At 36.1% G+C, this 255,000-nt stretch overlaps 9 protein-coding genes and 2 long non-coding RNA genes across 20 annotated transcripts in view; 6 read left to right on the top strand and 5 right to left on the bottom strand.

Moving 5' to 3' along the window:
- yme1l1a (YME1-like 1a) overlaps window positions 1-9,401 on the bottom strand; it is a 13,983-nt gene extending 4,582 nt beyond the window's left edge. Inside the window, exons 1-12 of one of the 3 annotated variants that reach the window (XR_010893736.1) lie at window positions 8,888-9,401; window positions 6,910-7,064; window positions 5,229-5,360; window positions 3,754-3,937; window positions 2,618-2,719; window positions 2,102-2,211; window positions 1,874-2,018; window positions 1,671-1,778; window positions 1,288-1,461; window positions 1,041-1,193; window positions 152-284; window positions 8-70 (exon numbers count right to left, since the gene is read on the bottom strand). Coding sequence is in view for 2 of the 3 variants with exons in the window: in XM_067377271.1 (XP_067233372.1) it covers window positions 8-70; window positions 152-284; window positions 1,041-1,193; window positions 1,288-1,461; window positions 1,671-1,778; window positions 1,874-2,018; window positions 2,102-2,211; window positions 2,618-2,719; window positions 3,754-3,937; window positions 5,229-5,360; window positions 6,910-6,942 (1,337 nt within the window). In the remaining variant the exon portion in view is untranslated. The remainder of the gene's footprint in view (window positions 1-7; window positions 71-151; window positions 285-1,040; window positions 1,194-1,287; window positions 1,462-1,670; window positions 1,779-1,873; window positions 2,019-2,101; window positions 2,212-2,617; window positions 2,720-3,753; window positions 3,938-5,228; window positions 5,361-6,909; window positions 7,065-8,887) is intronic. The other 2 variants (XM_067377272.1, XM_067377271.1) reach the window with 2 other exon arrangements.
- On the top strand, window positions 8,175-10,757 carry eif1b (eukaryotic translation initiation factor 1B). Its single transcript, XM_067377273.1, has 4 exons — window positions 8,175-8,385; window positions 9,949-10,112; window positions 10,206-10,307; window positions 10,422-10,757. The coding sequence occupies exons 1-4, from the start codon at window positions 8,355-8,357 to the stop codon at window positions 10,464-10,466; spliced, it is 342 nt and encodes a 113-aa protein (XP_067233374.1). The 5' UTR covers window positions 8,175-8,354; the 3' UTR covers window positions 10,467-10,757.
- Window positions 10,758-38,737: 27,980 nt separating this feature from the next.
- LOC137014313 (uncharacterized) lies at window positions 38,738-40,638 on the top strand. The gene is made up of 3 exons (XR_010893838.1): window positions 38,738-38,774; window positions 39,031-39,106; window positions 40,567-40,638. It is a non-coding gene; the product is annotated as an uncharacterized lncRNA (long non-coding RNA).
- Window positions 40,639-48,277: 7,639 nt separating this feature from the next.
- On the bottom strand, window positions 48,278-49,805 carry neurod6a (neuronal differentiation 6a). Of its 2 annotated transcripts, none has more exons than XM_067378266.1 (2): window positions 49,630-49,805; window positions 48,278-49,271 (listed from the first exon to the last, which is right to left on the bottom strand). In XM_067378266.1, exon 2 carries the CDS (start codon window positions 49,259-49,261, stop codon window positions 48,278-48,280), a length of 984 nt encoding a protein of 327 aa, XP_067234367.1. In that variant the 5' UTR covers window positions 49,262-49,271; window positions 49,630-49,805. The 2 variants fall into 2 exon arrangements, with proteins under 2 accessions (XP_067234367.1, XP_067234368.1); XM_067378267.1 differs by lacking the exon at window positions 49,630-49,805 and having other exon boundaries at window positions 48,278-49,144; window positions 49,190-49,261.
- Window positions 49,806-62,055: 12,250 nt separating this feature from the next.
- itprid1 (ITPR interacting domain containing 1) lies at window positions 62,056-83,061 on the top strand. 3 transcript variants are annotated; one of them, XM_067377761.1, is made up of 17 exons: window positions 62,056-62,266; window positions 64,430-64,626; window positions 64,890-64,938; window positions 65,137-65,174; window positions 66,805-66,861; window positions 70,002-70,050; window positions 70,818-70,892; window positions 70,986-71,188; window positions 73,694-74,160; window positions 74,242-74,302; window positions 77,432-77,556; window positions 78,333-79,235; window positions 81,266-81,393; window positions 81,494-81,605; window positions 82,211-82,492; window positions 82,577-82,625; window positions 82,842-83,061. In XM_067377761.1, the coding sequence occupies exons 2-16, from the start codon at window positions 64,509-64,511 to the stop codon at window positions 82,622-82,624; spliced, it is 2,715 nt and encodes a 904-aa protein (XP_067233862.1). In that variant the 5' UTR covers window positions 62,056-62,266; window positions 64,430-64,508; the 3' UTR covers window position 82,625; window positions 82,842-83,061. The 3 variants fall into 3 exon arrangements, with proteins under 3 accessions (XP_067233862.1, XP_067233861.1, XP_067233863.1); XM_067377760.1 differs by having other exon boundaries at window positions 82,797-83,061; XM_067377762.1 differs by lacking the exon at window positions 62,056-62,266 and adding an exon at window positions 62,283-62,739 and having other exon boundaries at window positions 82,797-83,061.
- Window positions 83,062-86,342: 3,281 nt separating this feature from the next.
- On the top strand, window positions 86,343-86,986 carry ppp1r17 (protein phosphatase 1 regulatory subunit 17). Its single transcript, XM_067377210.1, has 3 exons — window positions 86,343-86,480; window positions 86,687-86,809; window positions 86,916-86,986. Exons 1-3 carry the CDS (start codon window positions 86,369-86,371, stop codon window positions 86,984-86,986), a joined length of 306 nt encoding a protein of 101 aa, XP_067233311.1. The 5' UTR covers window positions 86,343-86,368.
- A 1,664-nt stretch (window positions 86,987-88,650) lies between these two features.
- Window positions 88,651-182,008, bottom strand: pde1ca (phosphodiesterase 1C, calmodulin-dependent a). Of its 3 annotated transcripts, XM_067377336.1 has the most exons (18): window positions 181,692-182,008; window positions 169,408-169,458; window positions 167,513-167,678; window positions 116,914-117,027; window positions 115,812-115,994; window positions 115,462-115,528; window positions 111,363-111,479; window positions 110,828-110,968; window positions 109,481-109,581; window positions 109,275-109,403; window positions 107,068-107,169; window positions 106,785-106,905; window positions 104,754-104,835; window positions 104,546-104,666; window positions 103,442-103,614; window positions 101,411-101,758; window positions 97,896-97,952; window positions 93,441-95,019 (listed from the first exon to the last, which is right to left on the bottom strand). In XM_067377336.1, exons 1-18 carry the CDS (start codon window positions 181,774-181,776, stop codon window positions 94,931-94,933), a joined length of 2,247 nt encoding a protein of 748 aa, XP_067233437.1. In that variant the 5' UTR covers window positions 181,777-182,008; the 3' UTR covers window positions 93,441-94,930. The 3 variants fall into 3 exon arrangements, with proteins under 3 accessions (XP_067233435.1, XP_067233436.1, XP_067233437.1); XM_067377334.1 differs by lacking the exons at window positions 93,441-95,019; window positions 97,896-97,952 and adding an exon at window positions 88,651-89,003; XM_067377335.1 differs by lacking the exons at window positions 93,441-95,019; window positions 97,896-97,952; window positions 167,513-167,678; window positions 169,408-169,458; window positions 181,692-182,008 and adding exons at window positions 88,651-89,003; window positions 144,372-144,398; window positions 149,069-149,399.
- On the bottom strand, window positions 175,898-180,700 carry LOC137013530 (uncharacterized). Its single transcript, XR_010893739.1, has 3 exons — window positions 180,581-180,700; window positions 177,663-177,739; window positions 175,898-176,202 (listed from the first exon to the last, which is right to left on the bottom strand). It is a non-coding gene; the product is annotated as an uncharacterized lncRNA (long non-coding RNA).
- A 22,057-nt stretch (window positions 182,009-204,065) lies between the features above and the next one.
- vim (vimentin) lies at window positions 204,066-213,530 on the bottom strand. Its single transcript, XM_067377275.1, has 9 exons — window positions 212,886-213,530; window positions 211,558-211,618; window positions 209,867-209,962; window positions 208,555-208,716; window positions 207,765-207,890; window positions 206,371-206,591; window positions 205,112-205,155; window positions 204,586-204,668; window positions 204,066-204,501 (listed from the first exon to the last, which is right to left on the bottom strand). The coding sequence occupies exons 1-9, from the start codon at window positions 213,410-213,412 to the stop codon at window positions 204,460-204,462; spliced, it is 1,362 nt and encodes a 453-aa protein (XP_067233376.1). The 5' UTR covers window positions 213,413-213,530; the 3' UTR covers window positions 204,066-204,459.
- trdmt1 (tRNA aspartic acid methyltransferase 1) lies at window positions 212,921-220,909 on the top strand. 3 transcript variants are annotated; one of them, XM_067377278.1, is made up of 10 exons: window positions 212,921-212,954; window positions 215,093-215,202; window positions 215,948-216,024; window positions 217,787-217,858; window positions 218,177-218,242; window positions 218,491-218,560; window positions 218,648-218,731; window positions 218,797-219,104; window positions 220,023-220,210; window positions 220,690-220,898. In XM_067377278.1, exons 3-10 carry the CDS (start codon window positions 215,951-215,953, stop codon window positions 220,788-220,790), a joined length of 963 nt encoding a protein of 320 aa, XP_067233379.1. In that variant the 5' UTR covers window positions 212,921-212,954; window positions 215,093-215,202; window positions 215,948-215,950; the 3' UTR covers window positions 220,791-220,898. The 3 variants fall into 3 exon arrangements, with proteins under 3 accessions (XP_067233379.1, XP_067233378.1, XP_067233377.1); XM_067377276.1 differs by lacking the exon at window positions 212,921-212,954 and adding an exon at window positions 214,703-214,838 and having other exon boundaries at window positions 220,690-220,909; XM_067377277.1 differs by lacking the exon at window positions 215,948-216,024 and having other exon boundaries at window positions 220,690-220,847.
- A 409-nt stretch (window positions 220,910-221,318) lies between these two features.
- Window positions 221,319-255,000, top strand: part of cubn (cubilin (intrinsic factor-cobalamin receptor)) — a 40,703-nt gene continuing 7,021 nt past the window's right edge. Inside the window, exons 1-58 of the mRNA XM_067377274.1 lie at window positions 221,319-221,451; window positions 221,690-221,819; window positions 223,091-223,219; window positions 223,333-223,434; window positions 223,516-223,619; window positions 223,707-223,833; window positions 225,161-225,329; window positions 225,504-225,635; window positions 226,825-226,920; window positions 227,542-227,666; window positions 227,766-227,952; window positions 228,036-228,154; window positions 228,262-228,496; window positions 229,500-229,681; window positions 229,779-229,941; window positions 230,557-230,747; window positions 230,835-230,991; window positions 231,894-232,072; window positions 232,163-232,328; window positions 233,178-233,403; window positions 233,494-233,624; window positions 233,868-234,054; window positions 234,129-234,289; window positions 235,186-235,367; window positions 235,460-235,616; window positions 236,570-236,757; window positions 238,964-239,123; window positions 241,451-241,632; window positions 243,327-243,501; window positions 243,610-243,791; window positions 243,937-244,093; window positions 244,175-244,291; window positions 244,388-244,501; window positions 244,670-244,798; window positions 244,890-245,022; window positions 245,110-245,315; window positions 245,485-245,666; window positions 245,774-245,966; window positions 246,066-246,263; window positions 246,355-246,501; window positions 246,600-246,790; window positions 246,914-247,082; window positions 247,189-247,363; window positions 247,448-247,626; window positions 247,706-247,915; window positions 247,997-248,137; window positions 248,397-248,578; window positions 248,739-248,910; window positions 248,997-249,194; window positions 249,335-249,484; window positions 249,562-249,683; window positions 249,781-250,006; window positions 250,079-250,266; window positions 250,842-250,998; window positions 251,095-251,244; window positions 251,358-251,546; window positions 252,175-252,304; window positions 254,633-254,850. Of these exons, the coding sequence (XP_067233375.1) occupies window positions 221,333-221,451; window positions 221,690-221,819; window positions 223,091-223,219; window positions 223,333-223,434; window positions 223,516-223,619; window positions 223,707-223,833; window positions 225,161-225,329; window positions 225,504-225,635; window positions 226,825-226,920; window positions 227,542-227,666; window positions 227,766-227,952; window positions 228,036-228,154; window positions 228,262-228,496; window positions 229,500-229,681; window positions 229,779-229,941; window positions 230,557-230,747; window positions 230,835-230,991; window positions 231,894-232,072; window positions 232,163-232,328; window positions 233,178-233,403; window positions 233,494-233,624; window positions 233,868-234,054; window positions 234,129-234,289; window positions 235,186-235,367; window positions 235,460-235,616; window positions 236,570-236,757; window positions 238,964-239,123; window positions 241,451-241,632; window positions 243,327-243,501; window positions 243,610-243,791; window positions 243,937-244,093; window positions 244,175-244,291; window positions 244,388-244,501; window positions 244,670-244,798; window positions 244,890-245,022; window positions 245,110-245,315; window positions 245,485-245,666; window positions 245,774-245,966; window positions 246,066-246,263; window positions 246,355-246,501; window positions 246,600-246,790; window positions 246,914-247,082; window positions 247,189-247,363; window positions 247,448-247,626; window positions 247,706-247,915; window positions 247,997-248,137; window positions 248,397-248,578; window positions 248,739-248,910; window positions 248,997-249,194; window positions 249,335-249,484; window positions 249,562-249,683; window positions 249,781-250,006; window positions 250,079-250,266; window positions 250,842-250,998; window positions 251,095-251,244; window positions 251,358-251,546; window positions 252,175-252,304; window positions 254,633-254,850 (9,466 nt within the window). The 5' untranslated portion in view covers window positions 221,319-221,332. The remainder of the gene's footprint in view (window positions 221,452-221,689; window positions 221,820-223,090; window positions 223,220-223,332; window positions 223,435-223,515; window positions 223,620-223,706; window positions 223,834-225,160; window positions 225,330-225,503; window positions 225,636-226,824; window positions 226,921-227,541; window positions 227,667-227,765; window positions 227,953-228,035; window positions 228,155-228,261; window positions 228,497-229,499; window positions 229,682-229,778; window positions 229,942-230,556; window positions 230,748-230,834; window positions 230,992-231,893; window positions 232,073-232,162; window positions 232,329-233,177; window positions 233,404-233,493; window positions 233,625-233,867; window positions 234,055-234,128; window positions 234,290-235,185; window positions 235,368-235,459; window positions 235,617-236,569; window positions 236,758-238,963; window positions 239,124-241,450; window positions 241,633-243,326; window positions 243,502-243,609; window positions 243,792-243,936; window positions 244,094-244,174; window positions 244,292-244,387; window positions 244,502-244,669; window positions 244,799-244,889; window positions 245,023-245,109; window positions 245,316-245,484; window positions 245,667-245,773; window positions 245,967-246,065; window positions 246,264-246,354; window positions 246,502-246,599; window positions 246,791-246,913; window positions 247,083-247,188; window positions 247,364-247,447; window positions 247,627-247,705; window positions 247,916-247,996; window positions 248,138-248,396; window positions 248,579-248,738; window positions 248,911-248,996; window positions 249,195-249,334; window positions 249,485-249,561; window positions 249,684-249,780; window positions 250,007-250,078; window positions 250,267-250,841; window positions 250,999-251,094; window positions 251,245-251,357; window positions 251,547-252,174; window positions 252,305-254,632; window positions 254,851-255,000) is intronic.

Below are 255,000 nucleotides of genomic sequence, written 5' to 3'. Positions count from 1 at the left end.
AACCTACTTGTCCAAAGCTTCAGCAAAGTTTGTAGCTCCAATCACAATGACACCTTCATTAGGTTTAAACCTGAAATCATCAAAATACTAAAATAAGACCCATGTAACTCCTTTCAAAAAGAGGACATGTAATAAAAAGCTATGGACTCACCCGTCCATCTCAGCGAGCAGTTGGTTGATGGTCTGTCGCGAGTACGGGTGCATGGGAGACTCGATTCTCTTGCCTCCTACACTGTCCAGCTCGTCAATAAATATTACACATGGTGCACTAGCTTTGGCCTCCTCTGTGAGAAAAACCAGCAAAAACATTTGTTAAAAGGGTCAAGAATTTAGAAATCAAATTTTCCTTGACCTTTTGACATGTAAGAGGTCACTGTACTATAAAAATATCCTGCAAGTTTCAGAACCCGTTAGTACAAGCACAGAAAACGACTCGTTTCTGATTTTGTCACATTATTACGTCATAGACCAACAAAAGATCACCTGCTCAACAGATCTGCAGAAGATCAATGTCTACATCATTGCCTCTTTAGCCCCGTCATCATTTTGCACGTCATGTAGTAGTAAATATGAGAGAGACTCTGACTCTGAGCATTACAAGACATTTTGAAGTGTCAAGCTGTGGAAAAACACAGTCTTTGCATTGCCATCCTTGTGATCCTAACATTAAGAAAGCATGGATGGATTTTTTTTTTAACAAAGTTCCAGAAATATTTTTCAACATAGGAAGTTTTCAAAACAATTCCACATGTGTAATGGTGGAAATTATTTTAATATGCAAAACTGTTACCCAACCATGGCAGTGGGCGTTTACTTCCAAGCCTTGAATGAGGCACGCCCATCAAAACGGAGTGTTCGAAAGAGAGGGTCACAAACAGGATAGAAAATAGCTTATTATACTTCTAAATTAGGATGTTTTTGATCATCTTGATAACATTATAAGTGGACCTCAGAGAACATAACAAAAAATGCAGTTCATGACCACTTTAAAGTAGTTTAAGAAGCTTTCTAAGACCACATTTTTTCCTCGAAAGACTCACTGAAAAGGTTTCTGATGCGACTCGCTCCGACTCCCACAAACATTTCATCAAACTCTGACCCGGAGGCGTAGTAAAAGGGCACGTCTGCTTCACCTGCTACAGCTCTGGCCAACAAGGTTTTTCCTGTTCCTGGAGGCCCCACAAGCAGGATACCTGAAATAGACATCCAAATTAGATATTTCTACAAAATAAAAAAAAAAAAAAAAAAACCCTATAACCATAAATCAAAAGAAGTGTTAAATTTCACCTTTGGGAAGTTTACCGCCAAGCACAGTGAATTTCTGAGGGTTTCGCAAAAATTCGACAACATCCTGAAGTTCGTTCTTGGCCTCCTCTACACCTTTCACATGTTCAAAGGTGACATTTTTCATTTGAATAGGGTCCACGGCTGAATCCAGACCGGAGGTGGTGCGAAAACGAACTACAAGTAAACAGATAAACAGGTAAAATGAAAACTTGAATGTGAACATACTGCATTCTAATGATCTTATCAGAAATTATTTCACAGCACAGCCACAAAACCTTTTAAGCACTACATACATACTTTATTATAAAAGCTGCAGAAGAAATTCAGCTACAGTAAATATATTTTAGGCATACAAATGGGAATTAATAAAATGGGAAACAAACCAGTGTCGGAAAACGAGCCTTTACCCGAGAAGAGAGGGCTTCTGGACACACCATACAGGCCCACCAGCAGGAGGGCAAAAATAATCAGACGTGTCCTCTTTACGGAGTCTGATAAAAACAGAAGTAAGAATTAAGTTTCTACCGCAAACACATACTTTGTTATTTAACAGTCTCTAGGATAAGATATGTGTTTAAGATATCACCTTGAGTCCTCTGTGTCAATGCCTGAGCCTTCATGAAGCCCTCTGTGAAGCCAGTCTTAAAAGCATCCTGGTGAGATTCTGACAAGTTATTCTGTTTCAATAGCTGTTCAAAACTCCCTGTGTCTTGCTTCTCCTTCATGAGGCCCTGAAGAGGACAGAGAATAATCACATAGATAAAACCTGTTGTATTTATGAATTAATATTTTGTCAGTGTCATGCTTTACTAACCTTCATAAAGACTGGTGTATAATTCTCTGCTTCTACTGGACCTTCAAAACCTGACTGCAGACGTCTGGTCTTGGACCTCATTGTCTTGAAACCTCTGTTTTGTACCCATACTAAGCATGAAAACAAACAAAACATACATCAAAATAATCCCAAAACTCAATCCATTCAATAGCTATAATGTAACAGCATGTAACCCAGTAAAGGCCCTGTTCACACCAAGAACAATAAATATAACTATATATTAGCATCTACACTAACAGATGATAATGTTTATTATAAGCTTACACTGCAGTTATGTCATGTGCCACTTTAAATGCTCAAGCTCTTCTTGGTTGTCAATGTTTTTATAATTTATCAGCTGATTTAAAATAGTTCTGAAAGTGATTCCAATGATATTGTTCCAGCTGTGGTGTGGACTTCATGAACAATTCATACAACTTTATAGTTATAGTTATCGTCCTTAGTGTGAACGGACCATAATTCATAATATTTTGGTAATTTGTATATAAATATTACATTGCAGATGGTGCAGATCTATGCAGGCTGTCTGGAGGGGGCTGGAGCTTTGCCTGCGAAACACTGGAGAGCCAAAGAGTCCCATGTGTCTGTGAGAGAACCCTGTAGCAAGATATACAATTTAAATTACACAACAATGTCAAGAATAAACACTTTGCTGACAACAAAATGAGCCTTTAGTTTCCAAATGACAAACCTTTTCTCACAGTGTCTGTAACGGTTTGATAAAGGATTCAGTCTCTCTAAACCCCTCCTTTCTGAGAACCTACTCTGCTCTGATTGGTCAGATGGCCCAGTCTATTGTGATTGGTCGACTGCTTACAGTATGTATCAGAAACGAAACGCCTATTAGCATATCTGAACTTCAGCTCTGGATCTTCCTCAGCGGTTGATACACAGTGACACGATCCATAATGATGGCGTCAATCAAGCCCCAGTCCACATCCTTTGGATGTGCAGCAAAGTGGATTTTCTTTCGCAGCGCAGAAAACAGCATCTTCTCAACATGTTGACGACACAAACCAAACTCTTTCAGGCCTCAGCTACAACTACAATGTTTGAGGGGAAGTCAAAGTAGACATTGTTCTCAGGCAGCCAATGAAAACCAAATGCTGGCATTATGCAAATTTGTAACAAACCTACGTAGGTTCATGCAGGAATTAAGAATTACTAACGACTCGTTTCAGGCAGTTCAGAATCTATTCTTTCTTTTAAGAGACAGTAACTCCATTTCTCATACAGTTTGATATTTGACCTTTTACACTCACAAACAGCTATATTACACAGTACATGAAAGGTGATATCCGAAAAAGTGGGCACTTTAAGAGTGGAAAGTTGTTGGAAATCATAAAACTTGTTGGTGCACAAAATTTGAACATCCTAATAAATACATTATCTACTTGTTACCTAGATTGCACAAAGTATTCAAGTACAGTAGGTTGAAAATGATACAAAAATTGCAGTGTCATTTCCTGTGAAGCAGGAACAACTTTTTTAATTGCTCAACAGCACAATGTTGATAAAGAAAGACATGACAGCATAAACATTCTGTAGGGGAATAAACCTAATCATTGAGCTATCAACAATTCAGAGCGACAAAACATGATATCATCACTATATGTTGTGGCTAACCTTACCATATTTGTTTTGGAAGAAGGAGGGGGCAGAAATGTGAGATGTTCTCCATGCTGTTGAGTTCTGAGCAGCACTGGAGATGGATTTCTCCTCTGGATCTATAGACGGCAGCAGGCGTTCCAGAACATCACGTACATGACTGAACCTCAGCTCTGACAGGCCCAGCTCCTTCAAGTTTACTTTAGGCTGTGAAAATAAGCCAGTTAGAACCAGAAAGCCAGTGGAAAGCAGTGTTATTTAAGAATCACTGAGATAATATTATAGGGGACCTATTATGCCCCTTTCACAAGATGTAATATAAGTCTCTGGTGTCCCCAGAATGTGTCTGTGAAGTTTCAGCTCAAAATACTCCACAGATCATTATAGCTTTTCAAATTTGCCCCTATTTGGGTGTGAGCAAAAACATGCCATTTTTGTGTGTCCCATTAAATGCAAATGAGCTGCTGCTCCCGGACCCCTTTCCAAAAGAGGGTGGAGCTTTAACAGCTCGTGCTTCAGTTGCTCAACAACAACAAAGCTGGAGAATCTCACACAGCCAAAATGAGGATTGTCAGTAACGGTGTTCAGCCTTACATTGTTCAAACCGGAGTCAGACACTGATGGAGAGACTCAGCAAGAAGTTACAACTTTTAGAATGAAACTGGACGTTTCTGAACAGTTAGTGGATAAATTTATGTAGTTGCTGTGGAGTTGATTCAACTCATCTACTAGCATGTGCCGTCATGTTAAACTTTTATGCAAATCCAGCATTAAATTGACCCTCGTTTGTGAAGCAGTCTGGCGTTAAATGACGGCATGGTAACAACACTCTACTACAACAACACTTCCTCTGCTCTAAAGCAGCTCAACATGGCCACACCCCCTTTGTTGTGTGTTCTCGGGAGCAAGGTTTATGTAAATTTTAGGGTTAGTGATGTCACCAACCCAAGAAGAAGCTTGTTGTAGCTTGTTGTAGTACCACCAGTACCTACCAGCTGTTTGTTGTAGTTCTTAAACAGAGAATTTAACTTTGAGTGTTGTAACTTTGCAGATGTTGTTTATGCTCAAACAGCAACATTACACACTAACTAAAGTTAAAAAAGTAAAATCATACTCAACCGCCCCATTAAAATTTTTGAATGTTTTTATTTTTATATTTTTTTCATTTTCATCATAATTTTAGTTACATTTTTTGTGTTTTTTTGTCATTTTTTTTGTAATATGTCAATATAGTTTTTTGAGTCATTTTTATTTCAGTTTTAGTTTTAGTTATTTTACTGCAAGTTAAACTTGACGAAAATGAGAAATGTTGCCTTGGCAACTAGCTAAAATAAACTAAGTTTATTTTATATTATATTTTATTGCAGTAAATGTTTATTTTATTTGAAGCAACAAAATTAGGTTTTAGTGAACTATAATAGCCCTGGTGTAAACATGAACTCTAACACGCACTCGCTATAAAGCCCTGTGCGTGCTGTTTCCGTGACTGCCATCATACCTCATTGAGAAGTGGGTCATGTTCAGGTGACGGGTCTCTCTGTAGACTCTGCACCGATGTGGTCACGGCCGAGTTGGCTGAACTCTTCAGGTACTGGACCACATTGATTAAATGGGTCAAAGGCACTGTTCCCTGAAAAAAGTGCATTTTGGTCACATTGCATAACTTGGTGTGCATGGAAAATACTGGTTAGCAAATAAAAGAATAAAATTGTATTAAGTTTGCCAGTCCTTAAAGGATTAGTTCACTTTCAAATTAAAATTTCCTGATAATTTACTCACCCCCCTGTCATCTAAGATGTCTATGTCTTTCTTTCTTCAGTTGAAAAGAAATTAAGGTTTTTGATGAAAACATTACAGGATTTTTCTCCATATAGTGGACTTCAATGGACTCCAAATGTTTTAAGGTCAAAATTACAGTTTCAGTGCAGCTTCAAAATTTCTACACAATCCCAGATGAGGAATAATGGTCTTATCTAGAGAAACCATCACTCATTTTCTAATTTTTTTTTTTTAAATTATATACATTTTAACAATAAATGCTCATCTTGAACTAGCTCTCTTCTTCTCTATTAGAATTCCAGCAGTGTAGACACTGCTAAGTGTATTACTGCCCTCCACAGGTCAAAATTTGAACTAATTGTTATATATTTGCAATAGCATATTGTATATGACAATTTAGTTCAAACTTTGACCTGTGGATGGCAGTAATGCACTTAGCAGTGTCTACACTGCTGGAATTCAAATATAGAAGAAGAGAGCTAGTTAAAGATGAGCATTTATGATTAAAACGTATAAAATCTTAATTTTTTTTTTAGAAAATGAGTGATGGTTTCTCTAGATAAGGCCCTTATCCCTCGTCTGGGATCGTGTAGAACGCTTTGAAGCTGCAATGAAACTGTAATTTTCAACCGTTTGGGCTCCATTGAAGTCCACTATATGGAGAATAATCCTGGAATGTTTTCATCAAAAACCTTAATTTCTTTTCAACTGAAGAAAGAAAGACATGAACATCTTAGATAACATGGGGGTGAGTAAATTATCAGAAAATTTTAATTTGAAAGTGAACTAATCCTTTAAATTATCAGCATAGTCACAGACAGTGACTGATAAGCTCTCTATGTATGACTGCTACTAAAATATGTTGATCTGAAGGTCAGTTATGTCACTTGTTGAAAGGCACATACTTCATTTTTCCCTTCAAGCACATACACACTCAGTCTCACTATTAAACACACAATCTCTCACAGCTTTTGTTGTATAACCAGAGTGAAGGTAATATTACACAACAATGTCATCAGAAAACACTATACTTTCTACTGAAAGAATATCAGTATAATTGATTTTCTCAATCTACAGTGAAGAAAAACTATAGGAAATCGCAACAGATGGTTTTTAATGAAATCAATACTGTCAATCAGATGATGTAATCTGTTTGATGATCTAAACAACATCTAAATATCGACAGAATGCCAAGAAATATGATGTTTATTCAAATAAACTTTCAATATTATTGTTTTAAATATCTATTTTAATCAGACTTGTATTTAAAAGATCGAAGTTTGTTATGGAAAGCCCCATTCACAGACGGTCTGCTTTCTCGTTTATAATTACTACTCACTAATTTATTTACAAAACTGGCTTTGACAATTACTGTTTAAAACAATGAAATACCTTCATACCTGCGACTGAAAGGTTGTAGGCAGAGAAAACATATTTTGCTTAGATTTCCGTTGAGAGGTTTTCTTGTGCCCCTGTCAGATCCTCTGCTGTGTTCTGTTCTTCGGTTATGAAAACCGGTGTTGTTAATCTCACCGATGACTCCGCGCTTCCTTTACTAAACAAAGAGATAGTGTTGTTAAATTCAGCGGATTCATCGTTCTTACGTGCGCTTCTCTTCTTCTCTGGTAGTCTAATCCAGCATCAGTTCTCTTTAGTGCCGCCGCCTGCTGGACAATAACGCTAATGTTTATTTCATTACTTTAATGAACTAATATAGCTCATTTTTAAATTAACAATTGCATACAAGCATAACATAATCAAATAACAAGCCAAGGAAATACAATCAAATACAAGCTGTGTTCCATTTTCTGTTCAGATCAAAATAAACATTTAAAACAAACCGAAGCAAAGGATACTATTATGGGAAATTATTCATTATTAGATGTTTGAATTTGAAATCGTGCTTTTTATCTATTATCATTGTTTTATACAGTCTAACTATGGTATTATCACAATAATCTTTCTTTAGCGCCATCTAGTGTTCGTGTAGCATGAGACCATGCAGCGCAGATCCCCGGATGTAGTGGCTTACGTATTTGCCTGTAAAAGCATAGCATTATGGTATTTGTTATTTATCTAATAATGCACCACTTTGGAAGAGATAAATATTTTGATGATAATATACAGTTACGCTATAACCAACATGGCGTGTTGGAAATCCAAAAACGTTAATTTATGAGTTAAGCTATTTTTGGCTTTACTTCCGGGTTGTTTGAAGAGCCCCACGATGGGCTAGAAAAAGTCTTTATTAATCTATATTAAATTAAAACCATCTTGTCAAATATTATTATGCTGTAAAAGGCCTGTTTTACTAATTTTATCGACTGGTTAGTAAAGCAGTCATAAATAATTATAGTAAACATTATACGCAATTTTTCAATATTTTAAATTAATTTTTTTTTTTTCAATTTTTAAATTCTACTGTCTTTTTATGTTTTCAGTGCTTTATTTAATATATATTAGTAATAAAATAATTTATAATAACTTAAAATCGGATTAAATGCACACTGGATGTTCAAAATAGTGTTTGATTTTAAATCACTTCAGTTCGTGAAATGTTTATTGAGACAATCTTGAGCTGCATACATCTATTTAGAGAAAGATCCTAAATTAAATACAGCTGGCAATGTACTTAGAGCCTTTTGTCAACGCGATCTGTGGCGCATTAAAGCACTTCCGCTGTGTCACACGAGAGACTCGTTGGTAGTTGCATCAGGCAGATTAAAAAGCAGCCGCTCTGTTTTCGACGACGTTTTATACATTAACTACAAATCTAAGCAAGCATATCCAAGCGGCACTGATCGCCGACATCTTTCATCTGTTAAAGTTACCTCAGTAATATCGCATGTCCAATATACAGAACCTCCAGTCCTTCGGTAAGTGGCACGAGTTTACAAAGGAAGAACATCTTGGGCATTGTGTGTTGTTTAGAGCCTGTGGTCCGATCCATCGATGCAAACATGTTTTTTAAATAGTCGATTCAAAAAGTAAACGTTTGTCTTTATCTAAAATAATAATAAAAAGGCTAATTTCCATGCTTTGGGAAGTCGTGGGGAAAATAATGGCGCATTTTTTAGACAATACACTGTAAGATTTTTCTTTTTTGAAAGTCCTTATGCAGTATTACACCCTTAAATTAAGGTTCATTATTGGCATCTGTGTTTCCACGAAGAACCGCTTTTCCGTTGCACAAAATGGTGGAAGAAGCTGCTTTACGATTTTTAATGTGTAAAAATAATCCTAATTGAGAACTGTCTTCTTTAGAAGTTCTCTGGGGAACACAAAATGGTGGTTCTACTGTGAAAACCCTCTTTTGGAAACTTTAATCTTAAAGGGGTAGTTCACCCAAAAATGAAAATAATGTCATTTATTACTTACCCTCATGCAGTTTCACTCCCGTAAGACCTTCATTCATCTTCGGAACACAAATTAAGATATTTTTGTTGAAATACGATGGCTCCGTGAGGCCTGCATTGAGAGCAATGGCATTTCCTCTCTCAAGATCCATTAATGTACTAAAAACATATTTAAATCAATTCATGGGAGTACAGTGGTTCAATATTAATATTATAAAACTATGAGAATTTCGGAGCGCAAAAAAAACAAAATGACTTATTTAGTGATGGCCGATTTCAAAACTGGAAGATTCGGAGCATAAATTAATCAGTGTATGGATTCATGATTCAGATTGCGTGTCTGAAGATTAACGAAGGTCTTATGGGTGTGAAACGGCATGAGGGTGAGTAATTAATGACTGCATTTTCACTTTTGGGTGAACTAACCCTTTAAGTGTAATCCAAAGTGACTGAAAAAATGATTGAAAATTCACTGTTTCAGACATGTGGAAAGGGATAGCGACCTAAAAATAAAAATTTGTCATTTACTCACCCTCAAGTTGTTTTAAACCTGTTTGAGGTTTTCTGCTACTGAAAACTAAAGAGATTTTGAAGAATGTTAGTAACCAAACAGTTTATGGCCCGTTGTGTGTGTGTGTGTGTATATATATATATATATATATATATATATATATATATTTATTATTATTATTATTATTATTATTATTATTATAATATAATATAATATAATATATAATTTCCATACAATGGAAGTCAATGGGGACCAACAACTGTTTGGTTACCCATATCCTTTAAAAATCATGTGTTCAGAACAACTTGAGGGTGAGTAAGTGATAACAGAATTATTTTGGGGTGAACTATCCCTTTAAAAGCTGTTTGATCAGGTTTTTAGTTGCTTAAAAGTCTCCACCATGCTAGTAAAATGCAAATTTTGGGTATCTTGTTGTTTTTTAAATGCATTCAAACCGCAATCAATTGTTGCTCCTTATGATTTCCAACTTGATTCATTCCCATTGTGCAACTTGAGCTGTGAGATTTTGTTTCTTGTAGCAAAGACTGAAATGCTTCATTGTTTCTCTGTAGATCCCTTTGCTGATGCAACTAAGGGTGACGACGCACTCCCGGCTGGGACGGAGGATAAAATCCACATAAGGATTCAGCAACGGAACGGCCGCAAAACGCTGACCACAGTTCAAGGCATTGCGGACGATTATGATAAAAAGAAGCTTGTAAAAGCCTTTAAGAAGGTATTTTCTAACTCTAGTTATTTAGAAGCATTTCTTTCAAAGTGTTTGTCGTTGAGTAATCTTGTGCTTTTTTTTTTTTTTATTATTTAATAGAAATTTGCTTGCAATGGTACGGTGATCGAGCACCCGGAGTATGGAGAGGTGATTCAGTTGCAGGGTGACCAAAGGAAAAATATCTGTCAATTTCTTATGGAGGTGAAGTATACTTGTATATGGAATAACAACCACTTTCTAGATACAGCTTCCAAGCAGTAGTATGTTTTGGACTTCAAATCAGCAGTTACTCATTTCCATTTTGCTATTTTTCAGATCAACATCGTAAAGGAGGAGCAGTTGAAGGTTCATGGGTTTTAAAATGACGGCCCCTCCAGGGCTTTCTAAAGGACTGCACCAGCATGTAGCAATCCTAGTATATTCATGGCAGGGTTTGTGACCATATGCTAACAACACTGACAGCAGGGTGAAACTGTTTTTTGCAGTCATTTCAAGCTCGAATTTTCATAATGACCTCAACCGGACCACTAATTCCAGGCTGGTCTGAATTAGATACTGAATCTTTGTTGCTGATGCTTGTAAACGTTTTATGATAGATGCACTCAATTGCACGATATCTTTTTATCAAGGACAATAAAGTTATGTGACTTTGCAAATTTGTGACTCTTTTCTTCCCTTGTAACATTTATTTGAATGCTACACATTAAACCATGTAGCAAAGTATTAAAACTAAAAGCATACATATTGCTAGTTAAAATCTAGATGGCATAAAAATAAAACTGCATTGATTCTGCATAATTTGCATGAAATTGAAAAGCCTTTAATCAGAAATGGTATCTGAGTATTATGATTGGGTTTCTGTATTGTAATGGTAATCTGGAGCAATACATTTCATAGGCAATTTAATCAAGTATTAAGCCAATGCTTTTTAGCATGATGTTTAATACGAACATGATGGAAAAAGCTAACTTTCATTTATTCTAAGTTTATTTTAACAATGCTTTTGGTTGGTAAATCATTTGTTCACTCATCTAATTTGGCTCATTGTCAGGGCTGGAAATCCTTTCAGCTGTGGCTTAAGTCTGCAGTGTCCTGGCTGTCCCGCCAGGCTCAAACATGAGCGTAATCCTCTTTAAAGGGCATGGAATGGAGTTTGTGACTAAGGGACGCCAATCTCGCTGCTAAGGCTGCATGGGCATTTCAAACACTTTATCAGAGCAAAGACAGTTTGAAGTTGAAAGTTTGAACTCTTTTCAATGATTTTGCCATTTCATGTTCTGTTTGTAGTCTGGGAGAGCACAAAACCATTTTATTAACCCATACTAAAAGTGTCCGGTTGAAAATTGATTCATCCCACTGACTAAAGTAAACTGGTCGCAAGTTCTGTTAATAGTTCAATGGGACTTAATACCATAGTTGGGAAACGCACCCCAGGGCGTTATAAGTGAGTCATTGAATCATTAACCATAGCATTTTGCATCCATAGTTAAATGCAGGGATGTGACTTCTTAACCTATAAAAACAGCAAAAATAAGCCTAAATTATGAAGACCTGCAAATGGCCATATATTGTGAATAAGAATTTGTTCTCTTGTTTGAGCAAATTGTGGCCATAATTTAAGAATTTGTACCCTCGTTTTAGTAAATCGTGGCTCATTTGTACCCTCGTTTTTATTTACAGTTTTTTCCAATTGCTAACACACTAAAATGACATGCACAGCACAATTATTTAAACTGACACACAGAGAGCAAAACTTCTTCTCAAGTCTCCAAAAGTCTAAACACCTTTTCTGTTTTACACACATTTTGCATTTCAAAATAGCACTTTTTAAATTCACTAAATACAGTTCTCTGCATAAGACACAACAATCAGACATAAAGTCACATGTTTGCCATTTCAAAACACTGCCATTCAAAATGACACTACATGAGCTAATTGGCCAATTACATGTGCCACCTGGCCAAACACCTCAGTGGTTAATTGTTAACACTTCAATCAGGATGTAAGCACTATGAAAAGACCACAGGTGAAAACCTTTTTTTTTTTACAACAACAATGGAAGACATTGCAGAGAGAGGAAGAGGAAGAGGAAGAGGAAGAGGGAGGTTGAGAATAAGAGGGGGAGGAAGAGTGAGAGGTAGGGGTAGAGCAGGTAGAGGAGTTCATGGCCAAAGAAGACAAACACTTTCAAATGAAATCAGAGCAACCTTAGTAGATCATGTCATCAACCATGGGTTGACAATGCGTGAGGCTGGACAGAGAGTGCAGCCAAACTTGAGCCGTTTTACTGTCGCCTCTGTCATCCGGACCTTTAGACTGGAGAACAGGTATGTAACCAAAATTTCATGTAGTACACATGTAGTATACCCCATGTCATAGTGTATCAGTTGGGTGACACCTGTTTACTTAGTGTATGACATCAGCCATTCATGAACTGTACAAGTTTCCTGTACAATGTACTCTACTGTGGGGGAAAATATTTAGGCTGCATTGTCCAAGCCCTATATATATTTTTTATTTTATTTTTTCTAAAGGACTGAGAGACGACACCATGGTGGAGGAAGGGGCCAAATGTTCACCGGGGTACAGGAAGCTGCCATTGTAAACTTGGTTTTGGAAAATAATGAAATCAGATTAGGAGAAATTCAAAGCCACATCATCCAAGACAACACCTTATTCAACAACATTCAACGAGTTAGTCTGTCCACATTGGCTCGCATTCTCAAGCGAAACCAAATCAGAATGAAACAACTTTATAAGGTGCCGTTTGAGAGAAACACTCAAAGAAACAAAGAGTTCAGACGAGCATATGTGGATGTAAGTACTATATTGACTGCAGTACACTACACACAACATTGTTTCCCAGTGTACTGGATAACACCATATTGAGTGATTTTTGTTCTTTGTTTTCAGGGAGTACTGGAAATGGATGCTCATGCAATCCCACATGAGTTCATCTTTATAGATGAGGCTGGGTTCAACCTAGCAAAGACCAGAAGAAGAGGGAGAAACCTCATTGGCCACAGAGCCATTATAGATGTTCCTGGCCAACGTGGTGGGAACATCACAATGTGCGCTGCCATCTCCAATATGCATGGTGTCCTCCACCGTCATGCCAAACTTGGACCATACAACACAGCCCATATTCTCACATTTCTGGACAGACTTCACAACATTCTCATACCACCAGAGCGTATGAATGATGCAGACCATCAAAGAAACCGGTACGTTGTAGTATGGGACAACGTGAGCTTTCATCGTGCAGCCCCAGTCCAAAACCGGTTTGCTGACCACCCAACATTTCTCGTGCAATACCTCCCACCATACTCACCATTTCTGAACCCCATAGAAGAATTCTTTTCGGCATGGCGGTGGAAGGTATACGACCGGCAGCCCTTTGTGCGCATGCCTCTTGTGCAGGCCATGGAAGAGGCATGTGATGAGACTGATGTGGGTGCAATTCAGGGATGGATAAGGCACTCAAGGCGCTTCTTCCCTCGATGTCTGGCAAGGGAAGATATTGCCTGTGATGTTGACGAGGCGTTGTGGCCAGACCCGGCTGTGCGGCAAGATGCTGCCTAATTATTTTTCTTGCCTCTTTTTTTTACTGTAATATATTTTTTTTCAGAAATTTTCTTTTTCAGTTTACTTTTTTTGTAAGAATATTTTTGTTCAGTCCCATGTAAATATATCTGCTGTGCTTATGTTGCACTGACTTGTTTACTGTAGTGAAGGAAAAAAAATAAAAATGTTGCAACAGCATGTGTGTGTATCTGCAAATATTTCTGTGCATGTGAACAATCTGATACATATTTTAGTATTATGGCAAAGCATACTAAAGATGGGGGTGCTTTTCATTATGCCCAACAGTGTGTAGGTGGTTAGGCAAAAATCTGGTAATATGAATGAAGTGTGTGCCATTTCATGCAAAAGTTTGATTTTGATAATGCTCTGTGTAGTTTCGGTTGCAGTGCTTCATTTTGCAGGATATATGAGGTATTTTGCAGTTTGGGTGTGTGGTTTTGTGAATTGTGTTAAGTGTTTTGATAAAACCAGACTAGTTTGAAAAATTGTGTGTTAGCAATTGGAAAAAACTGTAACTACAGCAAGGGAATGAATTATTACAATGTGTAAATGATTTAAAATGAGGGAATTAATTCTTAATTTGTGACATATTTTTCCCAGCATATCATGTGCATGGGCTCCATACTAAATACATGTAAAGAAATTTTTATATATATATATATATATATATATAATATGTGTGTGTACTGTGTATAATTATGTATATTTAAATACAAACTTATATATTTAAGAAATATTTGCATGTATATACTGTATTATATACATATATATATATATATGTATATATATATATACTGTATATACAAACTTATTTTGGATGTGATTGATTGACAGCACTGATTATGTATATATATATATATATATATATATATATATATATATATATATATATATATATATATATATATATATATATATATATATATAAATTAAAATCCACCAAAAAATTTCAATAATATCATTGCATAATTTTAATTTTGCATGATCATCAGTCACTTTTACATATTCATAATAACTCTAAAATCCCATATCTTCTTGTGAATCGAGTTTGTTCACAAAGATGTTTGATTCTTCTCACTCAATTTCTTCCAAACCTCAATTTCTACACAAATGCTGAACACAAAAGATATTTTGAAGAATATTGGTTAACCAAACAGTTGGTGGGCCCTATTGACTTCTATAGTATTGTAAAAAATAAATAAATAAATAAATACTATGGAAGTCAAAGGGATCCATCAACTTTGGTTAACGACATTCTTCAAAATATCTTCTTTTGTGTCCATCAACAAATTGACGGTGAGTAAATGATGACAGAATTTTGATTTTTGGGTGAACTATCCCTTTAAATTATATCAACAGATACAACATTTGATTTTAATAATGTATTAGTAAATGTCGAAATTAACATGAACTAAGATTAATAAATGCTTTAGAAGTATTTTTCATTGTTAGTTTGTGTTCACTAAAGGTATGAAAGCTTATTGTAAAGTGTTACCATAGTTTTTTCCTCGAGACACAGTTTGCCCATTAAGATGTGAAGAAGTGAATTGCAGAGTTTTGGTCTCAGCAGCAGTTTAGTGGCTGGTGTCTGAATAAGATGGAAACAGACGGAGCACGTGCGGATGCCTGGGGCCGTCCACCGTCCTCTCCGCTCCACTCCATTACCTCCACCAGACAAACACACAGAGTTAATGATGGATGTCTCCGATTCATCAGCACACTCTTCCTGCTCTTAATGCTTTATTGTTTTCTTTTCCCCCACTCGTTTTAACAATCAGTCCATTCATATCTGAACAATTGATCTCTTATCAATTTTTTAGGAGGCTTAAAAGCCATTTTACAGCTCGCTGAGTTTTATGCGCTTATTATGTGTTTAAATATGAAAAAGAAAGGAATGGCTATGCATGCATATGCATTAATTCCACACAAGAGCTTGATATTGGACAAAACGGTTAAACGCCTGTCTGGCAGTCAGCAGATTCCATTATTTTTGTTTGTGTTTAGCCAGAGGCCAGCCAGCTGTTATTGTTTTTGTGTGGTATTGCATTCCCGAGCATTCACCCCTCTCACATCTCTATAAGCAGTGATTCAGCTTCAGATGCTGTTTCGCTGCAGTGTGATATTGGCCATAAATAATCCTAGTGACACTGACCCCTGCCTCCAGCTTTATTAGAGTGCCACTCATTTCTGACCAACAGGCTGAGAAGTAGATTCACGATTCAAGAGCTTCTTTGTCCACCTTTCACAGAATGAAACATGGAAAATTCATCATGCTGTTTGCCAATGCAGAAAATTATTACCCTGAAAAAAAGTCCTAGTGATTTGTTGGTCTTGGCTAGTTTAAGCCAATCTCATTCACTCTTAAAAATAAAGGTTCTTTAATGGCAACTATAAAGTTCCATTAAGAATCTTTAAAAATAACACGGAACCTTTCCATTCAACAAAAGGTTCACTGTAAAAAATGACCGTGATTTTAACAGTAAAAGACTGTAAAAATGCTGCGGTGAAAAACTGTCAATTGGTTTACAGAAAGTTTCCGTACTATATACGGTGAATAACTGTAATAGATTTAACGGTACATTTAATGTCATTTTACGGTAAAATACTGTTAAATTCAGTTTTTGGAAGTGAAAAATAACAATTCATTGTAAAATTTACAGTGAAAAAACGTAAACTGACATTCCCACAATTCCCTGCGTGACACTTCACATTTCATATATTTTCGTTGAAATAACTCTGTTTCTTCTTAGTTTTTCTAATTTTTTTCTAATCAGTTATGAACATTATGGTTTTATGTTACATCTAATGTTGTTAAATTAATGTTTATTGCATTTTTAAAATTTCATGCATGTTACCATGATGGTGTTTAGTGTGTGTGTGAATGACACTGTGTGCACCTTCTATATGTTAGTGTTGTCCTCCTCAGCTTGTGGAAAAGCTGCTTGTGATGAACTTTGATTCATCATGTGACTCTTATCACCACTGTGTTTGGTGACTGTCAGTGTATTATAAAGGTACAAAACAGATATTAGTACTTCATTAGATTGGTAAATTAACATTATATCAGTTAATGAAATACATTATTTTACTGTAAATTTAACAGATTTTTTTTTTTACGTTGCTACTGTATTTTTTACGGTAAAGTTCTGGCAACCACAGCTGCCGTTTTTTTACCGTAAATTTTACTGGGATTTTTTTTACAGTGTACTGTAGACTATTTTTTTTTTCTCAGCAGGTTAAATGGACCAAAAAGCGCTGGTTATGGCAAGCCATTTTGACTTTTATTCATTCTTGATATCAACAATTCAATTCTTGATATCAGGAATTACATTTCCACTAGCAACAATGTTAATTTTTGATATCAACAATTACATTTTCACTGGTTAAAATGCTAATTTTTGATATTAAGAATTACATTTCCACTAAAAACTAAAATTCTTGATATCTGTAATTGTATTTTCACTAGTGAAATGTCACCATAGGCTGCCATTCAAATTCAATTGTTGATATCAAGAATTGATTTCTTACTAGTTGAAATTCCAATTTCTCATATCAGAAATACAATTCTTACTATTAAAAATCATAATTTTTAATATCATTACTTACTTAATCAAAAATTGCCATTGTTACTAGTGAAAATGAATTTCTGATATCAAGAACTGAATTGCTGATATCAAGAATTCATATTCCGAGAATGAATAAAAGTCAAACGGCTTGCCATATCTGCATTAACTTTTAAATATAGGAAATTAATTTTTGAATTCTTACCATTCATTGATGCAGGTGAAGGTAAAATCTGTAATGAATATCAACAGGTAATTACATCCAGCAGAAATAGGATTAGTTGTATTATGACTTTCTTCTTTCTGATGAACACAATCAGAGTTATATCAATAAATATCCTGACACGTCCAAGCTTTGTAATGGCAGTGAATGAGACCAACATGTATTAAGCTCAAGAAAGTGCCTCTACTCAGGTAAAAAAAAAAATACTATAGTAATTTATAGTAAATACTATAGTGTTTTTGAACCATACTATTGTAAGGTACTTGAATTAATTTGTTGTGGTAATTCTATAGTTGCTGTGATAATATAATAGTAATATAAACAAATGACTTTACCCAATAGTTTTCTACATACACTACAGTTCACTGTAGTAAAAACTAAAGTATACTACAGTATTTAATACAGTTTATCAGTTAACTATAGTTAATAGTACAGTATGCTGTAGCATTCATTAACAAAGTGATGTAAATACTATAATGTACACAGTATACTACAATTTACTATAGTATGGTTTACTATAGTATTTTTTCACCTGGGCATCCATCGTAAACATACACGGCTCCAGGAGGTTAACAAAGGCCTTCTGAAGCAAAGCGATGCGTTTGAGTAACAAAAATAGCCATATTTAACAAATTATGAAATAAAATATCTAGCTTCCGCTAGACCGCCTTCTGTATTCAACTTACGAAAAAAGCGTAACAGGTTATTTGAATACGGAAGGCGTAGGACTCCTTTTGAGTCTCTTAGTTACTGAGAACTAGCCTATTATGCTAATTGCTAAGAATAAATAAACTCACTTTAGCCAATTCCCTTTACTGCTATCGTGGTCTCTTTTATTTCAATTCATCATTCTGTATTCCTTTGAGAAAGACAGAAATGCTCAGAGGAGAGAAGTTCCATTGTTTTTCCTCTGCTCTCCATGTGTCTCTTTGTGAGAATGCTGTCTGTACAAATTAATCTACATGTCAGTACGTTTGAAACCACCAGATGGCGATATATAATTGATATCGGTGTACACCTACCTTGCCAATTTATCACTTTTGATAGATTAAATATCAAATATTAAAACTGTTTTCTGCACACATCTTTAAGCAGACGCATCCTATACACAGATAAAATATTCCGTTGAAAGCAAAGCACTGTAGGCCTCTATAAAAGTGTAATGAATGCTGACATAACATATGGTGTCAGTCCCTTAGAGCCCAAACACCCCCTCTTTTCACTCTACACACTCAACCTCAAAACAGCAGCTCCTCAAAATGATGGCATACATCCAGTTCTTCTGTTCTAGTCTTAGCTCAACCTTCATCAACAGAGCAGGTTGCCAGACACATCCACGCTTTCCTTTTGGAGACACCTGAGTTCTGAGATTGTACCTGGTTCAGTGACCATGACGGGGTGCAGATCTGCATTCGTAATGTTTGGGGAAGGAGGTGTGGAGCCTTTTCTGCTAATAGCACTAAAATATCCCAATTAAAAGAGGGAACAGGGGACTATGTGTTTTCATTGGCTCGTGCTCACGGTGTCGGCAGCTGCCAGGGAAACGGACGGTCTGGCGTCGCTACAATATGTTTCTCTGAGTGATCCGTTTTTAGAGATGAAAAGGGAGACATTGAAAATGGCTGCGTACCATATGCACGAAAAAAAAGTTAACACTTGCACTTTTTTTTATCATGTTCAGATATGTACGGGGTTAATTGGTGAGACGCAGCAGATTTAATCGTAATTACATATTGTGGAATTTTATGTTGGGGGTTTGTGGGTCATGGTGAACACCTTGGTTGTTTCGTAAGCTTCACGAGTCAGCCAGGGAGTATTAAACTGCTTTGACCGGAAATAGATAGAACTGGCGATGAAAGAAACGCTCTGGGCCTCATAAACAATAGTTCTAGTGAGTTGCCTACCTAGACAGAATTTTTATGCATGTTCTCGACATGAAGGCTGTTTGAAACAGTAGGAAGAGTACTATTTATGCCATCTAAGAGATTCCATTCAAATTTAAACGTGCAATATGTAAGAAGTTTGCTGTAAAATATCCAAAAACCACTAGGCCAGTGTTATATATTTTGTTCACTTGAGTACGTACAATATCCCAAATGTTTCCAACTATTTGTAATTCGTGAGAAAATTGCAATTTTAACCGAGGCTCCGGGACGTGTGGAGTCGCCTGTCAATTGCGTCATACCCGCGTTACCCTCAGTTTGTAGAAACCATGGAAACGCAAAGACGCTTTAATATATTAATGTTTTAATAGACAAGGGAACAACTGTTTTGATATATTTATAGACAGAAAACTAATTATTATTAAATAGCTCAACGCGTATAGTCTTATTGTTTAAATCTAATTAGATTTTTTGCGAGTACCATGCTTTACCATGCCTCAAACACTATTTTGTGAAGTAGCTAACATAGCATAATCAGATGCAGCTTTATTTTTAGTAACAGTAATACAGCATTTTCTCCATTATACAATACGTTTTAAAATGAATTCCATGGCATTTATCAACACAAGCCGTCCAGCATTTAATATGATATTCTAATACTAATGTAGCTTGCAGTGAGTCTCACAGCAGCTGCCGAGCGAACACACAAAGTAACGTTATAACATCATTTTCAACACACTCAAATGTATCTAATGTGATAAACAGAGCTGCGTTACCTCATACTTATGACCGGAAAAGCGTAAGCAGCACCGGCGACTGTGTCATAATAAAAGCTCCGCTGCTCGCGAGGCGTGTGTTGCGCAATCGCTCCAGCGGCCTCCTTCAGCTCCACAACACTCGGTCCTGCTCTGCTTCATACTACAGCAACGTTATTAATCGCATCCATGAACATGATTTCTTCTCGAGTCCTATCCCGATTATTTTCCACTGGCTTGTGAGTTAAGGACCACATGTCCCAAGATTCCGTGCTCAAACTTGGCGTCATCAAGCTACGATTTGTTTTGAATAGGCCTCTAGCGGACAGACAATTTTACATATTGCACCTTTAAGGCAGATTTGCATGTGTCCTTCATGGTTGAGGCTGTCGCACGTAGCAAAGAGCTCAGAAAGATATAAAATTTAGAAAAATATTTGTATATTTTCTTCATTACTGCAAATCAAAAATGACAATTTCACTCAATAATTGGGGTATATATTTATGTTCTTATAGAGGGCTGCAGTTATGATGTATTTTTGTAGGTTTGATTATCAATATAAGCTCTGTGGCCAACAAAAGTTACACATTTCGTTCATCATGATAATCTTTACAGAACTTTTATGTATTTTGAAGCCTAAATACAGCAGTCAGATATTAACCCTTAAATGCATGACTGTTTCACTAATCATTCTTACATATTCGGGTCTTTATCGACCCGGATCTATATCTAACACGGAATGATCTCTACCTGTCGTGATAATATAAACTCCTCTGATATTAGAGTAACAATTACAGAAGAATAAAATAAAGCATATTTTGTTACTTTTTGGAGCTTGAAAGGGCTCTGTTTGAGCAGATGTTTTATGCCATCATCACTGTCCTCGTCAGAGCTCATTTCCCAGTAAATTCAGCAAATAATGGGCTAGTTTTATGGTTGAGGTCACGAATATGAGCCCAATTGCGATCTCAAACATATTCTCAGAACTATATAATTTTCAACATCTTCAAAATCAATATTTCGATCGCTAACAGCTTCACCAGATCAATCCAGTAACAGTTACAGTCATATTTGATTGCGTTCAGTACTTGCTCTGCAGTAAATCGCTGAGCCATTTGATGTTTCTCTTATTATTTGTCTGAATGAGTCGTCACTTCAGCATTGTGTATCATTGCCACCTTGTGGAATAAAGGTGAATTGCACTTATTCTGTCATCTAAGATTCAATTATTGTTGTGCAGGAAAAATATACGTACACTCATACATACCTCAGGTCGTTTGCGACCCTATACAATTTTTTACAAAAAATGAATACAAAAATAGGCATTCTTTTATAATTTTATGATTTTTTTTTTCTTGTTATAATGAATTCATTGAGGAATACCAAGAAGGTTGATGTCTAACTTTAAAAAATGAATGAGGAGGAGGAGGGTAGTGAATGACGTCCCGGGTCACTAAAGACCCGAGGTATGCATTTAAGGGTTAAAAGGTAAATGTAAATGAAGAATCACTATGCTTCTGTTTCAATCTTTATTAAAACATTTTCCTTGAAAGTTTGAGTTAGAATTGTTTGCATGAGCGCAACTATAAACACAATGAGGTAAAAGCAACTAGTGAGCTGTTTGGTTTGATTATGTTTAATTCTGTAGTCTCATTGGCAACTTGTTACTTGTTTTTCAAGACAAGAAAAGTTTAAAAAAAATCACAAGGGCAAATTTAATGCTTCAAAAAGTGCATTAAAGATTGTAAAACTAATGCATATGAATTGAGCGGTTTAGTCCAAATTTTCTGAAGAGACATGATCACTTTATACGTTGAACAGATTTAATAGGCTTTTATTCACATATAAACATTAATCAACACACATCAGATATGGTAAACGGAAGCTCAAGCATGCTTGAAATGCAAGAACCAATGATTCGTTCTTGTGTGTTACGCAGCACGTTTGAGCTTCCGGAAAAGGTTTGTTTTCGCACATCAAACAGGTTCGGTTGAGCTTCTGTTTATGTTGTTGATCAATGTTTATATGTGAGTAAAAGCATAAATTCAATCTGTTCATCATATAAAGTGATTGAGTCTCTTCAGAAAATTTGGACTAAACCACTCAATTCATATGGATTAGTTTTTTGATTTCTTTATGAACTTTTGAAGTGTCAAAGTGGTAGTTGCGTAGCTGTCAATGGAGGGACAGAAATCACTCAGATTTCAATAAAAATAGCTTCATTTCTTCTTACGGGTTTGTAACGACAAGAGGGTGAGTAATTAATGACAGAATTTTCATTTTTCACTTTAACACGTCTATAATATTGCTGCAGAAATAATCAAGCTTATTGTCTGTTTTAGTAATTTGTTAATGCTTTTACACATTTAGATTTCCTTGTAATGTCCAATAGTTGAAGGGTGAGTAGAATAATGTCATCTCATTGTACCCAGTTTTTAAAAATGCATATTATTGTGTTCATAGAGCGAAAATTGGCTGATTCAATTTGTTTACCGTAACGGAAGTTACTCCCATAATTTGCGCAAAGCGTCATGGGCATAGGAAAAAGGAAACAATGAAATCATTATTTACTCACCCTCATGTCTTTCCAAACTTTTATGCCATTCTGTTTTCTGCTGAACACAAAAGGAAATGCAGTTCTTCATGCAGATATTTTCCACACAAAGCATAGTCTAGTGACTATCTAACACAAAAAGGCACTTAAAAGCCTCCTATCCCAAGTCTTCTGGAGCCATACAATAGTTTTGTGTGAGAAACACATTTAGGATCTGATTGTAAGCAGCAAGAACTAATAGCCTAGCTTTTTGTTAAAAAAAAAAATGAAGGATTAAAAAACAAGTGTATGTTAAACCAAATTTAAAGACCTTACATCCCAAGATCTGTGTATCAATGTCAAGTTTTTATGTTATGCAACGAGTATCTGTGAACTCATAAGCTTTCCCAATCTGTGCATCCTCGACATACTCTATACATGAGGAATGTGCATGTGTCTCATCTTGTTTTTGGCCAGTTGCTGCAGTACGTGTCGGGCCGGTCTGTTGCAGTATGGGAGCGTGTTTTGAGACAGGAGAAGATGACGACCCCCTACAGAGAAGCCTAGCTGCTCGCTGCATTTCTGAGAGATTTCAAGTGATTTACAGCCTCCTGTCGCACACAGAAAGACAACTTGACAGATACACACACACACACACAGTCAGATAGGCACATATAACATGCAGACAGACAGACAGACAGGATTGAATACAATCCACCTGCTTTGATAGAGGACATACATGCTTTTCGTTTTGGAAAAGAACTTCAATGTCAGTGTGACTATAGGCATGATTTTGTTGTTGCGTTATGTTTCATATGTCTGTAAGAAAGTGTTTTTAATTTTTGTCCTTATATAAAGATAACATTGCACTTTTAATCTAGACATTTTTTTTTTCATTGAATAGTTAGCTTAAAATGCGACACCAATATCACTTAAACCCAAATGACCTATATCCATCTCATTAAAAAAAGATTAGACCTAAAGATATTTGTTAATTGCTTGTGAAAAACTATACATTTAACTTAAAGTGTAGATTATCATTTTAACATGACGTAAATTTTCATCAAGGGTTTCTTAAGTATATTTTCCATTCATTATTGTCATATGCATTTAAAACAAAATCTTTAATAAAGATTATAATAAATAATCAAATAAGAAAATGATACATTTCCTAGATTTGTATTAACCCAATCACTTGTGAGATGAATCACAACATTCAAAGTAAAAAGAAGTACTGAAACTTGTATCTTACTTGATGAATGCAAAAAGTTTGAGATTACACTTGTATAAATAAGTGTACACAAAACATTTTACACTGAAAGTGGGTTCATCTTTAATGAGCAGAGGGGGCGGGGCATCAAAATGGGCGTGGTTAAGGTGGAGTCATTTTTTGACAGGACTTTTATCTGCCAAAAAAGTGTTTAAAAAAAAAACCTTTAGACTTTCCATTGTTCAGAAAAGGCATTTGGCTTGATGAAAGCACTAGTTTAGATCGCTTTAAGTTTAATCCTTCACATTTAAAGACGTGAAAATTAAAATTTTGTATTACATAATGCATCGAGTTGCATTTTAGGGTTAAAGGAAATGTCTGTAAATTTTACAGATGAAAAGTTTTAGCATAAAAAAAAATACCTTTCCCATTTTTCTACAGATTTTTTTCCCTTGCAGTGATTTTAATTAGATCTGAATGAAACTCACTTGTGTTTTCATGCAAATTCACTGATGAAGACATTTCCTCCATAGAGGCAGAACACAGGCTACTGTAAATATCCTAATTGACTAAACAAACATTTGTCTTGATCAAACAGCCTTAATGTAAATACATAATCCCACTTCCTCCAGATTCTAACGAGCCGCACTCATTTCAAATAGCAAGTGTATTAGAACTTAAAATATCATTAAGCAAATGTAATGAACGCATTTTGTTTTGTTCAGCCTATTTTCAATGCATTATTTCACCATGAGTGTTTCAAAAACTTAATTAAAAATCATAACCTTAAGAGTGTTTTGTCTAATTCAAGTTTAATTTCTCAAAAAAATGTCAAATGTCTCAATATATTTATTCTACACACAAATGAATAAACATATGTGTCTAAAATACACCATGATGGTTTGTCCTGACATTAACATTTCCCTAAAAGACAAGATGTAAGATACAAAATCCTTCATTTTTCTCATTTTCTTTTCCATTGTCTTATTTTAGTCTTCCATTCTCATTCCAACACTGTCAAACTTTTAAAAAGTGGACCAAAGTGCTTTTAAATAGCATGGAGCATGACTAATGAGAGAAACATGTTAAAATCATTGCAAAAAAGTCCTTGGAAGACAAATGAATTTTCAGCAGAATAATTAACTTAATTAACAAATTTGCATGCATATTCATCAAGCTATTGAAGTCTCTCCAGCCCGGCTTGATGAACGCTGCCGTAATAACCATCTCATTTACATTCTTCCATCTACTGCTATTTAGAGATGAAAATGAAGAATAAAAGAAATGGCAGATTTCTGAATGCGTACGCACGCAGGATCGTCTGGTATATGGTTTTGCAGAACCGCAGCCCACGTTTGCTCGATCGCGTTGAGATATCGCTGTAATGAGCTCCAGAGGAAGGCTGTGTGTCTGTGTGTGTTTGTGTGTCTCCTGCCCTCGGCCCCTTCCTCTCTCTCCTGGGCATTGTGTTGGCAGGCGTCCCTGACTCGCAGTTCTCTGGGGCTGGCAGACTGTGCTACCCGCTGTCTCTGCAGGGCAATCTTAACAGGCAGCAAGGTGTAACAGCACAGACTGCCGCACAAGGCCCGAGGATACCATCACAACCCAGCCCACCTCAAACACAAGCTCATTCAAGCAGGCATCAGTACTTTAATTGTAGCTGCATTTTTCTTCATTATCCAAGCATCAATTTTTTTTTCATTCGGCACTTTTATTTACAGTATTGTATGAATTTACATTTATGCATTTCGCAGACACTTTTCCCCAATGCAATTTACATCGCATCCTACACTTTATCATTTCATGCATTCTCTGGGAATTGAACCCATGACCTTTCGCATTAGCGCTGTGCTCTACTGTTTGAGCTACATGAAAGAAAATTAGGGGTTGCATGATTACTGATTTCTCCTAGTCAGTACTTGTCAAAACAATACCACTTGCATACTCATTAACGTTTAAAAAAAAAAAGACTAAAAACTAAAAACTGTTGACTGTGTCAACAAGTGTTTATTAAAGGGTTAGTTCACCCAAAAATGGAAATAATGTAATTTATTACTCACTCTCATGCCGTTCCACACCCGTAAGACCTTCGTTAATCTTCGGAACACAAATTAAGATATTTTTGATGAAATCAGTTGGCTCAGTGAGGCCTGCATAGCCAGCAATGACATTTCCTCTCTCAAGATCCATTAATGTACTAAAAACATATTTAAATCGGTTCATGTGAGTACAGTGGTTCAATATTAATATTATAAAGCGACGAGAATATTTTTGGTGCGGCAAAAAAAAAAAAAAAAACACTTATGTTGTGATAGCTGATTTCAAAACACTGCTTCATGAAGCTTCGGAGCGTTATGAATCTTTTGTGTCAAATCATGATTCGGATCGTGTGTCAAACCGCCAAACTTCTGAAATCACGTGACTTTGGTGTTCCGAACCGCTGATTCGACACAGATTCATAACGCTCTGAAGCTTCATGAAGCAGTGTTTTGAAATATTCACCAAAAATATTCTCGTCGCTTTATAATATTAATATTGAACCACTGTACTCACATGAATGATTTAAATATGTTTTTAGTGCATTAATGGATCTTGAGAGAGGAAATGTCATTGCTGGCTATGCAGGCCTCACAGAGCCATCGGATTTCATCAAAAATATCTTAATTTGTGTTTCGAAGATGAATGAAGGTCTTACGGGTGTGGAACGGCATGAGGGTGAGTAATTAATGACTTTATTTTCATTTTTGGGTGAACTAACACTTTAATTGACAGCCCAATATTTGCAATAGTTACATCTCTTACATGTACAGTAAAAACACGGTTTCATTTTGTATTCAACACAGGCAAAATAACACGTTGTAAATTGACACGAGGCATTGTAACATCTGATGTCGAACAATATGTTGAATATATATTTAAAAAAATAATTTTGACAGTTATACTAGGGGTATTATACAACATTAGCCTCCTCATATAACATTTCATAGGTCTTCGACCATAAAAAAAGTAGCTGTCTAAATTCGGTGTCATTGCGCACCTGCCACGTACTCTTTTTGGTTGTGGTAATGACCACAGGTTGTAAAAAAAGATCCACCTCCTTCCACTATAGAAAAAATAAGCCAAAAATATCCTGGAAATAACAGTTGACATCTTGCCAATTACATCATTTGGAGTTTGAGTCTGTGCAGTATTGATCAAGGTCCCGCCCACACTCCCACTCCCACAGACGTTATGTTCCATTTTTATAAATAAATCAAATAATTAACTAAAACTAAACATATTGGGGAAAAAAATAACACTTGAACATATATCACTGTGAAAAGAACTACCTACCTAAAAGTGTTATTGTATTTGTTTAGTTTGGCTCATGTCCTATTCGAATACATGGAGAGAATGGAACTATACTGCAGCCAACCTTCAGGGGTTGATCAAAATGTTTTGGCTTCACTTTTCACGACTTGTGCAGCACACTTGAGCTGTCTTCGAAATCGCCCCCCCCTACACCCTCATTCACTATTCCCAACATTATTCCACTAATATAGTCCCCTTGAAAGAGTGAATGAAAAGTGAGTGAATTCGGACACTGAGTGCACCGGAAGGGCTGCCGCTTTTGCATAGTTAGTGGAAATGACATACAGTGAGTCTCAAATTCCATTGTTTCCTCCTTCTTATATAAATCTCATTTGTTTAAAAGACCTCAGAAGAACAGGCGAATCTCAACATAACACAGACTGTTATGTAACAGTCGGGATCATTAATATGTACGCCCCCAATATTTGCATATGCCAGCTCATGTTCAAGGCATTACACAAGGGCAGCCAGTATTAACGTCTGGATCTGGACATGTTGCATGACGAACACTTTGTAAAGATCCATTTTGAGGGTTATATTAGCTGTGTGAACTTTGTTTATGCTGTTTAAGGCAGTCGCGAGCTCAGGGGCGGAGAGCACGAGAATTTTCAAGGGGCTGTGCGCTGAATCGGCACATATTTAATGATGCCCCAAAATAGACAGTTAAAAAAAAAACGCGTTCTACGGCACCTTTAATCATTTGAAAAAGAATTTATACCTGTATGATATTATGCTGTATAGCCACATTGGACCAGTGGTGTGGAAAATGGATGGATGATTCCACTGTGGGCGCCATCTTCTGGCGAGACATGGGAATTAATTAGACGTGCAACTCTCAAAGTGCATTATGGGTATTCTCTACAATCTAAATAATGCTGGGTTGTTTCAACCCATGTTTTGGTCAAATATGGACAACATTGGGTATAAAAATGTAAATAAAAAATTTAAACCAACAGTTGAGTTTGTCCATATTTGATCCAACCATGGGGTGAAACAACACAGCATTTTTTAGAGTGTAGCCCTTGTGCGTACATCTGTTGTACACTCGTTATTGCGGTGCATTGTGGGATTGAATGAGTGCACTCAATAATGTCCACTATGGTTTCGGACAACACTACAAATGGTTGTCCCCTCAAATAGTGCCCTATTCAAGGGTATGGGGTGATTTTGGACAGAGCCTTGGTCATGCCTCGCTGGTTTGCGTTAAGAAAAACGTACATGAAATTATGGTTTTTGCACTCAATGGCTTCCAACAGTGCCAACTAGTGGTTTAAGTAGTCAACTTCCCAATTAGTCTATGCAGGCCCTAATGCAAACAGGAAAAAAAGGCAAATAGGAAAAAATGGAGTGAAAGTTGGGAACAGAATTTCAACAACAGAAATTTGCAACAGAAATTCAAAGATTCAAACATAGTGTCAGAACACATACACAAACCACGGCTCCATTTGGAACTCTTAATTAATTAATAAAAGGTGCAGAGAACGGAAAAAATTACATTCAAGCTCTACATTTTTTTTACAATTCATTCCCTGGGAGTCAAACCCATGACCTTGGCATTGTTAGCACCATGCTCTTCTATTTGAGCTGCAGGACAGCTTTTTGTCTGTGGAAACACACACAAAAAAGAGTTTTTAAACTTAAAATATGTCTAAACATCATATTTAGTATTATTTGTTACTTTTATTATTTTTTTTGTCATTTTTAGAGAAAAAAATAACAGCATATGGATATAATACAACATGAGGGTGATTAAATAATGACAGAATTTTTCATTTTTTTGGAAACCAATACTTTAAGTGTGCATGTGTTGAGCATACAACAGTCTTGACTTATGAATTTATGGGTGATGACAGTTTTTATATAAAATTGCTGTAAAATGCTTCAAACAAATGTTAAGATTGGAGAAAAATGAAGATGGGGAAGTTGTATTGGTTTATTTCATTATCTTTTTGTCATTTTAAATTTAAGAGATTGTGTTTCTTTGCATATGGAACAATTAGGAAGTGACAGCAATTCACAGACATGTTTGAGAGGTTCATTAGAATCGTTCTGAAATAGAGAAATCACCCAAAGGCCTAACCTGATCACCAATCTTATGATGGTTTCAACTCAACATAACATATGCTCGACATATTCTAGAGGGCTATGTTTCATCTCCCTAAAGATTCATTCATCAGGTTTATAGAGTATAGCGGATCAAAAACAGGGAGATGCGTCTGTATTGTGTTAATGCACATCACTTTTATCGGTCTGTGACATTTTTATTAAGTTTCATGAAATGTGAGGAGATAGTCAAAGGGGGTTTGTAATTGTGAATAGTTTGCACATCAGAGATTTTAAAAACCTCTTGCAGGTTTGTACAAAAACTCTCCAAAAAGATCATTTTGAATGAACAGTCGCAAAAGATACACAAGGGCTTTTTGCTGATGAAAGATGAAAGGCTAAATCTTCTGATAGATGTTTCTGCTGTATCTGTTTGAACAGTTTTTATGATAGATCTGTCTCGAGGGTGTCTCTCAAGGTTGATTTTATATCTGTGATTTTGCATGTTTTGGGGGATATTCAGACATAAGTTGTGCTTAAGGTGTTTTACCCTCATTATCATGTCTGTGACTTGTCAAAAAGGTTGACACCTTAAGGCAATGACAAAACGAACATTTCTGGCAGAATTGTCTTTCAGAACTTGACACCATGCTGATTCCTCCCTCCAGTGGAGCTGCACAGCTCAGGAAGTGTTTGATGGTGATATAGATGGAGAAAGTTCTGAAGAAAGTCCCAAATTCACAGAGGGATTTGATTACCTCTATCCATTATCCACACAGTGAGTGATGGAGTCGCTAACCATCTGTCATCTGATTCATTTGCATCATCAACACCTGCCTGCCTGTTTATGGCTCACCATGTTTTTTTTTTATAATCCTCTCACACTTTTTTGCCACTTTGATGGAATCTGAAAATGTTTTGTTAAAACAGAAATGAAAGCACCCTTGCTTAAAGCTATGCTTCATGTCATTATGCTGAGGCGAAGTCGTTTTCATTTCACTGGCTCGAAATGGCACAATAAGGCGAAGAGAAATGTGCACTTGATTCATGATGCTTTGGCAGTGGAACTCATGGAAATGTGTTTGAAAAAAATACTTCTATTGTGATGACACTACATCATACATTTCTATTTTCAGTAAAAACTCTTTGTTTGAGTTGATCAAAGTGTCCTTTTGTATCGGTCATGCTGACTGAAGTACAGCTGTGAGCAACCAATATGAGAAACGCGAGTTAACAGAACTGACAAATCAAAAAATATGTCTAAAAGATATTTTAATATCTGTATCTGACATTCAAGAATGATGACAACACCTATTTTATATGTCTTTGATATTTATAATCGTAACTTGCCCAGCTCTGCATATGATCTGTAGTTTGCATCTTATAAAATATTTAATAGAAGCATGTTCGATTCATTATTGGGATATTTCAAATGCCCATTTTGCTATACACACACACACACACACACACAGAGAGAGAGAGAGAGCATTTATTAATATATACAGGGCAGTGTTTCAGATCAAACTGGTACACTGTAAAAAAGAATTGTTGGTTTAACTTAAAAAAGTAAGTTACCTGGTTGCCTTAAAAGTTCATTTTTGAGTTAGAATGAAGGCGACTGGTTTAATCAACAGAAACTCAAAATATTATGTTATCTGAACCCCAATAATTATTGAAGTTGATTTGACAAAAGTTTTTGATTCACTAAAAAGAACTGGCTCATGTGTCGGGAATGATGCTACACTGCTCACACTGTATATTTTTGATTCATTAAAAGATGAACCAGCGCATATGAGCTATTTCTTTTTTTATTCGCCCTACTATACTTGTGCTAAATGTTTTTGATTCACTGAAATGAACCGGCTAGAGTCTTTTTATGGGAATAGTGCTACATTGTGGCCTGCGTTTGATTCACACACACACACACACACACACACACACACACACAGTTTGCGAGGACAAATTAATAGAAAGACATTTCTTTCTGTGTTTATTTTTGTTGCATCATATTCAAATATGAACATATTTATTTTGAAGAGATTTCAACAATGGGGACAATACAAATACATTTTTATGCAGCCAAAGAAAATAGGAATAAAAACTGATCTAAGAATCAATATCGGTATTGTACAAATGAAAATAGTGATTACTTGGAACTCAATATATTTTCCCAGCTCTTGTGAATTTATTCACGGCCTCTCATTTCTTCTTACTTAAATAATTAACTAATTACATTTGTTAGAACTCTGGTGAAACTTATTCTAGAACATGTATTACAGCAGTTCAAATCACAAAGCCCACCTTTCCATGCTGCCAATTAATGGAATCTTGGGAAACATAGTTCCACTGGAAAGACTGGACTTTTTTGGCATATGATATGATCATCACAGACCACTACGTTATGATTTAAATGTATCAACTTAAAAGCCATTCTAGAACCTTCATGAAATATTTACAAAATTCAATTGCAAGACTGAAATCCTGTGAGTATTTTTGGGGTTTAATTTGGTCAGTATCTAGAATTGGGGCTGCACCGTTGCCTTTGTGGGAAGAGAAAAGGAGAGATTTTCGCCTGAAATCTTCTTCACCATTAACTGCAGTGATAATTTATGGCACTGAATCTGGTGCCAAGAGACCATTTGGTCCTTGTGTCTGTGTCTGTGCCATTTTACAAAGACACACAGTCACACATACAGAACACACACACATGCATTCTTTCTACTCAATCACGTATATGTTGTTTTTTACATTTAATAAAGGACATTTTCATCATGTTTTTTATTTTTTGAATTTGAAACAAGAATTGAAATAGGATTGAAATAGTCTCATGGTGTTGTAAGTGGGAAAAACTGCCGTTCAGTGTAAAAATAATCATTCATCACATTTAATGTGATACAACTGTTGGTTTATGAACTAATAGTTTTAATAGTGTCTGTTTTCAGCCTTAAAGGGTTAGTTCCCCTAAAAATTAAATTTCTGTCATTAATTACTCCCCATGTCATTCCAAGACCTTCGTTCATTTTCGGAACACAAATTAAGATATTTTTGATAAAATCTAAGAGGTTTCTGATCCCCAAAAACAATGTAATTTACCACATTCAAAGTCCAGAAAGGTATAAGACATCATTAAAATAGTTCATGTGACTTCAGTGGTTCAACCTTAATTCTATGATGTGACGAGAACACTTTTTGTGTTTAAAAAGAAGGACTTTATTCAACAATTTCTTCTTTTCCGTCATCCTCCTATGTCGTTTACGGTAGACACAGTGCAGCGCTTCCAGGTTCTACATCAGAACGCCAGCTCAGTATAACAAAAAGTATTTTCCAATCACTTCACTACTGTAGTCACATGGACTAATTTAACATTGTCTTTACTACCTTTCTGGGGCTTGAATGTGGTATTTGCTTTCTATAGGGCATCAGAAACCTCTCAGATTTCATCAAAAATATCTTAATTTGTGTTTTGAAGATAAACAAAGGTCTTACGGTTGTGGAACAACATGAGGGTGAGCAATTAATGAGAATTTTCATTTTTGGGTGAACTAACCCTTTAAAAAGATCAACAGCTTATCTGTTGTTGACAATGTTCTAACATTGTCTTATAATTCTCTGAATAAAGTAAGTCACGTAACAACATTTTGGACAGATTCATAAGAGTTACACAAGTCTATGAAATAAACATAAGCTGAAATGGAGCTGTTCAACCTCTAGGAACTTTAGGTCAGAGCTGTGTCTCAAAAACTACTAAAGCATACTAATCCATATAAAATGAGGTTCTTAATTGATTTCCGTGCTAAAATGTGCGCTGAACGTCCAGGCGCTGAAGACATTTATCAGAAATAGTCATTAACTTTCCTTTAGTCTAGATTTAACACGGAATACAAATGACTTTACTGTCCAACATTCGGTTTTAATGGCTGCTAAATGTGCCTGTGATTAGCCAACATCTACTTCAGACAAACTTCATGTAATTTGTCCAAATGGGAATAGTTCATACATTTTTAATATTAGGTTTTGAAATTCACATTAACGACCTACTAGATTGATGAGCTCCAGGGCCTCTTGATGTCACGCTCTCTGCCAACTAGCTGAAAATCAGTTTTAGATGGAATTGACGGTCAGGTTGAATCATACCTGAAAAAGTCCCGGCGCAAAGCGAGTGAGAAAACAACCAATCCAGACCTGCGTGTCTCTGTTAGTTTAAGTTAAGCTCGTGGGTCAAATGTAAGGGCCGTATAATAACAGAGAGATCAAGTACCCCGGAAACCTCATACTGAAAACACACTCGCGTTCCGTGCCAGGATGCGCACACTCCGTGCCAAGTCTAGAAATAGGGGCGTTCATCTCAGCCAGGACGGGTGCCAAACTGACACCAATCTAATATGCAAATGAGTTGCTGGCTGATGATGTGGTTGCTTCTGTGGGGAGGATCACCTGCACCTCCTCTCACAGGACATGGTTTTCAAAGGGGTTTATCTCCTTAAACCCTCTAATTAAAATGAGAAATCCCTAAGCCACCAGCACTCATGCAAAAAAAAGAAAAGAAAGAAAGATTATTAGGAAAATTCTATGTCCCACACCATCTGCGACCCGGGACTTGTGGAGATTTTTTTGGGAACGAGACGGAGAGAGCGAGCAGGAGTGGGACTAACGAATGACAACACCCTTTCTCCACCCGTTAGAGGGGCTTCACACAGATAAATCAACATCGCACCAGCTCTACATTGTTCATTCCTAATTACCGTTATTATTAACAAGCAATTCATTCCAGAAACTGTCTCTGAGGCTCTCAGGTGTGAGTTACCGAAAGCTACTGAGTGAACCTTCATTAACAACTATAATCAAACAACGTCCCACTGAAGCACGCCGGCAGAGATCTCGACATCTGTATTGCATGTTTAGCATGATCTCAGAAGCGTGGGCTGTGTCCGAATTCCTGCACTTTATTTTAAAAGTGTGTATTAAATTATGCGGGTATTATAATCACATTTCCAGACATACCAAGAACATTACCTGGACAAAGTTATCCGTTATACATTCCTATTCATCATAACAGCATGCAGTCCTGGAAGTACACATACAATCACGACAAAGCTGATGGAATAGAATATGAAAAAATAAAATGTAGGCCTATGAGCCCTTTCTTAACGAAAACAGGTCGCACTGTGTTTTTGATTCACTGAAAAGAACCGGCTCGTGTTTCGGGAATTGTGCTACGCTGGTCACACTGAATATTTTTGATTCACTAAAATGAAACATCATTAATATCATTAAATATTTGCAACATCTATATTTAAAATGTTTAAATTGACTTATATTTGTAAATTTTTTTTTTTTTTTTTCAGAATTAAAAGATATTAAAGGCAATTTGTTTTATAACACTATAGTATAACAGTTATACTGGTTGAAACTCTACTCACATCTTGATAGCAATCAATAATAGAAGTGGTCTAAATATTAAAACATCTTCTGTAGAAGTCTCCAGATCAAAATATGTTCATCCAATCATTGCATTCGGTCCGAATGCAGCAGCAGCAGTCAGGTGGTACAAGAGTTCTGTAAGTTGTTTACATTCATTATTATTGTGGTTATGTGCTTTGAGACATGAGGTAATTTAACGCATCTCTCGTGATGCTTTGCAGACTCTGTTGTGTGCTATGTGTTTTGAAGGAGGCGTGGTTTTAGAGAGCGCTCTGAAGGGAGGGTGGGAACTCCTGCTTTCAAAGCTATAGCCTCTCCGAAAGTGCCTACCCTACCTTTAAATGGCTGTCAACGGAGGAAGATGCTTCTTGCTGCTAGATGGTGTGGTAATAAAATTGACCATGAAGGGACGAAGAGGCAAGGCTAACCAGTGACATAGGCTAAATCCAAATATGCATACTTTACTTCAATATAGTAGGCGAAAACTGTAGGCACTATGTAAAAAGGTTAATATAGCCTATCTGAATTCACAGTATTCATAAAACAGCAGACAAAAGTAAGTAATTATTCAAAGCATTTCAGTAGCCTACTTGTTTATTGACATGATGTTCTGCGTGAAAACAATTTATTCACGTTTTGTGTGAAGCGGCTACTAGGCCTATATTTAACTTTTATGTACGAAATGAACAAAATTTTAATAATGAGCGAGTATATCATAAAGCCATCTTCCAAACCGTGTTCTTGCATTACCCTAAAACACTATAAGCATAATTATTTTAAAACTGTCGGGACGGATTTCCCGGGAAACAGCATTGCGTCATTTGTCCACGCATATCCGTAAACAGAGGAAAGAAGGTCTGTGCAAGCTGAAGCCGTACGGTGCATAAACCTGGAATCATAAAGAGTTTGCAAGCAAAAACGGAAAGCGACAGTAGCCTTAATCACGAATAAACATAGTTTTCATAGTATCACATTTGATGTGGATTTACTAATAATACTGCTTTATTCTTATATTTTTGCCAATAAATAGCCAAGCCAAGTTACCCAGATAGCAAACAGACGTCGATTCAACGTTTATTTTTGGTTGTAAAGATCAGTATCAGTCGCCGATCAAATTTCAATGTTGATTCAACGTTCACTATTTGATCGGAACATCAGAACGTTATTACGTCGAAAATATAACATCGATTCAATGTCGAAATGAAGTTGTTTCATCAACTGTTAGCTACGCCGACGCATATGATCGAAATCACAACGTCTAATATATGTTGAAACTTGGTTAGAGGAATCGGACATTGCGTGCACTATAAATCCCTTTTCGGACGGAATAGGACGTGCATGTCTTTTGTCTTATTTACTGATATAATTTTAATTCATTATAAAAACCCTATTTAAGTTAATTAAACAAGTTTATAGAAGTGGCTATTTATAATAAATCCACATAACTGAGCAGCGAAATCTAGCAGGCTCTTCTGACACTGATAAAATGAGCAGTCCTCAAAGTTTCCGTGATTTTTTTTTTTTTTTTTTTTTTTGTCCGATGCCATCCATTTTAATATTAAATGAAAGCATAGCCTACCGAAGATTGCTCAAACGGTATCGCAGGCAGGTCATAAAACACACGAGAAGGAGCGTTAATGAAAACCATAAATGCAACATACTGTATGAGAAACATTGTTATTATTATGAAGACTTCAGATGCAAAAGCCTCTAAGTGCCGTCTGAAATTTTCTTCTAAAATGAGCATTTTTATCAAGCTCGTAGGTTCAGTATTTTCACTTGAATGGCAATTAATAGGTCCTTTTCATTGCCATTAAAGTGAAATAACTGAACATAAACATATAATCTTCATAAAAATGCTCATTTTATAAGAATTTCAGATGGCACTTAAGAGGCTTTTTGCATCTGAATTCTTCATATATGTGTGTGTGTGTGTATTTATATATATATATATATATATATATATATATATATATATATATATATATATATATATGTATATATATATATATAGGCTATATATAGGCCTACTGTTTATATTTAAAAATGCATAGAACATAAAGCTTAAAAATTGATCTTCATGTTACATGTATAAATAGGCCTGTGTACATATGTAAAAATATATTTAAAAAAATATAACCTATTCATGAAACATGTTATGTATAGTTTTTAACAAGAGACAATATTGTGAAACAACGAATGTGAAATGACTATGAGTGTACACAAAGCAACACACACACACACACGCACACTGATGCCTGGATGCTACTGTATATGCACACAATCACATATTTATCAAAACCAGCAGGTACACACATAATTAACCCACTCGACCAACAAAAGAATCAAAATGTTTTTTGAGACTCCATCCTATCTTACATTTTTTTTCATTCTGATTGTCATTGCTCATTGTTTCAGTATGTGTTATAATCAAAATCTGTATATATATATATATATATATATATATATATATATATATATATATATATATATATATATATATATATATATATAACAAAAGTAAAGTGTTGGTATAAAAATACTCCAAGCACGTTTTCAAAAAATATAAAGAAGTTCTTTTAAAGTTTCACTTTCTCATTTTGCACGAATGGGTCGATAGAACTACAAAATGCATTTTAAATTCATGATTTAATAATTATTTAATTATTTTAAATGATGTATTGTTTTAATTATAGATGTATTTATTTACATAATGTTATAATTCTACATGTTTATGTTTGTAAATGCTGCGTGACTGTGGCGTGTTTTAATGCGCGTGCGCGTTGAACGTTCGAATCGCTTTAAAACGCTGGAGCGGATCTGAGTTGCTATGGAAACGGGGAAACGTCAAGCAGCAAGCCTCCTTCTCGCTTTTGTTTTCACTGATTTTAGGTAAGTTTAGTCCATAAAATCACACACATAGTATATAAAACTGTTCCTGACACTTTTCTTAAGTGTAATTGACACACTTCTGTTGAATATTTACTTAAAAGAAATGTTTTAGTGTCTTTGAAAAAGTCCGTTAGCATCTCAACCGTTTTCAGAAGCGGTTGGCTAACGGTAACTATAGATTGACCTTTTGTTTAATGAAAGTTCGGGCTTTTAATCGCGTCTTTATGTGTATATGAGATGTTTTGATAGTTTTGTAAAGGTTTTGCTGGCAAGTTATCAATGAATGATAGTAAACATATTTATTTATTTAAACTAAAAGTATGCGCTTGCTGTACCGTTAATCGGTGACGTCACTTACATGAGCGCGAAAATGAACTGAAACTATTTCAAACATGTTTTGATCTCTAATGTAATTTCAGGGAGACCTAAAACCCCCTCTACAACAAAGGGGAAGCTGACAGAGGAGGAGGAAACACAGGTGAACTGAGAAAGCTCATTAAATAATTTAATATGCATTTATTTCACAATGTATCTAACCTATATCACCATGCATCTGCAGTTTTCTTTCTTTTTATATTTTTAATTTATTAAGAAGTCTTTGACATCCAAATATAAGTGACACTGTATGTACAATAGTGAATTCTAATACTAAAAATATAAATTCTGTTAACTTAAGAAATTATGTTTTAATATTATGTATATTATTCTTCCCACCTCTGCTCTAGCTTGGTTCCTTGTAATAAACCTGTAGTAAATATTGTTGGCTCTGAGACAAATTGCATGTTGTGTTCGTAGATCCTTCCATGAGGATGGACTCCTGCACCCCAGCAGAGCTGAGCGACCTACTGTCAAAGGCCATGAACCAGATGACTATAGTAAGCAAAACCTCAATCATTCAGTACACTACTGTTGAAAAGTTGTGGGTCTGTAAGATTTTTACATGTTTTTGAAAGAAGTCTCACATTTTAAAATCATTAACCCTGGGTTGTTTCAGTGAGATTGTCCTTGAAAGGCCTGTAGGCTAGATAATCAGCTAAATGAGGTAACATAGGTGACAAGTATAATGTTATAATACTTGTAGTTATAATCATTTATTTAACTATTATGATAACAGGATATCATGGTCGTTAATTTATTTTATCGTATTTCTCTAGGTCTGTTTTGAGTTATGTTTTCAAGTGAAGAGACGCCATACTGTTCCACTCAAAGGTATTTATTTATTTGTAAACGTGCATGTATTTTTTACTGATATATTCTTAAATACTTTTTACTTATAAATGCTGATTGTGGTTCAGGGGTTCGACAACTTTAGGCATGTAAGTTATTTTTCTCAGAAATCTGGGCAGCTTACTCATTGCTCATACTCTATGCGTCTAATATGTTTGAATTTATATCGTCAATGCAATATCAGGGGGTAAAGATATCATTAGAGTTCTTACAGTTATGGCTGTACTCTTGTTACCAGATGAGATGTAATCTCTAGCGTTTGGAGCTGTGATTCTTCAGGACAAGATGCCATTCACACTTGATACATGAAGATGGTGAGTTTCACAATAGCTGCACAGTCACACATCAAGAGACTGACTCAAGCTTTCATCCTTATGAACTTACCCATATATAGGGATGGGTACGAAACCTGGTATTAAACAGGCCCCAGGGCTAAATTATGAAAGACCAGAGTATCGATAAGCTTGAACATTATTGGTTCTGCCGTCGGTACTGGAGAAATTACACGCAGTATTCATTATTGCTATATAGATGTTAGGGCTGGGGGAAAAAATTGATTCACCTATCGCAATTTGTTTACGATAAAAAATAAAAATAAAAAAATCTAAAAATCTAAAATCTGTTACAGTTGCCGATGGATATTGCCGGGCCTATCGTGGGCAGCCTATAACACATCTCAATTGAGACAGACTGCTTCAAAGCTCATGTGTGCTGTGATGTACAGGATATCTGTGATCACATAAACAGTAACATCTCAGCATGTTTAATAATAGAACCCGTTATAATCTGTGATATTGTCTACACTGGATGAGGAGTGACGCAACAACAAATTCCTGACAGTAAGCGGGTTCCCCGTTCAATTTTTGACGTAGACCAAGTGCTTTGCAACAGTCGGTCAGCTTTTAGCTGTTGAGGTGCGACACAAGAAAAGTGTTAGTTGTTGTTTAGAGTTGCGTAATCCTCCTCTGCTGAGATCTTGAGAGATTTAATGTCTTTTATCTTCAGTTGATTTCATCTATAAAGCAATGTTAATTATGTTCTTAATTTGTATATAATAAAAAGAACCGATAAGAAAACCGTTGAAGTACCCGATCAATAAGTAACAGTAGCAATACCGTTAGAACTGTAAGATACTTATCCCTACCCATATGACATAACTGACATAACTTCTATGAGTCACATGAAATAAATTCTTAAGGCTGTCCTAACCTAATGTAGCTCTACCCAACCACTGCATGGAGGCTGAAAGATGGCTTCCTGAAGATGAAAGGACAATATGGACTTGAGGAGGGGAAACTACAAAAATAACTCTTTTTCATATTCACTTTTATATGATATGTGAGGACTAGGAGGGGTGTTTTATTCCAACTCTAGTCTTCATACAACATGTGTTTGTCAGGATGGTTGTTATTTTGTAAGATTAGGGAGAGACTGTACCTCTCATTTGTGTGTCATGTGTACTATAATTTTAGAACAGGAGCTTGTACTCCTTTGATTTGATTGAAAAGTTTCAAATGGAGCTGTTTTTTACTTTCTGTTCTCATTATGTTCATGTAAACAGGTCATGGTGAAATTTTTCTAGCATTTATATATACTACTACTATTACTATTAATATTGTTCATATTATTAAACAAAATTAACAAGATCTTTTAAAAACATAATATAATGACTTTATTATAAAAGGATCCACTATGAAAATACAGTTTTACAGTGTTATCGGTGTCTTTCACCTTTATTTATTTATTTATTTATTTATTTCCTTTTACTTTACAGCACATCACTGACAGGCTTTCCTGTGTAACACTGATTCAAGTTTTCCACCATTGTATTTATCCAAATGAGGTTTGTAAATACATGGATGTTTCGTATTTTGCATTAATTATTTATCTTATATGAAAATTACAATGTAAAAGAAGACGTGACAAGGTCATTGGTCTTATCACAAAATGCAAGGTTAAAGGAATATTCAGAGGAGCGAGTTGAAATCATTTCTTTTGGGCATTATCATGCCACAAATATTGTATATTGAGCTAAACAAACTAAACCTGGAATGATAATTTGTGTTACCAGATGAGATACTTTGTAATGGGTATGTATGATGTATGATTTTGATCTGTACTATTTCTATTGCAGGATCTCAGGGATCCCCAGTTGAAGGCATCAGGACATCAGATGTTGGCCTGGACAGATGTACCAACAGTTCACCACAATGACCTCTGCTTTTAAATGGATGGCTGATTACTACCATGCTCTGTGAGGGTATTACTATAGCAAAACTGAGCACCTGTGATAGTGGGATTTCTAATTTTAAAGAATAGTCAAACATCAGTAAATTATTATTATTTTTTTTATTAAAAATTTTGAAAGGATTTTTAAAAGTTGCAAACGTTTTTTCTCCAGTTACAAAAACAGCTGTTACACCTTTTCAAATTCTTCATTAGAGGTGCACAAATCCTATTTCACAAATTAAGAAATTCATATGCTCACGTTTAAGCCGTGTTCTTCGGACACTGTAACAGTCCTGATATGTCACACTTTGCAGCATCTTTTTTATTAACATGAATTCAAATTTTAACAAACAGTAATATATTCAAAATGTAAAGATATACAATCTGACGATCTGATCTTGTCATTATTAATCAATCAGTAATCAACACTGCACCACCCTGAAATTACATGCACTGTAGAAGTATGGTTTTGGCAAGAAATGAACAGTAGCTAAATATTTATTATAAATGCTACTATTTGACATTCAATATTTTAGTCTATATTAAAGGGATACAAGTCTCTTTTATGGATGATGTTTTTTTTATTACAAACTTTTTTTGTTTTTTGTAGCTAGCACTTAATATTTCTTTAATGTTACCACATGAGAATAGCCAAACAGTGTAGGTGATTCACAAAATCATACACAAAGAAATATGCATGATTGGCCAAATTTTCTACAAAAAAATTGAGCCTATGAGTTTCTTAATTTGTGATTTGTAGAGTAGGTTTAGTGCACCTGCAATGAAAAACATTTAAAGGCAGCGGCTATTTGCACTAAGTGACAATAGCACATTATTTTCTTACACTAGGTGAAAATAGTGATAGATTCTGTTTACACCATGTAAAGTATCAGTTCTTTGCAATAAGAGTAAATAGATGCTATCTATAGGCCTACTTAATATTGGCAGATACTATTTGCACCTCAGTATTTTTGTACATTAACAGGATGCAATAATATAGAGTGTAAATTATTGTATTTATTAAAATTATTAAATGGATGCTGCCTTATTGGTAGAATAAAACCCACCCTACACCTTCTCCTAACTACCCAATAAACACTTTTAATATTATTAAACACTCATTTGCAGCTTATTTCCTCTTTTAGAACATTATTTTCATTTTTATTTAAAATAAATGCGAGCTTTGCAAAATGCAGATTTGAACCTGCATCAAAAGCCAGAACTCGCTACTGCTGTGTCACTGAAGACGTTGCCTTCTGTGCTGCTTTTTTAAAACTTGAGTGGCCCAAAAGCTAGTGTAAATAGCGTTTGCCAACAAGGGACGCTATTTGCACTTTATGTAAATAGACACTCTGAAATTTAAAAGGTGTAACTGTTGAGTTGTGTTTTTGAGAGAGAAAGGAACTAAGTTTTCAACTCCTAAAACATTTTGATGACTTCACTGAAATATTGTCTACACCTTCCACTGTCAGTTGCTCAGTTTCACCACAATAATGCCAGATACAATACAGCATGTGCATAATTGAGTCGCTGTTCTAACAGCTGGGGGCTATAGACTTATAATAAATGAGCAATATTATAATAAATATGCACGTTACTTTCTGTATTCACAGTTTTATTTTTACGCTGCTAGAGAACCACCTGCACTGCAAATTTTCAGGACATTCGCATTTATCCAATTACAGGAGTGAGTCCGTTAAATCATTGGGGCACTTCACTGGTTTACATTTAGATAAAAATGAAATATTTGAATTTTGATATGTCAATAATAATTATAAAATAAATTAAAATATTCATAAACTTTGAAATTAAAAAAGTAATTAAAAAATATATTTCATTGTCCATGGTATTGAAATTGTGGGTTACATCTTTGTCACCCTTTTCACCCCTGATGAGTTTACATCCCTGTTGTTACAAGAGCAAGGAACTTACATTTTAATTGCAAAGGAAAACCAATTAATCTGCTATATTCTTCTGTCCTCCATTTACAAGGGTAAGATTTCTTTATAAATCATCTACTGGCCCATATGTCTTTATTTTTGTTGAACACAAAAGGAGAGAGTCGTAAAGTCTCAGTCACAGTTAGAAAAGAAGCAGTGATGGTGTATTCTGACTCAGGCTGTCAGTCTCTTGATGTTTTGCCTTACATCTCCTTTTGTGCTCCAATAAAAATAACACATTTGGTACAAAAGAACATGACCAGTTTTATACTTGAGTAAATATTGCTTTTAATTTGTAACTTATTATTTATAATAGCCTATAATTAACTTTTATACCTCTGTGTGTGTATTTGAGTGTAAATGCCTTTTCTATGTTAGTCTTGTATAGAAGGTTTGTATGCTCTAACGATGTAGGCTATTTGTAAATATTAAAGCAATGTTAACTGATTGTGATGTGTGATTATTTTGTAAACAGGCTTATCTTTTAGTATTAAGTGTTTGGGAATTTTAAAATAAGTAGAAAATGTGTTAATTGTATAGAGTTATTTCACCCAAATTAAATCAACATCAGCGTTGTGTAAGCAAACCAGTTAGATCGATTTCATGTTGAATACGTGTTGATCTACAACGTCGTTTCACTCAACTGAAATCAACATCGTTTCGACGTTAGGTAAGCAAACCAATTAGATCGATTTTATGTTGAATATGTGTCGATTCTATAACGTCGTTTCAACCATCCGAAAATCAACATCGTTTCAACGTTCGGTAAGCAAACCAATTGCGTCGATTTTCCGTTAGATTTGAATGGAGTGTCTGACGTTGATTCAACATTACCCCGATGAGCAAACTGATGCCGGATCAACGTCGGAGATCAACGTCGTTTCGATGTCACGAGAAACGTCGTTTCTACGTTGATTCTATGTCAGTTTGCTATCTGGGTATAATACACCTAATATTATCTGAAACAAGTTGTTACTAATGTCAGCGTTGCTAAACTTTTGTAAAGTAAAAACAGTTGTTTTCAACAAGTCAAAACAACGGAGGCATAGCCTAAGCTGCTTCATAGGCTACATATTTTTCGGATATCCAACTTTCATTTTTATGTCGCTAGTGACATTCGCACTGAAAGGCGATCATCTGTAACCATGGGCAGATTAATCCGCGCTGGAGGAGCCGAAGCACAACTCGCGTAATTACCAAAACAATGTTCTAAACAATGTTTTATGCTTTAAACGCCAATAAATGGCCAGTATTACACAGTGACATTTGCATCAATTACAGTGTAAAATTTTCAAAGTCACCCCCCCCCCCTTTTTCCTTATAGCACTTACATTTTTAAAAAGATCCATTAAAAATCTTATGGCGCTCTTGTGGGATAGCAAAATGTTTGGTTGCACACTTGAGAATTGCAGCATCAGGTAGTAGGCCTTACCAAAAACACCAAGAATTTTGACGTCAATTAATTTTGCATATATATATATAGCCTGGCAGGACACATTAATCGTATTGACCGCTCAACCTAACTTACCATGCTTTACCACTCTGGACAGATTGTATTTTGTGATCATATTTGCTTTGACTCATCCTCCAATGATAGGATTTGGAACAGAAGGGTTGACATCAGAACACAGAATGAAGCATCACATGTGGACAAGGGCTATGAGTGATCGTGAATGTGGTTATAGTATTTTACCTCCAACCACACACACACACACACACACACACACACACACACACACAAACTCGTATGTACACTCACATACATCCACCCACATACATCTGTACCATATGCTATGCCACACAATCAACACAAGGAATTTCTTTTAAGGCAATTCATATTCAACTACAGAGCATTAAAAACAAAGTTTTGTATAAGGGTGCACCACTAGTGTGCATAGGCCTACTGAAAATATATGTGCTGATATATAGCCTATACACACACACACACAGATTTGTTTTGCTATCAAAGTGAGGACATTCCATAGGCATAATGGTTTTTATACTGTACAAACTGTACATTATACCCCTTACACTACCCCTAAACATACCCATCGCAGAAAACATTCTGCTTTTTTACATTTTTAATAAAACATTGTTGTTGTTTTTTTAAACAATTTTAAATATGAGGACTCATGAAATGTCCTCATATTTCATGTTTATGTCGTAATACCAGTGTAATAACCATGTCATTATACAAATTTGTGTCCTCATAAATCACAAAAACAAACGTGTGTGTGTGTGTGTGTGTGTAGCCTATATTTACACATACATACACAGATGGCCCTAGTTCAAAATTGTCTTACTTTTTTCATTATCATAAGTAGCCTATTTTAATATTGGGTCTAATTCAGGCTGAGGAAAGTTGTTGACGGAAGCAAATTATCACATTTTTCATTTGTTATAACTTTATATTATTAATTACAGTAGGCATCTGTTGGCCAAAAACATTGTTAGAAATGTGTATGCTATACCTTTTTAATGTTTTATTGTTTCATAATTTTAATATTGAAATTCCACTTTTTTCCACAATTTCACAATTTTCCCTTTAAACTGTATTTTATATTTTAAACTTTATTCTTATAAAATCGGTTTCAGTGAACAACAGATTGTCATTGTGACAACTTGCCCCATATAGTTGCGTCCCACTGGGGAAAGAACTATCCAAAAGAATGAGTTGATTTATTTGTTTAGGAATAAAATATTTAAATAGTAAAATGACTGGTACCGTACAATTAGGGCATATGCGAGACTCTTGTCAGGTGATCACACATTATTTTATTAACTAAAAATAAATAACGATCTAAAACTAAGAAAGCCTTCTGGTGAGAACTTTCCACCGGCCTCAGATAGACGCACATAGAGAAGTGTTGCTGCTCGTTTTTCAGCTGTTCGATCCTGACAGCTTTGTCTCTGGGGCAGCATATGTTCTGCCTCTCTCTGAGTTGTGTGAAATATCGCCACTGTGGGGTTTTTCTGACACCTCAACATCCCCACAGCAAATCAACATCTCATCGCACACAATCGGTGAATGTGCAGGTTGAATTTTTGCACCTGTCAAAAACATTAGGTGTTTTAGGACAACGTGATGGTTAATTAAATAACGCAGATTACTGTCTATTTTTGGTTGAAAGTGTGAAAAGGAATCAATTAGGCCTAGAAAGAAGTCTTGTGAGATCTATCGAGGCTATGTTGTATCAAAACTCTAACTAGAAAGATTGTTGACTCTTATGCACAGTTCACGCGGGAATCGAACTCATGACCACTCAAATGTTTAAGCTACATGACCGTGTGGTGAAATTATTAATCTATCTATTGTAGCAGTATGAGTTTTGTGGCTTTTAAACCCATTTCATTGTACCTTAGGTGTTATGAATACTGTCATTCTGGTTTCTCCGGGATGACAATGCACATACGCGGGGGAATAGTTGATTTCGGGATCCTGATCCGCAGTCTGTCGCTGTTTGGCCCGCGTCCAGCTCGCTGCTGAACTCGGAGACATGAGAGACTCAAACCCAGACAACCTTTTACTCCCCTAAATCCAGTCCTGAATAACATCTCAAGAACATCTCGTTTTACTATTAACCTTGACCAATGCGTCGCAAATGCATGCAACTATAACGCACGACAAGGATTGGGTGGTTTTGGCAGTTAATCATAAATTAAATTCCTTTGTCCTCTGGCTTTTTGTACCACAGACATTTCATGGCCTCCTATTGATTGTAGCAGACAGGCCTCTGTATTTTTATACTTCAAACTGTACTTAATTAACATCTAATACCTATATATTTGTAGATTTTTAAAGCGTTTGTTGTTCATAGGATTGCATAAACGAAAAGGCGTTTTTCCTGCGACACACAGCGAGGTTTAGATGTCTATTCGATTTTTTATTTTTTTTAAGTTTTTATTATTTGAATTTGATTTTAGAGACCGTCATGTCCAACAGCGTTTTCAACAGAGAAATGTATATTCAATTAAACTTTATTTTACTGTACAAAACAGCTTGACAGTGTACAAAGACCAGTTTCAGTTCATTCAGTCATTTTTGCACACACACACAAAAAATCCCTTTTGGTGAGAAAAATCGGAATGCACGAATCCACCACTGTAGACGTCCATGACATTGCATAAATGATGCGTGACAAATATATTAAGGCAGGTTTTCCCGTGACATGAGTTCACTAGACAGCACACAGACCTTTCCATTAGAGATTTTACATGCTTCAAATGCATTTGCTTACAGTGATTGTTCCGCAATGCCACCAATATATCGACTTTACATTTGAGAAAAGACAGAATTGTCAAACAATCTGTTGCATAATTACACCATCGTGTTTTGATCTTCCTTTATCATCCTTATGCGTAGACAACTGCGATTTATTTGAAATATTTAGAAATTAAGAGGGTGCTCAAAATTCGATTGTCCACATTTATAGTTAAATTACACAAATTGAAATCAATGAAACATATATTACAAATTAATAATATACTATTATTTCGTTTTTCAGGATTACATCCATAGCCTAGGCCTATTTTTAAATATATCTTCTATAGGATAATAAATTGATTTAATAGTTGCCTCTTCCTGCTTATTTTAATATTATTATTATTAGGCTATTATTAATAAGAGGCAATGGTTGATTTCATTTATTTACCGACATTTAAACAACGTCCTGTGTAAAACATCACGCAACTTTCGTAATTAATAATGAAGGTTTGATTGAAAGGAAATAAATAAAATTCATGTTGTTCGTTTTTTTTTTTCCATAAAACGAATAAACATGTCTGTATTACAAAATGATGAGTTAGTAAGTCTTATTGACACTATAATATTTTGAACTTTGTGTGAACACTGTTTAGACAAATTTATGTGGATAAATAAAGGGCCAGATCGAGAATTATAGACTATGTATTGCATAGCACCCGTAGCAATTATTGCTCTCATATTTTACTGAATTTTCATCGCAAATATTTGAATGGACTTATAAATAAATTATGCCTTTTTGGGGCAATAGACCTTACTGACAGATTTTTAGCTTTATAAATGAATACAAACGTGAAACTTAAATATCATTAGCATAAAACACAATATTATTGGTGGATTGTTTTCCCATCAGACCACACATTTTGTTTAAACAGTTTAAAATCAACAAAAACAATTAATTTAGGAACACTATAAGCACATTTTTCATTTAATCAAAAGTGATAAATAATAAAACACCCCAAAAACCAAATCAGAGATAAACTTTATAAATAATACATGTGCGATTGAAAGTCTTGCATTTTCAGTCCTTTTCACTTACATTTGACTTTCTCTCATTAATTATGAAAAGTGTTTAATTCGTCTTGCACGGGGTAAAACTGGCCGCGGAGATGAATGTCATATGGGAAATGAAGATCCGACGAGCCTCTCGCGCTCTGGCTGATGGAGGAGCGCGGCGGGACCGCGCAATAGCGCGTGCCGTAGTGGCAGCTCTTGCCGTATTCGATCGGCTCTTCGTGCTTGAGGGAAAATATCCCGTTAAAGTTAATAGGAGGGCTTATGGGACCGTCGAACTGAGGGCTTCCGCATTCCGGCGAGACGCTTTCGTAGAAAGTCTCGTAGGAGCTGCAGTAGTTGAACGGCCTGAAGGGTTTGACGGCATCTGCGGAGGGTCCAGAGGGCGTCACCACGCCCGGACTGTGGTAGGTCGTGTACACGGAGTCGTACGGTGACCTACCAGAGAAAGACGCCTCGCTGTTGATCTGATCCGTGATGAAGTTCCTGGCGTTCAGCTGCAGACAACCGGCCACTAAGTTGGTGGTTGGCTGCGAGAGACCTTTGCACAGGGTCTGAACGAAGGTCAGGAGGTCAGGCCTCTTCCCGGTGCTCAGAATCTCGGAAAGCGCCCAGATGTAGTTCTTGGCCAGCCGCAGGGTTTCGATTTTCGATAGTTTCTGGGTTTTGGAGTAGCAGGGCACCACCTTGCGTAGGCTGTCCAGGGCGTTGTTCAGACCGTGCATTCGGTTCCTCTCCCTGGCGTTGGCCTCCATGCGCCTCATCTTGACCCGGTCCACCCGAGCTTTGGTCATTTTCTTTTTCCGAGGCCCTCTCCTCCGAGGCAGACCGTTCTCGTCTTGTCCGTCCTCCCTTTCGTCCTCATCTTTCTCCGAATCCTCGTCCTCCATCGCGTGGGAGAGCGTCTCCTCCTTTTTAAACGGCTCTTGTTTATTGACCTTCATTTCACCCACGCAGTCCCGTGGAAAGTTTGCCCCGAATTGAGTGTCCATTATGACGGGATCCTCAAACGGAAGAGTCAGCATTGTGCTCTTACTGGGGATGATGAGAAGATAATAGATCTTCTGAATCAATCAGCAGCCATTTAAAAAACACCTACAACAGCCTAAACATTACCAGGTGCTCAATAAATACAACAGAGCACTGATGTATAAATAATGATCATCACGTTTGACAGAATTGACCATATGAGTGTTATTGATCCTCTAATCACATCAATGTACATTGATATAACACAAACACAGCTGCAACCAACAATGCAACATCAATAAACTTGTATTCAAGTGTCAGATTTGTGTATTTACAGAATACAAGGCGTTAAAATCTGGTTAAAATGGCAGACGTATTCATACAGCACGGATGTCGATTCTTACCCTCGAACTGTCTTGCTTACCTGGATTATGATGGTGTCAGATGTCAGTTTTCATATTTCCTATTTTGAACTTTTTCCGCGTGGTGTTTTAGCAGGTGAACAGCTCGTGCGTTTTTCTCACCTCCCCACTGTTCTCCTTGTCTCGCGCTAAGAGAAATGACACTGATGCCAACTGCCAGAGCTGGTACCCATGCCATCTGCCGCTGACGTCACGTGGCATGGGTTGGTCACGTGACTGGGTCCCGGGGGACCTGTATTCCTCCCCTGATCATCTGGCGTGTGCCTCGAGCTGCGTACCACTGCAAAACCACAAAGCAGCCTCAAACAAGGACCGACTACCAGCATCCACCATTAGAATCTGATGGCGTGGATGAATAGGAATGCTGTGATACGGTCAGGGAATGACATTTCTTAGTTTTTGCTGTTATAGATTAGCTGTTACAGATAGCAAACACACCAATAAGTGGTCTAAATCTAAATAGAGACAAAAATAGTTTCTGATTTATAACAGGTTAACATGGAAAAGAGCTGAAAATGGTCAGTGCTGGTGAATGACAGCAAGAACTGGATGATTGATGGCTCTTGTTTGCTTGGTCAGTCTCTTCAAGGGCGTTTGCTAAATTACTGATCCTACTGTCTGTCATCATACAGGCCATTTTCTACAGTAACATTCACCTGATTATAATGAAAAGATGATGCTTTGACCAAATAAATCAAATACTTAAATTCACTGTATAAATATAGGCAGCCAACGTGCATTCTGAGATTTTAAACAGTGTTTTTCTTTCTTACTTCTTCTACATATGAACATAAATCTTTTTTTTTTTTTTGTTTACACACTCTCTCTCTCTCACAAACACAATCTCACACCATCACTCCCCACCTCCTCCACACAAACAGAGACATCCACATTCACACCACTCAGTAGTATGAGAATGAATCTAACGAAAACAGGTCCAGGTCGCATTTCACTCCAAGAAGTTATAATGCACTATTTTAGGAACATTATTTTAGTATTATTTTTTGGATTGTGACATTGTGCAGTTTCCCTCTCAAATTATGCAGTGCATCTAAATTTTTTTTTTTTTTTTTTTTGGTCATTCTCATTGTAATATCATACATGTAATGTTTTTTTTATTATTATTTAAATTAGCATACATTAAGTGCTATACAATACAACTATAATACACATACTTTACATGATAACATATTTTTTATTTTTAAATATAATTAATTGTGTATATATATGTGTGTGTGTGCATTTAAATGATCAAAATACAGTAAAACAGTAATATTGTTAAATATTATTACAATATAAACTGTTTTCTATATATAATTTCTAATATAATTTAATCCTGTGATCAAAGCTGAATGTTCAGCATCATTACTCCAGTCTTCAGTGTCACATGATCTTTCAGAAATCATTAATATGCTGATTTGATGCTCGAGAAACATTTATTATTATCAATGTTGACTGCTTATCAATGCTTATCATTATCAATTATCAACAGTTGTGCTGTTTAAAATTGTTGTCGAAACTATACTTTTTTTTCAAAATATTTTGAATCATTATAAATATATACACATGTAAATATTAAAGTTAAATATTCTATATATATATTAATATTAAACCTTTCTACAATTATTTTGAGTAATTATACTACTGTTTTTGAGTAATTATACTAATGATAACTGGGGGGAAAATATGCTTAATTGTCATGAAAACAATGTATAATAATGTATCTCAAAATATAATTTCTAATTTTTATGTTTTGATTTGTCATATGTGACCTAAACATGTTTTTGACAGGTTTATTGCCAGATTCAGCCATGCACATTCACACACAGATTTCGGTTCTGGCCATCTCTGGCATCTGGCTGCTTCTTGTAGCAGTAATTGTCCAGAGCTTTGGCTCCTCCCACATTAAGTCCTGACACTCATGCATTCCATTATCAGTGAAAGCTCCTGCTGCTATTGAACCTGTGCCTGGCCCTACCCGCGCTCTCCCTCACTCATTCACGTGCGCACACACATTTATAATTCAAATCAGAAGCTCTTTAAATGCCTCCCCAAGTGCATTTATCCCTCTCAGATGGACGACACAAAAAGCCTAACACAACACCTTTCTGCTCCTGTGTAAGATTAATTGTCTCTTCAAACACTTTAACCTGAATCTGACAGATTTCACTGGTGCTATTAATAGCAAGACACCTATCAGTCACAATCCCTGATGCAGAGTGTTAGTCATGAGTGATCTTGGTAAAATAGATGCTTCTGATGAATTTTTCAATGGGATGGCCGGGTTGATCTGCACTTATCAGCACAACAAAAACATAATGAACACAGCATACAGATGCAGTTTGCTGACAGCGATGGCTAAGTCACGCATGATTGGCGTATACCCTTGGATGTTTGTGTTTAGAAACACACACGCACACACACACACGCGGTCCCTTCTGTCCCCCTCCAAAAATGCCTCAGCTGGTGACGAGCTTTCCGGTTCAGCACACACACCAACATCTGATGAGTCAAACTTCCCCATTTCAGACTAATCACTTGAATGCACTAATTGCAAATGCAAATATGCAAATTCATATTAATTAATTACTCTGTTAATTAGTTCTCTGGTCTTTTTGGGCAATAAATCATTGTGCTGCAGAAAGGAAAGGGGACAGGCCCATCCCGCATAAAAAATTTAGCATGCACAACTCTGAGAAGGACTGGCAGAAAAGACCTGTAACATTATAAAAGAGCAAAGACAAAAACATAAAAACAAACAAACAAAAAAACAACAACACAAAAGCAATGGCTGGGCCAGACACACGCTCCCCTGACAGACTCATGCTCCCCTGACAGACCTGCTTTATACCCTGCAGACTCACAGTGGAGGACTGGCCCCTTCTCATGTGGAACATTCGGCTGACAAGCGCTGTCTGCCAGTGATTTCATTAACACATTATCAGCTTTTAAGGACAGTGCGATGCCAGGAACAGGCAGCAAATGAAGGCATGGATGTTCACACGTCAAGTGGCATGAACACACACACACACACACAGTATTAAGATCAGTAGCTCTGCTAAAGATGGTCTTTTGAGAGTTCTAGACGTCTGTTGATGGGCCTGCTCAAAGCTAATCTCGAGTACATGGATTTGATAAGGAAAGACAAAATATTACCATCAATATAAATTCATTTCTAATCAATGATATTTTTTACATTTTAAAAAAGTAATTAAATATGCTAAAATATTTTAAATATAATCAAACAGAGTTGAAACACAAACATACCCGTGTGTACGACAGCCACAGTGTTAATGGTTTGACAGTATGGCATATGCATTATTCATAATTCAGTTTTTAAAAATGAATAACATCAATTTCTCAGAGGAATAGGACGACTGCATACAGAAGGAACTGAATATTTTTGTGAATTGTGCATAAATATTTCTATATAAATTTCTATGTATAAAAAAATAGATAGGCTACATGTTATAAAAATTGAGATTTATTGTAACTGCATATACTTGAACAATTATCTTAAACATATGTATGTATGTATATATTATATCAATAGGCCTATTGTTATTCATATTTAATTACTTGTATTTATTCAAAGCTGATATTTATTTTTTTTTATTATTATTATTATTATTATTCCAAACCATGTTTTTGGCTTACCTTGACTCATGTATCATATTTTAAAGCAGTCGGGACGGATTTTGCGGGAAGTGCATCACTAGTCTGTGCGTGTTTCCGTCATGTCCGTAAATAAGACGCTCTGGCTACTATAGATCTTATTCAGAGCAGCGCCATGACAGGTATGAAAGAGAGGCTGTGAGGGGAAGACTTACCATGTTTTCAACAGCACTACCTGTAAAAAAACAAACAAAAAAACAAACCCTGTATAAAACTCCTAGATTACTTATACAATTTTTATGTCTTGAAAAGACATTTTATGCAGTGTTTCGTCAACAGAACCATTAAATAAAAGTACACCCCTCGAAAGAGATGTATGTTTATCCTCACAGCCTCGCTTTCATTTACGTTAAATCAAAGATGGCGCTGCTGTGAATATCCACCTTATTCCTGATGAGCCTACTGCGTTTTGAAATATGGGCGGCACTTTCGGTTTGGGAAACTTCCATTCAGAAAGACTGAAACGAATCATTTCAAGAAGGTTGCCGTAAATAAAGCTTATCCGTCAGTTAGACAGTGTTTTCACGTTTTATTTTCCGACATCATGAGAATAACGTAACGCTTGGTATTTTAATGTGACATAATATCAATGACAAGAGCTCTTTTCAGTTGCTGCATTATTTTCCTCACGATTATTTTCGTTTTTTTCCTTTGCATTCCGCTGTAATTGTATGAGAAATGACAATATATAGCCTACTGCATATTTGTGGTCTGTTCTCCCGATTTAATTTATGATATACCCCATTAATAATTCACTGGAATGCACGAAGAATCTCTCGTTTTTCTCCTCAAACCCTGGCGTCTTTTTCCGGGTTTGTTTTCACAGGTAAATACAATTATTATCTGTCAAAATGCTGAAGTTAATGAATATTTTTGATTAAGTCAATGTATGTTACATAATACAGATATAAGTTATATTACTATTAACCAGTCCATTATTGCGGTGGAAAAATCATGCTTTTGGGGTTAATGGTCTGCTGAAAGTACCTTGTTGATGCTTTTACACTTTTAAATGTACTTTTAATGTTCGGTGGTTGAAAGGTGAGCAGAATATTGTCATCTCATCTCGAGATTTCAAAACACACCTTCAGGAAGCTTCGGAGCATAATGAATCAGTGTGTTGAATCCGAAGTTCGGAGCGCCAAAGTCACGTGATTTCAGCAGTTTGGCGGTTTGACACGTGATCCGAATCATGATTCGATACGCTGATTCATAACGCTCCGAAGCTTCATGAAGCAGTGTTTTGAAATCGGCCATCACAAGTCGTTATTTTGTTTTTTTTTGGCGCACCAAAAATATTCTTGTCGCTTTATAATATTAATATTGAACCACTGTACTCACATGAACTGATTTAAATATGCTTTTAGTACATCAGATCATTGCTGGCTATAGAGGCCTCACTGAGCCATCGGATTTCAACAAAAATATCTTAATTTGTGTTCCGAAGATCAACGAAGGTCTTACGGGTGTACAACTGCACGAGAGTAAGTAATTAACTAACCCTTTAATTGAAGTTACACCCATATTTCATGCAAAGCGTCATGGGGCATAAGGTGGATAGCTCGTGTCAGGTAATGTAGAAGGTGTGGGGATATCGTATTTTCCCTGGCTGATCACCTGTAGCCATGTGTACACGCCTCAAATGATCACATTCATCCGCGCAGAACAACAGAGCTGAAGCACAACCAATGTGATTAACAATATTCCTCCATAAGTAACTTGCAGTTTTATACTTCAAACGCTAGACGGCGTTTGAAAATTACACAGCTTTAAAAAGGTCTTGTACAGAGTTAGGCCTACTTTATCGGCAAATAAATAGTTCTATCCAGCTATCCATTCTCCAAATCACTTATCCGCTGTAGGTTCGTGGGTCTAATATAATATAATATAATATAATATCATATAATATCATATAATATGTGTAATTTATATTTATATTGATATCAAGATCTTTTACAGAAGAACTTAATTGGGGCATCAATAGTTCTAAAGTTCTCATTTCCCTTTTCTCATTAGAATTACTGTTACATGCAACTGCATACAAGCCAAAACAAAATATGCCTTTGATGTAAAATATGAACTTGTGCCATGCTTGAAAACAAAGGCTTGATTTCCCCCTGTGATTTGCATGAAGAAATGATCTGCTCAGTGCCGCTGATCCACACTGTTAAGTGATTTTAATTTCACTCTTGTACCTAGCCAATGCTATAGTCCAGGGACTAGTGGGAGCGGATGGGGGAAGTGTGTGTGTGTGTGTCTGTGGTGAGGATGCATCGTGCCAGAAATGTTGATGTGACTGTGATTTATGTCGGAATCGTGCCAAGTATGTCCATCAGGGTGAACCCTCTCTGAGCAACCTCACCCTGTCCGCATCTCTGACTCCGTCTCAACACGATTGCTTAAATCTGATCTGGTAGGAAGGTAGATGTGGTATATAAAGTGATTTGGCATGGGTGAAATCTTTGGCAGAGGTTAAATGGGTAGTACCCTCTCTTTTGGCCCCGTGGAGGCACACATTGGACCGCCGTTGTCCTTTACAGTCTCCTGCAGTCCCTTGCTGTTGTTGCCCAGTCCAGATTAGGTTCTTCTGGCACATCTCATGCTGGGCTTCTTCCTAAACCCTCTGGCATCTGCTTGCGAAGCAACTCTGAATGTTGCGATGTTAGGGCCATATTTGGCTCCTCATGAGACCAGAATGTGTTTTTGTCCACATTTAAATGAAAGAAAAGATCCATTTTGTGATCTTGTTGATGTAGAAAATAAAAATAGCATCTGGAATGCAGTGTTGGGGAAAGTTACTTTCAGTAATGCAGTACAGTATTGTGTTACTTAGTTACTTTTTATGAAAAGTAGTGTGTTACATTACTTTTGGGTTACTTTTTCTCACCTGGGCTGGGCTTGCTTGTTTGTTTTTTAATAATAACAAAAAAAAAGTTCTATTTTTGGTTAATGTAAAGGCCCTTTCACACCAAAAGTGAAATTAATAAGCCTTGGGCTGAAGGAAATGCATATTTACGCTTCTGTACAGTAGAGGGCGCAGCTCAAACAAACATTTCAGCTGTGCTGCCATTCTGGATTATAGAAGAATAGGATACAGGAGAAGGAAGTTCAACACTCTTATTTCTAAATCTAATCTAAAGTAATTTTTGCTTCTTAGTATTGTTGAATTAGATCATTGAAGGTCAGCAGAAAAGACTGATTGTTCAATAAAGTGAGATTAAATACATAAAGTATATTCGTGTCATTTAATTATTACCGGTTTGCATCAAATTCTGAGATTGCATTTCACAGTTTTTATTCATTTTGAGGAATACTGAATGTTTTTGTGCAAGTGAGATGACTAAATGCATGTTCACATTTAGTCTAGAACTGCAATAATCATCATGTTCACACAGTGGCAGCGCACACAACACCTCTGCACTTTATTTTTCTCAATATGAGGACAGGAGAGCTGTCAGTCAATGAATGTGAAAAAGTAACTTAGATATTTTGATGTAAATTGAAAAAATAATCTGTTACTTTACTAGTTACTTGAAAAAGTAATCTGATTACAAGTTACTTGTAATGCGTTACCCCCAACACTGAGTACATGTATTTATAAATGTCAATTTTTACTAAGAAATAAGCACTGACTAGCTAAATATTTGCTTGGTTATAAGTATCTTCATACAGAAATGCTGCACACAGCCTTGTTACCTGAGCGTTGCTGGAATGTTATGGAAATGTTATGCATTAGTGTGGCCCCAGCTGCTTTTTTGCATGTCATTTCATCATTTGCCATCAGTGGCCTCTTCAGGCTTGTCTGATCATCTGCCCTGATGCAATGAGAAGCACTATAACAAATATTGTTTTGGAAATCTGCCTGTTTTGTCTTTCAGTGACTTATCCTTCACTCTTACCCAGAGAGAAAACATCTCAGAAGTTCCTGAATTCATACATGCTTTCATGTGCATTATTTTTTGAGTCTTTAGGAGCTAATAAGAGACTAACATTGTATTTGAGATGTTAATGATCCATGGCAGCAAAAGAAAGATGACAGAAATGGCTAAAAACGCTGGTTTCTTTTAGAACAGAGATCTGAAATGCTATTCTTTTTTTACTCCGCAAATCAGAAACAGACTGCATGCTCATTAAAACACGCATCAGTATCTGCAAAAGACACACACACACACACACTTAGAAGTGTGATTTCACACGAGCACACACGATTTTATACAAATTTGTTCCATTTAGCGCAACCCGTATATTGTTCCTCTAGTGCCAAAACCCATCTGGCTGTAGTCATTTTTATTTTGATGTACCCAATTTAACCCCAGTTGGTTCCAGCGCAAGGATCCTCATGCTGGAGCCGTTTTGGACAGCCTGCTGGACGGTTCACCCCTCAGGAATGGACGTAAATGTCCTTGGTTTCAGCAGGCAGCTGTCCCCACTTAGGCCTTAATTTAATCTCCACTCTCCGACCCTCTGAGGCTCCTGTGAATGTTCTGGAAAGCAGAATCTGGCAACACGGACTCTCATTCAAACACACTCGCTCTCCACCAGGGCTGATGTTTATTATGAAGATATCTGGTACTACATTTACAAGCGGTATTTTTGGGGGCCTCTCTCCAGTGTTATGATATGTATATCTTTCATTTGAAATATCTATGTTTTCCATAAACACAGATAAAATGACACTTGACCAAGATTACGTAACGGCGCCATTGTCGTTGTTCTGCGTTTGTTGTTGCCTCCTCTGAAATGTTGGCCTTCTCTTGTTTTTAGCCAATCTGAAGGCCCCATCTGGTCAGCCTGGTGGGGTTTGGATTAGTCATGGTCTGGACCCTGTGACCAACCGACAGCCTCGCGAGGGTCTGCGCAACCCACCCACAGACAGCCTGTAACAAACTCCGTCCAAAACGAGCACAAGCACACAAAGTCACATTCAAAGCCACCATCGCCACCAATCGCCATTCTGCCGAGATCTAAAACAGTGACGGATGGAGTTCACACATAAAATCAGTAAGTTATTGGTTAAGAATATGACATTTTCATCCAACAATATTCAATATTCCCTCTCTGAAGATTCAATATACACTACAAAAAATGTTTACATTACAACTCGTAATCGTTTAGCTATTTATAGAAATAAAAACCATTTAATTCAGTTGGATAACAATCCCATCCAGCTCATCCAACACGTAGTGGAGGATTCGTTCCACACCAGAGCCTAAGCATTTGACAAATGTCTTATCTTGTAGAATGCATGCTCAGTACCGCCGCTCCCTATTCACACAGTATACGCAATTGCGAAATCGAAAGTAAAACGCGAGTGCGCATTCAAACACGATTTCAATACCTTGCATTTTGAAAGCGGCTCCCTGATGCATGCAAATATCTCCCAATATGAAAGCTATCCGCTGGGCTTTGTAGTTGTAACCATCTCTCAGCTCTGTATAATGCTTGAAGGAAAATGTGGTCTCTATTTGCACTTTGAATATTGAGAGAGTACTTTGAATATGGTTGCACTTGTTGTTTGCACTTAAGACTAAGAGAAAACTGTGTTAATCATTTTTATTTATACTGTTTTTATTTTCATGATCAATTTATGGAAAGGAGTTCAGTTAGGAGGTCAAAAGTTCTGATATGAAACCATACAGGAGAGAATCCATTCAGTTGAGTTTGTGAAAAAACCTTTTACATTGCTTGAGTATTGTTTATAAATAATATTCTTTGTTCTAAAGCTTTCTTCTACCAGTAACACTCTTTCTTGTAGGCAGATCTTGGTGTGGAAGCCAGAGTAATTGTAACAGATGTTGAATGATTAAATTAGCAGTTGCAGGCTGCTCAAATATTCATGTTGCGTTGATGAAGAAAACCCATCGAATACTACATGATTATTCTATGCTTTTGTTTCCTTCATAAGGCACAAATCTCTAGAAGATATTCTAGCTGAAGTCTTCTGTTTCCTGCAAGGGCTCTAGTGTGGGAGAAAGAGATGCATTATAAGTGCTAATACTGCCATTTAAATCATTTTAAAGAATTTAACTGAGCTCTGAGGTTCATGAAAGTTTAAGAAACAGACTCTAAGTGATGTCATGGGAAGCATCGCACTATGAAGCGAAAGAAGGGAACTGCTCTTTTGCCCTGGAGCGAGACGCTTCACACCCGTCTGCTCCAGATGTGCTCAGTGCCTGCCCCTGTCAGGATGTGTCAAATCCCACTCAGAATGTGCAAAGTCTGCATGGAAAGTCACTCAAGGACTGAGTAGAATAAGACTGAAATTCCTAAACAGAAAATAAGAAAAATAAGAAAATAAAACTTAAAGTATCAGGTGATACAGTGACCCCAAAAACGATTAATCGCGAATAAGCGCATTGGAGTTTTTAATATTTTTATATTGTTTTAATTTCACAGTACTCTCCAAATTAATGTAGAAATAACTTAAAGATGGAATCTTTCAGTTTCACTGACACCAATACTGGCACTGATGTCTCTATGATATATATATATATATATATATATATATATATATATATATATATATATATATATATATATTTTTTTTTTAAAACATTAATTATAGACATTCAACATTACAGTATAACTAAAAAGCTATCAATTTCAACATTTCGTCCCCTTGGAATTATAAGGTTCTATCTGACATTTTTGTCAAAATTGAGTTATTCACATATTCTTATTCTTTGAAAAATTCTTTCCATTATGTAATGTTTTGGGTCATGTTGAGTACATTTGGGGACTTTTTATTAAGAAAACAATAAGGTTATATCTACAAAGTCCAATGGAATGCAAAAACTTTGAAGCTCAATATCTCAAAACTGCTCAAAATGCAGATAGAACCTTATAATTCCAAGGGGACGATTTATTACACTTTAAAAAATAACTTTTAATTTAAGTGAACTTAAAACAATCTTCACATAAACCCATTATAATAAATGTCATATTTACCTGTGACTTTAATACCTTTTGTTGTTATTAAACACTTTACATTCTTCACTGCAATAAATATACATTAATTCTTATTAAAGCTACAATTTTGTTTAAAGCCCTTTGAAGCTGCTCTAAAACTAATTTTGACCTTCAACGGTTTGGAGTCCATTGAAGTCCACTATAAGGAGAAAAATCCTGGAATGTTTTTATCAAAAACCTTAATTTCTTTTTGACTGAACAAAGGACATGGGGTGAGTAAATTATCAATTTTTATTTGAAAGTGGACTAATCCTTTAATGACAGACTAAAACAGATGTGTTAAAAACAACACAACTTATGTTATATCTTAACACACCTGTGTGTCTAAGGACAACACATTTTGTGTTACTTTTAACTCAGTGTTATTCCTGCTCATTTTCTACACACTAATGTGTTATATTTACACAATTTGTGTCAATTATGTACACAAAATGACACAAAATGTGTCAGAAAAAATAACACAAAAAAATTTGTTATTAATTAACATCTTTTTTGAGAGTGTGGTTTATTAGGCTGCTGTGACTTTAAGCCCTGCCGCTGCCGAACATGAGGCGGATCTGACGCGAATCTCATTTTCCTCACAACTATTTAAGGTCTTTTAAGATGTTATTTAACTCATTAAAACTTCTCTTATGTGGCTACTCGACAAAATGGACATTTTTGCATAATTCTCTGTGTTATTGTTTGTTCAAGCGTGAAGGAGAACTCGATACTGGCGCGCGTGACACAGACAGCGCGTTCTCGTTTGTCTTGTGGCGCCTGGATGGTTTAAAAGCATTTGCGTGAATAAGAGCGTGATCATATATAATGTAGCCTAACGCTAGCCAAATTATGACGAAGGTGTCTGTTATTGAAGAGGACTGAGCAAAATCTTGTGCAATGATTGTTTGAAGATAAGCCGGTTTTATTTATTTATTTTATTTTTTACAAAATATGTTCTTATAACAGTAATAGGGTGAAATAGTAAATAATAGGCCTACTTGTTTGTGTGAAACTTTTAGACTTTACCATTTATACCATCTAAAAGTGATTGGGTTACATTCAAATAAACAGTGTTCTGCCACACATGCATAATGCAGCCCAATCTGTGCCAGTCACCTACCTAGTTGTTTGTGAATAGTTTACTGGTCCATAGTGTGCACAGAATATTAATTCACACAGAGAAATGATCTAGTTTCCACCTTTTATCCTGGGGAAAAACTGCCGCACATTTTTATAGCTTAATTATGCGCGGTGGCATTCATTATTGAGGTAGGAGGCATCAGTTTCCTGGATATATTTCAGACATTTAGTGACATCTAGTGATTCACAAACAGAACTGCCGTCAAGACAAGTTGGTATAACATACTACCATGTAAAAAGGAAGTCTTAATCGCAACGCTTAGCAAAAAAAAAAACAAAAAAAAACAACAACATAGAAATACAAAATATATAATAATAATATATTAAACAATAAAAATATCATAGGCTGATACAGTGACATAATGTGAATTAAGTGTCTAAATATTTTTATATGCACACAATATATAAATTGGCACTTTAAATGCTTACCTAACCTTAAAATACATACATATTTAGGAGTAATCACTCTTGTTTGTGTATTGTTTTGTTTGCAAACTCCTCCTCACAATCGTGATTTACGGGTAAGACTAAGAGCTTTTAATATTAGAACTGTGAAATTGCACAAACAGGTTAGGCAAGAAATATCATGTTTCTGCATGCAGGCATTGCTCAATTCCTCTTTTAGTCTTACACTTGTGAATATTCATTTGGATTATAACAGAGCGCGACGACCGCGCGTTCACACATTGGCTTTGTGCTTCAGCTTGTTTTCCTTGCACTTTATTTGCATACGCGTGTTGCTTTTTCCTCTTTATGTGCACCAAATTAGAATTGTGTGTCTGTTTTTAGCTCAGGTTGATAAAGCGATAAGACACATTAAAGCAGGCGTGCTGTGGCAGGTGCTCAGTTTGGATCTTCTCGACGAAAGCGCAGGTGAGTCTGTGGTCATTCTGCGATCTGTATATAGTCTTGAAAAGTCTTTGCTGATCAGATGATTTCTCAAAGTTGATATCAGCTCCAATCACCCTTGTTTTGTGGTTCATTTGTCCTGTAGATAATTTATTATTTGTTTCACGAGATCGTGCTTGTGTTTATTAATTTGTCTTACATTTTTGTTTCGAACAACATGGATTGCGGTGGTTTCATTATATAGAACGTTATATAAAAGGGTTAGATGTTGACATCTTTGACGATTGGGAGACATTGTGTGTGTGTATGAAGTCACTAGGAATTAACGGTTTGCTTGTAGAGATTTTTCTCTGTACTTCTGATATTTATGATCATAAAATTGGATCCAATCCTGTTCCTCGAGATCAACCTTCTAGCAAATTTCAGCTCCAACTCTAATCAAACACACCTGAACCAGCTAAATACGACCTTCAGGAACACCTGATGATTACAGACAGGTGTGTTTGTTGCGCCTCGGGAACAGTATTGGGCACCTGCATATTAGATTATTTTTGTCAATATTAATATATTATATTCATAACTTTATTCTTTGTCTTTACCTTTTGATATTTTTTTTTTTACCCTCATTACACAAAGTTTGGGTAAAACAAGTGTTTATATAATGTCTTTTTCTGGTACATGATCACTATTTTGTATTAACAAAAGATTTTTATAAGGTTAGTGCCTCTTTTTTTGTTTTAGTGTACATTATACCGGCACATACATTTAGGCCAAACAACTGGAGCTTTAAACTATAAATATATTTTTGCATAACATATTGAAAAACTGTTGATTTAATCACCCCAAACAAAACTGAATCATAAACAAATCTTCTGTCTTCACATATATGTGATAGTTTCAGGGAAATTCTCATTGCAACTTTATTAGACCAAATTACATCAAATTTGATGTGTTGTCATTGTGTGCAATGGCATCATGGGTTAGGAACATTTTGCAGTGCACAGAGACTATTTTTTAACTATTCAAAACTGAGGTAATGCATATTTGAGTCATGATATATTGAGTCATGAACAACGTGTTTAAACAAGTTTCAGTTGTTAAATAACATTTCAAAGTGTTTAAATTCATTTTTTGACTTATGTCAGGCGGTACAACTAAATAGTTGTACCACCTGACATGGAAAGTGTACCAACCTATATATATGTGAAATTAGCAGTTTTTACCAATATTTGAGTGAGATCTACAAATCTGGATGATGCATAATCATGTTTACTGTTATTACCTTGTCAATTCATAATAAAAGAGCCATGTTTGCAGTTGTGCCAACCTGACATTTGAGAATATACAAATTGCTGGACAAGAGGTTTTTAATTATCTCAACAGTTTTAAAACTACTGATATTTATAAAACTTAAAAAAGGTTTCAAACCTAAAACATTGCTGTAGTATTTAGTTTTTAATTTTTTATTAAGACACCATTTTAAATAGTTTTCTTAGTCTGTTCATTTGTTCAGACAGTTGCACCACCTGACATTTTGGGGTTTTAACATAAAAAAAAACATAAAATAATATGTATTTAAATGTATAAATATTTAAATATACTAACAGTGAATTCAAACTAAATACATCGAAAAATCTCCAGAGTTAAATCAACTCTGCTCAGAGTACATATGGTCCCTCTCTAAATAGTGTTAAAATAACACTAAAGAAGAGTTAAAGTTAGTGAGATAATTAAAGAATTAAGTGATAATTGTGCATTAGTGATGAACACCTGCTGTTAACAAGCAGAATCACTAAAGAAAAGAGAAACACAACAACTACAACTGTCTTCAGTCACAGCCTTATTAATTGCTTAATTATCTCATTAACTTTAACTCTGCTTCAGTGTAACTTTAACACTATTTAGAGAGGGACCATATGTACTCTGAGCAGAGCTGATTTAACTCTGGAGATTTTACTGTGTAGGTCTTATAGAATAAATTGATGCATGTCATAAAATTATCAAATTATTTTAAAAGGAAATAATGCACTTGGACACAGAAAAAATATGTACGCCATGTCATTGACCCATTTAGGAAAGTAAGTTTTTGTTTGTGTTGTGTTTTAGCCTTTTAGACCAGTTGAACCATAAACGTATAACGGTAATTTAAGTAATAATCTTGGAATTAAATTTATTTGTATCTTTTAGTGTTTTCCCAGAGAAGATGACCTCTTAATGAGGTGTTTGCTCACTATACCGTGGTTGTTTTTTGAACGGTGTGGACCTCATGACCACAACAATGTCTACCAGTAAATCTGCAGACAGAAGAGCTATTCTGCGGACCTCCAGGATTAGATGGAAGACGGATAAATGTGAGATTGTTCCGATTATCAGTTCTGACACAAGTAAGTATGTAAACTTTGATGTTCTAGGCAACTATCTTGGTAATTATTGTTTGTCAGTGTTGGTCAAATCCTATTTCAATGGATCATCCAGATCTCAGAAATCCTGCACACTTCACAGAAAATGCAAAGCAGTGCAGTGAACGCCCATGTAACCCTGGAGCTCTGTAATTCAATGGCTCATCCAGACCTGTTTTTGAAGCAAACTGAACAGTAAGGAAGCAAGGTGAATGTTTTAACTACTGGCTCCTTTTTGTTTTGAACAGGGAAGTGTGATGAAGACAGCGTTGAGCGCTGGCTCACAACCATCTCAGAGTAAGAGCCGAATCTCACAAGTGTTTATTTCTCTTTCATTGTGGATTTATTTTGGGATAAATCCCTTCTCAATGGGTTTCAGCTGTACCATTGTGCTGTCTGTTGTTAAAATTTGAATTTCTTCCCACATTATATATTTTTTAAAGTGTTTCCTCCTAGTGATATGGTCACTAATACAGCTTGACTTCCTTGTTTAAGGGACGATACGAAACCAGAGGTTGTCCTGGAGACAGCAGGTAAGATTATGTGTCACATTTGCAAAAAAATAAATGTTTTTATTTTCTGAGAATGGCATCATAATAAAGTGACTTAGAAACTAAGGGATAAAATGCAACATTGGAGAGTATTTTGGTGTATATTTTCTGCTTTATAGTTGCCAGTGCTGGGTAGATTGCTTACAAATTGTGGTTGGTTACTGATTCCAAATTACATGACAAATTTTTGTTAGTAACATACAGTGTTGGGGAAAGTTAGTTTTAAAAGTAATGCATTACAATATTGCGTTACTCCCTAAAAAAGTAACTAATTGCGTTACTTAGGTACTTTTTATGGATTTTTTTCATCTGGGCTGTTTGTTTGTTTTTATAACAACAACAAAGTTCTATTTTTGGCAAATGTAAAGGCTCTTTCACATCAAAAGTGAAATGAATAAGCCTCAGGCTGAAGGAAATGCATATTCTCACCTGCACAGTAGAGGGCGCAGTTCATACAAACAAGCCTTTCAGCTGTGCTGCCATTCTGGAATACAGAGGAATAGGACGCAGGATTAGTAGTAAATGAGTAAATATGTAAATGTATGCTCACACTTAGTCTAAAACTAGTGTAGAATAACCATCATGTTTGCACAGGGCACACAACAACTCTGCACTCCCGATTTCTCTCAACATGGGGACAGGAGAGTTGTCAGTCAATAAATGGGAAAACAAAGTAACTTGCGTTACTTATTTGAAAAAGTAACTCAGATATTTTGTTGTAAATTTAAAACTAATGCATTACTTTACTAGTTACTTGAAAAAAGTAATCTGATTACATAACTCCTGTTACTTGTAATGCATTACCTCCAACACTAGTAACGTAATCCATTACATTTCACATTTAAGGTAATGTAATCTGACTACTTTTTTATTACTTTTAGATTACTTTTGACCAAACTCGTTTATCACATTGATTTGAATAGGATAATCTTGTATGAATTTATCATTAACATAATGAAATGATTTACAGTGTATCAATTGACCCTTCGCAAAGACCCGCCGCCCCTTAGTTACTGTTGCTTTGTCCGACAAGCCATGGCGCTGTCACGCCACACACAGTGAAAAATACATCGCGGATCAAAGAGGACACTGACAACACGTCGATACTTATGATATTAAACAAAGTCCCAGCTTTAAAAAAAGTGTAATTTTTTAAGAAATTTGAACAATAAAAACGTTTTGTGGCTCTTTAATGTGTCCTGACAGATCGCTGTAGTGCCTCATCTCAAGCGGCTCGTGAACCAATCATCTCTTCTTACTAGTTCATTTATAGCATCAAATAAACATGTATGAACATCAGAAGGAATGTTGTTTCAAACACGGAAAGAAGTCAATACACACCATTTTTCAAGTTCAAGTCCACCAAGGTTAATCCTCTAACTCCTGACTGCTTTGTCGGACAAAATGGCGGATTCGCCGTTGTGATTGGTTAGATCACTTGTCAATCAAACTCCTAGCGAAGGGTCAATTAGTCATTTATCTGTGATGGATTATACCATTATAATAGGGTTAGCAGGTCAGCTGACCTACTGACCCAACTGACCTGAGGGCGTGACACTTTTGTAAGATCTGTACGTACTTTATTGTAAAACACCTATTGTTTTGCTTTCAGTGAAGCCTATAAGGAGGAATGAGAGCGGTGAAGATGATCTGGCACTGGGAGTGGAAGGTAAGCATGGTGAGCAAGGTTTGTATTGCTCAGATCTGTTAAATTAAATACTCAGCTGAAACAAGACATGTGTGATATGAAGGAGTGACAGTTTGGCGTCAAAGTTTGAGTTATTCTTAATATATAAAAATATTGAGCATACAGTGGCAAATGGGTTTGTGCGTCTGTGTCTTGGAATACATTGAACTATTCAGAAAGCCTGCGGTAACCCTAGATTTTAAACATGGCAAACCGCTTCATACTTTCAAACACAAACATTGGCAGAGAGTGAGACATTCCAGTGCCTGCTGTCTGCTGCTGCTTCAGGGAAAACTTTACCTGCTGCTGCATGGTTTCCAGTTACACGGAAAAGATAAGGAGTATATAAAGCAGAGAAAGACGTGATCTTTACCTTAACATGATTTAAGCAAGTATGACATGTATAGGTCCGGGGAAGAAAACCACCCAGCCAGACCAACTAATCCAATTGATTTTTAGATTTTAGAGTTAGCTTTTAGGGGCTAAAAATATTCTTATCAACCCACAAGTTCCCTTGATTTTCAAAGTTGGTTATAGATACACTGCAAAAAAGATTCTTAAGGCAGTTTTTCTTCGTTGGCTGACTAAGTTTTCTCAGTGTGTTCCGCACCGTCGGCTGAAGTTGGTCCTCATCTGCTTTTTTCGGCCGATTCGAAATGTTGAATCGCCTTCGGAGCTCGTCCAGTGTTGCCAACTAATTTTCAGGGGAAGTTGCTAAAGGCAGATCGTTTTGTTGCTAAAAGTTGCTAAATGACATTGTGACGTAATTGCGCCATGATGTCATTACGTAATCGCAACGCAAAACTACATAGATATTTGAAATGCTAATTTAGATTTGTTTGTAAAATAAATACACACACACACACACAGCATTTTTAAAATGAATACAAACCTTTTTTCATGACCAGATTTATTTATATTTTTAAATACAACACTGATATTGAACAGTTAAACACTTTTGAACAATTATTATTTTATGTAGGGTATTTTCCTTTTAACCAGTGAAACTACACATGAACTGAACAATTAAAGCCCTGTAGTAGTTAATATGCTACCTAAATGATCGTGCCTTTTTGTGTAGCCCCACCCCCACTCGTTGTCTTTTGTCCTCCGGTTTTTACAGCTATTTCCACAGCGATCTTAAAGGTGCTAAAGAGGATCTTTTCGTCGACTGAGAAACCAAAGACTGTTAGTGAGTTTTTGAAATGAGCGCATGCATAAGAATACCCCCCCTCCTTTCGAGGGAACGCCTCCCAAAACTCGTGCACGAGTATTGGAACACGAGTGTTTACCACCGGCATTCGCTGTGTCGTGTTAGTGGATTCATTATGTCGGACTCACCGCAGGTAACTCATAATCTGCAGTTGTTTCTCCTGTCTCCGGACAAAAACATCGCATGCGGCGCCTGTGGAGTGTGGAAAGTTACTGGAGCGCGCAGCTGCGCTCGTCTCTCACAAGGAACGTCATGGCAGTGATTGACAAGCCAGAGGGCCAATCATTACGTAAACGATTGGCTGATGTTTTTAAGGCCCTACCTTGTGCATAGATGATGTATATTAATATTATTCCTTTCAGTGCACCTAATAAATAGTCTTTTATCAGTTAGTAAAGACAGTTTCAGGTAATATTGCAAAAATGTATAAAACAAAACATCCTCTTTTGCACCTTTAAGGAATTATGAATCAACCACTCAGTCTATTTAGCTAGCTTGTTTGTGTGCTGTTTTGATTAGTCACTTTCCAAAAGTTGCTAAAAGTTGCCAAATAAATGTTAAAATTGCTAAATTTGTTGCTAGGTGCTTTTTGGAAAAAAAGTTGCTACTGTAGTCTGAAACGTTGCTAAATCTAGCAACAAAATTGCTAAGTTGGGAACACTGAGCTCGTCGGTCCGTCAGGCCATCTGATCATTCTGATTGGCTGTTCAGCTACTGCCACCTGCTGGTACGGAAAGGCATTTCATCTCACGCAGGCGCAGAACGGACATGCTACTTGGCCGTCGGCTGTTTAGCGTCGGTTTGGTGTGTCAGGGCAACTTTGGACACAGACGCTGCCGACGTGAGTACTTTCTTGACTAGACTAGAGCAATTATTAAATATCTTTCTTGTTCCCCCTTTTTTGTTACATATACATGGCTAACACGTGCCCAATATTTCTATAGGGTAATTAAATAATACCGGCATTTAAAAAAAAAAATCATTAGGCTATTTTTGGTGCCCCCTCAGCACTTGGTGCCCTACGCACAGTGCGTGATGCGCGTGGTGGGAGCGGCGGCGCTGCCTGCTTTCAAATGGAGCGGCATTTAATAGACAGAGCCAAGCCACTCAATATTGCGTTCATTATCGCAGATGAATCGCCTTCGATAATGAAAGCGATATTGCAGCTTATCAGTGAACTATGTTCATTAAATGCCGCTCCATTTTAAAGCAGGTGATGGCGATATAGCGGCAATCAGGGAACCGGCATTACTGACGAAATGCGCGTGACAATCGCATGCGATATATAGCCCAGCTCTATTTTCTTGCCAGACATTTATCATATCTGTTAACATTTCTGAACGTTCATATTCACGTCGCCCACCTATAATTGTTTTCTTTCTGCTCAGGGTTCTGTCTTTCTTCAGGGTTCTGTCTCTCTTCTTAGAGTGCTGTTTTCTGTCCTGGGTTCTGTCTTCCTTTTCAGGGTCACTTTATTGTGAGTGTCTTGACTATTGTCTTATCTTATCATTTTTTTAAGAAAAAGTTGCTATGAATTTCTCATTCATGTTCTATCAGTTGTGCTGTCAGACACTCCCCTTCTTTTGAATGAGGTGCTTTGGTTTCGTAACACACTTGCAATGGAAGGTACAGGACGGAATGGATTGTTGTTCTCTGGAGATTAAACAAAGATTCTTTAGGAAATTAACTTGGACACATTGGATCATGGTCCACTTTTAAGAAGACATCAGCATGTCTCTGACAACATGCCAAAGTCTTCTGTACAGCTGTTTATGAGAAGACAAGAACATCAAAACAACATTGAAGAATATTGACCTAATATAGTTGCCTTACAGCAGTCTGGAAGTGTTTAATTGAATACGCAGACCTTTCCATCTTTAAATTGACTCTTTTTTTCTGTTTGCTGCAGCATCTTTATATGGCAAACGCTCTCTCAGGACTGTACAAGACATTTTGAGGTAAGAACACATTTAATATTCACTGTGTTTTATGCAGTGCTTTCATTTTTAACTTGAATAACTTTGACTTTTTGACAAACTTGGATCTGGCTGAAATAAGTTTATAATTTTCACGTTATGGATGATATTAAAATCTAAATACAATTGTTTTTGCAAAATTATACAGTATGAAAGATTTATATTTATATTAGTTACTAAAGATTATATTTAACAGTGTTATTAAATTATTTGTTTCAAACATTACCTTTGAATGTTAGAATGTTCATACTGATATATTGTGTATTCCTAGTTTAATGTTTTATCATATCAATTTCAGAACATTTTATTAAAATTTATATAAGTTTTGTAACAGCACTGTCATCTATCCACTGTTCATTTGCTGTATATAGGAATATACTCTGCCTGATAGCCTAAAGTGGTACATTTGTTATATAAATATGTGCTATATGTGTTTGTATATAGTATATATCAGACAGAGTACTTTGTAAGTGTGTAAATGTGCGTGATGTAGCTTGTTCAGGCACCTGCCAGAAACCTACCTAGTCATATTTCCCATGCAAATGCTGATTTGTTGACATGCCACCACATGGGTTGCTGGGCTGATTTGCATGAGGTGGAATGTCACTAATGGTGCAATGAGGCAGGAGAAGAACGATTCCAACAGGAAATGGGTGAAACATAGGAAAGCGTGAATAAGGGTTTGGATGTTTAGGAAGGGCTGGTCAGCAGTGTTTGGTTTGATGTTTGCTGCTGTGTTCCACACACAGGTCATCTCTAGATACTCCTGCTCTGTCCAGGTGGAACAGTTTTGCATCGTCTGTTTCGATACCATCTGACGTCAGGTCAGAACTCCTCAACCTCCTTCCTTCACCTGTCAATCATTCACTTTAAGACTTTGCTGATATTCAAGCTAATGTTGTTGGGGTTTTTTGCAGTGTAATGGACGTGTTAAACATACTACAGGATGACCCTGAAGAACTGTTGCTAGATTTGGGTTTTGGCACTGAGGAGCCCGACATCACAGGGAGAATCCCGACCCGATTCCTCAATTACCAGTCCAGCGCTCGTGGCATCAGCTATCAGCTCTTTCTGGAAGCTCAGCAGAACCGAATGGATGTCGAAAATCTGGATGTCAGGAGTGAGCAAGTTTCCTCAAGTTCACACAAAAATGAAATGAGTCATTTACTGAACCACATGTTGTTTCAAACCCACTTCTGTGGAACTCAAACAGTGAATTTCTAAAGAAAATCCTAGGCATTTATTGAGATTGGGGCTGCTGAACTACAAAATGAGAAAAAAAGCTTCATAAAATTAGTCTATATGACTCGTTTTCATTATATTTAAAGTCTTCTGAAGTCATACATTAGTTTTATTTGAGAAACAAGCATTAAAAGACTTGGAATATAGTGCACAAGCTGGACCACTTTTTAAAATTATACTTTAATGATCTTTTTTGGAGGTTGAAATCTCATGCTCTTAAAATGCAAAAATGTCTCTCTTTGAGTTCCAAAGTCATATGTTTTGGAGTGAAATACCCTTTTAAATATCTGTTCTTCATATCCACACTCTCAAAACTAAAGGTTGAAGAAAAACATTTAACCTTTAAAGGTGCCATTGAGAGTTTAGTACATGGAAATGACATACAGTGAGTCTCAAACTCCATTGTTTCCTCCTTCTTATATAAATCTCATTTGTTTAAAAGACTTCCGAAAGAACAGGCAAATCTCAACATAACACCGACTGTTACGTAACAGTCGGGATCATTAATATGTACGCCCCCAATATTTGCATATGCCAGCCCATGTTCAAACATTAGACAAGGATCTGGATCTGTGCACAGCTGAATCATCAGACTACGTAAGCAAGCAAGAACAATAGTGAAAAATGTTAGATGGAGCAATAATAACTGACATGATCCATGATAACATGATATTTTTAGTGATATTTGTAAATTGTCTTTCTAAATGTTTCATTAGCATGTTGCTAATGTACTATTAAATGTGGTTAAAGTTACCATCGTTTCTTACTGTATTTACGGAGACAAGAGCCGTCGCTATTTGCATTATTAAACACTTTCAGTCTGTATAATTAATAACACAGCTTCATTCTTTATAAATCTCTCCAACAGTGTAGCATTAGCCGTTAGCCACGGAGCATATAGCTTCAAACTCATTCAGAATCAAATGTAAACATCCAAATAAATACCATACTTATGCAATTAGACATGCTGCATGACGAACACTTTGTAAAGATCCATTTTGAGGGTTATATTAGCTGTGTGAACTTTGTTCATGCAGTGATAGACTCGAGAGCTTGGGAGGGGGCGGAGAGCGGGCGATTTAAAGGGGCCGCAGCCTGAATCGGCGCATTTCTAATTATGCCTCAAAATAGGCAGTAAAAAAATTGATTATGAAAAAAATCTATGGGGTATTTTGAGCTGCAACTTCACAGACACATTCAGGGGACACCTTTGACTTATATTACATCTTGTAAAAAAACATTCAATGGCACCTTTAACATTCATGGAAACTTTTCAATGCACAAATGGTTCTTTATAGGACAAAAACCTTCTTGACTCCTCTCTGCATTATGTCACTTTTACATGTGCCCCAGCTACATTTTTTTTATTTTGATACTTCTTAATTACTTCTGTGTAAAGCAGTTTATACCCAAAAATACAGGACCTTTATTATACAATCCTTAGATAAAATGGCAGATGACAACAGTTTCCAAGGTAGGATTGGTTAATAAAATGTTTAAGGTGGGGCTAAGCAAAAGTGTATTTGCATGCATGTTTTAGATATCTATAAAGTAATTTTGACTAGTAAGAATGTTAATTCCAGATATATGCATTGAAATTCCTCCCAGTCACAAAGCTAAATTCAGATATCTCCAGAGAAAGATCTTCCTAGTCATAATTAATTAAATTGCAGATATCTTTAAATGAGATTTGACTAGGAAAATTTCCAATTCAAGATATCTAGTAATAAATTACTTTTTAAGATATCTACAATGTAATTTGGATCCCTTTATCTTAAGTTAGAGATATCTCGAATTGTAATTTTTACTAGTGGTAATTCAGACTAGTAAAATGGTAATTTGAGCTATCTCTAATTAGAATTATGCGTAGTACAAAATAAATTACAGATATCTTTAAGTACAATCTCTACTAGTCAAGACTCATTTGTGGATATTTGTGAATATTTTTCAATGGAAGAAAATGACTAGTCATAATCACATTGTAGATTTCTTAATTCCAGTTACAACGAGTCAAAATTACACAATAGATATCTGGAATTGGTATTTTGACGTCAAAAGTTTACAGCAAAAATGTTTTTTAGATTATGAAATATTTCACTAAGAAAATAAATGGTTCCTTTAAGAACTGTTCACTGAAAGGTTCTTTGGGGATCCAAAATGGTTCTTTGGCATCACTACAAAAACCCCTTTTGAAACCTTTATTTTTAAGAGTGCATAGGTATTTAGGAGGTTGAATGTGTTTTAAATATAATGTGTGAAGCAGCAAAAATAAAAGTGACACTCATTTCCTGTGTAGCTGCAATATGTTGAAAGTCTGATAAGAAGAGTTTTATGCAAGTCAAGAATCTTGAAACACTCGATCTCACTTCCTCCTGGTGTTCAGATCGGTTCAGGCAGCTCGAGGTTCTTCAGCAGGTCACCACAACATTCTCCTCTCTGGTTGGTGCCACTTCTCAGGATGCGGACACATCTACAGCTTCCCAAATGTCTGCAGAGGCACGGGAGAGGAGAAAACATATGGCCATGATTCTGCGTAAAGCCTCGAAAAAGAGCCTCAGTCAAGCCGAAACGTCACAGAACCAGCACACGCTCCCTTCCATGACCTCCTCAGCCCCATCCGGCCCAGAATCCACTGGCACACCAAAAGCAGATAAAAGGATCCCTTCAAAACGCACAAGGATGTCGGACAACAGCAATCTTTTCCCTCTAGAAGAGGAGCAGAGTGTTAATTCAGAGGCTGAGCCGGTTCTAAACCGCTCCACGGCAAGAGGAACATCAGACCTTCTGAATCTCAACTTTGTCCCGCCTTCAACTGAGGGTCGACCTGTTGAATCTTTCGAGCTGGAAGAGGTGAAGTATTAAGTCTGCAGTAATATCCTCTGTATGTACTTCCACATTGTTCCCTTTCAAATGTTGATGATTGTTTTTCAGATCCAGAGTTTTGATGAAGGAAGTGTTCCTGGGAGCTGCAATGGCCCAATGGATCCTGGAGGTGCATGTCTTTTTTTTTTTTTTTTTTTAACCACATAGCAATGCCCTGCTAACCACCCTGGAATTGTAGTGACGAGCTTTGAACACCTGCATTACTTCAGAAAAAGATCAAATTTATAATTATTTATTTTTAAAGGAATAGTTCACCTCCAAAGTAAATTTATCCCATTATTTACACACCCTCAATCCATCCTGTGTATATGATGACCTTCTTCTTAGACAAACACAATCGAGATTATATTAAAGGATTAGTCCATTTTCAAATAAAATTTTCCTGATAATTTACTCACCCCCATGTCATCCAAGATGTTCATGTCTTTCTTTCTTCAGTTGAAAAGAAATGAAGGTTTTTGATGAAAACATTCCAGGATTTTTCTCCATATAGTGGACTTCAGTGGTCTCCATATGGTTGAAGGTCAAAATTACAGTTTCAGTGCAGCTTCAAAGGGCTTTAAACGATACCAGACGAGGAATAAGGGTCTTATCTAGAAGTCATTTTCGAAAAAAATGTAAATGTATATGCTTTATATAAACAAATGATCGCCAAAACCGGTTCCGCCAAAACCGCACTTTTGTATTCTTCAAAAAGCTTACGCCGTATGTCCTACGCCTTCCCTATTCTACTTACGGAACGAACGCAGCGCCAGTTCAATTTTTTCCATAAGTAGAATAGGGAAGGCGTAGGACATACGCTGTAAGCTTTTTGAAGAATACAAAAGTGCGGTTTTGGCGGAACCACTTGGAAGGTGGTCATTTGTTTATATAAAGCATATACATTTACATTTTTTTTAAAAAATGACTGATCGTTTCGCTAGATAAGACCCTTATTCCTCGTCTGGTATCTAATAAGCTGCACTGAAACCGTAATTTTGACCTTCAACCGTTTGGAGGCGATTGAAGTCCACTATAAGAAGAATAATCCTGGAATGTTTTCATCAAAAACCTTAATTTCTTTTCGACTGAAGAAACATCTTGGATGACATGGAGGTGAGTAAATTCTAAGGAAAATTTTATTTGAAAGTGAACTAATCCTTTAATTTGATTGTGTAGCTATATATTAGGGCTGACCAATATCGCATGCGATTGTCACGAGCGGCACGCAATATCGCGTTCATTATCGAAGGCGATTCATCTGCGATATGAACGGGATATTCAGTGGCTTGTCGGTGAACTACGGCTCTGTCTATTAAATTCCGCTCCATTTGAAAACAGGTGATGGCGATTTAGTGGTAATCAGGGAACCAGCTTTACTGCCGAAATCATAGGATGAAATGCGTGTGACAATCACATGCGATATATCGGGTATATCCTTGCTCTTACAAGCTTTATAATGGTAGTGAATAGTGCTCCTGATTTTTGAAGTCCAAAAAATATCCATATTTAAAACTTTATGAACTAAAATAACTAGTTGATTTGCGCCAAAAGAGTAACATCTGATGCGATGCAACAAACGCAAGCTCCATATCGAAATCCTCGGAAATGTCTCTTTTAAAATTCTTTTTTTAGACTTCTAATTTGTGAACGGTGTTTTGTTTTGCTCTATCCTCTGCACTTCCTCGTTCGTCAATGCATCATGCCTCAGGTCAGAGATTGCTCTCTTGGCATAAGTCGATTTGCGTTGGCCATCTGCCAGAAGCTAGTTCTTTAACCCTTTAACTGTCACCCCCACTTTTTTTTTTTTTTTTAGACAAGAAAATACACTATCCAAACTTAAATGATTGTAATTCAAGAATACTTTGGAGTATAGACATAAGGCTGGTCTTGTTTTAAAGATGAAGTTTGGCAGATTATTGTAGATGTGAAATAACGTATGTGAGTGAAAGAGAAAAAAAGTTATAGAAGTTTGTTTATGAAAATATAAAATGTAAAAATATAATAATTTATATAAAATATATATTTTACAAAACAAGTTTTACTCTAAAGCTGCAAGGAAATCAAAAATCTGAACAAGTTGTGTTCCAAATTTCAGGTTGATATCTCAAAAAATGAGCTTTCAGTAAGATTTTGTTTGGGCGCAGTACCACACTTTTTCACTAGATGACAACCAAGCTCCATTACTGACCATATAAAGGCGCCTCCATTTCCATATGGTTTGAGTGATCTGAACCATATATTTCCATTATTTTCATACAATTTATGAAGTAGACATCATATATAGAAGTAGTATGGGAAGTTTGGCAGAATTTGATATGAATTCAGCCTCTAATAAACATAAAAATAACATGTATGTAGGTTATAGATCGCCGCCACAATCATAAATGTATTTATTTTTTTTTTCTATCAAACATTTTCAGACCTTTTTTTTCTCAAAAAAAAGAATGGATGTTATCTTTTGAACTCTTGGCATGAAAACAAACATGTTTCAAACAATTTTTCATGATTTTTCATGTTCATCGCTATTTCAAAATAAAGGTCTGAACATGCCTTATGAGTATGAAAATATGCTTGTTGCAAATTGATAAATTACTGCTCCTCTGTAATTTATTTTGAAAATAAGTCACCAAATATATAAACTACAGATTCTAAGCTTTCAAATGATATATAGTTTGTCAAGATTAGGAATAGTTTAGGTTTAGTATAGAATATTACTGTTTTAAATATGTAATGGCAAACGTCCCACCTGTGGGACGGTGACAGCTAAGGGGGTTAAAGATTTAAATATGGACATTTTTCTTACAAAATCCCATCACTTTGCTTAAGAAGGCCTTTATTAACCCCCTGGAGCTGTGTGAATATCTTTTATGATAGGTGGATGCACTTTTTTGGACTTCAAAATCATTATAAAGATTGAGGGTGAGTAATTCATGGGATAATTTTGATATTTGGGTGAACTATACCTTTAGAATGTGTTTTAATAAAACATAAACTTTCATTAGAGATGTCCTTTTACTTCTTGAAAAGCAAACGTTTTTGAAGCCACTGTGGATTCGAATAATTTACATGGAACAATTTCCATTTCTGATATTATGCAAATGACTCATGTGATTGTTCAGTCATTTTTATGTGTGCAGTAGGCTACATGCTGTACAGTTGAAGTAATGTTCGCCTTACCACAGTGCTATGGAAAAATGAACTTGTTTGTTTAGTCTGATCAAGAGGCTTCATGCTAATGGCTCTTGGTTCCCTGTAGGTGAACGAATTGGATCTAACGTGATGAGAACAAACAGTTGTCAGTCTGACAGCAGTGGCTTCCTAGAGGAGCCCTTCATACCTGCGCTGTCCCAGCAGAACAACCCTGGACCCGAGCTCATGAAGGTAAGACATGCTTCAGCTCAGGGTTCAAGTACCTGTATTAATGATGCCATGGAGTCGTTTTTATCTGCCATTATGTTATGTTATATCCCTCCACCAAGGACAGCAAGACAAATATTTTATTTACTACTCCATTCAAAGATTGCATAAAAATGTGAACTTGGTAAATTACTGTACTTACTGTACTTTTGGTCAAATAAATGCAGCCATGGTGAGCATATAAGAGACTTCTTTCAACGTTTAAATGCTAGTGTAATTCCATTTCATATTTCTTTACCCAATAAAAGTAGATTAATGTGTGGAAGTAATTTTGTAAATCTGTAAATGCGAAGAAAGATTTTTGTAAATATATATATATTTGTCATTGTCTCAACTAAAATCCCAAAAATAATAAATTTGCACAAACTTTAGCTCTCATTAACAAATACTAATATGATTATATTCTTTGAGGTACCTTGGTAAATAACATGGTAAATGAATACGGTAATCACTCCTTAGTACTTCTGACATCCATACATCAAAAAGGTCACAATGTATCATGAGCGGCCCACCAATATTGGCTGAAACAGTGCTGAGTTTGAAGCAGACTATCTGACAACAGAGCGTTTAGGAAACCTGTTTGGAAACAGTATCTTTAGCTGTTGAAGTGACTATTTTTGCAGTTACATTTGGTGTTGCTACTGAAACAGGAACCACGCATTGGCCCTTTAAGGATATTTACCACTTGGTGTGTTTATGAATATTTGTTTGATTTCCTGTGCTCTTTCTGCTTTTTGCAGATGCTGAATGCAATATCTCAAGATAGCACAGAAGGTCAACAGAAGCGATCAGAACAGCGTGAAATGGAGGATCCACCCACATATGAACAGAAGTGTGAAATGCAGTCAAACCAAAAATACTCTGGAAAAATTGTTTTGGAAACTGCAGACTCTGGAAATATATTTGACTCAGACTCAGGAGAATTGAGGAGAATAATGACTGAAAAAGAATACTCTTTGTCATCAGATATTAGTAAAGTTAGCAATAATGGTGTTTACACTCTAGCGTACTTTGTTCAAATGGATCCTGTTGGTTATCAGACTGAAATTCATGACAGACCGCAAGGATCAGAAAGTCCAGGCCGACTTGTTTATAAGGAAGGCATGTCCCTGTTTGAGGAACTGAAATCTGCTGAGACAAACTCAGGTTTGTGGCCTACTGATCTGAGGACAGATGTTATGGAAAAGGAGGCGGACAGCTTTACGAATCATCTCGAATTAGGCGAACGAGATCCGGCATTGGATCTGTCGCATGGATCTCCGGGAAAAACCGTGACCTCTGCTGCCGTTGGACGCTGTTCCCCCACTGCTCTTGAACGTAGGAGAGAATCTTTCTCCAAGAGGTCTGACGTTGTCACGGATAATGACTCGGGAACGGCACAGACACCCAACACACACACGCCGTTCACATCTGTGGAAACATCTCCTCCTCACTTGTGGAACTCTGTGGAATGTTCTGGCGATCTCGGAAGTTTCCGTACGCGCTCGATATCTCTGGACACGGGACTGTCGTACGAGGAGGAGGATCACAAACTGCAGGGCGCATTGTGGGCAGGGGCGCAGCAATGTTTCCACTGTGGGTCTCAAATCAACTATGACAACTGTTGGGCAAAACCTCAACCTGAGCTGTCCTCCAGTCTGCCTGTAAGTAGAAGTTGCTCTACAAATAATTATTATCCTGCACTATGATGAACAGCTTTGTAAAATTACCATCATACTGTATATTTTACATTTTAAAATTTTTAGGAATGCACAATATATAGGTAACATGTTAACTATATTTAAAATGATTATATCATTATTTGTCAGCATTGAATGTTTAATTTTACAAGCTAATTTCCCCTATTTTTATCATCTAACATGGGCTTAAATTAATCTTTTTTAAAACGCTTAGAACTGTTAAATGGAATCTTTAGCAAAAGAGAATATTCTGTTTTCATACTGTACATTAAAAAGTGATGCCTAAATTAAATTGTAGCTTTTATAACTGTTTAATTTATTTAGATAAAAGTTATAAATAGTAAGCATTTTAATACCAGTCACTTATTGGTTATTGGCCTTAACGTACTGTAAAACATTACTCTGGCAGGGTTGCCAGGTTTTCACAACAAAACTCGCCCAATTGCTACTCAAAACTACCCCAAAACTAGCACAATCGTATTTCAGGGGGGTTCCCCAGTAAAAATCGTATTGTTAAAGGGTTAGTTCACTCAAAAATGAACATAATATCATTTATTACTCACCCTCATGTCGTTTCACACCCATAAGACCTTTGTCTTTGGAACACAAATTAAGATATTTTTGTTGAAATCTGATTGCTGTGAATGGAGGTCTCACTGAGCCATGACATTTCCTCTCTCAAAATCCATAAAGGTACTAAAAACATATTTAAATCAGTTCATGTGAGTTCAGTGGTTCAATATTAATATTATAAAGCGACGAGAATATTTTTGGTGCCGAAAAAACTAAATAACGACTTATTTAGTGATGGCCGATTTCAAAACACTGCTTCGGGAAGCTTCGGAGCATAATGAATCGGCGTGTCGAATCATGATTCAGATCGCGTGTCAAACCGCCAAACTACTGAAATCACGTGACTTTGGCGCTCCAAAACCTCCTGAAGCAGTGTTTTGAAATCGGTCATCACTATATAAGTCGTTTTTTTTTTTTGCCGCACCAAAAATATTCTTGTCACTTTATAATATTAATATTGAACCACTGTACTCACATGAACTGATTTAATTATATTTTTAGTACATTAATGGATCTTGAGAGAGGAAATGTCATTGCTGACTATACAGGCCTCACTGAGCCATCGGATTTCAACAAAAATATATTAATTTGCGTTCCGAAGATTAACGAAGGTCTTACGGGTGTGGAACGACATGAGGGTGAGTAATTAATGACAGAATTTTCATTTTTGGGTGAACTAACCCTTTAAGCATTTAAACCATTTTCACATAAAATGTTGTTCGTAATACATACGCAGTTTACATATGAATTTCTGTGTAATCGTTATTGTAACGTGTCGAGTTACACAGAAATTTGTTCTGCTGTTTCATAAGGCCAGTTGTTTTTAAATTTGGTTCCATCAAACTCATCCTGATAAATGTTGGAGGAGCTCCTCATTTGAAGTATGACGTTCCATGGGTTCTTAGCCACTTAATCTTTCCTCTGATTTTAAGAACAAACTAAGATTAAACATTTCTATTTTGAGAAATACTCTTCTACCCCTTAAACGTCTGAGATTAAAAGCTTTGTGCACTGCTTGTTTAATGAGGTTCATTTGAATTTGTATAGTTCATTTACATGTGTAATGGAAAACAGTAGCGAACACTGACCACTTCAGAATCTTCACAGCCTTTAAGTACACACACGAAAACCCCCTTTTACTCACATCCACGCTTGCTGCATCCTCATTTCTTTGAGTTATGGTTTTGGTTTTAGTTAACCATAATAACCCTGGTTTAAGCTGGTTGGACTACCAGCTGATGGGACTAATGTCAACATGGTAGACCATCTTGATCACATTGATCGCTTTGGTTAAGATGTGCTGAACATGTTCAAACCCGCTTCTAGCAATAAACCAGCTGTTATGCTACTTTTAAAGACCATGTTTTTCCAGGTTATGGAATGTATCTCTCCCAACAATATCCTTCTCTTTCACTTTCTAGTACTCCCTGGATGAGCTTGAGGACATGGTGAAATGTTTGAGGAAGTTCCGAACAGTTCTGACGGAAATTGAAGCAAGACTAGAAGAGGAACAAGCATCCGTGCTCGGATCTCTGTCAGACTCCCACAGGTGAACTTTACCATCATAATGGATCTCACTGATTTTTATAGGGCTGCTCTCCTGAATTTTGCTGTGTTGTACAGTGTTTAAAAGCGATTTTGTGTCTCAGGGAGGAAGTGGAAGATGTTTTGAAGCTACGAGCAGCTGTCAAACAGGAAGCTGGGACGCTTGAACAGCAGTTGTCCGATCTGGTGCATCACTATGATGATAGCATCAAAATGGTATTAAATCTACTCATATACACTTAATATTAAAAGGTTAGTTCACCCAAAAATTAAAATTCTGTCAATTACTCACCCTCATGTCGTTCCAAACTCGTAAGACTCGTAAAACATATTTTCGCAACACAATTAAGATATTTTTGATGAAATCCGAGAGCTTTCTGATCCATAGTCTGCAATGCAATTACCACTTTTAAGGCCCAGAAAGGCAGTAAAGACATCGTTAAAATAGTCCATGCGACTCCAGTGGTTCAACCTTGGAGTTATGAAGCGACGAGAATACTTTTTGTGCGCTGCAGTCTATGGGGGATCAGAAAACTCTCGGATATCATCAAAAATATCTTAATTTGTGTTCCGAAGATGAATAAAGGGTTTTGGAACAAAATAAGGGTGAGTAATTAATGACAGAAGTTTCATTTTTGGCTGAACTAACCCTTTAAATATGGTTTATGGCTTAAAATTGACAAACATATTTCAAATATAGGGCAAAAACTCTCTCAAGTGTGAATTTGAACCTGCTTTATCAACCAACATCCTTCAGCAGTGAAATATATTAAATGGACAACAGAACAGCATTTGTTTTATCCCTGTACTTTTGTTTATAGAAGCTGAATCGGCTCATGGACGAACAGTCTCAGCTGTGCACCCAACTACGAATTACACCCTCTAATACACCCCATTCAGGACCCACCTCAACCAGGAGCGTGGCCATTCAATGCTGCCTGCTGCCTGTGACGTCTGGTCCACAGAGGTGTCACCATCATCCCGGAACTTGTCATGGGAATCAGGGAGCAGCATGTCAAGATCCACAGCGGTTCTCTTGTCAAACCCAGTGGGAGGCCAATTGCAAACCAGACAGGCTGGACTTTGTAGCTTTTATTAAAAGTGTAAGAATATCCTCATCAGAATAATTGGATCTGATAATGGTTAAATGACCCAAGTGTTGTTAATCGTGCACTTTTATCTTCCAGCTGAAAAATTCATTACAGCATTCAATCAACAGTAACTCGCTGGAATAAGGTTTGTATTATTTTTGTCTTCAGTCTGAACACAAAATTATATTTAATGACCCCATAACACAATTTCCATTGTTGTAGGCATTTTTAATGTCTATATCTGAAAAAACGTTTTACTAAAAAGCAAAATATTTGATGGGATATGAACCTAATTAGATTTTTTTTTTAAATGCAGACAACTTTCAAAATGGATCATTCTGGCTTTCCCTTTTTGTTGTAGTAATGCAGTGATGAAGACCTGAAGATCCTTGTCCGTTTTTTGCAAGACACTTGTAAAGTGAAGTGCTGACTCTTGAGTTCAGAACTAATAAAGAATTATGTATATATATAAACCATTGTCGTGTGTCCAGATGAGTTTATATGTGCACACTGCACACACATCTCTCTATGTAGCACGAGCCTCCTCCTTCCCTCTCCTTCCTTATCTCTTGTCTGTAATAAACCACTTCACTGCATTGTGGTGCTGCACTGACCGTATAAGGAAACTGCTGCTCTCCTGAAGAAGAGCTTCCTTTCTCCTCCAGTGGATGACACAGTGCTGGTTCTCCTGTCTGATTGGACAATGATCTGATGGTTCCTGAAACACTCTCCAAGAGTTATGGCCTAATCAGTGTCATTTGCTGCTGACCATGTCAGTACTTTTAAATAATAATAATAAATATAAAGTTATAAATATTTCATTTAAAAATGTTGTTGAACTTTAAAGAAATTGTGTTTTCCCAATGGGTATCATGTATCATGGAATCATCATAGACATTGGCAAACCATATAAGCGTGGTCTTTAAATACAGTAAGGCTTTCTCAGTAGCCAGTTTATGTAGTGTATATATAGTATTGGGACTTATAAACTCGCTACTAACCAAGATTATTGTTGCTAACCAAGCTTATTTCAACTGTTCCTGTAGGTTTGGCATTCATAGAATTCACAATTGAGTAAATACTGTGGCGTAATAAATCACACATTAGTCATAGCAGTCATCTGATGGTTTAAAAAACGAACAGAAAACAGTAAACTACATTGACAAACAGATATGAACAATCAGCATTAGAATTATTTAGAATTAAACCACATAATAGGATAATTCAGCAAGATAATTTATTAATGCTGTGATGCATGCTGCGAGTTTTTTATTGTTCCCAGCATGCATTGTGGCATGACACTTTTGATTGCCACCTTTGTTGAGATTCATGTGCTGATTCTTGATGTTTTTTTTTTGTTGTTGTTGTTTATGAGATCTCAGTGACTGTTTGTTTTTGGTGTCAATCGGTTTTGTTCTTTTACAAGATTTCAATTATGGTCAGTTTTGTTCGGTTACAAGATCTCAGTTTTGTTCCGTTACGGGATTTCAATGATGGTTAGTTTTGTTCAGTTACAAGATCTCAGTGGCAGTCGGTTTTCAGAATGATGGTTGGTTTTGTTCGGTTATGAGATCTCAATGACAGTTTGTTTTCGGTGTCAGACAGTTTTGTTCTTTTCCGAGATTTTAATGACGTCGGTTTTGTTCCGTTACGAGATTTCAATGATGGTCGGTTTTGTTCCGTTACGAGATTTCAATGATGGTCGGTTTTGTTCTTTTATGAGATTTTAACGACAGTTTGTTTTGTTTCAATGATGGTTTGTTTTGTTCTGTTATGATATTTCAGTGACAGTCGGTTTTGTTTGGTTATGAGATCTCAATGACGGTTTGTTTTCGGTTTTGTTCTTTTACGAGATTTCAACAATGGTCTGTTAATTCTCTTTAAGAACTTCTGTAAATGAATGACAGAAATAAAGTCAATCTTGTTAATAATATGTGAAGCTGTAATGCTGTTTGTGGAGTTGAGAGATTTAATGTCTTCTTTTATCTTCAGTTGATTTCATCTAAGGCTGTGGCTGTAGTCAGTTGTAGCTCTTGTGTTTCTGTTTGTCTCTTTTTTCTGTTCTCTTCTTTCCTTCAGTGATTCTGCTTGTTAACAGGCTTGTTAATGCTAAGATGATTTTAGAAATTATATATAAAGATTTTGTGGCTCAGATAAGGTCCATTTATTTTAAGGCCGGTTTATTTCTTTACTCTTGGCTGACGTGGCATTGCTATGGCCTGCTTGTGGCTCAGATTTGGCAAACAGGAGCGGTCCGGCCCAGGTGCTATTATTCCACATCATACTATGCATGCCAGATGTGAGCCAGATCTGGGCCGACACAAAGTTGCTATCCTTATCTAGTTAGATCAGGTTTTAACGTTTACATGTATGTCCTTGACAGATGCTCCCTTGCTTTGGTTGGCATATGAATGGTTTAACAAGTGTTGTGTTTAACTGGGTAGACAAGGACGAAGGTGCATGAAAAATCAAAACCACTTCACACACTCTCCATACACACTCCACATGGGAGGAGGAAACACCATTCACATCAGAGGAGAATAAAAAAGACATCAAAGCCTGTCAGCAAACAATATGTCCACATTGTTTTCCATTATTATTCATTTTCTCTTGTTCACGCTCTCCATTGTGCTCGTAATGAGTTGTGGTGAGTGTGGATGCGTCGCAAATTGCACAAATGGTTTATTGTTATCTTAAATATTATTATTTATGATGTGGTATGATTTAATTAAATGCAGATGGACACAAATCAAAAGCAAATCACTGCGTTGACAACATTCAGTTTGAACATAATCTAGCTCAACAAACCATCGTGTTTAAATCACTGCAGAAAGTGTTGAAGTTGTTTCATTTACCTCAATGACGTGCGTTCGTGGAAGCTGGCATGACTGACACATGACAAGGACCCCTGTCACCATGACAACAGGCTCTAATGGAGACAGAATTGGAGGAGGTCCCTCCTCCTAAAGTACATAACCCCTGTCTTTGATCTGGCCTGCACTCGCTCCGTCTCTCTGCTGCACTGAGGTAAGGCCCCTCTCTCTTTCTTTTAATTCACTTCTTTAGTTTTTTTCTGAATCTAAACATACATATTAAATATTTTAGCAATGCATTATATTTAAATAAAATGTAGACTGTTCAAAGTATATTGTATGTGTGTTTGTGTGTGTATATATATATATATATATATATATATATATATACACACACACACACACACACACAATAATTTAGAATATAGGCCAACTTTATTGTCATTTATAAAATGTACAGTCCATACATACATATATGGGCTATTTATGATGCAGTATGTTTTAATTTTAGATGCACACATCGAATTAATATACTTTATATATTTTCTGTATATACTTTATATATATAATTGTGATGTTTTAAGCATTATTAATGAGTATCTTACTTTGCATGTGAATAAATGCAATAATATTCATCAGCGCTCAAAAGGCCTTAAAATAAAAGCAGAAAATAGAAAGTAGATTTGTTTTTCATTGCTGTTGGTGTTATTTTTTAATTGCTGATTGAGCCTCAAATGCAAATGTTGCAATTTTTTGTTGTTGTCGTCAAATATAGATGGAGAACATACTTTTTTTTTTTTTTTTGAAAAATGAATGTTAACATGGAATTAAACATAATTAGTGATGAATCTGTTTGTTAATTTAATGTGATGCATTTAAGTATCATGCTTTGCAATGACATAATTAACCATAATAATACTAAATTCAGAACCCAAAGACCAAAACATAATCATTTTGTGAAGTGAGAAGCTGCTTTTGTTTAATCAGTTTGCTACCATTCTCAGATCTAATAAATATGCTTTCCAGTAAATATGACAGAGCCTTTGTCATGTATGTGTGTGTGTGTGTGTTGAACATGAGCTGTTATCTGATATCTGAACAGACTGCTGTAGGGAGCATGTCCACTGACTGTGTGAGGTCACTCTCAGACAAAGCCGAACACACACTCACCATGCATGAACATCTCTGTGAGTACCAAGGGTTTTTTTCCCAATGCATTTGTGCATGTATATCTGTTTTTTTAAGGAAAAGAAATATATAAAGACAATGGAAGGGTCAGAATTTAGGTGAACAGCATCCACCGGGACTATTAAGGCGGTAACAGATGGCGACAGACTGACTGATACATACAAACCAGTGCGTGTGAACCTGTTTCTGAAATATTCTCCTGCAGATGGGAACGCTGAAATGGACAATCAGAAGCACAGCTCTGAAGAACATCAGCAGGATAAACTGGGACAGAAGAAACCCCGCAGGAAAGACACTCCTGTACTCAACAGCCCTCCACTCATACCAGGCAAGACTTTGATTTCTCATCCTTTCACTCATCCATCACCCTCACACCCTCTCCATCCATCTCTCGCTGTCTCTTTGTCTCAGTTCCTTGCGTTTTTCTTTCGCAGGCGTGAGATTGATGAAGACAGAGGCACGATTGATTCATCAGGAGGATGAGGAGAAGGAGATGAAGAAGTAGATGTGTTGCAAAACATTGTTTTCATTGTTGTGTTATTTTTGATCGTTGACTGAGCCTTCATTAAATGTAGGTTTTGCAGATATGTTTTGTGTTGTCATGTCGTCATTTGAGTTCTACGCTGAAGAAACACAACTGGGAGTGAAGCATACAACATCCATTTAATTACAACATGAACATTGCCGCATAAATAGTGTGAATTTGGTCATTATTCATATATCATATTGTCTAAATTTACCAGCAGATCTCTTATAATAATTTTAAAAAGCAATGCACAGTATAGTATATACATAGTACATGTACAGGTGTGTCAGTGTAAGATTATATTTGTACAGCAGGTTACATTAACTAGGTAAATCTCAAGAACATGTTCAGTTCATATTTCACCCCAAAATCAAAAAAGCTGGGAAACAAAATATTTTTTTGCAATTAAGCAGATTTTGCTCCCTAATTCACATTATGGTAATGCACAAAAAGAAAAGAAAAGAGTAATAGGCCTATATTATTTTTTAATGTATTCAAACATCATGTTAGTATTTGTTGTATTGCCTTTAATTAATGTTGATAAATGAATAAATAATAATAATAATTGTATGAATACTTTTTAATATATATTTAGCTCTGTTTTTGATAAGTACTCCACCAGTGTTATATATATATATATATATATATATATATATATATATATATATATATATATATATATATATAAACCCTTAAATATATACTTTATATTGCAATTAAGCTGATTTTGCTCCACAATTCTCATACTGGTAATACAAAAGAATGTAAAAGTTAAATAATAATATACTATTTTCAAATATTAATAGATCATATAACATTAATTAATAATTAAAATTGCAATAATATTATATATATATATATATATATATATATATATATATATATATATAATTTTTTTTTACCTCATGATTCTCATTTGCTCTGACATGCACTGTGAGCTGTAAGATCTTATATAGACAGGTGTGTGGCTTTCCTAATCAAGTCCAATCATCATAATCAAACACAGCTTGACTCAAATGAAGGTGTAGAACCATCTCAAGGATGATCAGAAGAAATGGACAGCACCTGAGTTAAATATATGAGTGTCACAGCAAAGGGTCTGAATACTTAGGACCATGTGATATTTCACTTTTTCTTTTTTAATAAATCTGCAAAAATGTCAACAATTCTGTGTTTTTCTGTCAATATGGGGTGCTGTGTGTACATTAATGAGGGAAAAAAAATAACTTAAATGATTTTAGCAAATGGCTGCAATATAACAGAGTGAAGAGGGGGTCTGACTGTATATATATACTGTATATATATATACACATAATATTTAATATAGTTATATAAAAAATAATATATGATTTATTTTTATATATAAATAAATTATTACATATTAACAATTTTATTACATATGATATTAATGTCAAAGTATTGCAGATTTTACATCCCAATTACATTATAGTTTGAAGAATATATATATATATATATATAATATAAAAATTAATGTAATGTAAAATTAATTAATGTAATATGATCTATTAATATTAGAATATAGTATATACATATACAATTATACATAATCATTTGATTACAAAAAACTTATAGGTAAATCATCCAGATACACTAAGATAATAAGAATCTTTAGGGAACGGCTTAATTTTTTATAGAAATAATGTCACAATGTAAACAACCTTATTGTATTGTCTTTATGAAAAATATAATTTCTTTTTTCCCTTGATTTTGGGTTGAACTGAAATAGCATCACTCATCTACAACATCACTGCAGAACAGACGTATTGCTGTGTGTGAAGCAGACTCGAGTGTGTGCAGTGCTGTAGATGGGGTCACCTCCCCCGTCTCAGAGAGATGCTCTGGAGATGTCTGGCCTTGCTGCGGGGGTCTGTGGGTTTGGTGTCCTCTTTCTGCGGGCGGGAGGGCAAGTAGGAGTTGGCACAGTAACTGGGTTTTTTACTGTATCTGACCAGGTGGTATTTGCGGCGAGTCGGAGCTGCAAAAAACAGACCAGAATCTTAACGAGGAAGCTAAACTATTAATTTCTGTACATTTTTAAAACAAAGTTCAAATATACCAAAATAAAGACTCAAACTCATCATCTGAGCCCTTTGAGTAAAGATTTATTGTCACAAAAGTGCAATTAAGGAGCATCGAAACAAGCATGATCACATGACCACACCTGCCTTTATGATTTGATATTTTTCTTTTTGAAATAAAAAGTAATGAATGCATAAACAGACATTAATGTAGAAAAAGCGAACATACAAAGAATAAAATTAAGATTAAAACATTCCCATGACAAATTAATCTCTGGGAAGTAATAAAAAGGTAAATGAAACAATTTGTTTGGATATAAAAAATGTATATGTGTTTGACTACAGTGATGCAGTACACTAGATGGCCAACAGATGGCTGCACAGCACCATATGATTTATGTAATGCCGATCAGAATATTCTTTTATTTTACCAATGAAAAATGGTCTTTAAGTGATTAAGAAGGTACACTGTACGTGAGGATTTCAAACCAAAACATAAATAAAAAATAGCTTAGTTTTGACATAAACAGGTTTCCTGACAAACACATGTACTCAAATGAGGTGAACACATGACATTACTACAAAGCAGAAGTAAACACTCATTAAGGCAAAATCTTACTGTGCCATATTTACTCAAACCTCAATATTCTATAAATGTACAGCATTTCACTTCCATAATCTCACATTCTGAGCCTAAGCATGAGGTTAAAAAGAGCTTTGCTGATATTTCAAGATTCCAGAGGCGATACATTTCTAAAAACAGTTATAATCAAAGAGAACTATAATGTATAACTTAGTATAAGTATCATAATCCATAGAAGAACCATTTTTGGTTCCACAAAGAACCTTTCATTGAGCAGTTCTTATAAAATCCATTTGCTAACACTTTATTTTGATAGTCCACTTTAAACATTCTACTAACTATGAGTAACTTTGCAACTAAATGTCAACAAGCAGTCATTTGAGTATTAGTAGACTGTCTGCTTAAAGGGTTAGTTCACCCAAAAATGAAAATTCTGTCATTTATTACTCACCCACATGCCGTTCCACACCCGTTAAGACCTTCGTTAATCTTCAGAACACAAATTAAGATATTTCACTGGTTCAATAATAATATTATAAAGCAACGAGAATATTTTTGGAGCGCCAAAAACAAAATAAAGTCTTATATAGTGATGGCCGATTTTAAAAAAACTGCTTCATGAAGCATCGGAGCATAAATGAATCAATGTGTCGAATCATGATTCAGATCGCGTCAAACTGCCAACGGCTGAAATCACGTGACTCTGGCGCTCCGAACAGCAGATTCGACAAACTGGTTCATCTGTCCTCCGATGCTTCCTGAAGCAGTGTTTTGAAATCGGCCATCACTAAATAAGTTATTTAGTTTTTTTGGCGCTCCAAAAATATTCTCGTCACTTTATAATATTAATATTGAACTACTGTACTCACATGAACCGAATTAAATATGTTTTTAGTACCTTTATGGATCTTGAGAGAGGCCTCACGGAGCTATCGGATTTCAATTCAGATATCTTAATTTGAGTTCTGAAAATTAACGAAGGTCTTACGGGTGTGGAACGGCATGTGGGTGAGTAATAAATGACAGAATTTTCATTTTTGGGTGAACTAACCCTTTAATATCCGCAAACACTTTGACATTTTTATGCTCTATTTTATGCTCCCCCAAGACATTTTACTTACTATAATTACCTTTGCATGTATGTCAACTTACTCTATAACCCAAACCCTAACCTAACAGTCCACCAATATTCTAATAAGAGTTAGTTACAAAGTTACTTATAGTTAGTAGAATATCTAAAGTGGAGTATTGAAATTGTGTAACTATGAAGATTTTAAAAGTTCTCCAGTGAACCATCAATGACAATAAAAAACTTTTATTTTTAAGAGTGTGTGGAAATTTAGCAGGAGAGGAGGAGCATTAAACACAAAATAAAAAACTGTCTAAAAAAATGATATTTTATAATGGCACAGCATCAACCAATCTAAATGAGCTTTGCAAAGTTCAGCAGCACAGCTGAGAAGAGCAACACACAGACATTCACATCTGACTTGAGCTTTTCCAGTAAAATAAATGAGATCTCTTCGAGATGTCGTTCAGATCTGAAGAAAACGTTGACACAAGCACAGAAACAAGAAAGCTCAAGATGTGCGTCATGACTCTAAACAGGAAGATGAACACGAATGACAACAGAGAATAACTCACAAGGATCAGGAATTAATAACAGATTTAAGGCAACAATGCTTCTTTCTTTTTGTATCTTTCTTTCTAACCATATAAGTATGCATTAATGACAGCTTGCAATGACCTCCAGTTAAATGACGTACAGACATTATAATCATCTTTGGTTGAGGCAACAGAGACATTTACACAGGATTTCGCTGCCTATTTATAACAGCCTATTTTAGGAGGCCTTTCTTTCTTTTTTTTTTTTTCTTTTTTTTTTGTTGTTTTCTACATTTTACCATTTATGTATGAAACTAATATACAGAAAGATTCACATGAACAGGTGCATTATACCGTGTGTGAACACACTCTGAGAAGATAAATGGCACAGACATAAATACCTCGCTAGGACAGTGAACTAAAGACTAATATCAGCATGCAGCATCTAACACATCAAGATGCTCATGCTTTATTCTATATTTCTTTATTTACCAGACTGAAAAACAAAAATGAGATCCTTTTTTATCTCTGTCAATTCTCTCAGAGATTTAAGTAAGCATGAATAGTACACCTTCAACAATTAATGTATATTGTTCATTGTTCATACCAAATGTCCCTATAAACACTTCATAAATAATATAATCTTTTATATACATCAAATACAAAAATAGAAGAAAATTCAAAATACAACCTAATGTCAAAATAATTACATTTACTACATTTTTAAGGTCAAAGAGCTGACGATGGTTGGAGAGGTTTGAGAGAAAAATTGGCCTAACAGATTTGGCTCATAATAAAAAGAAAATCAGTTTAATGTATTTAAAAGGGCAGCCATTTTAAATACTTTTTGAAATATGTAAAAATTACCCAGACAGCAATAGAATCTTACGGAAGAGGATTAGGGTCAAGCAATAATAAAAAAATAAAACCATCTCGAGATTAAAGTTGTTACATTTCGAGAAAAAAGTCGAGATAAAATGTTGAGAATAAAGTCATTAAATTATGAGAAAAAAGTCATTAAATTACATAATTTAACAACTTTTTTTCTCGTAATTTAATGACTTTATTCTCATAATTTAATGACTTTATTCTCAACATTTTATCTGGACTTTTTTCTCCAAATTTAACGAAATTTTTCTCATAATTTAACGACTTTTTTCTCGTAATTTAACAAATTTGTTCTCATAATTTAACGACTTTTTTCTCGTAATTTAATGACTTTATTCTCAACATTTTATCTTGACTTTTTTCTCGTAATTTAATGACTTTATTCTTAACATTTTATATCGACTTTTTTCTCGAAATTTAACGTGTTTTCTCGAAATTTAACGACATTTTTCTCATAATTTAACAAATTTGTTCTCGCAACTTAATGAATTTGTTCTCATAATTTAACGACTTTATTCTCAACATTTTATCTCAACTTTTTTTCTCCAAATTTAACGAAATTTTTCTCATAATTTAACAAATTTGTTCTCACAATTTAATGACTTTTTTCTCGTAATTTAATGACTTTATTCTCAACATTTTATATCGACTTTTTTCTCGAAATTTAACGAAATTTAACGACATTTTCTCATAATTTAACAAATTTGTTAAATTACGAGAAAAAAGTTGTTAAATTGCGAGAACAAATTTGTTCAATTATGAGAAAAAATACGAGAAAAAAGTCGTTAAATTGCGAGAACAAATTTGTTCTCATAATTTAACGACTTTTTTCTCGTAATTTAATGACTTTATTCTCAACATTTTATCTTGACTTTTTTCTCGAAATTTAACAACATTTCTCTCATAATTTAACAAATTTGTTCTCGCAATTTAACAAATTTGTTCTCGTAATTTAACGACTTTTTTCTCGTAATTGAATGACTTTATTTAACATTTTATCTCGACTTTTTTCTTGAAATTTAACGAGTGTTTTCTCGAAATTTAACAACATTTTTCTCATAATTTAACAAATTTGTTCTCGCAATTTAACGAATTTGTTCTCATAATTTAACGAATGTCTTCTCATAATCTAACGACTTTATTCTCAACATTTTATCTCAACTTTTTTTCTCGAAATTTAATGAGTTTTTTCTCGTAATTTAACAAGTTTATTCTCAACATTTTATTTAGACTTTTTTCTCGAAATTTAACAAGTTTTTTTCTCGAAATTTAACAACTTTAATCTCGAGATGGTTTTATTTTTTTAATATTGCTTGGCCCTAATCCTCTTCCGTAGAATCTGGCCCAGATCCAGCCCACATCTGGTACATGTGGATTACATGCGGACCAGATGTGGGCCAGATCTGGGCCGACGCTATGTTGCTGTCAGGGTATAATGTAAATATTAACAATTTGAGTAAAAAGTTGAAAAAAAAGTACATTATTAATTACTAATTAAATATTTCTTTCTCATTTTACATCATAACATTTGTATTTCTAAATCCTTAAAGGTATAGTTCACCCAAAAATGAAAATTATCCTATGATTTATTTGCCCTCAATCCATCAGATGAACACAATCTGAGAAATATTTAAAACTATCCTGGCTCTACCAAGCTTTATAATGATAGTGAATAGGGTCCAAATGCATCCATCCATCATAAATATAATCCATATGGCTCCAGGGGTTAATAAAGGCCTTCTGAAATGAAGCAATGGGTTTTTGTAATAACTAGCTTCCGACAGATAGCCGTACACATCGGTTACTAATTTGGTGCAAGTTGACTTGCGCACTATGTGTACGGTTGTTGGGCGGAAGCTAGTTATTTTACTTTAAAAAGTTTTAAATATGTATATTTTTCTTACAAAAAAACATTGTTTCATTTCAGAAGGCCTTTATTAACCCCCTGGAGCCATGTGGATTATATTTATGGATGCATATTTTGTGCTTCAAAATCACTACCATTATAAAGCTTGGATTATGGAAGAGACAGGATATTTTTAAATATATCTCTGATTGTGTTTGTCTGAAAGAAGACAGTCATATACACCTAGGATGGCTTGAGGGTGAGTAAATCATGGGATCAGAATGATTTGAAAAATCTTTTATGCTCAAAGTGACATTGGCAAAGGATTCTGGGCCGTTAATCAAACCCTCAATCACAAGAAGCTCCTGAATGTACAGGGGACACACATGATGGAAACTGTACAGTATCAACATTAGAACAGGACAATGGCAACATCAAATCTACAAGTAACACAAACAATGATAAAAATAAGAGGTAAATGAACAGCAGTTCTGCAGACATTCTTTGAAGCGATGGCTCGTTGAAGGTGATCTGGTGGCATGAGCGCTCTGAAGTTCTTTGAAGTTCTCCGTTCACTGTCTGTACAGGTTTGGCGCTTGAGCGGTCGGCAGATGTCGTGCCGTCCCCGGGGAAGAACATCAGCTGGGATGATTTCCACAGCCATGACACGGGACACATTTCTTCTACATTTAGAGTTTCTAAAAGCCACCGCACACTTGACGGTTTGCGTTAACGATATGCGCTGCGCCAAAGTCTCAGTTCTCTGATGGTTTTGTGCATCTCTGAACCATAACTTGGCATACATCCTTAGATGTGAATTAAAAAGAGTATGAAAAAAATACGAAGATCCATCAGAGACAGAAAGATGTGATTTCAAGAGAGAAAAGATGAATAATAAAAAAGAACCACCAGGTGACAGCATAGTACAGGATTTGGAGTCCTGCAGAAAGGACATGGAGCTGCTAGTTTGCATCGGGTACAGATGCAGCGGCTGCAATGTCTGCCAGTGAAGAGGGGGAGATCCCACAGTTACTGTGCTCGTCTTCTGAGTCTGCAGAGGAGAGCAGATATTTGGCACATTTAGAGCTCTTGTTCCACAGCTCTGACTGATGTCTGACAGGGGAATGAGGTGCTATGACAACTGACATGCCACGAGTTCAGATGGAGGGGATTGAATTGAATTTGACGAACTAATGCTGATGGATCTTTTTTCTTTTTTTTTTTTTGTCTGCAGTTCTCACTGCCTTTATCATTGCAGAATGATGGTTTCAAAATGATTCTAAGGGATACTTCAATGATGTTATTCCAAACCCACACGATTTTCTTTCTTTAGTGGAACACAAAAGGAGTTAATTTGCAGAATGTCTTGGCTGTTCTTTCATACAAAAAACGTGAACTGGGATGGGGGCTGACAAGGCACAAAAAAGCACCAAAGAAGTATATAGCTCCATAAATGACTACTGGTCATGTGGGACATGCGGCAAACAGTGATGTTTGACATTAAATCTGGAACGATGGATCGTGATGTGGCATGTTTGAAAGCACTCTAGAACAAGTACTTTGTGTCATATATATATATATATATATATATATATATATACACACACTACCGTTCAAAAGTTTTTTCAGTAAGATTTTTTAATTTTTTAAAAGAAGTATCTTCTGCATTTATTTGATTAAAAATACAAACAAAAACAGTAATATTGTGAAATATTATTCCAATTTAAAACAGCTGTTTTCTATGTCAATACAGTAAAGTGTAATTTATTCCTGCGATGCAAAGCTGAATTTTCAGCAATCATTACTCCAGTCTTCAAGTGTCACATGATCCTTCAGAAATCATTCTAATATGCTGATTTGCTGCTCACGAAACATTTATAATTATTATTATTGTTGAAAACAATTATTTACATTTTTATTTCATGATGCTATGATGAATAGAAAGTTCAAAAGAACAGCATTTGTCTGAAATCTAAATCTTTTGTAACATTAAACACTACAGTTCAAAAGTTTGGGGTCAGTAAGAATTTTGATTTTATTTTTGGGGGATAGAAATAAAATTAATCAATACTTTTAAACTGATCAAAAGTTACAGTAAAGACAATTATAATGTTAGAAAATATTCTATTTTAAATAAATGCTGTTCTTTTGAACTTTCTATTCATCGAAGAAATTTGAAAAAAAATTGTACACAACTGTTTTCAACATTGATAATAATAATGAATGTTTCTTGAGCATCAAATCAGCATATTAGAATGATTTCTGAAGGATCATGTGACACTGAAGACTGGAGTAATGATGCTGAAAATTCAATTCAGCTTTGTATCAAAGGAATAAATTACACTTTACTGTATTGACAGAAAACAGCTGTTTTAAATTGGAATAATATTTCACAATATTACTGTTTTTGTTTGTATTTTTAATCAAATAAATGCAGGCTTGGTGACAGATACTTCTTTTAAAACATTAAAAAATCTTACTGACCCCAAACTTTTGAACAATAGTGTATATATATATATATATATGTGTCCTTGAAAAATACAGTTTTGTATAGTTTATATCTCACAATTGTGACTTTATATCATGCAATTCTGAGAAAAAAGTCAGAATTGCGAGATGTAAACTCGCAATTGCAAGAAAAAAAGTAAGAATTGAGAGATAAAAAGACAAACTTTTCTTTTGAACTTTATATTCAGAAGAGAATCCTGGAAAAAAGGTATAACGTTTTCCACAAAAATTTGAAGCAGCACAACTGTTTTCAACATTGATAATAATAAGAAATGTTTCTTCAAATCAGCATATTAGAATGATTTCTCAAAGAATCATGTGACACTGAAAACTGGAGTAATGATGCTTAAAATTCATCTTTGCATCACAAGAATAAATTACATTTCAAAACAGAAAAGAGTTATTTAAATAGTAATGTTTCACAATATTTCTGTTTTTTTTTACTGCATTTTTGATAAACTCAATGCAGCCTTGATGAGCATAAGACACTTTCAAAAACATCTTATCGACCCCAAGCTTTTGAACGGCGCTGTAAATTAACTTGAGAAACAACACTAAATAAGATTTAAATTTCAGTCATATATTATAAGTCACACGGACTACTTTAATGGCGATTTTTCTTTTTTGGATCTCGTTTTTGTCCTTTTTGGAACAAAAGCCACGGTTCCCTTTCGCATTCACTGTATAGGAAAAACACGCAGGACATTGTACCCGAAAGAAAGTCATGCAGGTTTGGAACAACACAAGGCAGAGTAAAAGGTTTCCTTTTTGAACTCTTGCTAGAATGAGAAATTCAGAGGTGAAAGAAAATGCATGAAGGTGTCAAATCAACATAACGTGGGTTTTGCTGCCAGATGCCTTGATGAGAGGAAATGAACCTAAAGTAACTCTCCTGCTGATAGCGGCTGAATCCCAATTGACGTACTGTCTGTTCTACCTCCCAAATTATAATTTGCTGTACGTACTATCTGTTCTACCTCCCAAATCTTAAGTATGCCTAGATAGCAAACTACTTCGATTTGATTTTTAGGAGGAATGTATTCCTGGATGTTTATTTGGACCAGTGTGACTCCCAAGATGATAGTTTCTCATGTTATGTGAGTGCAATTTTATGATGTTGTAGTCAGTGTAGTACATTGTGTCTTTATCAGGTGCAACACAATAAAGCAAGCAATAAAAACTCAATAAAAGCTCTTCCATGTTAATTTGAGTTTTTGTCCTAACCAGTTGTGATCTGGGTAGCTCCACCCTCAGTGAAATCCCATTGGTCAAAACATCAGATACATTCTGATTTGCTGTAATTTTTGTTTCCATTGTGGACACATTTATACGTCTGGTTAGAACACAGTGTTAATTGTACAAATTAGGATTCAGCCACTATGTGATGCCAATAGCAGTTAAAGGAGATGATGGTGTTACCGTCTGATCTCTTGCTTTCACTGTCGTCACTGTCAGGTGAGTTCAGTTCCTCGTTTCCTGACATTCAGATAAGACATGGGTCACTAACCGAGTCCGCTTAGGGCAAACAAACAGACAAACAAACAAACAAACAAAAGAAAAGACGAGCGCTTTTCTAACCTAAGCACTCATTTCGCCTGCTATACTAACCATTTAACAGCATTATTGCTCTGCGTTCTTTCCTGCAAGGTTTTGTTTGAATTTGTCAAGCGTATCCTTAGTTGTTAAAATGCAGTATATAATTTTCTAGCTTCAGTAAAACATATCTGACAAGAACATAAATGCATATGCACTACAGAATTCAGCATACTTTTGTACACAGTGCTTGCAAACCACAATACAAGCTACATTACAGAGTAAGTAGTATATAACACCAGTTTGAGGCCTTGATATACTTCAAGCGAAATTGAAGAATGAACTGGTGTGACGCCATTTTGAACAAAATCAGGCCAAAATTAAGTTTGTTTGGAGTTCATTTCGGGAGTTCGAAAAAGCTTGCCAAAGCAAACTTTCTGGAAAATTTCATTCTAGATAGTAAACACCTTCAAACTACCATTGGTCTGTGGCGATTACATAATAGGTAGGTGTGGCTCTGAGGTTCCGCCTTCTTTGACTTGGAATCATTTCTTCAGTTCAGTCCGTTGAGGTCAGATGTGTGTAAAAACACAACCACACTAGAGAGCTGCTTTATTGTAGAAAATTAAGTGACACAGTCACTTTTTTCATGTTTAATATGGTAAAACTGCTGCTTTAAAGCAATTTATTATATAAAGTGCTATATGAATAAATGTGATGACTTGACTGGAGTGTCGAATTGCAGAGCTGGTGCAAACATATCCACAGATGCTTTCTTAAAGGGTTAGTTCACCCAAAAATGAAAATTCTGTCATTAATTACTCGCCCTCATGCCGTTCCACATCCGACCTTCGTTCGTCTTCGGAACACAAATGAAGATATTTTTGATGAAATCTGATGGCTCATTGAGGCCTGCATTGCAATGACATTTCCTCTCTCAAGATCCATAAAGGTACTAAAACATATTTAAATCAGTTCATGTGAGTACAGTGGTTCAATAATATTTCACAATATTCCTGTTTTTACTGTATTTTTAATTAAATAAATGTAGCCTTGGTGAGCAGACGAAACTTCTTTTAAAAACATTAAAAATCTTAGTGGTTCCAAACTTTTGGACTGTACTGTATATATTTGAGAAATATTTACAAGTATATGTATTAATTTATTTTTTTTATATAATTTATATTAAATATATATAATTTTTTTGTACATAACTAACATATTTCTCTTAAATACATACATTAATTTGTGTGTATTTATATATATAAACATATTATTTACACACATTGGGTCTCATTCATGAAACACGAGCAGAGCGAATTTTTGTGTAATCGAGTGTAAAGTGGTTCTGGCGTAAATTTTCGGATTCATTAAAATGTTCGTATTTTCCAAATGTTAATTGGTACGAAAGAAATCTACACCTGCTCCCAGCCACACGTAAATAGTGCGTTTAACATCCGAACGTTTTGCTCATTAATAATGCTGCATCTTAATTCACCTTAATCGGGTACATATTTACACAGCATTTTGAAAAAAATATTATATATAGTCATTGTAATGTATAATGTAGATATGCTCGATGATGATGGTGGTCCTCCTCCAGTTTGAATACGAGTTTGAAAACATTTGTTTTTTGCAGTCAAGCTTCATGTCGAACCATTTTCTTTTCACTTCTGGGACTGTTCGAAATTGGGACTGTTCATCTGTTAACAGATGAAACTCCATTAACAGCATCTGTAATATGATGCCAAGCTTCCTTTTTTGGGGGCCTGATACGCCACTATATATGTACGGCACGCTTAAAATGTGGTGTTTTGAATGAACTTCTGATAATAAAACTTCAATTTCTGCATCTGAGAAATTTATCTTTTTCATTCGCTTTTGAGAAGACATGTTGAAATCCTTCGTTTGGTGTCATAATATGATGCCCATATATAGTTGTCAGTCAGATTTTATGGGCGGGATTTATGGTTATTGAGAATGAGCGTGCACGCGCGTCCCATTTACGACCGATTGGAATTCATTAACACACACATTTCACTATCACTTCTGACATTTACGAAGTATTTGTGAATCAGAAGAAGAGTTTTCGGGAAGGTCTCTTTATGTGCAAATCACTCACATATTTACGAATGTTGCATGAATGAGACCCATTACTCACACATATATTATGCAAACTCAAACTTTTATTTTGTATGCAATTAATCGCGATTAATCGTTTGACAGCCCTAATTTTTATATATATATTAACATTCAAAATGCTTTAATAATTTAATAGTCCAATAGACAATATCTAGTGATGGCCGATTTCAAAACACTGCTTCATGAAGCTTCAGAGCTTTACAAATCGAATCAGTAGTTCTGAGCACCAAAGTCACATGATTTCAGCAGTTTGGCATGCGATCAGTGACAGTGTTTTGAAATCGGCCATCACTGGATATTGTTAAAAAGTCGTTATTTTGTTTTTTGGCACAGAAAAAATATTCTTGTCACTTTATAATATTAAGGTAGAACCACTGTAGTCACATGAACTGATTTAAATATGTTTTTAGTATCTTTTTGGATCTTGAGAGAGCTGTCAATGCAGGCCTCACTGAGCTATCGGATTTCATCAAAAATATCTTAATCTGTGTTCTGAAGATGAATGAAGGTCTTACGGGTGTGGAACAACATGAGGGTGAGTAATTAATGACATTATTTTCCTTTTTGGGTGAACTAACCCTTTAACTGCTGTTTTCTCACCTCTGTTATTTTTGTTGTGTTTATTTTGTTATTGAGAGGAGTATGCGCAGAATATATTGACATGTTCATCTAAACGCCAAACTCAGCAGTGTGGGTGGTGTTGAGATGTTCGCTAACAGTATACCGCTGGTCATGTATTTCGAATTTCTTTTCACTCCTAAGCAAAGAACGAAAAAGAACGTCGCCTAGAGTATATCGGGGCCTTAAACAGTAAACTACACATTACATGGCAATCTAAACACCATACTGCATACTACTGTATAAATTGTATTGTATACACTATAGAGCAAACTACACATTGACCACTCTGTACAAAACACATTATGAGAATAAGGATTAGAGTGCACTACAAGTATACTAGAAACTATTAAGAACAAAGCCACCTTCTTTCCAACATGTAAAAGTGTGAATGCGACAATGCTTGGTTACAACACAAACAATGACAATGGTAAGCTAGGAAAAAAATCAAAAGGTCAAAGATCACCAAGTTCTCTAAAGTATCAGTCAGTACATGTGTTTAGGTTTAGAAATATTTTAGGACAAAGTTAGACACAAAAAGCACCACATTTTGTTAAAAATACATAATTTTGCAAATAACAGCATATAATTGTAAAGATTTGTTTAAAATTGACAGAATTGTTGAAAACTTTGACACTCACCGTTGTCAGCTCGCAGACTGTTGTCCGTGTCACTGCTGGTCTCGGGCTCTTTGGCATCAGATGCTGGTGTTTGAGCCCCATTCACCCCCCCTGGGTCTTTATTGCCCTCTTCCTCTCTGGGTTCCTTGTTATCAACTGTAGCTTTACTCGAGTCTTCTCGATCTGTCTTTGCATCCTTCTCTTGTCTTGTGTCTTCCTTCAGTTTGTCTTGAGATTTCACACTTGAGTCCGTGTTGATTTTGTCTTCTGTTTTAGTATTATCATCTTTGCTGTCACTGCTGTGTGTGTCTGTGTCAGTTTTCTTCTCTTTCTCCTCGATCTCTTCCTGTTTGGCCTTCTCTTCTAGATCTAACACACAGAAATTCAGTTTATCGTTATTGAATATGGGCAACAGGATATGATTTTGTACTATCAGGCTTCTGTTTTGGATACACTACTGTTCAATAGTTTTGGGTCAGTCACATTTTTTTATGTTTTTGAAAGAAGTATCACCAAGGCTGCATTTATTTGATCAGAAATACTGTAATATTGTGACATATTATTAATAATTAAAATATCACGTCATATGTCACTCCATATAGTCATGATTTAAAGGTGCCCTAGAATTAAATATTGAATTTATATTGGCATAGTTGAATAACAAGAGTTCAGTACATGGAAAAGACATACAGTAAGTTTCAAACTCCATTGTTTCCTCCTTCTTATATAAATCTCATTTGTTTAAAAGACCTCTGAAGAACAGGCGAATCTCAACATAACACCGACTGTTACATAACAGTCGGGGTGTATGCCTCAATATTTGCATATGCCAGCCCATGTTCAAGGCATTAGACAAGGGCAGCCAGTATTATGTCTGGATCTGTGCACAGCTGAATCATCAGACTAGGTAAGCAAGCAAGAACAATAGCGAAAAATGGCAGATGGAGCAATAATAACTGACATGATCCATGATATCATGATATTTTTAGTGATATTTGTGAATTGTCTTTCTAAATGTTTCATTAGCATGTTGCTAATGTACTGTTAAATGTGGTTAAAGTTACCATTGTTTATTACTGTATCACTTGCAGTCTGTATAATGCATAAACACAACTTCATTCTTTATAAATCTCTCCAACAGTGTGTAATGTTAGCTTTAGCCACGGAGCACTATCAAACTCATTCAGAATCAAATGTAAACATCCAAATAAATACTATACTTACATGATCCGATGTATGCAAGCAGCATGCATGACGGACATCTTGTAAAGACCCATTTTGAGGGTTATATTAGCAGTGTGAACTGTGTTTATGCTGTTCAAGGCAAGCGTGAGCTCCGGGGCGGGGGAGCACGAGAATTAAAGGGGCCGCAACCTATATATCGGTGCATAGTTAATGATGCCCCAAAATAGGCAGTTAAAAAATGAATAAAAAAAAAAATATGGGGTATTTTGAGCTGAAACTTCACAGACACATTCAGGGGACACCTTAGACTTATATTACATCTTTTAAAAAGAAGTTCTAGGGCACCTTTAATATTAAAACATACTTTATGTACTAAATCTGTGCTAAATGGGGATCTAGAGTCATGCTAGGAAAATGTATGCTTGTTTATTTGTCAAGCATGAGCTCTTGAATCTTTTATTTATACTGAATTCATTTATATTTCTAAATAATATTTCTGAGACTTGATTTTTACAGTTTCTAAAGGAAAGATTAGTAGTACTTGCCCTTGCATACTAAGGTATTGTGAAAGATTGTTGCTAGTTTGTTGCTACGACTTAGTCATAAAATCCCTAAGTTTCAATGATTTTATGGTCTCTAGATATGGTTTGGATCCATCATCCAACTAGCTGTACAATTTGATGTATCATTTAAGTATGTTCGGCATAAGTTACAAGTCAGATTTTAATATTTAGTGTTAGGGGTTTGTTTAAATTCCTTAGTATGAGCACCAGTTGCAAGCACTACTAATAATTTACAGTGCAACATCTTGATTTATCTTGTTATGAAAGTGTTTGTCAGAGAGTGCATATATGTTTGCTTTTCTACCTTTGGCGGCTTGTGCTTTCCATTTTTCTCGGTTTTTGTGCACTTCCTCGTTCCAGGTGACTTTGAAGGTCTTAAAATCGACAGCGTTTATGGAGCAGTTATGGGAAGTGCCGCCCTCCGAACCAGTGCTTCTCACACTAGACCGTTTACCATCCGATGGGATGTTATTCAGACTGCACAAACACACACATACACAAACAGAGAAATTGTTTATTTAGCTTCCAGTAAATGTTTGTCTTTGGATTATATGGAAGTGTAATGTTGTCAAGCTGATGAAGGATACCAAGAGTTTCCATGACTAGATACAGGTGTGTTATGGTAGATTCTCATATAATTACCTCATCAAAGTTAATTGTGGAAATGAAGAAGTAAAATATGAGGTTATTAAAGGAATGATACAAGTTCAAAGCAAAAGGTTTGCACATTTTGACCAATTAATTTCCATGACTTTTCCAGTCGTTTCCATTCACTGACAAGAACCGACTGAAATGATTTGTTCACAAAGTTTCAATTTACACAAGAGAAATATCTTGTTGATTAAATAATTTTGATCAGAGCAGATCTAGAAAAATATCTTTTCATTATAGAAATTGCCATGACTTTTTCAGACCTGGAAAACACAATTTAGAAATTTTCTTGAAAACAGTATCCGTGGCATTTCGTTGATTACCAAAGAAAATAATTTCCAGCTGACTTTTCTAGATGGAGGAACATCTTGTAAATTATGATTTTTTTCTCCATGTAAACAGTCCATTATTTTTGTTATGTAAAATGACCTGGTTTACTGGCTCATGGTCATGAAAGTACTTTGATTGGATATAATTTTGCATAAACAAGGCTAATATGTCACTCTATCAAACCAGTCTCATGTTACCATGTATATTGCTTAATTCTTGTGGCTATACTTTCAGAAAAGGCATAATTTTTTTTTTTATCCCTGTGCAATACCTCACCCTATAGACTTCTATTGTAAGTGAATTACTGTACACATGATTTTGCTTGTTTCTACATACTGAAGGATAATTTTCATATATACACTAACATTCAAAATGCCTTAATAATTTAATAGTCCAGTGCTGTTATCTCCTATTCAATTGTCCTGACCTGGACCTTCTGAATCCAGCCAGGCCAGCGGGTGAGGCCTCTTCGATCAGCGGAGTCACGATTTTCTCAATCATGTCTGTCAGTACAGTGAAGGTTGGCTCCACGATGAAATCAATGAAACCTGTCAGGGAAGTGAAACACAGCATTATAATACATGGATGTGGGTATTCCATATCTTATTAATTCACACACAAACCTGATCACTCACCGATCTGAGACTGGGCCACCATGGTAGACTTGCGGTCACATAAAGGAGAGAAAGAAAGTCCAAGCTCTGCCTCCTTATCACCCTGTAACACAAGTTAGAAGAGCACAACGGCCAATTAGCACTGGCATGTTTTTAGTTAGTAAAGGGGTCATTTCATAGATTTTAAGCACTTTATTTTATAGTCCTGTCCCACACTATATACTTATTAAGGTTATTACAATAACTGAGTTCTGAAACTGGACCCACTTTATATTAAGTGGCCTTAACTACTATGTACTTACATTTAAATTAATCATTTGATACAATGCACTTATTGTGTACATACATGTTTTATATTGTACTTATATTTTAAAAACACCTGCATGTAATTACATCTGTAATTGATTTCTGTAATTACATTTATAATTACACTGTTGACCCATCCCTTAACCCTTACCCCTACCCTTAAACCTACCCATACCACCAAACCTGTCCCTAATCTTACCCGTACCCCACCTCAATAGCTGCAAATGTGTTTTGCAATTCAATATGAACCCAATAAGTACATTGTACTTATTTTTTGATGCAAGTACAGTAGTTAAAGCCACTTAATATAAAGTGGGACCCTGAAATTTGCATATTGTTTAAATTGTATACTGACTTTTATTTCAAAAGATCAAGAAATTAGATTTCTCATGATATAATCCCTTTACCCAACCAATCCAGACAAAATAAAGATTTCAGCTTAGGTTTCAGTTCATTTCAATTCAGCTCAGCTGCATTCACATTATTCATCTCAATCAGTCCATAACACTTCATTTGCAAATATCATAGATAATCCTGAGAAACAATAGCTGTAATTATCTTTGCTATGATTGCTTTTTGGCCAAATAATAAAGCTACGACCCCTAAACAAAATAGACTCTTAACAAATTACGTTGAACAGGATGTTTTGCTGTTCACACTTTTCACAGTCATCACCAATTTCCTTGAGCAACGCCGAGCGATATTTCATCCTAAATCGGAAATTACAATTATAATTTCTGGAGGTGATAATCATGCAATGAACTGATCAGCTATTAGCCTAAACATGTCAATAAATCAAAGATTCAATTTCACTCTTGTAAGAACACCAAGATGGGACCGGTGTGATATCAAATCAAACAATGGCAAGTTAATTGGTTTGGCACTATAGGAGAGATAATCATCTCTTAAAAACACACTGTGTTATATCAGAACTAGATCCATTTTCATTTAGCAAGGAAACTCAGCTCTACTGCATTATATATTCAACCAAACAAGAAAAAAAAACATATTTGAATGACTTTCTACATCTTCATAGAGATGCAAAATCTGATGGAATCGAGTGAAGCAGCTGAGATTCAAATGTTGAGGTTAGAATGCGGGAAATGGATGTTTAGAGGAGATTAATGGGATTTTTACAGTGGACGTTACAGGCTTGGAATGCTAAATAGGATTAAGACTCAATTTGAGATTAGATCAGAGTGCTGATGACCACAGAATGGGAATATGGACGATGAAATGACAGATCAAGAGAGAGAGAGAGAGAGAAACGCTTACTGTATGATTGAAGAACTATAAAAATGTCTACGGGACAGCACACCCACAGGACATTCACGATGCATATTGAGCACAAAAATAGCAAGAGCTTTCTCAAAACCTCAATCTCCAGTCTGATTGTGAACACAATTTCCGGGAGTCGGGGTGCACAGAGTTTTTATAGGCCCACCGGGAAACAAAGCTATGTTTACAAGGCATTGGTCCGTTGCGATGATGAGCACTTCCTAGGAAGAACTAGGATGGATTTGCAAGGCTTTCAGCAAATGAAATTCAAATTCAGGCACTTATTTTGTAGCTAGTAAACAGGATATCCTTGAGGGCAACTGTAAATTGATTTGTTTTACATATATTTTACTGTTGTTTATGTATAAACTATTCAGCATTTATTTTTATCAAATCAAAAAGAAAATAAGAAAACATATTTTGCATTTGGAAATTGTTTTTTTGTTTTGCATTTCTCGGGACACTGACCTGTCTGAAGAACTCCTCCAGCAGTGAGGTGGTCCAGCGGTGGTGCATGTTCCAGTTTTTGGCAGGGTGGCTGATGTCAGCAGTGTGCAGTAACAGGGATAAGGCCTTGGGTTTATCAATCCTGCAGAGGACAGAGATGTTCAGCCCCTCAGAGCTGTTATAAACACTCTGTCCAACCTCTCATTATTTGGATATGAATATCTGTAGATGCAGAAATGTTTTTGCATGAACAGTGTGTGATTAGCTTCCTCCTCGTTACCCTGATGTGTGTGACCGAACTTACGCTTCTGGCTGCTGGAGGAAGTTCTTCATAGCTTTAATCTGCTGGAAGTGACAGGACATGTCGGTGGCCAGGACCATCTCGACCACCAGGGCCCGCAATTCTCTGAGAGAAAGAGAAGTTTTCAATATTGACCTTACAGCATGTTACATTCAGTAAAGAACTCTCTTCTAATCAAGAACCAGTTTTGATGTACATGGTTCTTGAGTAGATTTAATCTTTTGATTATATATAAATAAATATATTTTGATTTCATATGCATTTGTAAATTTTTTCTAAAACGAAAGATATTTGACCTAAATCTGCCACAGGACAGATCATATATTTGATTTCAGTCATAACATAATTTTCATGTGCAGTTACTGCATTTTATGCAATATACAGTGGCATGAAAAAGTATGTGAACCACTTGCAGAATCTGTGAAAATGTGAATAATTTTAATAAAATAAGAGGGATAATAAAAAATGCATGTTATTTTTTATTTAGTACTGTCCTGAGTAAGATATTTTACATAAAAGATGTTTTCATTTAGTTCACAAGACAAAACAATAGCTGAATTTATTAAAATAACCCCATTCATAAGTATGTGAAGCATTGATTCTCAATACTGTGTGTGGTTACCTGATGATCCACGACTGTTTTTTTGTTTTGTGATGGTTGTTAAAGAGTCTCTTGTTTGTCCTGATCAGTTAAACTGAGCTCTGTTCTTCAGAAAAATCCTCCAGCTCCTGCAGATTCATCAGTTTTCAAGCATTTTTGCATATTTGAACCCTTTCCAGCAGTGACTGTAGGATTTTGAGATCTGTGTTTTCACACTGAGGACAACTGAGGGACTCAAACACAACTATTAAAAAAGGTTCAAACATTCACTGATGCTCCAGAAGGAAACACAATGCATTAAGAGCCGAGGGGTGAACATTTTTGAACAGGATGAAGATGTCACAATTTTTCAAAGTTTTTCATTTAGTACTGCCCTTCGAAAGCAACAGAAGATACTTGCATGTTTCCCGGAAGAAAAATTAAGTACAATTTACCTTGATATTTAAATTCAAAAGTTTTCACCCCTCTGCTCTTAATGCGTCTTGTTTCCTTCTGGAGCATCAGTGAATGTTTGAACCTTTTTTAATAGTTGTGTTTGAGTCCCTCAGTTGTCCTCAGTGTGAAAACACAGATCTCAAAATCCCACAGTCACTGCTGGAAAGGGTTCAAATATGCAAAAATGCTTGAAAACTGATGAATCTGCAGGAGCTGGAGGATTTTTCTGAAGAACAGAGCTCAGTTTAACTGCTCAGGACAAACAAGAGACTCATGAACAACCATCACAAAACATAAAAACAGTCGTGGATCATCAGGTAACCACACACAGTATTGAGAATCAATGGTTCACATACTTATGAATGGGGTTATTTTAATAAATTCAGCTATTGTTTTGTCTTGTGAACTAAATGAAAACATCTTTTATGTAAAATATCTTACTCAGGACAGTACTAAATAAAAAATAACATGCATTTTATATTATCCCTCTTATTTTATTAAAATAATTCTCATTTTCCCAGATTCTGCAAATGGTTCAAATACTTTTTCATGCCACTGTAGGTTCTTCACGTAAACATATTAGTTAGTTATTAGTTATTATAGGTTCTATAAAGCAGGGTTTTCAAAATGGTGTCTCCTAGTGGATCCAATGAAAAAGAAGGAAACAGCGTTTTAAAAAAAATGCCCAAAATGGGTTTATTCTGCTTTTGACATCCTGGTCAGAAATCATGACACTATTATCCTATACTCCACAAACTTCACGGAAACTAAAGAACACAAACAGGATGCCTCTTTCTGCCATTTTACAAAAGCACAATGTTTTGTTTTTATTGTGAGTGTACACAAATAAAAATAGACCATTTAGACCAGTTTCGAATGATGTCTTACTCTTATATGTATGACCATAAATGACAGACTACTTTAAGTTGTTTCCACTGTTATAATGAGACAAAATCATTTTGCATTGTGCCGATTTGTGTCGTGACCTATGAAAGAGTGCATTCTGTTTACTGCTAACTTACTAAAGGAGGCTTCCAGAACTAGAAAGTTCATTGCGGAACTTAAAATGTTCTTCTATGGCATCATGCTGTATAAACATTTTAGTTTCTAACTGGAACTTTTATTTTTAAGATTACTGATTCAGCTAATTTGAGGTTTGCCACATGTTTCTAACCTCCAGTCATCTTTCGACAAATTGTAGAGGATGTTCATTTCATCGTCTTCCTGCAGGAGGCGATATGCAGCGCTCACGTGGTGGTTTTCCTGCACGGCACGGTCGTTGTATAGAATTGCTGTGTCAGATCTGTAAAATACACAAGTTGTTACTGATGTATTGGGTCTGCTGAACTTAATGATACTGGTGTTTACTTGCAATAGTACCTGGTCTGTATATGGAAGTTGTTGGTAGTGCCAGTGTGTTCGTAATCGTGCACAGCCGCGGCAAACAGCATAGCAAAGATCTCTAACTCAGTTAACCAATTCTGGAAGAAGGGAGATAACAAGAAAAATGCTGCAGAAACAAGAAAAATCCTTTAGATTGACAGTGAAGTGCTTTGAAACAGTCAATTCAATTCTGATTCACAAGCTGATACCGATTCTTTTGGATATTAGTTTCAGTTCATTTTACTGACATACAGTATGAAAGATATTCTCTCTCTCCTAATGCTGTACCCTACAGGACAGTATTAGATACTGGTTCAAACCAGTAACTCATCTTTTTGAACTATTCATTAAAAGAATAGAGTCAGAAGAGTCAGAATCAAACTCCACTGTTCATCCTGTACATTTTTGATTCACTAAAAAGAAGTGGCTCATAAGAAGAATATCATAAGAAGAATCAGAATGGACTGGTCGCCCTGTATATTTCTGATTCACTAAAAAACGGCTCAAAAGAGTCATTCACTCAGGAATCAGACTTCACTGGTCACCCAATACATTTTTGATTCACTAAAATGGACTGGCTCAAAAGAGTCATAGGTTCAGGAATCAGACTGCACTGGTCGTTCTGTATATTTTTGATTCACTAAACAGAACCACTGTTTTTGTGCCTAGCGACCACATAGCAATGTGCTAAAAACCACTCCAAACACCTTTTGTGTTCAACTTCAGAAAACGTAAAAAACCCCACTTCGTTATCACAGTTTAAAGGCACTTTTTGTATTCTTCTACAAATAATAATATCGTTCTGCTGAACTGAAGATAAGAATAAAGGAAATTAAATTATATTAGTTCCTTAATCTTCGGCACATTTATTCTTCTGTGCATAACATTATCCTATATTAGCACTAAATCACCAGAATACCAAAAAGAAATCATCAGCGGTATGAATGCTAGGGGGCAAATAATTTGTCAGAATGCCAGCGTGATGTCCACACATCACAGAGAGGTTAATGAGCCCGCGGTGGGAGTGACAGGAGCGTGTTTTGAAACGTTGAGGGAGATTAACTTCCTATTGATTGGTCTATGAGCGGCATCATGAAGCGAGAACGGACCGTTATGAGGGCCCCGACCTCAATAAATACCTCAAGTGCAGTGTCAGGCTTAATAACACAAACTTCAACAGCTCAGTTCAGTAGAAATAATAATAATAATAATAAACAACAAAGGGGACTCGATGCACATGATTATTTTACCCAAGCACACATAAACATAAATAAATCCCTGAAGGCAGGACTGTTGCTTAAATTCATAGGGCTTAGGTTTCTGGCGGTGCAACTCTGAACTTACAACCATGCCGGTCTTGAGCAGAAGGTAATGCACTGTCTGGGTGACGTCGGCGGCGTGGATTAGGTTATGGTATGGGTTTCTGTGTTTGCTGTAGCCCACCTCCAAGGCCTCCACAAAAGACACCAGAGCAGAAACAGGAATCTGAGGAGATGCACAAAAGGGGCTTAAAATCGACATGAAACAGAAGTAGCAATAGTCTATTCCTCCTTATTGTGCCATATTTCCAAATGAAATGGCTTCTCAAACAAGAAAAAATGTAGGGCGGGACAGGACTTTGTTTATAGGGTATTGATTGGATCATTGGACTGTTGTGGCTGGCTAGTGGTCGATCTTCTGTGAGTGACAGGTTGTCCCGCCCTCGCACTAGTAAACACGTCACATTATTACCTTATTATCTTTCACTTTACCTTATTTTTATTTACTCAGATCAACAATACCATCATATTACAAAGGAAACCACTCTGAGGTAAAGTTTTACGGTTTTAAATCCTGTACTTTTGGTCTTCTAATGAGAACAAAAGAGAGAGCATCTTACCTTAAAGCGATTGATTAAGTCATATCTGGTCAGAAGTTCATAAAAAATAAATTTCAGTGCATGATCTCCACTGGAATCATTCAGTGTGAAGACGTCAAACGACCATGTGTCCACATGCTAGACCAACAACAAAACAGACAGATCTGTTAGTGTATTAACATCTTTACCATTATTATCATATCAATATAATTATCAACTTTTTGAAAATAAAATACACTATTGTTCACAAACTCTGAGGTCTGTAAGATTTACTGTTTTTAAAAGAAGTGTCTTATGCTCATAGTGCTGCATTTAGCTGATTAAAAAAACAGTAAAAGGTATATTTCAATTTAAAATAACTTTTATTATTTGAGTATTTTGTTTGTGTGTGTGTGGCTTTTTTGCCTTTATTATGAGAGAGAGAGAGAGAGAGAAAGGTCTGCTAGCCGGGACTCGAACTCGGGTCACCCGAAGTGTAATGGCGCTATATGTCAGTGCTGCCCACGAGGCTATCGGCACCGACTATTTGAGTATATTTTGAAAAGCAATTTATTCCTGTGATGCAAAACTGAATTTATCATCATTACTTCAGTCACATGGTACTTCAAAAATTATTATTTTAATACACTGACTCCAAACTTTTGAATGGTAGTGTACTGTATATAAACTATTAGTAACTTCCCATAAGGAAAGAAAAATCACAGATAAGTTCTCTTTCCATCTTCTGAGCTATGAAAGAGCAACTTCTGAAACTTCATTTTATGATGCCTATAAACGTGATAAGATGGTCACAGTCCCTGAGCCTTACAAATTGCTGCTGTAGTAATACCAACCTCATTTCTTTTTTTATAATGCATAAATTACTTTCACATCCCTTATAAACAGGGTCTATGATGAATGATGTGTGATTCTATCATCGTACAATTCAATCCTGAGTCATAAAATGAACATCAGTAATAATACAGGAGGATTTGGTCCACATTATGGCCGCCTGTGGTTTATTCATTTTTTTTCTCTCTCTCTCTCGCTCTCTCTCTCCCATCCACTCAGAGTTTGACCCTCTGTTATTTCATCTCATCACTTTCAAAGAAAGTTCTATGTAGGTTTGATTAGTTGGTTGCAATGAACATTTGCAAAATGCTACATTAAATATTCACATCCTCAGATTGGAATATTTGTCCTGTACTCTGTCTCAGTCAAGGCTGAGAGCTTTCAATAGCTTCAGGCAATATGCAGAGATATATATGCAGATTCACTGACTGCTGTGAGATCAAGAGAGAGAGAGGCCAAAATCCTGCTGCCAAGCTACCAGGACATCCAGTACAAACCTGCAGCCTCATTTATAAAACACTCGTACAATCTGAATTGATCTATGTATTTGTTCTACAGTATGTTAAAAGTGAGGCAGAAACTGACATGAAAATGTTCTTATAAAACCTTTTTCTGATGACTTTAAGTGATGAAAGTATTAAAACATATACGCTGGCATCCAAAAGCCTGGGGTTGGTAAGATTTTTTTTGAAGAAATTAATACTTTTATTCAGCAAGGATGCATTAAATTGATCAAAACTTTTATAGTGTTACAAAAGATTTTTATTTCAAATAAATGCTGTTTCTTGAGCACTGAATCAGCACATCGGCACACGCACATGATTCTACACATGCTTATAAATGAGGCCTGGGCAAAGCAAGAAGTCTTGCATGGATTAAAAACTCTTTATATAAAATGAAGCCTAATTAGTTTCAGCTTATTATCTTCATTTTCTATTAAGATTAGGTGGACTGAACCAGCAAATTTCTGCTATTGTTTGACAAGAACATCTGTATTAGTATTCTGTTACTTATCCTTGTCACTTAGCAGACACTTTATATGTTTGTTAGCAGATAAAGCAATCAGATTCGCTTAAGGGCAGAAGATTTATAGGGGACAGCAGGAGATCTCTATTCCATTTTTAAAGTTTGAACCTCTGCCCTTTGTGATACCAGCCTCGAGGCTTAACCACTAGGACACCACATTATTCTGTTCATTTGACTTTCATCCACACACCTCGGAAAAAGGTTCTGTGCCGTGTTGCCTGTGGAATTTAAATGGGTTTGGATGTTTACAATTGCTGGATTTTCAAAAAACTAGATGTTTAACCCTAGCTTACATGCATCACATAAAAACATGGGTAAAAATATTATTTCATTTAAGTTATGCTTTTCAAATATTACATTCCATGCAGTAGCTGTTTGTGAATGTAAAAGTCTGCAAAGTTTCAAAGATCAAAGAAGTTATTATGAACTTCAGATATAGTAATGGCCGTTTAGTTTCCAACACACGCTGTAATCTGTAGACCAATCACAACAGATGGGCAATCTGACCAATCAGAGAAGAGAAAGCTCTCAGAAAGGAGAGGTCAAGAGAGACTGAATCCTTTATTGAGCCATTTCAGACATGTGTTTTTTGACATTGGATGCATGTAAACCTACTGTAGATATTCTCCAAAACAAAATTAGGAACGTTTAAAATAGCATAATAGGGGCACTTTAATACTGTATGCACATACTACAAATTGCAGGGGTAGTATGAGTAGTATGACAGTATGCTATTTCGAACATAGCCTTAGAAGACAGAACATCGTAATTGCTTTTAGTGCAGACAGCAAGAATCTTAGAATCACAATAGGCAACAGAACAAAAGAATATTTTTAAAAGATTGTAGACTTACTACTGAAATGACTGTGCTGCCACAAATTGTTAAAATCAATAATGAATGAGAAACTGATAGGAGAACAGATGCAGCTGATAGCAGCTCTGAAAGGGTATTCTTGATAGAATAACAGAAGATTGCTGAATGTATATAGAGTTTCATGTGGAGAAAAGTATTAAAGCAGAATATTTTAAATTTGCACTTGCATTTTACCGAATACTCTAGCATTCAAAAGTTTGGGGCTGGTAAGAATTTTACATTTTTTCAAAAAAAGTCTCTCTTATGCTCACCAAGGCTACAATTATTTGATCAAAAATTCAGTAAAACAGTAATATTGTAAAATATTTTTACAATTTAAAATAACTGCTTTATATTTTAATATATTTTAGAATGTAATTTATTCCTGTGATGCAAAGCTGAATTTTCATCATCATCATCATCATCATCATTCCAATCTTCAGTCTCACATGATACTTCAGAAATCATTCTAATATGTTGATTTGGTACTCAAGAAACATTATCAATGTTGAAAACAGCAATTTAAATGCAACACATGTGATTGTGTGTGTCAAAAGGAAATTAAATCTGTGTTAACATGACAGAGAGAAGCAGGTTTATTAGGCTGCCGTCACTTTAAGAACTTATGCACGGATGCAATATACTGTTACACAATGTGTATTCTCTCAACTATTTACGTTCCAAAACTGGCTGTGTTCACCTAAATACTCAGAAAGACAGGAATTTTGACATAATTTTGTATGTATTTTACCGTTTAAGCGCAATAAATCACAAAAAAAACAGCTCAATTTGGTACCTGTTGGAGAGGCAGCTTTATGAGAGCGCCACTTCAGTAAATCAGTGGTTACACCAAAAGTGCGAAATCTGCAGGAATGACTAAAAATTATGCACAACACAAGCCCTATTCAACCGGAGCGAATGAGATGATTGAATGAGAGGAGGCGGTGTGTGTCAATCCACCGTCGGAGAGAAGAGAAAATGAGAATGCTCAGCTGGTATCAGTGTATCGATACTTCAGAAAAGAAGTATTGGAACCGTTTCAGATATTTCAGTATCGATACATATCGAACTATGCATATTTTTGACAACACTATTGTCCACATATACTGCATCCTATAAGACAACAAAAAACTGGCTAAACTCTGTCCTGTCCAAACTGTGTGCACGCCAGGTAACCCAGCTGGCCGAGGGAGATCAATTGTTCACTTCGGTTGATTAAACAGGGCTGTTTGCCTGGAGACTGTTTGATTTTGCCATCTCCCCCTTGTTGTTTCCCAAATAAGCTATTGTGCATTCAAAATGTGTCGTATTCACACGTTTCGCATTCATGCTGTGACCAGGTTGTGCGTGTGTTTGTACATATGTACATTTGAGGGCACAACCCACAATCTGATTGGGCCACTCCATTACCTTCAAGGCCGTGATCACGCTGGGCGGATAGCTCAGCCCCACCATGTTGGAGGTCCGTCGGTACATCCTGTCAGAAAGAGATAACACACTTCTGTCAATGTGTGAGAGCTTCTGGGAAGTGAAAAAAGGGGGAAATCCCTCCAGATGCCCTTTAATATTAATATTTTAGGAGCATGCAGTGCTGGAAATATGACACAAGATAGGAAATGCACAGCAGGGTCACAGGTCAGTCCAGATCAATCTATCCAGTCAGTCAGTCCCTGTTTAAAATGTATCCGCTCTGAATCATTTCTTTGAAAGTATATAAATTTGCTTACTTTATACTAATAACCTTAGAACCACACACACACCTTTCTACAAATATCCCAGCTTGCACTGCGTGCACAATGCTGCGAAATCGTGGCTTCTCCTCCGACCGTCTTAACATCAGCCCCATCTGACGTGTGAAAGTAGATGCCAACCAATCACGCACTTCTGAGGGAACCGAGTCGGACTGGATGTCACTGAGCTCATCTTCTGTATCCACCAACCGCCTGCAGAAACACACACACACACACACACACATATATAAGACACGACTGCTGTCTGAAGACACTAAATGGGTAAGTCATGTCACTTCTGATCACGTCAGCCAAAACGCCTCTGAGCAAAAGTGATGGAAAGAAAGAGATAAAAATATAAAATTCAACTTCAAAGACAAAGAAACACAAACTAACATATCTGATCACCACTTACATGGAAGCCCATTTTGGACAAATAAAAAAAAAGTTTTGGGAAATCATAACTATTATATAAAATGCACTAAGTTAAAATTAGAACATTAACTCATAATTCTGTTAATTCTGTCACAAACATGCTAAGAAGAGCTAAGGTGGATGGCAAGACTTAATGCTAATAATTACTTAAATTTTGGTTTGTTCCTCTCACAAAGTTATGATACGGGAGAAACACAACATAGCACATAGACTTCAATATTTATGATACTTCGTGGCGTCTTGCAACCTTTTTGAAGTCTGAAAGCTCTATTCATTGCAACTGCATAGAAAGCAACAAACAACAAAAAAGCATGTACATTTTGCAAAATTTTCCTTTTGTGCTCCATGGAAAAAAGTAAGTTTATGAACAAAGAATTTTGCATTTAATATGATCCATGGCACATTTCCTTATCAGATGGTGGCCAAATTTCCCATTTCTGTCTAAACATTTGAATCAAAACACATCAAATAATGGAACACTCATTGCAGTGAGAAGACAGCGTTATAGGACAACAATCCCTCTTCCATTTGCATCTTTATTTTAAATCAACATAGGGGTTTAAGAGCAGCTTTAGGGATTATACTATCTAATGCACTCTAGGAACAACATGACCCTGACATCTGACCACAAATGTGTTGATTTAACATTAAAGAGAGAGAGAAAAATTCATAATGAGTGTGTGAGAGTTGTGTTTACCTCGTCTCTTCAATATAGACAGACTCCAAAACGGATGCAGCATATTCTAGGTTTTTCTTCAGGTCCACAACAGAAGCCTCACCTCTCTCCAACTGTTTCACCAAACATCTCAGCCTGAAATGGGAAAAAAAGACAAAATTTGATTAGAAAAAAAGTTATATTTGAATTTAATGGGCATTTTGTCTTTAAAATAAAATAAAATAAAAGAATGGATTCAAACCAAATCTTAATATAGACTGGATTCAAATTTTCAGCGAGCTCATTGGATTTAATGGTGTCATCAGCATTGTACACTACACACTACTTTACAACTCTATATAACATAAAAGAAACAATTTGCATTTTTGATGAAAAAAAAAAAAAACATTCCTTAAAGCAAAAATAGTTTGAGGCAAGTTAAAGTTTTTGCTTTAAAAGTTTGTTTAAGCCCAAACTGTGAACATACTGGGTGAATTTTGGCTACTAAATGCAATTTAGACAAAAAAGACAACAGATTCATCTATCATCTTTATTGCTAAAGATGATAAAAGCACTCTTTGTTGCTGACTGTCTCCAGATTCTCTTCACTACTGAGAAATAAACTGACTTTTATTGACTGAAAGTGTTCAGCTGTTATCTAAACAAACTGAATGTGTATTATAATCAAGATAGCTTCCTGTTCTGGATGCAGTCCTGAGTTCCAACAGTGCTAAAATCATCCACATAATAATAAAAGATATGCTGAAACACCTGCTTTGTCTTCATTTAATGTCCCCTTGCTGAATTAAAGTTATATAGGCAAACACATTTTAAACTTTTTAAGCAGCATTTTTTCTACGGATTCCCACTGGTCAAAAAAAAAGAGCAGCATTTGGCCCTGGCAACATGGCTATAATTCAGTGAACAGAATGCGTCACTGTTTTGTTTTTGAGCCACATAAAGCATCTCTGAAGTGAACTACAATCTTCACTCATGTGGACAAAGGGCCACATCATTAGGCCAACAGTGATGTCCCAGGTGTGAGCAGCAGAGAGATATTTTTCGGTGTGGGTCTGGGTGTTTGCATGAATGGAGAACACAGGAAACATGTTTGACCCAATTCCCATCCCAAATGACTGGACCACGCGAGCCAGAGCAGCAGGCAATGATGAAGCAGAGTGAAATCATGCAGTCAATCCACTGTGCACTTAAATTCAGTTTTGTACAATCTCTATGTGCTTTTCTAATGTAGCAGGACTCTGTTGATTAACTTTGACAGGATATTGTTCATAATTTCGGACAATGAAAATACCATAGAATTCAGTGTAAATAGTATGGTATATCAATATGCTAATTATTCAGTACCATAGTTTATATGTCAAAGTACTATGACAGTATGGTAGTGTATGGTAATACAATGAAATTCATAAACTATGGTATTTACAAAATACTTTAAAAATGCTATGGCTCTACTGTAACTGTCCCCTGTAAACATGGTAATACCATTGTACAAGTCCAAAAATCATGTTAAAAACAAAAACAAAAAAGCCAACATTGTAGTACAATGGTAACATGGTAATTACATGGTAACTAACATGATAATACCATGATGCATGTCCCAAAATCATGTTAAAAACAAAAACAAAAAAGGCTAGCATTGTAAAATAATATAAAATGGTAATTACATGGTAACTACCATTGTAATACCATGGTACGTCCGAAAATAATGTTAAAAACAAAAATATTGTAGTACAATGGTAACATGCTAATTACATGGTAACTAACACGGTAATAACATGGTAATACCATGATGTCAAAAATCGTTAAAAAGAAAAAAGCTAACTTAGTAATTACACTGTAACTAACATGGTAATAACATGATACATGTCAAAAATCAGTAAAAAAAAACGCCAACAATGTAGTACAATGTAACATGGTAATTACATGGTAATAACAAGGTAATACCATGGTACGTCCGAAAATAATGTTAAAAAAAAAATATTGTAGTATAATGGTAGCATGGTAATCACATGGTAACTAACACAGTAATAACATGGTAATACCATGATGTCAAAAATCTTTAAAAAGAAAAAAGCCAACTTAGTAATTACACCGTAACTAACATGGTAATAACATGATACATGTCAAAAATCAGTTAAAAAAAAAAAATCGCCAACAATGTAGCACAATGTAACATGGTAATTACATGGTAATATCATGGTAATGCCACGATACATCCAAAAATCAAGTTAAAAACAAAAAAGTCAAAACTGAACCTTGATACAAACACAAATAACAATACCATGAAATCATTGTAAGAAAATATAACAAAAAAATATAGCAGTGTTTATTCCATACCAGTAGTAATGAATACGGAATCAACCAGTTGATATCTGAAAAACTAAAAGCACTTAATTTGTTTCACTGCTTTTTAAATTTAATATTGATAATTACTTTGAAGTAGTGTTCATTTGAAGAGAACACTAAGAATTTGCTAACAAATTAGCATTGAAAACTGAGTAGCAGCACATTTAGTTAAGTTTTGTCCATAATGGCAACTTGTGACTTTCCTCTCAATGGTCTCCTGTCTTTTATCTTCAAGTGGTCGGCAGCTGTGTTATTTGAATGAAGTGCTCTCGTTCAACTGAAAAGCGTGACGTCGGAACCAGGGTCGAGGACGCGCTGTTTGAACAATGTTATCAAAACAGACGAGGCAGAGCAGAAACACATTCCCCTGGTTCCCCAAGGAATCCCCTCCTTCAGACAAACACACAATCGATGCAGCAATTCAATGCCATCCCATTAGAGGATTAGTACTTCCTAGAATCTGTCCAGAGCAGAAATGATAAGAGCAAAAATTCTTTAAGCGTGCATGTCTGCTCGGCCATGACTGCACAATGTATGACCTTTCTAATACAGAGAAAGAGCCAGATTAGATGCTTATGATTAGACCATTAGACCACGCCTTCCGTCTCAAACTGTTAAGGGGATCAGATTTAGAAAGCACGTTTCAAAATGAAGGACTTCTTCAGAATTATGGGCTAAAGGAATTGAGGAAATTAAATGTGTTTTAGTCCTGATTGCTGAGCTCTAATAATGTCTGTAAAGGGGATACGTTGAGGTTGAAACGCATCAACATGTTGCAATTTCCTTGAGCTGAATTCTACAGGAAAATTCACTTTTAATGTCCATCTAACAGACGGGTGTCAACAGGGAACTGCTTTTATTGATTGTGTGTTTTTGTTCTTAAAATGGCATTTGTTGTTGATAAGGATGGATTATGATGTCAGCACCCCCCCCAGCACAACATTTTCTATAGCATAATTTGAGTTTACTATAAAAGTATGGCGGCTAACATCATGCAAAATTTGCAATTGTACTAATACACAACTAAACCTGCATGCAGCAAATTTGGATTGTGCGATACATTTAAATGTAATAAATGCAAATTCCCATACTTTAATAAGTCTATGCTTGTTGTTTATTTCTATATGAAGTATTTTCTAAGAACTGGGAACTGGCGCTCTTTCTCATGGGATTTGAGGCCATTTCATTCAGATTCCAATTTTACAATCTATTTTGAAGTAATGAACAGTGTGGCCCAAAACATATTCTGTGCAAATATATGAATAAAGATTTCTAGAATAAAGATTTCTGGAAGTTCAAACTAGAAATGGGGAAGAAAGGAGATTTATGTGACTTTGAACTTGGTGTTGATGCCAGACGGACTGGTTTGAGTATTTCAGAAATTGCTGATCTACTGGGATTTTCACGCACAACAATCCATAACAGAGAATGGTCAGAAAAAGAGAAAATATCCAGTTCTGTGGGCAAAAGTGCCTTGTTGATTTCAGAGGTGAGAGGAGAATGACCAGACTGGATCAAGCTGATAGAAAGGCAACAGTAACTCAAATAACTACTCATTGCAACCGAGGTGCAGAAGAACATCCCTGAACACTTCGAACCTTGAAGCAATGGGCTACAGCAGCAGAGGACCACACTGGGTGCCACTCCTGTCAGCTAAGAACAGCTAACTGAGGCTATATTCACATGGACTCACCAAAATTAGACCATACAAGTTTGGAAAAAATTGCCTGGTCTGATGAGTCTTGATTTCTGCTGCAATATTCAGATGGTAGGCATGGTATGGATGGTATTCAGATGGCCAAATTTTGGCACACTTTGGGCCTCTTATCAATTGAGCACTGTTTAAAGCAGAACTAAGCAAGATTCGCGAAACTCCCCCTACAGGTTCCTTCAGTGAATGACAATGTCATAAATACTCCAAGTGCAGCTCTGGACTACAACGACTACAACACTCGCCAGCGCAGTAGTTTTGCAAATACAGTACAAGAAAGAGTAGGTGGGTAATTTGCAAATACAGTACACTCGATGGAGGTGGGTAATTTTCGAAATTGTCTTATAAAGACATAATATATACATTGTTTTTGAATTACCGTAAAGCATTTTGTCACTCTCGCGTGAACGTGAACATGAGGCGAGATTGTTTCGGGTCGGTGCAGCTCAAGTTGCAAGTGCTGTATTCTGGCGTAGACGTGCCAGAGGGGGTTAGTGCTCGCCTCAAACACACCACTACAAGTCAATTAACCATCGTAAGGACTTAGAAAACTATTTATGAAGGTAAAAAAAGTTACATAGTTCTGCTTTAAATGCCACAGACTATCTGAGTATTGTTGCTGAGTATTACTAAAGAAATTAAGGTTTTTGAGAAAAACATTCCAGGATTTTTCTCTTTTTCTTATAGTGGACTTTAACAGCTCCCAATGGTTTAAAGGTCCTGATTGCAGATTCAGTGCAGCTTCAAAGTGCTCTACATGATCCCAGATGAGGAATAAGGGTCTTATCTGGTGAAACGATCTGTCATTTTCTAAAAAAACAAAAAACATATATATCCCTGATTGCCGCTAAATCACCATCACCTGCTTTCAAATGAAGCGGCATTTAATAGACAGAGCCGTAGTTCACTGATAAGCCACGCAATATCGCGTTCAACATCGATATGAATCGCCGTCGATATTGAACGCGATATTGCGTGGCATACTGACGAAATGCTCGTGACAAAAGCATTCGATATATCGCCCAGCCCTAATTCAAACCATTGGTAACCATTGAAGTCCCCTACATGGAAAAAATCCTGTAATGTTTTCTTGAAAAACCTTAATTTCTTTTTGATTGAAGAAAGACATAAACATCTTGGATGACATGGGGGTGAGTAAACTATCAGGAAATTTAATTCTGAAGTGAACTAATCCTTTAAGGCAGTTCTGAAGGCAAAAGGGGGTCCAACCCAGTACTAGCAAGGTGTACCTAATAAAGAGTCCAGTGTTTAAGTCTATTGTTATGTACAATAGGACTGTGCGCATTCAATGCGTTGGCCAAGCAGTCGTGACTGCATTTGCATATTTGCATTTGCACAGAGTATGTGTGTTTGGCCGACGGCGAACTCTGTATGCAAATATCATTCTATTCAATGCTCATTCGCGGTCATATTTTGTCTCACAGACTTACAAATTCTGTTGTACGAACAGACCACCAGTGATATCACACATAGGCTTCCTGTTCATTAGCGGCTTCTAATGAGCGTGTGTGCCGATTACTCATCATGAATGTTTGACTTCTGCAGAGCAGATAAACTCCAGCCTAAGGGGTTAAAAGTCTACAATCTCTTGAAGAAAGACATCTATTCCCAACTCTATAGCTCTATTACAAAAACTTATGAGCTTCCCATCTAAACAGCAATTTCCAGCATTCCAAAAAGGTATGCAACTTAAATTATTTTGCCTCCTAAGTTAACTTTTTTAGCCAAATTTATGCATTATGAGATGATATAAATATACATATATAGAAAATATATTTTTATCAAAATAGTATATTTGTTTAATAGTTTATTTAATTTTATCAATTTATTTTTTTTCAACCATCAGAACTTTGATGGTTCATATTTACAGACTTTGATGGGAATAACCTGTCTTGTAAGTGCTGAAGTCTGTACCAAGGCTCCAGATCTCGAGGGCGTCACAACCAGATCGTTAAATGGAGTATCTGATACAGCACGAACAGGGAAATGCTATTAAAATGCAGACCTCTGGAGAGAGACGTGACGATGTGTGGGCTTCCTTGCCTGCCTTTTTTCACCTCTGAGACACGGCAAGGTCACTTTTAATCCTTCCTTTAATCTCGTCTCCCACCTTTTCCTTTCTCTTTTAATGTATTACACACACACACACAAATGCATTAACTCACTCCACTTTCCCAAAAACCAACACATCCTCTCTTCCTTTCCACCCTCCCCCATGCTGAGAGATCTCCATCTTTCTCTCTACACCAAAGGTCAGTGGACGGTCTGTTTTAAGGTCAGTCATTGAAGATATGAGCCACTATCACACTTGAGTACACTGACTTCTAGAAAATACACAGAAGCTGCTGAATGTCTGAGCTGAGGACACAAGATTTAGTCAAGACGTCCATGTCTTGCTTGAGTTTATGTAACTGGCAGACGTTTCACAGGCTAAGCACAATCTCTGGTTGGTTAGTCTGACAGTCTAGCTGTCAGATTGAGGGTCTGTTCCAAAATCTACAGCCTTCTTAACTGAAACAGACACTCATATCTAAGCAATTAGGAATGTTGTATGTAGGAAGGAACTTTGTTCAGTATTGCTGTTTGTAACATAACATCAAACTTTTTTTAAATTAATTGTGAATCAAAGTAAGGATACATTTATTATATATTATATATTGTTGTTGCACCATTTCTCAAAAATCTCCACTACAGTCCTGTGCATTTTCTGGGAGTGGGACTGTGCAAAGTTGTTGTCAGTCTTGCACAGAACAGCATGGCTGCATGATGCAGCAGGAAATGTTATGTTGTACAGTATTGGGGATATATGGTAATACATGTTGTTGTGGGTTTTTTTCTCACGGGAAGCTGAATGAATGTGTTTGTGCTGAGTGGACTGTTTACTGTGACCTTGACGGAGCTGGTGAGCTCAAACTCTATGATGCTGAACACCACGTGACTCTCTCGAGTTCCGGCACCGCTGAGGTTGCCGTGGTGATTTGCGATGCGTCAGTCAACTGGCACATGTAGCCTGAAACATATGTGGCTTCCACAGGGGGGCCCAAATGCCTTCCTGCTGCATAGTGGGGGACTGGACCACAAGGATATGCTGGTAATCAGGTCCTAAACAATCAGTGCCTAAATCTAGATCCGGATGTGGTTTCAGAAAGGAAGATGGGTCAGCACCCCGATTTCCCATTAGTTCTTCAATTCCGACTCACAACCGGAGGCCCACAGGGACTAATATTCAACCCGGCCAAAGGCACCAGAAACCGCTTGGATTGAGAACAATGACATAATATTCTCCAGTGACTCCACCTTAACCTCCAAAGATCAAACTCAACAAAATAAACAACTCATAAGCCTTAAAATCTTTTAAACCTGTTTGGTCTCAAATCTCAACAGCTAACACAAAGTATTTATTTTGGGCTATTTTGAGGGGAAGAAAGGCACCACATCTCACTGTATATTAAAAAACAAAATATATTTAGGTCATATTTTAACCAAACATCTAAAGAAAAACCTACAAAATTTTGAAATCATAAAGAAAAAATGCCCCTAATTTTGGTACAATATTTTTTTTATCAGATTTAAAAATTATAATTTCTGTAAAAAAAAAAAATACAGTTACATTAATTAAAGGATTAGTTCACTTTAAAATGAAAACTACCCCAAGCTTTACTCACCCTTGAGCCATCCCATAGTGTATATGACTTTCTTCTTTCTGATGACCACAATCAGAGTTATATTTATAAATATCCTGACGCATTCAAGCTTTATAATGGCAGTGAACGGGGCCAACAAGTATGAAGCTCAAGAAAGTGCATCCATCAATCATAAACTTACTCCACACAGCTCTGGGGGGGTTAATAAAGGCATTCTGAAGTGAAACAATGCAATTGTGTAAGAAAAATATCCATATATATCAAGTTACAATGTTAAATATCTAGCTTCCGCCAGACTGCCTTCCGTATTCAACTTATGGAAAAAGTGGAACTGATGTCGCGTCATTTAAGTTTTTTCGTAAGTTGAATGCGGAAAGCGTATGACGTAGCGCAGTGGTTCCCAAATTTTTTAGCTTGGAGTACCCCCTGAAGGGATTACCATCCTTCTGCATACCCCCTCTCTTCCACTTCAAGTGCAGTCACACCTTTTCCATTAAGGGACAATATTTGCCCCATAAATTGATTTTCTAGTGCATTTTTAACCTTTATGAATAATTTTATAAAATAAATAATGTTTTAAATAAAAAATGTTCAATAGAGAAATATGCCATGATGGCAAAACTAAGTAAAACTTTTAAATATTCAACTAAAACCACCAGTAGGTGGCAGCAAGTCACTGTTTTTATGAGTCATCGAGTCATTTATTCAGTAACGAAGCAAATGGCTGTGAATGAGTCATTTAATTGTTTGGGAAACACAGACGTGTGTTCTAGTTCTGTTGTGGTTTTCGTTAGAACTATTATTTCATTGCAAAATACAGTAAATAGGCTACTACTGTGTTTAAAATGTACGTTTTATTTTTTGACCTGTTGTATAATAATGCCACGTTTGTAGTCATGTCGATATTTGAGAACAATTGCGTTCTTGCTTGTTATCAATATTAAATACAAGAACTCACACAAGGTATGTTTTTGTATTGGAGAAAGTTAAGTCTTAAATCTAAATTCATCCATTATCTGTGTCTATATTTGAAGACTTCAGATGCAAAAGCCTCTAAGTGCTGTCTGAAATTTTGCATTTTTATCAAGCTCCTATGTTTATGTTCAGTTATTTCACTTTAATGGCAATAAAAATGACCTATTAATTGCCATTAAAGTGAAATAACTGAACCTAAACATACAAGCTTGATAAAAAATGCTAATTTTATAAGAAAATTTCAGACGGCACTTAGAGGTTTTTGCATCTGAAGTCTTCATTTGTTCTTCATGCGAGTAAGTGCTAAATCCCCACTTTTACAAATGTGTATATCGTCGAGAACAGCAGTAATTTAGTACGATTTAAGGCAGCAGACTGCACGCAATCTATCATATGCATGCTGCTTGTGTGGATACAGTCGTTTTTGACTGCAAATGATGAGGTAGCCTAAGCGTTTTGAACTGCGAGAGGCATTACACTTTCTTTGTAAGTTGAATACAAAAGGTGGTCTGATGGAAGCTATATATTTTATTTTATAACTTGTTAAACATGGATATTTTTCTAACAGAAACACATCGCTTCACTTCAGAAGGGCTTGTGGAGTATGTTTATGATGGATGGATGCACTTTCTTGAACTTCATACTCGTTTTGTCCCGTTCACTCCCATTATAAAGCTTGAATGCGTCAAGATATTTATCAATATAACTCCGATTGTGTTCGTCAGAGAGAAGAAAGTCATATACACCTAGAATGGCTTGAGGGTGAGTAAAGCTTGGGGTAATTTTCATTTTAAAGTGAACTAATCCTTTAATGAAAATCATCCTGTCCAAAGACAATGAATTAAAATGATTGTTGAAATTAAAAATCAGCAAATTCAGTACAACCATGATTTATACTTTGACTTAAACTTACTTTACAAGTGAAAAAATATAATTTTCTGCAGATCAGTGATGAATTAAATTAATTAAGTTCTCTGAGAAAATCTAAATAATGTTACAATGCAATCTTAATGGTCCCAAAAAAGGCTTAGATTCAGTAACATGCACTATTCTAATCTCAGTAGTTTCACAGATAAATCTTTGCTCACCAGACCAGAGATGGATCTGAACCTGTCAGCAACAGGTTCAGTATGTTAAGCCTTTCCAAAACCAAAGCATAGTGGCGGATGAAGCAAAAAAACCCCAAAAAACATGGGCTGATCTTCTCAAGCCTGTCAGGTTTAAACCTGTCTATGAAGAACAACACTGTAAAAGCTTTATAAACCCTTTAATCAGGTTGGAGAGAGCAGAACTAAGTGTGCCATAATCCCCTTTAACAGCTCTCTAATTGGATTTTGGCAGAATTACTCATGCACATACAGGATTGAAATGATGTCTGTGGCTCCAATAGATACCGCTAACTGAACTTTGACATGTGAAAACAGTAACCAAAAAAACTGAAGGAACTCACATCTGCCTGAATGTAATCTTACATGTCATTTATCTATTTTACATTCACATTTTATCATTTAGCATTTATCATTTTATCCAAAGCATTGACAGAGAGTTTCCATCATTTTGAAAATTTATTTTGTCTATTGTATATACATTAATGTGTGCAAACCAGGATATTTAACAAGGCAAAAAAATATTTAACTCATTAACACTGATGTTTCCTAATGTGCACGGTCACAGTAACATTTATGGTCAAAGGTTTGGAAGTCTTCGCACTGTATTAATCAAAAGCAGGAGGGTTAGACCAACCTTCACATCACTAAAACACAGTCAGCGAGATAATAAACTAATCAATGGAGCCAGAAACGAGATTAGACAAAGAAGAACAGCAAAGAGAGAACAATTATGTACTGAAGAACAAGAAATGAAACAACAGACTCCTTAAACATGTCTACAATTCAAATCATGCCATTAATCCAAAACATTATTTATTTAAAATTTGTCAAATTCTGTTTTGGATGTACAATATGTTTACATGCATCCAAGGTAAAAAAAAAAAAAACATCAGTTTTGTCATTATGTACAGTGTCTGAAATACTTAGACAAAGGATTAGATCTCTTTAAACCCCTTCTTTCCAAGTGCCTACTCTGCTCTGATTGGTCAGACGGCCCAGTCTGTTGTGATTGGTCAATTCGAACCCAAATCCTGATCCTATGGAAGTGCATGCGAAGCGGAACAGTGCCTGCTTGACATGTCGACAACACGAACCAAACTTTTCCAGGCCTCAAATACAACTACAGTGTTTGAAGGCGGGTCGATTCAAGCAGGAATAAGACTGGAATTATTGACGACTCGTTTCAGGCGGTTCAGAATCAGTTCTTTCTTTTGGGAGACAATTACTCCATTTTCCTTTGATATTTCACAGACTTTTTACATTCACAAACAGCTATACTACACATGAAAGGTAATATTCAAAAAAATTATTTGACAGACACTTAAAAATTGACTTCTTCTGTGTCCTTTTGATAATCTCTCATCATCCTGTCCATGTCACACAGAGGATGTTCAATGAGATTACTAAGCTCTGGACATGATGTCATCACCTAAGGTTTAGTGTAGAACAGGCCTGAAAATTACACTGATACTAAAGTGCAAAACACATATAAGCTAGTTGCACTCTCACACCCTATGAACATGTGTCAGGATGTATGATTGCTGCAGTTTTACATGGATTTTTCCACCAGGCAAAAATTATAAATCAGTTAACTTGGAAAACTGAAAGTAACCATTGATTTCAATCATGTCTGTAGAACTTTAAAGGGATACTTTTGTAATTATAATTCTGTCAACATTTACTCAACCTCATGTTTTTACAAAAATGATATTGATTGCTTGCATAGTCACAAAATTGGAACAAAGATATTTTTAAAAAGCCACAGTGTTTTTGTGCATTCAATGAACATCAATTTAGGTCCAATGTTGTTTGGATCCCGTCGTTTTTCAACAGAAGAAAAAAAAGTCACGCCAAACAGCATGTAGGTGAGTGAATGACAACCGAATTTTAATTTTTGTGTGATCTATCCCTTTAATTCTTAGGGTCAGGGGTTTATTTGAATCGCTAATCCAAAGTATGCGCATTAATAATAGTGATGCTTGCCTTAGCAAACACCACTAATTACTGTAAACATTATTAATGGTAATATTTGTGGTCAGGTCTGTAATGGATTGGTTTGTAACTCTAAACTGCACATGAACACCTAGCAGTCACAGTCAGGCACAAACCTCCGGAGATAAATGTCTGGCTTACGGTGCATTAACTCAAAGTGTCGCAATACAGCACATCACAGGGCTGCCCTAATCCTCTCCAGTCACACAGAGAAACCACACACACACTCACAATGGTTGGTGCAATCATTCAGGAATTCTGTTTGTCAGATTCACCCCATCTGTCAAGACATCATTTTCACAGTTTTAATAACACTTAGTGTCCTGTGTCTATTCTTTTGAAGCACTAAAACAGATTAATGCATTAAATAGGTGATCTGAATGCATAAAGTAGTAATAAAGAGACTTGAATGCTTTTGGTGTGCAATCTGTTTATCGGTTGGAAATGGAAGTGGGATGTCAGCTTTACAAAGTAAATATAATTTAAAGATACCCTAAATGCTAAACTTGCAAATGTGTGCAAATAAGGGTACACTCTAAAATATAAAGTTTTCAAACTGGGGGTTTTGCAGTGATGCAATAGAAAAACAAATTTTGGTTCCCCTAAGAACCTTTCAGTGAACAAGTCCACTTTTTTTGAAAATAGGCTCATATTCCAACTCCCCCTAGAGTTAAACAGTTGAGTTTTCAAATCTATTCAGACGATCTGGGGGTCTGGCGGTACCACTTTTAGCATAGCTTAGAATAGTTCATTGAATCTGATTAGACCAATTGCATCTCGCTCAAAAATGACCAAAGAGTTTTGATATTTTTTCTATTTTAAACTTGACTTATCTGTAGTTGCATCGTGTACTAAGACCGACAGAAATTGAAAAGTTGCGATTTTCTGGGCCGATATGGCTAGCAACTATACTCTCATTCAGGCGTAATAATCAAGGAACTTTGCTGCCGTTCCATGGCTGCAGCAGTGCAATGATATTACGCAGCGCCCGTGAGCCCCTGCTTGCACAGGGAGCGTGCCTTGCAACCATGGAGAGACGCTGCGTAATATCATTGCGCCTGTTTGCTGTACGGCAGCAAAGTTCCTTGATTATTACGCTGGAATGATAGTATAGTTCCTAGCCATATCAGCCTAGAAAATCGCAACTTTTCAATTTCCATCGGTCTTAGTACACGATGCAACTACAGAAGAGTCAAGTTTTAAATAGAAAAAATATCAAAACTCTTTGGTCATTTTTGAGCGAGATGCTAACGGTCTAATCAGATTCAATGAACTATGCTAAGCTATGCTAAAAGTGGTACCGCCAGAACCGGAGATCGGCTGAATGGATTTGAAAATGGTAAAACTCAACTATTTAACTCTAGGAGAGTTGGAAAATGAGCCTATTTTCAAAAAAAGTGGAGTGTTCCTTTAAAAGAACATTTTTTTTTCTTAGAGGGAATAACATTTTATTAATCTAAAGAATCTTTTTCCACACTAAAGAACCTTTTGTGCAACAGAATGATTCCATGGATGTTAGAGGTTTCTTGTGGGACCACTGATACCAATAAAGAGTGTAAGAAATGATCAACAGAGGAGCATAATTTGTGAGAAAATGAGATTATAAGAGACCAGTGAAATACCTCTAATTGTTAACTTGCTGACATGGGTTTTGCCTCAATTAATCCAGAAAACATCCACATAGAGAGGGAGATTATGGTAGACACATGTGTGACTCTCCGAGAGGATCAGAAAGGGTAAGTCCAGTGCCATTCAGCACCATTACACGCCACTACATCTTAAAACTGAGACACATCAGTATCAAATAAAGCATTACAAATTTTGGAAATTATTTATTCAATTACAATTCAAATATTTCAGTGAAGTTCTGTTTCCTCTGCACTTTAAAAATAATTTGACTTGGGCTTTATTAAATTTAAGCAAGTGAGGAAACTTTGAACAGCTGTGATGAAAAACAGAGGGATGGAAAGAGATTTCTGAGCTGGCACCCACAAAAAGGGGCGACTTGGGCTGATTTGAAGTGACCATCTGTGGCATAATGAAAATCATGTTTGCAACTTCAAGTCTCTTCACGAAACAGCATTTATCCACGCTGCCACGGGCGTACACAATGCGCTGGCAGCTTTGAAATAAAGTGCAGCTTGTTTACCGAGCGAATACTAAGCACCAATCCGGGACACAATATCTCACAAATGTTACTGCGGTATGAAGGTCAGTCAAAGCTTCAGGTTACAGGTCATATGCTGAGTTTAATTGCCTCCTAAACTAAACAGAGAGAGCGCAGATGGCAAAAGATAGATAGATGGGGAAAGGGAGAGAAATTCATTAAATATTCAACTCCTATTTTGTTCAGTAACACTTCACCGGACACGTTAGATTGATAATTGGTCAAGATTCAACTGACACTCAACTGTCACTCAGCCCTAACAATCCCATTTATCCTGAACCCCCCCCCTCACATTTCACTCTCTGGTGACGCAATGAAGGTCACTGATACACAAAAGTACGCAATCGCTCACGTTTGTAAGCGCACGTACACATTCTCTGAATGCCGTAGGGAATTTTGATGCACAATAGTGCATAATCAGATTATTTAAATGATTTGATTAATTGCACATTCCATGCGCTTTAACTATTCTGGTTCACTAAGACAGCTTTGAAATACGACCTGGGCTTGACAGTACTGTGTGTTATATATAGCTGTGTGCTACGTGAAACAGGATAAATAGTGTTCCATACGACTATGGATCTATAACCTTGCTGTATGACCTGGTTGCCCACATCCAACCCCCACAAACCAAGCAAAAACCAGCCTTACTGATGGATATAAATGATAATGTAAATGATTCTGTCTACTTAACCAAGTATTCAATGTAATTCATTAAAATCAGTCTTCTTTGCTTTCATTCAGGATTAATGACTGTAGGTAATCTGAGGTTGAAGATTTGCAGCTCTAGCAGAGATAAAATACAGCTTTAATGATTTTTCCACATCTGAGAGTAAACCAGGGCATCAGACGATTACAGCAGAGAAATCACAAGCAAATGATGTTTCTTTGGAGTAAATGAGAAAGAATATACATGAGCATTCAAAAGTTTGGGGTCAATACATTTTCTTTTTTAACTAATTATTACTTTTATCCTGCAAGAATCGTTAAAATTGGTAAAAGTGACAGTAAAGACACTTTTAATATTACAAAAGACTTCTATTTCAAATAAATTCTGTTCTTTTGAATGTTCTATTTGAGAAAGGATCCTGAATAAATGTATCACAGTTTCCACAAAAATGTGTCCGTGCTGGCAAAAAGAGTCGCAATGAGCACATTTTTTTGTCATTCTCTATTAAAAAAAAACTTCAAAATGATGTATGATTTGGTAGAATACTGGAGAAAAATAGAGTTAAAGATTTCTGAAGGTTCCAAAACAATCATCTAGCAACTATACCTTAAAATCCCTGGTAATAACACCTAATTTGGCACAAACCAAGTCAAAACCCATATATATATAGGAAAAAAAATATATTAATTTTTTTTCCATGATTCCACAATTGTTTGATTAACATTAAAGGTGCCGTAGAACGTCTTTTTAAAAGATGTAATATAAGTCTAAGGTGTCCCCTGAATGTGTCTGTGAAGTTTCAGCTCAACATTTTTTTTAATTAATTTTTTTAACTGCCTAATTTGGGGCATAATTAAATATGCGCCGATTCATGCTGCGGGCCCTTTAAATGCTCGTAAACCCCGCCCCCGGAGCTTGCGCTTGCCTTAAACAACATAAACAAAGTTCACACAGCTAATATAACCCTCAAAATGGATCTTTACAAAGTGTTCGTCATGCAACATGTCTAATCGCGTAAGTAAGGTATTTATTTGGATGTTTACATTTGATTCTGAAGGAGTCTGATGGTGCTCTGTGGCTAAAGCTAACATTACACACTGTTGGAGAGATTTATAAAGAATGAAGTTGTGTTTATGCATTATACAGACTGCAAGTGTTTAAAAAATTAAAATAATGACAGTCTTGTCTCCTTGAATACAGTAAGAAACGATGGTAACTTTAACCACATTTAACAGTACATTAGCAACATGCTAACGAAACATTTAGAAAGACAATTTACAAATATAACTAAAAATATCATGATATCATGTATCATGTCAGTTATTATTGCTCCATCTGCCATTTTTCGCTATTGTCCTTGCTTGCTTACCTAGTCTGATGATTCAGCTGTGCACAGATCCAGACATTAATACTGGCTGCCCTTGTGTAATGCCTTAAACATGAGCTGGCATATGCAAATATTGGGTTCATACATATTAATGATCCCGACTGTTACATAACAGCCTGTTCTTCTGAGGTCTTTTAAACAAATGAGATTTACATAAGAAGGAGAAAACAATGGAGTTTGAGACTCACTGTATGTCATTTCCATGTACTGAACTCTTGTTATTCAACTATGCCGAGATAAATTCAATTTTTAATTCTAGGGCACCTTTAATGAAACAAACACCCTATATATATAGACCTACTGTACCACACGGATCTAATATAATGTTACACATCAGATGTTTTTCCCCAACAGTTAAACAAACATTCACTTAAGACATAACAGATAATGTTTGCGTAAATACTCGCCAAGACAGATTTTATGAAATACTGTGATTCTGTGTATATCGGGATTGCGGTCTGTCTGAGGCGTCTTGTGAGTAAGATCGCTTTGTTTACATCAGCATGAGATTGAAAATCACATTTTATTGGTTCAGACTCATGCCATCGAGAATTTTATATGAATATTCAACAAAGTTTGAATGCTGCGCTTTAAAACGATACCAAACTTGCACTAAGGGAAGCACCACTAGTTGAGAGGTGAGCAGAGAAAAACAGCATTTTTCATGGTCAAAGGAAAGATACTCCTCTCAGAAAACATAGAAACAAAGACACTTTTAGATGTTTAATTGCTATTTGGAGCATTGGGATCACTAGACAATGGCTTAATAAACTAATTATTTTGAAAACCTCAATTTCGATTTTCAAAATTGACATTATGCACTTGTTTTGCCTGTAGCTCGTAATTAGCCCATTAGCATTCCGACTCACTTTGCCAGCATGGGTCACAAATATTAAGAAGCACAACTGTTTTCAACATTGATGATAATAAGAAATGTTTCTTGAGCAGCAAATTAGCATCTTAGAATGATTTCCGAAGGATCATTTGATACTGAAGGCTGCTGAGAAAAAAAAAAAGACTATCGTTGGCTGAATTATCCAACACTAATTTTATTTCGATCATTACTCGTTCAAACAGATATTGGAACTTAGCTGCTATCAAAATTGCTGCCAAGTGTACTGACTTGCCTTAAAGGGACTTTGGCTACATGTCTATAGTCAGACAGATCATGGGGCTGCGCAGAGCTCACGAACAAGACCTGGCACTGCTGGACTGTGATGAGCTACTGGCAGAAGTTCCAGAGAATCTGTCCAGTCTGGGAGGAAGAGCCCTGTTCCTCTGTAACTGTGGAGACAGATGCAGCAGTGGCTTATGGGTGGCGTAGCCAATGATGCTAACAGTGGGTGAAAAGTTTAATGGCCATAACAACACACCATTTACTGCCCGTCATCACTAATTAAGACCAGAGAGGCTGGTGTGGAAATGGCCAGGATGAGGAAACTCTAAATACAGCTGCTGTTGTCTGTTAAGCAGCTGGGCAGACAGAAACAGTTGACTCTGTTGTGTCTGTTCTGTCCAGGTCACTAATTGTCTCCGTGGCTGGTGCTCTGGTGCGATGGCAACCAGAGGTTGAGAGCAAAGTGTTGACAGTGTTTGCCAAGCCCATCTGGAGTCTTTCAGAAAGGTCCAGACCTCCAGGACAGAATCAATGCCCAGACTGATCCGATTCATTCATATGACAGGATATATTCCAGAAGTGCACAACTGACCCTTTGTTAAGCTCCGCCCCCTTTGGTTAATGTACTCAGATAAGCTTTAAAGAGCATCCGTATGGCAATAGTTGCTAAGGTACAGTGGCATGAATAAGTATGTGAACCCCTTGCAGAATCTGTGAAAATGAGAATTATTTTAATAAAATAAGAGGGATAATAAAATGGGTGAAAACATTTGAATTCAAATATCAAGGTAAATTTTACTTTTTCTGCCGGGAAACATGCAAGTATCTTCTGTTGGTTCCGAAGGGCAGTACTAAATGAAAAACAATGATATTTAAACAAAATAAGAAAAATTGTGACATCTTCATCCTGTTCAAAAGTTTTCACCCCTCTGCTCTTAATGCATCGTGTTTCCTTCTGGAGCATCAGTGAATGTTTGAACCTTTTTTAATAGTTGTGTTTGAGTCCCTCAGTTGTCCTCAGTATGAAAACACAGATCTCAAAATCCTACAGTCACTGCTGGAAAGGTTTCAAATATGCAAAAATGCTTGAAAACCGATGAATCTGCAGGACCTGGAGAATTTTTCTGAAGAACAGAGTTCAGTTTAACTGCTCAGGACAAACAAGAGACTCATGAACAACCATCACAAAACAAAAAAACAGTCGTGGATCATCGGGTAACCACACACAGTATTGAGAATCAATGCTTCACATACTTATGAATGGGGTTATTTTAATAAATTCAGCTATTGTTTTGTCTTGAGAACTAAATGCAAACATCTTTTATGTAAAATATCTTACTCAGGACAGTACTAAACAAAAAATAACATGCATTTTATTATTATATTAAAGGTTTCTACAAAGTTTGCAACAATTAAACATAGATACTTACATTAGAAAAAAGACCAAAAGCTGGTCTGATAATATGACGAATGGAAAAAGTTGCCAAGGCAGGATTGGTCAGTAACATTTTAAATCAGACCTTAGCCAAGTCTAAAATAACATTAGTGTAAAGGTTCCTAAAGTTTCTACAATGTTTGCAACAATTAAACACATAGGACTTCAATAGACCTACATTAGAAAAAGGGTATAAGAAAGTTGTCTAATAAAAGATGGATGACAACAGTTGGGAAGGTCAGGGTCAGGGATTGGGATTGGCTAGGATTGGTCAGTAACATTTTAAGGCGGGTTTAGCAGAGGCAGAATTGATCCTCACTTAACTCCTCCCTATAGAAACCAAAAAATTTCTGAGGTTAAGGTAAAGAGATTTGAATTGCTGCAATTTTCATTTTGATAGGTCATTATGCCACTGATTGGACATTTTCCACGCTGTAAACTCAGTTTCACAGTATGTCACTTTGCTAGCTATTCTCATGTAGCCAGACATCTCACTTTATTTCACACTGAGGCAATCAGGGCTCTGTTGTAGAAATATGAAAATTAAAGTCTCAGCACTGAACGCAGATTCACTGATAGCACCTTAATAACAGAATAGATGGCTGTCTATTTCTCCGTCATCTCATTTCTCGCATCAGCCCGATGGCAGTACCCAGATTTGATTCAAAACAGTCATATTGTCAGATTTCCAAGAGCCAAAGCAAAGTCAAACCTGGCACTGATCATCTGAAACATTTCCAAGGCTGGCAGAATACACTGAATGGTTTAAATAATGCTGAAATGAGTTTCAGTAAAACCATAAACCCTTCCATCCCTTCTGTTTCCCAAGATGATGTTAAGACAAAGCGGCAACCATGAACAAGTTCATCCTAACAGACTTAGCCAATATAATACAGCAGGTTCCCAGGGCAAAGTGGAGAGCCTGGTAAAGTGATGATAAACTAGAAAACAGGTACAGAAGCATTCTGTTAACCTTCACTAGCTACTACAACCTATTAAGTCAGCAAGATGATATTTCATTTTGAAGATTAAGTGGCACGGAAAACAAAAACATGGGATAACAATTGTCGGCTGGCGGAAAGGGGGAGATGTATTCACTAATACCACACAACATGACATTTCACCAAAGCTTTAGCAGGTTCAAAGCATCTGCATCCTGGATAAACATCCCTCTGTATCACCTGATTATTGACATCACTTCCCCCAGGGAGGGGGATGAGTGACAGGGAGTGATTAATCATTATTTTAATTAGATTTTTACACTTTCTCTACAAGATGTGACTTGTTGTCACACTGCAAAAAAAAAAAAAAAAAAAAAAATCTATTTTCAGTTCAAATATCTAAAATAAATAAGATAAAATATTGAAGCAATGCTGTTTTAAAAAAATCCAGCGGAGTAAAACAAAATGCATTAATCTTGCACATTTATATTGTTCTATTTTTAGATACATTTACTGGAGAATAAAGAGTCTATGGAATTTTTCTACCGTTTTTTTAAACCAAAGTCTAATAACTGTAAAAATGGATATCATACCAATCCTCAATAAGCCACATGATTTGAGATCATTTCAGGCATAATGTTAATGTTTTTATATTGGCACTTTCCTTCAGGAAGCAACACTAATTAATTTACAATGTTTGCCCTTCTAAGGCATATAAAGGATTACAAATAAGATAGCAAAGAATATACTTCATACATGTGTATTCATAGTCCACAGCTGCACAGCCTAACAAATCCACTGTGTCTCATCTACTGGCAGAGAATATCAGCTTTAGAGCAAATCTCTCCCTACATCAGAGTTAAACATCTCAGATCTCCTCATAACTGAGTGGCATTTCAAACTAAAGGTCTCTGCCAGAGACAGATAATAAAGATGCCATTCTCCCCTGTGACACACAGACATATACTTTCGAGGCCTTCAAAAAAATTCAAGAAAAAAGGTTCTAAATTAGCTCAATTCTGAATAGAGTTTAAGGAGTTCCTGACCTCTTAATTCCCCAAGAGGAAACATTTAATTATTTCTTAATTCTGTTTAGTTACTCTAAAAATTACACACTTCTCCTTTAAATGAACTACATATGAAACAAATGTAATTCTGGAAAGAATACAGATTAAAGCTGATAGTAAATAACTGTTTCGAAAATCGGCCTCATTCTGCTCCCACGACCCAGGCCCTCGTGGAGCCCCGTTGTGCACAACAGGTCATCTGCGGCCAAAGTCATCACAGCTGTGCTGATTTTATGCAGCTGAAGAGCTGTGTGAGCCTGGGCCAAAGCCAGATCTGTCTGCTCCAGGAGAAAAGAGTGTTTATCCCCTCAACGGTATTTTTGCAGATGCAGTTGCAGTCATTTAATCAGTATGCCCTACAGACATCTGCATGGGAATGAAGAGTAAGGTCAGAGGTCAGCGGTCAGCGGTACATCCCTCATGCAAAACCAATGACCAGGAGCAGTGTATTTAAAAGAGTGTGGGGAGGCAGGGCTTAGCTTGCCTGAGGTGCAGACTGCTGATTTTCTTTGTGCCATTACTTCGAACACATCTATAAATCCTTTTGATAAACATAGCTCGAGTCCCAAGGTCACGACTTTCTATCACAGTTCTACGGCCTCCAACCATACAAGCTATTTTTCTGCAAGTCATCCAAACCAGCTGAAGCAGAAACTTAAACTCAAGGGAAACAAGAAGACCGACATAACTAAATTATGGTAGGTTCGATGCCATGATTCTAGCATTTCGCATCTCGAACTTTACAATACAAAAAACATTTTCTTAACAGAGTGTCTATTTAAGCTGGGTGCAATTAGCTCATCTTGTTGACTAAGGTTATTTTAACTAGCTCTGCTCAACACTGTTTAGTTGAGCCAGACAAAATTATGAAAGAAACCAAGCTAGTAGCCGGAACAGTGGCTTGAGGTGTAAGGACAGTGGATTTGGCTTTTGACATGACCAACCTGAGTTTTTTCCCCCATTTTTCTCCCTTTTCCTATCACATGGCAAGTCAAGTCAAGTCAAGTCACCTTTATTTATATAGTGCTTTTTACAATGCAGATTGTGTCAAAGCAGCTTTACATTTATAACTGGTACATAATTTGGCTGCACAGCAGCTCTTAAATAATAGTGTCAATGCAGGCAGATCAGATGCACTGTTGAATAAATGTCAAGAATACTATTGAATATCAAATGTCAAGTGTCCCCAACTAAGCAAGCCAAAGGCGACAGTAGCAAGCAACCCAAACTCCATCAGGTGACATCAGGTGGCAAACAAGTGGCAAATAGGTGTTAAAATGGAGAAAAAAAAACCTTGGGAGAAACCAGGCTTAGTCGGTTTCTCCCGACTAAGCCTGGAAAATAAATACCTTTCCATGTCAGCATTATATCACCATACTTCCCCAGTTGATTAATCACAGTACATTAAAGGGGACCTATTATGCCCCTTTTCACAAGATGTAATATAAGTCTCTGGTGTTTCGAGAATGTGTCTGAAGTTTCAGATCAAAATACCCAAAATACCTAATTTATTATAGCTTGTCAAATTTGCCCCTATTTGGGTGTGAGCAAAAACACAGCGTTTTTATGTGTGTCCCTTTAAATGCAAATGAGCTGCTGCTTTCCAGAAGAGGGTTGCACAAAAGATTAACAGAGAATGTTAATCTTTTGTGCAAATCCAGCGTTGAATTGACCCTCATTTGTGAAGCAGTCTGGCGTAAAATGACGGCATGGTAACAACACTCTACATCAACTCTTCCTCTTCTCTAAAGCAGCCCAACATGGCCTCACCCCCTTTGTTGTGTGTTCTCGGGGGCGGGGTTTATGTAAATTTTAGGGTTAGTGATGTCACCAACCCGGGAAGAAGCTCGTTGTAGTCCCTACCAGCCATTTGTTGTAGTCCTTAAAAAGTGATTTCTGTAAAGGAAAATCTCTCTTTGCATTGAACTGAAATATGTACTAATTAGCAAAAGAAATATGTACTAATTAACATACAAATTAAATATGTACTAATTAGCATACATTTCCAGAACAGAAATCTCAACACTGGATAAAGCCAGGTTCAACCAGGTTCAAAAAAAAAAAAAAAAGTTTTATAAATCAGTGGTAATGATATATGAAAAAAACCATAAACCCATTATGCATAGGAATCATCACAGATGAATATTAGTCTACACCTGTATCCCATTTTTTGTGTGGGAACAGCAGGGAATAAGGGGTCGTCGTGGGTCCGGGACGGATTGCTCCCTGCTCTGGGAGATAAACCCAGACTCATTTCTGCTCTCCATCTCACTGCCGGCAAATTGAAAGACAGATCAGAGTGAAGCGAACCCACAATCAGCACTTCACTCTTCAAAAGAACGGCACATTTAATCCCCGCAAACCCCTTTGGGCACGGGACTCTTCAGGAGTATGGAATAATATAATCAGGAAAGCCCACTCATGGTCTATGCAGAAAGCACATAAAGATAGATGGCAAATGACAATGGCATCCATTTTGTCTCCCTGTTTTGCATTCAATTGACAAAACACACCAGTGACGGCAGCTCCCGCGGGAGGGCATTGGTGTTGTAAGGTGAAATCGCTTGTTAAATATGTCAGTTTTTGACTGGAGTAATTATCTTGTTAATTATCAGGTGTGGGGGCTGCGATTCAATGACTGTGAAGCGATCAATTAACAAGCTGAAATCAGTCAGTGGAGGCATGACGAGACAAGACCTCTGGAGCCGCATGCATTCAGCTATTGCAAGAAACTCACGACTGCCAAAAAGCAGCGCTGGATCGCTGACTGACTCAATCTTTTGAGATGTTATTGTGTAAAAAGTCTAAACGCTCCAATACGAAAGAGAATTTTCATCTGTCAGTGGTTTCTAAATATTTATCAATGCTTCATTCCAACTTGGCATGGCTAATCGGCTTCACATGTAGTCTATCAGAACGACACGGAACTAAGACAAGAGAGATGAATGCGGACAGACTGCTGGGTCCAATACACATCAAAGCTAGTTTCCATGCCTCAAAAAAGCCAAAAAAGAAAGAGAACCTCACGATAACGTGTAAACAAACCCCATCTGCGCAGTGCTCGGGTGGGTTTGAATGCCCTAGTGTTTATTACGCCATGTGTGAGAAACAGATTGAAGTGCCGTCGGGCTGCAGGAGCCTGTAATGGCTGTGCTGCCTCTGACAGGGAAGCCAGTCCTAATTAGATCATCAGAAAAGGCCGTTATACACTCCCTGGACTCAGTGTGGCTCAGTGGCTCGGATATCGGTTTTGGTCAAGATGCAAACAGTGGAGAAAACCAGCCCAGAGAAACCAGAAATGACCACCGATTTTGTAAAATACTCACTATATTGCAGACTTTGGCCAAATACAAATTTCTATGAAATAAAATTAATCTACGAAGATTAAAAATCTCTTTAATAATAGTGTCCTGGCCAAAACAGGCAACTAATTAAAGAACACAAAATATATTTTAAAAATCACAATTCACATAAAATACAAAGAATAAAAACATGCTAAATACAGTAAATAACAATTAAATAAATACATTTACATATATATATGCGTTTCTTATGATTTTATATTGCACTAAGGCTGCATTTATTTGATCAAAATACCATAAAAACAGTTATATTGTGAAATGATGTTAAATATTATTTTATTATTTATAATAAATATTATGCTAATTATTAATAAACATGTATTATTATAAATATTATTATTAGAATTTAAAATAACTGCTTTCTATTTAATATATTCTAAAATTTAATTTATTCCTGTGCTCCAAAGATGAATTTTACCATCATTACTCAGTCTCCAGTGTCACATGATACATCCTTAAAGGGTTAGTTCACCCAAAAATGAAAATTCTTTCATTAATGACTCACCCTCATGTCGTTCCAAACCTGTAAGACCTCCGTTCATCTTTGGAACACAGTTTAAGATATTTTAGATTTAGTCCGAGAGCTTTCTGTCCCTCCATTGAAAGTGTATGTACGGTATACTGTCCATGTCCAGAAAGGTAATAAAAACATCATCAAAGTAGTTATTTATATGTTATTTTTGGACCAAAATGTATTTTCGATGCTTCAAAAACTTCTAACTAACCCACTGATGTCACATGGACTACTTTGATGATGTTTTTATTACCTTTCTGGACATGGACAGTCTACCGTACATACATTTTCAATGGAGGGACAGAAAGCTCTCGGACTAAATCTAAAATATCTTAAACTGTGTTCTGAAGATGAACGGAGGTCTTACGGGTTTGGAACGACATGAGGGTGAGTCATTAATGACAGAATTTTCATTAGATTTTTATCTTCAAGCATGGTGCAATGACCAAACACTTAACATCTCTTCAACTACATCTGAGAAGTTCAACACCATAATGGAGAGCTAAACCTCACCAGCCACCTTTAAAATCTGAAGAACATCCTACTACTTATAAAAATGATGCATGTTCAGACAAGATCTTTTTGGGAGACATGACTAATGCTAAGAGGTTTGTAAGGGAATGTCCCATATTTTTCAGGCATATAATACATTTAAACAGTGGGAAATGTATTAGCCAAATGACTGAGTAATGTCATCAGATTGTCTGATTGTCAGATTGTTGTTTATTTAAAATTTTTTGAAGTGGCTCAAATTTGCACACCAATCTATCTCACACAGTTTTTTCTAGCCTGACTCATTTAGTTCTGAGCCTAAACCACAATGTGTTGTAGACCGTTGCGTTGCAGACCTAAACCACAATGCGTTGCAGACCGTTACGCTATAAAAACTACAAACCCTGTAACCAAAATGAATTTGACCTAGAATTTAGCTTCTCTTGAAGCTATAAAATATGTTAGACTTACGTACATATGTCAACATGACACACTTTGGTCAGGTTTTTTAACCATCAAAACAATTTCCAACTAGCATTCAATGTCAAAAATATTGCTAAACCCTGAACTAGGGGCTGGTTTGACGTATACCTTACATAGAAATTTAAACTTAGTATTTATGTATTGTGTTAAACATAGTTTATCTACGCTTATGTTGGAGTTTAGAGGTGTGAATAACTGTCCATTTTTGTTGTATGAAAAAGAATAGCTTAGACTTACACATTTTGTGTTCTTCAGAAGATAAATTAAAAACATATGAGAATGAATAAACCATGGCAAAAACATACATTTCTGGGAAATCTATTGCAGTGTGGGTGAGAGATGCATTTGAATCCCCGGTGACTTAACAGAGATCATCAGGAGACATAAATCCTGTGAAGGAATGGAGTGATGGTGATAATTACATCAAATTAAACAGCTGACACGAACAGCCCCACCAGTGCCATATTTCGCCTGAGAAAACGTCACTCTTCCCATGCCTGCATATACATACATATATATATATATATACATATATAATATATATATATTACACACACACACAAACACACGAGAAACAAATTAGGACAATGCTGATTTAAGCTGATTCTTATCAAACATTCTCACAAAATTTTCTAGGCACAAAACAGTTCTGCATAGCCAATATAATGTCTTAATGTGGCCAACAGTTATGTCCATCTAAAAAAGTATGCTATGATTATTTCACAGACATGATAAAAATACAATTCTGCGCATGATTATCTAGTTGCTAGTAAGTGTCTGTGGTTGTGCTGTTTAAGTCTGAAACTGGGCACAAAACAAGTTCATAAACTGGGTTTGAAAATCATTACCAAGAGAAATACAAATGTCACATGCTCAAAAGTCCCGTTGATATATATGATCTGATGTCTGAACAGCTCATGACCTTTCACCTTTAAGGACTCATAAAGCATAACTCCCTCAAGCCCTATTCAAACACACACACATGTATTTCCTTCCAGCCCTATACACACACACACACACACACACTCACACACACACACACACACACACACACACACACACACACACACACACACAATTATTGACATCTCCAGCATTGCCCTGACAAACACAGACATTCTCATGCACACACACACACACACACACACACACACACACACACACACAAGACACAGTTAGAAGGGCAGGACAGGCATCTGCTGCTGGCTGTTTATGTCTGTACGTGTGTGTGTGTGTGTGTGTGTGTGTGTGTGTGTGTGTGTGTGTGTGTGTGTGTGTGTGTGTGTGTGTGTGTGTGTGTGTGTGTGTGTGAGAGAGAGAGAGAGAGAACACTGTCTAGATCACAGTCATTACTGAGTGGTTAGAGCTCCTTTTGTTTAGTCTCTGTTTGATGTCAAAGGACGCGTGTAGCTCTTTTTGCGTTGTGTTTGAGATATAAACACACCTACGCTGATATTTACACACAGAAATAACACAAGCCTTACAAAAAGTAACATGGTATAGTAAAGGTATTACTGGTACTCAGATATATTGTGGCACTGGATGATTAAAATGTATGTACTGTGGTATTTATAAGGAACTATTAATGAAATGTTGAACAAAAAACATGATACTGCTATGGAGTACTATGAAAATATATGGCACCATAGTATTATGCCACAGTTAATTTTTGTAAGTGTTCTCATATGCTAATGCACAACTGCAGTCCATTCACTTGTGGTAATGAAAGAAAACTGCTGTTTATTTCTTACTGACAACCAGTAATTAAACACAATGTCAAACCCCTGTTCTGCTTTTGGTCTCTGTTTTTAGCACAAACCACATCAGAAAACTGTGACCAGACTTGCGTACAGCAGATGTGGATCTGCTGACCTGAAACAGAATCATACACACCTGGTTTCTGATTACAGATGATTTCTAGCAGAAAAAACATCAGTTTATATAAATAGTTTGCAAACAGTTTTATTGGCTTATTTTCCCAGCTCATGATTCACCTTGAGAGGATGAGATCTGTCATATTCACGTCAATCAGAGTGAATATCTTACCTCTGTGACGTCTTCTTATATTTTCGCCTGAAACAAAAAATATGGACATTTCAGTTCAGGTAAACGCAAACTCTCTCCACCCAATGCTTTCCTGTCTGCTCTCTACTGTTCTCTCTGAATAAAGGCACAAAAAGCCCATAAATATAACTTTAAAACCACACTTCATAAATATTGTCAGGTCAAGTTTTCATGTGGAATTTAATATGTTGTCATTTTATACAACTGATTAACTCCAATATTTTTTGGCCAAAACAATAGTATATTTTTCTTGTGTTACTTTGCTGCTATTTCATGAACTGTTTTAAGTTTCATAATTGTGTCACTGTATAATTTTGGCTGAAGATCCGTTAAATAACATTTTGAATGTGTTGTAGATGGCTTTTTTACATTGCACAGCATGTCATGTTTCAAAGACGTTGGACTATAGCTTCTCAAATTAGTGTCAATAAACTATGGAAGCTTGTTTCTGCCACTAAATAAAAAATAAAGGAAATTGCGTCTTTTTATCTCACAATTTTATCTCACAATTTTTCTCTTTTTTTGATATCTAAAAACTAATTCAGGGGACCTTTAGTCATTACTTAAATATATATATTGTTGTGAAATAAAAAAATCAAGTTCTGAAATGCTGTTACACTTTTTACTTGTAATTGTTATTTTATTGAGCTTGGATGACAAACAAATTATGCCTATTGATTGTCATAGTTTAACATTTTCAGTTAATCAAAAATATATTTAATTTTAAGTTCTGTTAATGTAAAATACAATCTGATGACGTGTAAACGTGTTTCATTGTTTTGAGTTGTATGAACACTTTTAATTTAGACGAACTTAAGTTAAGTGAAACTGGGCTGGGATTTATATTTCCCATCATGCTTTGCCCATGGCACTTGAAAGGGAGAGTAAATGCTAAAATTAAGTGTTATATAATGTTTTTTGCCCAAGATTAATGGTAAGGGAGATTTAGCAGTAATTAGGGTTTTGTTATGCTAATTTAGAAGAGTTTCTGTTAATTTGGTTTTTTTTTTTTTTTTTTGGAGATTTACCATCATGGTGACAAGTGGTGCTTGATAAGTTCATGTTACTTAGAAATGTGTTTTATTGTGTCCAAAAAGCATCTTCACCTTACTTAAAACATTATGTTGGATCAACTTAAATAGTTGCATTCACGTTGACAATTATTAAGTTCATGTTACTTAGAAATGTGTTTTTATTGTGCCAAAAAAACGTCTTCACCTTACTTAAAACATTATGTTGGATCAACTCAAAATATTGCTTTGAATTAATGTAATTTTCCCAATTGGCTTAAGTTAAAAATTCTAGTGGAAAACGTTAACATGTTTTTTTTGGCAATTGGGAGTTATAGTCAGAATTGTGAGCTATAAAGTAAGAATTGCGTGATATTAACACAAAATTTCCTTATAATGTCAGAACTGCAAGATTTAAACACAATTGCAAGTTATAAAGTCAGAATTGTGTGATATAAATTCACAATTGTGAGAAAAAAATCAAGCTTTTTTCCCCTCACAATTGGACATAATAACAGTTTATGTCAAAATTATGAGAAAAAAGGTCAGAATTGCTTTATAAATCGCAACTGTGAGTTTATATCACGCAGTTCTGACTTTATAACTCGTAATTCTGACTTAATATCACGCAATTCTGACTATAACTCACAGTTGTGAGTTTAACTTGCAGTTCTATTGATTCTATTGTTGGTCATTATTATTTATTGCTAGTTTTATGATAAACACAGAAGTTATATGTGCAATGATAGTGGCCGGTTTGCCTGTCTACATGTTTTGTCCCCATGTTTAGATTTAGGCAAGATATATGTGACTGACTTTTTTATTTATTGTGTATTTATTTATGTATTGTGTTATTGTGTGATTTGGAAATGCAGCATTCACTAAGCCCAAGACAAATTTTTACAATAAAGTATATTGTATTATATTGTAATTCTGACTTTATAACTTGCAATTCTGATAAAAAAAGTCAGAACTGTGAGATAAAAAGTCGCAATTACATTTTTTTTTTTGTTTCATGGTGGAAACAAGCTTCCATAATAAACTGCTGGTTCCCATTATGACACAATTTACTCCATATAATATAATATCATGTCCAACTTCATAAAAAACAATCAGTGAACTAACTTTTTCCTGGGTAATAATGTTGGAAATATTCAACAGCTTTTTTTGTAATCTTTAAAGCATGTGTCTATATAAAAATTTAATTTTAAAAATAATCCCACCCTGGCATATTCATTGGAGTGATAAATATGACCACTAGTCACAGTCATATATATATATATATTCTACAGCAGCCATGAGTTAAAAAAAAATTAACATTAATGCATTCAAATCCTTGTTTCAGTAAGGCACCCATGACATTTGTGTAAAAAAGGAAAACAATGACCCTTTTATGACGGACATCTGAACATTTGGTCATCTTAATCCAGTTACTTCATGAATGCTCGCTCTGTCTTTCACGTAGAGAGGAAATGCCACTTCTTTTAAAGCAGCTTTTGGTAAAATATCTCAACTGCAGCTGCTCTTAAGCCATATGATGACAGACATTCTGATTGGTCAACCTAGATACTGATGACATCACCTTCAGTTCAATTGCTGCTATTCATGTGATCGGCGAAGGGAGGATGTGAATGTGCAGTGACCATTAACCTTTACCCTCAGCTTCCTGTCATTCATCTAATATATTTTTCATTCATCATCATCATCAAAGCCTTTATCTTAGATGTTACCGTGAAGAGCGCCTGCCTTTATTACAGCCTTAAACTTTTATAGGTGTGTGTTTTTCCTCGGTGTCCAATTGTGTCGACATGGGTCTCATTTCCCTTGGAGCCACCAAGGGCACAATTAAATTCTTAATAAGCTCAATAAAGTGGGCTTAAAAGGGAAATAAAGCTGGAAACAGAACTACGGTCCAATTCCACCCCGCACAACGCCCTGCTCTTGACCACTGCCGTTATGAGAATGTTGATGGCCCTTGTTTCAGGACAAATAACAGCTGTCTGGTTTCCCCATCTAGGTTCAAGGACCCCGGGCTGACAGCGACTCCGCCGTCACAGTGAATGCAGTTGTCATAAATCTAAAACGAATCCTGGAAGATATTTTGCTGTTTATAACCAGGATTAGCATTCAGCGGCTTAATGTGGAATGACACAGTGAGGGATTAGATCAATCCCTTCAACGGCAAACAATTAAATCCTCTTGTGATAACATACACGGTCATTACCGTCCAAATAAATTCCCAATAAGCGATTTTTTTCACTGGCAAGAAATGAGACAAAGATAGGGAATAAGTTGCACATGCAAATATTTCATGCTGTGCTTTCCCGGCACTTAGTCGTGAGACTCGTGCGTGCACGCAGGCATTTTTTTCTGCAACATTAGCACCTGAACTTCACCTCCGGATCACATGACAGCAATTTATTTTAATGAAAAAAAAAAACATGCAACTTTCTGATTTTTCTGTATAGTCTATTTTGGTGTATTTATTTACATGATCTAGATTCAGTGGCAAATTCAAACACTCTATTTCATTTCTGTAATTCCTCCACAAATATGTGAACTTTGCAAATATTTAGTTTTAATATGCTAGATCCATTTGAAGTCTAGTTTTCAAACAAATGCACTTGAAATTTTGATCAACTTGAAACACTTTTAAGAGAAGTTCAGACTGCTGGGAACCGAGCCACACATGAAGAGGATGTTTGTATTGAAAGTGACCCGTTAACCCTGACCTTTTCACAAATATGCCGGCATCACATTAGAACGCCATCTACTGCAAATCATCCGTTAAAAACATGAAAAATACCATCAAAAGTTAATAAAATAAGTTTAACTCACAATCATTTTTTAATAAATCATTTTATTATTCATAATTTGTTCTGCATAATTATTTTATTTACTTAATGTATATAGTATGTATGTATATATATATATACAGCTATGGAAAAAATTAAGAGACCACTCCAAGTTCAGAAATCAATGTTAAGTGGTCTCTTAATTTTTTCCATAGCTGTATATATATATATATATATATATATATATATATATATATATATATATATATATATATATATATATATATATATATATATATATATATATATATATATTATAGTTTTTATTAAATTATTTATTAGCAATAAGTAAAATGATCATATTTAATATTCAAATTATCTTCATTTACTCTTTGTAATCTATAATTCTTATTTTCATTGACTTAACCTCACAATGAAAAAAAATATTTTTCTTAAAATATAAAATGTACTTGCATACTTCATATTACTATAAACCATTATTATTGTATACATTTTTATTTAATTATTTTACTCTTCATATTCTTTTACTCTTTGCAATGTATTATATTCTTATTTAATTTATTTATTGTGTGAAATTATTATTTTATTGACATTATTTATATAAATAATATTTTTAATCACAATTTCTCACAAAAAAAGATTAATTCTCCATTATCTATTATTAATTACAATCATCAGATTTCATATTTAATCAATTTGTTGTTGCACCTCACAATAAAAATATTTTATGCACTTTTATACTCCTATAAAATATAACTATTGTGCTATTTTTATTAATGTGTTTTAGTAAAATTCTGTTTCATAAACATGTTGCTCACTCATGCAGAGAAATAAAGTATGAAACTCTACTCACAGTCCTCGCAGTCTGAGCCAAATCTTCTCAATCTGATCTGGCTGTAGGTACTTCAGAGAGTTGTTCTCAAAATCCTCAATCTCTTTGGTGGGCGACTCCATGTCAAAAAAGTCGACCAGGCAAAACGACATGAACGAGTTTGTATCTGGACTGCACGGACGCAGAGGCAGTTTGTAGAGCAATCGGCAGCAGCAGCAGACGCCGAGTCTGTCACAGAGACAGCTGTAGCACGTCCCTCATCCTGTTTCTCTCTCTCACTCACTCTCACTCTCTCTCTCTCTCTCTGTGGTTGTGGGCTTGTGTCACCAGTTCTGGTCAGGTGTACAGAGAGGAGCGCGTATGGCAGCACTGCAGGGGGCCACTCTCTCCCCCTCATGAATATAAGGCAGTGGAGAGGAAGAGGAGGAGGGGAGGGGATTAAACAACTGCTGTTGATCTCTGTATCAGAGTCTCAGCTCTCAATGCAGCCACGCACACAAATGGAGAATATTACCAATGCAGTGGAAGCATGGACTGCTGCACTGTCTGGGATGAGTGGAGAGACAAAGGATAGGAGGGAGAGAAAAAGAAAAAAAGAAAGAAAAAAAACAGATAAGAAGTTGAAAGAGGCAGACTTGGAGGAGAGGATGTCTCTGGAGGATAAATGATGTGTTTGAGAGAGAGACAGAGAGGCTTTGACTTATATGGTATGTAAACAGGAGGATAAATGTAGTATTAATAATGCCTTAATTAAAATATTTTATTCTGAATAAACGCTTAATACTTAAATATTTATACCATGATCTGTCTGAACACTCGATTTTGATATTTGAGGGAGGGAGATATTTTCTTTTACAGAAATTGCTTTTTAAGGACTACAACCAATGGCTGGTAGGGACTACAACAAGCTTCTTCCTGGGTTGCTGACATCACTAACCCCAAAATTTACATAAACCCCGCCCCTGAGAACACACAACAAAGGGGGTGAGGCCATGTTGGGCTGCTTTAGAGAAGAGGAAGAGTTGTTGTAGTAGAGTGTTGTTACCATGCCGCCATTTTACGCCGGACTGCTTCACAAATGAGGGTCAATTCAACGCTGGATTTGCACAAAAGATTAACATGATGGCACATGCTAGTGGATGAGCTGAATCAACTCCACAGAAACTACATAAATTTATCTACTATCCATTCAGAAACGTCTAAAAGTTGTAACTTCTTGCTGAGTCTCTCCATCAGTGTCCGACTCCAGTTTGAACAATGTAAGGCTGAACACTGTTACTGACAATCCTCATCGTGGCTGCTTGAGATTGTCCAGCTTTGTTGTTGTTGAACAACCGAAGCACGAGCTGTTAAAGCTCCGCCCTCTTCTGGAAAGTGGGCCGGGAGCAGCAGCTCATTTGCATTTAAAGGGACACACACAAAAACGGCATGTTTTTGCTCACACCCAAATAGAGGCAAATTTGACAAGCTATAATAAATGATCTGTGGGGTATTTTGAGCTGAAACTTCATAGACACATTCTGGGGACACCAGAGACTTATATTACATCTTGTGAAAAGGGGCAAAATAGGTCCCCTTTTAGCTCTCAGATACCAACAACCCTTCCTCTTCAACCATATGGATAATAAAGACCACTTTTCATCATCCAATCAATTTCCGATAGATAAAATCAAGACTCACCCTATTTTCTTGCTGAATATCCTGTTTCACTTCACAATGTGTCACATTAGTGAAATAAAATAGTCTGCAAAATGCAATTCATGTAGATACAATCAAGAAGTCGAGAAAGTAATAAAAGTCTTATTTGGGTCAATTAAAATCAATTAGAAATAGCTAAAAATATATTTTCTTTACAGTGTATTCATGGCGATATGCAATTGTAACCCATTTCATTTCAATAATGTAATGTGTTTTGGAGAAAACTCAGCCCTTCACATAGTTTTGTGTTTGAAACTCCCCCAAAAACAGTGAAACCACAGCCCATTCTGTATAAAAATATCTGTCCGCCATAAGGTAACAATGAGAAATATAAAAACCCCACTGTATTAAACATAAACAGAAGCAGCGCTGGTTCATAAATGTCACTGTGTATAAAACAGCAGATGGTTAGCATTGAGATTGTATCTCTGACTAAAGACCAGCTACGGCTTGACGTGAAAATACAAATGATATCATCATAACAACAAATAAAAACACAATGGACTGGCACTGCAGAGGGAGGACGCCACAACCCACGCAGTTAAATCAAGACAGCATCAATATCCGACTGAGCTTTAGACTAAAGCACCATTAGAGCGAATCGTTTTGATGGTTGTTAACCACACTCCATTAGCATCCAACACTCAACAGCACATCTGCTCTGTTTGGATTCTTCTTTGATGCTGATGTGGAAAATTAATAATTATGGTGATAAAAACAGAAGGAAATTATTCTTCTGTCATTTGAGCTATGGGCAGTTTGAAGTGTACTATATTGACTAGAATGACTCGAATCAATGAGGATAAGACTGAACAAGACTTGAAACTCTGAAGTGAAGGCCGTCAGGTGAGAAATAGCATGTGTTGAAAGATGGGTGAGAGGGGAAAGGTATAGGGTGGAAGAGATGTTGAGAAGTGTGACCAAGACGATGACCATTGAATTCAACATGGGATTCTGTGGTAATACTGTATTTGGTGATCACAGGGAATCAGCTGAAATAAGTCCAGAGCTGTGAATAATTCCATTAACACATTGAGACTTGAGCCAAATACTCATAAACAACACATTACACTGGAAAAAATCCTACAACACATTCAGAACTAGGGCTGGACAATATGACCTAAAATCAAAATCTTGAATAATCGAACATTGTACCTCGATTACGATTAATGAATGATTCCTCATAGTTCACTGATAAGGATTGTATTCTAAATATTCTTGACTATTAAAGGTGGGATATTTTTTCCTAATGAAAGAGTGCTCTGATATAACAGCTCACTTTCAGCAGTTATTTTATCTATGGTTTCTAACATTTCTTACAGATTTCTGCTTGTTGTAAATCAGGGGCCGTATTTACAAAACATCTTAAAGGTACCCTAGAATTAAAAATTTAATTTATCTTGGCATAGTTGAATAACAAGAGTTCAGTACATGGAAAAGACATACAGTAAGTTTCAAACTCCATTGTTTCCTCCTTCTTATATAAATCTCATTTGTTTAAAAGACCTCCGAAGAACAGGCGAATCTCAACATAACATTGACTGTTACATAACAGTCGGGATCATTAATATGTACGCCTCCAATATTTGCATATGCCAGCTCATGTTCAAGGGCAGCCAGTATTAACATCTGGATCTGTGCACAGCTGAATCATCAAACTAGGTAAGCAAACAAGAACAATAGCGAAAAATGGCAGATGGAGCAATAAAAACTGACATGATCCATGATTACATGATATTTTTATTGATATTTGTAAATTGTCTTTCTAAATGTTTCGTTAGCATGTTGCTAATGTACTGTTAAATGTGGTTAAAGTTAACATCGTTTATTACTGTATTCACGGAGACAAGACTGTCATTATTTTCATAACTCTTAAAAATATTGGGTGTGTCATTCCTAATTTAAGGAGTCCTAAATTTTTGCTCTAAGAGTATTTCACAAAGCATTTTAGCACTAAAACTAGCTCCTAAGTCTGTGAAAAGTTAGGAGTAGTCAAGAGGACTCCTAAATCACTAAGACCAAATCACAAACAGTCCTATGGGTGCTGAACTTTTTCTTTATAAATGCAATACATTTTGATTTATAGATTTGAATCTACAATGAGACGCCAAAAAAAAATCTTTAACAAATAAATAAATATTGTCTGATTACCTGTGGCAGTGGTTTTCATGAGTTCACACTTACAAATGATTGAATAGAGTAATGAAATATATATATATAATAAGCGTGTTTGGTGTGCTGTGCAAGGGGATCAAGCTTGGAATTTAGCCCAAAACCAGAGTTCTCCCCGTATCCCCAGCCGAGAGTGAGGGACAGGGTGGCGGAGGGAACTGTCGAAGTAACTACAGGCGAGTCGGCTCTCGTCTGTGTATATATTCCTCCTCTCGTGCTGATTAGAAAGACCGTTCGAATGCGTTTCTCCCAAACTTTGTTTATAAAACATAATTTGGTGCTTGAATTCGGCATTCTCTTGAGATGCAGACACCCAAGAGGCTGACAATTAACTGTATATACTAGTTTAATTAGTGACACTTAGCCTATTTTAAAACCTTTATGGCAACAATGGCAACATTTTATTTTGACTTTTTTATTAAAAAATATTTATTTAAATAGTGCAACATTTGTATTTTAAAACCATTATTTTTATATGGAAAAATGACACATCATTCTACAATATTTCTATGATTAAATCGCTGACTCCTCACCATCAGCCAATCACTGTGTGTATTCTCCATAGGAACAAGGTCAACCCCACCCTTACTCTTAGCTTAAGTCTATTTCTTAGTAAAAGTTTGTCTCAGCAGCTTTGTGAAAAGGTTTTAAGAGAAAACTCTTAGCGAAGAACTATTTAAGAGAGCTCTTAGTGGTAAGATAAAATGTTTTGTGAATACGGCCCCAGATACAGATAACTTAGCACAGTACATTTATTTGAATGCATTAATGAATGAGAGATCGCCTGTGAATTAGTCATACTGTCTCTCTATTGATTTTAAAGCTGTGGGTTGTAAGTAGTTACTTCAACACACGCAGTAGTATGTTTTTAAGGGGAAAGTATTAACAGGATTAAAAAAAACGTCGGTTAAACGTTCTGAATTTTGGTTTCAATTACTTTTCGATTAATCGTCCAGCCCTATTTGGCACACATATTGTTTTTTTATGTTTTGGCAATACAGTAAAGCTTTACTGTCATGCAGATACATGATTTTTTTTTTATTTTTTTTATTAGAAATGGTGTTCCCAACCCATTTTACTTACGTAAATGTGTTCAGAGGTGGTAGAAATGATGACATTTTGATGTCACAAATAGCCCACGGGTGCTTTTGATTACCACCACAAATAATTCTGACTCATGCTTCAAAATATACATTACTGCACTTAAAAATGAAACAAGCATGTAAGCATGCATTTTAAACCTGAGGGTTTGAAAACATAAGACTATAAATAAATAAAGTCACCCAAATTCTTGTCAGCTAGGATTACTTTTCTAAGTGGATGAATGTCTTAGTTATGCGTTATCAATGTAACTGTTTAAGCTCAGTCCAGTAAAAACTGTTTATGCAGAGTTATGTAACATCTATTCTATGACACCAATCTTATGTTAACATTATATATTTACATTTTATAGTTATATTTTCAAAACGATGTGAGGGTATAAAAAATATTTAATATGTATGCACACTATTGTCTTCAATTTAAGTGCATTACTGTTTTTTGATTTTCGTTCTTTTTGTAGTTCACAGAATGCCCAAATAGAATATTAATTAAGGAAACACCTTTTGTCTATGTGCATTGTGCACATTAAATAAATACATATGTGTGCCATATTTAATCTCTGATAGAAGCACAACTGGTTTACATTTAAAGAAACTAATTTCCCTACAACTCATAATTACGGTAATTATCTAAACAGATGCTATGTGTAAAGACTTGACTTGCTATTTGTAAAGCATGTCAAGAGGGAACTTAAGTACAGGTTTAATGTGACACATCTGTATGATCCTCTTAGTTTGCATTCTTGACGATGCTGACAAAAGAGATGCAATACAGTATTAATAACAGGCGTTTCTACAATGATTACAATCAGTCTCCAGTTATAGACAGAACTTACAACACAAAATTCTTCCACTCTAACAAACATCAGTGCACTTTCACACACACACAAAAACTCTGTACAAATCAAAATACTTTTTACACTTTCTAAGCCCATGAAAATAAGGAAAAGAACAGATAATGGCAGATGTAAGCATTAAAAATGAAATCACACTGTGAAACTCGTGCTCAATGAGACTTTCAGAGCAATGAACCAAGCTGTAACGTTGAATTATATTAAAGCTGTTCATCATAAAAGCTGAAACTTGCGATGTTCTTTCCTGTGTGGATATCTGGCTCAGCAAAAACTCTCTCAGCAATTTTTAAGAGAACATTTCATTAAAAAAATAATATTCTGCCATTATTTATTTCCTTTCATGTCATTTCAAACCTGTATGCTGTTATTTTATTCTGGACAACACAAAAAGTCATTTTTTGAAGAATCAAGAATCGTCTGCCATACATAAAATAACTAAAATGTTGATTCCATGACATACTAGTATCGACTGATAGCAATAAATAATAATAATTTTAAAAAACAAGAACTCTAATATCATCCAAAATCTAATATGGTACTGATATGCTGTCCAGCAATAATTATCAGATATTAATGACTTAAATGTTTACCTGTTCCTCAAAAAAAGTTTGTATAACTTTAGAAACTACTAAGTGTAAGTCAAAGTCACAGTTTGAGATGTTTGACAGCTCCTCATCACTGACAGTAGTTGAGCTTAATAAATTCACAATCAATGACTTACAGTTTAAGAACAACATTAAGGTTTGTAAAAATGAACAGAATGATAATTTTTGAGTGAACTATTCCTTTAAGGTTTAAGAGAGAATCTACACTTCCCTATGTGCCGTTCAGGGTGTTTGGATGTTGTGAGCTGGAGTGTGCGCTTTTTTAAATCAGTGTTGGTCAAAACACGCACAAAGCATGACTGCACAGAATTATTCAAATCTGACCTTCCCAAAACAAATATGCTGGTAGAAAGCAAACAGCAACAGCACCAGACATGAATATTTAACAGACAACGAAAATGAAAACCTCTGAGGGGTGATAAACAGAATGCAGTGTGTTCTTCAAGCTGGAGTGGGCGGAACTACAGGGAATAAATCATGGGAGAGATTAGCCCGTCCTGTAACCAAACAATCAATGGCATTTATTGCTCAACATGTTAAGAATTCTGTAATTGAAATTTTATCGATTTCATCATTCCATTCACTCAATTCATTTAACAAGAATATAATGGTATAAATAAGAATGAAGGGAGAGGGAGGGAGAGAGCAAAGGAAATGAAGTATATCTGCATTATTAATTAACATTGCTGGCATATCTAATCATGGAGTCATTGGTCTGCCTGTGTAGATTGATGACCTACCGGAATATTCCCTGTTCATTAAAAAATAATTCAGATTGTTCTGTGACTAAAACCAAGTAGCAAGTTTCACAAGGGAATATCTATATACATTCTGCCATCCGGGCAGGGCGAGCTATGGTATTTCTCAAATATCAGGAAGCACAACACAAACAGTGCCTGTAAACAATGTACCTTGGAATATTTATGACATATATTTGATATTAATTGCAAAAATAAACATGGATATAAAAATATACACTTTATAAAATGTATTTATAATGTGTGTGTGTGTGTGTGTGTGTGTGTGTGTGTGTGTGTGTGTGTGTGTATATCTAAAATTACAAAATAAATATAAGTACACATTATAAAGACATTATATAAAGTGTATATTTTTATGCAATTCATAGCAAATGTCATTAATTTGTGAATGAAATGTTCTTGTAAAAATTGAGTTTACATATATTATATATATTAATCAATTTCTGTAATTAATCACAATTAATTTCATATTTAATATAATGCATTAATACTGTCATAATTTCACATAATTTTTACTGCTGATGCCTCTCTGATGTATTAAATAGATTTTTTCCCCTCAATTTTAGCCTTTAATTATAGACATTCAACAGTATAACAGTATAATTGAAAGCCATTATTTTTTACATTTATTAGGCTTTTAAAGATATAACAACTTTTAATTTAAGTGAACTTAAAGGGTTAGTTCACCCAAAAATGAAAATTCTGTCATTTATTACTCACCCTCATGCCGTTCCACACCAGTAAGACCTTCATTAATCTTCGGAACACAAATTAAGATATTTTAGTTCAAATCCGATGGCTCCTCCATAGCCAGCAATGACATTTCCTCTCTCAAGATCCATAAAGGTACTAAAAACATATTTAAATCGGTTCATGTGAGTACAGTGGTTCAATATTAATACTAGAAAGCGACGAGAATATTTTTGGAGCACCCAAAAAACAAAATAACGACTTATTTAGTGATGGCCAATTTCAAAACACTGCTTCGTGAAGCATCGGAGCATAAATTAATCAGTGTATTGAATCATGATTCAGATCATGTTTCAAACTGCGAAACAGCTGAAATCACGTGACTTTGGCGCTCCGAACAGCAGATTTGATACACTGATACATTTGTGCTCCGATGCTTCCTGAAGCAGTGTTTTGAAATTGGCCATCACTAAATAAGTCGTTATTTTGTTTTTTTGGCGCTCCAAAAATATTCTCGTCGCTTTCTAATATGAATATTGAACCACTGTACTCACATGAACTGATTTAAATATGTTTTTAGTACATTGCTAATGCAATTGCTAACATCCCTATGCAGGCCTCGCGGAGCCATCGGATTTCAACTAAAATATCTTAATTTGTGTTCTGAAGATTAACGAAGGTCTTACAGGTGTAGAACGACATGAGGGTAAGTAATAAATGACACCTTTCATTTTTGGGTGAACTAACCCTTTAAAACAATCTTCACATAAGTATAAATTGTATATGCATAAACTAATCAGCGAAGATCAAGGAGTGATTTCTCTTTTTCAGCAGGTTTATTAGGCTGCTGTCACTTTAAAACCTGATCCATCCGATTTTTCCCAACTCTTTATGGTCACTTAAGCCTTTTATACTTATTTAAAACATTTAAAGCATTTTGACATAATTTAGTTTTTTTGAAAATTAGCCCAATCTTTATTCACCCTCAAGCCATCCTAGGTGTACATGACTTTCATGTTTCTGATGAAGACAATCAGAGAAATATGAATAGATATCCTGACACATCCGAGCTTTATAATGGCAGTGATAGGGTTCAATGAGTATGAGCTGAATAAAGTGCTTCCATCCACATCCATCCATCATAAACGTACTCCACACAGCTCAAGAGTGTTAATAAAGGCCTTCTGAAGCGATGCGTTTGTGTAAAAAAATATCCATATTTAAACAAGTTATGAAGCCGATGTCGAGCTTCGGCCAGACCGCCTTTCATATTCAGCTGCCGCGCTGTCTGAAGTGGCTTTCTGTTCGCAGACAGGCGCTTCACTGACAGCGTGCAAGTACCAAATTGAGTTCTCTTTTGCATCTTATCACGCTTGATAGCGTGTTAATATAGTATATAGAATTACTGTAATATAATACAGTAACACTAGCCAAAAGATGCCAGGAAAAAAAAACAGATGCTGCATTAATTGCGTTAAATACTTAAATACTGTACTTTTAACACGTTAAACTGAAAAACAAAAACAAAAAAAACAAAAAACCTAATTGACAGCCTTTGAGTTGAAAGACAGAAAATGACCCATAAAAGCCAAATCAGGCAATGAAAACCTGCAGTCATTATGTTCTTCTGTGTTATTACATATACACCAATAACAAGTTGTCTAGTGATATCCACTACCTTAAACTCAAGGGCACCACAAAGCCAAAGGACACAAATACAAAGGCTGACCGGACAAGCTAATTAACATCCAGCCAGTGCATGAATTATTGAGTTTTTAATCCCGTCAGCTCACAGCAGGGTCTGCACCGGGCAGGTCAGGTGACTTGTTGTGGGGGGTTGCGGCGGGGGAGACACTCATATAGAGTAACAAGCCCCCTAAACATGACAGCCTCTGGTCTTTGAGATTTGTAGGTCAGAGAAAACAAATACTCTCCAGGGCCTCCTTTGTAGAAGAATGACAGGATAAACAAAGCTTTAGAAAGAAAGGATGCAGATATCTTTTACAGGTGATTAATAACCGTAAATGCACTGCCTATCAATAAGCTGAAACTTAATTGGTATGCAATCTGCAAATAGCTGCATTTGAACGGATACAAATATTTACACTATTTTAATGTGATGTAAAACTGACATATGAAATAAAAGTCTTAAACTTTTTGTTTATTGATCATTTAGACAAAATATAAACGTTTGCATTTGTGTTTTTTGTTGAGTATATTTGACACATCAGGCTTTTATGTCTCATACAGTATGATATGAGAATATGGAGGAGGAAAAAAACGCCTCGATTTTATTCAAAGGCCAAAACTAAGCAAATATGTTGACATTTACCCAAAAACATATGTAATTCTGATGGCTTGTTATGGAAATCAATGAGATCAGAAAAAGAACAGAACAACAGGCAACTTGCATAGAATGCATTTAATGCATATGTATCAGATGTCATATATCGCCCAATAATGTCTTAGTAAGATGATATTTAAATGCTTCAAGGGTCTGTAGATTTTATTGTGGGGGGCAAAACATAAAATGCAATGCAATGCAAAGATGACTGAAAGATGTACAAATAAACATTCCTCAAAAGCCTGATGTATCATATTTGATACTCACATTTATACATGTTTTTTTCTAAAAAAATAAATAAAAATAAAATAAAATAATGGATAATCAAAGAAAGTATGGATAATCAAGTACACCTAGGCTGCTTCAGCCCAGTAATGGAATGAAATATTACTAACACTATAAAAGTTATTCTTACATTTACTTTATCAAAATCTGTAAAGATTTCACAACAAAAAGGCACATGTAATTTCAAAATTATACTAAAAGGCCTTTTACTTGCTAAAAAGTATTACCAATCAGATGACAGAAGGCATTTAGTAGATTGTGTACAACAGTTTTTTTTTTTTTCAGCAAAGCTGATCATGTTACAAAAATACAAGAGTTGCATAAATTTAATAAAAATAAATTTAATGGAAAAGGGAGTATCATGTTAATAATTTAGAGGCCTTAAAAATTTGTGCATGAAATATGATACATTTGGCTTTATAAGATTAAAGTGATAATTCACCCAAAAATGAAAATAAAAAATGAAAAAATTGCATCCATCCATCATAAAAGTAATCCCTACGGCTCCAGGGGGTTAATAAAGGCCTTCTGAATTGAAGCAATGGGGTTTTGTATGAAAAATATCCACATTTAAAACTTTGTTAACCATAATAACTAGCTTCCTGGAGATGCTTGTACACATTGATTTGTGGCGGAAGAGTAACCTCTGACCTGACGCATGATGCGATGAAGAACGCAGAGGCACAAAGAATAGAGCAAATCGAAACACCAGTCATGAATTAAGTCTAAAACGAGAATTTTTAAAGAGAAATGTCGCAGGATTTCAATATAAGAGAAGAGGAGCTTGAGTTTGTTGCCCAGCCATATTTGTTTGAACCGCAAGAGGTGTATAATGAATGGACGATCCTCCCCTTCACAACTATTATAAAACTTGGAAGAAAAAGGATATTTTTAAGTATATCTCCAATTGTGTTCGTCTGAAAGAAGATAGTCATATACACCTAGGTTGGCTTGAGAGTGAGTAAATCATGGGATAATTTTCGATTTTGAGTGAACTATCCCTTTAACTTTACATTTAATACTACATTTAAATGACTTATATTTGAGCTTTAACTCCAATCACAGCTGGACTAAAGTGTTGCCCGACTTGCACCTGTCCTGCTCAAGTCTGAATGCTGTTCGTCAGCAGGCTTGTTTCCCTGCGTTCCTGTAAGATCCCCCTCAATCTCGCTTTCATTCACTCAGTTCATTCTACTCAACGGGGCTGCACTCAACTGGAAAATTAGGTTTCTCCACTAAAATGAGCTCTGCCTGCTACAGACCTATCAGAGAGCCGGCTGAAATCTTGGCTAAAAGAGAAACGATAATCGAAAGAAAACTCAAGGCACGCGGGCCGTTTGGATGAGATGAGAATGGGACGTCCACCCGTGTATGCTCCCACGAGCCCCGGCTAAAGATCGGAGGCGTGCAAAGGTCAAATCATCCATAAGTCAGGAGAACCTTCGGGGACAGCTGATGTAAGGAGAAACAGCACAATCCTGAAACAACCCTGCTGCGTCTTGCACCTCAGACGTAATGAGTTCATTCAGAGGAGATGAACCTCTGCCTGCTGTGTTACACATGAATTTGCTCCAGAGGAAAGAGGGAGAAAGAGAGAGGGAAGGAAAGAATGGGGCGAGAAATGAATCCTCTCCTAATCATTAGAAAGGAAAAATGCAAAGGTGAATGACTGCAGCCTGTTCTCCAAGCAGGAGAAAATAGACAGATAGTTAAGAAAGAAGTGCAATTAACCATTATTTTGATTAAAAATTCTAAGAATTAACATTCAGCGTAACTCCTCTTGCATTGTTCATGTTACAGAAACATAAATTATACCTCAAATCATATTAAACAGAGCTGTGTTATTACTTTTCTAAGCAAATCAGACCTACGATTTTGGTCTGGGGGATAATAAAATGAACTGGAAAAATTGCCTCACAGACTTGCAATGAAGGAAGAACTTTAGCCAGTAAGCAACCACCTAGCAACCACAGAGACCACCCTAGCAACCAGCTAAAAAAACTCAAAACACAGCAACCATTCACAACACCCTAGATATATGACAGCGAATTTCACAAGGATTTTCTTCAGAACTGTCAAAAACTAAAAACGAGCATCTGAATATTAAAAACATTAAAAAAGAGCTCAAGAGATCTGAGTTTTCATATGACATATAAATGTCATAGCTCCAAAAAGAACTAGAATCAAGAACCAATTTATAGCCATGGAGAAATTTCCAGGGTGTTCAGCATTCCTCGACAGGTCGTGTAAAGGTGAACGTGTCTGTCATAGACTAAAAGTCACCTCTTAGTAAATTAGAATAATAAATGTGGCTGACACTCCAATCTGTGAGGGTCACACTGAATCAGTTCAACTCTTTAGTCATGCAATTTTCAGATAAGACTAATGGAAGAGCAGCCCTGTCAATCTTAATGTCTTATCCTGGGGGGAAAATAAAGACCACAGTTTGATATAAGATCAGACTGGTCCTGTCCAATCACACACTCAAAAGGTGCTCAACTAATGCACATGCTCTCCTTGCCCTTTTAATTAAGTCCACACACCTTCTCAACACTTACACCCAAGAACAGCGCCATAAAGGGCTGTGATATACTCACGGCAAAGTCTTTTACAGTGGGTACGGAAAGTATTCAGACCCCCTTAAATTTTTCGCTCTTTGTTGTATTGCAGCCATTTGCTAAAATCATTTAAGTTCTTTTTTTTCCCCTCATTAATGTACACACAGCACCACATATTGACAGAAAAACACAGAATTGTTGACATTTTTGCAGATTTATTAAAAAAGAAAAACTGAAATATCACATGGTCCTAAGTATTCAGACCCTTTGCTGTGACACTCATATATTTAACTCAGGTGCTGTCCATTTCTTCTGATCATCCTTGAGATGGTTCTACACCTTCATTTGAGTCCAGCTGTGTTTGATTATACTGATTGGACTTGATTAGGAAAGCCACACACCTGTCTATATAAGACCTTACAGCTCACAGTGCATGTCAGAGCAAATGAGAATCATGAGGTCAAAGGAACTGCCTGAAGAGCTCAGAGACAGAATTGTGGCAAGGCACAGATCTGACCAAGGTTACAAAAAAATTTCTGCTGCACTCAATGTTTCTAAGAGCACAGTGGCCTCCATAATCCTTAAATGGAAGATGTTTGGGATGACCAGAACCCTTCCTAGAGCTTTCAGTATATTCATACTTTCCGTACCCACTGTATGTTCTTTGTTTATGGGTAAAAAGAAGTTTGAAATACTGTTTCAGCAGTACGCTGTTAGCAAACATCCCGACGCTATCCACGCTGCTAAGAGCAGCAGTGCTTAAACTCAAAATAGCTTTGAAGAAACTCAACACAGCAGAACATGGAAACCCTACCGCCAACTAGAGTTTCGGCGATGTAATTGCAGAGCATTGCAGACAGAACGCAGAAGAATAAATGCTCACGACCGCGTCGACTAACGTGTGTAGCCTACGATGTAGGCTGTGCGCGTATGCATAACCTGATATTGCCGAGTTCAACATGATCCTGGAACAACATTCAAATCAACATCAGATTTGAGAGACAAGTTTACAGATTATGTCAAGTTTAGGCTTAAAATCATGAATTGGTGCTTCTACATCAGTTTTATTCATCTATCATTTACCCTTTGATTTTTGGGAAAACTTAGTAGGGTTAGTTTTAGTGGTAGGAACAGGAATAGGGTTAAGATTAAATTTTCAGACTAGAATGTTGTTCCAGGATCAACAAAATATGTTGACCCAGGAACGCATCTAACTCAGCAATATCAGTACGTGCATGGCGTACACTCGATGCAGAAGTATAAATTAGCCTTTAGTCATGTCACGTTTTATATTTTTTATACAATATATTGCTTCAAAGCATGCAGCTTTACATTATAAAATGGTGCCCGAGTTGCTTTCAATTGGAATACAATTTACTTTAAAGCATCTCTCTAGTGTGTTCATGTTTTTTCTCACATCTGACCTCAAAGGACTGAACAGAAGAAATGAACCAGAGAAGATTTCCACATAAAAGAAGGCGGAGCCACAGAGCACACCTACCAATTATGTAATTGCTATAGACCAATGGGAGTTTGTGTTTTATGAAGCAGGGCATGGCTGATATCAACAATTGCTATCAGGATGTGAAGAGAGTTTCAACCGGAATAAAAATAAGCGTTAATAAAAAAAAGCCTACCCTACCTTTAATTACTTTTTTAGAGTAATCAAACACCGTCTATAAATGCTGAATGTTTGTTCATGAGTGTTCAAAGAAAGAAAAGTGTGATGAAGGTAAATAATATTGCAAATATCAGTGATGTCATTATTTTGATGAGTAATTGATTTGAAATTCTAAGTTTCTAATGACAGCTTGTGAGGGTGGAGCTTATATTAATTATTATTATTATTACATCATCAATGGATTTCCCACAGCAAGGCTGCAGGATATTATTATTACACAACCCCACCTCTCCCGATTTGAAATGCAATATAAAAAAAACACCAGCCTAGTTCGTTTCTCAGATCTCTCAGCACCACACAGACCATCTACAGAAACCACCCACATGCACAGTCATGTTAAGAGACAAATGCATATCCAAAACTAGTTGACACATAAGCTGTCATTATTTACTCAACCTCAATTTTTTCACATCTGACACATCTGCATTTTTTGTGTGATTCACATATTCTGGCCTTTTATACCATTAACCTACATCTGCTGTTTTGAAGTTTGATGAAACTCTCATGGTGCTTTACAAACACAACAGAATTTTTTCTGTGAATTAAAAACTGTGAATATTCAGGCCACTTTTTAAAAATAAAATACCATTAACCGGAGTTTTTTAATGTAGGCCTTGACGAAACTTTCATGGTGCTTTAGTTTCAAAAGCAGATGCTGTTGAAATTAAGTTGATTACAGTAAGCTGGTTCACATTTGAATACGTTACATGACCATGTTACATGCATTATAATAATAATAAAAAATTAATATAACAACATAGAATTTACTGTTGTAACATGATGAAATTAATCTTTTCTCAAACAATATAGCATATTCCCACCCCGTTCGGCATGTTTTCCTCTGTGGGCCGTATAAAATTCTTAATGAAACCCCAGTGTTTTTCCCTTAAAGCAATTTAGAAACTTGACATACATCACGGTTATAGGTGTGAGCATGTGGCATTAGTTTCCCGTTTTAAAACGTATATAAGGGTTAGAGTGCAGAATAAGAACATTATCTCTAGAAAGCATCCTTGTGAACAAGAACATGAAGCTGCTAATTCTTCTCGTCACACTGCTTGTTCAAACTAACCCAAGCCTTAAAAGGATCTTCAATGAAATTCTGTATGATCTTATAGAACTGAAAGAAGAACTTAATGCACATGATCTTAAGGTGAGTCAGTTATTTTTTCGTAATGACAAGGGAGAGACTTAAGATTTTACTATATTTATCATACTTGCTTAAGTTCAGCTAAAAATAGTTAATCGCCAAGCGCGAAGAGAGAAGTATTTGTCTTTATTGCTTATGTTCTATATAAGCACATTTGTATAGTAGACATATCAACTAACTTACTTTATGTCAATTTCTAGGCATGTAATCATGCAGTACAATTCCAAATACCTCACAATATCAAGAAAGTCGTAAGTATTTTGTCATTCCCTCTGAATTGCAGAACATTGAAACAAATGCTTTACATGTAATAATAATATGCATGAATTTGTTTTTATGGGGATTTTTTTCCACCCACAGTGTGAGTGTGAGGCAGCATTTGCTCAACACCTGAAAGCTGCTCTAATGTCAGTTCAAAAGGTATTACGCATGAATGAAACTGAAGCTCCCATTCAATTCATAACATTTTAGACAACCTCAACAATTCAATTCTGCATAAGGTCTTGCATCATCCACTGGGTTATTAATGTTTAACCCTGCAAAATGCATGAAAGATTTGGTTCAGTTAAAAGGCCCATGTTTTTTTGTTAAACATTCTCATGTCATTTTAAAATCTCTGTTCAATTGCAAAATTAATTCTAACGCAGTATAGAAAGAGCTGCTTTATCACGTAAAATAATGCAATGCATTTATTATTTTCCTTTGCTTTTTTACCCAGAAATCAAGTGACAGCTGTACCTTCAAACGAGACGATACGACAAGACATACAGAACTCTTGATTACGAAGAACACCGGATTCATCCAAAACTGGAATTCACACTTTTTTTCCAGAAAGTTTGCCATTGTTAGCCGTTTTGAATTCTCCAAACGAACTTCATTTTGGCTTGATTGTGTTTTAAATTATGTCACATTAGTTTATTCTTCAATTTCATTTGAAGTATATTGGGGCCTTTAAAGTAGTCATTACAATTCATGCACTATATTCCAGGTTATCAACTCAAAAACTATTGCATCCAGATAATGGATAATGAACCTCAGTCTAATTTGTTTACTTAACTAGTTTATTTCAAAGAACTGCATCAAAAGTTTTGCCTCTCAAGTTCAACTAAAGGACAAGATTATGAGTTTATTATGATTAAAAATTTCTTCAGTGGACTTTGTATATAGTGCACAAGTCTGGTAGACTACTTATTTCTTTGGACCAGGTCTTATAAATGTTGAATATGTGTGCTTAAATCAGGCTTATATGGTTCTCAAGTTCAACTAAAGGACAAAACCACCAGTGAATTAGTTTTTGTGATAATTGTGGCCACTATTAACAGACATCATGTTTGGGTGAGTTATCTTTTTAATTGTTCATTTTGGTCAGTTTATATGTTCATTGTTTACACCTCTCTGGTGAAGGGTTAAATTCTCTCTATGGGACATCTGATGACAAGGAGGTAAGCTTTGGCTTGGCACATCCTGCTATCCCATAATGTCATGTTCAAACTGGTTACTTCTCAGCTGGGGAGATTCTCTCACCTGCAACCCATCACCTTACCTGCCAAATGTGCCTTCCCAAGCACCCCATGTGCACAATAACACACTAATAGAACATTAAGGATTCACTGGAGCACAGTTTTATGGTGGATATTTATAGCAGACGATGCCTGGTGCTGACGTCAGGACTAATGCCATACGGTTCTCCCCTCCCTTCCTCTCACAGGGTGATTAATGAGGAGCTGCTCGCTATACAGAACATCACAGTCTACTGGAGTCTCCCTGTTTTACACAGCCGGTCGCACCAGCAGACAGCTGAGTCCACATATCACACAGTTTCATCATTTGTTTTCCTGTCATTCACTTTCAGAAGGCCACAATGACAGGATTTATGTGTCTGACGTCCATGTGAAATCCGTTTGGGATACACTAGGATTGGAATGGATTAGGATGGTTTACTGAATTGCTGTGAAACGGGGGGTTTACGGCATTGAGGAAAAAAAGGATAAAACTGTACATCTTCTTACGAACAAATGTAAAAATCTAAGAATGTGATTCCGATTTTTTTTTTTAAATAAGTATGGTCAAGAAATACTTTTTCAAAAGTTTGGAACCACCTACTCAATCAAAATATTTCAGAAATTAAGATTTTCTTTTGTTGTTACGAAAAATTTTCAACACATAAATGCTGAAAAATCCATAATTTAAAAGCCCTTCGGTTACAGCTGGAAACTTTATTTTTAAGAGTGTAGTCTTTTATTGCTGGGGTGCCTGCTGTGATCTGAAATAGAAGTGATGGATTGACACCATAGCTCCTAAATAAATCAATAAGCCTATCTAGGCCTGCCAGCTGTGCTTATGAGCAGAAAACACACTCACAAAGCACTTTATGCGACATAATCACTGCATAATTCCTGTCCGTTCACCAGTTTGACTCTACAGTGCTTTTAGATAACAGCTGGTAAAGGATTTTTTTCACAAAGAGCCATTGATGCAGAACCAACCGATCGATCGAGAGCAGATATCAGCCCACACTGATTGATCAATTCACTCAGAGGTGCTAGAGAGGTGTGTGATTCACTCCAAACCTGATGGCGGTCTTCTCCATGGCATCAGGACTGTCGACAGAGGGCAGGTCATCAGCTAGAATCTCCTCTGGACTCCGAGGGTCAATCAGAATACCCCGCTTGTCCTTGTCCTTGATCCCGATGCCTGCTGTGATGGCGTTCCACAAAGCATTCTGTGACTTGGAACCTGATGCAACAATCAGAGATCAAAAGATCAGAGCGGTGTAGACGACAGAATGCAAGACCGGGGCAGAGTGAAAAGTAGACAGAGAAAGAGGGATAAAAACTACTTGGGTTTATGGATGGATTGATGGATTTGTAGATTTATGGATGATGGATGGATGGATGAGTTTTTAGATTTATGGATGAATGGATGGTTTGTGGATGATGGATGGATGAGTTTGTAGATTTATGGATGAATGGATGTATGAATGGATGGTTGGATGAGTTTGTAGATTTATGGATGAATGGATGGGTTTGTAGATTTATGGATGATGGATGGATGGATGAATGGATGGGTTTGTGGATGATGGATGGATGAGTTTGTAGATGGATGGTTGGGTGGGTTTGTGGGTGGATTGATTGATGGATATGTAGATGATGGATGGATGGGTTTGTAGATTTATGGATGATGGATGGATGGATGGATGGATGGATGGATGGATGGATGGATGGATGAATGGATGAGTTTTTAGATTTATGGATGAATGGGTGGGTTTGTGGATGATGGATGGATGAGTTTGTAGATTGATGGATGGATGGATGGATGTATGAATGGATGGGTTTGTGGATGATGGATGGATTTGTAGATGGATGGATGATGGATGGGTTTGTAGATTTATGGATGATGGATGGATGAATGGATGGGTTTGTAGATTTATGGATGGATGAATTTTTAAATTTATGGATGAATGGATGGGTTTGTGGATGATGGATGGATGAATGGATGGTTGGATGAGTTTGTAGATTTATGGATGAATCGATGGGTTTGTGGATGATGGATGGATGAGTTTGTAGATGGATGGATGGATGGGTGGGTTTGTGGATGGATTGATGGATGAATGGATGGTTGGATGAGTTTGTAGATTTATGGATGAATCGATGGGTTTGTGGATGATGGATGGATGAGTTTGTAGATGGATGGATGGATGGGTGGGTTTGTGGATGGATTGATGGATGGATGATGGATGGGTTTGTGGATGATGGATGGATGAATGGATGGTTGGATGAGTTTGTAGATTTATGGATGAATCGATGGGTTTGTGGATGATGGATGGATGAGTTTGTAGATGGATGGATGGGTGGGTTTGTGGATGGATAGATAGACAGATGTGTGGTTAGGTTCACTGATGGATGGATGGATGCATGGATGGATGGATGGATGATGGATGGATGGATGGGTTTTAAGATGGATGCATGGGTTTGTAGATGGCTGAACAGGCAGATGTGTGGTTGGGTTTGTGGATGGATGGATGGATGGATGGATGGATGGATGGATGGATGGATGGATGGATGGATGGATGGATGGATGGATGGATGGATGGGTTTTTAGATGGATGGATGGGTTTGTAGATTTATGGATGGATGGCTAGACATATAGTTAGACTGACAGATAGGTAGACACATATATAATAGATAGACAGACAGACACAGATAATATGCTCAGGTGATTAGGTCACATAACAGGTACTATACTTTATATTTTCTGTGCCTAGCCTAGCCTTTAGATGGCACACAGACAACATGAATGATTTCTAACACCTCTCACTGCTGTTATGATTACAGACCCGTGTGATTATGGAGACTGTGAACTTTACTGTGTCACACTCATACCTGTTTCCTCACTTTGCAGAAAACAATTTTAAAGTAAAAGTGAAAATAGCAGCTTTCAATCACGTGTCTGATTGCACACTCACGTGCGAAGCGTGCCAGAGGTCTCGAGCTGCTCTCTCCCGTTTCATTCGCCACTGTGGAGAGAAAGAACAAAACACAGACGGATGAGTGATGTAGACCTTTCTTCAACAATGATGATGACTCACCAGAAATCATTTTTCCTCACCACAAATTTCAAGTTTGCACTCAGACACCACAACCACACTCACAGTTTCCGGAAAAAGTCGTGAAAGTACAGAAACTACTTTTCTGTTTCATCTGAAAATCAATGTTGTTGTTTGTTTATGTTGTTTACCTGATGCACACTGCAGCATAACTACAAATGAAGCATAAATCACTTCACTCACAGTGTTATTTGCCTATAATTCATGAATATGCTAAACATATGGTAATTTAATAATGATATAGTAGACGTTTTCATTTACTCAATACAAAAGTGAAATCTTTTTAGGAGTTTGCATTTGCCCCACAGTGATAAAAGCAGATGAGAATGAGTCAAGTAAATGAGATTTTCAAACTTAAATTTTGAAGTCTCCTAAGATATAATGCAGTAAAATAGATGCAAAATTCCTCATTAAAGGATTAGTTCACTTTCAAATGAAAATTTCCTGATAATTTACTCACCCCCATGTCATCCAAGATGTTCATGTCTTTCTTTCTTCAGTTGAAAAGAAATTAAGGTTTTTGATGAAAACATTTCAGGATTTTTCTCCATATAGTGGACATTAATGGCCTCCAAATGGTTGAAGGTCAAAATTACAGTTTCAGTGCAGCTTCAAAGCATTCTACGCGATCCCAGATGAGAAATAAGGGTCTTATCTAGAGAAACCATCACTCATTTTCTAAAAAAATAAAATAAAATAAAATTTGATACATTTTAACCATAAATGCTCATCTTGAACTAGCTCTCTTCTTCTTCTCTATTTGAATTCCTGCAGTGTAGACACTGCTAAGTGCATTACTGCCCTCCACAGGTCAAAGTTTGAACTATATACAATATGCTAGTGCAAGTATATAACAATTAGTTCAAACTTTGACCTGTGGAGGGCAGTAATACACTCAGAAGTGTATACACTGCTGGAATTCTAATAGAGAAGAAGAAAAGAGCTAGTTCAAGATGAGCATTTATGGTTAAAATGTATAAAAATTTAAAATTTAAGAAAATGAGTTTCTCAAGATAAGACCCTTATTTCTCATCTGGGATTGCGTAGAATGCTTTGAAGCTGCACAAACTGTAATTTTGACCTTCAACCATTTGGAGGCCATTGAAGTCCACTATATGGAGAAAAATCCTGGAATGTTTTCATCAAATCCTTAATTTATTTTCAACTGAAGAAAGAAAGACATGAACATCTTGGATGACATGGGGGGTGAGTAAATTATCAGGAAATTTTAATTTGAAAGTGAACTAATCCTTTAAAGCACTAATTAGCTAGCTATGCCATCCACTCGCAATTTATACATGTATAACAACTGTGACATACTTCCCCTCTTATTTTAAAATAAACATCTGAAAACAGTTGATAGATACTTACATGAAACATGACTGTCCTCTGGACAGAGCAGAAGAGAGAAAAAAGTAAGTTTTGTGCTGTTTTGTAGGCAAGAAATGGTGATTTATAGTCCAGAAGAATACAAGGTCACAGATCAATGTGTGTGTGACATTGAAAACACCACAGTGCTCCTCTATCCTCAGACATTAATCCTGCTTTGGTTTGCTGAGGGGACATCAGAAATGTTTTTTTTCTGTGTTTACATTAAGCATTTCTGCTGGAAAAAAGTTCTCTGTTAAAATCTGTCGTGGCTTTCATGATTCTGAGCAATAAAATTGCCTCAGGATGGATGAGTAGATGAAACCGCATGAGGTCAAAGACGCAAACGCAGCTGTGCTGTTTACACAGAGGAAGTGCACTGCTGTAAAAACTGAACGGACAGCTCCTCTTTCAGGCCACCTAACGACACTGCGCTGAACTAATTACATTATTAACAATTGACCGCTGGAAGCACTGTTTACTGAATCCACAAGAGATTTTAGAAAAACTAATAACATTAGAAGGTCGCAGGCATCGAGAAACATTTAAATTTAGCAGCTAAGAGGACTGAACCTGTGGATTAGGGGCGTCTGATTCGTGAGCGAATCGTTGTTTTTAATGATTCATTTAAACCGATTCGCGAAGAGTTTGTGAATCACTCAGATTCAGAACAACCAAAAGATTCAAATCAACAAGGCCAGGCGTTATATACACAAAATAAAAGAAATATATGCAAACATGCATAAAGTAAAAAAGGATCTTAATTTAGTTTTAGCTTTTCTGTTGGTACCATCATAATAAAATTTTTATCAATATATTTCATGTATTTTAAATGCATGTGTAAATGTACATATAAATAGGCTACTATTTATATGTCTCTTTACACATGTATTTAAAATACATGAAATGTAACTAATATAAGAGTATTTATATAAACTTAAAAAATAAGACTATAAAAATTAAATAAATAAAAAATATATATAAATGTTATTTGTAACACAATTAATTCCAAAAATACATCATACTGTAAGTGTGGCTTTTTGTGGAGGGGTAATTTTATTTTAAATTAACTAAAAAATAAATCAGACATCACATTTCTAGTGTTATTTTAGAATTATTTATAGTTTTTATTAATATTTTGAACTCGCTTTAATTTTTATACTTTCAGTTTTAATTTTAACTTTAGTTTAATTCTTTGTTATTCATACATTTTGTTATTATTATTTTTAAAATATTACCATGTTTATTTTTATTTAAAGAAAATAATTTCATTTACTACTTTTAGTGATTCAACCCAATGCAATATTTCTAATTTTCATTTTTCATCTTTTTGTATTTAATTCTATTTCATATTAAATTTATTGAATTAAAAAAAAAGATTTAATAGTTTTAGTTTTAGTTTTAGTTAACGGTAACAGCCTTGGTTCTAGGGAGATTTCTGAAAAAGTTAAACAAAAAAAGGGAATGAAAGACTAAAAATAATGAAATACTGAAAATCACACAGGTGAATAAAAGGGCTGAAAGAAAGAGCCCTTACATGAAAACGACAGAGAGAGGGAGACGTGAGGTTGTTAAGTGGGGACTGCCGGTCCACGGGGGGCACGGAGGTAATGAGAGAGAAATCAGAGAGAAGCCTTTAGCACAGTGAGTTTGTCAGGCTGCTGAGTGTCCAACGAGTCAGTACTCAGGAGAAGAGGAAGGACTCTTCATTAGAGATAATGACTCCCCCTGGGCAGCTCACACGACTCCTCTAATGTGCTGACGACAGAAAGGCCTCCAGCGAGGGGCGCACGCTATCACCCACACCTCCCCTGCCAGGTTACAGCAAAGACCCCTTTTTCCATTTAATCCGCTGGATCTCCATATCTAAGAGTCTTCATGTGTGTGTGTGTGTGTGTGTACAGTGTATACATATATTTATAACATAATATTTTGAGTTTCTGTTGATTAAACCCATTATATATATATATTGTCAATTTAAATTAAATTAAAAATGTATTTATTATTTATATATTATTCATAATTACAAATGATAATAATAATGTTTATTCTATTATTACCTATATATATATATATATATATATATATATATATATATATATATATATATATATATATATATATATATATATATAAATTATACTAAATAATATATAATGATTATTTTTAAAAAATCATAATAATATTACTATGATTTATTATAATATTTATTAGTATTGTTGTTTTTGTAATAATATAATAAAAATATTATATAAATAATTGTAATAATAATTATCATTAACATCATTAATAAAAAAAATAAATAACTTAAATAACTTAAATTCATTATTATGTATATATTATTTATAATTATAAATAATAATTATTATGATTATTCTATTAATTCTTGTATAATTATATAAATAAATATACTAAATAATATAATTATACAAAGAATCATAATCTTAATCATAATCATTAGTGTTGTTGTTGTTGTTGTTAATATTATTATAAAATATTAATATATTATATTTTTCATGATTAAATAATAATAATAATTAGTTGTAGTATTGTTGTTGTTAATAATATAATAATAAAAATATTATATAAATAATATTTTTAATAATTATTATTATTAACATCATTAATAAAAAAATATTAACTTAAATTACTTTAATTATTATGTATATATTATTTATAATTATGATTATTCTATTAATTCTTGTATAATTATATATATAAATATACTAAATAATATAATTATACAAAGAATCATAATCTTAATCATAATCAATAGTGTTGTTGTTGTTGTTGTTGTTGTTATTAATATTATTATAAAATATTTTTTTTCATAATTAAAAAAAATAATAATTAGTTGTAGTATTGTTGTTGTTAATAATATATATAATAATAATAATAATACAAATATAATATAAATAATAATTTCTATAAATATTAATATTATTATTACTATCATTAATATTACTATCAAATACAGATTTGGGGTCTCCTTACGGGATCCTCATCTGACCCAGGAGCCTTACTGACTCCTCAAAAGGTGCTTTAATGAGGCCCCATTGGGCGTCCTGCCCACACACACACAAATATACAGACAGCTCTATGGGGAAGGATGGGGTTGGGGTTGTTTGTCAGGCAGAGGCAAGAATCACTAGGTCGTGACATCACATCCTGCCTCAGCCGGTGACTATGGAGACAGTAATAGCAAAGGCAGCATGGGAGATCCACAGGAGAAAACTCTTATCAACAGCCCAGTGCGATTTAAAAGCGTGACTGTTTGTGTGGGCTTCGCTTTAATGATAAACACAGGTTCCCGTGAGAATTCATCTCATCAAACAGAATTAATCTGACAGGTTAGAAGTCACAAAAGGTGATCACATGACCATGTTTTTTACCTGATTCCTTCGATTTATGCACCACTGTGGTTTCTCCACTTCTTCATCTCCTGATTGTGGTCTGTTATATAAGCCCTTGACCTTTTAGGAGTATAATTACCACCATCCAACGTTCTGCCACAACAACTGTCATGTCACTTTTCTGTTCAAGCTCTTTGTTCTGTGCCTAAATCAGCCAACTCTGACAGAAAAATCAACGTCCTGATATCGTGTCCCTCTCCATCTGACAGGGCACTAAATGAATTCAGGCTTTTTGGACAACACAGAACATTGTGACTCATTTTGTGCCAAAAAAAAGAAAAGAAAGTTGTTTCTTATGTAATCTAATTGTACTCAGGCGACTCAGAGACAACCAGAGACTGATTGTAAGAGACAATCACTTTGTTGCTTTCATGTTACTATGACAGAACAGAAGACAGGGAATTTGCCTGCAAGGAAAGCAAACTCAAACTGTGTTGAACCAATTTACCAAACCCTTGAGCATGTGTTAAGAGCGTTTTCTTGAGACATCTCCGAAGCCTTTTCTGAAACCTTCACACGTGTAAAAACACCAACATTTAGAGGATGCATACATTGTGACTAGTTAAACCTCATGTCTGAGAGACACCATGACCTCTTTTAATAGCTCAAAACATACTAAATATTGACATATTATATTGACTTAATGTTATTTAAACTAGTTAACACGCTTCAAACATTCTCCCTTTAAAAATATTTGCGGTTTAAGAAATAAATAATGTGTTTTTGCTCAAACTGACTCAAAACAGACACAACATTATTATACTGGATGACTGTCATTATTCTGAAAAACAAAGCATTAATAATATATTTCTACACATACTTGATATTAAAAGAATTTAAAATAACAACAATAATTATAAATAAATAAATTTAAATAATAAATTAAAAATGATAATGATGATTATTGTTCATAATTATTATTATTAATATTATTATTAAGAATTTAATATTGTTTACTATTTTATTATAATTATTAAGAAATAATTTAGAATAATAAAAAATATTTTTGTTATTATTAATTAATAATATAATGATTACTTTTTTTATTTTTTATATTATTATTAATAATATTAAGTAATTGTTATTATTCATAATAATAACAATAATTATAATAATAATAATTATTATTATTTTATTGATGAATTGATTTTTATTATTCATATATACTCTAAAAAATCCATAAAAATAGGGCACAATGTACTGTATTAATTTGTATTATTATTATTATTATTATTACAAAATAATAATAATCATTATTATTATTATGAATATTACACACTAAAAACTCCTGGGTCAAAAATAACCCATTATGGGTTATTTTTGACCCAAATCCTGGGTTAAAAAGGGACCAACTAATTTCTGGGTTATTTCAACCCAGAAAAATGGGTTATTCTTTTTGACCCAAATTCTGGGTCAAATACCTGACCCAAATTTTGGGTTAAAATAACCCAAAATTGTAGTTAATATAACCCAACTTCTGGGTCAAAAGAACAACCCCAATATCTGGGTTGAAATAACCCAGAAATGAGTAGGTCCCTTTTTAACCAAAGGTCAAAAATAACCTAACTTGGGTTACTATGCCAGTATGCCTTATTTCAGAAAATAAAACTTCAGGCACTTACACACTTCAAGCACTTTTACATTTTTATTGCATTAAAATTAAATTAAACTCTACATAAACTCTACACACTTGGACCTATTTATCTTAGGTCACACTGTAATAACATTAGACATTAGAAAAAATAGAAAAATAAACAACTCATTCTCTTTCAAACATTTGACAACATTCAATAACTGGATTGAACTTGAGGGAAAAGAGTTTTGATAGTGTCCTCATCTAAGAGAAGAAATGCCTCCTCATCTCTGTCTTCACCTGAAGGACAGAAAACAAGACAACATGAGTATTGTTAATAAGTCGAGACAATTGTGAACCACTCACCGGACACTCTGATTATCAAGCTAACAAATAATCACTTTTATGGGAATGCTGTTTTTTTTTGTTTTTTTGTTAAAAACAACAACAACAACAAAAAAAAAAAACCTGGCCCAATTTGCTAGTTAACTAATGTGGTTCTTTTGCAGCACTACCCATTTTGTGTGAATGACAGTCTATACTGTCCATCTTTTCTTTCATTAACAAGTGTAATAATGACATTAATGCGAAGGTAAATATCTGGCCCATTATTATGCATAACAGCTTAAAGACAAGGCACAAGTATCTTTTAACTATAAGGGTTATTATAGAGATGCATTCCCCACTGTCGAAGAAGTTGTGACTGTCACAAAATCTTGCACTGACACATTTAAGCCATATTAAAGAAAAATATTTAGGTATAGAGAGATGATATGAGGGCAGTTAAAGGGATAGTTCACCCAAAAATGAAAATGTGATGTTTATCTGCTTACCCCCAGGGCATCCAAGATGTAGGTGACTTTGTTTCTTCAGTCGAACACAAATGATGATTTTTAACTCCAAACGTTGCCGTCTGTCAGTCTTATAATGCGAATGAATGGTAACACAATTTATAAGAGTCAAAAAATATGCTTAGACAAGTCCAAATTAAACCCTGCGGATCGTGACGACACATTGATGTCCTAACCGTGCGTTCACACCGCCGCCGGCGAGAGCGTCAACAGTCACCTTGGCCGCCCTGCCATCAACGCTGTACTGTTCGTTCAAACCGATGGGAGGGTCAAAGTAAATGACAAGTTGCGTTAACCAATCGGAAGCCTGTCAAGCGAGGACATCTACATTCCGATTGGTTGCCGCCGAACCGCGTCATAGCTCATTACCATAAAGTTAACCTGATTTCAACTCTCCTCGCCGCTCTCATCGCCCAAAACGCGCCGCGCCGCACCGCTCTCGCCGGAGCTCGCCGCCGTGCTCTTATTGAAAATTAATGACTTCCTGTCACTTTGACGTTCTCGCCGCCGGCGGTGTGAACACACAGTTAGACACAAAACGATCGGTTTGTGCAAGAAACCGAAAATGATTTATATCATTTTTTACCTCTAAAACACCACTATGTCCAACTGACATAGTGGTTTCTCAGACAAACCGATCGTTTCGTGTCTTAGGACATCAATGTGTCGTCACGTGCCGCATGGTTCAGTTTGGATTTGTCTAAGTATATTTTTTGACTCTTATAAATTGTGTGACCATTCACTCGCATTATAAGACTGACAGACGGCAACGGTTGGAGTTAAAAATCATCATTTGTGTTCGACTGAAGAAACAAAGTCACCTACATCTTGGATGCCCTGGGGGTAAGCAAATAAACATCACATTTTCATTATTGGGTGAACTATCCCTTTAAAGAGTAAAACGCTCACCTCTAAAATTCTCTATCAGCTCAGACATCCGCCACTCAGTTAGCTTATCAGCGACAAAGCTGTACATTTAAAATGACCTGGAGAAAACAATAGAGGTTAGCAACAATTTGAAGACTTGACACGCTTCTTTAACTCTCACTACTCAGCACTGTATAATATGATAAGCACAGCGCAGCTGGTTATTCTGTAGCCTCGTCGCTCTAGCCACGGCTAAAGGGGGTCGCACACCGGAAGAGAAGCGTAACGTTATATTCAAACACATTATTCTCTATGAGTGTACACACGGCGGCGCCAGCAACGGTTCAGGACCTTGTTCAAAATCCTGCAGCGCCACAGCGCGCTATGTAATGTTACATAGATTTATATTAAATTTACACTTATTTGTCTCAAATCGTCGTTAATGTATATACTGACTTCACCATGTGCTGCAATATAAAGTTAGTTTTACATTAATTTACAGAAATCAGCTGCATGAATACAAATTGCTGATGTTATTGGATTTTCAGGTGATATTCTCCATTCAGTTAACGGACGCTCTGAGGTAACTTAAAGTGTTCAGACTGCAGACTCAGCAACGGTTGTATTTAATTATACAGTACACTCATAACATACTGACATTATCTTAATTCCACAATGTCCTAAAACATAACAATATTGCTGGCCATAAACTGAGAAAGTACACGATACCTCGAGTTGTTCTAGACGCGGCGCGGCGCTTCTCGTCCGGTGTTCAACCCCCTTAACGCGGCATGAAGTCGCCACTAGCTGCACGTACCTATCGTATTATTACCAGTATTATAACAATGAGATAAGTACAGCACAGTTGTCATTTCCTTCTAAACACATTAAATAGGTCACACGTTTCTCAACTATGTGTAAAAAGCATTTCAACCATTTTGACACCTAATTTCATGAACTTATCGTTATTTTTAATCATTCAAATTTGGCTGGGTGGTTAATAACACTTTCTTATTTAGTCTGACAAATTCAAAACACACATTTATTTTGACTTTACACGGACTTTAAACTAGTTAGATGTTGTTGCGATATCCGCAGGCGGCTACATGCTCACCACCAGGGCCGGATTAACATAAGGGCTAGGTGGGGCTGAAGCCCCAGGGCCCGCGGGTAGAGGGGGCCCGTGATTGGCTGGAGGAAATGAGATTGACAAGTCAAAGGTGGTTGATTTGTGTCTAATAAATAACAAGAAAAAATGATTGGAAAATGTGCCTGACTGATAAATCACTGTCCAATCAAAATCACTTTACAATTCGCGACATGACACCGGGAAACGCCTCTTTGCATTATGCTATCGCATCGCATGTAGACTAGAAAATTGGCCTTTATTGCTTGTTCAGCCTCGCTGGTGTTCAAAATGATTAAAAAAAGTGATAGTGTTGCGCAAAAAATGAAAAATAAGCTTGAAAGGGAGAAAAGGGATGCTAATCTTACAGCAAAAATTACAAAACTAACTGCTTCGGTTCACATAAAACATCCGAGCCAGTGGAAGACCCCGTGTGCAGCGGCAGCTCACAATTATCTTCACCCGACACTGCCGATCTGCGTGCTTTACACGTTGAAAAAGGTGAGATAGCAGCTGCATCAAGTTATTATTTTTATTACGAGTTAAGCCCTATTCGGATAGTAATTGTTTCTCATTAAAACGTAAGGTGTTTTCAACATTTACAGGGACGAGTCGGTTGATTTTATTGCCGTTTGAATTCAGAATGTCAGTGTTTTTCTCTCATCATCATCACCCGTGTAAAAATCCCGAATTAACTTTCCTACTGTTTTTTTGACGAACACCAATGTCGTGTGACTTGTCTCCACTTTCTGCCTTTGAAGTACATTTTATCAGTTGCAGTTCTGGTGCCGCATCCGTACATCTCGACCTCGACACATTCACATCACACGTTAACACAGCGGTAGAGTTACTCACGGGACACTGCACTTATTCGCAATCACAAGTTCTTTATTTGCATGTGCTTTAAAAGCCAGTTAAACCTGTCATTCGTGTGCTGTTCTGAGATGCGCTTTTTCTGACCCCAACCCCATACACCCGAAGCGTGCACACACACTTAAGCCTGTCAAACAGCACCTGACTACTGGACTTCATCTTTCGCGTCTGATTGCGCTATAATACTGTCAAATACACAAAAGGTTTACATAAACACAGTTGGTTATGTCTGAAGTGAGTTGAGAAAATCGGACGCGTGCAGGTCTTAAAGTGACAGCATCCTAATAGCATGCGGACCCTTGTGCTTAAAGGGATAGTTCACCCCAAAAATTAAAATCCTGTCATCACATACTCACTTTCAAGTTGTTTTAAACCTGAATGAGTTTCTTTCTTCTGTTGAACACAAAAGAAAATATTTTAAAGAATGTGGGTAACCAAACAGTTGCTGGTCCCCATTCATTTCCATAGTAGGAAAAAAATATATATAATGTGGAAATCACTGGGGACCATCAACGGTTTGGTTACCCACATTCTTCAAAATAGTTTATTTTGTGTTAATCAGAGGAAAGAATTATTGTGTCAGCAATATATGCAATATAATTTTAAAATATGTTAAATATTTTATATGTTAAATATTTTTTAAAATATGTTAATAGCATGGAATATTTAGTGTGCTTATATAAAATGATTTGATAAAAGGAATTTTTAAAAAATATAAAAATAATAATAATTAAAAAAAAAATTCTTGTGGTACAAGACACTGTGGCATGGCAATCATATGAAAGGGGGCCCTTAGTGTTGCTATAGCCCCAGGGCCCAATGTGTTCTTAATCCGGGCCTGCTCACCACAGAATTACCACGGTAAGCCATGGTCATTTTTTTACAAATGGTGCTAAACTAGCAACGGGGACATGGACACAGAAAACTTTACGTTACATTGACACTGAAAATACTTGCTTACCTTGAATACGCGACGAAGTTGCACCGAAGAAGCCCAGACCAAAACGGATCGAGTGCGTTCAAGTTCAAGTGACGGTTATTCCAAACGACTGTTGTGAGAAAATTCCAGAACAACAGCGGGGGGCAGGGAGAGGGGCGTTAACCCAGAACATGGGTTACTCTTTGAAAAATAACCCAGAAACCTAAACAACCCAGGAATTGGGTCAAAATATTAGCCCTATAACCCAGAAAATGGTTACTCTCTGAAAAAATAATCCATAATTTTAACCCAACACAAATAACCCAGAAAATGGGTTAAAGAAATAACCCAGGAGTTTTTAGAGTGTATTATTATTAACATAATTAATAAAATAAATAACTTAAATAACTGTCATTATTATTTATATATTATATATAATCATTAAAAAATAATTGTTATGATTATTCTATTATACTTGTATAATATATATATATATATATATATATATATATATATATATATATATATATATATATATATAATGTATAATTATAAAAACAACATTATAATTATTATTGTTATTATGTTTATATATTAAAAACATAAATATAATACTATATTTTTTTATAATTAAATAATGATAACAATTAGTAGTAGTAGTAGTATTCTTGTTGTTAATAATATCATAATAAAAATATATTACACATAATAATAATAAAAACTGTAAAAATAGGGCACAATGTACAGTATTAATTTGACAGAATTTTCCATATATATTTTTTTTTTTTTTACAGGTTTTTTTACCTGTATTTTGAATTTTGAACTTCATTGCATTGTGTTTTAGGATTGACGGAAATTTTCTGCCAGTACATTATCCATATTTGTTTTTTTGTTTTGTTTTTTACTCTGGGACCCTTAAACATAAACAATGCAAAGTTAACCTTCATGTTCTGTTGAGAGTGACATCTGTTTGATGTCGACCTAAAAAATGAGTTCTCTCAAAATTATTTATGGTTTTAAAAGCCCAAAGGCACTTGCAGCAGCCCCTGCTCGCTCACACAGAAAAAAATCAGTGCTGGCCATCAAACACACACACACACACACACACACACACATCCACCCACACATACAGTACCTGATCAGCTGTTCTTACCAATAGTGAAGCTGAAGCCATCAATGCTGAAAGTGGCACTCCGGCATTTTTTAAATCCTTGTTTTTTGGAGCTTAGCTCTGACATCTTCTCCAGTTGACTCCGTCCGTCTGCAAGGGGAGATAAACTCTGGGAACAGACTCCTCAGGTGGGAAAGCGTGCTCTGAGCAGGTACGTCAAAGATCAGAGAGGATCATTAGAAAAGGAAGTCACAGGGTTGGCATCTCCTGCAGGGACCCCATCCCATCTGTAAAAATCCCTCTTGAGCTCATCATACAGGTCTGTTTCTCTGTTGCCTGCCTTTCTTACACTGTAAAGAGAATAAACACACAGATGGGAGATGTTTCTCTCTCTCTCTCTCTCTTTCTCTCTCCCTCCCGCTCACACTGTGACCCTTCCCACTGCTAAACTGTGCTTGATTACAGGCTCTCTCTCTCTCTCATTCACTGTCACACTTACTCGCCCATTTACTTGAGCGCTAAGCATATATGCATTCACTGAGCTGAGTCAGTGATACACACTGATGTTTATTCTTGGACGCTTTCGTGTGCCTTCTTCAAACCTGTGTGGTTACTGTACGTGTGGGGGCGTGTGTGTGTACAAGTGAACGTGTGTCATGTGCCATAGCAAAAGGGCAACCTTTTTATGATGTTTAAACAAAACACTCTGTCAGAACTGCTGGCTGGATGAGATTAAAGGAAGGTTATAGAAGGCTGTGGTGTCAAAACTAAACAAGTATAAACTCAGAATCCATACAGGAGCCATTCTGAATTATTTAATTTTCGTTCATGAAAAATGTGTCATCATTTACCCTCATGTCGTTCCAATAACTTTTTCTTCTGTTTCAGATGTAAACATCTTAGACAATCCTTGGAAGCTCAGTGTCACCCATTATTGTGTTTTGAAATGCAAATTATAGTGCAACATAAGTAGCATTGCCACTAGGGGTGCTATAGCAGGCATTAGTGTAAACTGTCTTCTACGGTCAGTTTTCTCTTTCTGACTAGGGCTGCAACGATTAATCGCGATTAATCATTTGAAAAATAAAAGTCTGTGTTTACGTAATATATATGTGTGTGTTCTGTGTATAATAATAATGTATATATAAATACACACACATACAGGTACAAACATATTTATATATATTTTATATTACAAACATAAATATTTTACATATAAATATAAAAATTTTCTTAAATATATACATAAATGTGTGTATTTATATATACATAATTATTATACACAGAACACACACATATATATAATACGTAAACACAGACTTTTATTTTGCAAACAATTAATCGTGATTAATCGTTGCAGCCCTATATCTGACCAACTACTATCTTAGCGGAGCAACAAGTTAGTTTGTAAAACTGTCAACATATTTATACTACCTGAATAATAACACATTTGGGGCCAGATTTACTAATAGCTTGCGCTGCTCTTTTGGCGTTAAATAACTACTGTCAGTATGTACTAAAGACACGCAGTGAATAATTAGCGCTGAAAAGGTGTGGACACAGTTTTTATTGCACATGCATTTGTAGGAGTTTTCCTTTCAGACGCAACATTTTTGACTGGAGAATATTTATATGAATCTCGCAAGGTGATTTACTAAGGTTTGCGCTAGTCAATTTACTGCCATTATTTAACGTTTTAAACCAGACGCTAATTTGCGTCGCTCCTGGTAGATTGCATTGGTCATTATGGAAATGATCTGACTGCATCTGTGTTCTTTAATTTGCATGTCATCAGTAGATTCCATGCAAAACTTTCCACTCCCATCAGCACTTTTTTGGAATTGCGCACTCGCGCTAATTTGCCCTGTTTAGTGAATCTGGCCCCTGGTTTAAAGGATTAGTTCACTTAATTTACTCACCCCCATGTCATCCAAGATGTTTATGTCTTTCTTCAGTCGAAAAGAAATGAAGGTTTTTGAGGAAAACATTCCAGGATTTTTCTCCATATAGTGGACTTCAACAGTTACCAATGGGTTGAAGGTCAAAACTGCAGTTTCAATGCACCTTCAAAGGGCTCATGATCCCAGCCGAGGAATGAAGGTCTTATCTAGCTAAACAATCGGCCATTTAAAAAAAAAAAAACTTTTTAACCACAAATGCTCGTCTTGCACTAGCTCTGAGATGTGTTACACATTACGTAATCACGTTGGAAAGGTCACGCTTGACGTAGGCAGAAGTACAGCGGTAGGGCATCTAATTTACTCATCCAACTTCAAAATCATCCGACATTGTTGTTTTACCTTTTTTTTGTAAAGGGCGTTTGATGTACGCTTTGTAGACACTGGATCAATACTTCCGCTTACGTCACACATGACCTTTACAACATGATTACGTAATGTGCATCGCAGAGCAGTGCAAGATGAACATTTGTGGTTAAAAAGTATATAAATTTGTACTTTTTTTAGAAAATGACCAATCGTTTCGCTAGATAAGACTCTTATTCCTCGGCTGGGATCACGTAGAGCCCTTTTAAGCTGCATTAAAACTGCAAATTGGACCTTCAGAAGTCCACTAAATGCAAAAAAATCTTGGAATGTTTTCCTAAAAAAAAAAAAAGCTAAATTTTTTCGACTGAATAAAGACATCTTGGATGACATGGGGGTGAGTAAATTATCAGGAAATTTTAATTCTGAAGTGAGCTAATCCTTTAATGGCACAGATATTTGAACGTGACTATGTTTGTTTCTTCCACAGTAACAACATTAAGTATTCAACAGGATGGTGCATTTAGTATGTGCTATATAATAGCCAAGAAGTAATATTTGTGTACTTGAGTATGTTCTGGTCCAGTTACTGCTGAAACAACATCTAACATTGTACCAAAAGCAATCTTATTTGATCCAATCTTATCATCTCTTTCAAAGCAGCTCTTTTAAAGAGGACTTTGAGCTCATTTGAGTGATGCAACCATTCACTGGTGTTATGTTACAACCCTGTGGCACTTCAATTCACTCACTGATTAGACATCGTGATCTGAAAACAGCACGTACACGAACTCAAGCATCAGCCATTCTTTCTTTTTCTCTATTTAAAGTCTTGAATTACATTCTCAAGGGACATTTACTTTCATAAATGCATCTAATATCTGGAGATCAAGTATAAGCCCTGTAGCTTTTGGTACTGTAGATCTGATTGGACAATCCAGATATTAAAACGGGTAAACAAGTAAATTTAGTTATTAGCCACTATCATAAATAAATTGAAAATTATAACAAATTCTAAAAGCTTCTAATACTTTCGGATAGAGATCCCATATGAATTTACTGCATAACAGTTATATAAAAATAAAAAATAACAACAATTTTGGCAGAAACTGTTGTTTCCATGGTATTGTGTGTGTGTGTGTGTGTGTGTGGGGGGGGGGGGGGGGGGTGTTCCACAATAACAAAAATGTCTCCATCCACAGCATGTTCCCTAATGCAACAGGTGAATTAAAAACTTAATAAAGAAATTTCTGTCATGGTGAGCAGACCATTTCACCTGAAGGCTAGAAGCCGATTTTGGTGTCACTTAGCAACCACTAAAATATGTGTCCTTTATATTTGAGTCTTATTGCTGTGATCTGTTTTCACTAGGATTCTGTACGGTGTCAGCAGGTGTCGGATCTAAATCAGATGAGCAAGTTTAAGTGAAAATGAATGTTGTCTAGATATATGTTCTCGTAAAGAAGAGTTGAAGGGGTTGTGCCATGTGTCTTGTGTTCATATACAGCGGATGGATCATGGTGATAATTAAGCTGTCATATTAGTTCAATCCTATAGAGCTCTTCAGGGATGGTGACCCATTCACGCTGTATTAAAACATATAGCACCTGCTAAAAAGCTGTATGGTTGTATGTAAATCCCCCCTCACCCACCTGTGGGGAAAGCAGAGACCAAAGTACAGCGTGATTACCCAGAAACACCTGCTGTAAACCTGCTGAGATTAAAATCTGAGAGTGATAATTCTGCATGTAGAGCTTTCTCACAAAGCTCACACATCTTCACCTGATGTGTGTGTTTACACCCCTGTACTATTTATAGATTTACACACATGTGTGAAAATTGAGCCACACCTTTAATTCAAAGAGTCACAGAGAGAGAAATAGTTGAATGCAGTTATTGTGTGGTCATTATTAAAGGGAAAGTTCACCAAAAAAAATGAAAATTACCCTACAATTTACTCACCTTTAAGCCATCCTTGCGTGTATGACTTTCTTCTTTCAGAAGAACAGAAGAACACAATCGGAGATATATTTAAAAAATATCCTGGCTCTTCCAAGCTTTATAATGGCAGTGAATGGGGGTGTGTGATTTTGAAGCCAAAAAAGTAAGTGCATCCATCCACCCACCCACCGTAAAAGTAGGTAATAGGTTGTTTGCAATCACGTGGTTCTGGTGACGCGCGAAATACCGGTGGAGGGCAAGCAGTGAAAATTAGAATGGAAGAGATGGAGAAAAGTCCATACTGTGCTGGTTTAGAAAGGTATAAACAGAAAATCACAACATTATGTTGGACGTGATCTTTATGTTATGAAGATGAGCGACTTTTCCACTGAATTGACAGACTTCCCTGCCATTGAGGAGGCAGATATAGAGGATGTGAAGCTGCCGTCACGCTGTGTTCAGTTCTAATCTGGGTTTGTTTATATCGCGCTGCCTTTCTGCTAGTGAAGTTAGGGCAGTATTTTGAGTTTCTGTCGCGATTGTGAAAAATGTCGCCATTGTAGGTCATTTATGCTCAATCGAGAATTGCAACAGGAGCTCACATCATCGTTCAGGGAAAAAAACTGGACGGTATAATACAATTGTTGCCTTTTATACGTGTAAAAACACATTAAAATGCCACTGATTTAACCCACTCCCTGTCACTTAAAATAATCACATAGCCGAGTGTTTTTGAAAGTGCTGTCTTTGTTGTTGAATCGACTTCTGTCAGCTTGTTAAACATTTATTTATTTGGACATTTTCTACCATATGATGGCTGAAGCAGCAGCGCGTGACACTGTTCTCATAGAAACCAGATCAACATCGTGAACGGAATACTACAAAACTGAAGTGAAAACATCAAATTATCATTCAATGGGATAAAATAGCTTCTCTTCCCTGCAAAAGATACCATGAAGAATGTTGATTAACCAAGTCAAAAAGAAATAAGGTAAGCAGGTATCCATATTCATTTCAGTATCAGCAGACGCAAAACGCTATTAAAGGCAACAACTTTTAACAACAACAACTAAACTATATAGGTTATAAAAAACGGTATAAGTTATGTAAACGATATAAGCACCTTCTGGGTTCTCGATTTTATCGACTTGAGCAACCATAAACGACGCAAAACATACGAATTTTGAGCTTTTGATAGGATATAGAAAAATCACTCCCTGCCCTCCAGACTCATTCGCGCTGCTGCTGTGACGTCATGTGCAACCTAAAGGCTTTCTGAAGTGAAGTACCCCAGGGATGACGCGTTTTTGTAGGCAAAACCCGGAAGCGAGTTAGCATTTTAGGACTTCCGGTTCCAACGCCGTAAAGTCTATTGGTTTTTTGAATGGGTCTTTGGTAAATCGCCTGAAATAAGGTCTGTGGTTAACAAAGCCTCTAAATACTTTCACGTTTTGATCTATGACATAAAACACACCAGTTATAACCCACTTGTTTTTTTAAACTTTTACTCTGTCTTAAAATCGGCGGTTGCTAACAAGTTGCTAAAAGGGACTACTTCCTTTGGCGGGGACTTTAGACGTCATCATTAAAAACGGGACATTTGGACAGCATTTCTCATGAAAAAGTGGATAAGTATTCATACACAGCGTATATCATAATCAGCAAGCATATTTTTAAATAAAGTTGTTTTTTAAATACAGTTTGAGGAAGCTTGGTGGTGGTGACATGAGAACAGACATCTTTTGGAGCGCATACAATATCATTTTTAATTTTATAATAACTAGCTTCCGGGAGACGACCATATGCATACTGCGCAAGTTGATTTACACCACAACAGTAACCTGTGACGCGATGAGGCAAGATATAGGAATATCATAAGCTTAGACGTCTCTCGTGATTTAAACAAAACAAATAAGCCAGAATATTTTTAAATATATCTCCAATTGTATTCATCTGAAAGAAGAAAGTGATATACATCAAGGATGGCTTGAGGGTGAGTAAATCATGCGATAATTTTCATTTTTGGGTGAACTATCCTTTTAAAGGTTTACTCATCATTATTTACTATTTTTTTTTTTTTTCAGCAGAACACAATCAAAAAAAATGTAGCAGAATCTTAATGCTAAAAAATGAAAATTATTTAAGTGCTCCACACAAATATTTAAATTATTTAATACATATAAAATAAAAGTCGCTTTTCACTGGAAATCTTCCTTTCCAGATTAGTTCACACACTACATGACTTTCTGTGAAATCTGTCAACTCAAATCTGTAGACTGGCTCTGACTTTCAGCAACTGTAGCGTTAATTTGTACAGACTATAAAATGGGCAAAAGTCATGTAGTGTATTCCAGCATTCAGCAACAACATTTGGATGAGTAAATGATGATGGAATTTTTAGCTTTTAAGGTTATATATGGTGATTTCAAAATTTGATCATAATATTCAAGGCAAACAATCATCATACCAAAAACAGATGGCTACCTTAAACGGCTATATAGAAAGCAATAGTGTTTTTCTACAGAAGTGCTGCATATTCAGTTCATGGCCAGTTACAAATTCACCCAAACAATGCAACAAGTGAAATAAAAACCCAGGGTCAGCCTAGACTGACACTGACAGCATTCCATAGAGAAAGATATAAAACTCAAGGACGTTGAGAGCAGAACGAAGCAGGTTAACTTCTCCATCTCTGAGTGGGTGTAGCAAGATAAAAGCTTGGTTTATCTGATTCTGAAAAGACCATAGTCCACAAAACCCCACCCAGGACTCTCAGCTCACCGGTTTCCATGGCAACCAAACACAGCGCTCACAGGTTAAAAAACTGCCTTTTGTGTTTTCACAACATGCTACTGTATGTGCATGAAACATTTAGCACGTTTACAGCTGTTAGAACCCCGGTCAGAGCTTGTGAGTTTAGTTAAATTTGGGGAGGTGATTGTGTTGCAGTTAAGTCTGGAATTCACTAGCCTCCTCCTCGTTCATTTTTTAAAGTTAGACATCAACTTTCTTGGTATTCCTCAATCAATTAATTATAAAGAATATAACAAGAAAAAAATCATAAAATTATAAAAGAATGCCTATTTTTGTATTCATTTTTTGTAAAAATTGTATAGGGTCGCTAACTACCCGAGGAGTGTATGAGTGTACTTATATTTTTTCGGCACAACAATAATTGAATCTTAGATGACAGAATAAGTGCTATTCACCTTTATTCCACAAGGTGGCAATGTCTGATACACAATGCTGAAGTGACGACTCATTTAGACAGAAAACGAAATAATAAGAAAAACATGAAATGGCTCAGCGATTTACTGCAGAGCAAGTACTGAACGCAATCAAATATGACTGTATCTGTCATCTGGTCAAGCTGTTAGCGACGTAAATATTGATTTTGAAGATGTTGAAAATTATATAGTTTTGAAAATACGTTTGAGATCGCGAATGGGCTCATATTCGTGACCTCAACCATAAAACTAGCCTTTTATATGCTAAATTTACTGGGAAATGAGCTCTGATAAGAACAGTGGTGATGGCATAAAACATCTGCTCAAACAGAGCCCTTTCAAGCTCCAAAAGGCAACGAAATATGCTTTATTTAATTCTTCTGTAATTGTTACTCTGATATCAGAGGAGTTTATATTATCGCGACAGGTAGAGATTCTTCCGTGTTAGATATAGATCTGGGTCGATAAAAACCTGAATATGTAAGAATGATTGGCGAAACAGTCATGCATTTAAGGGTTAAAATAAAAATACTAAATATAAATTTAATATATAGTTCAAATAATTCTAATAAATAACCCAATTAAAATGTTTAAAAAATGTGTAATGTGTTTTAGCATTTTAAAAGTGCAGTAAGCGATTTTTGAAAAATGCTGTTGGAAATGGATTGGACTGAGCACCACAACAAACTTGTAGCCATTAGCCAATCAGCAGTAGGGGGTGTGTCCACTCATGATGGGGGAGGAGAGAAAGTGAAAGACTGTAGAAAGAGAGATGGAGGAGAGACATTACAAAAGAGAAAATGTCAGAGGAATATCTGGAAAAAGAAGGGTTATGATCAGGCAAGAGCTTTAGGATCTGCGTTAAAGGAACACTCCACTTTTTTTGAAAATAGGCTCATTTTCCAACTCCCCTAGAGTTAAACAGTTGAGTTTTACCGTTTTCGAATCCATTCAGCCGATCTCCGGTTCTGGCGGTACCACTTTTAGCATAGCTTAGCATAGTTCATTGAATCGGATTAGACCGTTAGCATCGCGCTTAAAAATGACCAAAGAGTTTTGATATTTTTCCTATTTAAAACTTGACTCTTCTGTAGTTACATCGTGATATCATTGCGCCTGCTGCAGCCATGATACGGCAGCAAAGTTCCTTGATTATTACGCCTGAATGAGAGTATAGTTCCTAGCCATATCAGCCTAGAAAATCGCAACTTTTCATTTTCTGTCGGTCTTAGTACACGATTTAACTACAGAAGAGTCAAGTTTTAAATAGGAAAAATATCAAAACTCTTTGGTCATTTTTAAGCGCGATGCTAACGGTCTAATCAGATTCAATGAACTATGCTAAGCTATGCTAAAAGTGGCTGAATGGATTGGAAAACGATAAAACTCAACTATTTAACTCTAGGGGAGTTGGAAAATGAGCCTATTTTCAAAAAAAGTGGAGTGTTCCTTTAATATTAGAAAAGCTTTCCAGTGCTGGAGAGGCCAGAAGGCCTGAAAACGGACGCTGAGGTTGCTTTGTTTCTGATCCATACGTGAGTAACATTGGTTTTGAGTGTTGCTGCTGGCGACTAACAACGAACTCTTGCTTATATACTCATGTTCTGTACTGTGTGTTCATATTTTGTTCTATTTTGTTGTTCGTCATCTCCACTTTATCTTTCACAAAGCTTTATTTTGTTTAGCTTCTGCTATGATGAAGAGACATCCCCCTTTTTGCATTGCGTTTTGTGCATTTTGGGGGTAGAGTAATGAAGGGAGGGGTGTGTTCTGTGTTTGCTGGGTTGATTTCAAATGTCAACAGTGCTTAAAGTCACGCGTTTTTAGGCCAAAACATTTTTGTCATATACAGCAAACATCTTCGCACTATCCGCTAGCTGCCTGTCCCCTGAACACACTGTAAAAAAACGCGGTCTCTGTAGTCGCCACAAGTTACAAAAATGGCAATAAAAACAAACTGGTGCAGTATGGACCACATAACATAATAAACATGCTCCAGCCAATAACCGACAAGAATGATTTTAAATGCGCGTTCATGACTGTTTCAGGAAGCACGGAGGGGAGGAGGAGGAGGGAGGGTCTAGCTAGCCTCTGTTTTGTTTGACAACACTTTGAACGTCAACAGGAAGTTACTCCACCCAGGATCGCTTAGAGCACCTTTAACAATTATTCTCAGAAATCGCTTACTGCACCTTTAATTACATTTTTTATTATTAATTTATTTTATCTCAAAAATCATTAGGATATTAAGTAAAGAACTTGTACCATGAAGATATTTTGTAAATTTTCTAACGTAAATATATCAAAAATGTATTTTGTGAGTGGATATGCATTGCTGAGGACTTCATTTGGATAACTTTAAAGGCGATTTTCTCAATATTTAAATTTTTGGCACCCTCAGATTCCAGATTGTGAAATAGTTGTATCTTGGCCAAATATTGTCCTATCCTAACAAACCATACATCAATGGAAAGCTTATTTATTCAGATTATGTATGAATCTCAATTTCAAAAAATTGCCCCTTATGACTGGTTTTGTGGTCCAGGGTCACATATTTTAACACAAATTATTTTAATAATCACCTTAAACATCACCTTTTTGTATTTGTCTCATCAACAATTTGTTCTTACTGAAGAACATATAAACTTCAGGAATAAAGAAATTATTTGCATTTAATTGTTTTCATTTATTGACAGTAGTTTCTCTAGTTAAAAGATGTTTTGAAGTGCACAAGAGAAATATTTTAGTGAGGGCTTCACATATTTCCTGGAAGAATGTTGGGCCTTGAAGTGAAAAAGGCTGAATGTACTGCTCTAGATAGCAGCCATCTCAAAAATGACTCACATTGTACTCAGATTTGAGTCTGCAATGAAAAGTCAGAGATTTCAATATGAACTTAAGCATTTCTCATCAAACTCTTACATATTATCTGATATGTGCTAACTATATAGCTTTCTTATCGTGCTATGTCAACAACTGTCTCATTTTTGTCAATTTGTTTTTCTCTGAATGAATTCTTGGAGAAACATCTGATAACTGATACTTAAATGAAGCAAGTGAGAAGTCCACAGAGTCTCTGGAGCAAACTCTGACCGATACCGTTTCCTCTGGGAGCTTCCTATTTAGACTTTTGAAGACCTTACTTTTATCACGAAGTACCGGCGTATCACAGCTGTCGGCTAAATCACCTGTAAGTGCAATACAAAAGTTAAGTGTAAAACAATCCACTCTTCTCATTTAAGATCACAAAAAGGAGCCTGAAGGAGTTTTCTCATGAATATTTGAGGAGCTCCTGGGCCTTATTCCGAGGTGGAGAGAGAAAATAAGATGCTTTATGCTCCATCGGTTTCGCTTTACGTGTTCGGCTCCGATTACTCGCTCATCCCAGTGAGAGCAGCAAACACTTGTAAGAAACTCTATCGCTCCGACAACAGGCCTGATAAACCAATACACTTCTGTTACAGCTTCTGACACCCTCGGCTACGCTTGTGGCATTGGATGTCTTGTTCAAGAGTTTGTATGATTGAGCCGCTAAAAGCCTCGTGTTAGGTTCAAGCAGACTATCTAGCTGGTTTAACTGCAGGTAATGAGCAGAGTGCATTATGGAGCCTGTGATCCGTGGGTCTATCGTGCCCACCTCAGCACTCTCAGACACCTCCACATCTCAAATGATGCAGATTTTAATGCTTCATTTAAATAGCTTTTTTACTTATGCAAACAAGTAATGCTGCCTTACTGTCATGTTGGAATAGTCATATTTGATGAACCCACCTGAACAACACCGCAGTTTCGAAACTACCAATGGGATTTTTTAAAATTTTCAGAGTTGGGACATTTAAGACGATTAATGTCTTTTTTATTATATCATAGTAGATGTTCAGCATTTTACAGCATTTTATATGTTTTACCTTTTTAGAGGCATAAATGATAACAGATAGCTGCCTCTTCAGCAGTCTCTAGCCTGAACTACCTTAAAAATGAAACTTTAACAGTCATCTGTCAAGCTATGACAATGATTAGGCATCTCTGGAGATATGTGTCAGTCTACTGATGCTGAACGTTTGATGCCATAATACAGAGGAAACTGAAATTAAACACATGCAAAGATTTTGGATATTGACTTTAGAGAAAATATGCAATGCCTTTTGTACCCTGGAAATGAACCACTCTGAAGGCAATGTAATCACAATTCATCCGAAATCACATACTTCCCTACTATATAGTAGGCGAAAAACAGTATGTGACAAAAGAAGTATGTCCAAAATCACAGTACTCATTAAAGAGTAGGTAAAAATGACCTACTATTGAATGTCCGACGAGATTCTGAAGTGTGCATATGGACACTTTACTATCCCATGAGGCCATGGGAGAGAATCTGTAAATGGCAGTGAAGTGACGCAAATGATGCTGGTAGGTCACATGATAATGACAACATGGCGAATGGAGTACGTCCGGATTACATTCATACTACACTTAATCATATTATATGGAACATACTTTTTTAGTGGTCATTAAGTACTAATTTAAAATAAGTAGCCTACTCGAGAGTTTGCAATTTCAAACATAGCCATATTCTTTTAAAGCACAAGAAGTGAGTCAAAACAGCCATTTAGCATGAATCTGAGCTTTCAATCCCATTCAAGTCACCATTCATCTGTCATCAAATGATTTTGCCTCCCAAAAGGTCAATCTTGACTAAGATTTAAAGAACATGCATGCACACACACACACACACACACACACACACACAGACACACAGACACAGTCATACAGACTGCCTTAGAAGTCTCAAAATCAGAATCACATCTGCAAATAAAATAGTAAGCTATTTACCATGGCACAATCCGTGCTTGGTAACTTGCCACAGAATATAAATAACCTCACATATTCTGATTCCAGAATGAAGCAACTGAAGCAACAAATGGCTCGTACGAGCCAGTTATTTTTATTAAATCAAAAACATACTGTACCATGCCAACATATTCCAATTCATAAACAAATTATTCATATGACAGGTTCTTTTTAGCTGATCAAAGACATAGCATTATAGTAGCAGTGTAGTCTTCATGAAGAAATGAATCATATGAACTGGATCTTTTAATGAGTCACAAAAAAAAAGACTCAAGACTGTTTTGACTCAGTCTGATGAGCCATTGAACTTCATCAGAACTGAGTCAACATGTGACAAAAACTGGTTCTGTCCTTTTTATCTGTAAAAATGAAAGGGTTAGTTCACCCAAAAATGAAAATTCAGTCATTAATTACTCACCCTCATGTCGTTCCACACCCGTAAGACTTTCAATCATCTTCGGAACACAAATTAAGATATTTTTGATGAAATCTGAGAGCTCTCTGACTCCTCCATAGAAAGCAATTTAATAACCACATTCAAGGTCCAGAAAAGAAGTAAAGTAAAATAGTCCACGTGGCTACAATGGTTCAGCCTTAATTTTATGAAGTGACGAGAATATTTTTTGAGTTCAAAAACAAAACAAAAATAACAACCTTATTTCAACAAATTCATCTCTTCCATGTCAGTCTCCTACGTTGTTTACGTTGTAGACTCAGTGCATCGCTTATAGGTTCTAGATCAGAACACAAAATTATTGGCCGGTTTCTGCATCAGAATCACACGAATGCCCACGTGAACAGCATTGGCCAATAATGAGCCAGCGTTCGGACGTAAACATGGAAGCGCTGAACATAAACTGCGTAGAAGACTGACAGGGAAGAGACAAATTTGTTGAATAAAATCGTTATTTTTGTTTTGTTTTTGCGCACAAAAAATATTCTCGTCGCTTCATAAAGTTAAGGTTGAACCAGTGTAGTCACATGGACTATTTTAATAATGTCTTTTCTACCTTTCTGGGCCTTGAAAGTGGTAATTAAATTGCTATCTATGGAGGAGTCAGAGAGCTCTTGGATTTCATCAAAAATATCTTAATTCATTCTTAATTTGAATGAAGGTCTTACAGGTTTGGAACGACATGAGGGTGAGTAATTAATGGCTGAATTTTCATTTTTGAGTAACCCTTTAATACCGTTGTCAAAAACAAGTATCATTACGAATCAGTTTGAGATAATAATTAATAATGATATCGTAAATAATTCTTCCAATTGAGCCTTCATAAATATGTATTATAAAATAATCTGAATAAACTATTCTTTTACACTTATTGTTATTATTTTATTTGGTAGTCAGCCATGAAAACTTTCTTCAAGGATTCTGCCCAACTTTGCATGGGCACAATGCAGAACTTTATATCTGGGGCTAAATTAATAGACTTACTGGCTTATTAAAGGATGGAGAAAATGCTTTCCACATGTTTAGTTGTTGACTCGCACAATATTTTGGCAAACATTCATGTGTCACCTGGTAGAAGCTTGCCAAATTAGGCAGATGGCAACATAGACCAGTTGTGTGACATGCCCACATCCTCAAAAAACAGCGATATTTGCTTCAATTGTTTAAATTTAAAGACTTTTTTGTTTACTTTTGTACATTTTTCTTTTATTTAAATTCATTTCCAGTGTAAAATTTCCTGTCCTGAAGCAAAATAAGCTGAGATGCACTTTACTAACCGCCAGAAAATGTCTACAGCAACTTAGTATCAAATAATGTTAAAGCTTGTGTAACTTATTATATAGATGTGGTGTTTCTGTATAATATGTTCAGGTCATTTAAGTAGCTCACCTGATAGAACATGATTAATGCGCTAAGTTCCAAATGCAAACATGTTGTTTTCAACTAATCTCAAAGCAAAGTTATTAATGGGTAACATTTGCCAAACAATAAAAACCTTCTGTTTCTGGAATCAATAAGACCGAAGACCAGAAAACAGATGTGATTCAAAATGAGGTAAACCTTTAATTTAGTGAACTCACAGCATGCAACTTCTTTTCTCAGTAAAGTGCGTTCTGAAACAGACAGCTATCTTTTGTGTTATAATCTGACACCAGAACTTAGTTATAATGCTTCTCTGATTATTTTGCCCCTCTTGAACACTACAATTAATTCTGGCCTCATCTCTGAGAGTTAAACAAGAAAACGAGTGTTTCATCAAGGACTATGGTAATTAAAGCCTCATCCCTAGCAATTAGCCCTTGTATCATGCAGAGGAAGAAGTTCCTCAGAAACGCTCATCATTATTAAGGCCAATGCATGTCAAACACGAATAAAGCTTAACTGAGCTCTTCTATCATGTTCCTTGTCAGCCAATGCTTAAATACTGTATCTATAGAATGTGTCTTTGTTCTTAAATATTCATATAATGGCTAATTGGCTGGCAATGGAGTCCAAAAGCCTGTCTGTTTTTCAGTTGCCTTGATTCTGGAGGTATTTTTCCCATGAGGATTTTTTTAAGTCTTCGTTAAGGAGTTAGAAACCATCCAGTTATGAGGTGATTCACAACATTACAAACTTTGATTTGAAGCAAAAATATTTGAAAATTGACCAAAAAGACAAAGCTACAAGACTGGGTAATTAACAGCTTTAATGAGGGAAAGAACTACAATCCCATGAAGAATTGCAAATTACGTAAGCTAATAAAAATTAAACGTAAAATGTTGATTTTATCTATAGAAGTAATGTCTTTTATATCTTGAGAGCAACTTATATTCTCATTCTCAGGTGCTAAAGAGTTCTTTTTTCTGTAATTTGCTTATCGCAATTTTGTGATTGGTATAGAGATTTCTTTGCAAAATCTTGGGTAATGTAGTTTTTTGTTTGTTTGTTTGTTTTGTTTTTTTTACCATGAATTCAGCTGTTAAACATGATTTTATAAGTAAACTTTTAAATTATGTGGACTGATGTCTTCAGCAAAAGCATATAACTACGGAAGAGGATTAGGGCCAAGCAATAATAAAAAAATAAATCCATCTCGAGATTAAAGTTGTTAAATTTCGAGAAAAAACTCGTAAAATTTAGAGAAAAAAGTCTAAATAAAATGTTGAGAATAAACTCATTAAATTACGAGAAAAAACTTGTTAAATTTCAAGAAAAAAGTCGAGATAAAATGTTGAGAATAAACTCATTAAATTATGAGAATAAAGTCATTCAATTACGAGAAAAAAAGTCGTTAAATTATGAGAACAAATTCGTAATTTAACGAATTTGTTCTCTTAATTTAACAACTTTTTTCTCATAATTTAATGACTTTATTCTCAACATTTTATTTCGACTTTTTTCTAGAAATTTAACGTCTTTTTTCTCATAATTTGATGACTTTATTCTCAACATTTTATCTCAACTTTTTTCTCGAAATTTAATGACATTTTTCTCATAATTTAACGAATTTGTTCTCATAATTTAACTACTTTTTTCTCGTAATTTAATGAGTTTGTTCTCAACATTTTATCTAGAGTTTTTTTCGTGAAATTTAATGAGTTTTTCTCAAAATTTAACAACTTTAATCTCGAGATGGTTTTATTTTTTTATTAATGCTTGGCCCTAATCCTCTTCCGTATATAACCTCATAGCTCACAGTAGGTCTGTTTTTAAAAGTTTTCAATTTATCGTTAAAAATCGGTTTCCCTATAGAAAATTAATGGGATGTTTACTTCAGGAACATAACTGTGCACTCTTTTGCATAGCCTAGATATAAAACAATGCTACACATGTTTAATCTAACCTTTTCATAGCTTCATTTATATAATGTGGTATGTATTTTAAAGACATTTATTTACGATTAAGGATAAATCCATACAGGGATTTTAATTCATTTCTGATGAATTATGCTATTCCAAATTCAGATCTCGACCTTCTGATCATGACTGCTCCGGGCTCTTTTATCCTTTGACCCTCCTTCCTTCCCACTAATTTGACTTATGACTTTGGCTGAAAGCAGTTGACCTCGATGGCATTTTCTTTTGGTTGGTGGCTAGCAGCAGTTAAGCTGGTTTTGAAAACAGAATTCCTAAATATGCCACTGACCACAGGCTTTAGCACGGAAGTCTACTTCTCTGTGCCCCAAAACCTTGACCTCTTAACTGTAATGTCACATTATGTGCATTAATTAACCACAAAAGGCACAGTTATTCACACACAGAACAGCAACATGTACGGTGCCTGGGGTTATTAAACCCATCTGGGCACAAGCTCTCTCAAAGTTCACTCTGACCCATTTATAATCAAAATATATCTGCAATGAGCATGTAATAAAATACAAAAGACAGATGAATTTATCAGTCCTTTGGTGACCCTAATGATAATCACTTTTTACAGTGTTTAACTTGCTTTAATATATATGTTTTATAAATGTAATTATCTTGCTTTCAATATAATAATACATGCAGAAGAAATGAATCCATTCACCCTAAAGGGCCAGCTGACTGTTCATTATAGTGCTTATTATGTGGCTACAAATAAATGGACATAATATTTATATTTATAAATATTTATATAATGTTATATTGATATTATATTATGTGAGAAGAAAGTAACCACAGAGTGATATAAAAGACATGAAACTAACACCATAGAAAATCAGTTGCTAGGGGCAACAGACAGTTTAGCGTCCATTATATCAAATATTTGTCCACAGAATGTTGAGTCAGGGAAGTATTGCAGTTCAACCACTTTTTTTTTTCTAATAAATAAATAAATTACAAAGTAACTTAAAAGTTGACATATAGTGGCCAAAAGTGATGTTCGTAGGGCATATTTGTTTTTAATGACCCTACAAGTTTGATCAAACCATCAAAATGTAAGGAAAATATTTTATATTTTTTAATATTTTAAATATGAGGGAAGACTAGGGTTAAGGTATTTATCTGACAAAACTATTTGTCAGAAAAGGGCAAACTACAGCTACAGGTTTTATGAGAAAAATGCTCAACATTAAAAAAAGCATACATTATCTACAACATTGTCAGCTATTAAAGGGGTCCTTGATTATGATTTACTTTTTAACTTTAGTTAGTGTGTGATGTTGCTGTTTGAGCATAAACAACATCTGAAAAGTTACGCTGCTCAAAGTTCAATGCAAAGGGAGATATTTTCTTTTGCAGAAAATGTTTTTAAGGACTACAACAAATGGCTGGTAGGGACTACAATGAGCTTCTTCCTCAAATTTACATAAACCCCACCCCCGAGAACATGCAACAAAGGGGGCAAGGCCATGTTGGGCTGCTTTAGAGAAGAGGAAGAGTTGTTGCTAGTAGACGAGCTGAATCAACTCCACAGCAACCACATAAATTTATCCACTAACCGTTCAGAAATGTCCAGTTTCATTCTAAAAGTTGTAACTTCTTCTTGAGTCTCTCCATCAGTGTCGACTCCGGTTTGAACAATGTAAGGCTGAACACTGTTACTGACAATCCTCATTTTGGCTGCGTGAGATTCTCCATCTTTGTTGTTGTTGAGCAACCGAAGAATGAGCTGTTAAAGCTCCGCCCTCTTCTGGAAAGTGGGCCGGGAGCAGCAGCTCATTTGTATTTAAAGGGACACACACAAAAACGGCATGTTCTGGGGACACCAGAGACTTATATTACATCTTGTGAAAAGGGGCATAATAGGTCCACTTTAATATTTTATTGGTTTAATATTTTGCATGTGTTCATAATTTCAGCCTAGCCAAAAATGATAACCACACATTTTCGCATGCTTCGTTGCGTTATAAAACAACTATACGCAATATGCTTACAAAATCTTTAACAAATTTTTAGAAGCATTTAAATAAAAGGTGAAGATGTCAATTTTACTAGGTTGGACATCATTTTTGGCCACTTCTGTATCTGTATATAAGGCCTTAAGAACACATTAAAATGTTAATTCAGAATATGAATAGAATGATGAAAACCTGCGCTGCCATTATGAGCTTGTTGTGCAGATTCATTATCACAGTTGTTGGTTTGTAAAAAGCAACATTCTTTGTTTTGACAGACATCTCTGGAGACCGTCCCGATGCTCTCTCCTCTGTGTATCTCTCTCGATTCTCCCAAATCCCTGCTGATGACACAGATTGCCCTTCACAGTGTTTCTGGAGGAGGTAATGAAATCTGTAATGGAACAGCAGGGCTGTGGAGCATTTTGGATGCCTGATATGTGTGTCCCTGCAGCTGCTAGACCTGCAATTACTGAATCAGAACAACACCAGTCACGCACTTCCATACTGGAGTTTGTTAAACACAGATTAAGGGCTGAATTGTCCGTGCCATGTTCCAGTTTTACAGGAAGAGACACACACTGCCACTAAATACATTTTCAATTTAATGAAAACTTTTCGGAGCTTCTTCTTCTTTCGCTGCTTCTGGTGGCCTTTCTGACTCAGTCCAATCATCACTTTTTTTCATTTGGATGCTATTAGTGATTAAATGATGGACGCAGCAATTTCTTCTCATCAGACCCTGTGTGTTCATGATTGTAATCAAGCCCAGATCTTTCCTGTCTTCCACTTAATAAAACAGTGTAAAAATGGAGAAACAGTACTTTTATAGTTTCATTAATATCTAATCAAGGTGCAACATCTTCATGTCAGACATTTGAGATAGAAGACCTAAAAAGAACTCAAATATAATGTACAGTAAGGCCCAAAATGTATTCTGATGCTCAAATATATGAATCTCATTGCATTGGAAACAAAATATCATTATTTGTTTTCATGTTTTGAACAATGTGCTTGTTCTCAATTTTGTGAAGTTTTGACTGCTTTTCTCAGAGACAAATTAGATAAATATGTCACAAATAGGGGATCTTGTTTAAAGATATTAAGCTTTTAAAAGCTTTCTCCTATATATATATATATATATATATATATATATATATATATTACTCAAAATTATATGTACATATAAAAATTAAGAAAAAAAATACTTGAGACATTTGTTTCTGTTTTCTCAGACTGTCACGCTAGCAGAACTATTTGGAAAAGTTATGGTTACCTTATTCATTTTTTAAAGGGTTCACATTAGTTCACCCAAAAATGAAAATAATGTCATTAATTACTCACCCTCATGTCGTTCTACACCCGTAAGACCTTCATTCATCTTCGGAACACAAATTAAGATATTTTTGATGAAATCCAGTGGCTCAGTGAGGCCTGCATTCACAGCAATGGTAGCCTACTTCCTCTCTCAGGATTCATAAAAGTTACTAAAGACATATTTAAAACAGTTCATGCGAATACATTGGTTCTACCTTAATATTATAAAGCGACAAGAATACTTTTTGTGCGCAAAAAAAACCCAAAAAAAACTTTTCAACAATATAGTCATGGGCCGATTTCAAAACACTGCTTCTGAGCTTTGCGAATTGAATCAGTGACTCGGATCTCCTATCAAACGGCTAAACTGCTTAAATCATGTGACTTTGGCCAAAGTCCCTTTAAGACAAGTCATTTCACTCGGAGGCCATCTTTGAAACGCCTCTCGGGCATCCTGGGCATCATGCCCTGGCTGCGTTCCAGTTCGGTTTTAGACACACACTCGTGAACTTCCCTAAACACTTCCCCTCGGGGGAATCCCTGCCGCCATTTTAAAGTGCGTTCCACTTCGTGAAGTGGACGAGGGAAGTTTATATGGACAGACCCTCGCTCCCTCGATTTTGACCGAGGGAGCGAGTCTACTTCATATGTACACTTCAGGCAGCTCCATAACCCACAATGCAACACGATTGTGACGTCACCGCATATCGCGTTTAATTTACCCCACCACAAACAACTCTATGATATATTAATTATGTTTTAAACATTTAAAACACACATATATACATATAGGATGCTGTATTAAACAATTTTGTAAGGGGAAAAAATAAATAATAAATCAGCTCCATTGCGGATTCCAAGTGATCAAGGGCTTAGGACGTTCCAGTTCAGCCCATACAAAGGTTCCGCCAGAAGTGGGCACTCGTGCAACGTAGCAATGACGTACATCCGAGTCAACGAGACCGAGTGAAGTTAGCGAGGGAAGGGTATTTAAAAACTGAACTGGAACGCATCCCCTATCTCTTTGAATGGGGAAACATCAAATTCTCCAAAACTGTTCGCCAACCTTACGATTAAATTTCATATTTGAAATCACCAATGAAATCTAACAACAACCGGCTCATAAATTTAGTTTCTAAACTCTCGAATCATGACAACAACCAAAAAAAACTGTATTTTTCAGGCTTGATGAAGCTACTGCGCATGCGCAGACCTGAATGCGCGTCTCTTCGGAAGTGCGCGTCTGACTGTTTCTATAGAAACCGGTGATTCTAACGGCCGCTGAAGTGACGCGATGACTTTACCAGTCGGCGATTGGCTCTTATTTAGAAGGCGGGACTTATTCCGCCATATTGCGCGTTACCCATTCAAAACAATGAGTGACATGTCTTGTGTTATTCTATAGTCTTTGCTTTGGCGCTCCGAGTCACTGATTCGATTCGCAAAGCTCTGAAGCAGTGTTTTGAAATCGCCTATCAATGTTGCTGAAAAGTCATTATTTAGTTTTTTTGGCGCCCAAAAAATATTCTCGTCGCTTTATAATATTAAGGTAGAACTACTGAACTCATATGAACTGATTTAAATATGTTTTAAGTACCTTTATGAATCTTGAGAGAGGAAATATACATTGCTGTGAATGCAGTCTTCACTGAGCCATCGGATTTTAACAAAAATATCTTAATTTGTGTTCCCGAATATGAATGAAGGTGTGGAACGACATGAGGGTAAGTAATAAATGACATTATTTTCATTTTTGGGTTAACTAACCCTTTAACCTGCACATAACCAACAATAATTGTATCAGTGGTTCTCATGGTTATACAAAAATACTAAAGATCAGCTTACTTCACAGAAGAAAGTTGAGTATTTTCATCAAAGAATCGTTCATCATTATTTTGACTCATATTCTGCTTCTACATACTGTAGAGCTGTTTTACTATTTACAGTAACATGAAACTGCCGATACAAATATGTATCACCCATGTGCGATTGAAACCAATGTCCACTAGAGAGCAGAAGAGTAAAAGACTTGGACCGTAGAAATAGAAGTGGACGGTTTTTACATGCTAATGGCGAGGTAAACAGCATATTTAATTACCTTAACCTTGTAAAGGTCTTAAAGAGATAGACATAATTGAATTAAAACATTAAGTATTTCAATTTGAATCAGATTATTCCGTGCAGGCTGTAGGATACACCTGTCTGGATTTCCTCAGTCTGAAATCAGATTTGTTTCTTGATAAGTATTCAAATATGATTTTATTTTGAGGAAGTCAATAGAAAAACGTTTGTTTACAGGGCAATAACATTAAGAGATGAATATTTTAGTTCAGTCTGTTTGAACATGACACTTAACTATGAGGTTGGTGTTTATTCAAATGTTGAATTTAATATGAACTGAATCTTTAGGATTTATTTTGGATTTACACTGTTTTCATTCTTGTGAGGTTTTGTACAAAGCAAGGTTATTAGTTATCTAAAACTAAACATGCATAAAAAATGCTGTTACTTGAAATAATACAAACTAAACGATGTGATACTAAAATAACACTGCACAAATGTGTTTCAAGATATTGGGTTAATTTCAGCAGAGTTGTTTTAATATCTTTATCCCACAGAATCAATTGGGATCAGGTCTTAGTTATGAAGGTAAATCATTTAGAGAAATTCATATAATAACATGACATGATAATATTATTATATATATTTTTTTTAAATAAATCCACTCTAAAAAAGAACATGGATGTCTTTCAAATGAGTGTGATTGTCAGCTAGTTAAGCATGCAGAGAACTAATCACTAAACATGATGAGATGATGATCTCATTAAGGCTAACCCATTAAGACTAATGATTGTGTCCAACAAATTACCTTTAATGAAATCATAGAAATGTTGTGTTGCTCATTGCCAGGATAGATCCTGCTAATCTGTTTATTTTTATGACGTAGAAGGTTTAGAAACGTTTGAAAAGCTCCTCAGATGTTTAGTTCATTTTGCACATAGGAAATGAAAGCTAAATACTGTTCATAAAAGAAAGGAATCTGATTATTCTTTAAAAGGTTTATTGAATTTGTGGAAATTTGTTGACCGTTTGGTCTTCCTATGGTGAAAGAGACACAAAATCATCAAGTTTTTGGTCATTTGCAATAATTATACAAAACAGAAAAAGCTCAATCAGTATTGCTGTGGTCTTCAACAGTGTAAACTACAGACATTGTGGTAAACAAAACCTGGTTAAAGCTGGTTTTACTCAGTGGCCTACGTTGTCTTTTCAGCTCTAATACAGCTCTATTAACAGACCGCTCTAATGTGGCAATGCAAAAAAGGCACTTTAAAGCTGTTTTTCTTTTTTACTCTCAACAGAAACAACAAAAGAAACTTCATTCTCCTTCTTGTTCTACTTCAGCGAGGTTCTTCAGCTGTCTAGTGCCTCTACTGGTCACAGGTACACATGCGGTTCATTCCAGATCATCCTGGTTTTGAGTGGACTCGTTAATTATCTGCAAGTATTGAAAGGTCAAAAGGTCATCATTTTCATTAAAAAACTTAATATCTTATATTAAAACTCTTTTCATGCCACTCACATGTCCATCTCTGGTCTCAATGGTCTTTATCAGCACCTTTTTTGACAGGTTGTCGATCACAGGTCTGGTTTCCTTCACGGTCTCTGCAGGCAGAATATAGTCCAAATATAGTCATTTCATTGTAAAAGTGTGATTGTGCTTCGACATGGTCAGACACAGAGAAGTAAATGCCAGTGGTTCTCAGCTGGTTTTATGTTAATGTGAACTGTATAGGCCCAAAAATATGCAAAGCTATTAACTTGGGCTGAATAGCAAAAAAACTGACAGTTTTGATTTCTAAATTCATTTTGAATTTAAATGGCTTCATACACAAACCATGTTTATTCCTACTGCATGTAAACATGTATTTGATTTGATTTTAACACAAGGTATAGAATATGGAAAGAATCTTCTTGTCCATTTTTAAAAGTTGATTATTTGTTATCATAATTATGCACTATTTTATGGTTGTAATCCATTATTTACATTCAGCATTGTTTTTCCAATGTTCACAACGTTCATAAGGATGATCTGAAGCATACTGTACCTCGCAGGGTTAATGATTTGAAATTGGGAAATGGTGTGGTGATCCTAGAAAGAAATGGAGAAATGATCAATTGTTAATTCAAAAACATTTTTGTAATTTATTTTGAAGATAGCCAAGTCAAAGTTGCACTCAGTATTTTTTCCTCGTTAAAATGTTTTAGCCCTAAAGAAATAAATGGTACTTTTGAAATGTATATATTTGTAGTTTCAGTAGCCTAATAAAAGCTATTTTACATTGAGCAGGTCACTTTAAGAGGCTGACATGATGAGGTTATTATTATTATTAATTAACTAATTATTATTATTATTAATAATAATTATTATTATTAATTAACTAATTATTATTATTATTAATTAAATAATTAATTAATTTAATTAATAATAATAATAAATTGTCTAGTTAACAGGGTTAAAATGCTTAATTAGTTCTATTTTTAGAAAGTTTTATTTATTAACTGAAAGTAAAACTATTATTTTTTTTGGCAATTGAAATAAGCTAAAATATTAATATTAATGAAACTAAAATTAGAAATGTTGAAATAAAAACTAATACTGAAACAGCGTTTTTGAACAAATCTCTCAATCATAACGACTTCCATTACTGGATGAATCAGCTTTTTTTGAACGCATATCTTGAATGAATGATTCAATGACTAATTTTTTTTTTTTTTTTTTACACAAGTCACTTGTCGCCACCTACTGGTGTAATGATGTAATTGATACAATCTTTATTTGAAGCATCAAGTTACTTTCAATAGGTGATTTACTCTATTTTGTTTGCTTCCGTAGACATCAGTGTTTATATCTGAACTATAAACTTTTATCACAGTACTTCTGTGATCATTTGAATTATTGTAAGACAGAAATAATGATACTGTGTGGTTGAAAAGACTGTTTGTGAAGCTGTTTTATATCTATACATGATAACTGCTCTCCTCTGGCTCAGCGGCAGCACAAATGCAGATTTGAGTGTTCACTGTGATCGTACTTTTCAAAGGTTTATCAGACATAGCCGAATGATTGTCATTTAGGAATAAGATCGCGTGGGTGTTTGAATTGAGATTGCGATCTTTTAATGATTATTCGTGCAGCTCTGATAAATAGTATAAAAGTAAATAAACCGTAAATACTACTAGTTAAAAGCACATTTCTACAATTTCGTCAGTAACCAAAAACCAATTACATTATTCATTATAATGTAAGTCCATGTTGAGTGCACCTTTAAACAGAGAATCCCAAAACAAAAATGCAAGAATTTACCTGCTTTCTTCCCCTTCCAGCAGCTTCCTGTAGGTGGCGATCTCAATATCCAGGGCCATTTTAACATTCAGCAGATCCTGATATTCACGTAGATGACGCGCCATCTCATCCTTCATGTTGTGGATATCGTCCTCTAGACGCCCGATGGTGTCCTGGTAACCGTGTGCCTCCATGGAAAAGTTTTCTTCCAACTCTCTCATCTGACGCTCCAGGGACTCATTCTGAAATTATGGATTCAATAATTTGTCATTTAAAGAGGGTAGTTCACCCAAAAATGAAAATTTGATGTTTATCTGCTTTCCCCCAGTGCATCCAAGATGTAGGTGACTTTGTTTCTTCATTCGAACACAAATTATGATTTTTAACTCCAACCGTTGCCGTCTGTCAGTCAAATAATGCGAGTGAATGGGAACTCGAACAATAAGAGTCGAGAAAACTTGCATAGACAAATCCAAATTAAACCCTGCGGCTCGTGACGACACATTGATGTCCTAAGACACGAAACGATCGGTTTGTGTGAGAAGCCGAACAGTATTTATATAATTTTTTACCTCTAATACGCCGCTATGTCCAACTGCGTTCGCTTAGTGAGGTCTGATCGCGCTCTGACAATGGAAGTGATGTCTAGCACTCATTGAAGTATAAGCGCGAGACATCACTTCTGCTGTCAGAGCGCGATCAGACCTCACTAAGCAAGTGCTGAACGCAGTTGGACATAGCGGCGTATTAGAGGTAAAAATTTATATAAATACTGTTCAGCTTCTCGCACAAACCAACCGTTTCGTGTCTTAGGACATCAGTGTGTCCTAATGAGCACCAGGTTTAATTTGGATTTGTCTATGCAAGTTTGCTCGACTCTTATTGATTTTGTTCCCATTCACTCACATTATTTGACTGACAGACAGCAACGGTTGGAGTTAAAAATCATCATTTGTGTTCGAATGAAGAAACAAAGTCACCTACACCTTGGATGCACTGGGGGAAAGCAGATAAACATCAAATTTTCATTTTTGGGTGAATTATCCCTTCAAGCAGCCATAATATAAAACACTTAATCAGGGTTATTATAGTTAACTAAAATCATAAAAAACATTTTTGTTACTAAAATAAAATATTAAAAAACCTAAACTTATTTTATTTCAGCTACTGTAGTTGCCAATGCAACATTTCTCATTTTCATTTAGTTTAACTTGATGTATTTAAAAAATAAAAAACTGAAATAAAATAAACTATACATCAAACATTCTATTAATATTATTGGAAGAACATTTGTTCATAAATTTGAGAGAACCTTGCCAGAGTATTAGCTAAAGTTCTGAGAACATTCCCTGTTAGCTTGGATATTATCATAATGATACTAAAATAATGCTAATATAATTTCCTCCAGTACTCACGGTTCCTCTAAGAGCTTCCAAGTCACAGGTGAGAGACTGAAGCTGGCGGCGGTAGTCATTGGCCTCCTGCTTGGCCAGACGTATCACTTCGTTGTTGCGGGCAGCAGCTTCTGACAGGTCAGCAAACTACAAAGGAAGAGAAAGTACGAGATTAGGATAAAGATAAAGCTCCATCTGCCTCTCTGGCTTTTGTTTTCTGTTTACAACTGAATGACACTGATGATTGTTCTAGTTTCAGGTTTGAAGATCTAGGCTAATCGATCAATAGGTCCATTAGGATGATCAATACTGTGACACAAGAGCAGATGGTCTCGAAATCCACAAAAGCCTCTACGTGGACCATCTGCCATGTCTGAGTTGATACTTACTCATTCCTGAAACATCTCACACTGTCTTAAAAGATCAGCAGCACTTCCACTCACAATAATGCTAAATGATCCTTTGTTTTATTGTTTCTTTGTTGCTTTTTAGTATCTCAGGAGATTTATTTGATCTGTATCAACTTTCCTTTGGAGAAATAAAAATAGACATACAGTAATAGAGCTATAAAATTAGCATAGAAGCTCAGAATGTTCTGTAAATGTATTAATGTTACCGAACTGCACAGGCCATACAACATGTTTGAACTGGATGCACAACTTTAAAAATGAAAAGACTATATAGGAAAGATATGGAATATGGGGAATTTTTTTCCCCTTTTTTAAAAGTTGATAGGCCTATTTATTTATTATAATTATGCATTTTATTATGCATTATTATTGTTGTTTGATAAATTAGCAGAGATACTGACCTTGGATTTGTACCATTCCTCAGATTCCTGGATGTTCCTGGAAGCCAGAGTCTCATACTGCTGCCGGACGTCTTTCAGGGCAGCGGTGAGGTCAGGTTTGGCCACTTCCATATCAATCTGCACATGCTGTTCCTGGATCTGCATCTGGAGTTCGGCAAGTTCCTTTGGAGATGTTGGAAAATTCACGGATTTGAACAATCCAAATGCACAGTTTGCACTGATCAAAAGTTTGGTGTCCAGAAAAAAGTCCCTTACGCTCACTAAGACATTTAGTTAATCAAAAATACAGTAAAAACAGTAATTTTGTGAAATATTGCTTACAATTTAAAATAACTTTCATATTTTAAAATACAGTTTGGCAAAGCTGAATTTTCAGCATCATTACTCCAGTCTTCAGTGTCGCATGATTCTTCAGAAATCATTCTAATATGCTGATTTGATGCTTGAGAATCATTTCTTTTTATTATCAATATTGAAAACACTTGTGCTACTTAATATTTTTGTGGAAACCGTGATGCATTTTTTTCAGGATTCTTTGATGAATGGAAAGTTAAAAAGAACAGCATTCATTTATTTGGTAACATTAAAAATGTCTTTTACTGTCACCTTTTTTTTTTTTTAATCAATTTAATGCATTATTGCTAAATATAAGTACAGTTTCCTTCTTCAAAAAAATCTTACTGATCCCAAACTTTTAGTGTAGATTTTTAGTTTTTGATTTGAATGTAAAAAGAGCAAATATGACTCTATCAGCCCTGAACTAATGTCCGTCCTGATCCTGAAACAATGTTTCAGCTTTATTCTCTTGGAATTACGCCCGTTTCCACAACCCATTTAATCACTATGGCAGCGGCTCACACATGCCAGACAATACCCTGATGTTAACAACCCAACAAAAGTGTCAGTCAGCCAGAAAACCATGACTGAGAGCAGAAAAGTTTAATCCCCAGAGGAAATGTAATTCTTTTTATTGTTCAGAGATTGCTCTTTATAGCTCAAGAGATTCTGAGTTGTTTCTTTAAAGTGTCAGCTTTGTCTCAGATGTTTCTCCTGAAATTCATTAGAAGAAAAGATTATAGATCTATAAACATAACGTGGAGTATTGCTCAGATCATTTGGTCTCAGAAGAATCCGAAGAGAAATGTTTGAATTCAAAATCTCATTTTTGATTGCATGTCTATGCAAATCTGAGATCTATTCTGAAACTCTCAAGGAGATGCATATGAGATTATTGGGGTGTTTTTCTTGTCAAACAAGCGAGATATTAAAGAGATCTCATTTTTGGTGTTTCTGTCTCCAGGTGGTTCAGTACCTCATCATGAAGCTTCTTCAAGAAAGCAATCTCTTCTTGCAGGGACTCCACCTTTCTCTCCAGGTCCAGACGGGCCAGGGAGGCGTTGTCAACATCCTGTGGGTGTAACACATGTAAAATATTCAAATATCAGCTCTCATTGTGTTAACCTAGGAGACATCTCTCCTAAAAATATAGGAGATTTAAATGAAATTTACAGTAAAAAAAAAAACATATTTCATTAACTGATGTTAATTTACCAACCTAATATCTATTTTGTACCTTTACATTGGCAACCACCAAAAAAAGGTGTTGATGAGAAAGTCACATGATGAATCAGAACTCATCACAAGCAGATTTTCCGCAAGCTGAGAAAGTAAATACTAATATATAGAAGGTGCACACAGTGTCATTCCCACAAACACTACACCATTATAACACACATGACATTAAAAAATGCAATAAACATTAATTTATCAACATTAGATGTGACATAAAACCTTAATGTACATACCTGATTAGAAAAAAACTAAGAAGAAACATTGAAAATACATCAAATGTGTCACATAGGGAATTCTGGGAATGTCAGTTTACGTTTTTTTGCTGTAAATTATACAGTAATGTTATTTTTCACTTCCAGAAACTGTAATTTTAACAGTGTTTTACATATATACAGTTAGATTTATTACAGTTATTCACGGTGTAGTATGGATGGAAACTTTCTGTTAACCAATTAATTTTTTTACCGTGGCATTTTACAGTCTTTTACCGTTAAAATCGATCATTTTTTACAGTGAATTCCACACAGTTCATTTTTTCATTCTTCTGTTTCTCTGCACTAAAATAATCACATTATACACTACCGTTCAAAAATTTGGGGTCGGTAAGATTTTTTTTTAACGTTTTTTCTTAAAGAGTCTCATATTCTCACCATGTCAGTTGGCCTTTACTCCAGTCTTCAGTGTCACATGATCATTCAGAAATCATTCTAATATGCTGATTGGCTGCTCAAGTAACATTTCTTAATATTATCAATGTTGAAAACAGTTGTGCTGCTTAATATTTTTGAGGAAACCATGATAATTTTTTTTTTTTTCAGAATTCTATGAAGAATAGAAAGAAAAAAATTGAATTAGAAGTAAAATGCATCCTTGCTGAATAAAAAGTATTAATTTCATTAAAAAAAAAATCTTACTGACCCCAAACCTTATGCAAATTCTTCTAAATGATTCCTGACTTAATTAAATAACAATAGCTTGCCTGCTGCTATTTGTGTGTAGAGCTGCAGCTGGTAGTGGCAGACACCCCTTTAAAGCACACACACACACACACACACACACACACACACACACACACACACACACACACCCTCTGCGACCATAAGTCACCAATGTCCCCTGGTTAACATTGGCCCCTCCCACTCGTACAACAGTTTGCTTTGTCATGAACGCCCAAGCCTGCTCTCAGACAAAGCTCTCTTTTCAGTTGTGTGTCTAAATCTGATGCCAGACAAGAGGGCAGCTTGACCAGGCCTGCACTGACCCTTTTATTGTGAGGAGGCTGGTCACAATCAGTAGTGTCTTTCAAACACTGACTGGAACACTGACTGATCACACTGTTATTGATGCTTTGGTAGCGCTCAATCAAACATCAGGTCCAATAATATGTCTAAAAAATGTTGTTGTTTTCTCTGAACACATGCAGATGTATACCTGTCTGAAACTCCGAAGGTTGTTCTCAGCATCCTCCCTCTGAATCATCTCTTCTTGAAGTCTGAAAATGATATGAATATTTAAGCAGAGCCACACCCTCATCCAAACCCACTCTAATCTGCACTGGAGCATGTGATCACCATGTAAAGCCTTTGATATCAAACTAAATTAAATCAATGTTTTCACGTTTGCTGTATCTAAAAATGAACCTGAATTGAAGAGCTTCATTCTAAAAAAAATACTACACAGAATCCCCTTACACAGTAAAAAATGCTTTTACTGAAGCCAGAAATATGATTTAATAAGCCTGAATAAACTTTTTGTCATTTAAAAGTCAGGTCAGGTAGAAATATTATCCCATGAATATTATTTCAATATTATTATATCAATATTATTTCTTATTATCCCATGGTTTATACAGTTCATATCATATTTCATATCCTGGTGATATGAAACTTTAGACAACATTTTGGTTTTATTTGACCTGGTAAAAAGAAAACTCCACCTATAAGGAAGAGCTTTGTCCTGAGCAAATTAAACATCATATTATACTGCCAAAAAAATAATAATAAATGGTGTAACATATAGTTATGTAGATAGAAAATATGTTATTAAACATGACTAAATCAACTTGACTATTTATGTTAAACATTTTAAGCATTAGCAAGTAAAAATCCTTCAAATTTACAGCTGCACATTTTCACTTTTTACAGTAAGTAAAAATTGAAAGTCAAAGACAAAATAATATTTTAAGGCTATGTACAGTCAAACCAAAATGTGTTCAGACACCTTGAACATTTCATTCATTAAAACAGTTTATTCACTATAAAAAATGGTAATAAAATATGACAAGATCTCAGAGTTAAACTGTCAGAAAACATTAATCTTAATTATGTCAGATAACACTTAAGAAAAACATGGTCGGGTCAAAGTGTCTGAATAATTTTTGGTTCCAAATTTTTATCAATTTTACTGGTAGTCCACTGTATGAAGAATTTTTGGGTATAATATGTCGCAGCTTACTTTATTTTGCTATAGTGTCCTGCACCCACTAGTAAAAATATATCAAAAATGTGAATAATTTTTGGTTTGACTGTATATATTTTAGGATTTTAAACAACAATGGACCATCTAAAGCTCCAAAATGCATAAAATAGCCATGTTTTGTTGTATAAATGCATCATTAAAAAATGTGTAATAATTTAATATTTACACAAAAAAATATATTTTTGTATAGCTATATAGTCCTATGCACGTGCACATGCCAGATAATTAATATTTTAAAGTTTTATCAGTTTTTGTCTGTTTGCACAGTCTGTTGGACATACTTCTCTTTGAGGCGCTCGATGTCCTCTCCCAGATTGTCCCGGTCCACCTCCACTCTGGCCTTCTCGTTGGTGAGCTGATCCACTATTCGCCGCAGTTCTCTCATCTCATCCTCGTACAGATCACCGACCCGGGATGCGCCTTTGCCCTTCATCTGGTCCAGCTCCGCGACCAAGATCTTATTCTGCTGCTCCAGAAATCTCACTTTCTCTATGTAACTGGCGAACCTGTCGTTGAGATGCTGCATCTCCGCTTTCTCATTGGTTCGGTTGGCTTTAAACTCGAGATTGATGGCGTCGGCGAGCCCAAAATCCAGTGTATCGGTGGAGATTCTGGGCAGGGGCGCGCTACTGCGCACCCTCACGCCCCTGCTCATGTAGATGGATGGAGGCGCGCTGCTGTAGGACCCGCGCGTGGTTGTGCGCACCGGGCTGCTGTACTGCCGACTCGAGTAAGTGGACCGAGTCATCGCTGCTCGCTCCGCACCGAACATCCTTTTATAAGAAGATGTGCTTGATCGGCTGCTCATTGTAATCCTTTAGTTCTGGGCTATTGTTGAAGTCAGCGTCTACTTTAACTAACTACCGCACCCTGTCCAGACCACCCGAGACCACTGCAGAGGTTCTGCTTGCATTTATAGTCCACTCCCTATGCTAATGACATAACGGTGAAGGGAGGTTTAGTGACGCAGAAACCCCGTCAGATCGGGGCGGAGGAGCAGAATGTGCCCCTCTAATAATGAAAGAGTCTGACCATGGCAGATACAGGAAAATTATATAGTTTGTAAAAGGAGATACTGTACAATATACAGCGTGTGTGTGTGCGTGTGTGTGTGTTGTATTTATTTAACCTTAAACAGGTAAAACAACAGGATATGTCCATCCATAACAATTAAAAGTTTGACTAGGGAAAATACGAAATGTATTATCCCTTATCATTTGATATTCACATTAAAGCTGCAGTCTGTAACTTTTGGCGCTCTATCGGTTGATAAACAGAACACTGCGCGTCTTGCGGAAGAACATTGTAGCCGGATCTACTTCTCTCTGTTTATGTCTATAACGAGTCACGCAGGTACTGTGCTACTCCGCAGTGGTACGACCCGAACCAGTCTAAATATAAGGTCTTATTATAGGTGTACCGTAGTGATTCAGGATAAGACAAAAATGCGGTTTGGAAAATGGATTCATGATGTACTACTCACTCATTATATCATTTTTGTAAATTTTAAAAACCAAAAAAGTTACGGACAGCAGCTTTAATTTATACCAACAAATTCTATTGGTTAAAGGCAACAAATGCAGGTTACCACTTTTTATAAATCATATATTAATATTAAAAAAGAATGTAAACATAAAGAAATATAATATTAGTTCAAATAATACTACGAAAATAAATATATAAATACAAAATATGGTAACACTTTATTTTACAGTGTCATTGTTACATATGTTACATGTATTTACTGTAGTAATAACTAGACATTATGCATAATAACGTGCAATTGACCCTTAACCAAACCCTCATCCTAACCCTATAGTAAGTACATAGTTAATTGTCATTAGGCTACTCAGTACTTAAATGTATATATATATATCGTAATTAGTAGAAAATTATATAAAAAAAAACTTTGACATCAAATAAAAATATGGGTAGTTTATCTTTTTTTTAAGAAAACGTCATACTACTGTAACAATTTTAAACGCAAATTAAATTTAAATATAAAATTATTATTATTATTAAGAAGAAGAACTAAAAACTAAATAAAGCGGAACGCTTCGTCTATGGTTTTGTTTCTAGAGGGTCATATATTCGGGGTTGCACACATGTGGCATGTTTGAGACGCTGTCAAAATATTATAAACATCATCCAGAAGTGAAGAATGGAGAACATGGACCGACTCCGCGTTCTAGAATTATACAGCGGAATAGGAGGAATGCATTATGCTTTAAAGGGTTCGTCATTTTGTTTAAATATGTAGCTATTATTGACAACCATGACTGACACAGGATCAGTCGCAAAGGCTCTGCCTCTATCAACTTATTGACACGCTGGTGAATTTTGCGTGTCTGTTTTATGATCCCCACAGGTGTCACTGTTCCCTTACTGTACTGCACATTTGCAAAGTGTTTTCATTTTAAAAATAAAATATTCACAGACTGAATCAGACAAAATGTGTTCATTTGTTTCTTTAATTTGTGTCTCTCAGAAAGCTCAGTTCCAGCTGAAGTCGTGGCTGCTGTGGATGTCAACACAACAGCCAATGAAATCTACAAACACAACTTCCCCACTACCCCACTCTTGCCAAAAACTATTGAGGTCAGTCTGTGCCCACTTGAATCTTATTTGGTTATGCAAATGATTAGACATATTTTGTTTGGACGCAATCACATAAACACTAAGAGATTTTTTCCTTCAAGCAATCTCCTCTTTATGCCAGTTAATATAGAAAAATAAAATGCATAACTTTAAAAAAAGTATGATAACATTATTATTACTGCTGACTGTAATCACCTGTTTTATTTAACCGATTTATTGCATTCCTAACAACACATCTCTTTTGTAACATCCTTAAAATGACATTTCTTTGTAACGTCTTACCAGCACATAGTCCCATGACTGGGGTTTTAAAAGCAATAGGTGGTAAAAGTGTAACTGAGTGGTTTTTGTGGTGGTTAAAGGTTCTGTGCTCTGTCAGCATGTAATGATGTACCTGTCACTGACCTCAATTCAGAAGAATATACAGCAATGCTTGAAATAATGGATGAAGATTTGAAAATGGATTAGCTATTTAAATGGTGTTATTGTGGGGTAAATTAGTATGTTTAATTTTTTTTTTTTTAAACTGGATGCACTAAGAATGTTCTAACTTAAATACTTATGTAAGCATAAATAACTTTTTTTTTGTAGCTTGTATATTTCCATTTGTGAATTGTTATGAGTGTGATTTGTAGGATAAGCTTAGATTTTTTTTAATAAACAAGGGAGAGCAGTTTTAGTGTTATTTTATTAGTTTTTTCTTAAATCTTTGTTTAATGTTAGCTCTTTTGGTTTTGTTTATAAGGGAATGACGTTACAGGATTTTGACAAGCTGAACTTTGACATGATTTTGATGAGCCCACCGTGTCAACCATTCACCAGGTGATCAGAGCTTTTCTCTTGTTCATTGAAGAAATAGTTAAAGGGTTAATTCACCCAAAAATGAAAAATAAAGTCATTTATTACTCACCCTCATGCCGTTCCACACCCGTAAGACCTTCATTAATCTTCTGAACACAAATTAAGATATTTTAGTCTCAATCCGATGACTCAGTGAGGCCTGCATAACCAGCAATGGCATTTCCTCTCTCAAGATCCATTAATGTACTAAAAACATATTTAAATCAGTTCATGTGAGTACAGTGGTTCAATATTAATATTATAAAGCGACGAGAATATTTTTGGAGTGCCAAAAAAACAAAATAACGACTTATATAGTGATGGCCGATTTCAAAACACTGCTTCAGGAAGATTCAGAGCATTATGAATCTGTGTTGAATCAGCTGTTTTAATTACATGATTTCAGCAGTTTGGCGGTTTGACAAGCGATCCGAATCATGATTCGACACAAAAGATTCATAATGCTTCGAAGCTTGAGTACTTTGTTGGTTGATCTTTTCCATGCAGTTACAGTAAATGGAGACTGGATCATAAATGTGCACTTTATTCCAAGTTTTTTGAAGCCATACGATAGCATTTTTGTGAGAAATTCGAAGAAATTTGAAGAGATTCTTTATGTTGCTTTTGCATAGTTTTTAAGGATTGTATGCCTCAGTTCCTCTATATTGTGATTGCATGGAAAAGACCGACTGGTACAAATCTTTAAAATTGGTCCATTTGTGTTCCACAATAGAAAGAAACCCATTCAGGTTTGGAACAACATGAGGGTGATAATGATCTGAACTTTTACTTTAAATATCGCATTTACATGTCCACCTTTTTCCTAATGAGCCTACTGCATTTTACATTATGGGAGGCTTCTGGTTTGTTTGGGGAAGTTCCACTCAAAAAGACTAAAACAAATCATTTCAAATTATAAGGTTGTGCTACAAATAATCCTTGTCTGTCATTTTGACTGAATGAGGAGTAAATTGTCCTTCATGTTCTTTTTTCAGATTTTTTATATATATATTGCTGTAATTTGTTAATGCTTTTATACTTGTCGATTTCCTTCTAATATTCGATGGTTGAAGGGTGAGTAGAATAATGTCATAATTGCATTCATAGAGCGAACCTTTGGCTGATTGTTTACTGTTTAACAGAAGTTACTCCCATAATTCATGCATTAAAGTGTCATCATGGGGAATAGGAAAAAGGTGGATACTCTTCAGAAGTTTAGGGTCAGTAAGGCTTTTTTTTTTTTTTTTTGTAAGAAAGAAATAATACTTTTATTCAGCTTGGATGGATTCAATTGATCCAAAACCACATTATAGACATTTATAATGTTACAAAAGATTTCTGTTTCAAATAAATGCTGTTCTATCACAGCAAATATTAAGCAGCTGACTGTTTTCAACATTGATAAAAATATTTAATGTTTCTTCAGCAGCAAATCAGCATATTAGAATGATTTATAAAGGATCATGTGACACCGACGAATGGAGCAATGATGCCGAAAATTCAGCTTTGCATCACAGGAATAAATGACATTTTAGGTCATTTTAAATTACAATAATATTTCACAATATTAATGTTTTTACTGCATTTTTGAGAGGCATCTTTCTGCATAAGAGACTTAAATGTTAAAAGTCTTACTAATCCTAAACCTTTGAACTATAGCGTATTACTGTTCTCTCTACGTGTCTGTAATGTGGCAAAAGGCTACTAAATTGGTTGACTAAAGCGAATGTGTGTTTCTCAATAGGATTGGTTTGCAGGGTGATATTGCTGACCCCAGAACAAAGAGCTTCCTTTATATCCTGGAGCTTCTGCCAAGGTCCGATCAATCTGTGATCTTTTTAAGTCACTGAAACATTATTTCTCTGTTATTGATTTCCAAATTTGAGTTTTCTCTCTCTCTCTCAGTACTACTTTGTATGAATAAAGCCAAATTTCCTGGCAACGTTCATTGTACAGTATTTATGCACATCTGACATGATTAATTCATGCTTAATAAAAGAATGAAGAATTGCTTCCTCTCTCTCCCTCTCCATTTGCCCTTTTTCAAGTCTATTGTGTTATTCCCGATCTCAGCCAAGGTGTTTTTTTCCCAGGCTCTGTTTGTGAAAGAATGTACCTCTCTTTCTCCCTGCAGGCTCAGCGAGCGGCCACGCTTCATTCTGCTGGAGAATGTGAAGGGCTTTGAGACTTCTGCTGCAAGGTAACCAGGGCGGCACAGGAGCTTTGAGATCACCATGGTTACGTGGCTATGAGCCATTGGGGTCATGGGTTTTCCGTCTGTGTTACTGTCACCATATATTGTGTTAATAAGAATCTTATACAGTAGTTGTCTCTAGACATTAAGCTGAAATGGATGAAAGTATTTAATATTTAATATTTAAATGAGCTCTTATCATTGTTTTAAAGTGTGTAAATATATTTTAGTCGTTCTGGTCTTTTAATTGACAGGGATGCTTTGCTTAAGACACTGAGAGAGTGTGACTACAGCTTTCAGGAGTTTCTGATCTCACCAACATCTGTAAGTATGTCTCTTCCTTTGACAACCTTGAACAAGAGACTCTTCAGAAAGTTTGTCTTGTTTTTGTGACTGTTTTTATTTCCACAGCTTGGGATACCAAACTCTAGGCTCAGATACTTCCTCATTGCAAAGAGACCACCAGGATCCTTCTCATTCCCAACATCAGCAGAGGTACTTTTCTAACTAAGATACCACAATACAGTTTCTATTGAAAACTAAAGCTTTCTATCTGGCAGATTATAGAGGGCTTCCCCACGTCTGAACCCCCAGACAGTCTCGCTGTTCCACACAATCATCCTACACCTTCTGAATCTGAGAGAGAAAAGACTGGGACCATCATTTTTAAGCTGGAGACCGTACAAGAGTTGGAAAAGAAGAGGAATCAGGACAAACAGGAGACCGTCCAGAGGCTGCAGGACTTTCTGCAGAAGGAAGAGGAGGACATGGATCAGTATCTGCTGCCCCCCAAAACCCTGCTCAGATACGCTCTACTGATGGATGTAGTTCAGCCCAGCAGCAGGAGATCAGTTTGCTTTACTAAAGGGTGTGTGTAATATTATTATATTTTATTACATATACTTCAGGTGTATGTATGTATGTATGTATATGTATACTGTGACATATTATACCCAAAAATTCTTCATACAGTGGACTACCAGTAAAATTGATACAAATTTGGAACCAAAAATTATTCAGACACTTTGACCCGACCATGTTTTGCTTAAGTGTTATCTGACATAATTAAGATTCATTATTTCTGACACAGTTTAACTCTGAGATCTTGTCATATTTTATTACCATTTTTTTAAACTATAGTGAATAAACTATATTAATGAATGAAATTTTCAAAGTGTCTGAATAAATTTGGTTTGACTCAGATATATATTATTAATTGTTTATGTAATATAACATAACACATATATATATATATATATAATAAAAAAAAATATATATATATATATATATAATAAAAAAAAATATATATATATATATATATAATAAAAAAAAAAATATATATATATATATATATAATAAAAAAAAAATATATATATATATATATATATATATATATATATATATATATAATTTTTCTATATTAAAAGTATCATAATAATATCATAATTATATATGTGTGCGTATACCTGTTTAACATATACTATTTTTTCTCATAAAAATGTTTTATATTAATATTATTTACATATAATTTATATATATATATATATATATATATATATATATATATATATATATATATATACTGATATTTGCATTTCCTCATATAATTGATTTTTTAGAAATATTATATTTTATAAAATTATAATATTTTATAATGTAATTTTTAATTTTTTCCTCATTCAAATTTTTTTTATATATAAATGTTACATATATATTTTTGTTTTTCCTCATTATAATTGCATTTTTAATATTAAAAATATCATTGTTGTTGATTCTGTCTGTGTAGTTATGGTCACTATGTGGAGGGCACTGGCTCCGTCCTGCAGTCTTGTGTGGATGTGGAGCTAGAGAGTGTGTTTAAGAGCTTTGAGCTGCTTTCTGAAGAGGAAAAACTGAAGCAGCTTCTCCAGTTAAAGCTGAGATACTTCACACCCAGAGAGATCGCCAACCTCATGGGCTTTCCTGCAGATTTCAGTAAGACGTTCATCAGACACTAAACAGTGGCATCGTATATTCACCCTCACAGCACAAAATAAAAACACAAATGAACCGAAATCTTAAGCTTAATATGTGCATAGACATTGTTTTATGCTATTATATTTCAGAACATAAGCTTTAAAGTCCAGTATGTGTCCTTTCACTGGAGTGTGAAAAGGTTAATGAATAACTTCCCATTATTCACTCTTGGCTTCCATTTATATAATACACCTTTTTTTTTGTTTTTGGCAAGAATGCTAGGCTTTTTTTTTACCATGCAAAAGCCATAAGTTCACTCAATATTTCTTAACTTATAAATAACTTTACAGACAAGGAGAAAGAGAAGATTAGAGAGATTTCTGCCCCTCTATAGCAGACCCACTGATTCATACTGTCAATGAATAGTCATAAGAAACAAACAGCAATGTGAAAATGTAATCAAGTTTCTAAAATGTTACATATATTTTGTGTTTCAGCATTTCCAAAGCAAATTTCCGTTAAGCAGCAGTACCGTGTGCTGGGGAACAGCCTGAACGTCCATGTGGTTTCACATCTTATACGTCTCATGATCTCATAATTTACATTACATTATATATAACCATTATTTTTTTTGTAAAGTTTTATATTGTTGAATAAAATGTTATTTATACAGTATATTTGCATTGTTATTACTGTAACAAGATGTGTGAAATGGCACTTTTTCTCTCATTTGATCACACAATACTCAATGTAGATTAAAATGTGTTTTAAATAACTAGTTGTATCATTTTAATGGTTATATCAGTTTTAATGCTGCCGGTCATTTACTGTGAAGCTATTCATATTCAGAGAAGAATTAGCCATAAGCAGCAGGTTCACGGCTTTTACTTTGGTTACTGATCTCCAAAACACATGTGACAGCCCCTGACAATCGCCCAATAAAGTCAAATCACTTGCATGCAGCTGAGTTAAATGCCCTCTAGACACTTACATGTTCTTTATGAGTGATTTTTGGAAATGCAGTGTTGTTAGGACTCTTCAGGGCCAAAGTGCATCTCTGGCTGGTTGGGCTTTAGGCAGATCTTGGTGTGAAGGTTCAGTACAGTGTCTGATGAGCGTCCTGGGACGAACTCTTTCAGCATGGCTCGGACACTGAGCTTCTCCTGGCCCTTCATCTTTCTCCTCTTTCTCTCTGGACTGCAGTGTGACCATGGTGGTCAACCCCACAACAGACAAAAACGGGACATCAGCAATGACCAGTAAGTTTATTTTTTTTAAATTAATTAATTTGTTTTTGCTTGAAAGATGCTGGAAAATCATTTCTTAGTTTCAAAGGCTGTCATGGGGTTTGTTTGAGGATCCGTTTGAAGATTTCAACACAAAACGGATGATATTGAACACCTATTTATTTTAAATAACAAAGGGTTTTTATTCTAAGGTGAGTTAGAAAGTAAATGAGGATATGCCTTCCAAAGTTACCTGATAATTGATTTGCAGGCCTCGAATGATATCAGAGAACGGCCACCTCACATTTTCTGCTGGCTACAACAAAGACATTCGCTTCACGACCTCAGGGACGGGAAGTTTGAAGGTGGGCGCAGAGGACCTCGTCCAGCAGATAAATCAGGTGAGTTCATGACTGAAACATTAGATTTTGTCTGTTAGAGGAAAATTATGGCTTACATTAGAAGAGCTAAAAATTGCAAGGCAAGGTACAAGTGAAAGTTTCTTTTGGTCAAGCATGTTGTGATGCTATAGTGATCTGAAATTAGGTTTTGATAAAAAAAAAACATCCCAAAATGCCCAAAAAAAGGTTTATTTTATGTTATATATATATATTTTTTTTCCTGATTGTTTTGTTTGTGTTTTATATTTAATTGTGTTTTTTGTTGTTGCATTTTTTTTTTCCTTTTTACTTCTTTTGTTTCATTGTCTTTTTGTGTGCATTTTGGTTTAGTTGTTTTTGATTAGTTTTGTTTTTGTTTAATTTTTTTAATATATTTTTTTCTATTTGCGGTTTGTTTTTCTCTTTTTGTTTTTTTTTGTTGGTTTTTTTATTTGCACTTTGTTGTAGTTACTTTTGTTTAGTTTTATTATCTTTAATTTTGTTTTAATGTTTTTTGTTTGTTTGTTTTTTTACATGCATTTTTTGTTTTGTTTCATTGTCTTTTTGTGTGCATTTTGGTTTGGTTGTTTTTGTCTGAAGTGTTTTTTTTATTGCATCTTGGTTTGGTTGTTTTTGATTAGTTTTGTTTTTGTTTAATTTTTTTTAATGTTTTTTTTTCTATTTGCAGTTTGTTTTTGTTAGTTTTTTTGTGTGTTTTTTTTTAGTTGCGCTTTGTTGTGGTTGTTTTTGTTTAGTTTTATCATCTTTAATTTTGTTTTAATGTTTTTTTTTTTTGTTTTTTTTTTGTTTCATTGTCTTTTTGTGTGCATTTTGGTTTGGTTGTTTTCATTTTGTTTTATTTTTTATGTTGTGTCGCATTTTCTGTTTCATTTTGTTTTGAAGGATCAGTTCACTTTCAAATGAAAATTACCCTAAACTTCTCACCCTAAAGCCATCCTATGTGTATATGAATTTCTTCTTTCTGATGAACACAATCTGAGAAATATTAATAAATATCCTGACGCATCCGAGCTTTATAATGGTAGTGAGCGGGATCAGCGAGTATGAGCTGAAGCACTTCCATCCACATCCATCATAAACATGTCCTCCACACGGCTCTGAAGGGTTAATAAAGGCCTTCTGAAGCGAAGCGAAGAATAAATCCATATTTAACAAGTTGTTCATTTTTCTGTATTCTAGTGAGCACAGAGCAAGCATTTTGTGTGTTATTGAATCACTTTGCACCTTGGAAAAGTTTTAATAAAGCTTAATCAAGTGTAACTCTGTTCCAGATCAAAATTAACAAAGATGACATCAATACCATAAAGAACAGCGGCCCGTCTCAGGAGGTTACAAACCAGCTCAATCAGCTCAACACCAGAGTGACTACACTTGAGTCAAAAGTTCAGACAATAGAACAGGTATTGCTGTAATCCATCAAATTCTCTCAAAGCTTATTGCTTACGTAATTACAGGCCTTCCATTTCAGCCTTTACGATTTAATTTCAGTTTTATGATATTCTGTATTTCATAGACAGTACAGCGGAAGACGTGCAGCAGCAATCCATGTCAGAACACAGGAACCTGCTTGAACTTGTTGGATGCCTTTCACTGCCTATGTCCTAACAACTGGCAGGTCAGTCACTCAGATAGACATCTGTCCTTCTGTCCTGTTCATATGTGATTCTGACTGACACTTGGATCAATGTCTCTTCAGGGTCCCACGTGTGCTGTAGATGTGAATGAGTGTCAGGTGTTGGCAGGAACTCCTCTGGGCTGTCAGAACGGGGCCACATGTGTGAATACACCCGGAACTTACACGTAATCCTCCATTTGTATGTCTTGACTGGGGTTTTTAGTGTTTTATGAGACTTGGTGTTCATATTTTTCTTTTCTTTTGTTTATCAGTTGTACCTGTACTCCAGAATGGTACGGTCCACACTGTACATCTCGCTATGATGACTGCGCAGGCGGAAGTCAGGATCTGTGTGTTCACGGCGTGTGCATTGATTCAGACAGAGTCAATCCCAATGAGGTATTCATTCTCAGTACTCTTTAGTTCATTTTTGGACAGAAAAAGACAATGGTTCATCCCAAAATGAATATTCTGTCATCATGTATTCGCCCTCATGTCGCACCTGTAAGAATGTATCATAAAAAGACAACTTGTGCGCTGTATTCCATGTCTTCTAAAGTCATACAATAGTTTTGTGTGATGAATATGCCTAAATTGAAGGCATTGACTGATCCATGTGATTTTATTATGATCCGTGGAAGATAAAAGCAGTTTTACAGGATGATTATGTTACCCTTTTCCAATTTCCAGTCTCCAAAAATGACAAAGAGCAAAATAAAGTTAGTCTTTCGACTTGTATAATAGCTCTAATTGGAGAAATATTTTTCAGTGTGTATATTTTTCTGAAATTTCAGTGTGTTTCTCACAAAAAGTTATCAAATGACTTTTAAACTACCATTAAAAAATTATGGTCTGTAAGATTTTTAAAAATGTTTTTGAAATAAGTCACCAAGGCTGCATTTATTTGATGAAAAATAAATACAGAAAAAAAAGCTGTAATATTGTGAAATATTATTACAATTTAATAACTGTTTTAATTTTCAATATAGTTTACAATGTAATTTATTCCTGCGATAGTAAAGCTGAATTTTCAGCATCATTACTCACATGATCCTTCAGAAATCATTCTAATATGCTGATCTGATGCTCAAGAAACATTTCTTAATATTATCAATATTATATTATTATTACTATTATCAAAAAAATAAAAGTTTTTGAGGAAACTGATAAATTTTTTTCAGGATTCTTTGATTAATAGAAAGTTCAACTTTTAGTGGAAATTAGTGCCGTCAAATGATTAATCGCGATTAATCACATCCAAAATAAAAGTTTGTTTACATAATATATGTGTGTACAGCACGCATATGTGAGTGTATTTATATATACATAATAAACATACGCAGTACACACACATATATTACGTAAACACAAACTTCTATTTTGGATGCGATTAATCGCGATTAATCGTTTGACAGCACTAATTTGTATGCTTGCACCATAGACTTCCATTGTAAGTACATAATTACATAATACAAATATATACATGCTTGTGTGTGCATTTATATGACATGTATATAACAAACAAACACAGTACACACACATATATTATGTAAACACAAACTTCTATTTTGGATGCGATTAATCGTGATTAATTTTGCATTTTGGTCACCATTGACTATCATTATATGCTAAAGAGCAGTGTGAACACTCTGCTTAATGTCTCCTTTTTTGTTCTACATAAAGTTGTATGGCTTTGAAACCATGCATCCTTTTAATGCCTTTTCAGCCCACGTATAAGTGTATCTGTGATGCTGGTTGGATGTCTCCACCCGGAGTGTCAGTTTGCACAGCTGATATTGATGAGTGCAGCCTCCCGAACAAGCCCTGCTCCACTAACCCCCCTGTCCAGTGCTTCAACACTCTGGGCTCGTTCTACTGCGGCGCCTGCCCTGCAGGTCAGACCACTCAGCCCAGCTGAGCCACATCAGATACGATTATTGTCATGATGTCCATGATGTCAATTACTTATGTTTTTTAAATAGAATGCAGTTACATTTGAAGGCATTTGGCAGACTAGCAGATATTTATCAAGAACATCTTTTCATTAAGTTAATTTTTGTTTCCTGCAGGATGGCAGGGTAATGGCTACAGCTGCCAGGATGTCGATGAATGTGCCACAAACAATGGAGGCTGTTCTACTTCCCCCTTGGTGCCTTGCCTCAACACCATGGGCTCCTTCCACTGCGGACAGTGTCCTCCAGGTTTAGCTCACATCCTGATTCTCATGCAATTTAAAATAAGACCTGTGGTCTAAACAAGTATAGTTTACCCAAAAATGAAAATTCATGCACTTCCGGTCCAAAGGTATGGGTCTGTAAGATTTCTCAATGTTTGTGAAAGTCTCTTATGCTTATCAAAGCTGCATTTATTTGATCAAAAATACAGTAAAATTTAAAATAACTGTTTTCTATTTGAATACATTATGAAATGTAATTTATTCCTGTGATTCAAAGCAAATTTTTCAGCATCATAACTCCAGTTTTCAGTGTCACATGATCCTTCAGAAATCATTCTAATATGCTGATTTGCAGCTGAAGAAACTTTTCTTATTATAATCAATTTTGAAAACAGCTGTGCTACTTAATAATTTTTGTGGAAACTGGATGTTTTTAATACGAATAATCAATTAGCATTTATTTGAAATAGAAATCTTTTGTAACAATGTAACTTGTTATCTTTTAATCTTAACTGTCTATTTTGATCAATTTAATGCATAAAAAATCAATCACTGACCCAAAACGTTTGAATGGTATGATGTAAAAATCATTTTCTATCATTTGCATGTATGAGAACTGGGCCTTACTCTAAAAATTCTAAAAAAAAAGTAGTCCACAGGACTTGTGCACTTTATTTGCAAGTCTTCCAAAGCCATATGATGGTTTTATATGAAATTTAAGTTGTTTTTGGTGAACTGTGCATTCAATATCTTAATCTTCAGGATCAAACCATTGAGGTTGTTCTGTTGGTCTTGCCTTTTTTTCAGTTTTGTTTCATAATTTCCCTCTAGAGATGGCTGGGAAAATGAAACCTGCCTATTTTTAGCACATCTCATATGTTTGTTGGTCCTCTCTCCTTTTTACAGCACAGGCTGGCTTGTAAGATCCTGCTGAATCATGTTTTTGCTCACTGTAGTATGTTTCAAATATGAGACAGATGCTTGCTTGAGCTGAAGTTTCATTATATTCCCTCTGGGAGAGATAGAGACGGAAAGCCAGAGGTGGAGAGATGCATTAGCTGGGTTCATTGAGGACAGTCCTGCTAATACATTCAGCTTTACAAGTCTTAATTGACTGCTATATTGCAGAGAAAGACCAGACACACTGAAATGATCAAGCTAAAATAGCCATTAAAGGTAAGATGAGACTGCTGACCCCATGTGTGTGTCCTCAGGCTATGAGGGAGACGGGAAGACTTGCACTCAAGCTGACATCTGCTCCACCAACAATGGAGGATGTTATCCACTGGCTACCTGTACTTCTACTCCAGGTGCACATGCATACAAACACAAATTCCCTGCTTAACTGTAGTTATTCTTTACAGCAGCGCATGACCGGTAGCATTTATGTTATAACAGGAGCAATAAAAAGGGTGTTAAACTTTAAGTGTTGCAATGTCACCTCCTGATATAAAAGATATCATTGCTATCTCTGTCCATTTTTACAGGGTTGTTTGTTTTAGTCAAGATTTTGTCATAATCATTAATTTTAGTCAATTTTACTCTGACTTTACTCTTTATTTGGATAGTCCACTTCAGACATTTTACTAACTATGAATAACTTTGCAACTGCATGTCAACTAATTCTCAACTACAGTATATGTTATCTAACTCTCATTAGAGTATTAGAAGACTGTTAGGGTTAGATGTGGGGGTTCGGGTTAGTACAATAAGTAGACTTGTAGTAGCAAAGTTACTTATTGTTAGTAGAATGTCTAAAGTGGACTATCGAAAAAAGTGTAACCCAAAATTAAACCAAGTATTTTTCTTTCTTTTTTTGTCATTTTTAAATTTCAAAAATCAATCTTTCCGCTTGTTTATGTAAAATAAAATTGAGTAGAAGAATCATTTCTGATTTGCATTATAAATGGGTTCATTTTTGGTCCATCCAGGAAGTATTATCCCATCATGTACCTGTCCTCCTGGATACGTGGGTAATGGCTATGGACCTACGGGTTGTACTCAGATCAGTGACATTTGTGGCACTAGTAACCCTTGTGTAAATGGCCAGTGCGAGGTAAGTGTACATTTCTAATCATCTCTTATAACTTCCCAACTTTGTTCTGTTTCCATCAAAATGCAGCAGCCAACATAATTTTTGTCTTTATTTCCCAAGAATACTGCCACTGGCTACACCTGTCGCTGTGACCCAGGCTGGGCGGGTCAGAATTGCGATCAGAACGTGAACGAGTGCTCTAGCAATCCCTGCCAGAACGGAGGAACCTGCACTGACGGCATCAACGGCTACACCTGTACCTGCACCTCCCAATGGACGGGCCCGCAGTGCCAAACTCCACAGCAAGGTGTGTTTGTTACACCAGTGAGTAAGTATGTGATAGTATATGTTTATTGATATGGTGACATCATGACTTTTTATGTGTATCAGAGTGTGGAGGAGTTTTGGAAAGTCCAGCTGGCACTTTCAGTTACCCTACAAATCCTGGAACCGGCGATTATGATCACCAGGTCAGCTGTGCGTGGGTCATCAGAACCGACCCTAGCAAGGTTAGTAAAGTTACCTGGCACATCAGTGAACCTTGGGCCACTTATCTATGGAATTAAACTTTGGGTTTTGTGCTTCCTCGTGTTCAGTAATCTGTTGTTCTTCCCAGATTCTGCGGATTACCTTCCCTTTCTTCGACATCGAGAACAGCGCCTCCTGCAACTTTGATTTCCTGCAGGTCCACGATGGCGAGACTGCCTCAGCTTACATGATTGGGAAATACTGCGGCACCGCCGCCCCAGCTGAACTCTTCAGCTCCCATAATTCTCTGTACTTCTGGTTCCGCTCCGACCATTCAGTCAGTGGCCGCGGCTTCACCGTCGCCTGGCAATCCCAGGCACCAGGTAAACCGAGAACGCCTTTAAAGAGGCCATATTATGCTCTTTTAAGCCCGTTTCGACTGCAGGAACTAGGGACTTTGGGGTGGTACTCAGTGTGTTTCGACTGCAGGAACCAGGATCTAAATGAAGTTCTAGTTAAAAATTCGCCCCTCAGAAAGTCCCTGCTCTCGAGGTAGTACTTTTTCAAAGTTCAGGAACTTTCGGGGAGTGGGACTTGGCCACTGAACATGCTGATTTGGTTGAGTTCACGCTGCATTTTGATTGGTTGACTCCATGCAGCATTTTATTTCAACCACTATTTTAAAATTCTGTTGCGGCGCATGCAGTAAGAGTTGTTTGCTATTCGATTCAACAATGGAGTTTAAAAAATACGACCAATGGACTGACAACGAGGTTCAGGCTTTTATTAAGCTTACATGCGGAGGACGAAATACAGCGGGAAATGGAAAGTCGCGCGCAGTCATACGTTACCAGACACTTCTTCACGGTACTTTAGACTGCGATTGATGCAGACAGCAACAGGTCTGGGGGAAAATGTTCCTGGGACAAATTGTTCCAAGTAATTTCAGTGGAAACGAGGCTTTACAAAGTCTTTACAAAGATTTTGTTTTTGGGGTCTACTAAAATAAGTTTTCATGCTTGAATGTTCAAAAAACATTATTTTTCACATATTTTATATTCTTGCAGCACCTCTTTTGCCAGTCTGAAATTATTTAAACTCAAGACTCCATTCAAGGCGTTTCAGAGAGTTCAGAAACTCCCTTTGGAGTGACTTTCCCAAGTCCCAAGACCTTTGGGAAATCTGCATGGGGAAATCTTTTGTCTTCACACAAAACCCCTGATTGCGTGGATTTCTATTAAAATGGCTAGATTTTGCCTACAAAAATTTGTAGAAGAACTGTAAATGTGCAAGTGATTTCAAAACTTAGGATAATAGCAACTGTTTGCATTAGCATGAATCGTATCTTATTCCACTACTTTTTTTTTTTTTTTTTTTTTTTTCCAGTGTGCGGTGGGGAGTTGACCAATACATACGGTGACATCAAGTCACCTGGTTACCCAGGTAACTATCCACCTAACCGGGACTGTTATTGGACTGTGAATGTGAACCCTGGTCTGCTCATCACATTCGCTTTTGGCACCCTCAGTCTGGAGCACCATGATAACTGTAACTTTGACTACCTGGAGGTACGCAAGCTTGTTGCATCCTGGATCCACATTCAAATGTAAACTGTTTTCTGTGCAAATGTGTTAAAATGCTTCAGTTTCCTGCTTTATTTCATAGATCAGAGATGGACTGCTCCCAGAGGACCAAGTTCTGGGAAAATACTGCAGTACAGCGTCACCACCACCTCTACAGACAACGGGACCATCTGCCTGGATCCACTTTCACTCTGATTTCAGCATCAGTGATCGGGGATTTCACATTACATACACTACATCACCATGTAAGTAATGTTCATGCCATCCAAAACACAAGACAGGGGAATTGTGGGAGATTTTAGGGAGGATAATACACCTACCATTTAAAAGTTTGGATTTGGCAAAGCTGAATTTTCAGCAGCCATTGCTCCAATCTTCAGATCCTTCAAAAATCATTTGATTTGGTGCTCAAGAAACATTTCTAATAATATCAGTGTTGAAAACATTATCAATGTCTCTACTGTTACAACATATAATATGTGCTTTTGAATAAAAGTATTGACCCCAAACTTTGGAACAGTAGTGTATGTGAACAGTTGAATTTTATGGCACTATTTTCTTGTTTGCAGTCACTGCTTATGTAAATGATGTGTTGTATTTGAAATGCATTAGCAGTAATTCTGAGTTATGTTTCATTTTAACAGATCCATCAGTAGAATATTGTCTTTTTAAATGCTCATAAAGCTGTTTATTGGTATTATAAAGATATTAAAAGTCAGGTGTCACATTCTAAAAGTTGTAAACTCCGAGTGGAACATGATCCTGGGTCCAATGCTAGGTTCAAGTGGGCAAAACCAACAGTCTTGCAATATTAAGACAAATTGCTTGAGTGTAATGCAATTTACTCTGTGTGCCATCAGCTGACCCAGGCTGCGGAGGCGTCTTTACAGACACAGAAGGCATCATCATCTCTCCTAACTGGCCTAATAACTATGCTCACAATAGGCAGTGCATTTATATCATCAGACAGCCACGCAGTGAATTGGTGGCGCTCAACTTCACCCACATGGACTTGGAGACTCACAGTGGCTGTCTTTTTGATTTTGTGGAGGTAGGATCTGTGCAATTAAGGTGGATGACAAGAAAAGTAAGTAGCATTTTGATCTTATCATGACGCCTTGTCTATCAAATCTTTCAGGTTCGAGACGGGACGGGTGAAGCCGGCCCACTCATTGGGAAGTTCTGTGGAAGTACCCTGCCAGCACCAATATTGTCCACCACTAATGGACTCTGGATCCGTTTCAAGTCCGACAGCTCTGTGTCCCGTGCTGGCTTCAGGGCCTTGTATGAACTGGGTGAGACAATGAAACCTCCTTTTTATATATAGCATACTGTATGACGCCCACTGAATGTCAAATGTAATTTTTCTGGAAAGTTAAGGAAAAGAATAAAAACAGTACTCCAGAAACATACTCCATGCAAGCAAACTCGAACATGAATGCTTTGCAAGCATGCAGTCCCATATTCATTTTTTGGTCACACTGTAGTTTAGGGTCCAATTCTCACTATTAATGAACTGTTAACTACGACTTTTGCCTCAATAAACTGCTATTTAATAGTTAGAAAGGTAGTTGTTAAGTTTAGGTAGGATTAAGGGATGTAGAATATGTTCATGCAGAAAGACATTGATATGTGGTTTATAAGTATTAATAAACAACCAATATCCTAGTAATATGCAATGCTAATAAGCAGCTAGTTGATAGTGAGATTTGGACAATAAACTAAAGTGTTACCATATATTTAATGTGCATATTTTTAATGTGTGTTACGATTAGGGTTGGTTTAGGTTAGTTGCATGTAATTAGGCATAATTTATAGTAATTACATAGTAATTACATAGTGATTACATAGTAATTCTACATGTAACGTGTAACAAGGATACTGTGTAAAATAAAATGTTACCAAATTTTCATTAGCATGCTTGTGCATAGCATGTTTTGGACCTAAATACATCCTCTTATATACATAAGATTTCGGTTGATGGAGCTATGTATGATGCAAAGCATACCTCACTTACTGTGTCCTGTCTAAGATTAAACACAAAAATCGATTCAAAATGTTAGAACTGTTAGAAATGTTAAAGTCAATGAATATGCTGCTGCTTTAGCTTTAATTATCATAAATAATTAAATACTAGTATGATAAATGAACCCTGTCCAGTCTTGACATGATCTTAGAGTTTAACTGTTTTTGCTAGCTTGTGGAGGAACGCTCTCTGGAAATGGTCAGATCCGCACTCCCATGCACCCTGACCCATACCCCCACAACAAAGTGTGTGAGTGGGTCATTAACCAACCCGAGGGCTTTGTGGTCACTCTCAACTTCCTCACCTTTGACGTCGAGGGAAGCAGCACATGCGCCTTTGATTATGTGGAGGTACAATGTTAGCATTGTGCTAACCCTATTCACTCAAAATACAGATTTCACTTTGCATATCTTCTGAAATTTCACTCTCTGCTCTCTCAGGTGAGAGATGGTCCCAGTGCTAGCTCCCCTCTGATTGGTCGATATTGTGGCATTAACATGCCTCCCATGCTGGAATCCACCCAGAAGTCCATGTTCATCCGATTCAAAACCGATTCAAGTGTCTCCAACCATGGTTTTACTGCTGAGTTTGCATCCGCAGAGCAAGGTAAACTATAGTTTTGTTCCTTCAAATAAAGATTGTATATTTAAATATATTGTAGATACTATGTAATGAGCTGCATATCCAGACTAAGCAGGCACATTCTCAACATGAAAGTTGTCGCTGTAATAAATATCCTGTTAATTTTACGGCAAAAAACTAATGGAAATTGATGACAATGATTTTACTACTAGTATTTTATTACAGAAAACATCTTAATGTACATTACTGATGATAAAAATAAGAAGAAACAAAACTATTTAAATAAAATATAATCATATGTAATGGGTAATGCTGGGACTGTGAATTTCCGTTTACTGTTTTTCACCATAAATTATATGGTAATTAATAGATTTACTCTTATAAAACATAAATTTGTCAGTGTTTTACAGTAAAATTACATGCTCTATAATTTGATGTTAAACTATTTACCGTCTTTTACCGTAAATCGTTAGGTAATTTACAGTTAGCCAGTTAACAGGTTTTTATTGTAGCATTTCTACAGTATAGACACCAATATTATGCTGCTTTCTTGGCATGTATCCTCTGTGAAGGAGGCAATCCCAGAATGCACTTCAACTATGTTAGTGAAAAAATTATACTCTATTATAAATGGACTCTTAGATATTATAAATATGCTTATATTTCATTCAAAAGGAAAAAGTGGTTTAATCTAATTAAAAAATGGACTATTGTTTGGTCTGATTTAGTAGTTAGATTAGTAATGTCAAGCTCTTTTAGAATCAGTTGTGAGTTGAGTTTGTATGGTGATATTGGTAGACCTGGAAACTGAAATGTTTCTCCATTCATAAAAGTATTTTCAAATTTTTTTGACACTTGTGTACATTTTTACAGGTTGTGGAGAGACTCTCACAGAACCAACAGGTTCATTCACCAGCCCAGGTCATCCCACTGACTACCCTCATGGAGCCAATTGTACCTGGTACATTTCCGTTCCGCCCGGCAACCTCATCCGTCTATCATTCACAACCTTCAACCTGGAGTATCACACTAACTGCGCATATGACTATGTGGATGTCTATGATAATGGCACAGCGCTAACTGGCACTCTTCTGGGCAGGTCAGAATTCAAAAATCTTAGCATTTTAAGCCACTTAATTAAAGATTTGCAAATGAATATGTTGGAAAATATTGGTTATTTTGTGCTCAGGTTCTGTGGGCGGTCAGTTCCTCCATCTCTAACCAGCACTGATAGTCTGATGACCGTCCTGCTGGTCTCTGACTCCAGTCTGTCTGCGGAAGGCTTTTCTGCCAACTATGTCTCCATCAATGCGAGCACAGGTATAATCTTATTGCAGTAACTGGATATGAAAATCCAATTTGAAAATCCATGAAAGTACAAGTCTCATTGGGAAGCTTGGGTTTAGATGGCCTTTTTTAAGTCAAGTGAGCTTTATTGTCCGATTTAGAAATTTTGTGCATATCTGGTTGAATTCTGATCAAATCACTTGAAATGCGATTTTTACAAATTCGTTCTGAGCTACATTCATATTCATACATTAAATCTATGTTTTGCCCATGCAGATTGCAGTGAGGTGTTTAGGTCACCCACCGGGGAGTTCAGCTCGCCCAACTACCCTGACAATTACCCCACCAGTCGGGAGTGTGTCTTTAGAATCATAGTGGAAGTCAACATGCAGATCATGCTTAACATCACAGACTTTGAGCTGGAGGGATTCAGTTCCTGTGGTTTTGACTATTTAGAGATCAGGTGAGAAACCCTTCCACTATATTGGGTTGATATGGTCACTTTTTGGCTTTAAAACACTTTTGTTTCTTTTACAGAGATGGAGGCTATGAAACATCCCCCCTGATTGGTCGGTTCTGTGGAACAAATGGTCCACCCATAATAGTATCCCATAGCAACAGGCTGTGGCTAAAATTCCGATCCGACCATTCGCTCACATATAGGGGGTTTAAAGCCCACTGGGATGGCACACAGACAGGTATTTATTTATTTTTTAGTCATTTATAATATTTCATATTTTACAATATTTATAATGCAATATTTTTTGTAATTTTAGTACTTAAAATTATAAATGCCTTGGTAAATAACTGAAATAAACTAAGTTTAAGTTTTTAATCTAATCTAATAATATAATATAATATAATATAATATAAATATTTTATTTTTATTTTATTTCAGCTTTATTTCAATAAAGAAAACTATTTTTAATAGTTTTAGTAATTTAGTTATGTGTTTTTGTTATTTTTATTAGTTTTTTGAATATTTCTATTTGGCTTTTTGTCATTTATAATATTAAATATTTAATAATATTCCTAATATAATATTTTTAACTTTTAGTTTTAGTAATTTTAGTAATGTTTTAAAACTTTTTAATTATTTCAGTTGGCAAAGCAACATTTCAACAAGTTTTTCATATGATATTTATGTTTCAATAAAGAAAACAATTTTTAATAGTTTTAGGGGCTGTTTATCCAACACTGTTAAACTTTTTAAACTTTTTTTTAGTTGTTTAATTCAAAACGTAATTTACACGACAATGGCGTTTTGGGTGCCTGAAACCGCAAGCTTTTCAAAACAAGTTTCAAATGCAAAAGCGCTACAATTTTCGTCTCCATGTAAACTACAAATTTGTGAAAATGGTAATGTCATGCATATGCGTATAGTATATAGGTATATAGGTGTGTAGTGTTTCTTTACAAAGTGACATCGCCAACTACTGGCCAGGCAGCATAATAGAGCATCAATTTTGACGTTTTCATGAATCTGTGTGAACGGGGATCATTTTGACAACATTGTCTTCTGGTTTGCATTCCAGTTTTATGTGTAATATGCACCAGTTGGTCAGTGGACTATATTATTCCATCTCTGTTATAGGTTGTGGTGGGACATTGACCACAAGCGTCGGAGGTTTCACCTCCCCCAACTACCCCCTGCCCTATCACGCCAACGCTGAATGCTACTGGCACATCAAAACCAGTGCTGGAAGCAGGCTTGAGCTCAGCTTTGGAGACTTTCACCTAGAGAACAGTATTAACTGCTACTATGACTACTTGGCGGTACATTGAATTGGATTTACTACACAGTTGTAGAGTTCTCTATTCAAGGAATTAAGTTTGAATCTTTCCTTGATGTCTATATGTTTTACCAGGTGTATGATGGCAACAGCACCAGTGCTACTCAGCTGGCCAAGCTATGTGGAAATCAGATTCCTCCTCCCATCAATTCCTCCAGAGAGAACATGTATGTGAAACTACGTACAGACAGCATCATCCACACAGGAGGGTTTCTGGCTAACTACCAAACCAGTGAGTGACACACGAACACCTGGGATCATAAGCCCAGAAAACCTTAGGAATGGCCTGACTTTTTTGCAAAACTTCTTACAAAAGAAGTATTGTGGCAGTACCATGGTACAGAGATGATATCAGTGGATTTGTTTATATAGGCCTATTTATACTTAAACATGAATACATACTGCATTCATACTCTGCAAACAAAATATTTTCTTTCTTAGTATATTTGTCTTGTTTTACAGTACAAATATCTTTTTAAATCAAGATCAAATCATTTTTTTCAGAAGAAAAATTGATTATGCCTATGCCTAGATTATGCCTAAAACAAGTAAAAAAGATCGGTCAGTGGGGTAAAAAAAAAAAGAAAACAAGATTATTTTGCTTCTCAAGTAAATGTGTACTGGAAAACAAGACAAAAATACTGAGTGAGACAATAATTTTTACACTGTATTTTATGCTATTTAAATTATACTTCAAAGAATACCATGGTGCATTCCCAATAACGTAATAATAACATGGTACTTTTTTTGTAAATGAATAATTAAAGATTACTGCAGTGCTGCGGTTTCCATGAATAATGGACTTGAATGCTTCTGTTTTTGTATTTGGCGATAAGTTCACCTAGAGGACACTGACTTGTTTTGGATCTCTGCTTTTTAGTCTTGTTTTAATTATGTTTGTGGAGGTGAAATGTCACAGTATGGAGTTCAGTGCAGCATTATTTATCTTCTTTTGTGCATTCTCATTTGCCTTTTCTTTGGCTGTCAGTGGTCACATGCCAGTGTGTTTCCCAGACTCTAAAACTTTACTGCAGGGTCAAATCCTCATGGCAAGAAGCCACTAGTTTTAATGAATTCCTGCACATATTGGTGTTTAAAACATTCTCCAAGTTTTTTATATTACATAATTCATTCCATCTCATATTATTAATATGATGTTAATCAGGACTGGCTTTTCTCCTATAGTTTGCAAGGGCTTGTTGATTGCAAATCGGAGCCGGGGAAAGATTGAGAGTGTGAACTTCCCCAATGACTACCCATCTCGTGCCGACTGCAGCTGGACCATCCAGGCCTCCATGGGCAACACCATCAACTACACTTTTATAACTTTTGAGTTGGAACAAAACATTGGATGTTCCTATGACTATGTGAAGGTCAGCACATGCTTTATCAAGCCTAAAAACACATTTTATAATTAGGCCACATGTTAAAATGTACAGGTACATTTGCTGCTTAAAGTCAACATGAAATCAAAATGGACTGTATTTACTTTCTTAGTAGACTTTTTGATTTTATTTTGAATGATTAATTGGGGCATGTTATTGTAAATTTAAAAAAAAGTTTATTTTTGTAATCTATCATCAAAATGAATGAATGGCTTGCTCCGCCTCTGAAGGACCAAATAGTTATTTAGGCATCATTTTCAGGCTGATTCTTGTCTAAAAATCTTGAGTATAGTTATAGAAATTATAGATTTGAAAAAGAAGTTGAGATGCTTCTGATGGTGAATTTGAACTTTAGCCTTCAGTCCAGCTCCATTTTAATATGAATTTCTCACTACTCGTGATCCAATCAGTTCCTGATGGATAGAATCAAGCCCCACCCATTTTGCTCTGAAATATGTCACTTTGTGTAAATGGGTTGTGAATGCTGGTTCTTGTTGACCTTCAAGTCTGCACAAAACTGAAGTGTTTTCTTCACTATTGTGACATATATCCAAGTGAAACAGCTTCTCAAACAAGGGCGGGACTTGATTTTGTACATTGAGAATTGGTTGGATCGTTGTCATTTGCCATTGTTTGCGACTGCAATATTACATAAAAAATAAGAATTGTCGATTTTGACTGTTTGGAGAGACTGAGATGGTTATTCTGACTCAAGGAGAGTCTGCTTGTCTTTTCAAGCTTGTATTATCTTATTTCTCTTTGAAGGGGTCAAGTAGTCTTATTCATGCTGGACAGTTTGCCATTCAAATACATTACACTGATTTACTGGCAGAGTCTTTACAAATGTACAATGGGCCTTTGAATTCCTCTTAGTTCACTCATCACTATGGCAATCCAAACAGTGATGACATCATGGGGCCTCTTGTAGACATGGAGTTGTTTTCTGAGCTCAGAGCTTTTTCTTTTCCTCAGGCTGTCTTGAAAGAGGCTACATTTTCATAAACCTCATTCCATAGATAGGCATTCATCCGTTTGGTAAATACATAGACAGTTGTGTTGGATATTTTGAAATGTAATGATGTCTGCTTTATGGAATGTGAAATTTTGTGCACAAGCCAACAACAGCTCAGTTTTTGCTCCAAAGGCAGTAGAACAGATGGTCTGAATTACTGATGGTTGGTTATTACAGTTAAAAATAACTGTTTTCTGTTTTAATATACTTTATAAAGTAATTTATTCCTGTGATCAAAGCTGAATTTTCAGCATCATTACTCCAGTCTTCAGTGTCACATGATCCTTCAGAAATCATTATAATATGTTGATCTGCTGCTCAAGAAACATTTTTTGTGTACAATTGAACAAAATATTTGTGTACAATTTTTATTTCAGGATTCTTTGATGAATAGAAAGTTCAAAAGAACAGCATTTATTTGAAATCTAGTCTTTTGTAACATTATAAATGTCTTTACTGTCACTTTTGTTCAATTTTAATGGATCCTTGCTGAATAAAAGTATTAATTTCTTTAATTTCATTTAAAAAAAAACTTTTGAAAGGTAGTGTATAATGTTACAAAAGCTTTGTATTTCAGATATTGCTATTCTTTTAAACTTTCTATTCATCAAGGAATCCTGAAAAAAAAAAAAAGTACACAAATATTTTTTTAACATTAATAATAATCATAAATGTTTCTTGAGCAGCAAATCAGAATATTACAATGAAGGATCATGTGACACTGAAGACTGGGGTAATGATGCTGAAAATTCAGCTTTGATCACAGGAATAGATTACTTCAAAAAATATATTCAAAAAGAAAACAATTATTTTAAATTGTAATAATATTTCACAATATTACTGTTTTACTTATATGTATATGTATATGTATATGTATATATATATATATATATATATATATATATATATATATATATATATATATATATATATATGACATATATATTATTCCAAATGGACTGGGCAAAACCAGCGACCAGACACAGTGTTGTCTTAGTATCATTAATATACTATTATAGTTTTTATTAATATTTTGCATTCAACTTTAATTTTTATATTTCCATTTTAATTTTAAAGTTTTAGTAATTTTAATGTGTTTTAGTTTGTGTTTTTGTGTTTTTACTTTTATTGTAGACAGTGGATATTATTATATAAATAATCTCTCTTTTTGTTCCTATCTAGCTGTATGATGGTCCAAATGAACAGTCTCCTTTGATTGGTACATTCTGTGGGAACACACCTCCTCCAGCCAATACCACCACCAGTACCAGCCTTCACATTGTGTTCCGGTCCGACATGTCAGTTTCATACAGAGGCTTCCAAATGGACTGGTACCAGAATGGTAAGATCCAATACAAAGCTGATTGGGCACTTTTCTTGAATAGAGTGCAAAATAGTGCTTAACCTTCATGGGCCATTTTTAAAGTCTGCAATGGAAAGTACCACATTCATGACCTGTGCCAACCTCAAAGCTTTGTGTGAAACATCTAGGCGTGTATGACGGTGGAAAGACAGATGAGGTTCTCAGAATAGAAGGAAATAACATATGCAGAGTCACTGATGGGCAGCCAGAGGTCTCTTGAGTGGTGATGACACTGAATCTGTAAGAAAAAAAGCAGCCCTTATGGACAAAGCAATGACATCACTCAGAAAGGCTTCACTCTGATTGGCCAGCAGGGAAAGAGCTGATTACCAGTGATGAATGAATCCAGCAAAGAAAGAAAGGAAGGATTGGATGTAGCTACTGCTGGTGCTGTAGAATTCCAATGTATTAGTTTATATCCTATAAAAGAGTGGAAAACTAGGCTATACGCTCCTCTAGAGAGAGCACACCAAAAAAGCTCTGTCCTTGTTCTCTGTCTTTGGAGACGACCGTTTAACTCTCACCATGTCACACTTAAAGTCAACACAAATTAATCATTCACAATAAGACAGAGAATGCATTTAAGTTAATCAGAAACCTTTCATTTAATCCATATCCTACTCATATATCACTAGTCTGCAGCCACACTAAAGAGGTTTTGTGTGTTTGTTTCTCTGTCTTTGTGCTTGTGGGAATTCCAGCCACATTGCTGAAGGGTGTGGACTGTTATTTTTGCAGTCAGAGCAGGATCAGAGTGAGTGAGAGTGAGAGAGAGAGAGACATATGCTCTGAAATCATACGGAACTTTTAATTATTCATGCACCCCTGTCTGATGATGATGTCATTATTTGGAAGGAAATGGTCTTGGTTTCCATGGACACGATGTGTAGAGAATGAACACTGTAATGTTATTATGTAATGTGCACAGCTCTGTTCTGCAGCTGTAAAAACCTTCCTGAGGGAGAGAAAAATGATAAACAAAGAGTAAAAATGGATACAAAACACATCCCTTTCATATAAGAGAAAGTGAATTGATGGATAAATCATGCCAGTGCTGTGCAAATTCCTCAATTCCACAAAGTATTTCATGGCCACAAGCCAATTGATCCATTTTGAAAATGTAAAAAGTAGCTCCACCCTTCTTTTGTCCTCTCACAGACCTGTGGACGCTGTTGAGATTGATATTATTGATTAAGACAATGGGGGGGTAGAGAGAATGAAACCGTTCTGACTGATCTTTGGTGAATATCACATTACTCTGACCGCATTTTAGTCTTGTTGCTACTGCTTTGTTTGCGGTGAGGGTCAATATGGTTTCATATTTCCTCTGATAAGCTTGATTTGAGACATTTTTTCCTGTCTGGACACTAAATGCAACTGTCTGTCCTCTTCAGCATCTCAGACCACATTTACAGAGTCTCTTGAAACTAAACAAGATGCATAATAGTACAGACACTGCCAGACTTCACTTAAATAAACTGTTGTGCTATCAGATGGAAATACAAGGGTAATGTGATTGATTATAAACATAATACATGTACAAAAATAATTGTCATAGTGTTCTTTGGTTGCCTTCTATTGAGATTCCAATTTATATAAATGATTGTTTTAAACGTTTTGTTTTGCAAACTTTGAACTTTAATGTGTTTCCTTATGGAAGCTTGTTTACGCCACGCGGAGAAAAAAAAGATAATTGTGTCTTTTTTTCTCACAATTGCGAGTTTACATCTTTCAATTCTGACTTTTTTCTTAGAATCGCATGATAAAAAGTCACAATTGCCGGATATAAACTCGCAATTGCTAGAAATAAAGTCAGAATTGCGAGATATAAACTCACTGACTTTATTTCTCGCAATTGAGAGTTTATATCTCACAATTTTCTCAGAATTGTGAGGTATAAACTCGCAATTGCGAGTTATAAAGTCCAATTCAGAGGGAAAAAGTTGATTATCCCACAATTCTGACTTTATAACTTGCAATTGCGTGTTATAAAGTCAAAATTACAAAATATATACTAGCAATTCTGAAAAAATCAGAATTACGAGATATAAACTTGTAATTCTGAGAAAAAAAGTCATAACATGACTTTATAACATTCGATTGCGACTTTATATCACGCAATTCTGACTTTGTAACTCACATCTGCAAGTTTATATCATGCAATTCTAAGGAAAAAAAGTCTGAATTGTGAGATAAAGTCCCAATTATCTTATTTTTTATTCAGTGGCGGAAACAAGCTTCCATAGTATCCCTGATCAAAAACAGGGAAAGAAAAAGTCAAAGTACCTCACTGTCACCCCCTGCAGGTTGTGGTGGGGAACTCTTTGGGCCCACTGGTGCTTTCAACAGCCCAGGCTATCCTGACAAATACCCAGCAAACCGTGAGTGCATCTGGTACATCCATACCAGCCCTGGTAGTAGCATTTCCATCACCATCCTTGAGTTTGATGTGGAGTATCATCCTGACTGCAGCTATGACAAGCTGGAGGTATGCAAAACAACAACAGCAAAACATTTACACTGAGCGCGATTTATGAGATACCGTATCCCACGATGCAGTACACTCAACTACCTTCAGTTTCCAGTGTGACGAAAAACTGGAAACAATATCAAATGTGATTTTTCCTATTACTATGTAGTGTTACATACTTCTATGTTGCTTATTGATAGATACTGCATACTATTTTTTTAGTATATACTAGTATTTCAAGATTATTCTTGATTTACTTTCTGAAATATTATTATCTTTAAGTATTAGGTGATATGTATTGGGTTATTCAGTCCCCTACAGTCAAAATGGCCCACTTGTTCATTATGAGATCAAAATTAATGTGTGTGTGTGTTAATGTGAGTGTGTGCCTGCTCATGCCCTGTTGGCATCCGCTGGGCTCTGTGGGTGTATGTTTTGTAGCGTAGACCCGTGGAATGCTGACCTCCACTGTAGCGCTGAATAGAGCCAACAGGGCAGAAATTAACTGGAAATCAGAGCTTAGAGAGAGGGCTTAGAGACAGTCTCACATGCACACACACACTTTCTGTGCCACACAGATGCCTGTTAAAAACCATACGTGGTTTTAAAACGGCAATGAATCTTAGTGGTCTATGGTTCATTGCATCACTGCTCATCACATACATTTTTAATGTGATGGTGTCTGCAAATGCAATTTGCATTAATAGTTGAACACTTGAGCAACAGTTAGAAATGTAAGTATAATTGTCTTAAAATGAAAGGGGTATTTATTGTAAAAGAAAGACAAGCACACTTTTAATGCAAAGGCTACGGTTCAAAACTTTGATCAAATTGGATATTTTGACACTTTATGGTAGATGGTGGGGTAATGCAAGTTATGTAATCAGATTACTTTTTTCAAGTAACTAAGTAAAGGATTACTTTTAAATTTACAACAAAATATCTGAGTTCCTTTTTCAAATAAGTAACGCAAGTTACTTTGTTTTCCCATTTATTGACTGACAACTCTCCTGTCCCCATGTTGAGAGAAATCAGGAGTGCAGAGGTGTTGTGTGCGCTGTGTAAACATGATGGTTATTCTAGACTAGTTATAGACTAAATGTGAGCATATATTTACTCATTTACTACTACTCCTGCGTCCTATTCCTATGTATTCAAGAATGGCAGCACAGCTGAAAGTCTTGTTTGTATGAACTGCGCCCTCTACAGAACAGGCTTGAATTTGCATTTCCTTATTCATTTCACTTTTGGTGTAAAAAAAAGGCCTTTACATTTGCCATAAATAGAACTTTTTTTGTTGTTATATAAACAAACAAACAGCCCAGACTAGTTGAGAAAAAGTAATGCAAAAGTAATATAACGCTATACTTTCCAGAAAAGTAACTAAGTAATACAATTAGTTACTTTTTAGGGAGTACCGCAATAATGCATTACTTTTAGTAACTTTCCCCAACCCTGGGAAAATGTTCATAGCTAAATAATATTTGAATTACATACGACTTTAGGACTAGTTGGTGAAAAAAGTCATGATGCCAAAGAACAGTCAAGTTTGATAAAAGGGTCTGAAGAAAACTCTAGTGTCATTTGATTTTTGAACCCACTTGGTTTGATATTTTGCTATCTAATGCAGCAGCATTCAGATATTTTTACATTACCTTTGTCTTCAAAATGAGCAGTCTGTAAGTATCGCTTCACCTTTGACCTTTGTCCAGGTATATGGAGGGCCTGACCTCTCCTCCCCACGACTGGCCCAGCTTTGCACCACACGCCCTCCCAATAACCCTCTGCAGGTGGCCAGTACAGGTAACGCTGTCACCGTTCGATTCACATCTGATCAAGTCGTGAATGGCAGAGGCTTCAACGCTACCTGGACAGAGGTCCCAGGAGGTTAGTTAACTGTCTGTTACAGAACTTTTATATCTTTAGTTGAATACTGCAATTATATTATTTGAGTTTCCTGTTAATGGACTTAAAATCTTCCCTTTGAAAATTCAGGATGTGGAGGGATTGTCACAGCCCCAAGTGGAGAGATCCACTCTCCACAGTATCCCAGCAACTACCCTGACAATGTGGACTGCTCCTGGGTCATCACAGTGGACATAGGGCATCGGGTCTTCTTCAACTTCACTGATCTAGATGTTGAAAGTCAGAGCTCATGTTCTTTTGACTATGTGGCTGTGAGTAACTGACGTTTCTGTCTGCGTGTGATGCGTTTCATGCCCACAGTGGCAACATTTGTGATTTCATGATGTTACAGACCAGTGTATCACAGTTGAGACCAATTTATGGACAAAAAAAGAAGAATCATGTTCTTCTCTCTAGATCCATGATGGTCCACATCAGTCTTCTCCACTCCTGGGTAAAGTTTGTGGAGCATCCAGGCCTTCTCCCATAACATCCACAACAAATGTCATCTATGTTCGCTTCAGGTCAGATCACAGTCTGAACCATAAAGGCTTCAGCGCCCAGTTCTCAGAAGGTGAGTTACATTCTTTGTTCATGATTTTGTCATGGTTTTGTTTCATTGTTAAGCCTCATTGATTACTCTTATGATTTCCAGCATGTGGATCCAATATAATAGCTGATGATGTGGGAGGGGAGATTGCATCTCCTCGCTATCCATACACTTACCCTCCTAATCAGAACTGTAGTTGGATCATACTGGCACAGGAGCCATGTAAGTGATCCATACCCTCAAAGTCAAAGCCAAGACCTTGTGTACCTAACTTCCTGATATCTGTACCTGAAATCTACCATCCTATATTTCTTTCAGTCAACCATGTGACTCTGTCCTTCACTGACTTTGAGGTAGAAATGGTGTACAGTAACTGCTCTCATGATCGTGTGGAGATCCTGGATGGAGACAATTATCAAGCCCCATCTGTCGGTAAAGACAAACTCTATCAATAAAGGAACCATCAGGGACATACTTCTTGGAGAAGTTAGATATTAGAAATGCTTGACACTTTATTGTATTATGCTTGGTTAAATATTTGAAAAGTTTAAATGCTTCAAAAACTACTGAAGCAGTAATAGTTAGTACATTTTTGTCCAGGTCGTTACTGTGGGAATGAGTTGCCACACCCAGTCACTTCATTCAGCAATGCCCTTGTGGTAAACTTCATCTCAGATGTTTCAGTAGGAAGGAAAGGTTTTAGAGCGACCTACATGGCCTCAACCTCAGGTTTGATTTCAGTATTTATTACAAAATACATATGAATTATTCACCAAAATTAGGCTGAAATTTAAAACTATTCACTTACCTGTTTTTCCAGGTTGTGGTGGACATCTGTATATGGAGTCAGGTGCTTTTAACAGTCCAAACTATCCTGATGTATACCCACCTAATGTGGAGTGTGTGTGGACCATCACCAGTTCCCCTGGGAACCGTCTACAGCTGTCCTTCATGTAAGCAGATCACAATATGTTACATGGATCTCACAAAAGTAAAGTATTCATCAAAAACGAACAACTCTGTACTTTTTTGTGATGCAGAATGTTTCAGCTGCAACAAAGTTCAGATTGCAGTAATGACTACCTGGAGGTTCGTGAAGGTCACTCCAATGGCACTCTGGTTGGTCGTTTCTGTGGTGACTCCCTTCCTTCCAACTACACCTCTATAACGGGCCACATTCTTTGGATAAAGTTTGTCTCGGATTCCTCAGTCAGCGGAGCTGGATTCAGAGCAGTATTCTCCCACTGTAAGTCAGAGCGATGGATTACTCTTTTCTTTTTGATGTTGACCCTACTGAAAAAGACCAGTTAACACTATCCTGATCCTGGTTAATGCTGGAGCTGAATAGTCATTTTCTTGACCAAAAACTTGCATGGGTCTCAATGAATATCTGTACTCTTTTTCTGCTTTCTCAGTGTATGGAAATGAGATCACAGGCAGTTCAGGACAGATAGCCTCCCCTCTTTACCCACGCACCTACCCAAACAATGCAGATTACCGCTGGACCGTCACGGTGAATTCAGATTCCTACGTAGAGATACAATTCCTGGACATCGACATCGAGGACTTGTTCAATTGCTATTATGACAAGCTCAAGGTCTGTACTCGTGTCTAAAATATAGCTTTTGAATGCTATAATGGTTTAATAGAAAATAAGTGTATGCAGGTGTGATGTAGATGAAGTGGATGCTTTCCTTTCCCTAGATATATGATGGTCCGAGCACCAGTGCTTTACTTCTGGGTGAGTTCTGTGGTCTAACTCTGCCCAACCCAGTGAGAAGTTCAGGCAGCACTATAACTCTTGAGTTTAAATCTGATACTGTGATTGGAGGGAAAGGCTTCCTCATTGAGTGGATGGCCGTTCAGGGATCTGGTCCCTTGCCAACTATAGAACCAGGTTAGTTCCCCAAGGGTTCTGCCTCTTAGATCTTGCTCAGATCTTGCTTAAAACTGTTTGGTCTCATATCACAATTGGTCACAATTTTTGTCTTTTCAGGAGCATGTGGAGGAGCATTGATGACAGGAGACACTCCCAAGTTCTTATTCTCTCCTGGTTGGCCTGAGCTGTATCAGCATAACCTTGAGTGTTCATGGGTAATCCGGTCTCCCAGCTCTATTGTTGAGTTTAATCTGCTCTTTCTGGAAATGGAAGATGAGGTTTCGTGTCTCCATGACAGTCTGGTCATCAGAGATGGTAGTGCTTTTGTCAAATGAAGTCACTTCAACGTAAATCTCAACTCGAAGCTGACTTTCAATACTGAATCTCATGTATATTTTCTCCTAAGGTGACACCAACTTGTCTCCACTGATTGCAAGGGTTTGTGGGCGGCAACTGCCTGGCTCTTTGCATTCTACTGGTGATGCCATGTTCCTGCGATTCATCTCTGATGGCAGCATTAATGGCAGGGGGTTCAATGCATCCTTTTCCAGAGGTGTGCAGCAAGTCGATTAACAAAATCAAAATTATGTTTGATGTGCATAATACATTTTGTTGTACATTGAGCTATTTATCCCTTGCCTTCTCCATCAGGTTGTGGTGGTTTCCTCCATACAGACAGAGGAGTTCTAAGTTCTCCTCAGTATCCACAGAACTACAAGCCCAACCTGAACTGTAACTGGCAAATAATGGTCACCCCAGGGTTTAGAGTGTCCGTAACTTTCCAAAGTCCCTTCCAAATACAGGGTTTTGGGAACCAGTGCAGCACAGGTGACTACTTGGAGGTGAGTGACTATAGGAGAAGGTGTAATCTGGGCACTTTTCCAAAACAGAACCAGTACATTATATAAAGTGACCTTTTTGTGTTTGAGAGACAAGTTTTAAATAGTTTGATTATTTTGTGTTAGTTACGGAATGGACCTGACGGCAACTCACCGACTCTATCAGGGCGTCTCTGTGGGGCCAGTGCTCCATCCACATTTCAGACCACAGACAATAGCCTATATGCCCACTTTGTCTCTGATGCCTCCAATGAGGCGAGTGGCTTTAAATTGGTATTCGAGGCCCACAGTTCAGGTGAATACTTTAGATGATATCTGGAATATTCCAATAATTTTAGATTAATTTGATAATGAATGAACATTATGAAAATATAAGAGTAAATCCTGATGTTTGTTTCCAGCTTGTGGTGGTCTCCTTGAGCTTAATGATGGAGATCCACCAGGATACATCACGTCTCCTAACTATCCATCAAACTACCCCCAAAATATCGACTGTGTGTGGATAATCACTGTTCCCACTGGGGAGGCTGTACAACTTGACTTTGAGGGTGATTTCTACATTGAGCCTCATACAGGGTATGTTTCATATGTTTTGAACATAACATTTTTGTTACATATAAACATTTAACCATTTGGACTGATTGCAATCTTCTCTACTAGATGTTTGTATGACTACATTGAGGTCCGTGATGGTCCCACATCAGACGCTGCTTCGATAGGCAGACTTTGTGGCAACACCCGCCCATCTACACAGCATTCATCTGGCACTACCATGTATTTAAGATTCCGAACTGATGGCAGCATCACACATATTGGTTTCAAAGCCAAGTACTCCATTGGTAATCCATTTTGAATCCCCAAAACATTTTTCTGATCTTGGTGTTTTGTTGACTCAAGGAGTATTCTTTTCCTTCTCAGCTACATGTGGAGGTACCTACTTTGGTCAGAGTGGTGTCATCAGAAGCCCGGGTTATCCAGACTCAAATTATCCAGACAATTCTAACTGCGAATGGTACCTGGAAGGTCCCACTGGACACTACCTGACCCTTACCTACACTGCCCTTGACCTGCAGAGCTCCTCCAATTGTAACAATGACTATGTGGAAATTCGTGAATACAATGCTTCAGGTTTGGGTTCTTCTGACACATATGAGAGTTTAGAGTTATTTTAATGTTGAGGGTAGTAATCTAACCTTTTCTTTTCACCAGGTCGCCTGTTGGGGAAACACTGTGGAAACAGCCTTCCATCTCCCCTGGATACTGCAGACAGTTTTGCCTATGTAAAGTTTGTCAGTGATGGCAGTGGGAATGCTGCAGGGTTTAGTTTATCATTTGAAGCCAGTGTTGAAGGCAAGTGTGTTTAAATCCTTACAGTCATATAGATTAGTGGGTAAATATCAGGACTGGTTACCAAAATGTTCCTGGTTCAATCTAGAAGGTGAAATCCATGAACAAACCGTGCCTTTGAGCAAGACACTTTACTCTTTACCCTCATGTTGCACCAGAGAGATTGTTTTGGATAAAAGATGTCTACTTACAAAGTTATGCTGTTGGTTATGGAGCAGATCCATGGGTAACTGTTGATAACATGACATTGTTCCTCTTGTAGAGTGTGGTGGGGATCTGAACGCAGCATTTGGGACCATATCATCTCCCAACTACCCCAATCTGTACCCCCACAGCCGAATATGCCGCTGGAGAATCACTGTTCCTCGAGGCCGTAGGGTCACGCTTACAATCAATGACCTAAGGCTGGAGGACCACGGGACCTGTAGTTTTGACTTTGTGGAGGTGAGGCCATGTGTATGTTTTAGAGGTGTCAAAGTTGGATCATGCAATATGGTGCAGTGGAGTTTATGCACATTGTTTTTTTAATCAGTCATTCATAGCGCATATTGCTTTTCTCTGAATATTGTTAATTTCAGTGCTGTTTTGCCTCTTGGGTTGATAGGTCCTAAACGGTCTGTTACCCAGTGCCCCGCGTTTGGGTCGTTTATGTGGTACAGTCCCTGCTGGTACCCAGCTGAAATCTTCAGGGAATACAATGACTGTCATTTTCAGCACTGATTCATCTGTCTCTAATGGTGGATTCACAGCAGATTACTCCTCAGAGGAGGCAGCAGGTGAGAGAGAAGAACTTTTATTTAGTGATTTTTTTGTTTTGTTTTGGGGGCCTGATTTCATTGGTGAATCTTTGCCCTTTTGGTAGTGTGTGGTGGGATACTCAGTGAACCTGGAAACTTCACCTCACCTGACTTTGGCATTGGAAACTACAGCAACAACCTGAACTGTGAATGGCTGATCCAGAACCCGCATCATATGAATTCCTCCATTGTGGTTATTATAGACGAGCTCCATCTAGAGCATCACCAAACCTGTGAGTGGGACTACTTGGAGTTCAGACTGGGTAAGATTTTCCAAATACACTAAGAGATACACAACACTCTACACACTGACCAATGCACCATTTACAGTAGTTTGACTCTATTTTAACGCTTCTGCTGATAAGCAAACATATCCCATGTTTTGTCTGTTCCTCTAATGCAGGAGATATAAATGGAGAGCTTTTGGCTCGTTTTTGTGGTCAGTCCCCTCCTTCAGTCCCCATAGTAGTGTCCACCCCTGAACTCTGGGTTCACTTCCTGTCCGATGAGGCTGTGGGTGATCTGGGCTTCAAAGCCACGTATTACTTTTCAGGTATCATCCATCAATCAGAGACTGATCTCGACTCTTAAAAATTCTGCACGAGCTCAACTGACTTTGATTTTCCTCAGAATGTGGAGGGTCACAAAGTGGAGAGGGAGGTGTCATCTCTAGCCCCGGATATCCCAACAACTACCCCAGTCCGAGCCGCTGTACTTGGCTTCTCGAGGCTCCAGTGGGCCACACTATCATTGTAAGTCACGCCTGCTTCTTGGGTCTGCATTTTTCTTTAAAACCTAACACTGAAATGTATCATTTATATCACATCTTTTCCATATATTCTTGTCTAGCTCACTTTTACATACTTTGAAGTTGAGCAGCACAGCCAGTGCACATGGGACTCAGTTACAATCTTCAATGGAGCCTCACCAGGGTCCCCCGTTATTGGTCAATATTGTGGCCACAACTCTCCAGGAACCATCCAATCAGGCTCCAACAAGTTAGTTGTGTTGTTCCTTGCTGATCATACAGTGTCCAAAGGAGGATTCACTGCCACTTGGTCAACAGACTCATCAGGTATACAGTAAAAAAGAAAAAAATATCCCATGTCTAGACATTTTTATCCTGAAATTCCTTTCTCTTCTTCAGGATGTGGAGGAACCATCCATGCTGATGCAGGCACCATCAAATCTCCCAATTATCCTCAGAATTTCCCAGCCAATACTGAATGTTCCTGGACTATCATCTCCCATGATGGAAACCATCTGGAAATGGGCTTTGCCAGTGACTTCCAGATCCCAGACACGAGTGGACAGTGTCAAAACAGTTATGTCAAGGTAACAAGATGACAGTTTAATAAGAAATCTTCTCTGATGTTGTGTTTCCTAAGAGCCGTTTGGATCTGGTGATTTATTTTTTGTGTTCTGCCTATGTTTATCCAAAGACTAAAGAATAACACAAGATGTGTCACTCGTATTGATTTGAATGGGAGAATGTGTAACGCGCAATATGGCGGAATAAGTCCCGCCTTCTAAATAAGAGCCAATCGCCGACTGGTAAAGTCAGCGCGTCACTTCAGCGGCCGTTAGAATCACCGGTTTCTATAGAAACAGTCAGACGCATGCCACTGGTTGTGGTACTGTTCATGCGCATTAGCTTGATCCAGCCTGAAAAATACAGTTTTTTTTTGTCATGATTCGAGCGTTTAGAAACTAAATTTATGAGCCGGTTGTTGTTAGATTTCATTGGTGATTTCAAATATGAAATTTAATCGTAAGGTTGGCAGTTTTGGAGAATTTGATGTTTCCCCATTCAAAGAGATTGCATGATGCCCAGGATGTCCGAGAGGCGTTTCAAAGATGGCCGCCGAGTGAAATGACTTGTCTTAAAGGGACTTTGGTTTATCTGACAGGTGTGGTCTGACAACATACAGAATGATGAGAATCTCTTGACCACTGGTTGTGGTACTGCAGCCCCTGCTGTAGTCATTGCACCCCGAAATATTATGACGGTTCGTTTCCAGTCCTCAGAAACACCTGGCAAAGGCTTCTCTGCTGCATTCTACACTAGTATGTATCATAGGGGTGTATGCTTGGTTGGTTCTTTACAGTTTTTCTTCCCCTTTCCATAATTCAAGTAATTTAATTTATCACATCATCTTTTAGGTTGTGGGGCCAATTTCACAGCCCCAACTGGTCGTGTAGTTTCTCCAAACTACCCAGACCACTACCCGGGAGGCTCCAACTGTAATTACATCATCGATGCTGGAGATCAGACCGTGATTGTGCTCACTTTTAAATCTTTCCAGTTGGAGGGTATGCACTTCTTCAAAAGAAAGAAATTATGGCATACACAAGGGATCTAATAAAAATTTAAAGAAAACAACAGCTCTGTAAGATGAGTAATCATGCCTTTCCATCTCCTCTAGCACACTCCACATGTATCTACGATGGTGTGAAGATCTACACAGGCACAACCACCAGTAGTGCTCCATTGGCTACTCTTTGTGGAAATACCATCCCAGGCATCTTTACTACATTTGGACCAATGCTCATCAACTTCTACTCTGATTCAATAATCAATGACAATGGCTTCCTGGCTGAATACAGAACCATACGTAAGCTTCAACCATAAAATAAACTGCACATTTGATGCGACTTTTTGATTCTCTATATACTGTACTATCAGTAGAATATAATAATAATTCAGTCATTGAGTTTTTGAATGGTTGTGATGTGGGTTTGTTATAGTGTGTTTTGAATGTAACTCTGCTGATGTGGGTGTGGCTTGGATGTAGGTGTGCTAGAGTAAGTTTGAGTTGTTTATCATGGCAGTAATGCAGATCTGATTCACTGAGCCCAGAAATGTGGAATGAGCCAAATGAATGGAATGAGAGGACGCTGCACTTTTCAAACAATATGAGGGGATTTGGGAGAATATGCAAATATGCAAGAGAATTCCATTGCAGATTCCACTGTTACTTCCACAAACAAACAAACTCATTCACTGTAAATGGTGCACAATAGAAATGCACAGTCAAGTGCTCTATGGCTTGGTGCTATGTTGGAACTGGGAAGACAGCCCATATTCCTCAAAAGAAACAGTTGTCCGCCTCCAACACATGAACAAGGCATTTAAAAAAAACTATAGTGCTTTTATTATAAATTTCAGCCCCATATGTTGGTTATTATGATTCCTGTGTAACCGTACAAATATTAATATGTGTATTTATGTGTTTTTAACAGCATGCGGTGGCGTGTTTAATAGTACTGCAGGAACAATCAGCAGTCCATCTCATTCTATCACCAACTACCATCACAATATCAACTGCACATACCACATATATGTCCGTGACAATCGTATCATCGATCTCAAGTGAGTTTGAACTATTTCCTGTTGTTTTGAAAGTATATTATAATTCAGACTATGAAAACATACAGAATTCAAAACTTTCAGTTCACAAAAATAAGGGTTAAAAGATTAGATCACTTCAGAATTAAAATTTCCTGATCATTTACTCACCCCATATGTCACCCAAGATGTTCATGTCTTTCTTTCTTCAGTCGAAAATAAAACATTCCAGGATTATTTTCCATTTACTGGACTTCACTGGGGTTCAACGGGTTAAAGGTCCAAATTACAGTTTCAGTGCAGCTTCAAAGGGCTCTACATGATCCCAGCTGAGGAATAAGGCTCTTATCTAATGAAACGATTGGTCGTTTTCTAAAAAAAAAAAAAAAAATGTATATACTTTTTAACCACAAATGCTTGTCTTGCACTGCTCTGCGATCCGCCACACATTATGTAATTATGTTATAAAGGTCACGTGTGGGCAAAAAATCAAATTTTCTCCTCCAACTTCAAAATCATCCGAAATCGTTTTTAACTTTTTATATTTTGAAAAGGGCATTTGGATTAGTCTTTGCATGTTCGATTTGTAAATACTGGATCATTATTTTCACCTACAACATTATTTTTTACCTTTCCAACATGATTATGTCATGCGTGGCGGATAGCAGAGCAGTGCAAGATGAGCATTTGTGGTTAAAAAAGTATATACATTTTTATTTTTTTTAGAAAATGACCGATCGTATCACTAGAAAAGACCTGGGATCATGTAGAGCTCTTTGAAGCTGCACTGAAACTGACATTTGGACATTCAAACAGTTAGTAACCATTGAAGTCCACTATATGGAGAAAAATCCTGGAATGTTTTCCTCAAAAACCTTAATTTCTTTTCGACTGAAGAAAGAAAGATATGAACATCTTGGGGGTGATTTTAATCTGAAGTGAACTAATCCTTTAAATGACGAAAAGTCTCTCAAACCTTGTGTTGCTCCTGGCTATGTGTAGCACTTCCTGCTTTATTTCTTAAAGGCACAGCAGAAATAAATGCACCTCTTAATTCTAAGGATTAGAGAGAGGATGGAAAAATGCCTGTTCATTTTTCTTAGATAAACCATGATTATGCATGATCAAGGCTCGGTGAGCTTATTCAATGTCTTAAGACAAGTTGACATTAAAGGGATAGTTCACCCAAAAATGAAAATTTGATGTTTATCTGCTTATCCCCAGTGCATCCAAGATGTAGGTGACTTTTTTTCTTCAGTCGAATGCAAATTATGATTTTTAACTGCAAATGCTGCCGTCTGTCAGTCAAATAATAGCAGTAGATGGGAACTTCAACTATAACAGTAAATAAAACTTGCTTAGACAAATCAAAATTAAAACCTGCGGCTCGTTACGACACATTAATGTCCTAAGACACGAAACGATCGGTTTGTGCGAGAAACCGAACATTATTTATATAATTTTTACCTGTAATACACCACTATGTCCAACTTCGTTCAGCTTCCTGTTAGTGAGGTCAAAAAACGCGTTCTTAAGACGGAAGTGATGTCTCGCCCATATACTTCAATGAGCGCGAGACATCACTTCCGTTGTCAGAGCGCGATCAGACCTCACTAACTGGAATCTGAACGAAGTTGGACATAGTGGTGTATTAGAGGTAAAAATGATATAAATACTGTTCGGTTTCTCGCACAAACCGATCATTTCGTGTCTTAGGACATCAATGTGCCGTCACGAGCCGCAGGGTTTAATTTGGATTTGTCTATGGAAGTTTTTTCGACTCTTATTGTTCAAGTTCCCAATCACTGCTATTATTTGACTGACAGACGGCAGCGGTTGCAGTTAAAAATCATAATTTGCGTTCGACTGAAGAAAAAAAGTCCTCTACATCTTGGATGCCCTGGGGGTAAGCAGATAAACATCAAATTTTCATTTTTGGGTGAACTATCCCTTTAAGTCCAGCTATGTCTTTACGGGACCCCCATTCTCACCATCTAAAATGACATTGTCTTTGGTCTGCTCACTTCTCTGGTCATTGGAGGAGCAATAAAATTAAAAATCTTTACAGTTTGAATCCTGCTAGGCATCCATCATGACAGCTATGCTCCACAAGAGAGACAGATGCTCAAAAAGAAAAGCATTCAAGTATTGATCTTCTGTCTTTCCCTTTGTGCAACAAACTCCACTGTGATGTTGTATTGATGTAAGACAGGAAGCACTTCACCCATAATCTGTCTTTCTTTCAGGGAAACACCCCTCTCCCATTACTGGTATCGCTTTCTGAGAAACTAGATTGTTCTGCAGCATCTCCATAGTGACCATTAACTGTATGTATGTGTCCCTGTCCTATAGGTTCAACTCTTTCAGTCTAGAAGCCTCCTCGAGCTGTCGCTTTGACTATGTGGCGGTGTACGATGGAGGGAGCACCCTGGCCCCACTAATGGGGAAGTTCTGTGGACGTGAGCTGCCGCCCAACCTCAGGTCCTCATCCAATCAGCTGTTTCTCGAGTTTGTTACAGATGCATCAGTTACGGCGGAGGGTTGGAGAGCAACCTACAGTGAGACTTTAGGTAGTGTTTCTCCTCCTTAGTAAAGAAATCATGTTTCATACATCAGAAAATGATATTTTAGCTCTTTTAGAAGTTGTATAAAATAAATATCAGTATTTTTTGATGCATAAAAATAGAGCATGATAGACTATTTACATTCTAGTCCAACAA

Source organism: Chanodichthys erythropterus, chromosome 23 (genome assembly GCF_024489055.1).
Source record: "Chanodichthys erythropterus isolate Z2021 chromosome 23, ASM2448905v1, whole genome shotgun sequence".
Classification (NCBI taxonomy): Eukaryota; Metazoa; Chordata; class Actinopteri; order Cypriniformes; family Xenocyprididae; genus Chanodichthys; species Chanodichthys erythropterus.
Note: the sequence above shows the minus strand (reverse complement) of the source record. Positions and strands in the feature narration are given on the sequence as shown.

Coding starts and splice junctions, on each gene's coding strand:
- eif1b (XM_067377273.1), top strand. CDS start 8,355: ATGTCCAATATACAGAACCTCCAGTCCTTCG. Junction 8,386..9,948: donor ACAGAACCTCCAGTCCTTCG/GTAAGTGGCACG, acceptor GTTTCTCTGTAG/ATCCCTTTGCTGATGCAACT. Junction 10,308..10,421: donor TCTGTCAATTTCTTATGGAG/GTGAAGTATACT, acceptor GCTATTTTTCAG/ATCAACATCGTAAAGGAGGA.
- neurod6a (XM_067378266.1), bottom strand. CDS start 49,261: ATGCTGACTCTTCCGTTTGAGGATCCCGTCATAATGGACACTCAATTC.
- itprid1 (XM_067377761.1), top strand. CDS start 64,509: ATGACCACAACAATGTCTACCAGTAAATCTGCAGACAGAAGAGCTATT. Junction 74,303..77,431: donor TGGCCCAATGGATCCTGGAG/GTGCATGTCTTT, acceptor GGTTCCCTGTAG/GTGAACGAATTGGATCTAAC. Junction 81,394..81,493: donor TCTCTGTCAGACTCCCACAG/GTGAACTTTACC, acceptor TTTGTGTCTCAG/GGAGGAAGTGGAAGATGTTT.
- ppp1r17 (XM_067377210.1), top strand. CDS start 86,369: ATGAGCTGTTATCTGATATCTGAACAGACTGCTGTAGGGAGCATGTCC. Junction 86,481..86,686: donor CACCATGCATGAACATCTCT/GTGAGTACCAAG, acceptor ATTCTCCTGCAG/ATGGGAACGCTGAAATGGAC. Junction 86,810..86,915: donor CAGCCCTCCACTCATACCAG/GCAAGACTTTGA, acceptor TTTCTTTCGCAG/GCGTGAGATTGATGAAGACA.
- pde1ca (XM_067377334.1), bottom strand. CDS start 181,776: ATGTCAGAGCTAAGCTCCAAAAAACAAGGATTTAAAAAATGCCGGAGT. Junction 115,995..116,913: donor GTCTATATTGAAGAGACGAG/GTAAACACAACT, acceptor GTGTTTCTGCAG/GCGGTTGGTGGATACAGAAG. Junction 115,529..115,811: donor GCTGGGATATTTGTAGAAAG/GTGTGTGTGTGG, acceptor TCTTTCTGACAG/GATGTACCGACGGACCTCCA.
- vim (XM_067377275.1), bottom strand. CDS start 213,412: ATGAGCAGCCGATCAAGCACATCTTCTTATAAAAGGATGTTCGGTGCG. Junction 208,717..209,866: donor TGAAGAAGCTTCATGATGAG/GTACTGAACCAC, acceptor ACATCTCCAAAG/GAACTTGCCGAACTCCAGAT. Junction 207,891..208,554: donor AGGAATGGTACAAATCCAAG/GTCAGTATCTCT, acceptor CTTCCTTTGTAG/TTTGCTGACCTGTCAGAAGC.
- trdmt1 (XM_067377276.1), top strand. CDS start 214,766: ATGGAGAACATGGACCGACTCCGCGTTCTAGAATTATACAGCGGAATA. Junction 216,025..217,786: donor CCGTGTCAACCATTCACCAG/GTGATCAGAGCT, acceptor GTTTCTCAATAG/GATTGGTTTGCAGGGTGATA. Junction 218,561..218,647: donor TTCTGATCTCACCAACATCT/GTAAGTATGTCT, acceptor TTATTTCCACAG/CTTGGGATACCAAACTCTAG.